General features: G+C 52.1%; 8 protein-coding genes and 1 non-coding gene across 13 annotated transcripts; 7 read left to right on the forward strand and 2 right to left on the reverse strand.

Annotated features, from left to right (window-relative positions):
• The first annotated feature begins 10,090 nt into the window (after nucleotides 1–10,090).
• On the forward strand, nucleotides 10,091–10,192 carry BLACAT1 (BLACAT1 overlapping LEMD1 locus). Its single transcript, XM_058819600.1, has one exon. The coding sequence runs from the start codon at nucleotides 10,091–10,093 to the stop codon at nucleotides 10,190–10,192; it is 102 nt and encodes a 33-aa protein (XP_058675583.1).
• A 5,557-nt stretch (nucleotides 10,193–15,749) lies between these two features.
• Nucleotides 15,750–15,821, forward strand: TRNAW-CCA (transfer RNA tryptophan (anticodon CCA)). The gene has a single exon. It is a non-coding gene; the product is annotated as a tRNA-Trp (tRNA).
• Nucleotides 15,822–22,147: 6,326 nt separating this feature from the next.
• KLHDC8A (kelch domain containing 8A) lies at nucleotides 22,148–33,223 on the forward strand. Its single transcript, XM_058819509.1, has 7 exons — nucleotides 22,148–22,279; nucleotides 26,458–26,524; nucleotides 27,382–27,770; nucleotides 29,438–29,602; nucleotides 30,577–30,792; nucleotides 31,863–31,964; nucleotides 32,163–33,223. Exons 3-7 carry the CDS (start codon nucleotides 27,395–27,397, stop codon nucleotides 32,354–32,356), a joined length of 1,053 nt encoding a protein of 350 aa, XP_058675492.1. The 5' UTR covers nucleotides 22,148–22,279; nucleotides 26,458–26,524; nucleotides 27,382–27,394; the 3' UTR covers nucleotides 32,357–33,223.
• An 8,135-nt stretch (nucleotides 33,224–41,358) lies between these two features.
• NUAK2 (NUAK family kinase 2) lies at nucleotides 41,359–63,595 on the forward strand. Its single transcript, XM_058819453.1, has 7 exons — nucleotides 41,359–41,571; nucleotides 53,988–54,108; nucleotides 57,221–57,372; nucleotides 59,195–59,260; nucleotides 60,755–60,874; nucleotides 61,502–61,634; nucleotides 62,458–63,595. Exons 1-7 carry the CDS (start codon nucleotides 41,365–41,367, stop codon nucleotides 63,525–63,527), a joined length of 1,869 nt encoding a protein of 622 aa, XP_058675436.1. The 5' UTR covers nucleotides 41,359–41,364; the 3' UTR covers nucleotides 63,528–63,595.
• A 13,289-nt stretch (nucleotides 63,596–76,884) lies between these two features.
• TMCC2 (transmembrane and coiled-coil domain family 2) lies at nucleotides 76,885–110,475 on the reverse strand. 2 transcript variants are annotated; one of them, XM_058819324.1, is made up of 5 exons: nucleotides 110,235–110,475; nucleotides 96,063–96,602; nucleotides 79,665–80,602; nucleotides 78,896–79,031; nucleotides 76,885–78,187 (listed from the first exon to the last, which is right to left on the reverse strand). In XM_058819324.1, exons 1-5 carry the CDS (start codon nucleotides 110,400–110,402, stop codon nucleotides 77,876–77,878), a joined length of 2,094 nt encoding a protein of 697 aa, XP_058675307.1. In that variant the 5' UTR covers nucleotides 110,403–110,475; the 3' UTR covers nucleotides 76,885–77,875. The 2 variants fall into 2 exon arrangements, with proteins under 2 accessions (XP_058675307.1, XP_058675308.1); XM_058819325.1 differs by lacking the exons at nucleotides 96,063–96,602; nucleotides 110,235–110,475 and adding an exon at nucleotides 86,117–86,291.
• An 891-nt stretch (nucleotides 110,476–111,366) lies between these two features.
• On the forward strand, nucleotides 111,367–140,525 carry DSTYK (dual serine/threonine and tyrosine protein kinase). The gene is made up of 14 exons (XM_058819506.1): nucleotides 111,367–111,598; nucleotides 119,783–119,930; nucleotides 120,537–120,774; nucleotides 121,661–122,357; nucleotides 124,909–125,183; nucleotides 127,780–127,863; nucleotides 129,708–129,884; nucleotides 130,964–131,093; nucleotides 133,157–133,313; nucleotides 134,274–134,406; nucleotides 135,417–135,530; nucleotides 136,543–136,657; nucleotides 137,453–137,587; nucleotides 140,284–140,525. The coding sequence occupies exons 1-14, from the start codon at nucleotides 111,367–111,369 to the stop codon at nucleotides 140,469–140,471; spliced, it is 2,823 nt and encodes a 940-aa protein (XP_058675489.1). The 3' UTR covers nucleotides 140,472–140,525.
• Nucleotides 140,526–146,238: 5,713 nt separating this feature from the next.
• RBBP5 (RB binding protein 5, histone lysine methyltransferase complex subunit) lies at nucleotides 146,239–172,139 on the forward strand. 3 transcript variants are annotated; one of them, XM_058819370.1, is made up of 14 exons: nucleotides 146,239–146,286; nucleotides 146,815–146,840; nucleotides 147,720–147,892; nucleotides 149,940–150,080; nucleotides 153,093–153,255; nucleotides 154,436–154,545; nucleotides 154,682–154,801; nucleotides 158,045–158,198; nucleotides 158,309–158,380; nucleotides 160,173–160,290; nucleotides 160,954–161,023; nucleotides 163,066–163,295; nucleotides 165,301–165,495; nucleotides 170,041–172,139. In XM_058819370.1, exons 1-14 carry the CDS (start codon nucleotides 146,268–146,270, stop codon nucleotides 170,067–170,069), a joined length of 1,620 nt encoding a protein of 539 aa, XP_058675353.1. In that variant the 5' UTR covers nucleotides 146,239–146,267; the 3' UTR covers nucleotides 170,070–172,139. The 3 variants fall into 3 exon arrangements, with proteins under 3 accessions (XP_058675353.1, XP_058675354.1, XP_058675352.1); XM_058819371.1 differs by having other exon boundaries at nucleotides 165,301–165,378; XM_058819369.1 differs by lacking the exons at nucleotides 146,239–146,286; nucleotides 146,815–146,840; nucleotides 147,720–147,892; nucleotides 149,940–150,080 and having other exon boundaries at nucleotides 153,099–153,255; nucleotides 170,044–172,139.
• A 1,666-nt stretch (nucleotides 172,140–173,805) lies between these two features.
• On the forward strand, nucleotides 173,806–175,335 carry TMEM81 (transmembrane protein 81). The gene is made up of 2 exons (XM_058819228.1): nucleotides 173,806–173,869; nucleotides 174,620–175,335. The coding sequence occupies exons 1-2, from the start codon at nucleotides 173,806–173,808 to the stop codon at nucleotides 175,333–175,335; spliced, it is 780 nt and encodes a 259-aa protein (XP_058675211.1).
• A 2,296-nt stretch (nucleotides 175,336–177,631) lies between these two features.
• CNTN2 (contactin 2) lies at nucleotides 177,632–197,350 on the reverse strand. 2 transcript variants are annotated; one of them, XR_009275646.1, is made up of 22 exons: nucleotides 197,252–197,350; nucleotides 191,783–191,927; nucleotides 190,879–191,054; nucleotides 190,517–190,612; nucleotides 189,912–190,121; nucleotides 189,211–189,310; nucleotides 188,814–188,989; nucleotides 187,239–187,375; nucleotides 186,638–186,767; nucleotides 185,648–185,798; nucleotides 185,262–185,389; nucleotides 184,776–184,951; nucleotides 183,749–183,869; nucleotides 183,257–183,415; nucleotides 182,997–183,146; nucleotides 182,437–182,507; nucleotides 181,505–181,739; nucleotides 180,675–180,790; nucleotides 180,154–180,344; nucleotides 179,874–179,986; nucleotides 179,620–179,788; nucleotides 177,632–178,951 (listed from the first exon to the last, which is right to left on the reverse strand). XR_009275646.1 is itself a non-coding variant. In XM_058819286.1 (22 exons), the coding sequence occupies exons 1-22, from the start codon at nucleotides 197,304–197,306 to the stop codon at nucleotides 178,842–178,844; spliced, it is 3,111 nt and encodes a 1,036-aa protein (XP_058675269.1). In that variant the 5' UTR covers nucleotides 197,307–197,350; the 3' UTR covers nucleotides 177,632–178,841. The 2 variants fall into 2 exon arrangements, 1 of the variants encoding a protein (XP_058675269.1); XM_058819286.1 differs by having other exon boundaries at nucleotides 180,158–180,344.
• Between the last annotated feature and the right edge of the window lie 14,603 nt (nucleotides 197,351–211,953).

Genomic DNA, 211,953 nt, shown 5'->3' on the forward strand with positions numbered 1-211,953 from the left:
TTAGTGGGGGAAGCCCAGCCTGGATTTGGGATGGGAACCCAGCTTGGATTTTAGGGGAGAACCCACTGTGGTTTTGGGGTGGGAGCCCAACCTGGCTTTGGGGGGAGAACCCACTGTGGTTTAGGGGGGTGGGAGCCCAGCCTGGATTTGGGATGGGAACCCACCGTGGCTTTGGGATGGGAACCCAGTCTGGTTTTAGGATGGGAGCCCAGCCTGGTTTTGAGATGAGAATTCACCCTAATTTTGTGGGGGGAGCCCAGCCTGGTTTTGGGGCAGGAGCCCAGCCTGGTTTTGGGTTTGCGCTCCCAGCTGCTCACAGGGAGCGAGGACAGCTCATCCCAAAGAATTGTTTTTCCCCCATTCTCCCTTCCCTCTCCCCTCCCTTTCCCCAGACCGCTGCCTCTCCTGCCAAGCCCTCTGCTGTGGCCTATGGCTTTTTATTCCTATGTGATGCTTTCCCGAACTCATGTAGGGCGAAAAGCCATGGGCTACACGGGGGAGGGACTGCACCTTCCAGACACCTCCCCACGGCCTCCCCGAGCCCCTCCTGAGCCTCTGGGATTGATCTGGGGGCAAACAAGCGCTGAAAGGGGGCACTGAAGCCTTGCAGGGCTTTGCAGAGGGGTGGGGACACAAAAGGCACCCGGGGGCGGTGGGGCTGTCCCCATTCAGCGCCAGCCGAGGGAGAGGTTTTTGTGTTTTTTGGTGTTTTGGAGCTTTTCCAACACGGTTCAAAGCATCCCCACCTGCATCCCCTGGAATAAAAGCGCCAGGAAGAGGCCGAGGGCATTTCCGAGGGCATTTCCAGGGGCATTTCCAAGGGTTGTGGGTGCTGCCCAGGTTGGGGAAAAGGGGGTTCAGGGAAATTTTGGCGCCTCAGAAATTGGGGTTTGTGGCACCAGGGGCTGTCCCCACAGCTGCCAGGGGGTCGTGGCCTGGTTGGTGTCACAGGGGTGGGGAGGGGAGGTGGTGGCCAGGAGCAGGAGAGGAGGAGGAAGGGTTTAAATCCAGGGCAGGGTTTGGAAAATCGGGGTTTGTAAAAGTGCAAAGGCAAAGTCTGCTGGGTCTGAGGGGTGGGAGACGAGGGGGGGGATCCCACCCCATAGACCCCATTCCTGCAGATCCCACCTCACAGACCCATTCCCACAGATCCCATCCCACAGACACCATTTAGACAGATCCCACCCCAGGGACTCCACTCCTGCAGATCCCACTGCCATGGACCCCATTCCTGCAGACCCCATCCCACAGACCCTGCTCCTGCTGGTCCTATCCCACAGATCCCATCCCACAGACCCCATTTGCACAAACCCCATCCCACAGACCCCACCCCATACACCCCATTCCCACAAATCCCATCCCATTCTTGCAGATTCCACCCCACAGGCCCCATTCCACAGATCCCACCCCACAGACCCCATTTACACAATCCCCACCTCACAGACCCCACGCATTCCATCCCATGGACCCCATTTACACAAACCCTACCTCACAAACCCCATTTACACAGACCCCACCCCACAGGCCCCATTTACACAATCCCCACCCTACAGACCCCACAGACCCCACCCCACAGGCCCCATTTACACAGACTCTACCCCACAGACCCTATTTAACCAAACCACACCTCATAGATCCTATCCCACACACCCCATTTTCCCAAACCCCATTTACCCAGACCCCACCCCACAGACTCCATTCCCACACACCCCATTCACACAAATCTCACCCCACAGACCCCACAAACCCCATTCACACAGAGCCCATTTACACAGCCCTGTCCCCCCACAGATCCCATCTCACACACCCCATTCACACAAACCCCATTTACCCAGACCGTATCCCACAGACCCCATTTACAAAAATCCCACCCCACAGACCCCATAAACCCCATTTCCACAAGCCCCACCCCACAGACCCCATTCCCATTGATCCCACCCCACAGACCCCATTTACACAATCCCCACCCCACAGATCCCATTCCCATTGATCCCACCCCACAGACCCCATTCCCACAGACCCCATCCCATAGATCCCATCCCACAGACCCCATTTATCCAAACCCCATTTACACAATCCCCCCCCCCACAGACCCCATCTCATACCCCCCATTCCCACAAATCCCATCCCATTCCGGCAGATCCCACCCCACAGACCCAATTTACCCAAACCCCATCCCCACAGACCCATTTACACAATCCCCACCCCACACACCCCACAGACCCCATTGCCACAGACCCCATCCCATTCCTGCAGACCCCACCCCACAGATCACATTCCACACACCCCATCTACCCAAACTCCATTTACACAAACCCCAACCCATAGATACCACCCCACAGACCCCATTTACACAAACCTCACCCCACAGACCCCATAAACCCCATTTCCACAAGCCCCACCCCACAGACCCCATTCCCATTGATCCCACCCCACAGACCCCATTCCCATTGATCCCACCCCACAGACCCCATTCCCACTGATCCCACCCCACAGACCCCATTCCCACAGACCCCATTCCCATTGATCCCACCCCACAGACCCCATTCCCACTGATCCCACCCCACAGACCCCATTTACACGATCTCCACCCCACAGACCTCATTTCCACAGACCCCATTCCCACTGATCCCACCCCACAGACCCCATTTCCACAGACCCCATTCCCATTGATCCCACCCCACAGACCCCATTTACACAATCCCCACCCCACAGATCCCATTCCCACTGATCCCACCCCACAGACCCCATTTACAAAAATCCCACCCCACAGACCCCATAAACCCCATTTCCACAAGCCCCACCCCACAGACCCCATTCTCATTGATCCCACCCCACAGACCCCATTCCCACTGATCCCACCCCACAGACCCCATCCCATCCCTGCAGCCCCCACCACCACCCCACACGCCCTGTGGGGTTTCCCCCTCCCTCCCGAGCAGGAAACGAGCAATTTCTCCCTTCTTTAGTTTCTCTTTTCTCACTTCCTGAGCTTTGACTCATTTGGGTGTCAGGCTTTCAAGTTTATTTCACCAGCCTGGAATGCATCTTTAAAAATAATAGTCCTTGGAGGGGAAAAAAAAAAAAATAAAAAAAGGAAAAAAGCTGAGGTTCAGCTGTAATCCCATGACTCAAGGAGGTGTGGAAGGAAGAAAATCATGAAATCCCATGAGTTCCAACAATGAGAGCAGGAAAGCTGGCACATAAATCATCAGAACCAAACACCATCCGTCAAAATGAAAGGAATTAAGCCAATCTCGCCGGGCTGTTTTAATTAATTTTTAATGAGGATTTGCTCATTCAGAAAATTCACCCGTGACAATGCCTGCCCCGAGCCATTCAGGGGGACACGCTTGGCTTGGCCCCTCTGTCCCCACCCCCAAGAACTGCTCCAAATGGGAATGGGATCGTGGAGAGGAGAGCGGGGCCCACCAACCAAAACCACCCCAGGTTTGGTAATTTGGCTTTGTTGCACCCCAAAATGTTGTGGTGAGGAGGAAAATCCTCTCTGGATGGTCCCTGGAATGATTTGGTGGGAAGGGACCTTAAAATTCATCCCAGCTTGCTTCAAACCCCATCCAACCCCACCTTGGGCACTTCCAGGGATGGGATAACCCCAAATCTCAAGCTTGGCTTGGCCCCTCTGTCCCCACCCCCCAGAACTGCTCCAAATGGGAATGGGATCGTGGAGTGAGGTTGCCAAGGAGAGGAGAGCGGGGCCAACCAACCAAAACCACCCCAGGTTTGGTTATTTGGCTTTGTTGCACCCCAAAATGTTGTGGTGAGGAAGAAAATCCTCTCTGGATGGTCCCTGCTTGTCACCACAGGGATTCCTGGAAGCAAAATCCTCTCTGGATGGTCCGTGGAATGATTTGGTGGGAAAGGACCTTAAAGCTCATCCCAGATTCCTCCAAGCCCCATCCAACCCCACCTTGGGCACTTCCAGGGATGGGATAACCCCAAATCTCAAGCTTGGCTTGGCCCCTCTGTCCCCACCCCCCAGAACTGCTCCAAATGGGAATGGGATTGTGGAGTGAGGTTGCCAAGGAGAGGAGAGCGGGGCCAACCAAAAGAAACCACCCCAGGTTTGGTAATTTGGCTTTGTTGCACCCCAAAATGTTGTGGTGAGGAAGAAAATCCTCTCTGGATGGTCCCTGCTTGTCACCACAGGGATTCCTGGAAGCAAAATCCTCTCTGGATGGTCCGTGGAATGATTTGGTGGGAAAGGACCTTAAAGCTCATCCCAGATTCCTCCAAGCCCCATCCAACCCCACCTTGGACATTTCCAGGGCTGGGATAACCCCAAATCTCAAGCTTGGCTTGGCCCCTCTGTCCCCACCCTGGGGCTGCTCCAAATGGGAATGGGATCATGGAGTGAGGGTGCCAAGGAGAGGAGAGCGGGGCTAACCAAAAGAAACCACCCCAGGTTTGGTAATTCGGCTTTGTTGCACCCCAAAATGTTGTGGTGAGGAGGAAAATCCTCTCTGGATGGTCCCTGGAATGATTTGGTGGGAAGGGACCTTAAAATTCATCCCAGCTTGCTTCAAACCCCATCCAACCCCACCTTGGGCACTTCCAGGGATGGGATAACCTCAAATTTCCTGTTGATATTTTGGAGTCTGCTGTAGGTGAAGCAAGTCCAAGCAGGAATGTGGAAGCACAGAGGCAGAAGTTCCCAAATTCACCCCAAATCTTGGAATTTGCAGGCTCAGGGCAGCAGCTCCCAGATTTTGGCTCAGTAATGTGAAGGCACAGGGCACCTGCTCCCAAATTCATCCCAAATTTTGGAATGTGCAGGTTCAGGGCACCAGCTCCCAAATTCAGCCCAAATTTTAGAATGTGCAGGCACAGGGGCAGCAACTCCTAAATTTTGGCTGAGAAATGTGCAGGCACAGGGTGTCAGCTCCCAAATTCAGCCCAAATTTTGGAATTTGAAAGCACTGGGACAACAGCTCCCAAATTCTGCTGAAATTTTGGCTGAGGAACGTGCAGGCATGGAGCCCAAATTTTGGAATTTGCAGGCACAGAGGCACCAGCTCCCAAATTCATCCCAAATCTTGCAATTTGCAGCCCCCAAATTCCCTCTGGGATCAGCCTGGCCATGCAGGGAAGCAGCAGCACCTCCCTGCTGGGTCACCCAGCCCTGCTGCTCTCGGTGCCAGGGGATAATCTGGGTGCCAATTATGAATATTTTATGAATATTTTATGAATATTATTTTATTAATATTAAAAATTATGAGTATTTTAATTACAGCCTGATGATAATGAGCAGAAAAGCAGTTTGCCAATCAGAGCTGAGCCCTGTGGGACACTCAGCCCCTCTGGGAGGGTTGGTGCTCACATGGGATTTTCCAGGGGGGAAAATGATGCTCAGGAAGAACCAGGAAATTAAAATCCACGTTAAATCCCAAATATCCTTGGCCCAAACCATGTTGGATATTTTCCCTCAGAGGGTTCAGTTCCTGAAATGCTGATCCCACCCCAAACTGGGGAAACCAGGGGAAGTTTTGCACTGATAATTCACCAAATAAAAGAGGAAAAAAGGAAAATCTGGGAATTATTTGTCCAGCTCTGCCGGATATTTTATTTCAAAAAAATCAAAAGTTTTTTTTTTTTTTTTGGGTGGACAAGAACCAGGAAATTAAAATCCATGTTAAATCCCAAATCCTCGACCCAAACCATGCCTGGATGTGAGGAGTTGGTGTTGGATATTTTCCCTCAGAGGCTTCAGCTCCTCCAGTGCTGATCCCACCCCAAATTGGGAAAAAATGGGGGAAGTTTTGCACTGATAATTCACCAAAATAAAAGAGGAAAAAAGGAGAAATCCGCGAATTATTTATCCAGCTCTGCCAGATATTTTATTTTTTAAAAATTAATTTTTTTTTTTTGGGGGGGGTGGGGAATTTGGGCTGCACCGGTTGTGCCACCTTCCTCTTCCTCCTCCTCCTCCTCCTCCTCCTCCTGGTTTCCTGGGAATGGATTATTTAGGAACTGGTGGGGCCACCGGTGCTGAGTCAGCCCCGAGCTAATGAACACCCCGGCTGCCCATTTGAAATTTATTGCACCTATTAATTACAACCATTAGCTGCAGCCGCTGAAATTTTTATAATGAGGGTCCCCGGCGAGTTCGCCTCGCCAGCAGCAAATTAAACCGTGTGGGGGGAAAGAATCAATGGCATCAGCAGACTGTGCAGGAGCGATGTTTTAATTAGCGATTCTCTGCAAACATGCCAGGCAACATCTTCTCCCTTCATTATCTCCCCTTAAAGGGATGGAGCTGCTTTTCAGCTCGGGTTTTATCCCCTCCTCTCTTGTTGGGTTTTTAATGCTCTGCTGCTCATTAGAGAAGCGGCTTTGAAGTGGGGTTTGGCTCAGGGTTGGTTGTAAGCAGCGAAAATCTGAGTTTTTTTGAGTTTTTAAAATTTTTTTTGGGGGGGAGACATAAAAAGCCAGGCTAGGAAATAATGGGTTTGAAAAGTTGGCTGGAAAAATGTTAAATTGGGTGGATTTTGGGGCTGGGAGGAGGAAGAGAAGGATGAGGAGTGTGGGAAAGGGGTTGTGTCCACACAGGTCGTGTCCACATATAAATGAATAATTTTTTTAAAAAATTATTTATTTATCTATAAATTCTATCTTTTATTTATATATATATAATTATATATATTTATAGATATAAATTTTATATATATAATATATATAATTATATATACTATATAATATATATATTATATATATAATATATTATAGAATAGTATATAATGTATAATATACATTTATATATATATAAATTATATATATACATGTATGTGTATATATATACATATACATACACATATATACATATACATATATATACATATACATATATACATACATATGTACATATACATACATATATACATATATATACATATACATATATATATATATATATAAAAAATTTATCTGAGAAAATAAATATAAATGTCCCAACACAGAGTTCTGAGAGGCAGGAGCTGAAGTTTGGGTGCTTAAAAATCAAAGGAACAAAAAAATCCCAAAAAACTCCAAAACTCCCTGGAGGGAGCATCCCCATCACCCAGAAACGCCCAGGATTCAGCAGTGAAGGCTGAATGTTCAATATTCAATATATTCAATATTCAAAATATTCAAGATTAAATGTATTCAATTGGGTATTGGATTGGTAAATTCAATACCCAATTGAATATATTGGGTATATTCAATCAATTCAGCTTTGACTGAAAAACTTGGTGGAGCAGTTATGATGAAAGGCAAATGAAATTATTATTTTTTAATCTTTTTTTCCCTGTTTCATCACAAATAATTTAATTCCTTTCTGGAATTGAAACACAGCCTGGATTTCCATTGCAAATCTCCCTTCCCAAGGAAAGAGCCCAACAAAAGGCAGCTCTGAAATCGAAGAGTTTGAGTGCAAAACTTGTTGTTTTTTCCAACAGATTCCCTAAAAAGTGAATTTTTTATGTGTGTCTCCCAGAAATAGGAAAGCTGAGGGAGGAAAACCTCTGAAATATGGGAGTTTGAATGCAAAATTTGCTGGTTTTTCTGACAGATTCCCTAAAAAGTGAATTTTACAAATTGATATATATTGGGTATATTCAATCAAAATCCCTTTGATTTTTCAATCAAAGCTGAATTGATTAAATATACCCAATATATTCAATTGGATTTATCAATCCAATACCCAATTGAATATACTGAATATTGAATATTTAAGGAGGATGTCTCTCAGATATAGGAAAGCTGAAGGAGAAAAACCTCTGAAATCGAGGAGTTCGGATGCAACACTTGCTGATTTTCCCAACAGATTGCCTAAAAAGTGAATTTTTTTAAAGAAAATATCTCCAAGAAATAGGAAAACTAAGGGAGAAAAATCAAATGGAATGGAAGGTGCTGGTACCTGCGCATCCCACAGGGGCTGGTGTCACCTGCGAGTGTCACCTGAGCCCGGCCACCCCTGTGCCCTTCCCTCCTGGCGCCAGCAGCTCCCGATGTCCGACAAACCCAGAAAAAATGGGAATTTTCTTGAGGGGCAGACTCGCTCCAGCTGCTCCACAAAGACATTTTTCCTGGCTCAGGGAAAAGTGACATTTTTTGATGGCAGCCAGCTCCCAATTCATCACCGCGACAGTGACAAACACGGCCCGGGGTGATGCACTTGGCTGAAAGAGAATTCTCCGGCTTTACATTTTTAATGCTCCGCTCGTTTTCTCCCAGTTTTATCCCCGGGATCTTCTGCCTTGAATGGAAAGGGCAGCGCAGGGGCTGGCTCCTGTCAGCGCTCCCCAAACCAGCCCATTGCGTTTTTATTTTTCATTATTCCTGCTCCTCCACCATCCCCTTTTTTTGCACCTTTTCAAGGGGAACAGCCTCAGCCGGGCCGCTCCATTCTCCGCGGCTCATTCATCATTGTCCGCCGCCTGAATGCGAGGCACGGGGTCAGCCTGAAAAGCTCCAAACCCCTCTGAAAACATCTCAAAAGGGCCCTGGGGGGACCCCCCAGGCTCTCGGGGGGGTTTTGTGTCTGTAAAAGGAGCTGGAGGGGGGACACGGGGACGTGGGGTGGCACATGGGACCCGCCTGGGAGGTCTGGGCTGCTCTGGGGATTATGGGCAGCGTGGTTTATTTTGGTTATTGAACAGCTCCGGAGAGGGGAGAGGATGGGGCAGAGATGGGTGGGCAGGGATGGAGCGGCCCCCGCAGTGTCCCTGTCCCTGTCCCCTCCTGCTCCCCCTTGTCCCCCTCTGTCCTCTCCTGTCCCCTCCCGTCTCTTGGCACAAAATATTTTCCACCCTGGTAATAAATAAGAATAGGAGAGTGGAAGATTCTTCCTTGCAGATGCTCTGTAAGATTAGCCAGGGCTTTCTGGGCCTTTTTCTCAGATAAATTATATATATATATGTGTATATATATATATATATATATATATATATGTATATGTATATATATATATGTATATATATGTGTATATATATATATACATATATATACACATATATACACACATATATATGTATATATATACATATATATACATACATATATATGTATGTATATATATGTATGTGTTTATATATGTATATATATGTATATGTGTATATATATATGTATATACGTATGTATATATGTATTTATATATATGTATATATATAATTATATATGTATTTATATATATGTATATATATAATTATATATGTAATTGCATATAAAATTTATATCTATATATAAATGTACACATAAATTTTATATATAATATACAATGTACAGTATATATTATATATGTATAATAATTATTATATTTTATAGATACATTTATTTACTTATTTATTTATTAAAGGTATTACATATAAATAAAATATATAGAATATATAAGTATATATTTTATAGATAAAAATATATACTTATATTTATATATTATATATATACTTATGTTTGTACATACATATATTTATGTATACTTGTATTTTTATAAAAAATATATATTTTTATATATAAATTTATCTGAGAAAATAATTTTCTTCTTCATTATATATATATATATATATATATATAGAAGGGAGGGAGGGAGGAAGGGAAGGGAAGGGAAGGGAAGGGAAGGGAAGGGAAGGGAAGGGAAGGGAAGGGAAGGGAAGGGAAGGGAAGGGAAGGGAAGGGAAGGGAAGGGAAGGGAAGGGAAGGGAAGGGAAGGGAAGGGAAGGGAAGGGAAGGGAAGGGAAGGGAAGGGAAGGGAAGGGAAGGGAAGGGAAGGGAAGGGAAGGGAAGGGAAGGGAAGGGAAGGGAAGGGAAGGGAAGGAAAGGAAAGGAAAGGAAAGGAAAGGAAAGGAAAGGAAAGGAAAGGAAAGGAAAGGAAAGGAAAGGAAAGGAAAGGAAAGGAAAGGAAAGGAAAGGAAAGGAAAGGAAAGGAAAGGAAAGGAAAGGAAAGGAAAGGAAAGGAAAGGAAAGGGATGGGATGGGATGTGTCCCAGCCCAAGGTGATGCCCCAGTTTGGGATTTTGGGGCTGTGCACCCCCAGTTGCTGCCCTCCCTCCTCTCCCTGTCCCCTCCAGGTCTCTGGATTCTCCAGCTCCCGGTGATGCCCCAGTTCACCTTCGCCTGTTTCTGCGGCCTGCACGGCTTCTGCAAGATGAAGAGGAAGAAGGAGGAGGCTGGTGGGGGGCAGGAGACGGCCGTGTGAGGGGCGGGACCACCGGGGGACATCGGGTGTCTCCTTGTCACCCCAGTGAGGAGCAGCTCCCCGTGGGGTCAGCTCTGCCTGCCCTGTCTGTGGGGTTTTGGGGGGTTCAGGGGCTGAAATAAAGGGTGCGGGGTGGTGGTGGCAGGGGAAGGGAGCTCGGTGATCAGGGGCTGGGGGAGCAGATTTCCCATTTATCCCCAGCTTCTCCCATTTACCCCCCAGATTCCCCATTTATCCCCCAGTTTCTCCTGTTTATCCCCCAGATTCCCCATTTATCCCCCGGATTTCCCATTTATCTCCCAGATTTCCCATTTATCCCCCAGATTCTCTCATTTATCCCCCAGATTTCCCATTTATCCCACAGATTCTCCCATTTACCCCCCAGATTCCCCATTTATCCCCCAGATTCCCCATTTATCCCCCAGATTCCCCATTTATCCCATATATTCTCCATTTATCCCCCATATTCTCCATTTATCCCCCAGATTCTCTCATTTACCCCCCAGATTTCCCATTTATCCCCCAGTTTCTCTCATTTATCCCCCAGATTCCCCATTTATCCCCCAGATTCTCCCATTTAACCCCCAGATTTCCCATTTATCTCCCAGATTCCCCATTTATCCCCCAGATTCTCTCATTTATCCCCCATATTCTCCCATTTACACCCCAGATTCCCCATTTATCCCCCAGATTTCCCATTTATCCCCCAGATTCTCCCATTTATCCCCCAGATTTCCCATTTACGCCCCAGATTCCCCATTTATCCCTTGGATTCTCTCATTTATCTCCCAGATTCCCCATTTATCCCCCAGATTCTCTCATTTATCCCCCAGATTTCCCATTTATCCCACAGATTCTCCCATTTACCCCCCAGATTCCCCATTTATCCCCCAGATTCCCTCATTTATCCCCCAGATTCTCTCATTTATCCCCCAGATTCCCCATTTATCCCCCAGATTCCCCATTTATCCCCCAGATTTCCCATTTATCCCATATATTCTCCATTTATCCCCCATATTCTCCCATTTATCCCATATATTCTCCATTTATCCCCCAGATTCTCTCATTTATCCTCCAGATTTCCCATTTACCCCCCAGTTTCTCTCTCTATTTCCTCTCCCCAGGCTCTAAAGGGGCAAAGCCAGATCCCACCCTGTCCTCGCCAGGGATGTCACCAAGATGTCACCGAGGTGCCACCGCCACCCTGCCAGGACCACAAATTCCTACAAATCCCAGTGCCACGGATTCCTGGTGTTCATGGAAGGAGCCTCCAGCTTCTCAGGAAGGCAGAAAAATGAATTTTTTCCCAGCAGCAATAATCCTTTTTTAACCCCAACACAGCAATGAAAGGATCCAGCTTTCCTCAGAGCTGCCCTCCTCATGTTCCCATTGGGAATTTGGAATTTGGGGAATTCCTGCATCCTGATGGCAGCCAAGAGATAAAAAAAAAAAAAAACACCAAAAACCCAAAAAAACCCCGAACCAAAATCCCCCTTTTTAAATGTTTTTCTCTCCTGGTCAAAGCTCTCCCTTCCACAGGGAGGATTTTCTTCCAGCTATTCCCAGTCTTCCTATAGGCCAAAATAATCGGTGGCTGCCCCAAAAATTTGGTGTTTTTCCGAATGTTCTGCCAAGGACAAAGCTCCAGGTGTGCCCAGGACATCTCCAGTTGCTCTGGGAAATGCTGATTTTGTCCTGTTCCTATTTTTGCACATCAGCAGAGCCCGTTCCACCTTTCATCCCCGAGCGCTGCCCTTGGGGACGACGTTTGGGCCAAAAAAACCCCAAAATCCAAGGAAGTTGGTGGAACTCCAAGGGCATTTCCTGAACGTAACTTTGTTTTTATGCACAAGGATTTGTGGTGGCCACAAAGGGATGTGTTTAAGGATTTTGACAAGTTGGGATTAATCCCCGCTCTGGAATTGATATGGAGTGTAAAGATAAAGGTGGAATTCCAGCTTTGTTTTATTCCATGATAAATCCACAGGGACACAGATATGAAGGAAAATAGGAATTATAGAGAAACCAGCTTGGACTGACGCCCATCCCTCAGATTTCTCCTGTTTCTCCAGGTTTTTCCTATGCAAAAAACACACAAAAAACCAGCAAGAACAAAGGCAGCTCAGCAGCAGGTCCTGACTCAACAAAGCCCAGCTTAAACCTCAGGCTTTGCCTCGGGGTTTTGCTCCACCCCATCGATTTTCCGGATTCCAGCCTGGATCGATCCCTGGCAAGGAGGGAAAGGCTCAGAACCCTCCTTGAAGCCTTTCCTGACCTGGATCAAAGCATTAATTCTCTTTTTATTGTCATTTTTAAATCCCTGCTGCCCGGATTTCTTTGGGAAAGGACTCCCAGGATGTTCCTGAGGAGTCTCCCAGCCCAGGAGCCATAAAATCTGTACTGTACATTTATTTTTTGGGGTATTTATTTTTATTATTTTATTATTATATTATTTTAAATTTTATTTATGGGGGAAAAATAAATGTGGCATTTGTAAATAAGCACAGTCTCTTCCACGCACAGAGCAGAGCGCTTCCTATAGGAATTCCTATGCTACAAGAATAAATAAATTAATAAATTAATACGTAAAAAAATAATTTTAAAAATAAAATATTTATGGTAATTTTTGGAGTGTGGGTTTTATTGTTATTTGGAGCTGAGGGGTTTTGCTCCCTCTTTTTTCTTGGCTGGTCCTTCAAAACCAACACCAAAATTCACATTTAAAAAAGGCCTGAATGGAAAATTCCGGATGTTTGGTGGTGGGATGGATGTGGGGAAGGGCACAGGGGTTGCTAGAGCAGAAACTAAACCCACAACAATTCCTGGGATGTCAGGAAAGCTCCCTGCCAAAAAGGCTTTGGCAATCGGGAAAAATCCCAACAGGTTCATTTGAATAATTAATTATTGGGCTCCATCCTAATGCGCATCGCTGGCTGGGATTTTTCATTTTCCTGGAGGATTTTCTGCCGTGATCCATTCCCCAAATCCTCCAAATCCAGGAGGATTTGGGGAATGTTCCTGTTTTCCTTGGGGGAGGGATCCAGGAGAATCAGGGAAGGATCTGGGAAAGGATCCAGGAAGGGATCCAAGGACACCAGGGAGAGATCCAGGAACATCAGAGAGGGACCCAGGAACATTGGGGAGGGACCCAGGGACATCAGAGAGGGATCCAGGAACATCAGAGAGGGATCCAGGAACATCAGAGAGGGATCCAGGAGAATGGGGAGGGATCCAGGAACATCAGAGAGGGATCCAGGAAAACAGAGAGGGATCCAGGAATAGCAGGGAGAGATCCAGGAACATCAGGGAGGGATCCAGGAGAATAGAGAGGGACCCAGGGACATCAGGGAGTGATCCAGGGACATCAAGGAGAGATCCAGGGATATCAGGAAAGGATCCAGGAGAACCAAGGAGGGATCCAGGAACATTGGGGAGGGATCCAGGAATAGCAGGGAGAGATCCAGGGACATCAGAGAGGGATCCAGGAGCATTGGGAAGGGATCCAGGGACATCAAGAAAGGATCCAGGGGCATCAGGGAGGGACCCAGGAACATTGGGGATGGATCCAGGAAAACAGAGAGGGATCCAGGAATAGTAGGGAGAGATCCAGGAACATCAGAGAGGGATCCAGGAGCATTGGGGAGGGACCCAGGGACACCAAGAAAGGATCCAGGGGCATCAGGGAGGGATCCAGGGACATCAAGGAGAGATCCAGGGATATCAGGAAAGGATCCAGGAGAACCAAGGAGGGATCCAGGAACATTGGGGATGGATCCAGGAAAACAGAGAGGGATCCAGGAATAGCAGGGAGAGATCCAGGAACATCAGAGAGGGATCCAGGAGCATTGGGAAGGGATCCAGGGACATCAAGAAAGGATCCAGGGAGGGATCCAGGAATATCAGGAAAGGATCCAGGAACATCAAGGAGGGATCCAGGAGAATGGAGAGGGATCCAGGAACAGAAAGAAGAGATCCAGGAACATCAGAGAGGGATCCAGGAACATTGGGGATGGATCCAGGAAAATTGGAAAGGGATCCAGGAGAATAGAGAGGGATCCAGGGACATCAGGGAGGGATCCAGGAACATTGGGGATGGATCCAGGAAAACAGAGAGGGATCCAGGAATAGCAGGGAGAGATCCAGGAACATCAGAGAGGGACCCAGGAGCACTGGGGAGGGATCCAGGAAAATTGGAAAGGGATCCAGGAGAATAGAGAGGGATCCAGGGACATGAAGAAAGGATCCAGGGAGGGATCAAGGAATATCAGGAAAGGATCCAGGAACATCAGAGAGGGATCCAGGAGAATGGAGAGGGATCCAGGAATAGAAGGGAGAGATCCAGGAGCACCAGGGAGGGATGCAGGGATATCAAGGAGGGATCCAGGAGAATCAGGAAAGGATCCACCACTCTCCATTTGACACACTCAGATTCCAGTTCATTCCAAAGTCTTGGAAGCTTTCTCCATGGACAAAGGTTAAAAGCAGAGTTCCCCTGGGGGTCAGAACTTCTCAGGACAGGCAGAGAAATGTTTATTTTATAAATACATAATTAATTTATTTATTTAATAGATAATTATTTTTATATATTATATATTATATATTATATATTATATATTATATATTATATATTATATATTATATATTATATATTATATATTATATATTATATATTATATATTATATATTATATATTATATAATATATATTATATATTATATATAATGTAATTATCCATACATATGATATAATTATTATATACAATATATAATACATATAATGATATCTGATAAATCATTCTATAGAATTATATTGAATTATATATATAATATGTATGTTATTATAAATATAATATATAATATATACATTGTATATTTTTAGATATTATGTATATTATATACAATATAGTGTATATTATTATATATTCTATATTATGATAATAATTATTTTATTAATATTTAAATTATTATTTATGCTATAAGAAATAAATAATGTGGATTTATAAATACAAAATATAAATAAATAATATTTATATATTATATTTATATACGTAATATATTTTAATATTTATATAAATATAAAAATTTATACAACATTATATAAAAATATTATATGAATAATAAACAAAGCCCTGGGTTCCAGCAGCCTGAGAACGCCCCCAGCTCTCCGCCTGTCCCGGGCCCCTCTCCGTGCGCGGCCCCTTTAAACCCGCCCAGCCCACCGCGGGCCACAGGGGGGATTTCTCCTCCACGCCGCTGCAGCGCGCAGTTGCTGCGGCCGCGCCACCCCTCCGCCCCTCTGCGGGTGGTACAGCCCACACGTGCGGCTGCGGGCAGGGGGCGGGGCCAGCGCGGAGGGCGGGACCGGAGCCCTCATGGCGGCCGCCTCGGGAGTGTCCCGGGGAATCCGGAACGTCCGGAGCGCGGAGAATTCCCGGTGTAGGGGAGATTCCCGGGGCACGGAGAATTCCCTGTGCACGGAGAATTGCCGATGTGCAGTGGGAGGCGGCGCGGGGGTGGCGCTGAGGGTTTAACAGCACCGGCGGCGGTGGCGCTGCCGGGACCTCGTGGCGCAACGGTAGCGCGTCTGACTCCAGATCAGAAGGCTGCGTGTTCGAATCACGTCGGGGTCAGGGCCCCGCTTGGGGCTTCCTTTTTCACCGCGGGGAAAGAAAAAACTTAAAAAATAAAAAATTTGTGATTAAAGGGAATTTTCAGGCTTTGATTCAAGGGTTTGGGGGGTTCGGGGTGCGATCCTACAGATTTGGGGGTGAACGTAGCGCCGCGGCTTCTGTGGGATCTCCTTGCATTTCATTTTTGCCCTCCTGAAGAAGGGCAGCGTGGGAAGAAATATTATAAAAATATAATATAATATAATATAATATAATATAATATAATATAATATAATATAATATAATAATGTAATATAATTATGTAATATATAATATGTAATATGGTATATGTTATATGGTATATATTATATAATATATAATATATAATATATAATATACTATATATAATATATAATATACTATATATTATATGTTATATGTTATATGTTATATTATAACATATTTACATTACAATATAATATGTTATAATATAATGTATTACAATATAACATAATATAATACAATATAACATAATTATAACATAGCCAAATAAATAAATAGTTTCTACATAATAATAATAATAATATATAATTAATATATATTTTATAAAAATTAAAAACATTTCTATCTATTTTTATATATCCATTTCCATTCAATATTGGAATTTAAATTTAATTGATTGGGCAGCAATTAATAAATATTTATTAATTAATTAATAATTAATGAAATATTAATTTATTTATCAATAAAATTTAATTAATTTCATTTCATTTCATTTTTTGGGACCATTCTTTGCATCCCTGGCCATAAATCCCAGAGTGGGGCAGAAAATCCCCTGGATTTATCCCGGAGTTTGTTTGGGAATGCGCCAAAGGAGAGGGCAGAGGGACTTTGCTCCTCAGGGTTAATAATTGATGGCCCGGGTGGAGATCAGGGCCAGGAGCAGCTGGGGGGAAAATCAATGTAAAAATCAGATTTTATGGGATTTTCTAAGCTTTAATAGAGACGGGTGAAAGAGATCTGGTGGTGTTTGGGGTGGTTTTAGGGACGGGGTTTGGGATGGTTTTGGGATGGTGTTTGGGATGGTTTTGGGAGGCTTTTAGGATGGTTTGGGATGGTTTGGGGAGGGTTTTAGGATGGTTTGGGATGGCTTTTGGGATGGTTTTGAGGTGGTTTCAGGATAGTTTTTGGGATGGGGTTTGGGATGGTTTTGAGGTCGTTTATGGGGTGGTGTTTGGGGTGGTTTTGGATGAGTTTTGGGGTGGGTTTTGAGATGGTTTTGGGATGGTTTTTGGGATGGTTTTGGGGTGGTTTTTGTGTGGTGTTTGGGGTGGTTTTGGGGATGTTTTTGGGGTGGTTTTTGGGATGGTTTTGGGATGGTTTTTGGGATCGTTTTGGGGTGGTTTTTGTGTGGTGTTCGGGATGGTTTTGGGATGGTTTTTGGGATGGTTTTGCAGTGGTTTTGGATGAGTTTTGGGGATGGGTTTTGAGATGGTTTTGGGGTGGTTTTTGTGTGGTGTTTGGGGTGGTTTTTGGGATGGTTTTGGGATGGTTTTTGGGATCGTTTTGGGGTGGTTTTTGTGTGGTGTTTGGGGTGGTTTTGGGGATGTTTTTGGGGTGGTTTTTGGGATGGTTTTGGGGTGGTTTTTGGGATGGTTTTGGGGTGGTTTTGGGATGGTTTTGAGGTGGATTTTGGGGTGGTTTTGGGATTATTTTTGCGATGGTTTTGGGATTATTTTTGCGATGGTTTTGGGGTGGTTTTTGTGTGGTGTTTGGGGTGGTTTTTGGGATGGTTTTGGGATGGGTTTTGGGGTGGTTTTGCAGTGGTTTTGCATGAGTTTTGGGGATGGGTTTTGGGATGGTTTTGGGATGGTTTTGGGGTGGTTTTTGTGTGGTGTTTGGGGTGGTTTTTGGGATGGTTTTGGGATGGGTTTTGGGATGGTTTTGCAGTGGTTTTGGATGAGTTTTGGGGTGGGTTTTGAGATGGTTTTGGGATGGTTTTGAGGTGGATTTTGGGGTGGTTTTGGGATTATTTTTGCGATGGTTTTGGGATGGTTTTTGTGTGGTGTTTGGGGTGGTTTTTGGGATGGTTTTTGGGGTGGTTTTTGGGATGGTTTTGCAGTAGTTTTGGATGAGTTTTGGGGTGGGTTTTGAGATGGTTTTGGGATGGTTTTTGGGATGGTTTTGGGGTGGTTTTTGTGTGGTGTTCGGGATGGTTTTGGGATGGTTTTTGGGATGGTTTTGCAGTGGTTTTGGATGAGTTTTGGGGATGGGTTTTGAGATGGTTTTGGGGTGGTTTTTGTGTGGTGTTTGGGGTGGTTTTTGGGATGGTTTTGGGATGGGTTTTTGGGATGGTTTTGCAGCGGTTTTGGATGAGTTTTGGGGATGGGTTTTGGGGTCGTTTTTGGGATGGTTTTGGGGTGTTTTTTGTGTGGTGTTTGGGGATGGGTTTTGAGATGGTTTTGGGATGGTTTTTGGGATGGTTTTGGGGTGGTTTTTGTGTGGTGTTTGGGGTGGTTTTTGGGGTGGTTTTTGGGGTGGCTTTGCAGTGGTTTTGGATGAGTTTTGGGGTGATTTTGGATGAGTTTTGGGGAGGGGTTTTGGGGTGGTTTTGGGATGGTTTTGAGGTGGATTTTGCGGTGGTTTTGGGATTATTTTTGCTATGGTTTTGGGATGGTTTTGGGGATGTTTTTGGGGTGGATTTGGGATGGTGTTTGGGATGGTTTTGGAGGGTTTTAGGATGGTTTTGGATGAGTTTTGGGGTGGTTTTTGGGATGAGTTTTGGCATGATTTTGGGGTGGTTTTTGGGATAGTTTTTGGCATGATTTTGGGGTGCTTTATGGGATAGTTTTGAGATGCTTTTGGGGTGGTTTTGGTGATGGTTTTTGAATGTTTTTTTGGGTGTTTTATCTCTTTTTTCCCTATATTTTCCCAGTTCCTGCCTGCCTGGAGCACTGTCTCCCCGCATTTGTCACTCGGGCAGGCACAGCTGGTGGATTTCTCCCCACGGGTGAAAATCTGATGGAGAAATCCCAGAGTCCTGGGCTCCTGTCTGCACTGATTAAGGCACTCCCTGCACTGAAAAATTCCTTAATTAACTCCTTAATTAACTGTCAGCTTGAAAAATCTCTGGGAAAAATTAGGGATCTCCCACCCCCTGCATTTCTCTGTTTTCCCTGAAAATCCCTGTTTTTGAAAATCCCTGTTTTCCTTTTTTATCTACCAAAAAACCCACATTTTCCCTCTTTACCCACAACATTTTTTAAAAACTATTATTAAAATTATATATAATATATTATTTTAGATTGGTATTAAAACTATTGTTATTAAATTAATTAATTTATTACTTGAAATGTTATTATTGTTTCAATAATCATAATGATTATTATTGTTGTTGTTATTATTGTTGTTGTTGTTATTATTATTGCTACTACTATTACTATCATTACTATTATTACTATTATTTCTTCAATTAAAAAAAACAACCCAAACGCCTTTTTTCTCCATTTCCACAGCTGATTTTTCCCATTTTCTGCCCATTTTTCATCCTCCTTCAGCTCTTTCCCCATTTCCCATCCCAGGAATGATTTTGGGAAGGAATTGGCTCAGCCTGAGGTGCCACAGGTGAGGAAAAGGGAATTAAATTCGGGAATTAAAACCTCCCTGGTGTCATCTGCAGGAATTCCTGCACCTCTCCTGCTGTTCCCATGGAAACAGATGTGGAATTGCAGGGATTTTATCGATTTTCAGGACTGTTAATCATTTATTTTTCACTTTAACATCAGCACTTCCTTTATCATTCCCAAGCGGGGTGAGGTAAACAAAAAATCTGCTTTTTTGAGGCACCACCGAAAAATAAAAAAAAAATCCTTGAAGGATTTTTCCACAAAGTTATTCCGCAGCACTTTGAGGAGAAAAAGATGATTTTAACAGCTTTGGATAGAAGCAGGTCAGGGAAGAAAAATCCTGGGATGGGTGGCAGGATGGGAATGGGCTCCAAAAGCTCCAAAATTCTGCTCCTGTGAGCTCCTTGTGGGATTTGGGAGCAGAATTTTGGGGATCAGCTCCAAGGGATCCTAAATCTTGCTCCTCTGAGCTCCTTTTGGGATGAAGGAGCAGAATTTTAGGAATCCACAGGCTCCAACATCTCAGTCTGAGTTTGTGGGATGCAGGAGCAGAATTTTGGGAATCGGCTCCACAGGTTCCAGTATCCTGCTCCTCCAAGTTCCTTGGGGGATGTGGGAGGAAAATTTTGGGAATTGGCCCCAAAGACTCCCGCATCCTTTTCCTCGGAGCTCCTTGTAGGATTCAAGGAAAGAAATTTTGGGAGTGGGCTCCAAGGGCTCCAACATCCTGCTCCTCTGAGCTCCTTGTGGGATGAAGGAGAGGAATTTTGGGAATCATCTGCAAAGGGTCCAGCATTCCCTGCTCTGAGCTCCCTTGTGGGATACAGGGAAAGAAATTTTGGGAATTGTCTCCAAAGGGTCCAAAATCCCACTCCTGTGAGCTCCTTGTGGGATGCAGGAGCAGAATTTTGGGAATCTGCTCCAAGGGCTCCAATATCCCGCTCCTCTGAGTTTGTGGGATGTGGGGAGCAGAATTTTGGGAATTGTCTCCAAAGGGTCCAAAATCCCACTCCTGTGAGTTTGTGGGATGCAGGAGCAGAATTTTGGGAATTGGCTCCACAGGTTCCAGTATCCTGCTCCTCCAAGTTCCTTGGGGGATGTGGGAGGAAAATTTTGGGAATTGATCCCAAAGACTCCCGCATCCTTTTCCTCGGAGCTCCTTGTAGGATTCAGGGAAAGATATTTTGGGAATCAACTCCAAAGGGTCCAAAATCCCACTCCTGTTAGCTTCTTTTGGGATGCAGGAGCAGAATTTTGGGAATCTGCTCCAGGGGCTCCAAAATCCCGCTCTTCCGAGCTTATGGGATGTGGGGAGCAGAATTTTGGGAATCCACAGGCTCCCATATCCCAATCCTCCAAGCTCCTTGTGGGATACAAGGAAAGAAATTTTGGGAATCAGCTCCAGAGGCTCCAACATCCTGCTCCTCCGAGTTCCTTGTGGGATGTAGGAGGAAAATTTGGGGAATTGGCCCCAAAGGCTCCCACATCCCTTTCCTCTGAGCTCCTTTGGGAATCAGCTCCAAAGGGTCCAAAATCCCACTCCTGTGAGCTTCTTGTGGGATGAAGGAGCAGAAATTTGGAAATCAGCTCCAAAGGCTCCAATATCCTGCTCCTGTGAGCTCCTTGTGGGAGAAGAATTTTGGGAATTGGCTCCAAGGGCTCCAACATCCTGTTCCTCCAATCTTATGGGATACAGGGAGCAGAATTTTGGGAATTGGCCCCAAAGGCTCCAATATCCCATTCCTCCAAGCTCCTTTGGGAATCAGCTCCAAAGGGTCCAAAATCTCACTCCTGTGAGCTCCTTGTGGGATGCAGGAGCAGAATTTTGGGAATCTACTCCAAGGGCTCCAATATCCCGCTCCTCTGAGTTTGTGGGATATGGGAAGCAGAATTTTGGGAATCAGCTCCAGAGGCTCCAACATCCTGTTCCTCCAAGCTTATGGGCTACAGGGAGCAGAATTTTGGGAATTGGTTTCAGAGGCTCCAACATCCCGCTCCTCCGAGCTCCCTGTGGGATGCTGGAGCAGAATTTTGGGAATTGGTTTCAGAGGCTCCAACATCCCGCTCCTCCGAGCTCCCTGTGGGATGCAGGAGCAGAATTTTGGGAATCTGCTCCATGGGCTCCAATATCCCGCTCCTCTGAGTTTGTGGGATATGGGAAGCAGAATTTTGGGAATCAGCTCCAGAAGCTCCAACATCCTGTTTCTCCAAGCTTATGGGCTACAGGGAGCAGAATTTTGGGAATTGGTTTCAGAGGCTCCAACATCCCGCTCCTCCGAGCTCCCTGTGGGACGCAGGAGCAGAATTTTGGGGTTCTACCACCCCAAGCCACCCTCGCCGCGCCCATTTCCCCCATTTTTGGGTGACATCCACGGGATGGGCTCTTCCCTCGTGGATCCACCCATCCCTCCCCAGACACCTCTTTCTCCTCTCAGCTCCGGCTTTCCCGATTTTTTTTTTTTTTGTCAAAATTTCCGGGCAATTCCTGCGGTGCCTTTTTAGGGCGGGCAGCGCGGCCGTTCCAGAACATCCTGTGCGAGCGTGGGGAGCCATAAAAGGCTCAGGGATGGATCGGGAACGCCGGGAATTCGCACGCACAGCCCCGAGGAGGAGCCCAGCTGGGGAAACCCTCCCCGCCCTCAGTGTCCTACATCTTCCACAGGGGGAACAGCAGCGCCGCTGGATTTACGCGGATTTATTTCAATTTTTTTTTTTTTCTCTCCCCTTTTCTCTTCCCACGCAGTAAATTCCAGCCCTGGCTGCTCCCGGCGCCGCTCGCAGCCCGGCGGGGAGTGGGAGGAAGGGGATGCTCGGAGGGTTTGGGAGAATCCGGAGCATTTCCAGCCATGAGCTGTGAGTATTCCCGAGAAATCCCGGGGAAAGGAAGGAGGGAGGGGAGGGAATTCCTCCCTGGAGGTCGTTTGGGAGGGAGATGCTTCGGGACCCTGTGTCCTCCCAGGCTTTTCAGGAACAGCCACAAACAAAGCTTGGAGTTTGTGTTTCCCTTCCAAAAATTGGGTGGGGAACGATAATTTTTTTTTTTCCTTACTTTTTTTTTTGTGGAAAAATATTGGTTTTCCCCTACTTTTTTTCTCCTCAAAATCCCAAATTTTCAGCTTTTCTCCTCCCAGCATCCCCAATCCCATTTTTCCAGCCTTTCTCCCAGACCAGGCCCGGCAGGGATGGGGTCGCTGTGACCTCTCCCAGCTGTGATCTGGCCCGAGCTCTTCCCGTTCCCTCTGCAGCTGAAATAAAGAGAAAAAAGAGCTCTGAAAACACAACGCGAGGGCTTGGAAAAGCCTTTTTGTCTTTGCCCTGTGCTGCTGGGGCAGAGGGAGATTTTGGGGACAAGAAAGGGGATTTAGGATCCTGGTGGGAGCTGGGTGGGGAAGGGAAAACCCTTTGCCCTTGCAGGTGGGTCCTTGCTCTTGAATTAAATTAAATCAAATTATTTGAATTAAATTATTTGAATTAAATTATTTGAATTAAATTATTCGAATTAAATTATTTGAATTAAATTATTTGAATTAAATTATTCATATTAAATTCAAACTCCTGAGCTCAACTACGACATGAGCAAACCTCACCTTGCTCTGCTGATTTTTCACCCCACCCACTCAGAATTTAAAAAAGGATGATTTGAGCTCTTTCAAAAGACAAAGCAGGTTTTGCCCCCGTCCCGGAGCTGTGACGCCCCTGACGCCGGTGTGTCAGGAAATATTGGATTCCTGACAGGAATATTTCCTTCCTCACCCCTTGTCCCTCCCATCAGGAGATCGCAGCTGCCAGGAGGAGCCTGGAGAGGATGGGGGAAGGGGTGAAACCAGCCCCTGCTGCACCCCAAAGGATGCTCGGGATGGGGGGTACAACACAGCTCAGAGCGCTGCTCTGCCCCACACCATGAAACCCCCTCCGATCCCGATATTTTCGCTCTCTTTTCGCCGGTTTTTTTCCAGGCAGAGGCGGGGAAGCGGCGAGGTTTTGTTGTTGTTGTTGTTGTTGTTGTGATGTTCCGGGTGGTTGTTACTATGGCGAGGGAGCTGAGGCGGGGAGGGGGGGTCAGGAAGCCCCGGCTGATAATTCCGAGCCTGTTCCTTTCATTCCCAGCTGCCGGGGCTGTTCCTTTCATTACCAGAGCTCCCGGCTGATCCCTGAGCTGCAGGGAGAAAAATTGTGGGAATTGGCTCCAAAGGATCCGAAATCCCACTCCTGTGAGCTCCTTGAGGGATGCAGGGAATGAAATTTTGGGAATTGGTTCCAAAGGATCCAAAATTCCGCTCCTGTGAGCTCCTTGTGGGATGAAGGGAGAGAAATTTTGGGAATTGGCTCCAAAGGATCCAAAATCCTGCTCCTCTGAGCTCCTTGAGGGATGCAGGGAGCAAAATTGGGGGAATTGGCTCCAAAGGATCCGAAATCCCACTCCCTGTGAGCTCCTTGTGGGATGCAGGGAAAGAAATTTTGGGAATCAGCTCCAAAGGATCCGAAATTCTGCCCCTCCAAGCTCCTTGTAGGATGCAGGAGCAGAAATGTGGGGGCTGTTCCTTTCATTCCCAGAACCCAGCTGATCCCAGAGCTGCAGGGAGCAAAATTTTGGGAATTGGCTCCAAAGGATCCAAGATCCTGCTCCTCTGAGCTCCTTGAGGGATGCAGGGAATGAAATTTTGGGAATCAGTTCCAAAGGATCCAAAATCCTGCTCCTCTGAGCTCCTTGTGGGATGCAGGGAGCAAAATTGGGGAAATTGGCTCCAAAGGATCCGAAATCCTGCTCCTGTGAGCTCCTTGTGGGATGCAGGGAATGAAATTTTGGGAATCAGTTCCAAAGGATCCGAAATCCCACTCCTGTGAGCTCCTTGTGGGATGCAGGGAAAGAAATTTTGGGAATCAGCTCCAAAGGATCCAAGATCCTGCTCCTCTGAGCTCCTTGAGGGATGCAGGGAATGAAATTTTGGGAATTGGCTCCAAAGAATCCAAAATCCTGCTCCTCTGAGCTCCTTGTGGGATGGAGAAATTTGGATGAAGAAATTGCCTGGCCCAGCCAGGTTCTGCTGCTGGCAGGAACTGGGGTGGAGCCGGTTGTGTCTCAGCAGTTTGGATTTGAAGGAATAGAGGTCAGGAATGCCTGGATGCAAATCCATCGAGCTCCTGGAAACAGGAGCTGAAATTCCTTGGACACAATTCCATCGAGCTCCTGAAAACAGGAGCTGGCTCTGCTTTGCTAATTAGCCAGCCCAGGGTGAATTTATCCATGAAAATTCACCTGGAAAGGAAATCAATCATCCAACGGGGGCAGAACCCTCGGGCATAAATCCCGGGGATGCAGTTCAGGGAGGGCAGAGTGGCCTGGGCTGATGCTTGCTGCTTTTTCCTCGGATTCTGAGAGGTTTGATGTGCTGCTGCTGCTTTTTATCCTGGCTTTGTGTCCCTTTGTCCCCCTGGAGCCAGGAATTTCCAGGAATTGGCCCAGAAATTGTGGATGGGTCCCTGGCAGGTCCTGCTGCTGGAGGGTGGCAGCCCAAGCCGGATTTCTCAGTTTATTTATTAATTCCTCATACCCAAGCAAGATTTCTCCGTTTATTTATTAATTCCTCATGCCCAAGCAGGATTTCTCCATTTATTTATTAATTCCTCATGCCCAAGCAAAATTTCTCCGTTTATTTATTAATTCCTCATGCCCAAGCAGGATTTCTCCATTTATTTATTAATTCCTCATGCCCAAGCAAAATTTCTCCGTTTATTTATTAATTCCTCATGCCCAAGCAGGATTTCTCCATTTATTTATTAATTCCTCATGCCCAAGCAAAATTTCTCCGTTTATTTATTAATTCCTCATGCCCAAGCAGGATTTCTCCATTTATTTATTAATTCCTCATGCCCAAGCAAAATTTCTCCGTTTATTTATTAATTCCTCATACCCAAGCAAGATTTCTCCGTTTATTTATTAATTCCTCATGCCCAAGCAGGATTTCTCCATTTATTTATTAATTCCTCATGCCCAAGCAAAATTTCTCCGTTTATTTATTAATTCCTCATGCCCAAGCAAAATTTCTCCGTTTATTTATTAATTCCTCATGCCCAAGCAGGATTTCTCCGTTTATTTATTAATTCCTCATGCCCAAGCAAAATTTCTCCGTTTATTTATTAATTCCTCATGCCCAAGCAGGATTTCTCCATTTATTTATTAATTCCTCATGCCCAAGCAAAATTTCTCCGTTTATTTATTAATTCCTCATGCCCAAGCAGGATTTCTCCATTTATTTATTAATTCCTCATGCCCAAGCAAAATTTCTCCGTTTATTTATTAATTCCTCATGCCCAAGCAAAATTTCTCCGTTTATTTATTAATTCCTCATGCCCAAGCAGGATTTCTCCGTTTATTTATTAATTCCTCATACCCAAGCAAGATTTCTCCGTTTATTTATTAATTCCTCATGCCTAAGCAAGATTTCTCCGTTTATTTATTAATTCCTCGTGCAATAAATGATGTTTGGTGCGCTCCTGAGCATTTATTTGGGATGATAAATAATAATAAAAACAAACAGCCCTGCTCAGATTAATCAGATTTTATGGAGGCTCGGGGTTGGGTGGGAAGGGTGGGAAGGATTTTCCTTCCTTGTCCCTCTCCCTTCGCCCTCTCTCGCTAATTAAGCTCATCTGCATGGCGCTTAATGAAGGAGAGAGGAGATGGAGCAAAGACCACGCGTTCCCAGCCCTCTGCCCCGGGATTGCAGAGCCGGGGGTTCGCATTCCTCAGGGTGGGGATGAGAGGAAGGTCAGGAGGAGGAATCCGGTGGGTGAGAGCAGGAAAGGCTCCCCAGCCGGCAGGAAACCGGGGATGGAAGGAGCAGAGTCTGGTTTGGAGTCACCTGGGGATGGGGAAGCAGCAGAACAAACCGACTCCAACCTTCTCGCCTGGCTTGGGTTTTGTTTTTTCCCTTTTTTGTGTGTGTGCGTTTTTTGTGTGGTTTTCTTTTTTTTTTCTTTGTTTTTTGTTTTTTGTTTTCTCACCTCTTTCTGTTTGGTTTTATTTTTAGGCTCGGTCTCTGCGTGAGCTGCTGAGGCGGCTCCGGAGCCGCGGGATTGATGGAGAGGCGCTGAAAGGTGGCGGTGCTGCTCGGGGGGGGTGGCGGTGACACAGGGGACAGGCGACAGTGGCGCTCTGGGGGTGACACAGGGGACAGATGGGACTGACAGGGTGCTCTGGGGGTGGCACAGGGGACAGGTGGCACAGGGACAGGTGTTCCAGGGGTGGGGTGGCACAGGGGACAGGTGGCAGTGGCAGGGCAGCTCTGGTCCTGCTCTGCTCCTGGCAAAGTGAGGTTTGCACTCTGGGATTTTCCCTCAGTTCAGGAGGAACATTTTGGGGCTGGAGTGAGACCAGGGAAGGGAATGGAGATGGGGATGGATTTGGAGAGTCCTGAGGAAGCTGGGAAGGGTTTGGAGAAACCTTGAAAGGGTTTGGAGAATCCTGAAGGATCTGGGAAGGAGGTGGAGAGTCCTGAGGGAGCTGGGGAAGGGTTTGGAGAGTCCTGAAGGATCTGGGAAGGGTTTGGAGAGTCCTGAGGGAGCTGGGAAGGGTTTGGAGAATCCTGAGGGAGCTGGGAAGGGTTTGGAGAGTCCTGAGGGAGCTGGGCAGGGGCTCAGCCTGGAGCAAAGGAGGCTCAGGGGGAATTCCTGGCTCTGCACAACTCCTGCCAGGAGGGCACAGCCGGGGGGGATTTGGGATCTTATCCCAGGGAACAGGGACAGGAGGAGAGGGAACGGCCTCAGGCTGGGCTGGGGAGGCTCAGGTTGGACATGAGCAGGAATTTCCTCATGGAAAGGGCTGGAAGGGGCTGCCCAGGGGGGTTTGGGGGTGTCCAAGGAATTCCTGGATGTGGCACTCAGTGGCACAACTTGGCCGATCCTGGCGAACTTCTCCACCCTCAACAATTCCAGAATTCTCTTTTTTTTTCCAGCACCAACCCCACCATGGAGCTGCCCAGCACCAAGGACTTCCAGTGGAAGTCCCTGGCGCCGCTGCCCAGCCGCAGGGTTTACTCCACACTGGTGGAGGCGGGCGGGCAGGTGTTCGCCGTGGGCGGCTGCGACGACAACGGCGTCGCCGTGGACTCCTTCGAGGTCTACTCGCCCGAGGCCGACCAGTGGGCAGCGCTGCCCGCCATGCCCACGGCCAGGGCCGGCGTGGCCGTCACCGTGCTGGGCAAGAGGATCATGGTGATCGGCGGCGTGGGCGCCAACCAGCTGCCGCTGAAGGTGGTGGAGATGTACAACACGGACGAGGGGCGCTGGAGGAAGCGCAGCTCGCTCCGCGAGGCGGCCATGGGCATCTCGGTGGCGGCCAAAGGCAAGTGTGGGGAAGTTGGAAAGATGGGGAAGTTGGAAAGATGGGAAAGTTTGGCAATGAAGTTTCACAGATGGAAGGAAGTTCTCTGTAGAAGTTAAGAGCAGAAAAGAGGTGGAAGCAGGTTTTGATGTAGAAGAATAATAGATTGTGGAAAGCTTCCCTGAAGCGCAGCTCGCTCCACAAGGCGGCCATGGGCATCTCGGTGGCGGCCAAAGGCAAGTGTGGGAAACATGGAAAGTTTGGGAGGTTTCACAGATGGCAGGAAGGTCTTTGAATGCAGAAACTGACGGTGGAATAGAGGTGGGAAAATGTTTTGATATAGAATAGTGGATTGTGGAAATCTTCCCTGAAGTGCAGCTCACTCTGCGGTGTGGCCATGGGCATCCCGGTGGCGGCCAAAGGCAAGTGTGGGAAACAGGGAAAGTTTGGGAGGTTTCACAGATGGCAGGAAGGTCTCTGAATGTAGAACCAGAGGGTGCAACAGAGGTGGAAGCAGGTTTTGATACAGAAGAATGAATTCAGACTGGACTGAATTGTGGAAAGATTCCCCAAAGCCCAGCTCGCTCCGCGAGGCGGCCATGGACATCTTGGTGGCGGCCAAAGGCAAGTGTTGGGAAACAGGGAAAGTTTGGGAAGTTTCACAGGTGGAAGGAAGGTCTCTGAATGTAGAAGTTAAGAGCAGAAAAAAGGTGGAAGCAGGTTTTGATATAGAAGAAAAATGGATCGTGGAATTCTTCCATGAGGTGGCCATGGGCATCTTGGTGGCGGCCAAAGGCAAGTGTTGGGAAACAGGGAAAGTTTGGGAAGTTTCACAGCTGGCAGGAAGGTCTCTGAATGTAGAACTTGAGAGTGGAGTAGAGGTGGAAGCAGGTTTTGATATGGAAAAATAATAAGATAATGGAAAGTTTCCCCAAAATTCATCTCGCTCCACGAGGCGGCCATGGGCATCTCGGTGGCGGCCAAAGGCAAATGTTTTCCATCTTTTCCAAAGATGAGAAGTTTGGCAAGGAAGTTTCACAGATGGCAGGAAGGTTTCAGAATGTAGAAGCTGAGGGTGGAATAGAGGTGGAAGCAGGTTTGGATGTAGAAGAATGACAGATTGTGGAAAGCTTCCCCGAGGATCGCCCTGATCGGAAGATGCCTAAAAAGCTCATGGAAAGCTTGGGAAGTTTCACAGATGGCAGGAAGGTCTCAGAATGTAGAAGTTAAGAGCAGAAAAGAGGTGGAAGCAGGTTTTGATATAGAATAATAGATTGTGGAAAGTTTCCCTGAAGCGCAGCTCACTCCGCGAGGCGGCCATGGGCATCTCTGTAGCGGCCGAAGGCAAGTGTTGGGAAAGAGGGAAAATTTGGCAAGGAAGTTTCAGAGATGGCAGGAAGGTTTCAGAATGGAGAGCCTGAGGGTGGAATAGAGGTGGAAGCAGGTTTTGATATAGAATAATAATATACTGAGGAACATTTCTCCTGATGGGGAGACCCCGAAAAAGTTCTGTGCCAGGACACCTAAAAAGTTCTGAGCATCTCGGTGGTGGCCAAAGGCAAATGTTTTCCACCCAGATTACAGGGTGTATGAAGAAGGGGGAATGGATTTCTGGTGCTTTCCTACAATAATTTATTATCCCAATAATTTCATGGGATTTTTTTTTTTGGTTTTTTTGCCCCGTCCAGACTACAGGGTGTACGCAGCGGGCGGGATGGGCTCGGACCTGCGGCCCCACAACTTCCTGCAGCACTATGATGTGCTCAAGGACATCTGGGTGTCCCTGGCTGCCATGCCCACCCCCCGCTACGCGGCCACGTCCATCCTGAGGGGCTCCAAGATCTACGTGCTGGGTAAGGAGCAGCCCTGCCTCCTCCTCTCTTCCTTCTCCTTCCTTTCTCCTCCTTCCTTTTCCTTCCTTTCTCTTCTTTTTTCTTCTTTCTCCTTCCCTTTCCTTTTCCTTCCTTTTCCTTACTTTTCCTTCCTTTTTCTTCCTTCTCCTTCCTTCTCCTTCACTTTTTTCTTTTGCTTCATTTTGCATCCTTTCTCTTCCTCCAACTCCCTTTCCTTTCCACTTCCCTCTCCATTCCAACTCCCTCTTTTCCAACTCCCTCTCCATTTCAATTCCCTCTCTTCCCAATTCCCTCCTCTCCAATTCCCTCCACTCCCACTCCCTCTCCTTTCCAATTCCCTCCTTTCCAATTCCCTCTCCTTTTCCATTCCCTCTCCTTTCCAATTCCCTCTCCATTTCAACTCCCTCCTTTACAATTCCCTCTTTTCCAATTCCCTCTCCATTTCATTTCCCTCTTTTCCAAATCCCTCCTTTCCAATTCCCTGTCCAATTCCCTCTCCATTTCAATTCCCTCCATTTCAATTCCCTCCATTCCAACTCCCTCTCCATTTCAATTCCCTCTCTTCCCAATTCCCTCCTCTCCAATTCCCTCCACTCCCACTCCCTCTCCTTTCCAATTCCCTCCTTTCCAATTCCCTCTCCTTTTCCATTCCCTCTCCTTTCCAATTCCCTCTCCATTTCAACTCCCTCCTTTACAATTCCCTCTTTTCCAATTCCCTCTCCATTTCATTTCCCTCTTTTCCAAATCCCTCCTTTCCAATTCCCTGTCCAATTCCCTCTCCATTTCAATTCCCTCCATTTCAATTCCCTCCATTCCAACTCCCTCTCCTTTCCAATTCCCTCTCCACTTCAATTCCCTCTTTTCCAACTCCCTCTCCATTTCAATTCCCTCTCTTCCCAATTCCCTCCTCTCCAATTCCCTCCATTCCCATTCCCTCTCCTTTCCAATTCCCTCCTCTCCAACTCCCTCCCCAGGGGGAAGGCAATCCAAGTACGCCGTCAACGCCTTCGAGGTTTTTGACACAGACACGCGCTCCTGGACCAGGTTCCCCAACATTCCCACCAAGAGAGCCTTCTCCAGCTTCGTGCCCACCGAGGAGAAGCTCTTCAGCCTCGGGGGGCTGCGCCAGGGCCGGCTCTACCGCCAGCCCAAGTTCATGAGGACCGTGGACGTCTTCGACCTGGAGCAAGGTGGGAGCTGGACTGGCCATGGACCTTCCTGGGGGGTTTGGGGACACAGGGATGGGTTTGGGGACAGACAGGGATGGGTTTGGGGACACACAGGGCTGGGTTTGGGGTTACAGGGATGGGTTGGGGGTTTGGGGACACACAGGGCTGGGTTTGGGGTTACAGGGATGGGTTTGGGGTTTGGGGACACACAGGACTGGGTTTGGTGACACACAGGACTGGGTTTGGGGACATACAGAGCTGGGTTTGGGGCACATTAGGGCTGGGTTTGGGGTTTGAGGACACAGATCTGGTTTTGGGGACACATAGGGCTGGGTTTGGGGACACACAGGACTGGGTTTGGTGACACACAGGACTGCGTTTGGGGTTTGGTGACACACAGGACTGGGTTTGGGGCACATTAGGGCTGGGTTTGGGGTTTGAGGACACAGATCTGGTTTTGGGGACACATAGGGCTGGGTTTGGGGACACAAGGCTGGTTTTGGGGTTTGGGGTCACACAGAGCTGGGTTTGGGGTTTGGGGCACATAAGGCTGGGTTTGGGGTCACAGATCTGGGTTTGAGGTTTGGGGACACAGATCTGGGTGTGGGGACACACAGAGCTGGATTTGGGGTTTGGGCACACAGGGCTGGGTTTGGGGACACAGATCTGGGTTTGGGGCACATAGGGCTGGGTTTGGGGTTTGGGCACACAGGGCTGGGTTTGGGGACACAGATCTGGGTTTGGGGCACATAGGGCTGGGTTTGGGGTTTGGGCATACAGGGCTGGGCTTGGGTTTGGGGTTTGGGGTCACACAGGGCTGGGTTTGGGGCTCTGCCACCTTTGCAGAGCACAGAGCTCCCATCTGCTGCTGCCTTGAGCTCAGCTTAGAGGATGATTCCCAGTCAGGATTACCGAGTGCAATGGGAAATCCAACAGTGGGATAACAGGGGCCAAACCCAACAATCCCACGGGGTTCTATCACCCCAAGGTGACGCAGCCAAACTGCCCTTCCACAAACCAGGGGCTCAGAGGGGTCGGTGCCTTCCCAGGAGTGGGTGACCCCACAGGCCCAGCGTGTCCTGTCCTTCCAGGTGGCTGGATGAAGATGGAGCGCTCCTGCTACCTGAAGAAAAGGCGAGCAGATTTCGTGGCCGGCTACCTGCGAGGCAGAGTTGTGGTGGCTGGGGGCCTGGGTGAGGCTCTGGGACCCTGGAACCCTTTAAAACAGAGTTAGGATTGTTGTCATCCCCCCCCAAAAAAGGAGAAATCGCAATGCTAGCCGGTGGGAGGGAGCAGGGAAAACAAACCCCGTAAGGGGATGGGGTCAGAGCAGCCAAGAGAAGCTCAGCGGCGCTTCCCAGATCATCCAGCGCCTTCTTTTGTGCTTCCAGGGAATCAGCCGAGCGTGCTGGAGTCGGCAGAGGCTTTCCACCCCGAGAAGAACAAGTGGGAGAGCCTCCCCCCCATGCCCACCCCGCGCTGCGCCTGCTCCAGCATCGTGCTGAGGGACTGCCTGCTGGCCGTGGGGGGCGTCAGCCAGGGGCTCAGCACGGCCGTGGAGGCCCTGTGCCTGTCTGACTCCTGATCTGAGCACATCTTAGGGGGGATCTCACCTTGGACAGGGCCCTGTGCCTGTCTGACTCCTGATCTGAGCACATCTTAGGGGGGATCTCACCTTGGACAGGGCCCTGTGCCTGTCTGACTCCTGATCTGAGCACATCTTAGGGGGGATCTCACCTTGGACAGGGCCCTGTGCCTGTCCTGATCTGCTCCTGCTCCTGATCTGAGCACACCTGGAGGAGAAACACACCTGGAACAGGGCCCTGTGCCTCTCTGACTCCTGATTGGAACACACCTGAGGGGGGATCTCACCTTGGACAGGTCCCTGTGCCTCTCTGACTTCTGATTGGAATCTACCTGAGTGGGGATCTCACCTGGAATGGGGCCCTGTGCCTCTCTGACTCCTGATCTGATCCCACCTGAGGGGGATCCCACCTGGAACAGGGCCCTGTGCCTCTCTGACTCCTGATTGGAATCTATCCCTGTTTTTGGCACTCCAGGTGCCAGAGATGTGCCCTGAGCCCTGTTCGGGTGATTTGGGCGCTCCTGGCTGTGCCTGCAGGGCGAGTTTGAGGATTTCAGCGGGTTTGGGGTGGTTTGGTTTGGGCTCCTCCCGGAGCTGCGAACAGCAGATGGCATCCTTGAGGATCTCAGCAGTTTGGGATGATTTCGTTTGGGCTGGGTGAGCCCCAGGTCTCTCCCCAGAGCTGTGAACAGCAGATGGCATCCCTGGGCCGAGCTGTGGCTGCAGCAGCACCTCCCGCTGTCCCGGGTTGCCCTGCCCGGCTGGTGCTGGACCAGGGCAGCTCTAAAATCCCATTTCAGGTGCTGCAAGACCCAACAAATAACTTGGATGCTGCGCGTCTCCTCCAGTATTTTATTCCTGTAGAAAGACACCCCCGAGGAGCCCAAACACCTTCCAGGAGCTGGGACAGGGCTGGATTTGGGTGCAGGAGCTGAGACAGGGCTGAGTTTGGGTGCAGGAGATGGGACAGGGCTGGATTTGGGTGCAGGAGCTGGGACAGGGCTGGGTTTGGGTGCAGGAGATGGGACAGGGCTGGGTTTGGGTGCAGGAGATGGGACAGGGCTGGGTTTGGGTGCAGGAGCTGAGACAGGGCTGGGTTTGGGTGCAGGAGCTGGGACAGGGCTGGGTTTGGGTGCAGGAGATGGGACAGGGCTGGGTTTGGGTGCAGGAGCTGGGACAGGGCTGGGTTTGGGTGCAGGAGCTGGGACAGGGCTGGGTTTGGGTCCAGGAGCTGGGACAGGGCTGGGTTTGGGTGCAGGAGCTGGGACAGGGCTGGGTTTGGGTGCAGGAGATGGGACAAGGCTGGGTTTGGGTGCAGGAGATGGGACAGGGCTGGGTTTGGGTGCAGGAGATGGGACAAGGCTGGGTTTGGGTGCAGGAGCTGGGACAGGGCTGCATTTAGGTCTGAAGAGTCCCTGATGCTGGTACCCAGGAATTCTCTCGGGGCTGGGTCCTGCTGCAGCTCTGCTGTGAATCCCTTGGGATGAGAGGGTCCCAGAGCACTTTTCCCTGGATAAATGTTGGGTTTGCCACCAACCTGGCCCTGTGGGGCTGCAGAAAACCTTGGGCTGGTCCCTCTGTCCCCAGGACCCTCCATGCCCCCTCATTTATCCCAACCCAGCCGAGCATTTGGAGTTTTCCAGCGACAAAAAAATCCCGGCCGTGTCCTCGGCTGAACTCCCCACGCTCGGAGTTCTGAGAGGATTTTCAGCTCCGGTGGCTGCTCCAGCACAGAGGCTGAGGGCTGAGCTGGCCCTGCTGCCAAAAATCCTCATTTATCGTCCCCGAGCAGACTCTGTCTGCACAAACAGGAAACTTCCTCAAGGAGCAGCTTCCAAAGGATGGGGTGGAGCAGAAACGATTCCTGCACCTTGCCATGGGCCCAGGACACGCTGCTGGGCTGGCCCTGGCTGGTGGGGACAATATTTTTGGGGTTAGTGCTGCTTTTTGGGGTCAGTGCTGCTTTTTGGGGTCTGTTTGTGGTGGCAGTTCCCAGGTGGGGTTGTGTGAGCGCTGCTCCAGCTGCAGCTGGGAATTCTGCTCTGGAGAGCTGGGAATTGAGCTCTGGGATCATTCTGTCACTGCCATCCTCGTCCCTGGGATGTCCCCAGCCCTGTGGGGCCACCAGCAGTGAGGTCACCCCCAGCTGTTCCCATTCCTGGGGAATCTGCCGGCGCTGGAGCGGATGTGGAGTCACCATCCTGAGAGACAGAGGCTTCCTGATTGGAAAATAAAAGCTCCAGCTTTTTTTGTGGGCTTTTTGTGGTGGTTTTTTGTGGTTTTTTTTTTTTTTTCTGAATTTTTGGGGGTTATTTTTGAGGGGAATTTTTTTTTCTTTTTCTTCTAAATGCCTCGGGGTTCCTGTAGCTCCATGTGCTGTGATCCCCCCAGTGCCCAGGAGGGTGACAGGGACACCTGGGGGGTGGATTTGTGGTAAAGGAGGGGTTTAATGGGAAAATTAGGATGGATGGATGGATGGATGGATGGATGGATGGATGGATGGATGGAAGGACGGATGGATGGATGGGTGGATGGATCCATCCATGGATGAATCCATGCATGGAATCATAGATGGATGATGGATGGATGGATGGATGGATGAATGGATGGATGGATCAGTGATGGGTGAATGGATGGATGGATGGATGGATGGATGGATGGATGGATGGATGGAGGGATGGAGGGATGGATGGATGGAGGGATGGATGGATGGATGGATGGATGGATGGATGGATGGATGGAGGGATGGATGGATGGATGGATGGATGGATGGATGGATGGATGGAGGGATGGATGGATGGATGGATGGATGGATGGATGGATGGATGGATCCATCCATGGATGAATCCATGCATGGAACCATAGATGGATGATGGATGGATCCATGGATTGATGGATCAGTGATGGATAGAGGGATGGATGGATGGATGGATGGATGGATGGATGGATGGATGGATGATGGATGGTGGATGGATGATGGATGGATGATGGATGGACGGACAGATGGAACCCCCAGCTGCACTCCTGGGGTGGCCTCTGCCTCTCTCACCATCCATGAAAGGCCACAAATGACTTTTCCACAGGCTCCCAGTGGCGCTGATGAGTTTCCCTCCTCCTGCTGATGGATGGGGAGGATCAGAGCATTCCCAGCTTTCCCCGGGGTTTTCAGAGGGAAAATGGGGGAAAATGTGTTTCACACCTGCCTGAGCACCCCCGGCAGCAGGTGAGGAATGCTGGGGCTCAGGGCCACGAACGAGGGGCCTGCATTAAACTTTTTGTTGTCTCTGGCATTTCAATGACTCTTCCTTTCCCCGTGGGAGGTCTCCCTGCTCCCAGGGAATCTCTTTGCTGATGTTTATTCCTTTCCCAGCCCAGAGCCACAAGGTTTGGCCGGGATGTGGAAGTTTTCAGAGCCAGGAAAACGCTGTAGAATTTGTTTTCATGTAATAAATTAATTAATAGAAATTTTGCAGCCTGCAAGCAGACAGAGCTGTGACCGAGCAACAAGCTGAGCTCGGAGCAGGTTTCCCTGACACGGAGCCAAATTCCTGGCTGGATTTCAGGCTGGTTTTAGTGGACACGCAGTGGGGCCGCGGGAGAAGCCCGGGTTGGGTTTTCCAGGGGAATTTCGGTGGATTTCCCCAGCGGAGAAAGCGGCGGGCGGGCGCTGCCACAATGGGGGATCCTTATCAGCGGATTCCAGCGGGCTCCCTCCGCGTCCCTTGGCATTTCCATGAAAATGGGAAAGGCTTCCTGAATAAAGCCCTGGAACAAACATCCCCTCCCACAGCAGCACGGAATCCTTGGGAGGAATTTATCCGCTGGGAACAGAAACTCCACGGGGCTGCGGGGCCTTTGCACAACGGGGGAAACCTCGGGAAAAGCATCCCGAGAAATCCACCGGGACCCCAAACACGGGGCTGCAGAGATCCTGTTAAAAATGGAAGCGCATTCCCGGTGCTAAAAGAGATTTCAGCATTTATTTATTTATTTGTTTATTTTATTTATTAAAAGTGATTTCAGCATTTATTTATTTATTTATTTTATTTAGAGTGATTTCAGCATTTATTCTAATAAAAAGAAAAGCCTAAAGAAAGGCATGCTAAAAGTGATTCCAGCACTTACTATAATAAAAAGAAAGGCCTAAAGCAAGGGGCACTAAAAGTGATTTCAGCATTTATTTATTTATTTTAGTTATTGAAAGTTATTTCAGCATTTATTCTAATAAAAAGAAAGGTCTAAAACAACGGTGCTAAAAGTTATTTCAGCATTTATTCTAATAAAAAGAAAGGCCCAAAGCGAGGGGGCCCGGGCCGAGGATGCTACAGCAGCGATGTCCCCGATGTCCCAGGGAAGGGCACAGCTCCCCTGGCTCAGATGTCCCTTTTTATCCTGTTTGTGCCCCTCTGGATTGGTTTCTGTTGGGATCCTTCATTTGCACAAAGGTTTCAGGCCTTGACTGGCCATTACAGCTCTGTCCAGGCCGGCTCCTTTCACTGAGGGGATGCTGCACTTTGCTGAGGTGTAATTTCTTATAACCACCCTTTAAACCCCTTTTACAATATAATAACCGAGCCAACAGCACTGAATAATAATTATCAATTATTTTACAACAGGTTCTAAGGCATTTTTAACAATCCCAGTGACATTTTCATTTGCATGAAGGTTTCAGGCCTTGATTGGCCCTTACAGCTCTGTCCAGGCCGGCTCTGGGAGATGCTGCCCTTTGCTGAGGTGTAATTTCTCATAATTCCCCTTTAAACCTCTTTTACAATATAACAACTGAACTAGCAGCGCTCAATAACAACTATCAATTATTTTACAACAGTTTGTAAGCTATTTTTAACAATCCCAGTGACATTTTCATTTGCATGAAGGTTTTAGGCCTTGATTGGACATTACAGCTCTGTCCAGGCTGGGGGTGATGCATTTTGCTGAGGTGCAATTTCTTATAACCACCCTTTAAACCCGTTTTACAATATAATAACCAAGCTACCAGCGCTCAATAGCAATGATCAATTATTTTACAACAGTTTCTAAGCTATTTTTAACAATCCCAGCGACATTTTCATTTGCATGGAGGTTTCGGGCCTCGATTGGCCCCTACATCTCAGTCCAGGCCGGCTCTGGGAGGTGCTGCACTTTGCTTGGGTGTAATTTCTTATAACCACCCATATAACCCCTTTTATAATACAATAACTGGGCTAACAGCGCTCAATAACAATTACCAATTATTTTACAACAGGTTCTATGGTATTTTTAACAATCCCAGTGACATTTTCATTTGCATGAAGGTTTCAGGCCTTGATTGGCCATTACAGCTCAGTCCAGGCTGGCTTGTTTCGCTGAGGTGTAATTTCTTATACTCCCCTTTTAACCCCTTTTACAATACAATAACCCAACTAACAGCGCTCAATAACAATTATCAATTACTTTACAACGGGTTCTAAGGTATTTTTAACAATCCCACGACAGCAACAGTGACATTTTCCCCTCAGTCCCTTGGCTGGCCGCAGCCAGGGAGGTTTGAGCCGTGCCCGGACAGGATCCTGTTTGCTTTGAGGCTGAAATTGCGGCACTCGGGTTCAGCTCAGCTCCTCCCCGCCGTGTTTATCTTCCCCGTGGCCCTTGGAAACGGCTCCTGTTGCTGCTCTGTGTAAATAATTCATGACCACAATTCATTAGCGCAGCTCATTATCGCCCGTTCTTTATCACAATCCGTTATCACGATTCATTATCGCGATTGGTGCGGCCCGGGATCGCCTTCGGATGTCCTGGGATGATTTTAGGATGAGCAGAGAGAGATTTGTGCCTGGTTTGTTGAGCTCGGGGAGGGTTGGAGCTGGGAGGGAGCAGCCTGGAGCTGAGGAACCGAGGTGGCCATAAAAATCAGTGACAGTGGCAGGGGAAGGGACCTGGGTGTCTTCATTGTACCAAAATGACATTTAATGTGTGTGGGGCAGGTGAAAACCATGGAGAGTGGCCCAATTCTACCAAAATAATATTTAATGTGTGTGGGACAGGTGACAGCCATGGAGAGTGGCCCAGTTGTACCAAAATGACATTTAATGCATGTGGGACATCGCTGGTACCAGTCACAGCCATGAAGAGTGGCCCAATTGTCCCAAAGTGACATTTAATGAGTGTGGGACAGCGCTGGGACAGGTGACAGCCACAGAGAGTGGCCCAATTGTACCAAAATCACATTTAATATGTGTGGGACCATGCTGGGACAGGTGACAGCCATGGAGAGAGGCCCAATGGTATAAAAATTACATTTTTGCATGTGGGACAGAACTGAGACAGGTGACAGCCACAGAGAGTGGCCCAGTTGTACCAAAATGACATTTAATATGTGTGGAACCGCATTGGTACTGGTCACAGACATGGAGAGTGGCCCAATGGTATCAAAATGACATTTGATGCACGTGGGACAGCATTGGTACTGGTCACAGCCTTGGAGAGTGGCCCAATGGTATCAAAATGACATTTAATGTGTGTGGGACCACATTGGGACAGGCGACAGCCTTGGAGAGTGGCCCAAGGGTATCAAAATGACATTTAATGCGTGTGGGACAGTGCTGGTACCAGTCACATCCACAGAGAGTGGCCCAGTTGTACCAAAATGACATTTAATATGTGTGGAACCGCATTGGTACTGGTCACAGACATGGAGAGTGGCCCAATGGTATCAAAATTACATTTGATGCGTGTGGGACAGCATTGGTACTGGTCACAGCCTTGGAGAGTGGCCCAGTTGTACCAAAATGACATTTGATATGTGGGGGACAGTGCTGGTACTGGTCACATCCACAGAGAGTGGTTCAACTGTACCAAAATCACATTTAATGTGTCTGGGACAGGTGACAGCCATGGAGAGTGGCCCAATGGTACCAAAATGACATTTAATGTGTGTGGGACATCACTGCTACTGGTCACAGACATGTAGAGTGGCCCAATGGTACCAAAATCACATTTAATGTATGTGGGACCATACTGGGACAGGTGACATCCACAGAGAGTGGCCCAATGGTACCAAAATGACATTTAATGTGCGTGGGACAGGTGACAGCCGTGGGGAGCGGTTTGGTGCAAGGCTGTGCCCATGACTTGGGGTCCCACCTTCCCTGAGAAACATCTCTCAAAAGGTCACTGCATAACCTCACCTTGGTGACAAAACCAGCCAGGGGACACTGCCACCCACCTGGCTCTGTCCTGACAGCCCCGAGGTGCTGTGAGCTCCGTCCTGTGTCACTCTGTGTCACTCTGTGTCACTCTGTGTCACCTCCAAAACCCGCAGACCGGAGTCAGGGTTTAAATCATCGTTTGGGACCCCCTGCTCTGCCAGAGCTCGCCGGGAGCGGTGGGAAAATCCAGGTTTGGGTGAGTAATCCCGCAGTTATCTCCGTCTGCCATCGATCCAGGGTGTCCTCACCCAGGCCAGAGCCCGGCAAGCGCCTTTGTTTTGGCTCTTCTGGGAAATAATTGCATTCTTTCAATATCTGCAAAGGAAGGTTTACCGCAGGGAGACCACACGGGGAGGAGGTGGTGCTGAGGGAGCTGGGGCGGCCCCGAGGAGCCTCAGCTGCTGTTTCTCCCCAGTTCTGGGCTTGGAGAATGTTCTGGTTCCTCCGTGCCAGGCTGTGTGCGCAGGAGGGCAAAGGGGGCTCTGTGGAGAGTGAGGACAGACTGCACACGCCCAGGCCTCTCCTCTCCATATTTTGCCTTAAATGTCAGTTTTTCCCTGGGTTTGGGTAGTTTCTCCCTGAGATTTGGCTGCTTTTCCCCTGGGATTTGGGGCAGTTTTCCTCTGGGTTTGAGTGCAGTTTTCCCCTGGGGTTTGGTGCAGTTTTTCCCTGGGTTTGGGCGATTTTTCCTTGGGTTTTGTTACAGTTTTTCCTTGGGATTTGGTGCAGGCTTCCCCTGGCATTTGGGGCCATTTTTCCTTGGGATTTGGTGCAGTCTTTCCCTAGGATTCGGTGCAGTTTTACCCTGGGATTTGGTGCAGTTTTTCACTAAGATTTGGTGCAGTTTTTCCCTGGGATTTGGTGCAGATTTTCCCTGAGTTTGAATGCAGTTTTTTATTGGGTTTGGGCGCAGTTCTTCCCTGGGTTTGGGTGCAGTTTTTCACCGGGTTTGGAAGCAGTTTTCCCCTAGGATCTGGTGCAATTTTTCCCTGGAATTTGGTGCCGTTTTTCCCTGGGTCTGGGTGAAGTTTTTCCCTGAGTTTGAATGCAGTTTTTCACTGAGTTTGGGTGCAGTTTTCCCCCCGGGATTTGGTGCAGTTTTTCCCTGGAATTTGGTGCAGTCCTCCCCTGGGTTTGGGTACAGTTTTTCCCTGAGTTTGGGTGCAGTTTTCCCCCCGGGATTCGGTGCAGTTTTCCCCTGGAATTCGGTGCAGTTTTCCCCTGGTTTGGGTGGCTTTTCCCTGGGTTTAGGTGCAGTTTTTCCCCGAGATTTGGTCCCGCGCCCTCCTTTGCCCCCTGGATTCCCTCTGCCCCCCTCTCCACACCCCCTTTGTGCCCTGGGTTCCCTCTTGCCCCCCTCTCCACACCCCGGTGCCCTCCTCTGTGCCCTGAATTCCTTCTGTCCCCCCTTTCCACATTTCTATTTCACCCCAGTGCCCCCCTTTGCCCCCTGGATTCCTTCGGCCCCCTCTCTCCACGCCTCTCTGCCCCCCTTTATCCCCTGGATTCCCTCTGTCCCCCCTTTCTACACCCCCTTTGCCCCCTGAATTCCTTCTCCCCCACTCTCCACACCCCTTCCTTCACCTCAATTTTTTTCGGGGCGCTCCCCGTCTCTCTCCCACCCCTTCCCCCGTGGTTTCCCCATTCCCAGCGCTGCCCCTGGGGGTCTCCCCGCCTCCTGCCCCCCGTTCCCGTCCCGGCCCCGCTCGGGGCGGCCCCGGCAGCCGCCAATGGGCGCGGGGGGGCGCGGCCGCCGGAGCCGCCGCCGCTTTTATCGCTCGGGCCGGGCTTGGAGGCGGCGGAGCCGGAGCCGGGATCGGGATGGAGCGGGCGGCAGGGCCCGGAGCCGGCCCCGGTTCCTCGCTGGCCGAGGGGCTGATCAAATCGCCGCGGCCGCTGATGAAGAAGCAGGCGGTGAAGCGGCACCACCACAAGCACAACCTCAAGCACCGCTACGAGTTCCTGGAAACGCTGGGCAAAGGAACCTACGGGAAGGTGAAGAAAGCTCGGGAGCGCTCCGGGAAGCTGGTAAGGATCACCCATGGGGGGCATTGTCACCGTGAGGGGTCTCTGAGCATCCTCTGTCCCCGGGGCATCCTCGGCGTCCTCGATGTATCCCCCCGGGTTCTGTGCGTCCGTCCGTGTGTCCCCCCCCGGTTCGGTGTGTCCCCCCCCGGTTCGGTGTGTCCCCCCCGGTTCGGTGTGTCCCCCCCCGGTTCGGTGTGTCCCCCCCGGTTCGGTGTGTCCCCCCCCGGTTCGGTGTGTCCCTCTCTGTTCCCGGTGTGTCCCTCTCTGTTCCCGGTGTGTCCCCGCCGTGTTTTTCACCGGTCCCCGAGCTGCCCCCTCTTCCCGCAGCCCGGCCCGGCTGCCTCCCCCTCCGCTGCTCTCCCCTTCAATCCGTTCCCGGCGCATCCTCACGGACCCCCGCGCATCCCCCGCTCCGAGCATTTCGTCCCCGGTGCATCCCCTGTTGCATTCCCCGATGCATCCCCCAGTGCATCCCCCGGTGCATCCCCCAGTGCATCCCCCGGTGCATCCCCCAGTACATCCCCCGGTGCATCCCCCGGTGCATTCCCGGTCCATCCCCGGTGCATTCCCGGCCCGGTGAAGCCCCCGGTGCATTCCCGGCCTGGTTCCTCCCCCGGTTCCTCCCCGGTGCCGCCGCTCCCGTCTCTCCGCAGCCCCGGCCGGGCCCCGCTGCCCCCGCAGCCCGCGGGAAGCTGCGCCTCTGCCCCGGCCGTGCTTCAGGGGGGTCCCAGCGGGGCCGGGGGCACCCCCGAGGGTCTCGCCCCGCTCCTCCCGGGGGGCTGCGGCTCCTCTCGCCCACTTGACCGCGGCGCCGCTTCCTGGGGGAAGGAGCGGGCGGGGACGCGGCCGCCAAAGCAAACAGCGCTCTCGGGCTGAAGGGTTTTCCCCTTCCTCTCACCCTGCGTTTGCCTTTCTCACGGTGCGGGGCACCCAGCGCGCAGCCGGGCTCGCCAAAATCCTGACTCACCCCAGGCCGCTGCGGGAGAGCGGCTCTGGCTCAGCCCGGCTCAGATTTCCTCGGGGAAAAGGGGGTTGAACGGCAAAAACGGAACCGCCAGGACTGAACATTCAGGGTTGAACCCCAAAAATTGAACCCTCAGGACTGAACACCAAAAAGGGAACCCCCCAGGATGGAACACCCAGGGTTTAACCCCGGTAATTGAACCCCCGGGAGTGAACTCCCAGGATTGAATCCCAAAGATTGAACCCCCCAGGGTTGAACCCCGGGAATCGGAACCCCTGGGATCGAACTCCGAGGATTGAACCCCAAAAATTGAACCCCCAGGATTGAATCCCAAAAATGGAACATCCAGTGTTGAACCCCCAGGGTTAAACACCCAGCGTTGAACCCCCCGGGATTGAGCTCCCAGGACTGAACCCCAAAAATTGAATCCCCGGGATCGAACCCCCAGGGTTGAACCCCGGGAATTGGAACCCCGGGGATTGAATCCCCTGGGATTGAACTCCGAGGATTGAACCCCAAAAATGGAACCCCCAGGATTGAATCCCAAAAATGGAACCCCCAGGATTGAACCCCAAAATAGGAACCCCCAGGATTGAATCCCAAAAATGGAACCCCCAGGGATTGAATCCCCGGGACTGAACCCCAAAAACTGAACCTCAAAAATGGAACCCCCAGGATTGAACCCTCAGGGTTGAACCCCGGGAATTGGAACCCCGGGGATTGAATCCCCTGGGATTGAACTCCGAGGATTGAACCCCAAAAATGGAACCCCCAGGATTGAATCCCAAAAATGGAACCCCCAGGACTGAACCCCCAGGGATTGAATCCCCGGGACTGAACCCCAAAAACTAAACCTCAAAAATGGAACCCCCAGGATTGAACCCTCAGGGTTGAACCCCGGAAATCGGAACCCCTGGGATCGAATCCCCTGGGATTGAACTCCGAGGATTGAACCCCAAAATTGGAACCCCCAGGATTGAATCCCAAAAATGGAACCCCCAGGACTGAACCCCCTGGGATTGAATCCCCGGGACTGAACCCCAAAAACTGAACCTCAAAAATGGAACCCCCAGGATTGAACCCCAAAATAGGAACCCCCAGGATTGAACCCTCAGGGTTGAACCCCGGAAATCGGAACCCCTGGGATCGAATCCCCTGGGATTGAACTCCGAGGATTGAACCCCAAAATTGGAACCCCCAGGACTGAATCCCAAAAATGGAACCCCCAGGACTGAAACCCCAGGGATTGAATCCCCGGGACTGAACCCCAAAAACTGAACCTCAAAAATGGAACCCCCAGGACTGAACCCTCAGGATTGAATCCCCGCTACTGAACCCCCAGGAACCCCCTGTGCTGCTCTGTCCTGCGGGAATCTGCAAGGATTCCACCTCAGCCGTGAATCCCCAGCCTCGAAGGGTGCGAGGGACCCCAAAACCCCTCGCAGCCCGGCCTGAGCAGGGAGGGAGAGCTGCGAGAGGCGGGACTGGCCCTGCCAGGGGAAAAGCCGCGAATCCGCGAGTTTTCCTTGACGAAATTATGATCTTGATAAAACCAGCTCCGAAAGCAGCTCTGCCCATCCGAGCCGCTGCTTTGCTGCATAATCAGGGCCTGGAAATGCAACTTCCACCCCCAGAGCTGCAGGGATCCCTCCTTCCCTCGGCATGGGCGAGCAAATTCTCCTTTCCCTTCCCTGCCCGCACCTGCAGCTCGGAAATCTCCGTTCCCTGCGCGAATTCTCCCTGCAAACCCCTCGGGATCGCTCTGTTTTCATGCAAATCCGACCCACGGGCCGCAAAATCAAATTTTCTGCTCGGCAGCCCCTCCCCGGCCCGCTGGAGGAGCAGGAGGCTCCAAACCACAAATTCTCTCCTCTCCCCACAAATTCCTTCAGCATTTCCGAGCCGGGTTCATCCGCAGCTTTATCCCGAGTTCTGTTGTTGTTCTGCTCCTTCCCCGAGTGGTTTTCGCTTCCCAAAATGTGAAAATTGGGGCTGAAAAGCTGGAGCTGCTCCATCCACGCGGATTTTTTGGATTTTTTGCCTCTGACAGAGGCGTTGGGTGTTGATCCAGCTCGTTTTAGCCCCTGCATTTCTCGTTCCTCTCTGAATTTTCAAATCCCTGCGCTCGGAGCGGGCGGGTTTGCTCGGAAGGTGACAGGAAATTCCAGGCTCCTGCAGCTGGAGGATGTTTTGGGACTTCCATGAATTATTTGTCTGGGAAAAATCCCTTTTATTTTCCCTGTAAGGAATCCTTTATCTGAGGTGATGCTTCTGCTCAGCGCCTTTCCCAATCCTTACAAACATCCCTGCGATATCAGCTGGGGAGGGAATCTCTGCTTGGTTTTCCTCCCCCTTTTTTTTCCCCCTTCCCTTTTTCCCCCCTTCTCTTTTTTTTCCCCTTCCCTTTCTCCTTTTGTTGTACTTTCCCTTTTTTCTTTTTGTACTTCCCCCTTTTTTTCTTTACTTTCTCTTTTTTTGTACGTTCCCCTTTTTCTTTTACTTTCCCCTGTTTTATTTTTACTTTCCCCCTTTTATTTTTACTTTCCCCCTTTAATTTTTACTTTCCCCCTTTTATTTTTACTTTCCCCCTTTTATTTTTACTTTCCCCCTTTTCTTTTACTTTCCCCTTTTTCTTCACTTTCCCCCCTTTTTAACTTTCCCCCCTTTTTAACTTTCCCCCTTTTTAACTTTCCCCCTTTTTTACTTTCCCCCTTTTTTACTTTCTCCTTTTTTCTTTCCCTTTATTTTTCCCCTTCCCTTTTTATTTTTCCCCCTTCCCTTTTTATTTTTCCCCTTCCCCTTTATTTTTCCCCTTCCCTTTATTTTCCCCCTTCCCTTTTATTTTTCCCCTTCCCTTTTTATTTTTCCCCTTCCCTTTTTATTTTTCCCCCTTCCCTTTATTTTTCCCCTTCCCTTTATTTTCCCCCTTCCCTTTTATTTTTCCCCCTTCCCTTTTTATTTTTCCCCCTCCCCTTTTTATTTTTCCCCTTCCCCTTTATTTTTCCCCTTCCCTTTTTATTTTTCCCCTTCCCTTTTATTTTCCCCTTCCCTTTTTATTTTTCCCCTTCCCTTTTTATTTTCCCCTTCCCTTTTTATTTTCCCCCTTCCCTTTTTATTTTTCCCCCTTCCCTTTTATTTTTCCCCCTTCCCTTTTATTTTCCCCCTTCCCCTTTATTTTCCCCCTTCCCCTTTTATTTTCCCCCTTCCCTTTTTATTTTCCCCCCTTCCCTTTTTATTTTCCCCCCTTCCCTTTTTATTTTTTCCCCTTCCCTTTTATTTTCCCCCTTCCCTTTTATTTTTCCCCTCCCCTTTATTTTTCCCCTTCCCTTTTTATTTTCCCCCTTCCCTTTTTATTTTTCCCCTTCCCTTTTTATTTTCCCCCTTCCCTTTTATTTTTCCCCTCCCCTTTATTTTTCCCCTTCCCTTTTTATTTTCCCCCTTCCCTTTTTATTTTTCCCCTTCCCTTTTTATTTTTCCCCTTCCCTTTTTATTTTTCCCCTTCCCTTTTTATTTTTTCCCCTTCCCTTTTTATTTTTCCCCTTCCCTTTTTATTTTCCCCCTTCCCCTTTATTTTCCCCCTCCCCTTTTTATTTTTCCCCTTCCCTTTTTATTTTTCCCCTTCCCTTTTTATTTTCCCCCTTCCCCTTTATTTTCCCCCTCCCCTTTTTATTTTTCCCCTTCCCTTTTTATTTTTCCCCTTCCCCTTTATTTTTCCCCCTTCCCTTTTATTTTTCCCCTCCCCTTTATTTTCCCCTTCCCTTTTTATTTTTCCCCCTTCCCTTTTTATTTTTCCCCCTTCCCTTTTTATTTTTCCCCCTTCCCTTTTTATTTTTCCCTCTTCCCTTTTTATTTTCCCCCCTTCCCGTTTATTTTCCCTTTCCCTTTTTATTTTCCCCCCTTCCCTTTTCATTTGTATTTTTCCCTTCCCTTTTCATTTTTCCCCTTCCCTTTTTTTTTTTTTTTTTTTCCATCCTTCCCTTTCTCTCTTCCCCTTTCTTTTCTATTTCCCTTCCCTTTTCCCCCTCCCTTTCCCCACCTGTTCGCACCCTCGGGGCTCTTTTTTCCCTCCCATCCCGGAGTTTTTCCCACCCCTGGCCCTCAGCCAAGCCAAACGCGCTCGGGGACCTCCCGTGGGACCCTCCCGGTGTCACCAACGCCACCCGGGGCCGGGAAAGCAGCGCCTGGAATATCCCAGAGCCTCCTTTGATCTCAGCCCTGCTCCCTCCCAGGCTGCATTCAAATCCCGATTCAAATCCCGATTCAAATCCCGATTTAAATCCCGATTTAAATCCCAATTTCCCCAAGCAGTCCGGAACAACTTCTGAAGCGCTGCCTGGGGGGTTGTGTTCATGAATCTTTCAGCAGCTGCTGAAAATACCTGTTCTGCCCCGCAAAAATTAAATTTCAAATCAATTTTTTTTTTTTTTATTTTTTGCCTTGGAAAGCATTCCCGAGCTCCAGGGGCATTTCTGGGCTGTTTCCCCTGTCCCCAGCTCCAGGGTGGCCTTTTCTCCTCCCTCTGCTCCCAAACCCCTTTGGGCAGGGAAAATTTGGGAACAAATCCCTGCTTGGCGCCCCTGGGGGAGATGGGGCAGCTCCAGCTGTGCCTGGGGGTCACAATTTTGGGATAATAAATGGTGGATCCAGCCAGGGGCACCTCCTGGAGCTGTTTCATGGATTGTGGTTCTTGCTCGGGGAGTTTTGGGGGTGTGAGAGGCTGAGTATTTTAGATGCTCCTAAAATACTCCCAAAATGCCCCAAAATATTGCTAAAATGGTCCAAAATGCCCCAAAATTTTGGCTCTGGGAAGGGTGTCAGGCTTTGCATGAGGCAGCAAGGAATGCTCTAAAAAATGCTCTAAAAATGCTCCAAAATGTCCCAAAATTGTCCAAAACGCCCCAAAATTTTGGCTGCTGGGCAGGGTTTGAGGCTTTGCAGGAGGCAGCAAGGAATGCTCTAAAAAATGCTCTAAAAATGCTCCAAATGCTCTAAAATGCCCCAAAATGTTCCAAAACGCCCTAAAATTTTGGCTGCTGGGCAGGGCTTGAGGCTTTGCAGGAGACGGCAAGGAAATGCCCCAAAATGCCCCCAAATGCTCCTAAATGCCCCAAAATGCTCCTAAAATGCCCCAAAATGCCCCAAAATGCTACAAAATGCTACAAAATGCCCCAGAATTTTGGCTGCTGGGCTGGGTGTCAGGCTTTGCAGGAGGCAGCAAGGAAATACTCCAAAATGCCCCCCCCCCCAAAAAAAAAAGCTCCAAAATGCTCCAAAATACCCCAAAATTTTGGGCTGCTGGACTGAGTGTCGGGCTTTGCAGAAGACAGCAAGGAAATGCTCCAAAAATGCTCTAAAATGCCCCAAAATGTTCCAAAACGCCCTAAAATTTTGGCTGCTGGGCAGGGCTTGAGGCTTTGCAGGAGGCAGCACGGAAATGCCCCAAAATGCTCTAAAATGCCCCAAAATTTTGGCTGCTGGGGAAATGCTCCTAAAATGCTCTAAAATGCCCCAAAATGCTCCAAAACGCCCCAAAATTTTGGCTGCTGGGCTGGGTGTCAGGCTTTGTAGGAGGCAGCAAGGAAATTCTCCAAAATGGTCCAAATGCCCCAAAATACTCTAAAATGCCCCAAAACACTTCTAAAATGGTCCAAAATACCCCAAAATTTTGGCTGCTGGGCAGGGCTTGAGGCTTTGCAGGAGGCACAAAGGAAATGCCCCAAAATGGCCCCCAAAATGCCCCAAAATACTCCTAAAATGGTCCAAAATGCCCCAAAATTTTGGCTCTGGGAAGGGTGCCAGGCTTTGTAGGAGGCAGCAAGGAATGCTCTAAAAAATGCTCTAAAAAATGCTCCAAAATGCCCCAAAATGTTCCAAAACGCCCCAAAATTTTGGCTGCTGGGCTGGGTGTCAGGCTTTGTAGGAGGCAGCAAGGAAATTCTCCAAAATGGTCCAAATGCCCCAAAATGCTCTAAAATGCCCCAAAATGCTCCTAAAATGCCCCAAAATGCCCCAAAATGCCCCAAAACTTTGGCTGTGGGCAGCGTGCCCGGCTTTGCAGGAGGCAGCGGGAACTGGGAGGCTGCAGGAAGGATCTGCAAGGCTCAGGGCACTGGGGCAGCAATGAAAATATTGTTAAAATTTAACCCGCAAAGCAAAGGTCGGGGGGAAAAAACCACCTGAACACCTGGCTGGCTTTCCCAGAAGCGTTAAACACTTTCGGAATCGCTTTAAAAAGAAACCTGGGCCGGGGTTGTTGAACTTGTGCTGGGCAGAGTCCGCTGGATCCGCGCGAGGGATCCTGCAGGGCAAGGCCTGCCCTGGCTGAGGGGGTTCAGGGCCAGAAAAATGGGGTTTGGGGCAAGAAAAATGGGGTTTGGTGCATAAAAAAAGGGGTTTGGGGCCAGAAAAATGGGGTTTGGGGCCAGAAAAATGGGGTTTGGTGCATAAAAAAAGGGGTTTGGGGCCAGAAAAATGGGGTTTGGGGGTACAGAAATGGGATTTGGGGATACAGAAATGGGGTTTGGGGCCAGAAAAATGGGGTTTGGTACATAAGAAAAGGAGCTTGGGGCCAGAAAAATGGGGTTTGGGGGTACAGAAATGGGGTTTGGGACCAGAAAAATGGGGTTTGGGGGTACAGAAATGGGGTTTAGGGGTACAGAAATGGGGTTTGGGGCCAGAAAAATGGGGTTCAGGGCCAGAAAAATGGGGTTTGGGGCAAGAAAAATGGGGTTTGGTGCATAAAAAATGGGGTTTGGGCCAGAAAAATGGGGTTTGGGGACATAGAAATGGGATTTGGGGCACGGAAAACGGCATTTGGGGGTACAGAAATGGGGTTTGGGGCTGCTAAAATGAGTTTTGGGACGACAAAAATGGGGTTTGGGGCCAGAAAAATGGGGTCTGGTGCATAAAAAAAGGGGTTTAGGGCCAGAAAAATAGGGTTTGGGGGTACAGAAATGGGATTTGGGGATACAGAAATGGGGTTTGGGACCAGAAAAATGGGGTTTGGGGCCAGAAAAATGGGGTTTGGGGATACAGAAATGGAATTTGGCAGAAAAATAGGGTTTGGGGCACGGAAAACAGCATTTGGGGGTACAGAAATGGGGTTTGGGACCAGAAAAATGGGGTTTGGGGCCAGAAAAATGGGGTTTGGGGGTACAGAAATGGGATTTGGGGATACAGAAATGGGGTTTGGGACCAGAAAAATGGGGTTTGGGGGTACAGAAATGGGGTTTGGGGCCAGAAAAATGGGGTTTGGTGCATAAAAAAAGGGGTTTGGGGCCAGAAAAATGGGGTTTGGGGATACAGAAATGGGGTTTGGGGCTGCTAAAATGAGTTTTGGGACGACAAAAATGGGGTTTGGGGCCAGAAAAATGGGGTCTGGTGCATAAAAAAAGGGGTTTAGGGCCAGAAAAATAGGGTTTGGGGGTACAGAAATGGGGTTTGGGGCCAGAAAAATGGGGTTTGGGGGTACAGAAATGGGATTTGGGGATACAGAAATGGGGTTTGGGACCAGAAAAATGGGGTTTGGGGGTACAGAAATGGGGTTTGGGGCCAGAAAGATGGGGTTTGGGGATACAGAAATGGGATTTGGGTACACTAAAATGGGATTTGGGGATACAGATTTGAGGGTTTAGGGCCACAGATATGGGGTTTGGGGCTAGAAAAATGGGATTTGGGGGTACAGATATAGGGTTTGGGGCCAGAAAAAATGGGGTCTTGGTTCACAAAAATGGGATTTGGGAGGCCAGAAAAATGAGGGTTTGGGGCAATAAAAACGGGGTTTGGGGACAGAAAAATGAGGTTTGGGGCTACAGAAATGGGATTTGGAGGTACAGAAATGGGATTTGACTTGGGCCCAGAAAAATGGGATTTGGGGCCACTAAAGTGAGTTTTGGGGGTACAGAAATGGGATTTGGGGCCAGAAAAATGGGATTTGGGGCTACTGAAAAGATGGGGTTTAGGGCAAGAAAAATGGGGTTTGGGGCCACACAAATGGGGTTTGGGGTTACAGATATGGGATTTGGGGCCAGAAAAAAAATGGGGTTTGAGGGTTGAAAAATGGCATTTGGGGCCAGAAGAATTGAGTTTGGGGCTACAGAAAGATGGGGCTTGGAGCCAGAAAAATGGAGTTTGGGGCCAGAAAAAGTGGGGTTTGAGGCTACAAAAAATGGGATTTGGGGCTGCAAAAAAATGAGACTTTTGGCCACAGAAATGGGGTTTGGGGCTACAAGAATGGGATCTGGAGGTACAGAAATGGGATTTGGTTTGGGGCCGGAAAAATGGGACTTGGAGCCAGAAAAAATGGGACTTGTGGCCACAGAAATGGGGTTTGGGGCCAGAAGAATGGGGTTTGAGGCTACAAAAAATGGGGTTTGGGGCCACAAAAATGGCATTTGGGGCCGGAAAAATGGGATTTGGGGCCACTAAAATGAGTTTTGGGGCTACAGAAAAATAGGATTTGGGGCTACAGAAAAATGGGGTTTGGGGTTACCAGATATGGGATTTGGGGTCAGAAAAAGATGGGGTTTGGGGCTAAAACCTGTGGGGCTAGGGGCCAGAAAAAGTGGGGTTTGGGGCTATAAGAATGGGATTTGGGGCTATAAAAATGGGACTTGTTGCCAGATAAATGGGGTTTGGAGCTAGAGAAATGAAGTTTCCCACAAGAATGGGATTTGGGTCCACAGAAATGGCATTTAGAGCCAAAAAAAGGACTTGGGGTGCCCACCCTGAGCCCCCCTTTCAGAGCCACCTCGGGGGCTCCGGGCCCCTCTCCCGTTGCTGGGAGATGCAGCGAGGCTCCCTGGACGGGATTAAAGCTGTTCCGCATTCTTGTCTGGGAGGGGAAAAGAGAAAAAAAGAGGAGAAAAAAAAAGAATAAATTAAAAAAAAAAAAAAAAAAAAAAAAAAAAAAGAAAAGGTTCTGCTGGATTCAGTTGTAAATTCAGCCCTGGGAGCGCTTTGTGTGCCCGCAGCCCCTTTGAAAGGGGATTAGAGGGCGGCTGTTCTATTCTTACCCCTCTTTCTCCTCCCTTTTCAATCTCCTCCTCCTCGTGGAGGAAAAGTTGGAAACGCAAACCCGGAAAATTCCAGGTCTCCCACCCCCTTCCTGCTTTATCACCCAAACTTTCTCTCTTGCTCGTAGAAATAAAGTGGTTTGGAGGCTGAAAAAAAAAAAGCGAGGTGTGGGGTTTTATTGCTTTTCCTGACGTCAGGAATTGGCTGCTGTGGTTGTTGTTGTTGTGTTTGTTGTTGTTGTGTTTGTTGTTGTGGTTGTTGTTGTTGTGGTTGTTGTTTTATCTCCCGAGTTCTGCGAGCTGGGCACATTCCTGAGGCAGGACACGACCCATGCCAAGCTCAAAAATCGGGAGAAGGGATGTGCGAGATGAGGGAGGAGGCTCGGGGGAGCCCCAAAAATCCAGGATGTGATTCCTGACGGAGGAATCTTGGGGAGCCCCCGAAAATCAGGGTTGTGTTACCTGATGGAGGGTGAGGGAACCCCAAAAATCAGGACCAGGGCTACCTGAGAGAACGTTCAGGAGCCCCCAAAATCAGGGCTGTGCTGCCTTGATAGAGAGCAGGGGGCCCCAAAATCAGGACCAGGACTACCTGAGAGAAGGTTCAGGAGCCCCCAAAAGTCAGGGCAGGGCTACCTAATAAAGGTCAGGGAACCTCAAAAATCAGGGGCAGGTCTGCCTGATGGAGGAGTCTTGGAGAGCCCCAAAAATCAGAGCTGGGCTACCTGGGAGGAGGCTCGGGGAGCCCCAAAAATCAGGGTTGTGTTACCTGATGGAGGAGTCCTGGGGAGCCCCAAAATCGGGGCTGTGATGCCTGATAGAGGTCAAGGAACCCCAAAAATCAGGAGCAGGTCTGCCTGATGGAGAAGTCCTGGGGAGCCCCCCAAAATCATGTCTGGGCTACCCAGGAGGAGGCTCAGGGAGCCCCAAAAATCAGGGCTGTGCTGCCTGATAAAGGTCAGGGAACCCCAAAAATCAGGAGCAAGGCTGCCTGATAGAGGAATCTTGGGGAGCCCCAAAAGTCAGGGCTGGGCTACTCAAGAGGAGGTTCAGAGATCCCCAAAAATCAGGGCTGTGTTACCTGATGAAGGACACTCAGGGAGCTCCTAAAATCGGGGCTGTGCTGCCTGATAGAGGTCAGGGAACCCCAAAAATGAGGAGCAGGTCTGCCTGATGGAGGAGGCTCAGGTAGCCCCAAAAAATCAGGAGCAGGGCTACCTGAGAGGAGGCTCAGAGAGCCCCAAGAATCAGGACTGTGTTACCTGATAGAGGAATCTTGGGGAGCCCCAAAAGTCAGGGCTATGTTACCTGATGGAGGAGCCTTGGGAACCCCAAAAATCACATCTGGGCTACCTGGGAGGAGGCTCAGGGAGCCCCAGAAATCAGGGTTGTATTACCTGATGGAGAAGGTTCAGGGAGCCCCAAAAATCAGAGCTGGGCTACCTGGAAGGAGGCTCGAGGAGCCTCCAAAAATCAGGGCTGTGTTACCTGATGAAGGACACTCAGGGAGCCCCCAAAATCGGGGCTGTGCTGCCTGATAGAGAGCAGGGAACCCCAAAAATGAGGAGCAGGTCTGCCTGATGGAGGAGGCTCAGGTAGCCCCAAAAATCAGGACCAGGACTACCTGAGAGAAGGTTCAGGAGCCCCCAAAAGTCAGGGCAGGGCTACCTAATAAAGGTCAGGGAACCCCAAAAATCAGGGGCAGGTCTGCCTGATGGAGGAGTCTTGGAGAGCCCCAAAAAATCAGAGCTGGCCTACCTGGGAGGAGGCTTGGGGAGCCCCAAAAATCAGGGTTGTGTTACCTGATGGAGGAGTCCTGGGGAGCCCCAAAATCGGGGCTGTGCTGCCTGATAGAGGTCAAGGAACCCCAAAAATCAGGAGCAGGTCTGCCTGATGGAGAAGTCCTGGGGAGCCCCCCCAAATCATGTCTGGGCTACCCAGGAGGAGGCTCAGGGAGCCCCAAAAATCAGGACTGTGTTACCTGATAGAGGAATCTTGGGGAGCCCCAAAAATCAGGACCACAGCTGCCTGGGAGAAGGTTCAGGAGCCCCCAAAAATCAGGGCTGTACTGCCTGATGGAGGCTTAGGGAACCCCAAAAAATCAGGAACAGGTCTGCCTGATGGAGGAGTCTTGGAGAGCCCTAAACATCAGGGTTGTGTTACCTGATAGAGGAATCTTGGGGAGCCCCAAAAATCAGAGCTGGGCTAACGGGGAGGACCCCCAAAAACAAGGAGCTGTCACAGGTTTCCCTCAGTGGCAGCTTCCCCCTCGTTTTCAGCAGCAGGATTTGGGAAGAACAAAGCCCAAATGGATAAATTTGGCTTTTTGGGCGCTGTTTCCATGGAGCTGGGGATGTTTGTGAGCCCTTCCCAGAACAGGGGAGGGAGGAATCCCTTCTTTGGGAACTCACAGCCCCTTCCGTGCTCCTCCCCCACAGGTGGCCATCAAATCCATCCGGAAGGACAAAATCAAGGATGAGCAGGACCTTGTCCACATCCGGAGGGAGATTGAGATCATGTCCTCGCTCAACCACCCCCACATCATCGCTGTGCACGAAGGTGAGCCCTCCTCGCCCTTCCCCTTTCCATGATCCGAGCATCTGGAGTGGGCTGGGTACCCCTGGGGGGCTCTTGGGGTGGGTTTGGGTGGGTTTGGCTCAGTTTGGATGGGTTTGGCTCAGTTTGGATGGGTTTGGCTCGGTTTGGATGGGTTTAGCTCGGTTTGGATGGGTTTAGCCTGATTTGGCTCAATTTGGGTGGATTTGGCTCAGTTTGGGTGGGTTTGGCTCGATTTGGGTGGGTTTGGCTCAGTTTGGGTGGATTTGGCTCGGTTTGGGTGGGTTTGGCTCGGTTTTGGTGAGTTTGGCTCAGTTTGGGTGGGTTTGGCTCAGTTTGGATGGGTTTAGCTTGGTTTGGGTGGATTTAGCCTGATTTGGCTTGATTTGGGTGGATTTGGCTCAGTTTGGGTGGGTTTGGCTCGGTTTGGATGGGTTTAGCTCGATTTGGGTGGGTTTGGCTCAGTTTGGGTGGGTTTGGCTCAGTTTGGGTGGGTTTGGCTCGGTTTGGGTGGGTTTAGCCTGGTTTGGCTCGATTTGGGTGGGTTTAGCTCAGTTTGGGTGGGTTTGGCTCGGTTTGGATGGGTTTAGCTCAGTTTGGGTGGGTTTGTGTGGGTTTGGATGGGTTTAGCTCATCGTGGGTGGGTTTAGCCTGGTTTGGCTTGGTTTGGATGGGTTTAGCTCAGTTTGGGTGGGTTTGCCTCAGTTTGGGTGGGTTTGGCTCGGTTTGGGTGGGTTTGGATGGGTTTAGCTCATTGTGGGTGGGTTTAGCCTGGTTTGGCTCGGTTTGGATGGGTTTAGCTCATCTTGGGTGGGTTCAGCCCAGCCCTCTCCTCCCTTCCAGGACCTGGCCCCGTTCCTGGCCGCTCCCAGGCAATGCAGATGTTCCTGGGCTGTGTTTTTGGTTTTTCTCCAGTGAGGGGAAATACCTGCTCCAGGAATCGCCCTTCCTGTCCCATCCCCTCCTTCCCAGACAGGGAATCCAGTGGAAAATGTGGATTTTGGACACTCAGCCCCTTCTCCCTGCTCACAAATGTGGATTTTGGACATTCAGCCACTGCTCCTTGTGGATTCTGGTGGATTCCAAAATCCACACTCAGCCCCTGCTCCCTGCTGTCAAATGTGGAATTTGGTGGATTCCAAAATCCACATTTAACCCCTGCTCCCTGCTCACAAACATGGAATTTGGTGGATTCCAAAATCCACATTTAACCCCTGCTCCCTGCTCACAAATGTGGATTTTGGACATTCAGCCACTGCTCCTTTTGGATTCTGGTGGATTCCAAAATCCACACTCAGCCCCTGCTCCCTGCTCTCAAATGTGGAATTTGGTGGATTCCAAAATCCACATTTAACCCCTGCTCCCTGCTCACAAATGTGGATTTTGGACATTCAGCCCCTGCTCGTGTGGATTTTGGTGGATTCCAAAACCCACATTTAGCCCCTGCTCACAAATGAGGATTTTTGGCTCAGTGCAGGGAGGCTGAGCAGGGGCTGAGCGTGGCTGTGCCCAGCGTTCATCCCGGAGATTTTGGCATCTCCGTGGCTCTGCCCTGAGCCTGAGGCAGGGTTTAATTTAATCTCAGTCCTCCTCATTCCCTCCCCTGGAGCACTGGAAAACCAAACCACAGCTGCTGGGAGAGTTCCTGGTGCTGGGAGAGTTCCTGGTGCTGCCGGGCTCGGCTTTATGGCCAGGGCTGGGCTTTGGGGTAATCGAACCAGAACCAGACTCAGCCTAAACCCTCAGCTAGGTCAGGCTTAGCAGATCCTTGTGCTGAGCCTTTCCTGGGGCTGGCTGTGCTCCTGCTGCCGGTGTCTGTGAGGGATCCAGGGCCCTTTTGTGCTGCAAACAAAGGCGAGCAGGGCTGGCAGCTCCTCCGCTGCGGGGCTGACTCACAGGAATTCAAAACCACCGAGCTCTGCCTCGCCGCAAACAGGAAAAAAAAAAAAAACCAAACAAAAAAAAAAAAAAAAAAAAAAAAAAAAAAAAAAAACAAAAAAACAAAAAGTCGCTCCTGGCTCCGGCAGAGCCTTTTATGGGAGAGATGGGAACGGCAGGAAGGTCGTGGCTGGGCCGGTGTTGTCACCTTCCCTTGGCGGGGTTCCAGCAAAGACAGCGTGCCTGAGTCGCCTCTGGGGACAGAGACGGTGGTGGCAGAGCCTCGGTGGTGGCACAGTCTCTCGGTGGTGCCACAGCCTCGGTGGTGGCACAGCCTTTGTGCTGGCAGAGTCCTGGTGGTGGCACAGCGAGTGGTGGTAGAGCCTTTCTGGTGGCCCCAGTCTCAGTGGTGGCATATCTGGGGGTGGCACAGCTGGTGATGACACAGCTGCTGTGCCAGCAGCCCTGGTGGTGGCACAGCCATGGTGGTGACAGAGCCTCTGTGGTGGCAGAGCCTTTATGGTGGCACAGCTGGTGGTGGCACAGAGCCTCTGTGGTGGCACAGCAAGTGGTGGCACAGCCTTTCTGCTTTCAGAACCAGTGGTGGCAGAGCCTCTGTGGTGGCACAGAACCCCTGTGGTGGCACAGCCTCGGTGGTGGCAGAGCTGGTGGTGGCACAGCCTTTATGATGGCAGAGCCTTGGTGGTGGCACAGCTTCTGTGGTGGCAGAGCTGCTGTGCTAGCACATCTGGTGGTGGCACAGCCACTGTGGTGGCACAGCTGGTGGTGGCAGAGCCTTTATGGTGGCACAGCCTTGATGGTGCCACAGCCTTGTTGGTGGCACAGCTGATGGTGGTACAACCTCTGTGGGGGCACAGAACCTCAGTGGTGGCACAGCCTCGGTGGTGGCACAGCCTCAGTGGTGGCACAGCCTCAGCAGTGGCACAGCCTCGGCGGTGGCACAGCCTCAGCAGTGGCACAGCCTCAGCGGTGGCACAGCCTCGGCGGTGGCACAGCCTCGGTGGTGGCACAGCTGCTGGGCCAGCAGCCCTGGTGGCCCTGGGGGCTGTGGGTGGGTGACAGCTCTGATGCCCCCCCCCCGACCTGCAGGTCCCAGTTTAACCCAAGACTGAAGGCAGGGACTGGTGTTAGCGTCAACCAAAGCTCCACCTGCTCATTGACAGAACCTCCTAACGAGGTTTGAGGGTCCCTTTTAACCCTTTCCTGCCTCCCGCAGTGTTTGAGAACAGCGCCAAGATCGTCATCGTGATGGAATACGCCAGCAAGGGCGACCTGTACGAGTACATCAGCGAGAGGCAGCGGCTCTCGGAGCAGGAGGCGCGGCACTTCTTCCGCCAGGTCGTGTCCGCCGTCTACTACTGCCACAAGGTGGGTGACACGGGGACACCGGTGACACGGGGACACCGGTGCCACGGGGTGGGTGGCACCAGTGCCACAGGGTGGGTGGCACTGCCCTGCCCAGGGCTTCCCGGGGCTTTCCCAGGGGAAGAGTGTCTGGATGCGCTCCTGAGCCCTCCTCCTGATGGATTCCAGGCTGGGTGGGCTCCTGGGTGCTCCTCGTGATGGTTTCCCAATGGTTCCCCTGTGGAAGGGGCTCCCTAGTGCTCTTCCTGATGGTTTCCCAATGGTTTCCTGGCTGGATGTGCTCCTGGGTGCTCCTCCCAATGGATTCTGGGCTGGATGGGTTCCTGAGCCCTCCTCCTGATGGTTTCCCAGAGGAAGAGTGGCTGGATGGGCTCCTGGGTGCTCCTCCTGATGGATTCTGGGCTGGATGGGCTCCTGAGCCCTCCTGCCAATGGTGTCCTGGCTGGATGGGCTCCCAAACCCTCCTCCCAATGGTTTCCCGATGGATTCCAGGCTGGATGGGCTCCTGAGCCCTCCTCCTGATGGTTTCCCAGCTGGATGGGCTCCTGGGTGCTCCTCCCAATGGATTCTGGGCTGGATGGGCTCCTGAACCTTCCTCCTGATGGGTTCCCAAGGGTTTTCTGGTGGGATGGACTCCTGGGTTCTTCTTGCTATGGTTTCCTGACTGGATGGGCTCCTGAGCCCTCCTCTTGGTGGTTTCCCAGAGGAAGAATGGCTGGCTGGGCTCCTGAACCCTTCTCCCAATGGATTCCCAATGGTTTCCCTGTGGGATGGGCTCCTGAGCCCTCCTCACGATGGTTTCCTGATGTTTTCCTGGAGGGATGGGCTCCTGAGTGCTCTTCCTGCTGGATTCTCGATGGTTGCCCTGCTGGATGTGCTCCCCAGGTCTCCTCCCTGCAGCCGCACGGGAGCTGAGAGCAGCTTGTGCCTCTCCACCTTCCCCACACAAGGGTTGATCCTGCCTCGAGTCCCGAGGGTGTGGCAGTGCCCCGGCAGCTTTTGGGCGCTCTTGGCTGCTGCGGTGTGAGGGTGACTAACCCGGCCTGGCACTGTCACCTCCCCTCCCAACCCGGCCTGGCACTGTCACCTCCCTCCCAACCCGGCCTGGCACTGTCACCTCCCCTCCCTCCCTAGCAGACGGAGACGCCGCCCAGAGCTGCCCTCGGGGCTGGAAGCCAAGCCTGGGTCACCTGTCCTGATTGGGTCACCTGTCCTGTTCGGGTCACCTGTCCTGATTGGGTCACCTGTCCTGTTCGGGTCACCTGTCCTGTTCCTGATTGGAGTGTGAAGCTGCAGGACCCTCCCCAGCCTGTGGGTGATGCCCTGGCAGGACCCTCCCCAGGCTGTGAATGGAGCCCTTGCAGGACCCTCCCTGGGGCTGTTGACAATGCCCTGGCAGGACCCTCCTGACAGGACCCTCCCCAGGTGTGGGTGATGCCCTGGCAGGACCCTCCAGCCCCAGGGTCTCCCTGTAGGACACTCCAAGGCTGTGCCCAGCCCTCGGTGGGAGCAGGGGGTGACAGAGCAGCTCCCGACCCCAAACCAGATTGAAAGCTCTCTCCTCTGGGCACAGCAGGCCCTGCCCGAGCAGGAGCTGTGCCCAGGTGGGGCTGGCACCGCGTGCTGGCACAGCTGGTGACAATGGAGGAGGTGCAGGCGCCTCCCTGCTCCCGCTGCCCAGCTGGTGCCACCCAGGCTGGGCCACCCATGCCAGGGCCACGCCCGGGCTGTTTGTGGCTCCAGTTTGCCCTGCCCTGCCCGGCAGTGACCTCCAGGACTTTCCCTGCCTCCAGCCCTGCCCGCATTAACCCCTTCTCTCCCGCAGAACGGGATCGTGCACCGGGACCTGAAGCTGGAGAACATCCTGCTGGATGCCAACGGGAACATCAAGGTGAGGGGCCTGGGGGAGCTGCCCAGCCTGGAGGTGTCCACAGGGCCTCAGTGCCCTCGGGGCACTGAGCTCTGGCACCCATGGGATGCTGTGGAGAGCTGGCAGAGCCTGGCAGATGTGGTGGAGCCATAACTGATATTGGCTTTAGCAGATATTATCTGCTGATAAGAGGGCAAAGTCTGAGCACCCAGATCAGCACTGGCTGGATGAGAAGAGCAAATTCTGAGTGCCCAGATCAGCACTGGCAAAGAAGGGCAAATTCTGAGTGCCCAGATCAGCACTGGCTGGATGAGAAGGGAAAATTCTGAGTGCTCAGATCAGCACTGGCTGGATGAGAAGGGCAAATTATCAAATTCTGAGTGCCCGGACCAGCTCTGGCTGGATGAGAGGGCCAAATTCTGAGTGCCCAAATCAGCTGGATGAGAAGGGCAAACTCTGAATGCCCAGATCAGCTCTGGCTGGAAGAGAAGGGCAAATTATCAAATTCTGAATGCCCAGATCAGCACTGGCTCTTTTCCTGCCAGGAAATCCCAGCTTCCCCAGTGGTGATTTCTGCCCAGGAGGAAGGGCACAGCCTGACCTGGGCATCCCCGCGGTCACTGATAACGGGGTTTATCTCCACCAGGGATAATTTAGTAATTGGGAGCTCGAGGGCAGCCAGGGAAGCTCCTGCTGGCTGGGAGGTGCCAGCTCTAATGAGGATAATGAGCACCTGGGCGAGGTGGGGACCGCTGCAGCCTGGGGGGACAGGGAATGAGCTGCGGGAGAGCCTGGAAGCCTTTCCACCCTCATTTCCTCACTCTGCTCTCCTGGAGGAGAGCCTGGAAGCGCTTCCAGCCTCATCTCCCCGCCCTGCTCCTGCTGCCAGGGCCACGGGGCAGCTCCTGAATTGACGTTTTTGGGAGGCAGAGAGCAGCAGGAGCGAGATCAGGGGTGGAGAAACAGGCTGAGGGGGTTTGGAGCAGGGTCATCCCTGGAGAGCTCCAGGAACTTGGAGCCTTGGGGAACTTGGGAAAAGGGGGCTTTGGGAAAGTCTTTAGGGCTTTAGGAAAGGGGAACTTGGGAAAGAGGAACTTAAGAAAAGGAGACTTTGGGAAAGAGGAACTTTGGAAAGGAGACTTTGGGAAAGGGGACTTCAGGGAAGGGGAAATTGGGAAAGGGGAATTTGGGAAAGGGAGCTTAGGGAAAGGGGCTTTGGGAAAGAGGAACTTGGGAAAGGGGAACTTTGGGAAAGGAGATTTTGGCAAAGAGGAACTTGGGGAGGGGAACTTGGGAAAGGGGGCTTTAGGAAAGGGGAGTTTGGGAAAGGGGGCTTTGGAAAAGAGGAACTTGGGAAAGGGGAACTTTGTTGAGAAAGGGGAACTTTGGAAAGGGGAACTTGAGAAATGGGTCTTTAGGAAAGGGGAACTTGGGAAAGGGAACGTTGGGAAAAGAAGCTTTGGGAAAGGGGACTTTGGGCATGGGGCTGGCTGACAGGTGTGTTTGCCCCCCCAGATCGCAGATTTCGGGCTGTCCAACGTGTTCCAGCAGGACAAGCTCCTGCAGACGTACTGCGGCAGCCCCCTGTACGCGTCCCCCGAGATCATCAACGGGCGCCCCTACAAGGGCCCTGAGGTGGGTTCTGCCTCCCTGCGGGGTGGGGATGGCTCTGGGGCTTTCCCAGTGCATTTTGGGGTAACAGGACCCCTAAACCCGGCACTGTGGGGTTGCTGGGGGTGTGTGATGGTGTTCACAGGGGTCCGAGGATGAGGGAAGAGGCAAGGATCTGACTCCGTGTTTCAGAAGGCTTGATTTATTATTTTATGGTATATATTATATTAAAACTATACTAAAAGAATGGAAGAAGGGATTTTATCAGAAGGCTGGCTAAGAATAGAATAAGAAGGAATGATAACAAAGGTTTGTGGCTCAGGCTCTGTGTCCAAGCCAGCTGACTGTGATTGGCCATTAATTAGAAACAACCACATGATCCAATCCCAGATGCACCTGTTGCATCCCACAGCAGCAGATAACCATTGTTTGCATTTTGTTCCTGAGGCCTCTCAGTTTCTCAGGAGGAAAAATCCCAAGGAAAGGATTTTCCATAAAAGATGTCTGTGAGAGGTGTGCTGGGGTGCTGCCTCACACTGTCCCTTCCCTGGAGCTGCTGCCATCCTGGGAGTCCTGATGGGACATTGGTGGGATGGGGACAAGGACAGCCGGTCCTGCTGTCCCCTCCAGGCTCCTGTGTCCCTTTCTCAGGTGGACAGCTGGTCCCTGGGTGTCCTGCTCTACATCCTGGTCCATGGCACGATGCCCTTTGATGGCCACGACTACAAAACTCTGGTCAAGCAGATCACGAGCGGGGACTACCGGGAGCCCACAAAGCTCTCAGGTAGGGACACCCCCATCCCCCTGTGTGTGTCCCCCCTTCCCTGTGTCCCCTCCGTGCCTGACCTGTCCCATTCCCGTGTCCCTTCCTGCCCCTCCCCATCTCTCCTCCTGTGCCTGACCTGTCCCTTCCCCGTGTCCCTTTCTGTGCCTGACCTGTCCCTGTCCCTTCCCCTGTCCCCTTACATGCCTGACCTGTCCTTTCCCTGTGTCCCCTTCTGTGCCTGTCCTGTCCCTTCCCCATCTCCCCTCCTGTCCCTTCCTGTGTCCCCTCCCGTGCCTGACCTGTCTCTGTCCCATCCCCGTGTCCCCTCCTGTCCCTCCCCATGTCTCCTCCTGTGCCTGACCTGTCCCTTCCCCAATTCCCCTGCCATGCCTGATCTGTCCCCTGCCATGCCTGACCTGTCCCTGTCCCCTCCCGTGTCCCCTCCTGTCCCTTCCCCATGTCCCCTGCCATGCTTGACCTGTCCCCATCCCTTCCCCATGTCCCCTCCTGTGCCTGTGTCCCCTCCCTTGCCTGACCTGTCCCTTCCCCGTGTCCCCTCCTGTCCCTTCCCCGTGTCCCCTGCCGTGCCTGACCCGTCCCCTCCTGTGCCTGACCTGTCCTTCCCCGTGTCCCCTCCTGTCCCTTCCCCATGTCCCCTGCCATGCCTGACCTGTCCCTTCCCCGTGTCCCCTCCTGTCCCTTCCCCATGTCCCCTGCCATGCCTGACCCGTCCCCTCCTGTGCCTGACCTGTCCTTCCCCGTGTCCCCTCCTGTCCCTTCCCCATGTCCCCTGCCATGCCTGACCTGTCCTTTCCCCGTGTCCCCTCCCGTCCCTCCCCAGACGCCTGCGGGCTGATCCGCTGGATGCTGATGGTGAACCCCGAGCGCCGCGCCACCATCGAGGACATCGCCACGCACTGGTGGGTCAACTGGGGCTACAGAACGGCCCTGGGCGAGCAGGAGGAGCTGCTGCGGGACGGCGAGTCCCCGCTGGCCTCGGTGGCCGAGTGGCTGCGCCGCTCCTCCCGCCCGCTGCTGGACAACGGCTCCAAGGTGCGCTGCTTCCTCAAGCAGCACCTGCCCGGCGCGGCCCTGGAGCGCCAGCGCTCCCTCAAGAAGTCCAAGAAGGAGAACGACATCTCGCAGGCCCTTCAGGAGGCGCCCCCGGGGCCGGAGAACCCCTCCAAGTCCGTCCTCAAGCGGCCCAAGGGCATCCTGAAGAAGAGGAACTCTGTGGAGCAGAAGGCGCCCAGCCCCGGGGAGGGTGGCGAGGGTCCCCCCGCGGGGCTGTCCCGGCTCCTGCCGCCCCCCGGAACAGCGGCGGCAGCGCCCAGGAAGGGAATCCTGAAGAAACCCTCGGCCAGGGAGTCGGGCTATTACTCATCCCTCGAGTGCAGCGAGTCCGGGGATGTTCTGGACGCGGCGAGCCTGGACCTGGACGGGCCCGTGTTCGCCGAGCCCTGCCCGGCCCCGCAGGGGCTGCCGGCCCGCAGGAAAGGAATCCTCAAACACAACGGCAAATTCTCCTCCTCGGGGGGCAGCGCCGAGCCCCCCGGGACCCCCCTCGAGAGCGCAATCGGGGGTTTTGGGGAGGTGGCGCTGCCGCAGGGGCCCCGCGCCCGGCCCGGCAGCGCCGTCAGCGAGGACAGCATCCTGTCCACGGAGTCCTTCGAGCAGCTGGAGCTGCCGGCCCGCCGCGCCCCCGGGGCCGCCATGCGGGGCTGTGCGTCCGCAGAGAGCCTGCTGCGGCTGGAGGAGGAGGAGGAGCGGGAGGAAGGGCGGCGGCTGCGCCGCTGGACTGTCACCCACTGCCGCAGCCCCTTGGCCGAGCGCAGCGTGTCCCTGGCAGGGTGTGACAGCGGCACCGAGCTCTACCGGCGAGCCGTGGCTGTCGGGGGGAAGCTGAGCTGAGCCCTCCTCCCTCCTTTCCTTTCCTTTCCTTTCCTTTCCTTTCCTTTCCTTTCCTTTCCTTTCCTTTCCTTTCCTTTCCTTTCCTTTCCTTTCCTTTCCTTTCCTTTCCTTTCCTTTCCTTTCCTTTCCTTTCCTTTCCTTTCCTTTCCTTTTTCCCCCTTTTTTCCCCCTTTTTCCCCCTTTTCCCACCTTCTCCTTCCCTTTTTTCCCTTTTTCCTTTTTTCTCTTTTTCTCTTCTTTCCCCTTCCCTCCCTTCCGGGGCTGCCGGTGCTGCTGATCCACATCCCAGGATTGATTTGGCAGCCTCGGGGCAGGGGATGTCCCAGGGCCAGGACATTTAATGGACCAAAACCCCCAAAGTTGTCCCCAAGGAGGGGCTTGGGGGGCCTCGCTGCCGTCCTTCCCTCTCAAACAGTCTCATCTCATCACGGGGGTGAAAGCAATGGGTTGGGGGGTATTTTGGGGGGGTTTTTTGCACTGTTTTTGGCTGCACAAGGTAAAGGAGGGGTGGGTGATATACCTCAAACAAGCTGCAGATGTAGCAGGGTGCTGGTGAGGGCTCCAAGGTGCTGCCCGTGGGCTTTGGGGGGTGCTGGGGGCACCCAGGCCACGGCTCTGCCCTCTCCTGAGTGCTGAGAACTGGATGTGGCCAAAAGCCCGCGCTGGGAAATGCTGTGATGCCAACATCTGTCATTGTAATGTGGAAAAAAAGAAAAAAAAAGAGGAAAAAAAAAAAAAGGTGCTTTTGGTGAGGCACCGTGAGTTTATTTATTGATTTATTGATTTATTGATTTATTGCCTTTGCCCAGGCTGGTTGGAGGGCAGCAGCACGGGATGTGTCTGGCTCCTCAGAGGCCGTCCAGGGGTGTTTTTGGGGAGGTGGCTGTGTCCTCGTGTCACACACGGCTCCCTTGCACTGCTGCCGCGAGTGCTCGCTGCCCTCTCCCCTCTCTGGGCTGGGTGTTGTGTTTTCCCTCCTTGCTACAGCACGGGCTGGAGAAAAACATTAAATTAAAGCAAACGGTAAAGCTGAGTTGTCGCTGTGATTGCTGGGGGTGAGGGAGGGGCTGCTGTCCCTGTGTCCCTGTCTCTGTGCCCCTGTCCCTTTCCTGCTGGGATGAGGCTGTCCCTTTGGGGCTGGCACGGGGGGGGGGGTCACAGGGGCCCGGAATGCCACCTTTGTCCTGGCAGAGGTGGCGGGGGGCGGTGGCAGGGTGGCAGGGCATGCCCGGAATGCCACCCTGTGTCCCTTTGTGGGGGGGGGGGGGGGGGGGCACAGGGGCCCGGAATGCCACCTTTTGTCCTGGCAAGGGGGGGTCACAGGGTGGCAGGGCATGCCCGGAATGCCACCCTTTGTCCCTTTGGAGGTGGCACGGGGGGGTCACCGCGCTCGGCCCCCCGCCGCGCATTCCCCGCGTGCTTCCCGAGCCTCGCAGGAATTCCGGAGCCTTAAAGCGGCTCCCGGGGCTGAGCCCGAGCAAAGTCCCGGCGGTGCCCGAGGTGCTGCAGGGGCGGGGTGGGATGGGATGGGATCCATGGGGTGGGATGAGATCCATGGGGTGGGATCAATGGGATGGGGTCCATGGGATGGGATGGGATGGGATGGGATCCATGGGGTGGGATGGGATCCATGGGATGAGCCTGGCATGGAGCAAAAAGTCCTTTTTAGTTTTGCTGTTGGAGCATCCCAGGATGTTTCAGCCCTCTTTCATTCAGGATTTGCTGGGGAAAAAAAATCCCCCTGCACTGGTCCAAAACCCACCCCAGATTCCACAGGGGTGGGAGCACTGGTGGCCTCTGGGTGGGCACCGCTGCGTGTGAGGAATGCAGCGGCCACTCCTCCCCATGTCCCCGCTGGTGACACCAGAGCTTGTCCTGTTGTCTACCCTGCCCTGTGTCCCCGCTGGTGACACCAAGCTTGTCCCACTGCCCACCCCACCCCATGTCCCTGCTGGTGCCACCAGAGCTTGTCCTTCTGTCCCCGCCGGTGCCACCAGAGCTTGTCCCGCTCTCGTGGCCAGCTCAGCCCATCCTGAGCTGTGCCACCTCCCCGGGACCCCTCCGGGTCCCGAGTCCCGGGCACATCCATGGCAAGGGTGGGAACAGCCCTGGGACAGGCGGTGACAGCGGGGACCCCGCGGTGCCCGCAGCGCCGCAATTGCCCCGGCAGCCCCTGGGAACGCTCCTTTCATCCCAGCCGGGATTTCCGAGTCCCCCTGGCCGCCCCCGCCACCATCGGCGGCTCTTTCATCCCCGGTTGGGCAATTCCCGCGTCCCCGCCCGGCCCCGCGGCGCTCCGGGAATGACCTCAGCAGCGTTTTGATGAGAAAATGTCATTTTTGAGGGGTGACTTCAGCCCCAAACCGGCTGCGTTTGCTGCCCTGCAGGGTGTGGGAGCGGGTCTGGAATCCTGGAATGCGGGAGGTGAATTGTGCTGGAGGAAGGAGAGAAATCCCCACATGAAAGCGGGGGTTCAATGGCAGCCCGGAGCCGCCCAAAAAAGGGGGAGAAAGCGGCGCCTTTCTCCCCAAAAAAGGGGGAGAAAACGTTGATCCCATTTTTTCTTTGGAGCACGAGAAATGGCTGGGTCACACCTGAGCCAAAACGCAACCCCAGACCCCGCTGTGGGTTTGTATCCACTGATCCCCGCTTTCCTGGGATAATCCCAAGGGATTCTCCAGCCTGGACCCTTCTCCTGCTGGTCCTGGGGGAGATTGGTGCTTCCCACTGGTTTGGGGCTGCAACCATCGCCATAGCACAGGTGTGGGGACCTTCAGCCGTGGGAATTGGGCATTCCCAAAGATTATTCATGGGAATGCTGGGCTGGGTGACGTGTCTGAGGCCTGGATCCCCCTCACCCGGGGCCTGCTTTGGGATCCACATCCCCCCAAGCAGCGGCAGCGCCCTGAGAAAGGGGAAAAAAGGGGGAAAAAAAATGAAATTTTGGGGTCGGAGCAGCCGTGAGCAGGCTGGGGGAGCAGAGCAGCTCCAGCACCACTCCCAGCCGCTCCCGGCCGAGCTTTTCCCGGCAGAGCCGAGCTCTGGGCGCTCCCCTGGCCCCGGGGGCTCTGAGTCAGCCCCGGCTCCGGATCCTGCCCGGGCTTGTGCGGGAATCCCGGCTCCAGCTGCCCTTCCTTGGGATGGGGAGCACTGCGGGCTCGGGGGGACATTGGGGTGGCTCCAGGGACAGCGGTGGCCAAAGCCACCACGGGTGTCGGGAATGCAGGTGGGGATGGGGCTGGAGCGCCCCAGAGCTGCTGGGAAGGGGAGAAAAATATTGGGAAATTTAGTGGCTACAAGAAAAAGAACCGGGATTGTATCAGGTGCAGTGCAAAGGACCAAACCAGGCCAAAACGAAGCTCGCAGATGTTGCAAAAGCAGGGGAGAAAGTCAAGGAGGAAGACACAGCTTGGAGGGGAAGATATGAAGGATATGGCATGGAGGCCGTGCTCATTAACTCATTAACATGGCATGGAGGCCGTGCTCATTAACCGGTGGCTGTTAATGACCCCCAGAGCAGCTCAGGGATGCCCCAGAGCTCTGGAATTTGGGTGTCACCTCCCTGTGGCCACAGCCAAGCTCCTTCTTTGGAGCCCTGGGATGCCACCCTGGTTTTGTAAGATTTTCTAAGCCTTCTGATGTTGACGTCCTTGTAGTGAACTTTCTCACACACTTTCTGTAAATAACTCCTTGTTTTGCATTCCTTTATGGAGGAGGAGAAATTTGGTGGCCTGTTGGTTTGTCCAGTGTCATTGGAGACGTGGCACTGTCACCCCCCAATCCAGGGCGACTTTTGGAAATCTATAAATGTTGGAGTCAGAAAATAAACTTCCGTTTTCTTCACCTTGAGAACAGCGGTGTGAGCTTGTGTTCTTTTGCGTCCTATAACAACACTGGGACTGTTTTTTCCTGTCGGAATCTCCCCGGGTCGGTTTTCCTCCCTTGCCCGGGTTGGGTTTTGTGTCGGAGCCTTTCTTTGTGTGTCTGACACAGGGTGGGCGCGGAGCCAGGGAGATCTCTGAGACATTTTGTCAGAACTTTGAGTGCCGGAACAATTAGCACAACAAAGCTGAGGTGTTCCTTTGCCTCTGATTCTTTCAAAGTGATTCTTTCAAAGTTTTTTTTTTTTTTTTTGTAGTTATTTTTTTAAGGTGCCTCCACAACCTCCTGTTTGATTGCTGGATTTCTTTGAAGATCTAAAGGACAGAAATCCCCACATGAAAGTGGGGATTCAATGGCAGCCTGGAGCAGCCCAAAAAAGGGGGAGAAAGCAGCGCCCAGAAACTTTGATCCCATTTTTTTTGGAGCACAAGAAATGGCTGGGTCACACCTGAGCCAAAAATGCAACCCCAGACCCCACTGGGGACCTGCTGGCCGAGCACTGGTGGCCACTCTGAAGCTCCTGTGCCCTCCTGGAGCTGTGGTGATGGTTTTTGGGGTGCTGGAGCTCTGCTGGAAGACCTCTTCCATCAGGACAGCTCTGCCCATGCCATGCCAGAACCTCTGGGATGTGCAGGATTGGGGCAGAGGGGATCCAGCACTGCTGGAGCAAAATCTGTGTCTGTGGGACCACCAGGACATCTCCTGTCCTTCCCATCCCTTGGAGGATCCACCCCACCATGCCTGCCATGAGCTGATGGGAGCCACAAACCACAAAACCCTGGAATGTCCTGAGATGGAAGGACCCAGCTGGAGTTAACCCTGACTCAGCCCTGGAAGAACCCGCAGGATCATGGATTTACCTCCTGAGCACATCCCTGGAAGGACCCAGCTGGAGTTAAATCCTGACTCCAGCCCTGGAAGGACCCACAGGACCATGGACCCTCCTGACTCCTCATCCCAACCTTCGGCTGCTCCTGGGACATTCTGGGCTTGCAGAAGCCGCCAGCTCTGATCCCATCCCTGGAGTGCAGCCCTGACAGCGCGGGGACTCAGAGGGTCCTGAGGGTTGGGACATCTCCTGTCACCACTGTGTCACCGTGATGGCATCACCACCATAGCATCACTGCCATGGCGTCACCGTGATGGCATCACTGTGATGGCATCACAGCCATGGCATCACCATGATGGCATCACTGTGATGGCATCACCACGATGGTGCAACTACAACGGCATCTCCACAATGGCATCACGACCATGGCACGTCCATGACGGCACCTCCGTGATGGTATCTCCACGATGGTGTCACCACGACAGCATCACCATGATGGCATCACTGCCATGGCATCTCCATGATGGCATGTCCACAATGGCATCTCCATGATGGTGTCAACATGATATCTCCGCCATGCCATCACTGTGATGGCATCACCACCATGGCATCACCATGATGGCATTTTCGTGATGACTTCACCATGATGGCATCACCACGATGGTGTCACCACAATGTCACCACCACGATAGAATCACCATGATGGTGTCACCATGATGGCATCACTGCCATGGCATCACCACCATGACATCACCATGATGCCATCACCCCAATGCCATCTCCGCGCTGCCCAGGCCAGCACCCCCAGGGCCCCGCCGGCAGTGAAACCCAAGGGGACCCCAACACTGTGACCCCCCCATCTGGGGCTGCCCAGGGAGGGCATGGGGCTGCTGCCAGCCTGCCAGCCTGCCCAGGGGCAGCAGGAGCTTCCAGAACCTTCTGCCCAGAGCCACTTCTGCCTCATCGGGCACCTCCATGGCCGTGGCAGAGCTCGTGCTGTGTCTCACACGGGAAGGGAGCTGCAGGCCAGGGCAGCTTTCCCAGCGGGTCTGCCTGCCTGGGAAGGCAGAGCAGCAGCCAGACAGGTTTCTGGAAAGGGCTGGGCCTGGCGGATCCTGAATTTGGGATGTTGGTACCCAGCCAAGCCCACCTGGCGCTCCTGACCAGCCTGTGAGGCACCTCCAGGCACCTGAGCGCTCACAGCTGGAAACACCAAGATTGAAAAGGAGAGATGCTGGAATATCCTGAGCTGGAAGAACCCACCAGGATCCAGCTCCCAGCCCTGCACAGAACAATCCCAAAATCCCACCCTGAGCATCCCTGAGAGCGTTTCCCAAACATTCCTGGATTTCTGGAAGGTTTGGAACAGTGACCATTCCCTGGGGAGCCTTTCCAGTGCCTCTGCAGGAAGAACCTTTCCCTAAAACCCACCCTGGTCCAGCACCAGCCCTTCCCAGGTCCTGTCACTGTCACAGCGAGCAGAGATCCCATCTGTCCCTCCGGGCACAGAACAATCCCAAAATTCAATCCTGTGCATCCCTGAGAGCGTTTGCCGGCGGGGATTGATGTTCCATGGGAATAACGGCGACCCCATCTCCCCGAGGCCCCGGGGCTGCTCCCCCAGGCCGGGTGGGTTCAGACCCCGCTGGGAATTCCCTGCAGCGCTCTGGGAACCGGGCAGGGCTCCGGCCGCGCCCGCGTTGGCAGCCGGGGGAAGCGGTTGAGCCGGCTGGGGCTGCCAGGCTGGCACGGGGACAGCTGCTGGGTGTGCCACCTGTGCCCTGCCCGGCCGGGGGCAGCCCCGCCGGCATCCCAGGGCTGCTTTGCACGCGTGGGAAGGGCTTGGGAAGGGAGCGGGGCGTTATTCCCATGGAACAGCCGTCCCACTGGCCTTCCCGGCCCTGAGAGGTGCAGGGCTCCGTGCTGAGGTGGGCACGGGGAGATTGGAGGTGTGACAGTGACAGGAGACCCCAGGAAGGGCTGGAGCTGGGCCAGGATGGGTTTCAGAGAAAGGTTCTTCCTTAAAGGCACTGAAAAGGCTCCCCAGGGAATGGTCACTGTTCCAAACCTTCCAGAGCTCCAGGAATGTTTGGGAAACGCTCTCAGAGATGCCAGGGTGGGATTTGGGGATTGTTCCATGCACGGAGGGACAGATGGGATCTCTGCTCGCTGTGACAGTGACAGGACCCGAGAAGGGCTGGGGTTGGACCAGGGTGGGTTTTAGGGAAAGGTTCCTCCTGCAGAGGCACTGGAAAGGCTCCCCAGGGAATGGTCGCTGTTCCAAAGCCTCCAGAGCTCCAGGAATGTTTGGAAAATGCTCTCAGGGATGCCAGGGTGGGATCTGGGGATTGTTCTGTGCCGTCCCATCCTGGTGGGTTCTTCCAGCTCAGGATATTCCAGCACCTCTCTTTTTCTATCTTGGTGTTTTCAATGCCAGAAACTTAACTCTGCCTTCCCAGGAGAAGTTGGGGTATTTGAGCTGGGGTATTTGAGCTCATCTCAGGGATGCACAGGGTGGGATTTTGGGATTGTTCTGTGCAGGGCTGGGAGCTGGATCCGTGATCCTGGTGGGTTCTTCCAGCTCAGGATATTCCAGCATCTCTCTTTTTCTCTCTTGGTGTTTCCAACTCCAGAACCTTAACCCTGCTATTTGCACTCCTGAGGAGAAATGGGAAGTTTGGATTTTTGAGCTCATCCCAGGGATGCACAGTTTGGGATTTTGGCATCCTCCACCCTCCGCGAGTCCCCCCAGCCCTGGGGGAGCCCCGTGATCACATCAATGATTTCTCTCATCTTATCTCCCTGTGTCTCTGCTGCTTTTCTTTTCCACCCTCCCCTCGCTGCCTCCCCCTCGTTCGCAGCCCCGCTTCCCCTCCAGCCCCGGCTTTGATCGCGGGAAGCAGCAATTGATCCTCCTTATCTTTACTGCGGGACAGACATTCCCGGCACTGCCCTTAATTCAATTCCTCCTCATTTTCCTCCACCAGCCTCTCCCCGCCTCGCAAAGCCAGGCGAGGATTTGTTTTTAAAGCTGTAATTAAAGGATGGGATTGGCCACGAGTGGGACTCGCGCTGGGGGTGAGCTCGGGGCTGCTGGTCACCCTGTGGGGGTGGCACTGGTCACAGTGGGGTCACAGCGGCCATGGTGGCACTGACATTGGTCACAGCAAAATGCGAAAATGGCACTGTGGTGGCACTGGTCACAATGAAATGGGGGTGGCACAGGCACTGGCCGGGGTGGCACAAGCACAGTTTGTGGTGGCGCTGGTCACAGTGACTGGGAATGGCCCACAGTGACACAGGGACTGACTGTGGTGGCCCTGGCATTGGTCACAGTGGCACAGGGATGGCCCACAGTGGCACAGGCACTGATCATGGTGGCATTGGCACTTGCCATAGGGGCATTTGCAACCTGCCATGGTGACATTGGCACTGGTCACAGTGACATGGGGGTGGCCTGCAGTGGCACAGGCACTGGCCATGGTGGCACTGGCACTGGTCACAGCAAAATGTGAAAATGGCACTGTGGTGGCACTGGCACTGGTCACAGCGAAACGGGGGTGGCACAGTGGCACAGGCACTGGCCATGGTGGCACAGGCACCAGCCATGGTGGCACTGGTCATGGTGGCATTGGCACTTGCCATAGGGACATTTGCAACCTGCCATGGTGGCACTGGCACCAGTCACAATGACAAGGGGATGATCCACAGTGGCACAGGCACCGACTACGGTGGCACTGGCACTGGTCACAGTGACACAGGGATCGCCCACAGTGGCACAGGCGCTGATCATGGTGGCATTGGCACTTGCCATAGGGGCATTTGCAACCTGCCATGGTGACACTGGCACTGGTCAGAGTGACATGGGGAGGCCCACAGTGGCACAGGGACTGGCCATGGTGGCACTGGCACTGGTCACAGCAACATGGGGAGGGCTCACTGTAGCCCAAGCACTGACTATGGTGGCACTGGCACAAACCGTGGTGGCACCGGTCACGGCGTCCCTGGCACCTGCCTGGTGTCCCCGGCCGCTCCAGGTGAGCCCCAGCGCTGTGTCTCCGGCCGCTTTGAGCTTTTCCGCTCGGAAATGTCTCCGCAGGCGCCGACCCGCAGGGCAGGGAGCGTTTCCCACGTGGAACGGCCCCAATTCCCCCGGAGACAGCGCAGGAATGCGAGCGATGCCGCCTTGGGAGCAGCTCTGCCTCTCACGGGCTAAGCTCGGCCACGCCGCCGGGCAGGGAGGGGACAGCGGGGACAGCCGCGTGCCCAGCGTGGTGCCAACATCCCCAACCCCTTCATCCTCATCCTCCTCCTCCTCGGCAACGCTGCCCAGCGTGGGGCTCGGGGCTCGGTGCCCCTCGGTGAGCTCCTCTGCGTCCTTCCTGTTCCAGGGACATCCCCGGGGGGACAGCACGGGGACATTTTGGGGGTCCCACCAGCAGCGGGGACATTATTTCATTATTTTATCGTGAAGCTGGAAAGAGGAACACAACACTGAGAGAAACCAGAGCCTGGCTGTGTCTGTTGTCAGAACTCAGTGCATCCCTCCGGGTGTCCAGAGTTACCGAGGACCCCAGACCCGGGCACACAGCCCAGAGCACCTGGGGATTTGATTTTGACCCCTGGAGCGAGTTATCAGCTTTGTATGAGGACCTGAAAGTCACAGAGGTTTGAATGGTGTAATAATAAAATAATCACAGGGTGAAAATGTCGATTTTAGGATTTTTGGTATGGGGGTTATGGGGACAAGATGGAGAGACTTGGGCGTGTCCAGCCTTTCTCCTTCTTCTTCTTGTTCTCCATTTCCTGCAGTGATGTTGGCACTTTGGGATTGGTTTAGAGGAGAAGTGCACTGTCTAACACGGGTGATGGGTATTGGAAAGTTATTGTAAATATGTTACATTTAGAACAGAAGCTCACTGTTTAACATAACTGATGGGTATTGGAAAGTAATTATAAATGTGTTATATTTACAATAGAAGTGCACTGTCTAACACAGGTGATGGGTATTGGGAATTAAGTGTAAATATGTTATATGTAGTTTGGAGTATAAAAGGACAACACAGTGCCTGTGGCTGCCCTGCTGAGCAGATCTCGGCTGGGCAGAAAGAAAATTTTATAGATAAGAATTAATAAACAACCTCAAGACTGAAAAGTGAAGAGTCCAGACTCGTTCTTTCGGCCGAAGCAGAGACATCCTGCACATCTTGGGGCTGCAATTATCAAACACCAAACTGAGAGTTTGTGTTACTGACACCCCGACCCAATGTATAGCTCTTATTTCCTGTGGTGACACGGGACAGGGACAGGGACAGTGCTGGCACCACCCTGCAGGACCTGGGCACTCCGGGGCACCCTTGGGATGCGACAACCCAGCCCCAAACAGGGACACAGGGACATCCTGCCGTGCCAGGCCGTCCCCAATGTCCCCATGAGCTCTGGGTGCCCCAATCTCTGTGTGTGCCACACCAAGGGGCGGCTGAATCGCAGCCCCACAAGTGTCGCAGACAACTTTTATGGAAAATCCTTTCCTTAGGATTTTTCCTCCTGAGAAGCTGCGGGGCCTCAGGAACAAAATGCAAACAATGGTTATCTGCTGCTGTGGGATGCAACAGGTGCATCTGGGATTGGATCATGTGGTTGTTTCTAATTAATGGCCAATCACAACCCAGCCGGACACAGAGCCCAAACCACAAATTTTTCTTATCGTTCTTTCTTTCCATTCTTAGCCAGCCTTGCGATGAAACCCTTTCTTCTATTCTTTTAGTATAGTTTTAATGTAATATATATAATAAAATACTAAATCAGCCTTCTGAAACATGGAGTCAGATCCTCGTCTCTTCCCTCATCCAGGAGCCCCTGTGAACACTGTCACACACGAGTGTCCCCGTGTCCCTTGGGGCCATTCCGTGTGCCCCGGGAGCGCAGCTGCGGCTCTTACATAAAGCGCAGCAATTAGCGGCGGGTGAGCAGGGAGGGCTGAATGGAATTAAGGAATTCCTGCCGGGCTGACGTCAAAGCTTCACCTCTCCCGCACAAAGGGGGCCCTTGTGAGCCCCCCCTGACCCCGCCGGGACAAGGCGAGTCCTCAGGGAGCCCCGAGCCGCGCATGCCGTGCGGGAATTGTCCCTGCCATGAGGGAATTGTCCCTGCCATGGAATCGTCCCTGCCGTGCGGGTATTGTCCCTGCCAGGGAATTGTCACTGCCATGCGGGAATTGTCCCTGCCACGCAATTGTCCCTGCCATGAGGGAATTGTCGCTGCCATGCAATTGTCCCTGCCGTGCAATTGTCCCTGCCATGCAGGAATTGTCCCTGCCAGGGAATTGTCCCTGCCATGCAGGAATTGTCCCTGCTACTCAATTGTCCCTGCCATGGGAATTGTCCCTGCCACGCAATTGTCCTTGCCACGCAATTGTCCCTGCCATGCAGGAATTGTCCCTGCCATGCAATTGTCCCTGCCACGCAATTGTCCCTGCCATGCAGGAATTGTCCCTGCCATGCAATTGTCCCTGCCATGAGGGAATTGTCCCTGCCATGGGAATTGTCCCTGCCACGCAATTGTCCCTGCCATGCGGGAATTGTCCCTGCCATTCAGGAATTGTCCCTGCCAAGCGGGAATTGTCCCCCTCACCAGGGAATGGTCACTGTTCCAAATCCTGCAGAGCTCCAGGAATGTTTGAGAAACGCTCTCAGGGATGCTCAGGGTGGGATTTTGGGATTGTTCTCTGCACGGAGGGACAGATGGGATCTCTGCTGGCTGTGACAATGACAGGACCCGGGAAGGGCTGGAGCTGGGCCAGGGTGGGTTTTAGGGAAAGGTTCTTCCTTGAGAGGTGCTGGAAAGGCTCCCCAGGGAATGGTCGCTGTTCCAAACCTTCAAGAGCTCCAGGAATGTTTGGGAAACACTCTCAGGGATGCTCAGGGTGGGATTTTGGGATTGTTCTGTGCCGTCCCATCCTGGTGGGTTCTTCCAGCTCAGGATATTCCAGCATCTCTCTTTTTCTATCTTGGTGTTTTCAACTCCAGAAATTTAACCCTGATATTTGTGTTCCTGAGGAGAAATGGGAAGTTTGGATATTTGAGCTCATCCCAGGGATGCACAGGGTGAGATTTTGCCCTCCTGGGGAGAAATGGGAGGTTGGGATATTCGAGCTCATCTCAGGGATGCACAGGGTGGGATTTTGTCATCCTCCATCCCCAGAAGGATGGAGGAATTGTCCCCATTGGTGTCACCAGAGCTCCCTGCACAGGGGGGGCTCACCATGGCATGGCGACAGTGGCCCCTGTGCCAGCTCAGGACAGGAGTGACCTCCCCTCACCCATGACGGGGCTCCAGGGAGGTCACTCCTGGAGGGGACAGCAGGATGGTGAGTGAGAGATCCCAAAATTCCCACTGGGATGAGATCTGGGATCTCCCCAACGCTGGGGCCTCCTCTGGCTGCTGCCAACGAAGTCACAGGGGCTGGGCGGGGAATGTCCCCAAGTGTCACAGGCAGCGAGGAGGGGTGGCAGGGCTCACACAAAACTTCACTCCACGGCGATGTGGGGCAGCACGAACAGTTTCACTGGACAGGGTCGGCTCAGATGGGATATTGGGAGGGTGGTGAGGCCCTGGAATGGATTTCCCAGAGAAGAACATGCCCAGTGGAGAGTTCAAAGCCAGTTTATGGGGTCTGGAGCAGCCTGGGACAGCAGAAGGTGTCCCTGGTGGCACTGGATGGGCTTTAAGGTCCCTTCCAACCCAAACCATCCTGTGCCGTCACGATCGCTGATGGGCAGGAAGGGGTTAATGCGCTAATTGGGGTGAGTGACCCCACCACGGGCCCGGCCCCTGCCCGGCCTTACGGGAAAACGCTCCGGAGCGGCTCCGGGATCTGCGGCGGGGACAGAGGGCCCCCCTGCGGCCGTGGAGCCGCATTCCCTTCTCAGAGAATTCCCTTCACGGAAGACTCCCTTCCCGGAACATCCCCTTGTCAGAGCATCCAATTCCCGGGACATTTCCATCCCAGAGGATCCCCTTCCCGGAGCATCCCCTTCCCCGATAATCCCCCTCCCAGAACATCCCCTTCCCGCGGAATCCCTTCCTCAGAGTGTCCCCTTCCCAGAGAATCCCCTTCTCAGAGAATTCCCTTCCCGGAACATCCTCTTCCCGGAGCATTCCCTTCCCGCGGAATCCCTTTCTCAGAGCATCCCCTTCCCGGAGCATTCCCTTTCCAGAACATCCGCTTCCCACAGAATCTTTTTCTCAGAGTATCCCCATCCCAGAGAATCCCCTTCTCAGAGGATTCTCTTCCTGGAGCATCCCCTTCTCAGAGAATTCCCTTCCCCGATAATCCCCTTCCCAGAACATCCCCAATCCCTTTCTCAGAGTATCCCCTTCCCAGAGAATCCCCTTGGATTCTTTGATATCCCTTTGATATCAAACTTTAATCCCCTCCCACGGACCCCGATGTGAGGCCACAGCAGGGCTGGCTCGGCCCTGGGAGCACTGGGGAGGTGACAGCAGGACCCTCAACCCACCCAAATGTCCTGGGAATCACCCCTGGAAATGTCCAGGGCCCAATTCTCACCTGAGGCCGAGTGGTTGAGGCTTTCAACAGCTGCTGTTTGCACCAGAGGAGGCCCTGAGTGTGCAGGTATTTTATATATATATATTTATATATATGTGTGTATAGATATATTACATAAATATATAGGTATGAAATAATTTAAGAACATCCGAGACAGCATGCTGTGCTCCGGGGCGGGGCTGGAGGGCAGCAGCCGCCTCTGCTCCCCCTGCCCCACCAGCTTCGATTCACAAATGGAAACAGAGTCTGGAATTGAATTAAATTAAAAACCGCACACACGCACACGCACACACGACACGGGGCAGAGGCTGGACGAGTCCCTGAAGAGATCGGATCGACTAAAGCCACAGAGCTGGGAGCTCAGGGGATGGAGCCAGCGCGGGGGTGTGGTTTGTGCCGCTGCTGGCCGTGCCCAGCCCTGCGGGGACAGCGGGGACATTGGGGACAGCGGGCGGTGTCACAGCCCCGCGCTGTGGCCGCAGGCTGGTGGCACCCGTGTGTCCTGCTGTGTCCGTTTGTCGTGGCCCTGCTGCCTCCATCTCCACCTGCTTTGCCTTTGCTCTATCCCGGGACTTTTTGCCACCAAGGGGAAAATCCGCTTTTGGCGTTTTCCAAAGGGGAAAATGCCACTTTTTTGCCTGAAAGGGAAAATCCTGCCTGAAAGGGAAACTCCTTCCTGAAAGGGAAACTCCTGCCCCAATGAACCCCTCTCCTCTCCCTGCTGGAAGTTCTCCCAGAGCCAGCTTTGGTCCAGCTCAATCCTTCCCACCAACTGAAACCCCTGGAGATGATCTCCTTCTTGGGGACTTCAGCACGACCTTCAAAAACACCACCCCAAAAAAACCACCCAAAACCCTTTAGAAAAAGCCAGAAATCGCTGGTGCCTTCCAAAACTCCTCCTTGCTCCCCACCCCACCCTTCCCAAACATCCCAGAGGGATCCCAGATCCAAGAGGCTGCCGTGGAGGGGCTGCAGCTGAACCGAGCACGGAGAAGGCTCCGGACCCTCACCCCCTTTGTGTCCCTCTCCTCGTCGGGAAACCAAAACTCCCCGGGGGCTGTGGGATCAGCTGGGGAGCAGCACGTGCTCCAGCAAGTAGCTGATGGAGTCCCAGTGCTTCCAGAGGAAGAAGAGGAAGAGGACGAGCAGGGCGGTGCTGAGGATGCGCATGCGGGTCTTCATGAGCGGCGTGATGAAGTTGGCGATGGTGGAGACGAAGACGAGCAGCACGGCCATCAGGGCCAGGATGACGTTGATGAACTTGCCCAGCAGGGCCCGGGCGTTGGCGTTCTCCACCCCTTCCAGCTGCACCACCTGCTGCTGCTGCTGCTGCAGCTCCAGCTTGGTCACCCGCGTCAGGCACGACTCCACGGCCTCCTGCAAAGGGGACAACGGGGACAGAGGCTCCAGGGATGTCCCTGAGGCCTCCTGCCAGGGGACAACGGGGACAGAGGCTCCAGGGATGTCCCTGAGGCCTCCTGCCAGGGGACAATGGGGACAGAGGCTCCAGGGATGTCCCCCCTGGAGCCTCCTGCCAGGGGACAACGGGGACAGAGGCTCCAGGGATGTCCCCTGAGGGATTTGGGGGTTTTGCTGCTGCTGTTGGGAGGTTTTGTTCTGGTTTCTGCTGGGGGATGGCTCAAAGGGGACTGTGCTGGCCCACACGTGGCTTGTCACAGCCTGTGGTCACACACAGGGGACTCGCTGTGCCGTGCTGTGACAGGACAAGGAGGGATAGAGCGCAGGGACAGAGGAGATTCCTCCCTGTCAAGGTGGGGAGGACCTGGGATGGAATTCCCAGAGAAGCTGTGGCTGCCCCCTCTCTGTGACAGCAGAAGGTGTCCCTGCCCTGCCACGGGCGGTTTTTAATGTTCCTTCCAGCCCACACCGTCTGGGATTCCCTGTTTTTGGGGACATGGTTTAGCCACCTTCCCCTTGCTGTGACAGCAGCAGAGGGAGAGCCTCACCTGGAGGGTGCTGGAGAAGGGATCCCACCCACTGCCTCACCCTCCTTCCCAGCCCAGGCTCTGCCCCTCACCCCTGCCTGGGGGGAGCAGAGCGGGCTGAGCCCTCCCACGGCCCTACCTGGATGTCCCGAGCCCTCTCGTAGGACTGGTAGGCCACCTTCTCCTCCATGCTGGCCAGCTCCTGCTTCAGGTTGGTCATCTCGTTCTGGTGCAGCTCCGTCAGGTCGTTCAGCTGCTCCTCCAGCCGCTCGTACCTGCGCAGGGCAGCGGGGCTGGACATGTCCCTGAGACACCCCTGGCACTGGGGACACCACCCAGATCCTGCTACCCTCCTCTGGTTGTGGGAAAACCTCTCAAGATCATCTGGAAGTGAGGAGGGCTGCAGGTCCCCATGTATCTTGGTTAGAAGGGCAGGTGGTGGTCCCCAAAGAGCCACCATGGGTGACACCTCCCCTACCTGTATCCTCCTGCAAGCACTGGGTCATGTAGGCGTAATCCCTCTGCAGCTGTGCCTTCAGGTCCTCCATGGAGTCCTCCAGCCCTTCCCACCCTCCCCTGCTTGTGGAAAAACCTCTCAAGATCGTCTGGCAGTGAGAAGAGCTGCAGCTCCCCGTGTCTCTTGGCCAGGAGGGTGGGTGGTGGTCCCCAAAGAGCCACCATGGATGACACCTCCCCTGCCACCCACCCAGCCCTACCTGTATCGCTCCTCCTGCAAGCACTGGGTCATGCAGGTCTGCAGATGGGCCTTCACATCCTCCATGGAGTCCTCCAGCCCATCCCACCCTCCCCTGCTTGTGGGAAAACCTCTCAAGATCGTCTGGCAGTGACGAGAGCCGCAGCTCCCCGTGTCCCCAAAGAGCCACCATGGGTGACACCTCCAGCCCTACCTGTATCGCTCCTCCTGCAAGCACTGGGTCATGTAGGTGTAATCCCTCTGCAGCTGCGCCTTCAGGTCCTCCATGGAGTCCTCCAGGTGCGACTGGCTGTCCTTGATCTCGCGCAGCTCCTCCAGGATGGTGTCGAAGTTGTTGTGGTGGCTGTCCAGCGTGTTGGACTTGGGGCTCCCCAAGCCGCCGGGGCCTGCCCCCGAGTTGCTGCCGCCGGCAGAGCCCGAGGTGGCGCTGGAGCACTCGTCATCGCTGCCGTACTTGGGGCTGGACACCAGCGTGGCGCTGCCGCTCAGCGCGCGCGAGGCCTCCTCGGGGTGCCCGTCGTCCAGCGTGTCCTTGAGGTGCGCGATGTTGTCGGCGCTGCCGAATTTGTTGCGGATCAGGCTGGCGAACTCGCGCGGCTTGGACACCACGGCCGTGTGCGTGGCCTGCGAGAGCCCCGAGAGGCCGCCCTTGACGCCCTCCACCACGCCGCCGCTGAAGCCGCTGATGCTGGAGCGCACGTTGGCGCCCACGTCCTTCAGCCCTTGGTGCATGTCCCGGAAAACATCCTTGGGCTGGCGGCTGGGGCCGTTCTGCTCGATCTCCTTCAGCTTCTTGTGGTAGTGCTCCAGCTTCTTGTGCAGCTGCGCGATGGTCTGCGCCGACTTCTGGTTCTTCTTCTCGAACACCTGCTTGATGCGCGACGCCTGCTGCTTGTCGGCGTTGTTGGCCAGCTTCAGGTACTCGGCCACGTTGTCGTCGCGCGCCTCCTGCTCGATCTTGATCTGCTCCGTGATCTTGAGGATCTTCTGGTGCAGGTGCTCGATGGCGGCTTTGGTGCGCTGAGGGTCGGGGGTGCCATCGGGCACGTCCAGGCACACGGGGCCGTCGGTGTCACCATGCCCCCCGGCGCCCGCCGGCAGGTTCAGGGTGGTCACGTCGCCCTTGTCCAGCTGGAGGGGGAGAAAAAGGAAAAGGAATACTCAGGGAAGGGAGGAAAAAGTCCAGAAATGGGAGGAGACAGGAGAGAACCAGGCTGGGGATGCACGGAAGAGGAATGAGATAATTAACTGGAGAGGCTGGGCGAATTTTGGGGTTGGTTGGAGATTTGCCAGCACTGTTAGAATCCCAGGGACACACCAGCTGATCCTCAGGGACACACCAGTTGATCCCAGGAACATCCCAGGTGATTCCAGGAACACCCCAGGTGATCCCTGGCACTCACCAGGTTACCCAAGAACACCCCAGATGATCCCAGGAACTCCCCAGTTGATCCCAGAACCTCCCAGTTGATCCCAGAACACCCCAGTTGATCCCAGGCAGGTTCAGTGTGGTCACGTCGCCCTTGTCCAGCAGGAGGGGAAGAAAAAGGAAAAGGAGATGCTCAAGGGAGGGAGGAGAAACTCCAGAAATGGGCTTGGGATGCACAGAAGACTCAGAAGTATAATTAACTAGAGAGGTTGGGGGAGTTTTGGGGTTGGTTGGAGATTTCCCAAGTATGCCAGCACTGCTGGAATCCCAGGAATACACCAGCTGATCCCCAGGGACACAGGAACACAGCAGTTGATCCTCAGGGACACACCAGTTGATCTCAGGAACTCCCCAGTTGATCCCAGGGAGAGCTCAGTTGATCCCCAGGAACATCCCAGGTGATCCCAGAAACAACCCAGTTGACCTCAATAACACACCAGGTGACCCCAGGAACACACCAGGTGATCCCAAGAACATCTCAGTAGATCCCAGGAACATCCCAGTTGATCCCAGGAACACTCCAGGTAAGTTCAAGGACAACCAGGTGATCCCAGAACACCCCAGCTGATCCCAGGAATGTACCAGGTGACCCCAGAAACACCCCAGTTGATCCCAATAACACACCAGGTTACCCAAGAACACACTAGTTGATCCCAGTAACACACCAGTAGATCCCAGGGACACACCAGGTGACGCCAGGAGCACACCATGTAATCCCAAGAACAACGAGGTCATCCCAGGAATACTCCAGCTGATCCCAGGAACTCCCCAGTTGACCCCAGAACCATCTCAGTTGATCCCCAGAAACACCCCAGTAAAAGAGCACAGCAGTTGCTCAATCCCTGGCCCCAGTTGGGGTTCAGGGCTGGATTTCCCCAGTGGAATTCACCAAGGAGCAGCCACTGGCTCTGCCTCTCCACCCTCACCTGGTGCACAGATGGGATTTCTCCAGCCAGGCAGGGAAAAGGAGTGAGGAAAACCAGGATTCATCCCCAAATCTCTCCCCAAAGTAGCCCAGATTGAGCAGCCTGGAGGTGTTTCAGTCCTGCTTTCACCCCAAAGTTTTCCACCCTAATCCCAATTTTTGGGAGGCTGGGGACAGCTCCAGCTCCCAGAGCTGCAGGTGCGGGGACTCCTCTGCCTCCCCAAGCTCCCTCACCTGGCAGTGCCAAGCTCCTCCTGCAAACACCAGCTGCCACCGCAGGGAATTCGGACAAATGCCAAAATTCCGTTTTACAGACGGCAAAACTGGAGCTTTGGGAGAGAGGAAATCGCTCTCCTGAAGCCACAATTTGGAGAGCCTGGACCGCAACCCAGGCCCTGCCTCGTGCTCTCCAACCTGGATGTGCTGCTTGGCCAGTTGGGGGAAAAAAAAAAAAATAAAATAAAACCCTAAATCTTCTCAGTTGCTGGGTTTTATATGCAGATTCTTATGCAAAACCCTCCCTGGTTGTGTAAATGGCTCCTGGCTTCTAATTAAGAGCTGCTTGAAAGTTAAATACTCTTGGCAGACCTGAATAATTTCTCATTTCCATCCCACTTTCCCCGAGTGACCCTTTAATAGGGATAAAGCTGTGGGATCACTGCCTGGGAGTGTGTTATTATCACCAGGAAATGCAGGGGGGAACAGGGAGCAATGTTCTCTCAAGATGCTGCTTGGGAGCAATCCCATCTGGAGCAGGGGCTTGGAAAAGCCAGAACCCTCCTGTTATTCTATTCCATCTCCTTTTTTATTTTTTTTTTCCCTGTTTTTTGTGTCCTGCTGGGAGTCTGGGGGTGTTGGGATTTCATCTCAGCTTCACCCGAAAGCTTTTCCTGTCTCCTCACTGCAGCAGGGACGGAGCAAGATGGGAGCAAAAGGCCAATCCCAGCTGGATTCAGCAATTTTCTTAAAAAAAAATAAAAATAAAAATGAAGTCATAACAAACTTGTGGTTTTCAGACCCCACTCCCAGGCTATTTTTAGGCTGGGCCCTCCACCGAGGGTTTTTTTTTTTTGCTTTGGTTTCTTATCACCAGGCAGAAATTAGAAACAGCAGGAAACAGACTTTTAGCCCAGATGTACAATTCTCTGGACAAAAAAGGGAAAAAGTGACCGTGGCAAAGGAAAAAGGCAGCTCTGGAAAATCCCAAAGGGGAAACACCCACTGGGGAGGGGAGGGGAAAAGTTGCTGAAATTCTGTTTCCAAACAGGGAGCTGCCCTCTGTAAAGCCAATCTTTTGGATTGGGAAAAAAAGGGAGGTTTAGATGGGATTTTTGGAAATTCTGATGGGATTTTTGGAAATTTAGATGGGAATTTGGAAATTCAGATGGGAATTCTGGAAATTCAGATGGGAATTCAGATGGGAATTCAGATGGGATTTTTGGAAATTCAGATGGGATCTTTGGAAATTTAGACAGGAATTTTCGAAATTCAGATGGGAATTTTGGAAATTCAGATGGGAATTCTGGAAATTCAGATGAGAATTCAGATGGGAATTCTGGAAATTCAGACGGGAATTTTGGAAATTCAGATGGGATTTTTGGAAATTCAGATGGGAATTTTGGAAATTCAGATGGGATCTTTGGAAATTCAGACGGGAATTTTGGAAATTCAGATGGGAATTTTGGAAATTCAGATGGGAATTCAGATGGGAATTCTGGAAATTCAGACGGGAATTTTGGAAATTCAGATGGGATTTTTGGAAATTCAGACGGGAATTTTGGAAATTCAGATGGGAATTTTGGAAATTCAGATGGGAATTCTGGAAATTCAGATGGGAATTCAGATGGGAATTCAGATGGGAATTCTGGAAATTCAGACGAGAATTTTGGAAATTCAGATGGGATTTTTGGAAATTTAGACGGGAATTTTGGAAATTCAGATGGGATTTTTTGAAATTCAGATGGGATCTTTGGAAATTTAGATGGGAATTTTGGAATTCCTGCCTGTGAGGGGGGTGAGATGGAATTCCCAGAGAATCTGTGACTGCTCCATCCCTAAAAGCGTGCAAGGCTGGGTTGGGGGGTGAAAGGAGTCCCTGCCCATGGCAGGGGTGGCACTGGATGGGTTTTATGGCCCCTCCCAACCCAAACCATTCTGGAATTCCGTGATTTATCCACAGGATTCCATCTGGGATGGGCAGGGCTGAAATCCTGCTCGCTGCCACGCTGGGGAAGGCAAATCAGAGCATGGCTTCGAAAACAACCCCACCAGAAAAACCAATGTGGATCCCTGGAGCATTAACAGGCCCTGCCTGCTAAATCCCAGCAACTGTGCAGGGGATTTAAGGGGGGATTAGGAACAGCCACACTTTCCCTACACGCAGCAAACCCGCTGGCAGGCACAGGATGAAAGGGAATTGATCCTGATGGTGGAAACCCTGCTTTGCAGAGCTTGCTTTGCACCAGGCTGGGAGGGCAGAGCAGGGAGGAGTGCAGGACGAGGGCGGGGAAATGGTTCTGAGCAGCAGAGCTGAGCCCAGCCGAGCTGAGAGCTGCAAAAGGCTCGGGCTGAGCACAAACTGGGCTCACAGTGGGCAGGGCTGGGGTAATGGGGCTGCAGGATGGGGAGAGATGGGCACAGGGGCAGCTGGGGATGTCCCCTCAGTGTGGGGATGTCACCCCACTTTGGGGATGTCACCTCAGATTGGGAATGTTATCCCAGTTTGGGGATGTCACTCCAGGCTCAGGGATGTCACCCCAGTTTGGGGATGTCCCCTCAGCTTGGGGATGTCACCCCAGCTAAGGGCTGTCCCCTCAGCTTGGGGCTGGTCCCCCAGTTTGGGGATGTCACCCCAGATCGGGGCTGTCACCTCAGCTCAGGGATGTCCCCCCACCTCAGGGCTGTCCCCCCAGTTTGGAGATGTCACTCCATCTCAGGGCTGTGTCCCCTAGGTTAGGGCTGTCACCACAGCTCGGGGATGTCCCCTCAGCTCAGGGCTGTGTCCCCTAGGTCAGGGATGTCACCCCAGCTCGGAAATGTCACCCAGCTTGAGGCTGTGTTCTCCAGGTCGGGGATGTCCCCCCAGCTCAGGGCTGTCCCTTCAGCTTGGGGATGTCACCCCAGCTTGAAGCTGTCCCTTCAACTCGAGGTTGTGTCCCCACCTCAGAGCTGTGTCCCCACTTAGGGCCATGTCCCCCACTCGAGGCTGTGTCCCCAAGCTCAGGGCTGTCCCCTCAGCTTGAGGCTGTCACCACAACTCGGGGCTGTCAACCCAATTTGGGGCCATGGCTGTCCCAGCACATCCACGCCTGGCTTTAACCCCATTCTCAAGGAATTGCACAATTATTGCAAAGTTCAGAGCAGAGTTCTGGAGGTGCTGACATCCCCCCCTGAACTGTTCTGGTTTCTGTGCTGGGGATGAGCCCTGGCTGCATCCACCCCGAGCAAGGACCTTCCCTACAAAGTATCGCTGTGATTCCTGCCTGGAATCCATCCCAGGGACACAACAGCCCTGGGAAGGAACCATGAGCACCTTCCAGCAAGGAAAAAACCAGAACAAGTGTTGCCAAATCCAGGGCAGACCCGGGGAGCTGCTGCCCTGACCTGACAGCTCCCCCGCACAAGTGTCACCTGCCTGGGGCACTTGGTGGCCCTGCAATGCCACCAGGGAGAGACCATGGCCAGCACAGAAATGCAGGGGTGTGATGGACATGGGGAGGGGGATTTTGGGGCAGTTATTTTGTTTCTCAGAGCATTTTTCCAGCACAGCATCCCCTGAGCCGGTCACTGTCACTGGGGACACCACGAGTGTCCTGTCCCCGTCCCCACTAGGGTCACTGCCCAGTGTCACTGGGGACACCACGAGTGTCCTGTCCCTGTCCCTACACGGGCTCTCAGCCCTGTGCCTCCCCAAGCTGAGCTGTTGTTCCCACCAGACCCAGCCCAGGTGTTGAAAACAGCAGCAGGAGCCCTGAGTCACAATCCCCACCCTCCCTCCAGCAGTGCCCAGGGCTGGCACTGCCCTGTGCCCACCCTGTGCCACCCCTGGATGGGCACCACGGGCTGCCAGCAGCTCCCTGCACGCCTTCTCCACCAGCCTGACAATAATTTTCCTTACATAATGCAGGGATTAGCGTTCAGCCTTCCAGCTGCAGCAGTTCCCCACCCGGCACTGATGGCGCTGGGGGGTTTCACTCTCTGCTCTCAATCCCCGAGGAACGGCGGCACCAAAACCCCCGTGGGTCTCTCTGCCCATCGTTTTACCCAAACCTCAAAATGTGCCAGGACCTACCTCCATGGCGGGCAGGGCTGGGCTGCCCCGGGGCTAGCTGGCGTGTCCCCGCAGTGTCCCCAAGGCTGGCAGCGCTGCCATGCAGGACTGCCGGCCCAGCAGCGGGGGGCAGCGAGGGTTTGGGGAGCAGCGGGGCGGGAGGAGGAGGAGAAGCCGCTCGTAGACCCCGTTAGGGTTGGCTCCGGGAGGAGCAGCGGGGAGGGAGAAGAAACCTCTCGTAGATCCCGTTAGGGCCGGCCCCGCATCCCCGGTGCGCTCCCCGCGGTTCCCGGTGCCGCTCCCGGAGCTCTCCCGGTACCGTTCCCGGAGAGCTCCCCGCGGTTCCTGGAGTGTTCCCCGAGCACTCCCCGCGGTTCCCGGAGCGCTTCCCGGTGCTATTCCCGGAGCGCTCCCGGTGCCGTTCCCGGAGCGCTCCCCGAGGTCGTTCCCGGTGCCCCTCCCGGTGCCGTTCCCCGAGCGCTCCCCGCAGTTCCCGGTGCCGTTCCCGGAGCGCTCCCCACGGTTCCTGGTGCCGTTCCCGGTACCGTTCCCGGAACGCTCCTCACGGCTCCCGGTTCCGTTCCCCGAGCACTCCCCGCGCTCCCGGTGCTGTTCCCGGTGCCGCTCCCGGAGCGCTCCCCGCGGTTCCCGGAGCGTTCCCGGTACCGTTCCCCGAGCGCTCCCCGCTGCTCCCGGCGCACAGGGACGGGGAGGCGCTCGCTCCGCCGGGATTGCCGGCTCAGGAAATCTGCCCGAGCTGTTTACAGCGCTCAGCCGGCCCGAGCTCTCGGGGCTGTAATGCCAAACCCCCCCGAATCCCCGTGCCGGGATATTCACACGCCTCCAGCCCCGTACGCTGCCGTGCCCTGACGCAGGAGGTCGGGACGGGCTCTTGGCATCGGCTGTGTCACAGAGAGGGACAGAAGAGCCGGGGAAAGGCGTGGGGAGGCGTCCAGAAAGGAAAAACGCGAGTGGAAACAGTCGGGAAAAAAATAATACTGAAATTGAGCAAGGAGCCTGAGTTAAAAACCGAGAATGAGGCACTCGAGCCTGAGTTAAAAACCGGGAATGAGGCACACGTGCCAGCACCAGGAGGTGTCCTAAACCAGGATCTGGGTCTGTCCCTGTCACCTCATAAGAGCGGGGGTGGCACTGACCCCGTTCTGCCACCACCCGGCACCAAAATCCTCGTCCTCTTCCACGCCCCCATCCATCCCCACAGGCACAGGGAAACGCGGATTCCCTGGAAATTCCACCCAAACCCAGCCGTGCCTACCGTGCCACGCTCAGCCGTGCCAGGGCAGAGATCCCTGAGAGTGTCACACGGAGCCGGGAGGTGACACCGCAGAGCTGCCCCAGGGCCAGGAGGTGATACCGTGGGGATGGCACCGGGGCTGGGAGGTGACACCGCAGAGCTGCCCCTCGGGAGGGGAGGTGACACCGTGGGGACGGCACCAGGGGAGGGGAGGTGACACCGCAGAGCTGCCCCTGGGGCCGGGAGGTGACACTGCAGAGCTGCCTCCGTGGATGGACAGTGACAGTGTGGGGATGGCACCAGGGCTGGGCAGTGACACCGTGGGGATGGCACCGGGCATGGATGGTGACACCGCGGAGCTGCCCCCAAGGATGGATGGTGACACCATGGGGATGGCACTGGGTATGGTTGGTGACACCGCAGAGCCGCCCCTGGGGACGGACAGTGACACAGTGGGGATGGCACTGGGGCTGGTTGGTGACACCGTGGAGACGGCACTGGTATCACCCAGGGCTCCTCTCCTCCCAGGTGGGCTCCTGGCCCATCCCTGGGTGCCAGGGGTGGATGGAGGTCCCTCCCCAGGACAGGGCATGGAGAGAGGAGTTTGGAGCAGAAAATGGCACTTTTGGGTCGTGATCCCATAAAAACGGGTGGCTCACAGCCTGGCCCAGCCCCGTGGGTGCCCCTGGTGTGACCAGAGCTCGGTCCTGGTTTCTGCCACAGCATCACTTCTGCTTTCAGCACGGCAGGCAGAGGTCACTCCCCACCACTTCCCGCAGCTCTTGTGCTGTCTCAGCAGGGCATGAGGACCAGCAGCTGCACAGCACCCGGTGGAAAGCACCTCCCTGCTGGCCACTTCCCTCCTGAAGCTGCTGGGGCTGGCCCTGGAGCCCTGCTGCTTCCCCAATGTGGTTTTTGGGGCTGGGAACTGAGGGGTTCACCCATCTGAGGGGGAACCACGGTGTGCCCACAGCCCCTGCCAGCTCACAGACCCTGTTCCTGGAAAGATGGAGCAGCAGGAATTTGGGGAGGACTTGATAAAGGTTGGGATGTTTGGAGTTTGGGTTTGGAGTGAGGACTTGATAAAGGTTGGGATGTTCAGGAAGAGCCAGCATGGGCAGGCTGCTGCAAGGAGCCCCGGAGAGCATTTCTGGGACTTATTGAGGTCCTCAGGTGCTGGATTGCCAGGAGAACATCTGCTCCCAGCTCCCCAGCACGAGGGAAAGGGAAATAAATCATTGCAAACAACAAAAAGCCTCGCTCTGAACGGCCCAGGGTTAACAAATCACTGCAAACAATAAAATTGGAGCTGCAGAAGGGCCCAGGGTTAACAAATTATTGTAAAAAACAAAATTGTAGGTGCTGAAGGGCCCAGGGTTAACAAATTATTGTAAAAAAACAAAATTGTAGGTGCTGAAGGGTCCAGGGTTAACAAATCATTAAAAACAACAAAATCGTGGCTGCTGAACGGCTCAGGGTTAACAAATAATTGTAAAAAAACCAAAATTGCAGCTGCTGAAGGGCCCAGGGTTAACAAATCATTGCAAAACCACCCAGCAGAGGATTTAGGAGCAGTGTCCTTTGCCAGGGCAGGGTTTGGGAGGGCAGAGCTGGATCCTCTCCCTCTCCCATGGCCGAGGAGCCGGAGGGGCAGAGGAGGCTCCAAGGAGGAGCAGCACAGGCTGGGGGGGAGCAGGAACAGGCTGGGGTGCAACCCCAAACCTCCAAGAGTGCCAGGAGAACAAACAGCACCACCAAGCATTTCCCAAAGGGAACAAACCAAAAAACAAACAAATAAACAAACATCCACCACTGCTGCCTGTCCTCATCACAGCTGGGACACTGCCACCATCCCACAAGGCTCAGGCCACTTGAGAAAAGCTGTTTTACACATGGAAAGATCCCGGGATTCTCCCTTGGGTCTCCATGCCATGCAGAACGTGGCATTTCCTAATTTCACACCACATCCTCCGAGCTGGGCCTGTCCCTTCTGTCCCTTGGGCTTTGTAGGGCCAGCTCTGAGGGACAATTCAGTGAGCCCTGGGCTCACAGGGACAGCTCTGAAAGGACAATTCAGTGCTGAAGCCATCCAGGGCCCTGCCCACGCTTGGAGAATATTTGGAAAAATTCCTGCTGCTGTTTTCCCTGGAGGGAGTGACCCTGACACAGCATTAACCCACCCAGCAGCTCAGAACCTCCAGCAGGGTTTGTGCAGCCAGAGGGGGATTTTTGGAGCTTCTGCATGGAGGATTTGAGGGGGAAAGCACGGAAAGGCCAAGCCACAGGGTTTGTGCAGCAGGGGGGGATTTTTGGAGCTTTGTACAGAGAACTTGAGGGGGAAACAGGGAAAGGCTGAGCCACAGGGTTTGTGCAGCCAGGGAGGGATTTTTGGGAGCTTCTGCACTGAGAATTTGAGGGGGAAACATGGAGAGACCAAACCACAGGCTTTGTGCAGCCAGGGGGGAATTTTTGGGGATCTTCTGCACTGAGAATTTGAGGGAGAAGCAGAAAGAGACCAAACCACAACCCCAAGCCAGGTGAGGAGCCACAGACAGGACCCTGGAGCCAAATCCCGCTGACAGCCCAGAGCAGCAGGGGTGAGCTGGAGAGATCACAAACCCTGCACCCCAAATCGTGCCCTGCACCCCAAATCCTGCCCTGCACCACCCCCAAATCCCCCGGGATCCTGCCGGGAGCGGGAGCTGCTGGTGGGCTGCAATCAACAGCCATATGTCAGCCAGGCTGAGGAGGAACACGATGTCTCCTTCACGAGGGGTGAATCAGTAGCAGAGTCTGATATTCTTCTCCTCCTGAATTAATTAAGCAGCAATCTCGGGTGTCTTTGTCTTTCCAGCTATTATCTGCTCGCTCCGAAGCGCTCATCCCAACGGGAGTGCGGGAAGGAGCTCCCAGCATCCAGCCCTGCCTCACACTCATCCCCTCATTCCCCTGCCACACGTGGAGAGGTGGAGGTGGGGAGTGGGAGCTCACCTGGAGCTCCAATTCCTGGTCAGGAACCCCAAAACCCCCCAAAAATCCCTCAAAATCTCCCAAATCCCCTGGTAATTGGGGGGTCTCTACACCCCAGTGCTCCCAGCCTTGCCTCAGACTCATCCTCTGCCACACGTGGAGAGGTGGAGGTGGGGAGTGGGAGCTCAGCTGCACTCTCGCACCTCCAATTCCTGGTCAGACACCCAGAAATCCCCCCAAAATCCCCAAATCTCTGGTATTTTTAGGGTCTCTACATCCCAGTGCTCCCAGCCTTGCCTCAGACTCATCCCCTCATCCCCCTGCCACACGTGGGGAGGTGGAGGTGGGGAGTGGGAGCTCAGCTGGACTCTCACACCTTCATTTCCTGGTCAGGACCCCAAAAACCTCCCAAAAATCCCCAAAACCTCTGGTATTTGTAGGGTCTCTGCACCCTTGGGATCCAGGTGCCAAAGGGATGTCCCAGGGTTGGGGGGTGCAGGGGTGACAGCTTTACCCCACCCCCTCTGTTCCTTTTGGCCTTTTTCACCTCCTTCCCTGGGATTTTAACCCTTGAGAGAGAGGGGAGGATGTGCCAGAAATTCCTCCTGAGGTCCAAGAGACTTCACCCAACTCAGGGATGGGCTGGCTCTGTATTCCAATGGGGAAACTGAGGCAGCAAGCGAGGGAAAGCTCCTGCCTGGGGGAATTCTGCCCGGGGTTAGATGTGGGGCCAAGCCTCACACTGCCCTGTGTCATTGTCGTCGTCATCATCATCATCATCATCATCATCATCATCATCCCAGAGGATGGCTGAGCCCAGGTAACCGGAGCTGTAGGAAGGAGAAACCACATCCACCCACAGGAACCAAAGGCAGCTGAGCTGGGCAGGGGACACGAACCCTCCCTGATGTCCCTGGGCAGGTGACAGAACCCTCTCTGACATCCCTGGAGAGGGGACAGGAACCTTCCCTGGGCACAGGGGACAGCACCTCCCCTGACACCCCCGGGCAGGGGACATGAACCATCCCTGCCATCCCTGAGCCACCCCATGGCCTCCCAGCCACCCCAAACCCCTCTGTCCCCACGGGGCACGGCCACCCCGGGCTGTGTGCTCAGGAACTCCGGGTTTCTCCCTGCATTTCTCCCTGCTCCCTGTAATCCCTCTGGCCCCGATATAGCCGCTGAGCCGGGGGGAGGCTAAATTTAGCAGGATGAATCCTGCCCTGTGTCCCGAGGGCTGCTGCCCTTGAGGCAGGGCTGGGGCTGCAGGGACAGGTCACCCCCCAGGACACTGTGGTCACTCTGCTAGGATGGGGACAGGGGCACAGAGAGAGGAGTTTGGAGCAGAAAATGGCACTTTTGGGTTGTGATCCCATAAAAGGAAGGTTTGTCCCCAGTGTGGGAACCCCAGGTGCTTGGCAGTGCTGCTTTTGGGGTGAACCACAAAGCCCAGGCAGAACTGGCAGCCAGCACCAAACTCCCAGACTGTCCCATGGTCCCACTGAGCCCCTCTGGATGTCCCCTGTCACTGTCCCACGGTCCCACTGAGCCCCTCTGGATGTCCCCTGTCACTGTCCCATGGTCCCACTGAGCCCCTCTGGATGTCCCCTGTCACCACAGGCTGCTCCTGGGGGAAACTAGGGGGTGCAGGGGGGAGGAACTTTGTGTGCCAGGCTTTGGCAGGGTGAAAACCCAGCGCAGGGAAGGGGAAGGCAGAACTGCAGGAGCTTAATTAATTAAAAACGGGGGGCTCAGAGCTCAGAGCCGGTCTGAGGTGGGGCAGGAGGCCCCTGTGCCCCCGGTGCCTCACAGGAGAAGCAGCTGCCAGGGGAGGGGCACGGAGCGGGGACAGCGGCGGCAGCTGGCGCTGTCACTTGTGGAGGGACACGGAGGGGTCCGGGCCCTCGCTGCCGGGGGGGGACACTCGGCGGGTCCGGACCGGGGTGAGGACCCGCGCTGGGGACACTCTGGTGACACTGGGGACGCTGGTGACGGGTGCAGTCCTAAGGGACGCGGGGAGAAGGAGGCGGGGAGCGCGGACGGAGAGAGGGACGGACGGACAGATGGAGAGAGGGAGGGACGGACGGACAGATGGATGGAGAGAGGGACAGACGGAGAGAGGGAGGGACGGATGGCGAGAAGGAGGGACGGACGGACGGACAGACAGATGGAGAGAAGGACGGACGGACGGACGGTCACCGGTAACGCCGCCCTCTAACGGCCGCCGCTCCCCCCGGCCCATTCCCCACCCCGGTGCCCCCGGTGCCCACCTGCACGTGCACCATGCCGCAGTCCCCGCAGTCCGTGCAGCTCCCGGGCAGCGCCAGGCACAGCACCCCGCGGCCGCCCCGCTCCAGCTCCGGCCGCGCCCCGGGGCCGACGCGCCCCGCCAGCACCGGCACCGGCTGAGCCCCGGGGCACCGGGGGCACCCCCGGCCGCTGCTGCCGGCACCGGGGCCTCGCTAATTCCCGAGTGCCCGCCCCTGTGCCTGGCGGGTCACCAGCAGGGGATTAGGGAGATCAGCAGAAAGCTCGCAGCGCGCTGCCGTGTGTGCCCGCCCTGCCGCCGCCTCCCCCGGGCCGACACCGACACCGACACTGGCACCGGCACACGGGCCGGCAGCACGGCCTCGCGGCGGGCACCGGAACCGACACCGACACTGCCACTGTCACACGGGCCGGCAGCACGGCCTCGCGGCGAGCACTGGCACCGACACTGGATGTCCCCTGTCACTGTGCCATGGTCCCACTGAGCCCCTCTGGATGTCCCCTGTCACTGTGCCATGGTCCCACTGAGCCCCTTGAGCCCCCCTGGATGTCCCCTGTCACTGTTCCATGGTCCCACTGAGCCCCTCTGGATGTCCCCTGTCACTGTTCCATGGTCCCACTGAGCCCCTCTGGATGTCCCCTGTCACTGTGCCATGGTCCCACTGAGCCCCTCTGGATGTCCCCTGTCACTGTCCCATGGTCCCACTGAGCCCCTCTGGATGTCCCCTGTCACTGTCCCATGGTCCCACTGAGCCCCTCTGGATGTCCCCTGTCACCACAGGCTGCTCCTGGGGAGAATCAGGGGCTACAGGGAGGAGGAATTTTGTGTAAGGTCCACGGGGTGAAAAACTGCAGGAGCTTAATTAATTGAACAAGAAAAATTAAAAGGGAAGAAAAAAAAAAAAATCCCCAATAGCTGTTCAAAAAGCACTTGCTGAGACTGAGCGATCCCACGAGGGACCCTCCAGCATCTGCTCCTCATGGAACGGGTGGAAAATTCAGCATGAAATTTGTGTGTGGGGAGGTGGGAATGGCTCTTTCCCAGGATCCCCGAGCATCCCATGGGGCTCCCAAAGGGATGGGGAACAGGGAGGAGGTGCCACATCCTTGGGGACAAGGCAGGGATGGTGCCAACCCCCCTCTGGAGCCCATCCCTGAGGAAAAGGAGCTGCTTTGCTGCAGGCAGGAGGCTCCTGAGGGCTCCTGGAAAACCAATCCGGCTCGGGAATATCACAGGGCTCGTGTTTCTCTAAATAAGTTATTTTTCCACTGCCTCACAAAGGTGTTGTCTCTCTCCTTATTACTCTTTGTGTCATATGCAGTTAATTATTCATCCCCTTTCTGGGCTGCTCTGGGAGGGGACAGGGATCTGCTCTGGATGCTTCTGTCCCAGTGGGATTGAGGTTTTGGCCATAATTCCAGTGGGATTGGGGTCCTGGCAAGGCAGGGACACGGGCCATGCCCCAGAGGAGGCCAAGAGGAAGAAAATTTGGCTGCAGATGCTCAAATGAACAACCTGATGCTCCTCATCACTTGGGACATTCCAGAAGGGAGGAGCAGGGAAGGATTGGGGTGTCCTGATTTGGGGAGAGGAGATTTTTGGAAAGCTGATGACACAGTGACAATTTTATCCTTGGGACCACATTCCCGTGTCCCTGTCAGAGCCTGCCTGGCCACCTCACTGTGCTGAGCTTTCCCAGCTCACTGCTGGTGCTCTCAGGTGAATTAATTAAAAAAGGAAGGATTGAATTAAAAGCACAAAAGGAAGGATTGAGTTAAAAGCACAAAAGGAAGGATTGAGTTAAAAACACAAAAAGAAGGATTGAGTTAAAAACACAAAAAGAAGGATTGAATTAAAAGCACAAAAAGAAGGATCTTCATTTCCCTGAGAGCCATTTCAGGGTGTGGAATCCCCCAAGCTCCCAAGGTCAAGGGGAGAAGCCAAGAGGGAAAATCCCCCCCAGCTCCCAGAGCACCTCTCAGCGCCTGTCCCTTGAACTCAGCAGGTGCTAATTGGGCTGCTGCATAATTAATGGCACTAAACACTAGATGGAAACCCCATCCTGCCCATCAGCCTGGCACAGACTGGTTTCAAAATCACTTGGGATCTTGGGATGGGACCAAATCGCAGCTGCCAGCTGAGCCTGGAGGTGCCTTTGGATCCTCCCATCCCACGGGAACAGGGTCGTGCCAGGGCCTTTTTAACCCCTCAAATCCCACCCTGGGAATTGTGTCCCTGCCTTCAGCTCCCCATGAAAAGCCTCAATATTCCAGCAGCTCCAGGCTCCACAAGGGCTGCCACCACTGTCTGGTGCCACCAGCACTGCCCTGAGGGACAGCCTCATGCCAAGGGAATTTTGGGGTGCCCCACTCTGTTCTCATGCTCCATAATCCAGGTGCAGGCACAGAATCCCAGAATCACTGAGGCTGGAAAATCCCTGTGGCATCACTGAGTCCAGGCTGTGCCCAATACCCACCCTGAGCACTCAGCGCCACCTCCAGGTGACACCTCCAGGGATGAGCGCTCCAAACCCCCCTGGGCAGCCCCTTCCAGCCCTTTCCATGAGGAAATTCCTGCTCATGTCCAACCTGAGCCTCCTGAGGTACAGACCAAGGTGATGTCCCCTTACGCTGTCACTGGGAGCAAAGCCTGGCACCACTACCTGCTCCACACCAGGGATTTGATCAGAGCCCCAAAACCCCTCCAGACCCCCAAAACCCCTCCAGACCCTCCTCTCCTCTGAGACAGCCCCCTCCAGACTCCCCTTTCCTCCAGCACAACCCCTCCAAGACGCCCCATCCCTACCTTATCTGCCAGCCCTTCGCCAAAGGAGCAAAGCCGGACCCCACTACGTGCACCTCATCAGGGATTTGATCAGAGCCCCAAAACTGCTCCAGACCCCCAAACCCCCTCCAAACCCTCCTTTCCTCCAGCACAACCCCTCCAAGATGCCCCATCCCTACCTTATCTGCCAGCCCCTCGCTGTGGGAGCAAAGCCCGACCCCATTGTGTGCACCCCACCACGGACTTGTACAGACCCCCAAAATGCCTCCAGACCCCCAAACCCCCTCCAAACCCTCCTTTCCTCCAACACAACCCCTCCAAGACGCCCCATCCCTACCTTATCCGCCAGCCCCTCACCATCCTCAGCCAGCAGGTAGACAGCCCCTCCCTCAGCCAGCAGGATGGCCGTGTCCGTGGTGGACAAGGACCTGGGAGCAAAGCCTGACCCTGCTATGTCTGCACCCCACCAGGGACTTGTACAGACCCCCAAAACCCCTCCAGACACCCCTTTCCTCCAGCACAACCCCTCCAAAGCGCTCCATCCCTACCTTATCTGCCAGCCCCTCGCTGCAGCAGCAAAGCCTGACCCCACTGCCTGCACCCCACCAGGGATCTGTGCAGAGCCCCAAAACCTCTCCAGACCCCCCCCTTTCCTCCAACACAACCCCTCCAAGACGCCCCATTCCTACCTTATCCGCCAGCCCCTCACCATCCTCAGCCAGCAGGTAGACAGCCCCTCCCTCAGCCAGCAGGATGGCCGTGTCCGTGGTGGAGGACGACCTGGGCCTGCCCTGGTGCTGGTGCAGGATGGCCGTGAGGCCGCTGTCCTGGGGGGCCTTGCGGCCCAGGTGGGGGCTGCCCTTCTGGGGCTCCAGCGAGCCGCTCTTGGCGCGGCGGCCGGCGCCGTGCAGGCTGGTGCCGCGCTTGATGGAGGGCCGCGAGCGGATCTGCTGCAGCACGCGGTTGAAGGCCGTGGGCCGGGCGGGCAGGTCGTGCAGGGACACGGCGTAGGACACGCGGTGCATCTCCGGGGAGCGCTCCTTCTCGTCCGGGGACTCGTGGTCCGAGGCCACGCCGTGGGGTGTGCACGAGGTGGTGGCTGTCGGTGGGCCCGGGGTGGCCGGCTCCTGCGAGCCCTGCTGGTCGCGCTCCCGCGAGCGCCGCCGGCTGTGGAACAGGTGCTTGAGGCCGTGGCTGAACATGGAGCCCTCGGAGAGCTGCTGGATTTTCTGTGGGGGAAAGAGGGGGAATTGAGGGGGTTAATTGAGGGGGTTAATTGAGGGAATGGGGGCTGTTCATTGAGGGTGTTAATTGAGGGAATGGGGGCTGTTCAGTGAAGGAATGGGTGCTGTTAACTGAAGGAATGGACGCTGTTTGTTAATTTAGAGAATGGGTGCTGTTAATTGAGGGTGTTAATCGAGGGAATGGGCGCTGTTCATTGAAGGAATGGGTGCTGTTAATTGAAGGAATGGACGCTGTTAATTGAGGGTGTTCATTGAGGGAATGGGTGCTATTAATTAATCAAGGGAATGGGCGCTGTTGTTAATTGAGGGAATGGGTGCTGTTAATCAAGGGAGTGGGGGCTGTTAATTAATTGAGGGAACGGGTGCTGTTAATTGAGGGTGTTAATCGAGGGAATGGGTGCTGTCAATTGAGGGTGTTAATCGAGGGAATGGGTGCTGTCAATTCAGGGAATGGGCGCTGTTAATTGAGGGTGTTCATTGAGGGAATGGGTGCTATTAATTAATCAAGGGAATGGGCGCTGTTTGTTAATTGAGGGAATGGGTGCTGTTAATCAAGGGAGTGGGGGCTGTTAATTAATTGAGGGAATGGGTGCTGTTAATTGAGGGTGTTAATCGAGGGAATGGGCGCTGTTCATTGAAGGAATGGGTGCTGTTAACTGAAGGAATGGACGCTGTTTGTTAATTTAGAGAATGGGTGCTGTTAATTGAGGGTGTTAATCGAGGGAATGGGTGCTGTCAATTGAGGGTGTTCATTGAGGGAATGGGTGCTATTAATTAATCAAGGGAATGGGCGCTGTTTGTTAATTGAGGGAATGGGTGCTGTTAATCAAGGGAGTGGGGGCTGTTAATTAATTGAGGGAATGGGTGCTGTTAATTGAGGGAATGTGTGCTCTTTGTTAATTGAGGGAATGGGTGTTGTTCATTGAGGGTATTAATTGAGGGAAGGGGCACTGTTAATTTAGGGAATGGGTGCTGTTCATTGAGGGTGTTAATAGAGGAAATGGGTGCTGTTCATTGAAGGAATGATCGCTGCTAATCAAGAGAATAGGCGCTGTTAATCAAGGAAATGGGTGCTGTTAATTAATGGAGGGAATGGGTGCTGTTAATTGAGGTTGTTAATAGAGGGAATGGGTGCTGTTAATTGAGGGAATGGGCACTGTTATTGAAGGTATTAATTGAGGGAATGGGCACTGTTAATCAAGGGAATCAGTGCTGTTAATTAATTTAGGGAATGGGCGCTGTTTGTTAGTTGAGGGAATGGGTGCTGTTAATCAAGGGAATTGGTGCTGTTAATTAATTGAAGGAATGGGTCCTGTTAATTGAGGGAATGGGTCCTGTTAATTAATTGAGAGAATGAGTACTGTTAATTGAGAGAATGGGTGCTGTTTGTAAATCAAGGGAATGGGTGCTGTTAATTGAGGGTGTTAATTGAGGGAATGGGTGCTCTTAATCAAGGGAATGGGTAAATATTGGAAATACTAGGTATTAGTACTTGGAAATACTAAATATTAATGGAAGTATTGGTAATACTAAGAATTAGTGGAATTATCAGAAATACTAAATATTAGCATTTGGAAAGATGAAGTTTTAGTGGAAATACTAAGTATTAGTGGAAGTATTGGAAATACTAAATAATGGTACTTGGAATTACTAAATATTAATGGAAATATTGGAAATACTAAGTATTAGTGGCCTCAGCCATGTACTAAGAGCCCCCAAGCTCTAGCAAGGATCAGGGTTTTTTTCCTGTGACATTTTCCATGAACCAGCCCTGTGCCATTAAACCCAGTCCAAACTGGGTTTATAAATATAAAACTATTATAAAGTATATAATAATATACATAAATATTTAAAATACTTAAAATTTTATAATGTTTATTATATTAAAACAATATGTAATAATATAAAAATAAGATATTATTTAAATGAGATATAATTATATATAAAATAATACATAATAACACATAAATACAAACTGGGCAGCCACTGGTTTCCAGCAGGGGATGGGGAATGCCCTGAGCATTCCCAGCTCTCCCTTTCCAGGGGCTGCATCCCACATTCCCAGCAAACAATCCCAGGGACTCAGGGCGGCAGCTGGCCACGGAATCATGAATATGGATGGTGGAACAGATCCTGCTCCTGATTACAGCCAGGGCAGCCTGGCCAGGGTCCTGGAAATCCAGGGTTCCACTGGAACCTGGCCAGGGATCTTCCCTGCAAGCACTGGAAATCTGGGGTGCTGCTGGAACACCCAGATTTGAGGCCAGGGTTCTTCCCTGCAGCCACTGGAAATCTGGGATTCCACTGGAATCTCACCAGGATTCCATTGGAACACCCGGATTTGAGTCCAGGCTTCCACTGGAAATTCGGGGTTCCATTGGAAATCCAGGGTTCCCTGCAGCCCCTGGAAATCCAGGATTCCATTGGAATGCCCAGATTTAAGGCCAGGGTTCCACTGGAAATTTGGGGTTCCCCTGGAAATCGGGGGTTCCCTGCAGCCCCTGGAAATCCAGGGTTCTAAAGGAACATTCAGATTTGAGGCCAGGATTCTTCCCTGCAGCCACTGGAAATCTGGGATTCCACTGGAATCTCACCAGGATTCCATTGGAACACCCGGATTTGAGTCCAGGCTTCCACTGGAAATTCGGGGTTCCACTGGAAATCCAGGGTTCCCTACAGCCATTAGAAATTCAGTGTTCCACTGGAACACCCACATTTGAGGCCAGGGTTCCTCTGGAAATCTGGGGTTCCCCTGGAAATCCAGGGTTCCTTTCAGCCACTGGAAATCTGGGATTCCACTGGAATCTCACCAGGGTTCTGGAAATCTGGGATTCCACTGGAATCTCACCAGGATTCCATTGCAACACCCAGATTTAAGGCCAGGGTTCCCCTGGAAATCGGGGGTTCCCTGCAGCCCCTGGAAATTTGGGGTTCCCATGGAAATTTGGGGTTCCACTGGAAATTTGGGGTTCCACTGGAAATCCAGGGTTCTGAAACTGAAACACCCAGATTTAAGGCCAGGGTTCCAGTGGAAATTTGGGGTTCCACTGGAAATCCAAGGCTCCCTACAGCCACTGGAAATCCTGGGTTCCCTTGGAACACCCAGATTTGCATCCCAGGAGATTTTGGCCTGGAATACCCAGATTCGAGGCCAGGTTTCCCTGCAGCCACTAGAAATCCAGGATTCCATTGGAATACCTAGATTTGAGGCCAGGGTTCCACTGGAATCCCGAGGTTCAACTGGAAATCCTGGGTTCCCCTGGAACACCCAGATTGGCATCCCAGGAGATTTTGGCCTGGAATACCCAGATTTGAGGCCAGGTTTCCCTGCGGCCACTAGAAATCCAGGATTCCATTGGAATACCTAGATTTGAGGCCAGGGTTCCACTGGAAATCCAAGGTTCCCCTGGAACACCCAGATTTGCATCCCAGGAAATTTTGGCCCCGTGCCCTCCACATCCCCTGTGTGAGGAGAAGTGGGGAGCAGCAACTCCCAGCATTTCCAAATCCCAAACCCCAGCATTTCCAAATCCCAAACCCCAGCATTTCCAAATCCCAAACCCCAGCATTTCCAAATCCCAAACCCCAGCATTTCCAAATCCCAACTCCCAGCATTTCCAAATCCCAACTCCCAGCATTTCCAAGTCCCAAACCCCAGCATTTCCAAATCCCAAACCCCAGCATTTCCCAAGGGCTCAGAGCATCCCCAGTGGCACAAAGTTGGGATTTTGGGACAGCTGAGATGTTCCAGGAGCTGCAGGCAGAGCTCAGGGCCAGGCAGATCGAGCTCCTTCCCCTAAAAATCCCAGACAAACCCAAACCCAGCACACCTGGAGGAACCAGCAAAGGGATCCTGTGCCCCCAAACTCTGCAGGAAAAGCTTTTCACCCTTCCCTGAGCCACTCGCAACGCAAATCTCCATCCTTTGAGGCTCTTCCTTGGAAATATAGAATAAATCTCCCGTGCTGAATGGCTTCTTGGGGGAAATAACAATTTTAATTTTATTCTATTTATAGAGTCTCTATGGAAACAGAGGCAGCAATTTGAGAGGTAAGAGCTCCAAACCCCGAGATTCCTCCCATGGAGGGCACGGCCGGAGCTGCACAAAGTCCAGGGGAAAAGAAAACCCAAACTCTCCTAAAGCCTTCAGGCAAATTATTTGTGATACGGACTTCCAAATCTTGAATGGCCTTCTGCAGAAATAAACAATTTCAGTTCTCAATTCACTTTTTTTTTTTTAAATAAATTTAGTTCTGCTGGTGAATTTGCCTGAGCTGAACATCATTAATATTCCTTAATATAATTTCTGTGAAAGTTCTTACACAAAATATTAAGTTAAATGATTAGTTGTCTCAAATTGCTTAAATTTCTTTTTTTTCTTTAGAAAATTTATTAGAAATTGTTACAAAGTGGAACTTTGAATTTCTTTTCAGCCAGAGCTGCACAAAGTCCAGGTGAAAAGAAAATCCCAACTCCCTTAAATCCTTCAGGCAAATTATTTGTGACATGGGCTTCCCAATCTTGAATGATCTTCTGCAGAAATAAACAGAATTAAAAAATAAAATATTAAAAATAATTAAAAAGAAATAAATAGAATAAGAAATAAATAAATAGAATTTAAAAAGAAACAAATAGAATTAAAAAAGAAATAAATATCTTTCAGTTCTCATTTCACTTTTTTTAATAAATTTTGTTCTGCTGGTGAATTTGCCTGAGCTGAAGATCTTTAATATTATTTCTGTGAAAGTTCTTATATAAAATATTGCCTAAGTTGAATGATGAGCTGTCTCCAATTACTTAAATTGCTTTCTTTCTTTAAAATTAAAAGAAAATTTACTAGAAATTGTTACAAAGTGGAACTCTGAATCTCTTTTCAGCCAGAGCTGCACAAGGTCAAAGCTAAAAGAAACAACCAACTCCCTTCCCCAGGGAGATGAAAACAAACTAAAAGTGGAGCTGGAAAGATTTTGGGAGCCAAGATGCCCTCAGGGCTTCTGGATCCAACAGCTCCAACCGAGCAAAATTCACCTTTTCAGACAAATCCCCTCAGGCCCTTTCCGAGTTTTCCTGAAAGAGGCTTTCATGGGCTGGGCAGGCACGGGGTCTGCATGGAAAAAACCAAATTTGCATGGGAAAAAAAAAAAAAAATTTAAAAACTGAGGGAAGCAAGGAGGGATCCCAGGCTGGAACCCACTGAATTCCAGCTCTGGGATTTCTGATTTCAGGAGCTGTGAGGGGTGGCCACAAACCAATCCTGTGCTGCTGCACAAGCTCTGTTTTCTCGTGTTTTCCCAGGATATTCCTGCAATTCCAGAGCTGAGGCATTTTCCTGGCACAGAGCAGAGGCTATTTTGGAACAGCCACCGCTTACCAACCCCAGCAATGGACACAGATTCATTTCTCAGCGTGGACAGCTGTAAAACACAGGGCCGAATCCAAAAATATCTTTATTCCTTTGGGCTTTCACATCAGCACAGCCAGTCTCTGCTGCTTGGTGCTGGGACTTGGTTCTTATGGACTTCAAAGCCCCTGCTCCATGTCCCCACAGCTGGAAAAATCCCATTTTAGCCCAAATCAGGACATCTTGCAGGAAAACCGGGACTTGGAGGGCAGTTTTGGGCTTTTTGGCAATGCCCTTGCCATGCCAGGCTCTCCCAGGGGTGGTTTTGCTGCTGCTGCCACCCAGCCTGAACCGTTCCTGACACCCAAACCCCCTCCTCATATTGCAGACGGACACACAAGGAGAGGATCTGGTTGCCACGACCTCCCAGCACGGCCCCAGGCTGAGAAATCCTGCTCAGTTGTGAGGATTGTTAATTATTGATCCACCCCCAGCCCGCCCAGAGGCTCCAGACAAGGCTCTGCAGCTCTTTGGAATATTTGCACAAACGTGGGGAGAAGTCTCATCCATTCCCATCCCATCCCATCCCAGATTTTAGGCATAGGGGGAAGTTTCATCAATTCCCACCTCACCCCATTCCAGATTTTAAGTCTCATCCCTCCCACCCCATCTCATTCCATATTTTAGGGCACAGGGGGAAGTTTCATCCCTTTCCATCCCATCCCATTCCATATTTTAGGGCACCAGGGAAAAGTCTCATCCCTTCCCACCATATCCAATTCCAGATTTTAGGGCATGAGGGGAAGTCCCATCCCATCCCATCCCATCCCATCCCATCCCATCCCATCCCATCCCATCCCATCCCATCCCATTTTACATTTTAGGGCACAGAGCAAAGTCTTATCAATTCCCACCCAATCCCATTCCATATTTTTAGGCACAGGGGGAAGTTTAATCCATTCCCATCCCATCTCATTCTAGATTTTAAGTCTCATCCCTTCCCACCCCATCCTATTCCATGTTTTAAGGCACAGGGGAAAGTCTCATCCCATCCCATCCCATTCCATTTTACATTTTAGGGCACAGAGGGAAGTCTCATTCCTTCCCACCCCATCCAATTCCACATTTTAAGCCACGGGGAAGTTTCATCCCTTCCCAGCCCATCCCATTCCAGATTTTAGGGCACAAGGGGAAGTTTAATCCCTTCCCATTCCATTCCATATTTTAAATCTCAACCCATCCCTTCCCATTCCAGATTTTGGGCCATGGGGAGGCCACAGCCCCCAAACAGCAGCAGGATCCCAGCAGATCCTGCTCATCCCCTTCTGGATTTTCCAGCCCCGCTGCTGCTTCTCCAGCTGATTTTCCTCAGGCAGGGCCAAGAGGCTCCTGCCACCACCCAGCCAGGCTGGGGACAGGCTCAGAGCTGTCCCCAAGGGTGACAACCAGCCCAGCCCAGCCCGGCCCCTTCTCCCCCAGCATCCCAAGCCGCCACCAGCGCCAAGGAAAACGCCTGGATGTTCCCAAATGGCAAAGGCAGCACTCCCCCACAGCCTGCTGCTCCTCGGGGACAGCTGAGAGCAGCAGCAGCAGCAGCATGTGACAAACGTGACTCATGCTGGGCAGGGCACCCGAGTGACAGCGACAGCCCAGAGCTGCCAGGAGTGACAGCACAGAGCTCCGGGAATAACGGGAATAATGGGATGTGTGCCCAGGTGTGGGGACAGCAGGGAATTCACTGCCCAGGTGTGGGAATGGTCTGGGAATAGCAGGGAATTCACTGCCCAGGTGTGGGAACGCTCTGGGAATAACAGAATTCATTGCCCAGGTGTGGGAATGCTCTGGGAATAGCAGGGAATTCAATGTTCAGGTGTGGGAATGCTCTGGGGATAACAGAATTCCCTGCCCAGGTGTGGGAATGCTCTGGGATAATGGAATTCACTGCCCAGGTGTGGGGATAGTAGGGAATGCATTGCCCAGGTGTGGGAATGGTCTGGGAATAGCAGGGAATTCACTGCCCAGGTGTGGGAATGCTCTGGGATAACAGAATTCACTGCCCAGGTGTGAGGAATAGGAGGGAATTCACTGCCCAGGTGTGGGAATGGTCTGGGAATAGCAGGGAATTCACTGTCCAGGTGTGGGAACGCTTTGGGATAATGGGATGTGTGTCCAGGTGTGGGGATAGCAGGGAATTCACTGCCCAGGTGTGGGAATGGTCTGGGAATAGCAGAATTCACTGCCCAGGTGTGAGGATAGCAGGGAATTCACTGTCCAGGTGTGGGAATGCTCTGGGATAATGGGATGTGTGTCCAGGTGTGGGGATAGCAAGGAATGCACTGGCCAGGTGTGGGAATGTTGGGGGTAATGGAATGTGCTGGCCAGGTATAGGAATGCTCTGGGATAATGGAATTTACTGCCCAGGTGTGGGAATGTTGTGAGGTAATGGAACGTGTGCCCAGGTGTGTGAATGGTCTGGCAATAGCAGAATTCACTGCCCAGGTGTGGGAATGGTCTGGGGAAAATGGAATTCACTGCCCAGGTGTGGGGATAACAGGGAATCCACTGCCCAGGTGTGGGAATGCTCTGGGGATAATGGGATGAACTGTCCAGGTGTGGAAATGGTCTTGGGATTCACTGCCCAGGTGTGAGGAATAGGAGGGAATTCACTGTCCATGTGTGGGAACACTCTGGGAATAACAGGCAATGCACTGCCCAGGTGTGGGAATGCTCTGGGAATAACAGGCAATGCACTGCCCAGGTGTGGGAATGCTCTGGGATAATGGGATGAACTGTGCAGGTGTGGGAATGCTCTGGGAATAGCAGGAAATTCAATGTTCACATGTGGTGGAATGCTCTGGGAATAACAGAATTCACTGCCCAGGTGTGGGAATGGTCAGGGATAATGGAATTCACTGCCCAGGTGTGGGAATGGTCTGGAATAATGGAATTCACAGCCCAGGTGTGGGGATAACAGGGAATAGCAGGAAATTCAATGTCCGCATGTGGGAACACTCTGGGAATAACAGAATTCATTGCCCAGGTGTGGGAATGGTCTGGGATAATGGAATGTGCTGCCAGGTGTGGGAATGTTCTGGGATAATGGAATGTGCTGCCCAGGTGTGGGAATGTTCTGCCCAGGAATGCACTGCCCAGGTGTGGGAATACTCTGGGATAACAGGGATCCAGGGAAAACAGAGCCAGGGAAAACCAACAGAGAGCCAAGGAAAACAGAAACCCAGGGAAAACCAACAGAGAGCCAGGGAAAACGCATCCAGGGAAAACAGAAATCCAGGGAAAATGGAGAGCCAGGGAAAACACATCCAGGGAAAACAGAAACCCAGGGAAAACCCTTGGCTCAGGAGCAGTGGCAGTTTGGATGCAGGGTTTTGGATGGATCCCATCACTCCTGCAGGAATGGCTGGCACCCAGGGATTGCTGAGCACAGCTGTCACACACCAGCCCTGCTCCTTGCCAGAACTCATTTTTCCCCTCCTTTTCCCCAAGGGTGTCAGCAGAGGAGCCAGAGTCAGGGCTGGGAAGGGAGAGACGTGGATCTGCTGGAGCTCAGGGCTGGAGGTGACACCAGGCAGGCTGTGCTGGTTCCAGGGTGCCACCTCAAATCCATCGCACTGGAGCCAAGGGTTTACTCTGATCCTGCTCCATCTACAGGGACTGAAATCTCTGGTCCTTAATTATCCAAGGGGACAGGAATCTCTGATCCTTCTCCATGCACAGGGACGGGAATCTCTGATCTTTCATCATCCATGGGGACAGGAATTTCTGATCCTGCCCCATCCATGGGGACAGGAATCTCCGATCCTTCACCATCCACGGGGACAGGACAGGGACAGGAATTTCTGATCCTGCCCCATCCATGGGGACAGGAATCTCCGATCCTTCACCATCCATGGGGACAGGACAGGGACAGGAATTTCTGATCCTGCCCCATCCATGGGGACAGGAATTTCTGATCCTGCCCCATCCATGGGGACAGGAATTTCTGATCCTGCTCCATCCATGGGGACAGGAATTTCTGATCCTGCTCCATCCATGGGGACAGGAATCTCTGATCCTTAATTATCCATGGGAACAGGAATCTCTGATCCTCAGTTATCCATGGGGACAGAACAGGGACAAGAATCTCTGATCCTTCATCTTCCATGGGGACAGAAATCTCTGATCCTTATTTATCCATGGGGACAGGAAAGGGGCAAGAATCCCTGATCCTGCCCCATCCACAGGGACAGGAATCTCTGATCCTCTCCCATCCATGGGGACTGGAATCTCTGATCCTATCCCATCCATGAGGACAGGACAGGGACAGGAATCTCTGATCCTTCATAGTTCATGGGGACAGGAATCTCTGATCCTTAATTATCCATGGGGAGAGGACAGGGACAGGGATCCCTGACCATCACTTCCCCATCCACAGGGACAGGACAGGAACAGGAATCTCTCATCCTGCCCCATCCGAAGGGACAGGAATTTTTGGTCCTGTCCCATCCATGAGGACAGGACAGGGACAGGAATCTCTGATCCTTAATTATCCATGGGAACAGGAATCTCTGATCCTTCATCCATAGGGACAGGAAGGGACAGGAATCTCTGATTCTGCCCCGTGCCCAGGGACAGGAATCTCTGATCCTGCTCCATCCATGGGGACAGGAATCTGATCCTGCCCCATGCACAGGAACAGGAATCTCTGATCCTTCACCATCCACAGGGACAGGAATCTCTGATCCTTAATTATCCATGGGAACAGGAATCTCTGATCCTCAGTTATCCATGGGGACAGAACAGGGACAGGAATCTCTGATCCTTAATTATCCATGGGAACAGAAATCTCTGATCCTTCATCCATAGGGACAGGAAAGGACAGGAATCTCTGATTCTGCCCCGTGCCCAGGGACAGGAATTTCTGATCCTTCACCATCCACGGGGACAGGAATCCCTGATCCTGCTCCATCCATGGGGACAGGAATCTGATCCTGCCCCATGCACAGGAACGGGAATCTCTGATCCTTCACCATCCACAGGGACAGGAATCTGATTCTGCTCCATCCATGGGGACAGGACAGGGACAGGAATCTCAGATCCTGTCCCATCCAAGGGGACAGGAATCTGGATTTGGAGCAGAACCAGCTTGAACCCACCCCACCAGCAGCTCCACAGGGGGTTTGGAGCAGGAAAACTCAGCTCTATTAATTAATTATTTATTAATTTATGAACTGGTGGTGGCCGTGGCACAGCGCCTGGCACGCTGTGGTACCTGTGGGCAGCAGCCAGCCCCAGCCTTGCCCGAGCTGTGCCCACTTTGAGGATTTATTTTAATGAATTGTGCCCAGTTTGAGGATTTATTTTAATGAATTGCTGCATTAAAGGTGAGCCCTGGCAGCAGACCTGCAGGAAGGGAGCACGGGCAGCTCGATAAAATCAATGGGGTTTGTTTGGCCTCGGATGCTGCTGCAGGAGGAGGATGTGGAGCACCAGCTCCGGGTGGGATGTGCCAGCCCTGGAGTGTTTGGCATGATGGGCACAGCCATGTGTCGCAGACATTTCTCCACAGAAATCCTTTCTTTCGGATTTCTGCGTCTTCTGGAGGCCAGAGGCTTCAGAAGACAAGGTAAACAATTATTATCAGCTGCTGGGGAATGCAACAGGGGCACCTTGATTGGCTCATTTCCTATGTTTATAATTAAGGGCCAATCACCAGTGCAAGCCAGGGGACTGAGTCCTTGAACACAACTTTGTTATAGATTCTTTCTATCTATTCTTAGCCTAGCCTAGCTGCTCTGCAAACCTCTCTCTATATTCCTATTAGTATAGTCTTAATGTAATATACAATATCTTAATAAATCAGCCTTCTGATTCAAGAAACAAGATTCACCGTCTCTCTCTCACCAGCTGCACCCACTCAGGCGCAGTTATAGCCATGGGAAGCTGCAGCTCCTTTGGGCCAACATTCCCACCCCTTTCTGAGCCTCTGTGACCCACATGGGGTGGAGAAAGGACAGGGAAAAACACCTTGGATGTGCCAAGCATGGCCCTGAGCTCATGGATTAAAGTCAGAAAATCACGGAATGGTTTGGCTGGGAAAGGGACCTTAAACCTCATCCAGGTCCAGGGGTGGGCAGGGACACTTCCTATTGTCCCTGCTGCTCCAAACTCATCCAGCCTGGCCTTGGACACTGCCAGGGATCCAGGACAGCCACAGCTCCTCTGGGATACCCTGTGCCACCCTGCCATGCCATGGATGTGCCCGGCCCTGGCTCCTCCAGCTGTTTTGGGGCAGCAGCAGCAAAGCCAGCACAGCCTCAGGAGCTGCTGGGCCACCAAGGGAAGGCCCCAGGTGCCACCTCCAGCAGCCACAGGGGCTCCCTGTGCTCAAAGCAGCCGAGTTTTCCTCTGGGAACACGGATTTGATCTCCTGGCAGTGCCATCATGACCTTGACCCCACCGGTGACACCGAGGGGCTCCATCCTGCATCCCACATTTCCCACTTTTCCCAGGGCTTTTTAAAAGCACCCACTCTGCCCTCTGATCCCGCCCTGCCCACGGCACTCCCACCCCTGCACACCCCGAATTCCACACCGGGAATTCACCAATAAAACCCTGCTGAGCCACCGGGGGTCGGAGCTGCTTTTTCCTCCAAAATCCAGAGAAATTCCGTGCTGGATTCCAGCAGGATCCCCGCTCCGGGATGGGCTCGGTGCCTCCCGCAGCGCTGCAGTGCCCGGGGTTTGTGTTTTGTTTTCCTCCTCCTCCTCCTCCTCCTCCAGCGGCCCCGCGGGCCCGGCAGGAGCAGCCTCGGGGCCATTCCCACATTCCCACATTTCCACACCGTCACTCCCGGTGCCGCAGCCACGGAGCCTCCTGGATCCTACCGGAGCATCCTCCCCAACTCCCTCCGGATCCTCCCCCTATATCCTCCTGGATCCTCCCGGAGCATCCCCCCTGGATATTCCTGGAGCATTCCCCCCATATCCCCACGGATCCCACCAGAGCATCCCCCCCATAACCCCCCGGATCCTCCCAGACCATCCCCTCTCATCCTCCCGGATCCTACCAGAGCATCCCCCCCATATTTCCCCAAATCTTCCCAGAGCATCTCCCCCAGATCCTCCTGGATCCCCCCTGGATATTCCTGGAGCATTCCCCCCATTTCCCCACGGATCCCACCGGAGCATCCCCCCCATAACCCCCCGGATCCTCCCAGACCATCCCCTCTCATCCTCCCGGATCCTACCAGAGCATCCCCCCCATATTTCCCCAAATCCTCCCAGAGCATCTCCCCCAGATCCTCCTGGATCCCCCCGGATCATCCCCCCGACTCCCGGCAGGGATTTCCCGGGATCAGCGCAGCCCCTCCGCAGAGGGGCAGCCCCCAACGCCCGGGATTTCTTCATCCCGGCAGAATCCCAATGGAGCAGCTCCATGCTGGGACCACCTCCATCCCGAGCCCAGGAGGATCCTGTCCCAGCAATTCCCCATCCCAGCAGTGCCTCCATCCCTGGAGCATCCTCATCCAGCAGGATCCCCGGAACAGGGATGGGGCATCCTAATCCCAGCAGAATCTCTGCTGATAGGATTATTCCCATCCCAGGAGCACCCCAATCCTGGAGCATCCAAGTCCAGGGGTCTCCTCCCTCGGGAGTACCCCATTCCCAGGATCATCCTCATCCTAGGAGCACCCCAATCCAGGAGCACCCTGTTCCCAGGGGTCTCCTCCCTCTGGAGCATCCCATTCCCGGGGTTACCCCAATCCAGGGGTATCCTGTCCCTGGAGCACCCCATTCCCAGGGTTACCCTATTCCTACGGTTACCCCAATCCAGGAGCACCCCAATCCAGGGGCACCCTGCCCCTGGAGCACCTCATTCCCAGGATCATCCTCATCCCAGGAGCACCCCAATTGAGGAGCACCCCAATCCAGAAGCATTCCAATCCAGGGGTTTCCTCCTCCGGGAACACCCCATTCCTAGGATCATTCCCATCCCAGGAGCACCCCAATCCTGGAGTCTCCTCTCCCTGGAGCACCCCATTCCCAGGATTCCCCCATTCCCAGGGTTCCCCCATTCCCGGAGCCATCCCGCATCCCCCAAGGTCACACCTGTAGGACCGAGGGGATGGATGGGGATGGCGGCACTCCCGAGCTCCATCGCTGCGGTGACCCCGCCGGCTCTCCCCACCCCGGCCACCACCGGGACCTCCCTTCCCCGCCGATCCTGCGGGATTTTCCCGTCCCCCCGTGTCCCACCGGGGCGCTCCCGCCGCTCACCTTCAGGTCGGGGGGTTTGGAGCGCGGCGGCGCCGGGACAGCGCCCGCCTCGGGGGCCGCCGCCGCCTCGCCGGCCTTGCCCTCCATCACTCCGTGACCGGGCGATTCCCCCGCGGCGCCGGGATCCTCCTCGGGCTGCTGCAGCTCGTCCGAGCGGCACCGCTTCATCCCGGGAGCGCCGTGCCCGCGCCGCGCGGGAGGCGCCTACGGCCGCAGCAGCGGTGCCGGCGGCGGCGGGCGGCGCCCCGGCGGCCGCTGCGGGGCCCGCGGGCTGCGCGGCCCCGGCCCGCCCGCCCCGCCGAGCCCGGGCCGGGCGGCGGCTCCGCGCCGCGGCGGCTCCGCGCCCGCCGCCGGCACCGGCATCGCCGCCGCCGCCGCGCCTGATGGGCGGCGCCGCTGGCCAATGGCGATGTGAGGGAGGAGGTGTCTCGCGTGGTGATTGGTGGAGCGTGCTCAGAGGGCGGTGCTGGCGGGAGGAATTGACCAATGAAGGCGCGCGGAGGGCGGGGCCGGCTCTGGTGATTCGCGGAGGCGGAGCGGAGCTGGAGAGGGGCGCGCCGCCTCCTGCCGAGCCGCTCCGCGCAGCGCGGGATGGGGGAACAGTAGTCGGCGTCTGAGCTCCCCCTTTCGCTCCCCCTGTTTAAATACATCATTTCATGATCGTTCTCGTTTTTTGGGGAATTTTTGCTCGTCTCCCGCGGTGGTGCGCAGAGGCCGCGGGGAGAGGTCGGCGGCCGCGCTTAGAGAGACTACAAATTCCATGAGGCCTTGCGGCAAAACGGACTACAACTCCCGGCATTCCCCACGGGGGTTAGGAAAATGAACTATATTTGGATGTAAAAAAACTACATCTCCCAGCGTGCCTCGCGCGCGGGGTGCGCCCGGCCTCCTCCCCCTTTGCCCTGCGGCGCGCCGACAAACGTTCCGCGCACACGCAGCGCGGCCGGTGGAGGCGCTTCCCCTCGGGAGAAGGCGGCGGCCGCGGGGGTCGGGGAGGCGGGAGGGGCGGGGGGAGGGGGGGGTCTGGACGAGAGGAAATCCTCGGGGAGGCTCCTCCCCGAACGGCGGCAGCCTGGCAGGGCCCGAGAGCTGCCCGCGGTGGGGAGGGGATAGCGGGGCGGACCCGGAGGACATGGAGGGCGAGGAGGCCCCGTCATGGCGGGGTCCCGGCGGGGCCGTGCGGGAGCTCTGCCGCTCTTTCGGCCACTACAACCGGCACCTGGCGAGGCTGCAGCACAACCTGCGAGAGACCAAGAGGTTCTTCCGCGACGTCAAGTTCTCCCAGGGACATCCCTTCGCCTTGGCGCCCGCCGGTGACGGCCCCCGCTCCGCCTGGGATGGGGATGGGGGTCCCGGGGACGGCGGTGAGAGAGGGCAGGGGCGGGCGGGGTGTGAGGGTGAGGGGTCTGGGGGGGTAAAGGGGGAACCTCTGAGGGTGAGGGGTCTTTGGGGGGTTTGTCAGGGGTCTCTGGGGGCTTGTCAGGGGTCTCTGCGGGGCTTGTGAGGGTCGCGGTGCGGAGTGAAATGTCCGGTTTGGGGGGCTCTAATGGGGGTTACAGGGCTGGGAGTGCCTGGAGGGTGGGAGAGGCTTTGTGGCTGTGATTTAGGATCGGTATAAGGCCAATATTCTTCTCCCAAAGCGTGCTAGGCAGTGCCCAGGCTTGCCAGGGAATGGGCACAGCTCCAGGAGGGTTTGGACAGCGCCCCAGGGATGCTCAGGGTGGGATTTTGGGGTCTGTGCAGGGCCAGGAGCTGCACCCAGCATCCCTGTGGGTCCCTTCCATGGGTTTGTGATGGGGACCCCCTGCCTGACCCCCTCCAGGGAGGGAGTTCAGAAAGGGCAACACAACGAGGGGCTGGCAATCCTTTTTTGTCCCGGAATTCCTGGGAATTGTGGCCTCACTGGGGGCTCTGTGCCCAGGGAATGAGGGGCTGCCATTCCCTGTTTGTCCCTGGGGCTCTGTGCTCAGCTGCTGCTGTTGACAAACAGAGCTGAGGGTGGCACCTCTGCTGCCACGGGCAGGACTTGGTGTTTCCATGAGACTGTCTCGTGAGAGGGGCTCAGTGTGACGTGAGATGTCCATAAAGGTTTTCTTCATTTATCCCCAAAAGGCTCCTGAGTCATCTCTCGTGGCCCGGGTTCTTGTCCAGGTTTTTTGGACCTGCTCATCTTGCACTCCAAATCCTGGTTTCATGTTCAAGTGTTGAGTTTTTCTGTCTGTGTCTAAAAAAAAGTGGTTTTGGGCTGATTTGTGGTTTGTTTTCCCCTTTGTGGGATTGTGGAGTTGTGGCTGGAAAGGTTTTGGGAGCACATTGGGGTTTTGGGAAGTGGTTGCTGCTCCTCTCATCAGGCTGGGTGGGGAAGGAGATTTTGGGATGGGGCAGAGCCAGGTGAGCCTGTGATGTTTGGGATTTGGGATTGTTGTGCCTGGAGAAGAGGATTTGGGGTGATCTGATGAGAAAAATGGAATATTTCCAATATTTCCAAGGGATGGAGTGCCAGCAAACAGGGAATGGCCAGAGGGCAGGGAGAGATGGGATTTTGGGAATAAATCCTTCCCTGGGAGGGGCTGGGATGGAATTCCCAGAGGATCTATGGCTGCTCCATCCCTGGGAGTGTCCCAGGCCAGGTTGGACCGTGGATAAAATGGAAAAAAACAGAAAAAATTAATCAAAAGCTTGGAGCTTCCACAGATCCCATAAATCCGAGCTGAGGCTGCTCTGCCGAGCTCTGGGTGGGTTTGGAGAGGAGTCCTGGTGAGAGCCGCCCTTGTTCCGGGGCGGACAGGCCTCCTTTGATCCCGGGAATTCATGGGACTGTGGATGTGAGGATGTGTGGATGTGTGCCCCGGGGCTGCCCCGCTCCAGCGCCAGCGCCGGTCACATGGGCCGGGATGGGGCTGGGATTGGGATGGAATTGGGATAGGGCGGGGATGGGATTGGGATGGGGCCGGGATGGGGCTGGGATGGAACCAGGGTGGAGAAGGGATGGCATTGGGGTAGAGCAGGGATGGAATTGGGATTGAGCAGGGATAGAGCAGGGATGGAATTGGGATGGGGCCAGGATGGGGCTGGGATGGAACCAGGGTGGAGCAGGGATGGAATTGGGATGGGGCTGGGGTGGGGCACGAATGGGGCTGGGATGAGGCTGGGGTGGAACCAGGGTGGAGCTGAGATAGGGATGGGGCTGGGATGTAGCCAGGATAGAATTGGGATAGGGATGGAGCTGGGATGGAACCAGGCTGGGGCTGGGATGGGGCAGGGATGGAATTGGAATGGGGCCAGGGTGGGGCTGGGATGGAGTCAGGATGGGGCAAGGATGGGGCCAGGATGAAATTGAGATGGGGCTGGGATGGAATTGAGATGGGGCAGGGTGGGGCAGGGATAGGGCCAGGGTTAAATTGGGATGGGGCTGAGATGGAGTCAGGATGGGGCAGGGATGGAATTGGGATGGAGCAGGGATAGGGATAGGGCTGGCATGGAGATGGGATGGGGCCAGGATGGAATTGGGATGGAGAAGGGATGGGGCTGGTGTGGAACCAGGGATGGAGAAGGGATGGAACCAGGGTAGAGCTGGGATGGGGCAGGGATGGAATTGGGAGAGGCCACGATTGAACGAGGGTGGAGCTGGGATGGAGCTGGGATGGAGCTGGGGTGCAATTGGGATGGGGCTGGGATGGGGCTGGGATGGAGTCAGGATGGGGCAGGGTGGAGCAGGGATGGAATTGGGATGGGGCAGGAATGAGGCAGGGATAGAGCTGAGATGGAGTCAGAATGGGGCTGGGATAGAGCTGGGGTGGAACTGGGATGGGGCCAGGATGGAACCAGGATGGGGCAGGAGTGGAGCTGGGATGGAGCCAGGATAGGAATGGGGCTGGGATTGAACCAGGGTGGGGCAGGGATGGAATTGGGATGGGATAGGGATGGGGTCAGGATGGGGCTGGGATGGGGCCAGGATGGAACCAGGGTGGAGCTGGGATAGGGCAGGGTGGGGCAGGGATAGGGCCAGGATTGAATTGGGATGGAATTGAGATGGGGCTGGGATGGAGCAGGGATGGAATTGAGATGGGGCTGGGATGGAGCAGGGCTGGAGCAGAGTTGGGGCCGGGATGGAGTCAGGATGGAACCAGGGTGGAGCAGGGCTGGAGCCAAGATGAAATTGGGATGGAGCCGGGATGGATCAGGGATGGGGCTGGGGTGGAGCTGGGATGGAGCTCCAGCCCCTGGCATGTGGCTGCATCCCTCAAAACTGGGAAATTCTGATCCCACTTTTTATTGAGTCCCTGCCTCCCTGGATCTGTGTCTGTGCTGGTCACGGGGTGTGGAATCATGGGAAAAGTGTTTTAACCTCAGATCCTGGAGAAAAAAATGGATTTGGGAGGACCTTGGGAAAGGTGTTTCAACCACAAATCCTGGAGGGTTTGGCAGGACTTTGGAGCAGTTTTCCAGTAGCCAAAGGAGCTCCAAGAAGGCTGGAAAGGGAAGTTTTCATCTGGAAAAGGGAATGAGGAAAGGTTTAGATGGGATATAAGAATAAATTCCTCTCTGTGAGGATGAGGAGGGGCTGGGATGGAATTCCCAGAGAATTCGTGGCTGTTCCATCCCTGGGAGTGTCCAAAGCCAGCCTGGAGCATCCTGGGGTGCTGAAGGTGTCCCTGAATGGCAGAGGAACAGGAGGAGCTTTAAGGTCCAACCCAAACCATCCAAGAATTCTCCATCCATATAAATAATCCCTCAATAATTTCATTTAAACTTCTGTATCCTAGTCATTTTTTTTTGAGATATTTTTGCTGGATTTAAGGATCCACCAATTCCAAGGAGATATTTTTGCTGGATTTAAGGATCCATCAATTCCAAGGAGATATTTTTGCTGGATTTAAGGATCCACCAATTCCAAGGAGATATTTTTTGGAGATATTTTTGCTGGATTTTAAGGATCCATCAATTCCAAGGAGATATTTTTGCTGGATTTTAAGGATCCACAAATTCCAAGGAGATATTTTTGGAGGTATTTTTGCTGGATTTAAGGATCCACCAATTCCAAGGAGATATTTTTGGAGATATTTTTGCTGGATTTAAGGATCCACTCCTTCCTGGAGTGAGGAGAAGGAGCTCTGCTGCCTCTTCAGCCCTCCCTGAATTGCTTTTTTCATGCTCCAGATCCTGAATCCCAGCAGAAGCTCCAAGCAACGTCCCCAGATCAAAGCCATTCTACAGATGAAGGCTCAAATGTGCAATTTGTGGGATTTTTTCTCAGATCTTTATCTTTTGTGAGCTCTTGGTCAGCTTCCAACCCTCTGGTCACTTGATGTGACTTTTGAAAGGCTTGTTTGGAAAACAAAAATCCCAAAAAAATCACATTTCAAAGAGAAATTCCTCCCTTCAACAACTCCCAAACTTGGGATTTGGGGTTTTGTGGGGCAGTGCTGATGCACAAATAGGATTTTTCCTTAATTTTGGGGTAGAAAAACTCCAAAATCCTGAAGGATTTGAGGGGAAGGCAAAGCTTGGGCAGGGTTTTAAATGAGCTTTAAACCAATCTAAAACTACACAAAATGCTCCAAATTTGGCTGATTTTAATTAAAACTGAAGTGATTAAGCTGTCAAGAGTGAGGAGAGAGATGCGTTGTAGGATCTCTTTAATGGGGTTTGGAGTGTGAGGAGGGGAGGATTTTGTTTTCCTCACAATTCAGGCTGCCAGAACATGACTCATGAAAAAAAAAATAAAGAATTTTAACAGCAATTTTAAACAGAATTTTTAACCCTATAAAATCCAGTATCAGAGCAATCCTGGTGCTTTGTACCTCTCAAATTGGGCATTTTTTAGGGGCTGGTTGTTCCATTTTCCCATTTAATTTCATTTTTTTAGGGATTTTTGTGTTCCTGATGAGGGATTTGTTTGTGATTTGTGTTTTTGGGGCTGTCAGAGTCACTCTGTGCTGTGCACAAGGGTAATGCTGAATTTAGCTCTCGCCAAAGCTGCATTTAGGGCTTTTTAAAAAGGAAAACAGGAGCTAAACTCAGCCCTGAGCCTGAATTAGCACAGCCAGGTGATGCTTGTGGGGTGGGAGGGAGGTTTGTGGGGTTTGGGAGAAGTTTATGGAGTTTGGGAGAGGTTTGTGGGGTGTGAGGGCCATTTGTGGGGTATGAGGGTCATTTGTGGGGCGTGAGAGAGGTTTGTGGGTTTGGGAGAAGTTTGTGGGCTCTGAGGGAGATTTGTAGGGTCTGAGTGTCGTTTGTGAGGTCTGAGGGAGGTTTGTGGGGTCTGAGTGTAGTTTGTGAGGTCTGAGGGAGGTTTGTGGGCTCTGAGGGACGTTTGTAAGGTCTGAGGGAGGTTTGTGGGGTCTGAGTGTTGTTTGTAGGCTCTGAGTGAATTTTGTAGGGTATGAGGGCCATTTGTGGGTTCTGAGGGCACTTTGTGGGGTCTGTGGGAGGTTTGTGGGATGTCAGCGACATTTGTGGGCTCTGAGGGAGGTTTGTAGGGTCTGAGTGATGTTTGTAAGGTCTGAGGGCTGTTTGTGGGATGTGAGTGATGTTTGTAGGGTCTGAGTGCCATTTGTGGACTCTGAGGGCCGTTTGTGGGGTCTGTGAGAGGTTTGTGGAGTCTGAGGGCGGTTTGTGGGCTCTGAAGGCCATTTGTGAGGTCTGAGGGCAATTTGTGGGGTCTGAGTGTTGTTTGTAGGCTCTGAGTGAATTTTGTAGGGTGTGAGGGCCATTTGTGGGTTCTGAGGGCACTTTGTGGGGTCTGTGGGAGGTTTGTGGGATGTCAGCGACATTTGTGGGCTCTGAGGGAGGTTTGTAGGGTCTGAGTGATGTTTGTAAGGTCTGAGGGCTGTTTGTGGGATGTGAGTGATGTTTGTAGGGTCTGAGTGCCATTTGTGGACTCTGAGGGCCGTTTGTGGGGTCTGTGAGAGGTTTGTGGAGTCTGAGGGCGGTTTGTGGGCTCTGAAGGCCATTTGTGAGGTCTGAGGGCAATTTGTGGGGTCTGAGCGACATTTGTGGGTTCTGAGTGTTGTTTGTAGGGTCTGAGGGAATTTTGTAGAGTCTGAGGGAGGTTTGTGGGGTCTGAGTGACGTTTGTAGGGTGTGAGGGCCGTTTGTGGGCTCTGAGGGCAGTTTGTGGGCTCTGTGGGAGGTTTGTGGGATGTGAGCAATGTTTGTGGGCTCTGAGGGAGCCTTGTGGGGTTTGAGGCTGTTCCAGAACCTTCTGGCTGGCAGCAAAGTGCCTTCCCTGGCGCTCATCCCTCTCCAGGCTGTTGGGATTCTGTGCTCCTGTAACAAAACTGAATTAATCCTTGTCCTGTGTTGGCACTGCAGGAACTGCCCCATCAGCAGCTCTGGCTGTTCCCCTGGGCTGTGGGGCTGCACTGTCCCGTTTTGAGGGCCAAACCCTGATCCCTGTTCCCTGTTTCAGGCCCCATTTTTAGTGCCAAACCCCGATCCCTGTTTCAGACCCCATTTTTAGGGTCAAACCCTGATCCCTGTCCCTGTTTCAGACCCCAGCCCTTGATCCCTGTCCCGCTTCAGGCCCCATTTTCAGGGGGATCCTGATCCCTGTTGCAGGCCCCATTCTTAGGCCAAACCCTGATCCCTGTTCCCATTTTAGGCCCCATTTTCAGGGCTGCATCCCTGACCCCTGTCCCCATTTCAGGCCCCATTTTTAGGCCCAAACCCCTGATCCCTGTCCTGTTTCATGCCCCATTTTTAGGGCTAAACCGCTGAGCCCTGTTTCAGGCCCATTTTCAGGGGGATCCTGATCCCTGTTCCAGGCCCCATTTTTAGGATAAAGCCCTGATCCCTGTCCCCATTTCAGGCCCCATTTTTAGGATCAAACCCCTGATCTCTGTTTCAGGCCCCATTTTTAAGGCAAATCCCTGTCCCATTTCAGGCCCCATTTTTAGGATCAAGCCCTGACCCCAGTCCCGTTCCAGGCCCCATTTTTAGGCCCAAACCCCTGATCCCTGTCCCCATTTCAGGCCCCATTTTTAGGGTCAAACCCCTGATCCCTGTCCCCATTTCACGCCCCATTTTTAGGATCAATCTCTGACCCCTGTCCCGTTTCAGGCCCCATTTTTAGGCCCAAACCCCTGATCCCTGTCCCCATTTCAGGCCCCATTTTTAGGGTCAATCCCTGTTCCCTGTCCCCATTTCAGGCCCCGTTTTTAGGGTCAATCCCTGTTCCCTGTCCCCATTTCAGGCCCCATTTTTAGGATCAATCCCTGTCCCCATTTCAGGCCCCATTTTTAGGATCAATCCCTGTCCCCATTTCAGGCCCCATTTTTAGGGTCAAACCCCTGATCCCTGTCCCCATTTCAGGCCCCATTTTAGGATCAATCTCTGACCCCTGTCTCGTTTCAGGCCCCATTTTTAGGGTCAATCCCCGTTCCCTGTCCCCATTTCAGGCCCCATTTTTAGGCCCAAACCCCTGATCCCTGTCCCCATTTCAGGCCCCATTTTTAGGGTCAATCCCCGTTCCCTGTCCCCATTTCAGGCCCCATTTTTAGGATCAATCTCTGACCCCTGTCCCGTTTCAGGCCCCATTTTTAGGGTCAATCCCCGTTCCCTGTCCCCATTTCAGACCCCATTTTTAGGATCAATCCCTGTCCCCATTTCAGGCCCCATTTTTAGGCCCAAACCCCTGATCCCTGTCCCCATTTCAGGCCCCGTTTTTAGGGTCAATCCCTGTTCCCTGTCCCCATTTCAGGCCCCGTTTTTAGGGTCAATCCCTGTTCCCTGTTTCAGGCTCAATTTTTAAGGCAAATCCCTGTCCCATTTCAGGCCTCATTTTTAGGATCAAGCCCTGACCCCAGTCCCGTTCCAGGCCCCATTTTTAGGCCTAAACCCCTGATCCCTGTCCCCATTTCAGGCCCCATTTTTATGGTCAATCCCTGTTCCCAGTTTCAGGCCCCATTTTTAGGATCAATCCCTGTTCCCTGTCCCCATTTCAGGCCCCATTTTTAGGGTCAAACCCCTGATCCCTGTCCCGTTTCATGCCCCATTTTTAGGATCAAGCCCTGACCTCAGTCCCGTTCCAGGCCCCATTTTTAGGGTCAAACCCCTGATCCCTGTCCCCATTTCACGCCCCATTTTTAGGATCAATCCCTGTTCCCTGTCCCCATTTCAGGCCCCATTTTTAGGGTCAAACCCCGTTCCCTGTCCCCATTTCAGGCCCCATTTTTAGGATCAATCCCTGACCCCTGTCCCCATTTCAGGCCCCATTTTTAGGATCAATCCCTGTCCCCATTTCAGGCCCCATTTTTAGGGTCAAACCCCGTTCCCTGTCCCCATTTCAGGCCCCATTTTAGGGTCAATCCCTGATCCCTGTCCCCATTTCAGGCCCCATTTTTAGGATCAATCCCCGTTCCCTGTCCCCATTTCAGACCCCATTTTTAGGATCAATCCCTGTCCCCATTTCAGGCCCCATTTTTAGGGTCAATCCCCGTTCCCTGTCCCCATTTCAGGCCCCATTTTTAGGGTCAAACCCCTGATCCCTGTCCCCATTTCAGGCCCCGTTTTTAGGGTCAATCCCCGTTCCCTGTCCCGTTGCAGGCCCCAGCCCGGTGTCGTTCCCCCGGCACGAGGAGGAGCAGCTGCAGCGCTCGGTGAGCTGGAGGCCGTGCCTGCTGATCCTGGGCCAGAACTGCCGTGCCAAGGGGCACCTGCTCAACACCCTGCTGGGCCAGGAGCTGCTGCCCACCCCTCGGACTGGCACTGCCACCCAGGAGCTGCTGCCCACCCCTGGCACTGGCACCCAGGAACTGCTGCCCAGCCCCGGGACGGGCACCCAGGAACTGCTGCCTGGGGCTGGCACTGCCACCAAGGAACTGCTGCCCACCCCTAGGACTGGCACCCAGGAACTGCTGCCCAGAGCTGGCACCCAGGAATTGCTGCCCAGAGCTGGCACTGCCACCAAGGAGCTGCTGCCTGCCACTGAGACTGGCACCAAGGACCTGCTTTCAACCCCTGAAGCTGGCACTGCCATCAAGGAACTGCTGCCTGGGGCTGACACTCCAGAGCTGCTGCCCACCCCCAAGGCTGGCATGGACACTGAGGAGCTGCTGCCCACCTCCAGGGCTGGCATGGACACTGAGGAGCTGCTGCCCACCCCTGGGACTGGCACTGAGGAGCTGCTGCCCATTGCTGAGGCTGCCACTGAGGAACTGCTGCCCATGGCTGGCACCGAGGAGCTGCTGCCCACCCCTGGCACTGTCACTGAGGAGCTGCTGCCCACCCCTGGGACTGGCACTGAGGAGCTGCTGCCCACCCCTGGCACTGTCACTGAGGAGCTGCTGCCCACCCCTGGCACTGGCACTGGCACCGAGGAGCGGTGCCGGCGCCGCCGCGTTCGCTTCACGCACGGGGCGCGGCCGCGGCTGAGCCTGGCACTGCCCGGGCAGTACGAGCTGGTGCAGGCGCTGGTGGCACACAGCGGGCACTGGGACACCATCCCCGAGCAGGACCTGCAGGTGCCAGGGGACGCCGAGGATCCCGCACAGAGGGTGGCAGAGCTGGAGGTGGTGCTGCCCTGCGCGCTGCTCAAGGTCAGGGTGGCACCGTGCCTGGCACTGCCATTGTCCCTGGGGAGCTGGGGGTGGCACTGTCATTGTCCCTGGGGAGCTTGGGGTGGCACTGCCACTGTACCTGGAATTCTGGAGGTGGCACTGCCACTGTCCATGGGGAGCTTGGGGTGGCACTGTCACTGTCCCTGGGGAGCTTGGGGTGGCACTGCCACTGTACCTGGGGAGCTTGGGGTGGCACTGCCACTGTACCTGGGATGCTGGAGGTGGCACTGCCACTGTACCTGGAGTTCTGGAGGTGGCACTGCCACTGTCCCTGGGATGCTGGAGGTGGCACTGCCACTGTACCTGGAGAGCTTGGGGTGGCACTGCCACTGTCCACAGGGAGCTGGGGATGGCACTGTCACTGTCCCTGGGGAGCTTGGGGTGGCACTGCCACTGTCCCTGCCCTGGTCTGTGAAGAATTTGGGGTGGCACTGCCACTGTTCCTGGCATGTGGGGGTTGACATTTACAGCCCTGATAAATTAATTCCCAAATTGTCCCTGATCTGGTCTATAGGAAGTTTGAGGTGGCACTGCCACTGATCCATGGGGAGTTTGGGGTGGCAATGCCAGGGTCCTGTTCAATAAATTCCCCTGCTGGCTCTTTCCTGGGACACTTGTCCTAAGTTTTGTCCTAACACTCCAAGGATTTGGTCCAAAATGAGGAATTTGGAGTTGTCCAGGAATCAACCTTGTCCTCAACTGGGCTAAAACTCCCAGGATTTGGTCCAAAATAAGGAATTTGGAGTTAGGGGTCAGATCAAGATCTGCTTTGAAGAATTCCAGTTTTTTGCTGTGTGAACGACTCCCAGAGCATTTTTCTGCGGAAAAAAACCTCTCAAACCTCCTCCTTTTTCCTTTTTCCCAGGAAGTGGACATCGTGGTGGCTCCATGCCGAGGCTTCCAGTCAGCTGAGTCCACCCTGGCCGAGTTTGTGGACCAGGTGCTGCCCGTTGTCACCTTTGCCATCAGCGAGCCCCAGCTGTCCCCGTCGGACCAGGCGGAACTTCGGGAAATCAAACAAAAATTCTCCCTCCCCATCTTCTTCCTGCGAATCCCCGAGGCCGGCAGCGAGCTGAGCTCTCCCAAAAACCCTCCCAAGGACAACAAATCCCACCCTAAGGACAACAAATCCCACCCCAAGGACACCAAATCCCAGCTCCACCTGCAGCTGCTGGATCTGGAGTACCTGAGCCCCTCCAGCCCCTGCGGCTGCGGCGCTCCCGGCTCCTCCATGCTGGTGGAGCAGCTGGAGAAGCTGAGGCTGCTGAGCTCCTTCTCCAGGCAGGTGCTGCAGCAGCACCTGGTGGAGGCAGCCACGAGGCTGAGCGAGGTTCACGGGCGCTGCCTCAACATCTTTATCAACCAGGCCTTCGACATGCAGAGGGACCTGCAGATCACCCCCAAGAGGTTGGAGTACACGCGCAGGAAGGAGAACGAGCTCTACGAGTCGCTGATGGGCATCGCCAACCGCAAGCAGGAGGAGATGAAGGAGATGATCGTGGACACGCTGGGGAATATGAAGGAGGAGCTGCTGGAGGATGCTGCCAGTATGGAGTTTAGAGGTGAGAGGGTTTGGGGTGGTTTGGTGAGGGGGGAGGTGGGAAAAATGCAAAATTGGCACGGGGGTTTGGTGAGGCTGCAGCCTGTGATTCCTGGATGGTCACAGAGCCCTAAACATGAATCAGAAGCTGGGATCAAGCAGATCCTGATGATAATTCCAGGAATTCAGTGAGACTCCAACCTGTACTTCCTGGATGGTCATAGAGCCCCAAATATGAATCAGAGTCTGGGGTCTAGCAGATCCTGACCACAATAATTGATGGATTCACTGGGATTCCAACCTGCAATTCCCAGATGGTCACAGAGCCCTAAACACAAATCAAAATCTGGGATCAAGCAGATACTGACCATGATAATTCCAGGAATTCAGTAAGACTCCAACCTACAATTGCCTGGTGGTCTCAGAATGCTGAACATGAATCAAAATATGGGATCAAGCAGATCCTGACCACAATAATTCCAGGAATTCAGTGAGACTCCAACCTGCAATTCCCAGATGGTCACTGAACCCTAAACAAGGGTGAAAATCCAGAGATCAGGCAGATCCTGACCATAATAATTCATTAATTCGGTGAGACTCCAAAATGCAATTCCTGGATGGTCACAGAGCCCTAAGCATAAATCAAAAGCTGGGATCAGACAGATCCTGACCACAATAATTGATGGATTCAGTGAGACTCCAACCTGCAATTCTTGGATGATCCCAGAACCCTAAACAAGGGTGAAAATCCAGGGATCAGACAGATCCTGACTACAATTCATTAATTCAGTGAGACTCCAACCTGCAATTCCCAGATAGTCACAGAGCCCTAAACATGAATCAAAAGATGGGATCAGGTAGATACTGACCACAATAATTCCATTAATTCAGTGGGATTCCAACCTGCAATTCCCAGAGAGTTGTAGAGCCCTAGAAAGAAATCAAAATCTGGGATCAAGCAGATTCTGACCACAATAATTGATGGATTCAGTGAAACTCCAACCTGCAACTCCTGGATGGTCACAGAACCCCAGACATGAATCAAAATCAGGGATCGGACAGATCCTGATGATAATTCCAGGAATTCAGTGAGACTCCAACCTGCAATTCCCAGATAGTCCCTGAACATGAATCAAAATCTGGGATCAGACAGATCCTGACCACAATAATTCCATTAATTCAGTGAGATTCCAACCTGCAATTCCCAGATGGTCCCTGAACATGAATCAAAATCTGGGATCAAGCAGATACTGACCACAATAATTCCATTAATTCAGTGGGATTCCAACCTGCAATTCCCAGATAGTCCCCAAAAATGAATCAAAATCTGGGATCAGACAGATCCTGACCACAATAATTCCATTAATTCAGTGAGACTCCAACCTGTAGTTCCTGGATGGACACAGAACCCCAAACACGGATGGAAATCAGGGATCAGGCAATATCCATTTTTTTTGGTAGGATCTGTTGGATAAAGTGATATTTATCTTGGATAAAATAATTTTCGATGAAATGGTCATAATCTTGGATAAAGACATTAATAATCTTGGATAAAATCATTAATAATCTTGGATTGAAATCATGATGATAATATTGGATAAAATCGTGGTAATAATATTGGATAAAATCATGATGATAATATTGGATAAAATCGTGATAATAATATTGGATAAAATCATTAATAATATTGGATAAAATCGATAATCTTGGATAAAATGATAATAATATTGGATAAAATAATTATAATAAGCTTGGATAAAATAATGATGATAGTATTGGATAAAATCGTGGTAATAATATTGGATAAAATCATTAATAATATTGGATAAAATCGATAATCTTGGATAAAATGATAATGATATTAAATAAAATCATTATAGTAATATTGGATAAAATAATGATGATAATATTAGATAAAACTGTCATAATCATAGATAAAACAATGGTGATAATATTGGATAAAATAGTGATAATAATAATGGATAAAATAATAGTAATATTGGATAAATAATAGTAATCTTGGGTAAAATGGTAATAATCTTGGAGAAAATTATAATAAATCTTGGAGAAAATTATAATAAATCTTGGATGCAATAATAATTAATAATCTTGGAGAAAATGACCATAATCTTGCCTAAAACAATAACAACGCAATTCTGGCATCATTGGGAAGATCATTATTTTAAACACCACTAGGATCAGCGTGTGCCCCTCAGGGCACCCCTCAGGACCGTTCTCCCACCCTCAGGGCCCCCCTCAGGACCGTTCTCCCACCCTCAGAGCCCCCCTCAGGATCGTTCTCCCACCCTCAGAGCCCCCCTCAGGACGGTTCTCCCACCCTCAGGCCCCCCCTCAGGATTGTTCTCCCACCCTCAGAGCCCCCCTCAGGACGGTTCTCCCACCCTCAGGGCCCCCCTCAGGACCGTTCTCCCACCCTCAGAGCCCCCCTCAGGACCGTTCTCCCACCCTCAGAGCCCCCCTCAGGACCATTCTCCCACCCTCAGGGCCCCCCTCAGGACCGTTCTCCCAACACCCCCAGACCTCCAGGATGGTTTTTCTCCCTTTCCCTGCAGACATCATCATCCCCGAGAGCGGCGAGCCCGTCAGCTCCAAGGACATCAAGCGCTGCATCCAGCAGATCCAGGAGCTGATCATCTCCAGGCTGAACCAGGCTGTGGCCAACAAACTGATCAGCTCCGTGGATTACCTGAGGGAGAGCTTCGTGGGCACCCTGGAGCGCTGCCTCAAGAGCCTGGAGGAGTCCTGGGAGGGCTCCGTGCACCCGCCCCGGGGGCTGGAGAAACCCCGCGAGGGATCCGTGCACATCACCAGCAACTATCTCAAACAGGTCTGGAATGGCTGGGGTTTGGGGTGCTGGAACTGCCACGGGCCTGAATTTGGGGGAAATAAGCAGTTTATGGTCATAAAATACACATGAGATAATCAATTATCTCATGGACCTGTAAAAATAATCAAATTTTGCCATAAAACCACCTAAAAGCTCTGGAGAAACCCCGGGAGGGATCTGTGCACATCACCAGCAACTATCTCAGACAGGTGGGGACTGGGGTGCTGGAACTGCCATGGGCCTGAATTTGGGGGAAATAAGCAGTTTATGGTCATAAAACACACATGAGATAATCAATTAGCTCCTAAATCTGTACAAAATTATCAAATTATGGTCATAAAACCACCTAAAATCTCTGGAGAATCCCTGTGAAGGATCCGTGCACATCACCAGCAACTATCTCAGACAGGTGGGGATTGGGGTGCTGGAACTGCCACGGGCCTGAATTTGGGGGAAATAAGCAGTTTATGGTCATAAAACACACATGAGGTAATCAATTAGCTCCTAAATCTGTATAAAATTATCTAATTATGGTCATAAAACCACTTAAAAACTCTGGAGAAACCCTGTGAAGGATCCGTGCACATCACCAGCAACTATCTCAAACAGGTGGGGACTGGGGTGCTGGAACTGCCATGGGCCTGAATTTATGTGAAATGGTCAAATCAATTATCTCATAAATCTGTGTAAATAATATAATAATGGCCATAAAAACACCTTAAAACTCTGGTGAAACCCCCATGATGGGTCTGTGTGCATCACCAGCAACTTCTCAAACAGGTGGGGATTGGAGCTGGGATGGCTGGGGATTGGGGTGGTGGAACTGCCACGGGCCTGAATTTGGGTGAAATAAGCAGTTTATGGTCATAAAACACACATGAGGTAATCAATTAGCTCCTAAATCTGTACAAAATTATCAAATTATGGTCATAAAACCACCTAAAACCTCTGGAGAAACCCCAGGGATGGATCTGTGCACATCACCAGCAGCTATCTCAGACAGGTCTGCAATGGCTGGGGTTTGGGGTGGTGGAACTGGCACGGGCCTGAATTTGGATAAAATGGTCAAATCATGGCTATAAGATGACATAGTAAATCAATTATCTCATGGACCTGTAAAAATAATCAAATTTTGCCATAAAACCTCCTAAAAGCTCTGGAGAAACCCCGGGAGGGATCTGTGCACATCACCAGCAACTATCTCAGACAGGTGGGGATTGGGGTGCTGGAACTGCCACGGGCCTGAATTTGGGGGAAATAAGCAGTTTATGGTCATAAAACACACATGAGATAATCAATTAGCTCCTAAATCTGTACAAAATTATCAAATTATGGTCATAAAACCACCTAAAATCTCTGGAGAATCCCTGTGAAGGATCCGTGCACATCACCAGCAACTATCTCAGACAGGTGGGGATTGGGGTGGTGGAACTGCCACGGGCCTGAATTTGGGGGAAATAAGCAGTTTATGGTCATAAAACACACATGAGATAATAAATTAGCTCCTAAATCTGTATAAAATTATCAAATTATGGTCATAAAACCACCTAAAACCTCTGGAGAAACCCCAGGGATGGATCTGTGCACATCACCAGCAGCTATCTCAGACGGGTGAGGATTGGGGTGCTGGAACTGCCATGGGCCTGAATTTATGTGAAATGGTCAAATCAATTATCTCATAAATCTGTGTAAATAATTTAATAATGGCCATAAAAACACCTTAAAACTCTGGAGAAACCCCTACGATGGATCTGTGTGCATCACCAGCAGCTATCTCACACAGGTGGGGATTGGGGTGCTGGAACTGCCAGGGGCCTGAATTTGGGTGAAATAAGCAATTTGTGGCCATGAGATAACACAGTAAATCAGTTATCCCATAAACCTGTATAAAATAATTGAATTACAGCATAAAAACACACATGAGATAACACAGGAAATCTATTATCTCATAAACCTGTATAAAATAATCAAATTACAGCCATGAAATACGCATGAGATAGCTCAGTAAATCAATTAGCTCCTGAATCTGTATAAAAGAATCAAATTATCTCCTCAATCTGTATAACCAGTCTAGAACCACCCATGAAATAACAAAATAAATCAATTATCTCCTAAATCTTTACAAAATAATAAATTTATGGTCATAAAATACCAATGAGATAACACAATAAATCAATATCAACACATAAATAAATTATCTCATAAACTTTTATAAAATAATCAAATTATGGCCTAGAACCACCCATGAAATAATATAATTAATCAGTTATCTCATAAACCTGTATGAATTAATCAAATTACAGCCTAAAAACACCCATGAAACAACACAATAAAATTAGAAACACCGATGAAATAACACAATAAATCAATGTGAAATAACACAATAAATCAATGTGAAATAACACAATAAATTAATTTGCTACTAAATCTGTACAAAATAATCAAATTGCTGCCTAAAAATTCCCATGAAACAACACAATAAATCAATTAACCAAGTGATTCATGGACTATCCCAATTTTTGCCATTTTCACAGGCTCTGGCAAAGCTCCTGGCTGGCAGAATTCCCATTTTTCCCTCTATTTTCTGCTTTTCCAGATCCTGAATGCAGCTTATCACGTGGAGGTCACGTTCCACTCGGGTTCAACAGTGACCAGGATGCTGTGGGAACAGATCAAACAGGTGTGGATGCTTGGAAAAGGGAATTTTGGAGCAAAAAATCCTCTCAGCTGCTCCCAAAATTCACTCTGGGACTTTATTCCTGGTGATTTCCATGCCTGGAAGTGCCCAAGGATGGAGATTGGAGCATCCTGGGGTGGTGGAATGGGATAAAATTTCAAATCCTTTCCAGTCCAAACCATTCTGGGAATTCCAGGATTTTCATTCCACAATATTGGTGGGAAAATCAGGGAGAGCTGTTCCCAAATTAGTGAAATTCCCAGGGAAGGAGCTTTTTGTGTGGAAATTCCAGGTGTTGGAATCAGCACTTCCTGTAATTAGTGGGTAATTAAATTGCTTTGCCTCACCCTTCATTAGAAACCACAGAATTCCAGAGTGGATCCCTGTCCAAGGAAGGGAGGAGGAGGAGGAATCTTGAATTTGTTCCCACTCTGAGCTGGGATTGTTTGAGGAAAAGTTTTGTTCTTGCTCATCCATCCAAGCAGGGAATAAAGTTCATAAAGTTCCAGCTCAGAGCAGGAATTCAGGAGGAAATTTAGGTGGGATTTAGGAAAAAGGTTTTTACTAAAAGAGTGATGAAGTTCTGGAGTGGGAGGTGGTGGAATCAGCATCCCTGGATGTGTTTGAAAAAATATTGGATGTGGTACTGGGTGCCTTGGATTGGGGCTGATTGCAGGGATTTGGGGCTGATTTTGGGATTTGTGCCATGGATGTGGGTTAATCTTGGGGATTTGTGCCCTGGATTGGGGTTGATTCTGGGGATTTGTGCCTTGGATTTGGGGCTGATTGCAGAGATTTATTTGTGCCTTGGATTGGGGGTGAATTTTGGGATTGGTGCCTTGGATTTGGGACTGATTTTTGGGATTTGTGCCATGGATTGGGGCTGATTGCAGGGATTTTTGCCTGGAATTGGAGGCTAATTTTTGGGATTTGTACCTTGGATTTGGGGCTGATTTTTGGGATTTGTGCCTTGGGTTTGGGGCTGATTTTGGGATTGGTGCCATGGATTTGGGGCTGATTTTTAGGACTTGTGCCATGGATTTAGGTTGATTTTTGGGATTTGTGCCATGGATTGGGGCTGATTGCGGGGATTTTTGCCTGAAATTGGAGGCTAATTTTTGGGATTTGTACCTTGGATTTGGGGCTGATTTTTGGGATTGGTGCCATGGACTGGAAGTTTTTTCCAGGGATTTGTGCCTTGGATTTGGGGCTGATTTTTGGGATTTGTGCCTTGGATTTGGGGCTGATTTTTGGGACTTGTGCCATGGATTTAGGTTGATTTTTGGGATTGGTGCCTTGGATTTGGGACTGATTTTTGGAATTTGTGCCCTGGATTGGGGCTGATTACAGGGATTTTTGCCTGGAATTGGAGGCTGATTTTTGGGATTTGTACCTTGGATTTGGGGCTGATTTTTGGGATTGGTGCCTGGAATTTGGGGCATATTCCAGGGATTGGTGCCTTGGGTTTGGGGCTGATTTTTGGGATTTGTACATTGGATTGGGGCTCATTTTTGGGATTTGTGTGTTGGACTGCGGGCTGACTCCGGAGATTGGTGCCTTGGATTTGGGGGTGATTCCCGGGGTTTGTGCCACGGATTTGGGGCTGATTGTAGGGATTTGTGCCTTGGATTTGGGGCTTATTGCAGGGGTTTGTGCCACGGATTTGGGGCTGATTGTAGGGATTTGTGCCTTGGATTTGGGGCTTATTGCAGGGGTTTGTGCCACGGATTTGGGCTGATTTTTGGGATTTAATTGAGGCGCTGGGGCTGGGTTGAACTGGACGATCCCAAAGCTCCTCCAGCTGGTGACTCCGTGACTCTGGGATTGTGACTCCGTGGTTTTCCCAGATCATCCAGCGGATCACGTGGGTCAGCCCCCCGGCCATCACCAGCGAGTGGAAGAGGAAGGTGGCCCAGGACGCCATCGAGAGCCTGAGCGCCTCCAAGCTGGCCAAGAGCATCTGCAGCCAGTTCCGCACGCGCCTCAACAGCTCCCACGAGGCCTTCGCCGCCTCCCTGCGCCAGGTCCGGGGAAACCGCCCAGGAGAGCGGGAATGGGGAGGGAAAATGGGGTTAAACTGCTGAAACAGCAAAAAAACTGACTGGGAGATTGGGAATGGGGAGGGAAATGTGGGGATTAACTGCAGAAACAGCAAAAAACTGACTGGGAGATCGGGGTTGGGGATGGAAAATGGAGTTTTAACTGAAGAAACTGCCCAGGAGATCAGGAATGGGGATGGAAATGTGGGGTTGTAAGTACAAAAACTGCCCAGCAGTTCGATCGATCTATCTATCTATCTATCTATCTATCTATCTATTTATCTATCTCTATCTATATATCTATCTCTATCTATATATCTATCTCTATCTATCTGTCTGTCTATCTATCTATCTATCTATCTATCTATATCTATCTATCTATCTATCTATCTATCTCTAAATATACATATAAGTCTATATATATAAATTAATATTTATATATTTATATATTTATATATTTATATATTTATATATTTATATATTTATATATAAATAAAAGATCTATAATATACAATAATATAAATTTGTATAATATATAAATAATATATCTGTAATATATATATATTTAGATATAAATATATATATCTAAATCTGTATATCTAAATGTGTATATCTATCTAAATCTATATGCATCTCTAAATCTATATGTAACTCTAAATCTAAATATCTACTTAAATCTATCTATAAATCTAGGTATATCTAAATCTCTATATTTAAATATATAGATACATATAGATATATAAATCTATATATCTAAATCTATATATTTAAATCAATGTAGTTAAATCTGTATATCTATCTAAGTCTATAGGTATCTCTAAATCTATATGTAAATCTAAGCATATATATATCTAAATCTATATATCTATCTAAATCGATGTATCTACCTAAATCTATCTATAAATCTATGTATATCTAAATCTATATATTGATATATATAGATATATATATCAATATAAATCTACCTACCTACCTATCCATATAAATAATGTTTCTGAGCGGTGCTGGCCATTCCAAGCCCGGTGTCCCCATGGTCACCCCGGTGACACCGTGCTGTCCCCCAGCTGGAGGACGGCCACTCGGGCCGGCTGGAGCGCACCGAGGACCTGTGGCTGAGGGTGAGGAAGGAGCACGCGCCCCGGCTGGCCCGGCTCTCCCTGGAGAGCAGATCCCTGCAGGACGTGCTGCTGCACGGTGAGATCCTGGTGGGGAGGGTCCTGCTGGGAGTGGGGACACTGCTGGGAGTGGGGTCACTGCTGGGAGTGGGGACACTGCTGGGAGTGGGGACACTGCTGGGAGTGGGGACACTGCTGGGAGTGGGGTCACTGGTGGGAGTGGGGACACTGCAGGGAGTGGGGACACTGCAGGGAGTGGGGTCACTCCTGGGAGTGAGTCACTGCTCTGGGAATGGGTTCCTGATGGAGTGGGGTCACTGCTGGGGATGGGGACACTGCTGGGAGTGGGGTCACTGGTGGGAGTGGGGACACTGCAGGGAGTGGGGACACTGCTGGGAGTGGGGACACTGCTGGGAGTGGGGTCCTGCTGGGAGTGGGGACACTGCTGGGAGTGGGGACACTGCTGGGAGTGGGGTCACTGCTGGGAGTGGGGTCCTGCTGGGAGTGGGGTCACTGCTGGGAGTGGGTCACTGTTATGAATGGATCCTGCTGGAAGTGGGGTCACTGCTGGGAATGGGTCACTGCTCTGGGAAGGGTCACTGGTGGGAGTGGGGTCACTGCTGGGAATGGGATCTGCTGGGAGGCGGATCCTGTTAGAGTGGGGTCACTGCTGGGAGTGGGGTCCTGCTGGGAGTGGGGACACTGCTGGGAGTGGGGTCACTGCTGGGAGTGGGGTCACTGCTGGGAGTGGGGTCACTGCTGGGAGTGGGGTCACTGCTGGGAGTGGGGTCCTGCAGGGAGTGGAGACCCTGCTGGGAGTGGGGTCCTGCTGGGAGTGGGGACACTGCTGGGAGTGGGGACACTGCAGGGAGTGGGGTCCTGCTGGGAGTGGGGTCACTGTTATGAATGGATCCTGCTGGAAGTGGGGTCACTGCTGGGAATGGGTCACTGCTCTGGGAAGGGTCACTGGTGGGAGTGGGGTCACTGCTGGGAATGGGGTCACTCCTGGGAGTGAGTCACTGCTCTGGGAATGGGTTCCTGATGGAGTGGGGTCACTGCTGGGGATGGGGACACTGCTGGGAGTGGGGTTACTGGTGGGAGTGGGGTCACTGCAGGGAGTGGGGTCACTGCAGGGAGTGGGGACACTGCTGGGAGTGGGGACACTGCAGGGAGTGGGGTCCTGCAGGGAGTGGGGACACTGCAGGGAGTGGAGACCCTGCTGGGAGTGGGGACACTGCAGGGAGTGGGGACACTGCAGGGAGTGGGGACACTGCTGGGAGTGGGTCACTGCAGGGAGTGGGGACACTGCTGGGAGTGGGGACACTGCAGGGAGTGGGTCACTGTTATGAATGGATCCTGCTGGAAGTGGGGTCACTGCTGGGAATGGGTCACTGCTCTGGGAAGGGTCACTGGTGGGAGTGGGGTCACTGCTGGGAATGGGATCTGCTAGGAGGCGGATCCTGTTAGAGTGGGTCACTGCTGGGAGTGGGGTCCTGCTGGGAGTGGGGACACTGCTGGGAATGGATCCTGCTGGGGGTGGGAACCTGTTGGGAATGGGGTCACTGCTGGGAGTGAGTCACTGCTCTGGGAATGGGTTCCTGATGGAGTGGGGTCACTGCTGGGGATGGGGTCACTGCTGGGAATGGGGACTCTGCAGGGAAGGGTTCCTGATGGAGTGGGGTCACTGCTGGGAATGGGGTCTGCTGGGAGGGGATCCTGCTGGGGGTGGGATCCTGTTGGAATGGGAACCTGCTGGGAGGGAGATCCTGCTGGGAGTGGGTCACTGCTGGGAATCCAGTTTGGATTTCCACTCCATTTTCCAGAAAATCCACTTTGGATTTTCACTCAATTTTCCAGAAAATCCACTTTGGATTTTCACTCCATTTTCCAGCCAGGTTTCAACTGGCACCTCCCAACTACCTCACAGCTAGGAATGTTCAGGAGGAAAAAACGTGGATTGGGGGCTGATTTTTGGGATTGGTGCCTTGGATTGGGGGATGATTTTTGGGATTTTTCACCTTGGATTGAGGCTGATTGCAGGGATTTGTGCCTTGGACTGGGGCTGATTTTTGGCATTTGTCACCTTGGATTGAGGGCTGTTTTTTGGGATTGGGGACTGATTTTTGGGATTGTTCCTTGCAGGGAAGCCCAAGCTGGGCAGGGAGCTGGGCCGAGGCCAGTACGGGGTGGTGTACCTGTGTGACAGCTGGGGGGGACACTTCCCCTGCGCCCTCAAATCCGTCGTCCCTCCGGATGAGAAGCACTGGAACGACCTGGCACTGGAATTTCACTACATGAGGTCAGTATGCTCAGTGCTTCCCCCCATTCCACAGGGATATGGGTGATTTCCCAGGATTGTTCAGGCTGGAAAAGCCACCCAGCCTGTGGCTGATGTCCCCTTTGTCACCCAGCCCAGAGCTGCAGGAATCTGGGACTGGAGCTCCTGGAAGGAGATTAATCAGATTCCCTGCTGTCCAATTTCAGGGGAAATTCCAGTTTACAGACCATAATAACCAGCAATTCTCCTCCCCTGATTCCTGGTGCTGAATCTTCTCTCTTTTCCCTCTCCTTGTCCTGCCTGAATCCCCAAAAAAGTCAAGGATGGCTCTGCAGGGCAGAGAGCAGCTGGTTTGCAGTAAACAGCTGCAGGCACAGCCAGCTGAGAGAAGAATGGGGTTTTTTGTGAGTCTAACCTTTAAAAAGGCTTTTTTTTTCTTTCTTTTTTTTTTTTCTTTTTTTTTTTAGTTTAATTGGCTCAGACAGCTGAGGATTGTGCTGCTCTGAATCTAAATCTGCAGCTCTGGGGCTTCTTCCCTTGGTCTGGAGAACAGGGACAAAAATTACCCCAATTTTTAATGCTGAACCTGCTCCAGGTCCTTCAGAGATTCCCTTGGCCTGGACTTGAGACAGCGACAAAAATGATCCAAATTTTCTGTGCTGAACATTCTGCAGAGATTTTGGGGCTTCTTCTCTTGGCCTGGGCTGGAAAACACAGCCAAAAATTACCCAGAATTTCTGTACTGAATTCTGTCAGTCCCTGCAGGGACTTGGAGGCCAAAAATGACCCAAATTTTATCTGCTGATCTCTCTGCAGAGATTTTGGGGCTTCTTCTCTTGGCCTGGGCTGGAGAATGGGGCCAAAAATGACCCCAATTTTCTGTGCTGAACCTTCTGTAGAGACTCTGGGGTTTCTTCCCTTGGCCTGGGCTGGAGGATGGGATAAAAATGACCCAAATTTTTTGTGCTGACCCCTGTGCAGGTCCCTGCAGTCCCACGAGAGGCTGGTGCACCTGCATGGCTCCGTTATTGATTATGGCTATGGAGGAGGCTCCAGCATTGCTGTGCTGCTGATCATGGAGAGGCTGCACAGGGACCTCTACACGGGGCTGAAGGTGCCAAATTCTCTTATTCAATATTTATTTTATTTTTATTTTATCCATGGAAGTGCCAGGACAGAGCTTGGAGCAACTTGGTTTAGTGGGAAGTGTCCCTGGGCCCATGGGATGAGTTTTGTTCTCCCAACCCAAAATTGATTCTCTAGTTAAAAATTCCCCTTTAATATGTAAAACAAAGCTAGAATTACTCATTTTTGGTAAAGAAGAGCAGACCAAAGCAACTTTTAGGCATAAAATCTGAGTTTTTCTCCTCAGACTAAGCCTGGTTTAGTGAGAAATGTCCCTGCCCATGGGATGAGTTTTGATCTCCCTTCCAATCTAAAACTGACTCTCTAATTAAAAAACCCCTTTAATCTGTAAAACAAAGCTGGAATTATTAAATTTTCAGTGTTTTGGTAAAGAAGAGCAGGCCAAAGTAACTTTTAGGCATAAAATCTGAGCTTTTCCCCTCAGACTAAACCTGTTTTAGTCGGAAGTGTCCCTGCCCACGGGATGAATTTTAATCTCCCAACCCAAAACTGATTCTCTAATTAAAAATTCCCCATTAATTCATAAAACAAAGTTAGAATTGCTCAATTTTGGTAAAGAAGAGCAGGCCAAAGCATCTTTTAGGACTAAAATCTAAGTTTTCCCCCTCAGACTAAGCCTGGTTTAGTGGGAAATGTCTCTGCCCATGGGATGAGTTTTGATCTCCCTTCCAACCCAAAACTGATTCTCTCATTAAAAAATCCCCCATTAATCCATAAAACAAAGCTTGAATTACTCAATTTTGGTAAAGAGGAGCAGGCCAAAGCAACATTTAGAACTAAAATCTAAATTTCCCCCCTCAGATTAAACCTGGTTTAGTGGGAAGTGCCCCCTTGCCCATGGGATGAATTTTAGTCTCCCAAGCCAAAACTGATTCTCTAATTAAAAATCCTGCATTAAAAGCTGGAATTACTCAATTTTAGCAAGGAAGAGCATGCCAAAGCAACTTTTAGGACTGAAATCCACATTTTTCCCCTCAGGCTGGGCTGGAATTGGAGCCACGGTTGCAGATTGCGTTGGATGTGGTGGAAGGGATCCGGTACCTGCACAGCCAGGGCTTGGTGCACAGGGACATCAAACTCAAAAATGTCCTGGTAAGGAAAATCCCCTTTTTCTTGGGAAAAAGCAAGCTTTAAGTGAGGGAATAAATTTCTCCACATGGGTTATTTTAAGTTGTGCTGGTGTCAGCCATAGGGAAGTTTTGCTGCCTCCTTTCCTGGCTGGAATTCTGGACAAAGGGATCAGGAGCCCCTCACACAGGGCAGGGGTTTATGTACAAAATCACCTCAGCCCCTGGCTGGGGAATAATTGGCATTGACTCCATGCAATAATAATCTTTATTAAGAAACCCTATTAAGGGGATTAAATATAATTATTTATTAAGAAACCCTAGAAAACTATTGCTTTTATAGACAGTTACTGTACAGCTGGACCTCATTAGTCCTCCAATCCAAGGGTGGATTTTTAATTAACCATCACCACTGGTTAATTAAAAATCCACCCTTTGGTGAACAAATCTCCATAACAAATTCCACATATTCACAATAACAGGTGCAGCAAGTGAAGATAGGAATTGTTTCTCATTCTTTTCTCTGATTTTCTGCAGAGATTTTGGGGCTTCTTTCCTTTGGCCTGGGCTGGAAAACAGGGCCAAAAATGACCCAAAATTTCTGTACTGAACCTTCTGTCAGTCCCTGCAGGGACTTGGAGCCAAAAATGACCCGAATTTTGTGTGCTGAACTTTCTGCAGAGATTTTGGGGCTTCTTTCCTTGGCCTGGAGAACTGGGTCAAAAATTACCCCAACTTTTCTGTGCTGAACCTTTTGCAGAGGCAGGACAATGCCTGGCACAGTTGTGTGTTGCTCTCTGTGACCAGAGAGCTGCTGCCACAGAACACATCTCAAGCTGTTTATTTTCCAGCTGTTTATTTCCCAGCTATTTATTTTCCAGCATTTTGCTATTGTCAATACATGGTTATGACAACCAGAAAAAATTAATTTTTTTTTTTTTGTTTTGTTTTGCAAAACCAGCACAGTATCAAAAATCAACATTTTATGGGAGAAATAGATTCTCACCTGCCTGCCTGTGGCTTTTTTTTTTCCCCAGTTGGACAAAAAAAATAGGGCCAAAATCACTGATTTGGGGTTCTGCAAACCCGAGGCGATGATGTCTGGCAGCATCGTGGGCACCCCCATCCACATGGCTCCCGAGCTCTTCACAGGTAGGATCCCCCTGGAATTCTGGAATTCTGGAGGCAGTTCCTTGGAATTTATCTCTCAGGTGCTCCTGAGACCATTCCAACCCCAGGGAATTCCCTGCTTTCCATGCATGCCCTGGATTTTTCCTGTGGTTTAAGTGCCACTCTTGACAGGATAATGGGGTTGGCCAGCTCTGCTAATTAACACCCTTGCAATTAGAAAGGTAAATTATCATTAGGAGGAAGCTGGGAATCCTTGGCTTTCATAGGGAAATGCTCCAGGAAGGATTCCTTGGAAGGAATTCCCAAGCTGTTCCCACCTTTGGATTCTCTGGGAATTCTGGCAGCTCCTCTGAGGGTTTTTCCTGAGTTTTGGAACCACTTGGAAATTCAAATCCCACTTATCTCAGTCCTTTTGTTCTGCCAGAGCTGCTCCTGCTTGGATAAGGTTCGGATCCAAGGGAAACATCTCTATTTGTGTGGATTTAGGGGATATTTCTGGGATGATGTTTGGCTCTGACAGAGCTGAGCCTCACAGGTGTTGGTGTTTAAAACACATCTGAGCTCAGTTTGGGAATTCCTGGTACAGCTTAAATTTATAAATATATAAATCCTGGAAATTTATACTTAATTTGTACTTAAATTTATAAATCCTGGAAATTGGAACGGCTTAACCTTGATCCTAACTCCTGCTGGGGTTTCACACAAATTTTACTTTCCTGCTGTGAAATTGAGGTTTAAATTTGGGGAGGTGGGAGCCTGGAGTCACCCCTCAGCCTGCCCAGCTCCCAGGGATTTTTCCCTGCTGGTTTTTTCCAGGGAAATATGACAATTCCGTGGATGTTTATGCCTTTGGGATCCTGTTCTGGTACCTCTGCTCGGGCCATGTGAAGTTACCTGAGGCTTTTGAGAGGTGTGCAAGCAAAGATCACCTGTGGAACAACGTCAGGAGAGGTACCTGGAGCACCTGGGCTGGGGGAAAATCCAAAATCCACTTTTGTTCTGCTGGTGGGCAAGTGGAAGGGAAAAATCCCAGAATTCCTGAAGGTGGAAAAGATTTCTGGGATCGAGTTCACCTGCTTTCCATGGATGTGAGCTCCAGGCAGGGCTTTCACTGGAAATTTCTGGTGATCCCAGTGTGCCACCAACCCCTCCACCTGCTTTCCCTGGAAATTCCTGGTAATCCCTCTGTGCCACCCAACCTCTCCCCTGCTTTCCCTGGATGTGGGCACCATTTCCCTGGAAATTCCTGGCATTCCTGAGGATCCTGCTGTGCCACCCAACCTCTCCACCTGCTTTCCCTGGATGTGGGCAGGGCATTCTCTTTAAATTCCTGATATTCCTGGTGATCCCCTGTGCCACCCAACCTCTCCACCTGCTTTCCTTAGCAATTCCTGGCATTCCTGATGATCCCAGTGTGCCACCAACCCCTCCACCTGCTTTCCTTGGAAATTCCTGGTGATCCTGCTGTGCCACCCAACTTCTCCACCTGCTTTCCTTGGATGTGAGCACCAGGCAGGGCTTTCCTTGGAAATTCCTGGTGATCCCTCTGGGCCACCCAGCCCTTCCACCTGCTTTCCCTGGATGTGGGCAGGGCATTCTCTTTAAATTCCTGATATTCCTGGTGATCCCCTGTGCCACCCAACCTCTCCACCTGCTTTCCTTGGATGTGATCACCAGGCAGGGCTTTCCTTGGAAATTCCTGGTGATCCCTCTGTGCCACCCAGCCCTTCCACCTGCTTTCCCTGGAAATTCCTGGTGATCCTCTGTGGATTCCTGATGATTCTCTGTGCCACCCAACCTCTCCCCTGCTTTCCCTGGATGTGGGCACCATTTCCCTGGAAATTCCTGGCATTCCTGAGGATCCTGCTGTGCCATCCAACCTCTCCACCTGCTTTCTTTAGAAATTTCTGGTGATCCCTCTGTGCCACCCAGCCCCTCCATGTGCTTTCCCTGCAAATTCCTGGTGATCCCTCTGTGCCACCCAGCCCCTCCACCTGCTTTCCTTGGAAATTACTGGTGATCCTCTGTGCCACTCAGCCCTTTCACCTGCTTTCCTTGGATATGGGCAGGGCATTCCCTGGAAATTCCTGATGATCCTGCTGTGCCATCCAACCCCTCCACCTGCTTTCCTTGGATGTGAGCACCAGGCAGGGTTTTCCCTGGAAATTCCTGGTGATCCCCTGTGGATCCCCTGTGGATTCTTGGTGATCTCCCTGTGCCAGCCAACCCCTCCACCTGCTTTCCCTGGATGTGAGCAGGGCTTTTCCTGGAAATTCCTGGCATTCCTGGTGATCTCCTGTGGCACCCAACCCTTTCACCTGCTTTCCCTGGATGTGAGCAGGGCCAGAGCTTTCCCTGGAAATTCCTGGCGATCCCCTATGGATTCCTGGTGATCCCTCTGTGCCATCCAACCCCTCCACCTGCTTTCCTTGGAAATTACTGGTGATCCTCTGTGCCACTCAGCCCTTTCACCTGCTTTCCTTGGATGTGGGCAGGGCATTCCCTGGAAATTCCTGATGATCCTGCTGTGCCATCCAACCCCTCCATCTGCTTTCCTTGGATGTGAGCACCGGGCAGGGTTTTCCCTGGAAATTCCTGGTGATCCCCTGTGGATCCCCTGTGGATTCTTGGTGATCTCCCTGTGCCAGCCAACCCCTCCACCTGCTTTCCCTGGATGTGAGCAGGGCTTTTCCTGGAAATTCCTGGCATTCCTGGTGATCTCCTGTGGCACCCAACCCTTTCACCTGCTTTCCCTGGATGTGAGCAGGGCCAGAGCTTTCCCTGGAAATTCCTGGCGATCCCCTATGGATTCCTGGTGATCCCTCTGTGCCATCCAACCCCTCCACCTGCTTTCCTTGGAAATTACTGGTGATCCTCTGTGCCACTCAGCCCTTTCACCTGCTTTCCTTGGATGTGGGCAGGGCATTCCCTGGAAATTCCTGATGATCCTGCTGTGCCATCCAACCCCTCCATCTGCTTTCCTTGGATGTGAGCACCGGGCAGGGTTTTCCCTGGAAATTCCTGGTGATCCCCTGTGGATCCCCTGTGGATTCTTGGTGATCCCTCTGTGCCATCCAACCCCTCCACCTGCTTTCCTTGGAAATTACTGGTGATCCTCTGTGCCACTCAGCCCTTTCACCTGCTTTCCTTGGATGTGGGCAGGGTTTTCCTTGGAAATTCCTGGCATTCCTGGTGATCTCTCTGTGCCACCCAACCCCTGTACCTGCTTTCCCTGGAAATTCCTGGTGATTCCCTGTGGATCCTCTGTGGATTCCTGGTGATCCCCTGTGCCACCCAACCTCTCCACCTGCTTTCCTTAGAAATTCCTGGCGTTCCTGATGATCCCCTGTGCCACCCAACCTCTCCACCTGCTTTCCTTAGAAATTCCTGGCGTTCCTGGTGATCCCCTGTGCCACCCAACCTCTCCACCTGCTTTCCTTAGAAATTCCTGGCATTCCTGGTGATCCCCTGTGCCACCCAGCCCCTCCACCTGCTTTCCCTGGATGTGGGCACCATTTCCCTGTACGTTCCTGGCATTCCTGGTGATCTCCCTGTGCCACCCAGCCTCTCAATGTGCTTTCCCTGGGTGCGGTCAGGGTTTTGCCTGTGCATTGCCGGCATTCCTGGTGACCCCGCTGTGTTTGCAGGGGTGCGCCCGGAGCGGCTGCCGGTGTTTGACGAGGAATGCTGGCAGCTGATGGAGGCGTGCTGGGACGGGGACTCCTCGCAGCGGCCTCTGCTGGGGATCGTGCAGCCCATGCTGCAGGGGATCATGGACAGGCTCTGCCGGCCGCCCCCCGAGCACCCCCACAAGGGCTTGGATGACTCCACCTGAGCGGGAACCGGCGCAGGATTGCGGGAATTGAGGCGGGAATTGGGCAATTCCAGCCCCGGCCCTGGCGCGGAGCTGCGGGGACAGGGAGGGGCTCCGGGGGGGACAGCTTCATCCCAAATGCCACCCTGTGGAATTGTTTGGGACAGGGGGGTGACAGCTCCATCCCAATCCTGGTATCCCTATGGGATTGCGGGGGACAGGGAGGGGCGCCGGGGGGGACGGCTCCATCCCTATGGAATTGTGTGGGACAGGGGGGTGACAGCTCCATCCTAATCCTGGTATCCCTATGGAATTGTGGGGGACAGGGAGGGGCTCCGGGGGGGGCGGCTCCATCCCAAATGCCACCCTGTGGAATTGTTTGGGATGGGGATAACAGCTCCATCCCAGTCCTGTTATCCCTATGGAATTGTTTGGGATGGGGATAACAGCTCCATCCTAATCCTGGCTGGTATCCCTATGGAATTGTGTGGGACAGGGGGGCTGGGTGACAGCTCCATCCCAATCCCAGCCTAGTATCCCTCTGGAATTGTTTGGGAATGGGGGGCACTTATGAGGGTGACAGCTGCATCCCAACCCTGTTATCCCTATGGAATTATTTGGGACAGGGAGAGGCTCTGAGGGGTGGCAGCTCTATCCCAATCCCACCCTGGTGTCCCTATGGAATTGTTTGGGACAGGGACTGACAGGGTCCATCCCAGTCCTGTTCTCCCTATGGAATTGTGTGGGACAAGGGGGAATTCATGGGGGTGACAGCTCCATCCCAATCCTGGTATCCCTATGGAATTGTTTGGGACAGGGAGGAGCTCTGAGGTCTGGCAGCTCCATCCCAATCCCACCCTGTGGAATTCTGTGGGGCTCATGGGGGTGACATCTCCATCCCAATACTGTTCTCCCTATGGAATTGTGTGGGACAGGGGGGAGCTCATGGAAGTGACAGCTCCACCCCAATCCCACCCTGTTATCCCTCTGGAATTCTGTGGGACAGGAGGGTGGCAGCTCCATCCCAATCCCACCCTGTGGAATTGTTTGGGATGGGGATAACAGCTCCATCCTAATCCTGTTATCCCTATGGAATTGTGGGGGACAGGGAGGAGCTCCCAGGGGTGGCAGCTCCATCCTAATCCCACCCTAAAGAATTCTGTGGGACAGGGGGGTGACAGCTCCATCCTGATCCTGTTCTCTTTATGGAATTGTTTGGGACAGGGGGGAACTCATGGGGGTGACAGCTCCATCCTGTTCTCCCTCTGGAATTGTTTGGGACAGGGGGGTGACAGCTCCATCCCAATCCCACCCTGTTATCCCTAAAATATTCTGTGGGACAGGGGGGTGACAGCTCCATCCCAATCCCACCCTGTTATCCCTAAAATATTCTGTGGGACAGGGAGGTGACAGCTCCATCCCAATCCCACCCTGTTCTCCCTCTGGAATTGTTTGGGACAGGGAGGTGACAGCTCCATCCCAATCCCACCCTGTTATCCCTAAGATATTCTGTGGGACAGGGGGGTGACAGCTCCATCCCAATCCCATTCTCCCCATGGATTCGAGGGATGGAAACCCCAAACCCTTTGCCAAGCCCACCCCAAGCCCTGGGAGGGATCCATGGGATGGGAAAATCCCTTCCCAAAGCCCCAGGAGAACCATCCTGCTCCTCCCTCTGCCTTTGGCAGCAGTTCCAGGGGAGAGGAAGGAAAAAGCCCCAAACTTTAGGATGAGGAAATGTTGGGAAGCTCCAAGGAGCTGGAAATGTTTACATGGACACGAGCAAAGCTTCCATTTATTTTTTTTTTTTCTATGGGGACTTGGAAAACCCCACTGGATAAGCTATTGATCCCTAATCCCACATTTTCCTCCTCTTTTTCCCCTCTCCTTTGCTTCCTTCAATTTCTTGGAATGGCTGGAGAAACCTTCCCTCGCTTCCACACTGCATTCCTCAGAGGTTCCACTTTGTACCACCACAAAAATCCTTAAAAATATTGATTTTTCCATGGGGAAAAGTGCCAAAATTCCTTTAAAATCAGGATTTGGGGCTTGAAATTCATGGGATTGTCATGGCAAGTTTTAAATTGGGCTGAGTGTGCACAGGAATATTTAAAAAAATGAGGATTTTCCAGCTTTTTTTTTCCAAGTTGGATGGGAAGAAAGATCTTTCCTTCTTCCCCTCACTTTCACTCCAGGGCTGGAATTTGGTTGGAAAAAATTTAAAAAATGGGGATAGGGAAGAGGGGAATCCTGGACAAGGTTGTTTTTCCCAAATTCCTGGAATTTTTCCTGCATTTTTGGGGTGGAATTGGAGCAGGAGATGCCCCTTGGTGGCTCCATGAGGAACTGAGGAGTTGGGAATTCTCCAGCTGGAGCTCCCAGGGAAGGCTGGAATTCCTTGGCTGCAATTCCAGCTGGCCAAGGATGGCTTCAGTGGGAATCTTTTCCTTTCTTTGTGCAATAAAATGGATTCAGGAGCTTTTTATGGAGGAAAGAAAAATAAAAAATGGCTTTTTTTTTTGTTTATTTTCTGCACCTGGGGGGGGTTGTGCCGGAATTCCCAGTGGGATGGGGGCAGATCCAACCTCTCCTGCCATTCCAGAGTGAGAATTTTATGGATCTAAATTATCCTGACATTCCAGAGTGGGGGTTTTATGGATCCAATCCCTGGTTTGGCATTCCCAGAGTGGTTTTTATGGATCCAATCCCTTTGTTGGCATTCCAGAGTGGTTTTTTCATGGATCCAACTTCTCCTGCCATTCCACAGTGGGAATTTTATGGATCCAAACTCTCCTGACATTCCAGAGTGGGGGTTTTATGGATCCAATCCCTGTTTTGGCATTCCCAGAGTGGGATTTTTATGGATTCAACCTCTCCTGGCATTCCCAGAGTGGATTTGGATGGATCCATCCTCTCTTCTGCCATTCCAATGTGGGATTTTTATGGATTTAACCTCTCCTGCCATTCCTGAGGGGTTTTTTATGGATCCAGAGTAGATCCAATCCCTGGTTTGGCATTCCCAGAGTGGTTTTTATGGATCCAATCCCTTTGTTGGCATTCCAGAGTGGTTTTTTTCATGGATCCAACTTCTCCTGCCATTCCACAGTGGGAATTTTATGGATCTAACCTCTCCTGCCATTTCTAGAGTGGGGTTTTTATGGATCCAATCCCTGTTTTGGCATTCCCAGAGTGGGATTTTTATGGATTCAACCTCTCCTGCCATTCCAGAGTGGTTTTTTTATGGATTTAACCTCTTCTGCCATTCCAGAGTGGGATTTTTATGGATCCAACCTCTCCTGGCATTCCCAGAGTGGATTTGGATGGATCCATCCTCTCTTCTGCCATTCCAATGTGAGATTTTTATGGATCCAATCCCTGTTTTGGCATTCCCAGAGTGGATTTGTGTAGATCCAGGCTCTGTATTTGAATTCCAGAGTGGTTTTTTTAATGGATTTAACCTCTCCTGCCATTCCAGAGTGGGAATTTTATGGATCCAATCCCTGCTCTGGCATTCCAGAGTGGTTTTTTCATGGATTAAATCCCTGCTCTGCCATTCCAGAGTGGTTTTTTTATGGATTTAGCCCCTTTTTTGGCATTCCAGAGTGGTTTTTTTCATGGATCCAACCTCTCCTGCCATTCCAGAGTGGTTTTTCTATGGATTCAACTTCTCCTGGCATTCCTAGAGTGGTTTCTATTTATCCAGTCTTTCTTTTGGCATTCTCAGAGTGGGATTTTTATGGATTTAACCTCTCCTGCCATTCCAGAATGGATCCAATCCCTATTTTGGCATTCCCAGAGTGGATTTGTGTAGATCTGTATTTGAATTCCAGAGGGGTTTTTTAAATGGATTTAACCTCTCCTGCCATTCCAGAGTGGGAATTTTATGGATCCAATCCCTACTCTGCCATTCCAGAGTGGTTTTTCTATGGATTTAAGCTCTCCTGGCATTCCTAGAGTGGTTTTTATGGATCCAATCCCTATTTTGGCATTCTCAGAGTGGGAATTTTTTGGATTTAACCTCTTCTGCCACTCCAGAGTGGGAATTTTATGGATCCAATCCCTGTTTTGGCATTCCCAGCATGGTTTTTATGGATCCAATTCCTGCTCTGCCATTCCAGATTGGTTTTTTTGTTCATGGATCCAACCTCTCCTGCCATTCCAGAGTGGTTTTTTTATGGATTTAACCTCTCCTGCCATTCCAGAGTGGGATTTTTATGGATCCAACCTCTCCTGGCATTCCCAGAGTGGATTTGGATGGATCCATCCTCTCTTCTGCCATTCCAATGTGAGATTTTTATGGATCCAATCCCTGTTTTGGCATTCCCAGAGTGGATTTGTGTAGATCCAGGCTCTGTATTTGAATTCCAGAGGCGTTTTTTTAAATGGATTTAACCTCTCCTGCCATTCCAGAGTGGGATTTTTATGGATCCACTTCTTGCTCTGCCATTCCAGAGCGGATTTGTGTAGATCCTCTGGAAAATTGGGAATGGCCTCAGGAAAACCTCTGGGAAAACGGGAATGGCCCTCAGGGAAAAGCTCCGGAAATTCGGGAAATTTGGAAATTCCTTGGACCCTCAGGAAAAACCCCTGGAAAAGTGTGAATAGCTCAGGAAAAAGCTTTGGAAAAGTGGGAATGGCCCTCAGGGAAGAGCTCTGGAAAAGTGGGAATGGCTCTGAGGAAATCCCCTGGAAAAACGGGAATGACCCTTAGGGGAAAACCTCTCGGAAACTGGGAATGGCCTTAGGGAAAAGCTCTGGAAAAGTGGGAATGGCCTCGGAAAAAAGCTCTGGAAATTGGGGAATGGCCATTAGGGAAATCATCTGGAAAAGCGGGAATGTCTCTGAGGAAAAACCCCTGGAAAAGCGGGAATGGCCTCGGGATGGCGCCAGAGGAGCAATGAAGCCCGAGCTCTGTGCCTGCGATTCCACCCCCACAATTCCCTGCTGGGGGTTTGGGAATTTCCCGGTGGAATTTTGTTTCTGCCTGCCTGGAGTTGGTGTTGGGAGATTCCACAGCTTTTTATTCCTCAAGTCAGGGTTTATTTTATTTTATTTTATTTTATTTTATTTTATTTTATTTTATTTTATTTCTTTTACTTTTTTTGTTTTTTTAATTTTTACTTTGCTTTTCTCTGGTTTTAATATTTCATATTATTTTATTTTTTTATATTATTTATTTTGTTTTTATTTTAATTTTCTTTATTTTTCTTTATTTTTAATATTTTGTTTTATGTTTTTATTATTCGATGTTTTATATTTTATTTTATAATTTTTATTATTTTTAAATTTATTTTATTTTATTTTTATTCTATTTTATTTTATTTTTTCTTTCCTTTCATTTTATTTTTTCTTTCCTTTTTCCAAAAGCAGCCAGTCCTTTCCAGTAGAAACCCAGGCAATACCAGCAAGGGCCCAGCTTCCCCCTGGTATTTCAGTTAATTATTAGAATAAAAATTATTTTAATTAATTTAATTATTGGTGCTACTTTATTACCGCTCCCCCTTCCCGGAACCTTCCTGCGCGGTCGCGGAGCCCACCCGACCCCTTCCGCGCCGGGGCTGCCCGCGGCGCTGCCTGATCGCCGCCGCCCATTCCTGGCGCCGCCGCCGCACCGGGAGCGAGCAGCGCCGCTCCGCGAGCCCGTCGGGAGGCGCGGGCGGAGCCGGCCCGGGAAGCGCCGGGAGCAGCGACGGGAGCGGGTGAAAGCAGCGGCGGTTGGTCAGGCGAACGGCGGGGCGCGGCGGCGGGCAGGGCCCCGCGGGGTCCTTCGGCGACGGGAGCGGAGGGAGCGGGAGCGGCGGCGGCGGCGGCGGCGCGATGAACCTGGAGCTGCTCGGTGCGGGAACCGGAACGGGAACGGGAGAGGGAACGGGAGCGGGGAGCGGGAACCGCAGCGGGAGGGGCAACGGGGAGTGGGGACGGGAACGGGAATGGGAGGGGGAATGGGAACGGGGAGCCGGAGAGGGAGGGGGAACGGGAATGGGAACGGGTACAGGAATGGGGAGAGGGAGCGGGAACGGGAGGGGGAATGGGAACCGGAGCGGGTTGGGGAGTGGGAATGGGGAACGAGAACGGGCACTGCGGGACCGGAGGCGGCGGGAATGGCAGCGGAGAGGGAATGGGGAACGGCGGGGGCGGGACGGCGGCACCACGAACCTGGAGCTGCCCGGTGCGAACGGGAACGGGAGCGGAGGAGGCGCGGCTGGGAATGGGAATGAGGAGGGAGCGGGGCTGGGCTGGAGCCGGCAGCGGCGGCAGCGGGAATGGGGGGTGGCCGGTGCCGGTACCGGCGCGGGGCGGGGGAGCCGGGCAGGCTCGGCGGGGCCGCCTCTCGCTCAGCCGCCGCTTTCCCGTTCCTCCGCAGAGTCCTTCGGCCAGAACTACCCCGAGGTAACGGCGCTGCCCCCGAACATCCCCCGGGCATCCTCCGGTGGGGGCGGCCTGAGCCGGGGCTGAGCGGGGCTGGCTGAGAATGAGCGGGGCTGAGCGGGGCTGAGCGGGGCTGAGCGGGGCTGAGCGGCTCGGACGGGGCTGGACCAGCCCTGCCCGGGGGTCTGATCGCTGCTGGCCAGGTCTGAGCGGCTCCAGCAGGGCCTGAGTGGGCTGGACTGGGTCTGGCTCACACAGACCGGGTCTCACTGAGTCTGAGCTTGTCTGGCTGGCTCTCACTGGATGTCACTGTGTCTGAGGGATCCTGGCTGGGCGCTGTCCCCATGGTGTCCCCTCACTGTCCCCACACTGCCTGTGCTGTCCCCATGCTGTCCCTGCGCTGTCTTTACCCTGTTCCCACACTGTCCTCTGCGCCGTCCCGTGCTGTCCTCACGCTGTTACCGCACTGTCCCGGCACTGTCCTAACGCTGTCCCCACACTGTCTCACGCTGTCCCCACACTGTCCCTCAATGTCCCTGTGCTGTCCCCGCACTGCCTGCACTGTCCCCACCCTGTCCCCCATGCTCTCCCCACACTGCCTGTGCTGTCCCCACGCTGTCCCCACCCTGTCTCCACTGTCCCTGCACTGTCCCCATGCTGTCCCCACCCTGTCTCCACTGTCCCTGCACTGTCCCCACACTGTCCCCACCGTGTCTCCACTGTCCCCACGCTGTTCCCCGCTGTCCACACGCTGTCCCCCGCACTGTCCCACATTCTCCCACGCTGTCCCCACCCTGTCTCCACTGTCCCCACCCTGTCTCCCCACTGTCCCTGCACTGTCCCCACACTGTCCCCCGCACTGTCCCACGCTGTCCCCACGCTGTCCCCACTGTCCCCCAGGAGGCGGACGGGACCCTGGACTGCATCAGCATGGCTCTGACGTGCACCTTCAACCGCTGGGGCACGCTGCTGGCCGTGGGCTGCAACGACGGGCGCATCGTCATCTGGGACTTCCTGACGCGCGGCATCGCCAAGATCATCAGCGCCCACATCCACCCCGTGTGCTCCCTCTGGTGAGCTGGGATCCCAAAATCCCCTAAAAACCCACATCCACCCTGTGTGCTCCCTCTGGTGAGCTGGGATCCCAAAGATTCCTAAAAACCCACATCCACCCTGTCTGCTCCCTCTGGTGAGCTGGGATCCCAAAATCCCCTAAAAACCCACATCCACCCTGTGTGCTTCCTCTGGTGAGCTGGGATCCCAAAGATTCCCAAAAACCCACATCCACCCTGTGTGCTCCCTCTGGTGAGCTGGGATCCCAAAGATTCCTAAAAACCCACATCCATCCCATGTGCTCCCTCTGGTGAGCTGGGATCCCAAAATCCCAACAATCCCAAAACCCCACATCCCAACAATCCCACATCCACCCTGTGTGCTCCCTCTGGTGAGCTGGGATCCCAAAAATCCCAACAATCCCACATCCCCAAAAACCCACATCCACCCTGTGTGCTCCCTCTGGTGAGCTGGGATCCCAGAAATTCCTAAAAACCCACATCCACCCTGTCTGCTCCCTCTGGTGAGCTGGGATCCCAAAAATTCCCAAAAACCCACATCCCCAAAAACCCACATCCACCCTGTGTGCTCCCTCTGGTGAGCTGGGATCCCAAAATCCCAACAATCCCAAAACCCCAAATCCCAGCTATCCCACATCCCAACAATCCCACATCCACCTGTGTGCTCCCTCTGGTGAGCTGGGATCCCAAAAATCCCTAAAAACCCACATCCACCTGTGTGTTCCCTCTGGTGAGCTGGGATCCCAAAATCCCAACAATCCCAAAACCCCACATCCCAGCTATCCCACATCCCCAAAAACCCACATCCATCCCGTGTGCTCCCTCTGGTGACCTGGGATCCCAAAAATCACAGAATCCCAAAAAACCCACATCTCAACAATCCCACATCCATCCTGTCTGCTCCCTCTGGTGAGCTGGGGATCCCAAAAATCACAGAATCCCAAAAAACCCACATCCCAGCAGTTGCACATCCCAGCAATCGCACATCCACCCCGTGTGCTCCCTGTGGTGAGCAGAGCCCAGGAACTGCAGGAATCTGCTGGAATCCCCATGGAATTGCCCTGGAATCCCCATGGAGTCCACAGCTCCTTTTTCTCCTGGTTGCATTTGACCCCTTTAAAGAATAACTTTATTGGGAATTCCCTGAGCTCCTTTTCCCCTGGCTGTGTTTGATTCCTGTAAAGAGCAGCTTTAATGGGAATTCCCTGGGCTCCTTTTCTCCCCTGCCCTTTAAAGAATAGCTCTGTTGGGCATTCCCTGGGCTCCTTTCTCCCCTACCCTTTAAGGAGTAACTTTATTGGGAATTCCCTGAGCTCCTTTTCCCCCTCACCTTTAAGGAATAACTTTTTTGGGGCATTCCCTGAGCTCCTGTTCCTCCTGACTGCATTTGGACCCTTTTAAGGAATAACATTTTTGGGAATTCCCTGAGCCCCTTTCACCCCATAACATTTAAGGAATAACATTTCTGTGCATTCCCTGAGCCCCTTTACCCCCTAACCTTTAAGGAATAACCTTTCTGTGCATTCCCTGAGCCCCTTTACCCCCTAACCTTCAAGGAATAACCTTTCTGTGCATTCCCTGAGCCCCTTTACCCCCTAACCTTCAAGGAATAACATTTCTGTTCATTCCCTGAGCCCCTTTACCCCCTAACCTTTAAGGAATAACATTTCTGTGCATTCCCTGAGCCCCTTTCCCCCTGCCCACCTTTAAGGAATAACATTTCTGTGCATTCCCTGAGCCCTTATCCCCCCCTGCCCTTTAAGAAATAACATTTCTGTGCATTCCCTGAGCCCCTTTACCCCCTAACCTTTAAGAAATAACATTTCTGTGCATTCCCTGAGCCCCTTTACCCCCTAACCTTTAAGGAATAACATTTCTGTGCATTCCCTGAGCCCCTTTCCCCCTGCCCACCTTTAAGGAATAACCTTTCTGTGCATTCCCTGAGCTCCTTTCCCTCCTAACCTTTAAGGAATAACCTTTCTGTGCATTCCCTGAGCCCCTTTCCCCCCTAACCTTCAAGGAATAACATTTTCTGTGCATTCTGCAGCTGGAGCCGCGATGGGCACAAGCTGGTCAGCGCCTCCACCGACAACATCGTGTCGCAGTGGGACGTGCTGTCCGGGGACTGCGACCAGAGGTTCCGCTTCCCCTCGCCCATCCTCAAGGTCCAGTACCACCCCCGGGACCAGTAAGTGCCCTGGGAGGGACTGGGATGCTCCCAGTGGGGTGGAACCACTGATTTTGGGGTTTCCTTGTGGTTTCCAAGTGGAATTGTTGGTCTAGGACCAGTAAATACCCTGGCAGGGGACTGGGGTGCTCCCAGTGGGGTGGAACCACTGATTTTGGGGTTTTCTTGTGGTTTCCAAGTGGAATTGATGGTCTGGTACTGGACTCAAGGTCCAATACCACCTCTGGGATCAGTAAGTGCCCTGGGGAGGGACTGGGGTGCTCCCAGTGGGGTAGAACCACTGATTTTGGGGTTTCCTTGTGGTTTCCAAGTGGAATTGTTGGTCTGGGACCAGTAAATACCCTGGCAGGGGACTGGGATGCTCTCAGTGGGGTGGAGATGCTGATTTTGGGGTTTCCTTGTGGTTTCCAAGTGGAATTGTTGGTCTGGGACCAGTAAATACCCTGGCAGGGGACTGGGGTGCTCCCAGTGGGGTGGAACCACTGATTTTGGGGTTTTCTTGTGGTTTCCAAGTGGAATTGATGGTCTGGTACTGGACTCAAGGTCCAATACCACCTCTGGGATCAGTAAGTGCCCTGGGGAGGGACTGGGGTGCTCCCAGTGGGGTGGAGGTGCTGATTTTGGGGTTTCCTTGTGGTTTCCAAGTGGAATTGTTGGTCTAGGACCAGTAAATACCCTGGCAGGGGACTGGGGTGCTCCCAGTGGGGTGGAACCACTGATTTTGGGGTTTCCTTGTGGTTTCCAAGTGGAATTGTTGGTCTGGGACCAGTAAGTACCCTGGCAGGGGACTGGGGTGCTCCCAGTGGGGTGGAGGTGCTGATTTTGAGATTTTCTTGTGGTTTCCAAGTGGAATTGATGGTCTGGTACTGGACTCAAGGTCCAGTACCACCCCCGGGACCAGTAAGTGCCCTGGGGAGGGACTGGGATGCTCCCAGTGGGGTGGAACTGCTGATTTTGGGGTTTTCTTGTGATTTCCAAGTGGCATTGTTGGGTCTGGGAGGTTGTGTTGGGGTTGGGTTTTTGGGAGGGTTGGGATGGGAGGGAGCTCTTGGGAATGTGTCCTTGGGTTTAATATTCCTGCACAAACTCAGAGATGGAGAAGAAATTAAAGTAGAGCTGAACTTCACATCATTTTGCTGTCTAAGTGCTAAAGATAAGACAGCAAAAGTAGGAATATCCTGAGTTCCTTGATCCAGCTCAATACTTTTTTTGCTGGAAATCCTTTTCCAAGATCTCCTGAATTTCGCAATCCAACTCAATGCTTTTTTAACTGGAAATCCTTAATTTTACAAGATATTCCTCAATCCACCTCCATGCCTTTTTAGCTCTAACCATGGAAACCCTTCCCAAGATCTCCTGAATTCCTTGATCCAACTCAATGTTTTTAAGCTCAATGTTTTTTAGCTTTAGCCACGGAAACCCTTCCCAAAATCTGAATTCCTCGATCCAGCTTGATGTTTTTTTGCTCTAAACATGGAAACCCTTCCCAAGATAATCTGAATTTCTCAATGCTTTACTGTGCTTTACTATGCTTTTTTTGCTGGAAATCCCTTCCCAAAATATTCCTTGATCTAGCTCAATGTTTTTTAGCTCTAACCATGGAAACCCTACCCAGGACCTGAATTCCTTGATCCAGCTCAATGTTTTTTTGCTTTAAACATGGAAACCCTTCCCAAGATCCCCTCAATTCCTTCATCCAGCTCAGTGCTTTTTTTGCTGGAAATCCTTCTCCATGATATCCTGAATTCCTTGATCAAGCTCGATGCTCTTTTTGCTCTAAACATGAAAACCCTTTTCTGACATCTCCCAAATTCCAAGATATTCCTTGATCCAGCTTGATGCTTTTTAGCTCTACCCATGGAATCCCTTCCCGAGATCTGAATTCCTCCATCCATCTCGGTGGTATTTTTGCTGGGAATCCTTTTCCAAGATATTACTTGATCCACCTCCATTCTTTTTTTGCTCTAACCATGGAAACCCTTCCCAAGATCTCCTGAATTCCTTGATCCAACTCAATAGTTTTTTTGTTCTAAACACGGGCATCCTTGGGAAACCCTTCCCAAGATCTCTCAAATTCCTCAATCCAGCTCAATTGTTGTTAGCTCTAGCCATGGAAACTCTTCCCAAGATCTCCTGAATTTCTCAATCCATCGCGATGCTTGTTTTGCTGGAAATCCTTTTCCAAAATATTCCTCGATCCATCTCGATGTTTTTTAGCTCTAACCATAGAAACCCTTCCCAAGACCTCCTGTATTCCTCGATCCAACTCAATGTTTTTTAGCTCTAACCTTCCCAAGACCTCCTGTATTCCTCGATCCAGCTCGATGTTTTTTTGCTCTGACCATGGAAACCCTACCCAAAATCTCCAGAATTCCTTGATCCAATTCAATGCTTTTTAGCTCTAACCATGGAAACCCTTCCCAAGATCTGAATTCCTTGATCCAGCTTGATGTTTTTTTGCTTTAACCATGGAAACCCTTCCCAAGATCTGAATTCCTTGATCCAACTGGATGTTTTTTTGCTTTAACCGTGGAAACCCTTCCCAAGATCTGAATTCCTCAGTCCAGCTTGATGTTTTTTTGCTGTAACCGTGGAAACCCTTCCCAAGATTTGAATTCCTTGATCCAGCTCAATGCTTTTTAGCTCTAGCCATGGAAACCCTTCCCAAGATTTGAATTCCTTGATCCAGATCAATGCTTTTTAGTTCTAGCCATGGAATACCTTCCCAAGATCTGAATTCCTCAATCTAACTAAATGGTTTTAGCTCTAGCCATGGAATACCTTCCCAAGATCTGAATTCCTCAATCTAACTCAATGGTTTTTAGCTCTAACCATGGAATACCTTCCCAAGATCTGAAATTCTCAATCCAACTCAATGCTTTTTAGCTCTAGCCATGGCAACCCTTCCCAACATCTCCTGAACTCCTCGATCCAGCTGGATGTTTTTTGTCTCTAACCATGGCAGCCCCTCCCAGAGGAGGCAGGAATTCCCACCTTGTGCTGCTCTTTCAGGAACAGGGTGCTGGTGTGCCCCATGAAGTCGGCCCCGGTGATGCTCACCCTGTCTGACTCCAAGCACGTGGTGCTGCCCGTGGACGACGACTCCGACCTCAACGTGGTGGCCTCGTTCGACCGCCGCGGGGAGTACATCTACACTGGCAATGCCAAGGGCAAGGTCAGCCCCTGCCCGGCCCCTGGGCACCCCTGGCTGCCCCCAGGGCAGGGCCAGGCTGGGCAGCAGCGGGAATTCCCCCTGGGAATGGGGGGGGTCAGGGTTTGGGGGGCCCAGGGGGGTTCGGGGTGCGCGTCTCTGGGGGTGGCGCTGAGTGCCCAGGGTGGGGATTGGGCATCTTGAGGGGTGAGGGGGACAGGGAGGGGTTTGGGGAGCATTGAGGGGCACAGGGAGGGGTTTGGGGAGCATTGAGGGGCATGGAGAGGGGTTTGGGGAGCAGTGAGGGGCACAGGGAGGGATTTGGGGCACAGGAATGGGTTTGGGGAGCAGTGCGGGGCACAGGGAGGGATTTGGGGAGCATTGAGGGGCACAGGGAGGGATTTGGGGCACAGGAATGGGTTTGGGGAGCAGTGAGGGGCATGGAGAGGGGTTTGGGGAGCAGGAATGGGTTTGGGGAGCAGTCAGGGGCACAGGGAGGGGTTTGGGGAGCAGAGACAGTCACAGGTTTAGGTTTGGGAACAGAGATGGATTTGGAGAACTGGTGAGGGGCACAGGGATGGGTTTGAGGAGCAGGTGAGGGGCACGGGGAGAGATTTGGGGCACAGGGATGAGTTTGGGGAGCAGGAGTGGGTTTGGGGAACAGTGAGGACCACAGGTTTGGGTTGGGGAGCAGAGACAGTCACAGGTTTGGGTTGGGGAGCCAGAATGGATTTGGAGAACAGGTGAGGGGCACAGGAATGGATTTGGAGAACAGGAATAGATTTGAGGAAAGGTGAGGGGTACAGGGATGGATTTGGGGAGCAGTGAGGAGCACAGGGAGAGATTTGGGGAGCAGGAATGGATTTGGGGCACAGGGATGAGTTTGAGGAGCAGGAATAGATTTGGGGAACAGGTGAGGCCACAGGGATGGGTTTGGGGAGTAGGGACAGACACAGGGATGGGTTTGAGGAACAGGAACGGGTGCAGAGATGGCTGCAGGGTTTGGGGAACAGGTGAGGGATTGCTTGAGGAGTTTTCCAACCTCAGGCATTCTGGGATCTTTGTCTGACTTTGGTTCTGACACATTTTTGGGATGTTTCCCTGGCGTTTCTGTCTCAGCAGCTCCTGCAGCGTCCCCGGGTGGGCTCCCAGGGTTCTGTTGCAGGTGAAGCCACTGATTGTTCTCTGTCTGCTCAATCTTCAGATCTTGGTCTTAAAAACAGACACTCAGGATCTTGTTGCTTCCTTCAGAGTGACCACAGGGACCAGCAACACCACGGCCATTAAATCCATCGAGTTCGCCCGCAAAGGGAGGTGAGCGCCCTGGGGGGATCCCAAAACTGCAGAGAGCTCCTCAAACCCCCGCAGCTCTCCCACATGATGGGATTTGATTGATTGATTGATTGATGATTGATTGGTTCTTCATTGATTTGTCCCTGTTTTGGTGCAGCTGTTTCCTGATCAACACGGCCGACCGCATCATCCGCGTGTACGACGGGCGGGAGATCCTGACCTGCGGCCGCGACGGGGAACCCGAGCCCATGCAGAAACTGCAGGACCTGGTCAACAGGTGGGGACAGCCTGGGGACAGCTGGGGACAGCCTGGGGGCAGGGCAGGGCATGGAGACAGCCTGGTGACAGCCTGGGGACAGGGCAGGGCATGGGGACAGCTGGGGACAGGGCAGGGCATGGGGACAGAGCTGGGGCATGGACATGGCGAGCCTGAGCCCATGCAGAAACTGCAGGACCTGGTCAACAGCTGGGGACAGCTGGGGACAGGGCAGGGCATGGGGACAGCTGGGGACAGGACAGAGCATGGGGACAGCCTGGTGACAGGGCAGGGCATGGGGACAGCATGGGGACAGGACAGGGGCATGGGGACAGGGCAGGGCACGGGGACAGCATGGGGACGGCAAGCCTGAGCCCATGCAGAAACTGCAGGACCTGGTCAACAGGTGGGGACAGCTGGGGACAGGACAGGGCATGGGGACAGCCTGGGGACAGGACAGAGCATGGGGACAGCCTGGGGACAGGGCAGGGCCTGGGGACTGCCTGGGGACAGGGCAGGGCATGGGGACAGGGCAGGGGATGGGGACAGCATGGGGACAGCCTGGGGACAGGACAGGGCATGGAGACAGCCTGGTGACAGCCTGGGGACAGGGCAGGGCATGGGGACTGCCTGGGGACAGGACAGGGCATGGGGACAGAGCTGGGGCATGGACATGGCGAGCCCGAGCCCATGCAGAAACTGCAGGACCTGGTCAACAGGTGGGGACAGCTGGGGACAGCTGGGGACAGGGCAGGGCATGGGGACAGCATGGTGACAGCCTGGGGAGAGGACAGGGCATGGGGACAGCATGGTGACAGGGCAGGGCATGGTGACAGGGCAGGGCATGGGGACAGCCTGGGGACAGGACAGAGCATGGGGACAGCCTGGTGACAGCCTGGGGACAGGGCAGGGCATGGGGACAGCATGGGGACAGGACAGGGCATGGGGACAGCCTGGGGACACCTGGGGACAGGACAGGGCATGGGGACAGCCTGGTGACAGCCTGGGGACAGGGCTGGGGCATGGGGACAGGGCAGGGCATGGGGACAGCATGGGGACGGCAAGCCTGAGCCCATGCAGAAACTGCAGGACCTGGTCAACAGGTGGGGACAGCTGGGGACAGCTGGGGACAGGGCAGGGCATGGGGACAGCATGGTGACAGCCTGGGGAGAGGACAGGGCATGGGGACAGCATGGTGACAGGGCAGGGCATGGGGACAGGGCTGGGGCATGGGGACAGCATGGTGACAGCCTGGGGAGAGGACAGGGCATGGGGACAGCATGGTGACAGGGCAGGGCATGGTGACAGGGCAGGGCATGGGGACAGCCTGGGGACAGGACAGAGCATGGGGACAGCCTGGTGACAGCCTGGGGACAGGGCAGGGCATGGGGACAGCATGGGGACAGGACAGGGCATGGGGACAGCCTGGGGACACCTGGGGACAGGACAGGGCATGGGGACAGCCTGGTGACAGCCTGGGGACAGGGCTGGGGCATGGGGACAGGGCAGGGCATGGGGACAGCATGGGGACGGCAAGCCTGAGCCCATGCAGAAACTGCAGGACCTGGTCAACAGGTGGGGACAGCTGGGGACAGCTGGGGACAGGGCAGGGCATGGGGACAGCATGGTGACAGCCTGGGGAGAGGACAGGGCATGGGAACAGCATGGTGACAGGGCAGGGCATGGGGACAGGGCTGGGGCATGGGGACAGCCTGGGGACAGGGCAGGGCCTGGTAACAGCCTGGGGACAGGACAGGGCATGGGGACAGGGCAGGGCATGGGGACAGCTGGGGACAGGGCAGGGATATGGGGACAGTGAGCCCGAGCCCATGCAGAAACTGCAGGACCTGGTCAACAGGTGGGGACAGCTGGGGACAGGTGGGGACAGGACAGGGCTGGGGACAGGTGAGGGGCATGGGGGAGGGGTTTGGGGAAGAATCTGAAAAATAAAAAAGCTAAAACTTAAAATATAAAGCTTAAATATAAATAATAATTTAAAAAAATATATACACTTAAATATGAAAGAAGCACGGCATCTGAAAAACATAAAAGATAGAACCTAAAACATAAAGCTTAAATATAAATAACAAAAAAAAAAAAAAAATAGAAAATTAAATATAAAAGCAGCCCAGAATCTGAAAAATAGAAAAGCTAAAACCTGACCCATCCCACCCTGTTTTCCTGGCTGCAGGACCCCCTGGAAGAAGTGCTGCTTCTTCAGGGGACAGATACAAAAACATAAATAATAATATTAATAATAATAATAATAAAAAAACCACCCGTAAATATAAAAGCAGCCCAGAATCTGAAAAATATAAAAACTAAAACCTGAGCCATGGCACCCTGTTTTCCTGGCTGCAGGACCCCCTGGAAGAAGTGCTGCTTCTCGGGGGACGGATACAAAAACATAAATAATAATAATAATAATAATAATAATAATAATAATAATAATAATAATAATAATAATAATAATAATAATAAAACACCTTTAAATACAAAAGCAGCCCAGAATATGAAAAATATAAAATCTAAAACCTGACCCATCCCACCCTGTTTCCTGGCTGCAGGACCCCCTGGAAGAAGTGCTGCTTCTCAGGGGACGGATATAAAAATATAAATAATAATAATAATAATAATAATAATAATAATAATAAAACCACGCTTAAATACAAAATCTGAAAAATATAAAAGCTAAAACCTGAGCCATGGCACCCTGTTTCCTGGCTGCAGGACCCCCTGGAAGAAGTGCTGCTTCTCGGGGGACGGATATAAAAATATAAATAATAATAATAATAATAATAATAATAATAATAATAATAATAATAATAATAATAATAATAATAATAAAACCACGCTTAAATACAAAATCTGAAAAATATAAAAGCTAAAACCTGACCCATCCCACCCTGTTTCCTGGCTGCAGGACCCCCTGGAAGAAGTGCTGCTTCTCAGGGGACGGATATAAAAATATAAATAATAATAATAATAATAATAATAATAATAATAATAATAATAATAATAATAATAATAATAATAAAACCACGCTTAAATACAAAATCTGAAAAATATAAAAGCTAAAACCTGAGCCATGGCACCCTGTTTCCTGGCTGCAGGACCCCCTGGAAGAAGTGCTGCTTCTCGGGGGACGGATATAAAAATATAAATAATAATAATAATAATAATAATAAAACCACGCTTAAATACAAAATCTGAAAAATATAAAAGCTAAAACCTGACCCATCCCACCCTGTTTCCTGGCTGCAGGACCCCCTGGAAGAAGTGCTGCTTCTCGGGGGACGGTGAGTACATCGTGGCGGGCTCGGCGCGGCAGCACGCGCTCTACATCTGGGAGAAGAGCATCGGCAACCTGGTGAAGATCCTGCATGGGACCCGCGGAGAGCTGCTCCTGGACGTGGCAGTGAGCGCCCCCCCAGCCCCTGGAGGTCCCTGGGGTGTGGGAATGCAGCTGGCACAGTCCCTCGTGTTTGCTAATTCAGGGGTTTTTTTTGGTCTCCTCGTTGATTGCAGTGGCACCCGGTGCGGCCGATCATCGCCTCCATCTCCAGCGGGGTGGTTTCCATCTGGGCTCAGAACCAAGTGGTGAGTGAGGCTTTGGGCTCGTTCCCTTGGGAATAGGGTCTGGAATGTGAAATTTTGGCTGTTCCATCCCTGGGAGTGTCCCAGGCCAGATAAGAGCAACCTGGAATAGGGAAAAGTGTGGAGCTGATGATCCCTTCCAACCCAAACCAGTCCAGGATTTCATGGGCTCAGAACCAAGTGCTGAGTGAGGGTTTGGGGTCATCCCTTGGGCACAGGGTCTGGAAGGGCCTTGTCCAGGGAAATTTTGGCTGTTCCATCCTTGGAAGTGTCCCAGACAATTTTTAGCAATCTGGGATAGGGAGAAGTGTGGAGCTGGTGATCCCTTCCAAGCCAAAGCATTCCAGGATTTAATGGTTCAGAACCAAGTGGTGAGTCAGGGTTTGGGGTCATTCCCTTGGGAATAGGGTCTGGAAGGGGCTTGTCCAGGGAAATTTTGGCTCTTCCATCCCTGAAAGTGTCCCAGGCCAGATTGGAGCAACCTGGAATAGGGAGAAGTGTGGAGCTGGTGATCCCTTCCAAGCCAAATCATTCCAGGATTTCATGGGCTCAGAACCAAGTAATGAATCAGGGTTTGGGGTCGTTCCCTTGGGAATAGGGTCTGGAATAGGGAAATCTTGGCTCTTCCATCCTTGGAAGTGTCCCAGGAAATTTGGAGCCACCTGGGATAGGGGGAAGTGTGGAGATTCCAACCCAAACCAGTCCAGGATTTCATGGGCTCAGAACCAAGTAATGAATCAGGGTTTGGGGTCGTTCCCTTGGGAATAGGGTCTGGAATAGGGAAATTTTGGCTCTTCCATCCTTGGAAGTGTCCTAGGCCAGGTTGGAGCAACCTGGGATAGGGGGAAGTGTGGAGCTGGTGATCCCTTCCAACCCAAACCAGTCCAGGATTTAATGGTTCAGAACCAAGTGGTGAGTCAGGGTTTGGGAATAGGGTCTGGAAGGGGTTTTTCCAGGGAAATTTTGGCTGTTCCATCCCTGAAAGTGTCCCAGGCCAGGTTGGAGCAACCTGGAATAGGGAGAAATGTGAAGCTTCCAATCCAAACCAGTCCAGGATTCTCTGTTGGTTTGGGTGGGATTTTGGGAATAAATCCTTCCCTGGGAGGGGCTGGGATGGAATTCCCAGAGGGTCTGTGGCTGCTCCATCCCTGGGAGTGTCCCAGGCCAGGTTGGACAATGGATAAAATGGAAAAAATGGATAAAAAGGCACCCTGGGATAGTGGGAAGTTTCCCTGCCCAAGGGATGGGATGGGATTTAAGCTCCCTTCCCACCCAAACCCACCTGGAATTCTATAATTCCATAATCCTCCCTGGACTCAGTTTTTTCTCTGTTGAAATCCTTGAAAAATTCCTATTCCATCACATTTTTTGGGCTCTCCTTCATTTTAATTTGGGATTTCAAGCTCAAAACTCCATCTTAGCTTTGGGTTCATCCTTAAACTCCATCCCAGGGACATTTCCTGTGGAATTGTTCCCTCCTTTAATTCCAGGAGTGATCCAGGTGAATGTTGATTCCTTTATTTTTTAATGCTTTTATGGGATTTTCCTTGATTTTTTTAATGCTTTTATGGAATTTTCCTCAATTTTTAATGCTTTTATTGTATTTCAACAAGATTGCAGATCCAAAAAATAATTCAAGCTGGAAAAACGCTCCCAGATCCCCAATTCCAGCCATTCCCAACTTTCTCCTTCACCCATCTATATTTTAAACCCCTCCGGGATTTAATTCCTCAAAATTCCAGGAATCCAATGCTGTTTGTTTATATTAAAACTGCTTTTTTTATTATTTTTTCAGGAAAACTGGAGTGCTTTTGCCCCTGATTTCAAGGAGCTGGATGAAAATGTGGAATATGAGGAGAGGGAATCAGAATTTGATATTGAGGACGAGGATAAGAGCGAGCCAGAGCAGACAGGTGCTGCCCCAAAAATTCCCCTAAAAGTTCTCAAAAAATTCCACAAAAAATTCTCAAAAATTCCCAAAAATTTCCCCCAAAATTCCTCAAAAAATTCCCAACAAATTCCCCTAAAAGTTCTCAAAAAATTCCCAAAAATTCCCAGGGAATTCCCAACCTCCCTGGCCACATGGTGGTGCTCAAAATCCAGGAGAAAAAAAAATTAAAATCCTGGAATATGAAAAATAATTGGAATGAGAATTATTCCTCATTAATGCTTCCTATAAAAGCACTTTCCATAATATAATTAATTGGATTTTTACAATATTTTAATATTAATTATTTTAGGGTTTTTTCTGCTACGAAAGGAAATATTTTAGATTTGTTTTTTGCTTTAATAGGAAATATTTAAGTTTGTTTTCTGCTTTAATATGAATAATTTTAAGCTTGTTTTTTATTATAATAGGAAATATCTTAGATTTGTTTTTTGCTTTAATAGGAAATATTTAAGTTTGTTTTGTGCTTTAATGTGAATTATTTTAGGCTTGTTTTGTGCCATAGTAAGAAATATTTCAGTGGGGTTTTTTTAGGTTTTTTTTCTGCTGTGACAGGAAATTCTCCAGGTTATTTTCTGCTGTCCCAGGTGTTTTTCCTGTCTTTAATTCCCATTTTCCCTGGTCCCAGGTGCAGATGCTGCAGAGGATGAGGAGGTGGATGTGACCAGCGTGGATCCCATCGCCGCCTTCTGCAGCAGGTGCCAGGCCCTGGAGAAACACCCTGACCCTGAAACTCGTTAATGGGCCCTAATTAACCTCCACAGAATGTTCCCTTTATACACCACAACGTTCCCTTTAAACATTCCTGCTGCAAACCCAAAATTCCCATTCCAAACCCCAAAATTCTCATCCTAAACCTCACGATTCCCATCCCAAACCCCATCCCAAACCCCAAAATTCCTGCTCCAAACCCCAAAATTCCCATTCCCAAACGCCAAATTCCCATCCCACACCCCATTCCAAACCGCATTCCAAACCCCAACATTCCCATTCCAAACCCCAAAATTCCTGTCCCAAACCACCCCAAACCCCATCCCAAACCTCAAAATTCCTGTTCCAAACCCTCCCACCCGCATTCCAAACTCCATTCCAAACCCCAAAATTCCCGTCCCAAACACCCAATACAAGCCCCATTCCAAACCCCAAAATTCCCATTCCAAACTGCAAACCTCATCCCAATCTCCATCTCAAAACCCCAAAACTCCTGTCCCAAATCCCAAAATTCCCACCCGAAACCCCAAAATTCCCATCCCAAATGCCATTACAAGCCCCATCCCAATCCCCAAAATTCCCACCCCAAACCCCAAAATTCCCATGCCAAACCCCAAAATTCCTATTCCAAACCCCAAAATTCCCATTCCAAACTGCAAACCTCATCCCAATCTCCATCTCAAAACCCCAAAACCCCTGTTCCAAATCCCAAAATTCCCACCCGAAACCCCAAAATTCCCATCCCAAATGCCATTACAAGCCCCATCCCAATCCCCAAAATTCCCACCCCAAACCCCAAAATTCCTATTCCAAACCCCAAAATTCCCATTCCAAACTGCAAACCTCATCCCAATCTCCATCTCAAAACCCCAAAACTCCTGTTCCAAATCCCAAAATTCCCACCCAAAACCCCAAAATTCCCATCCCAAATGCCGTTACAAGCCCCATCCCAAACCCCGAAATTCCCACCCCAAACCCCAAAATTCCCATGCCAAACCCCAAAATCCTATTCCAAACCCCAAAATTCCCATTCCAAACTGCAAACCTCATCCCAATCTCCATCTCAAAACCCCAAAACCCCTGTTCCAAATCCCAAAATTCCCACCCGAAACCCCAAAATTCCCATCCCAAATGCCATTACAAGCCCCATCCCAATCCCCAAAATTCCCACCCCAAACCCCAAAATTCCTATTCCAAACCCCAAAATTCCCATTCCAAACTGCAAACCTCATCCCAATCTCCATCTCAAAACCCCAAAACTCCTGTTCCAAATCCCAAAATTCCCACCCAAAACCCCAAAATTCCCATCCCAAATGCCGTTACAAGCCCCATCCCAAACCCCGAAATTCCCATCCCAAACCCCAAAATTGCCATCCCAAACCCAAAATTCCCATTCCAAACCCCACCTTCCCCATTCCAAAACACCCTTACAAACCCCAAAACTCCCATCCCAAACCCCAAAATTCCCATCTCAAACCCCACCATCCTCACCCCAAACTGTCTCAAAATTCCTGTTCCAAACCCCAAAATCCCCGTCCCAAACACCATTACAAGCCCCATCCCAAACCCCAAAATTCCCATTCCAAACCCCAAACCCCAAAATTGCCATCCCAAACCCCAAAACTCCCATCCCAAACCCAAAATTCCCATTCCAAACCCCAAAATTGCCATCCCAAACCCAAAACTCCCATTCCAAACCCCCACCCCAAACCCCACCTTCCCCATTCCAAAACACCCTTACAAACCCCAAAACTCCCACCCCAAACCCCAAAATTCCCATTCCAAACCCCAAACCCCAAAATGGCCATCCCAAACCCCAAAATTGCCATCCCAAACCCAAAATTCCCATCCCAAACCCCCACCCCAAACCCCAAAATTGCCATCCCAAACCCCAAAATTGCCATCCCAAACCCAAAACTCCCATTCCAAACCCCACCTTCCCCATTCCAAAACACCCTTACAAACCCCAAAACTCCCACCCCAAACCCCAAAACTCCCACCCCAGCCCCACTGTCCGTGTGTCCCGCAGCGACGAGGAGCTGGAGGACGCGCGGGCGCTGCTGTACCTGCCCATCGCCCCCGAGGTGGAGGACCCCGAGGAGAACCCGTACGGGCCCCCGCCCGAGGCCGTGCCCGGGGCGCTGCCCGACGACGCCCTGGGCCCCGACAAGAAGCGGCCCGGCTCCTCAGACGGGCCCCAGAACCCCAAGAAAAAACCCAAAACCACCAACATCGAGCTGCAGGGAGTCCCCAATGACGGTGGGTGGGAGGGCGGAGGGGGGTTTGGGGTGTTGGGGGGTTGATCCTGAGGGGTTTGGGGTGTTGGGGGGTTGATCCTGGGGGGTTGGGGGGTTGATCCTGAGGGGTTTGGGGTGTTGGGGGGTTGATCCTGGGGGGTTGGGGGGTTGATCCTGAGGGGTTTGGGGTGTTGGGAGGGGTCTGATCCTGAGGGGTTTGGGGTGATTGGGATCTGATCCCGAGGGGTTTGGGGTTTTGGGAGGGGTCTGATACCAAGGGGTGTTGGGAGGGGTCTGATCCTGAGGGGTTTGGGGTGTTGGGGGGTTGATCCTGGGGGGTTTGGGGTGTTGGGGGGTTGATCCTGGGGGGTTTGGGGTGATTGGGATCTGATCTCGAGGGGTTTTGGGAGGGGTCTGATACCAAGGGGTGTTGGGAGGGATCTGATCCTGAGGGGTTTGGGGTGTTGGGATCTGACCCTGAGGGGTTTGGGGTGATTGGGATCTGATCTCGAGGGGTTTGGGGTGATTGGGATCTGATCCTGAGGGGTTTGGGGTGTTGGGGGGTTGATCCTGAGGGGTTTGGGGTGATTGAGATCTGATCCTGAGGGGTTTGGGGTGATTGGGATCTGATCCTGAGGGGTTTGGGGTGTTGGGAGAGGTCTGATCCCGAGGGGTTTGGGGTTTTGGAGGGATCTGATCCCAGTGGTTTTATGGCATTGAGAGGGATCCAGTCCCAAGGGTTTTGGGGTGTTGGAAGGGATCCGACTCCAAGATTCCAAGGATTTTGGGAGGGATCTGATCCAGGATTTTAGGGCATTAGGAGGAAACTGATTCCAAGAGTTTGGGGGTGTTGGGAAGTAACAGATCCCAAGGGTTTTGGGGCATTTGGTGGGATCTGATCCTGAGCCTTTTGGGGTGTTGGGAAGGAACTGATCCCAAGGGGCTTGGGTTGTTGAGAGGGATCTGATCCTGAGGAGTTTGGGAGGGATTTGATGCCAAGGGTTTCAGTGTTTTAGGGCATTGGGAGGGATCTGATCCAGGATTTCAGGGTTTTAGGGCATTGATAGGGATCCAATCCCAGTGGTTTTGGGGTGTTGGGAAGGATCTGATCAAGGATTTCAGGGTCTTAGGGCATTTGGAGGGAACTGATCCCGAGGGGTTTGGGTTGTTGGGAGAGATCTGATCCCAAGGGGTTTGGAGCATTTGGCAGGATCTGATCCCAATGGTTTTGGGGTGTTGGGAGAGATCTGGTCAGGATTTCAGGGCTTTAGGGTATTGGTAGGGATCCAATCCCAAGGGTTTTGGGGTGTTGGGAATGATCTGACCCAGGATTTCAGGGTTTTAGGGCATTTGGAGGGAACTGATCCCAAGGGTTTGGGGTGTTGGGAGGGATCGGATCCCAAGGTTTTTAGGTTATTGGGAGGCATCTGATCTAGGATTTCACAGTTTTGGGGTGTTAGGAGGGATCTGATCCTGAGGGGTTTGGGGCATTTGGAGAGATCTGGTGAGGATTTCAGGGTTTTAGGGTATTGGTAGGGATCCAGTCCCAGGGGTTTTGGGGTGTTAGGAGGGATCTGATCCTGAGCCTTTTGGGGTGTTGGGAAGGATCTGATCTCAAGGGCATTTAGAGAGATCTGATCAGGATTTCAGGGTTTTAGGGTATTGGTAGGGATCCAGTCCCAAGGGTTTTGGGGTGTTGGGAGGGATCGGATCCCAAGGTTTTTAGGCTATTGGGAGGCATCTGATCTAGGATTTCACAGTTTTGGGGCATTAGGAGGGATCTGATGAGGATTTTAGGGTTTTAGGGTATTGGTAGGGATCCAATCCCAAGGGTTTTGGAGCATTTGGTGGGATCAGATCCTGAGCCTTATGGGGTGTTGGGAGGGTTCCAATCCCAAGAATTTTGGCCATTGGGAGGATCTGATCAGGATTTCAGGCATTTGGGGTTTTGGGAGAGATCTGATCCCAACATTTCAGGGTTTCAACTCACCCCAAACCCCCAATTTCCCCCCAATTTCCCCTCCCAGAGGTGCACCCGCTGCTGGGCGTGAAGGGCGACGGTAAATCCAAGAAGAAGCAGGCGGGCAGGCCCAAAGGATCAAAAGGTAAAGACAAAGATTCTCCATTTAAACCGAAACTCTACAAAGGGGACAGAGGTGCTTTACCTCTGGAAGGAGCAGCCAAGGGTAAAGTGCAGGCGGAGCTGGGCCAGCCCCTGACAGGTAAGGACAAGTGTCACCTCCCTGGTGGCTTTGCTTTGTCACCCCTCATCCTTAGAGCTCCCCAAATTCCTCCCTCCCTGCTCAGCTGCTGGCAAGGAGAGGCAAAATTGGGTTTTTTGGGGGGGTTTTGGATTAGAAATTGGAATAAAATCGAGTTCTGCGCGTGGGAAAATGGTGGGGGAGGTGATTTCTGTGTGCTGGACGTTTGTGGTGTTGAGGTGGCCCTGAATTCAAATTATTTTGATTGGTTTAATTGCTTTAATTTTTCCCCTCAGATCCTGCAGAAGTCAGGAAATATTTTAGTTGATATTAGTAAATCCTTCAGGAAAATGAAGGATTCAGCAGTTTTGTGGTGTTGAGGTGGTCCTAAATTGAAATTATTTTAATTGGTTTAATTCTTTCCCTCAGCTCCTGCAGAAATCACAAAATATTTTGGGGAAAAAAACAAAGGATTCTGCAGTTTTGTGGTGTTGAGCTGTTCCTAAATTAAATTTTTTTTCATTGGTTTAATTCCTTCCCTCAGCTCCTGCAGAAATCAGGAAATACTTTGAGGGGAAAATGAAGGATTCCACAGTTTTGTGGTGGTCCTAAATTCAAATTATTTTAATTGGTTTAATTCCTTCCCTCTGCTTCTGCAGAAATCAGGAAATATTTTGGGGCAAAAATGAAGGATTCCACAGTTTTGTGGTGTTGAACTGTTCCTAAATTCAAATTATTTTAATTGGTGTAATTATTTCAATTCCTTCCCTCAGCTCCTGCAGAAATCACAAAATATTTCGGGGGGAAAATGAAGGATTCCACAGTGTTTTGGTGCTGAGATGTTCCTAAATTAAAATTATTTTAATCCCTTCAATTCCTTCCCTCAGCTCCTGTAGAAATTATAAAATACCTGGATTTTAGTTGATTTTTGGGAGAAAAAGGAGCATCAAAAATAATTTACTGAAAAAAACCCGTGGGGTAAAATCCAGGAGCTGCATTTCCTATTCCCAGCTGTGCTGCAGCCCTTGAATTCCACTTTAATTCCAGTTTAAACTCCAGTGGCTGTACAGAGGGAGAAATTTGGGATTTTTGCAGGAGAAATTTGGGATTTTCCTCCTTCACAATTGCTGCAAATAGGCAAAAATTCAGATTTTCTCCTTTTTTTTTCTGCAATATTTTGCTGCTTCCAGAGCAGGACACCTCTGTTGAGACCCTGAGTCTCAAACATTTCCCATTCTCCAATTTCCTTCTTTTTTTTTGAAATTTCCTCCCTTTTTTGGGGGAAATTTCCTCCTTTTTTGGGGGGGAAAAAGCTCCTCCAGGCCCAGCACAGAGAACACAATTTTGGCTGCAATGATGATTTTTTAAAAAATATTTTAATCCAGAACTCAACCTTGGGACACAACCCAGCTTCAAAAATGGATTTGATGGATCAAAATTCTGCATTTCCTTGATTCCAGCAGCTGCTGCCATGGATTTTAGGAATTCAGGAATTATTTTAATTCCTTTAATTTCCAGGAGTGATTTTTCCCTTTTTTCCCTCCCCTTCCTGCTCAGCTCTTTGGTGTTGCTTGTCCTGATTTTTGTTATTTCCAGGAATGGGAATTTTGGGTGGGAAAACCTTGGGAATGTTCTCTGGGAATGTTTCCACCTGGAAAAATCCAGGATTGGAGCATCCTGGGGTTGGGTTTGGGTGGGATTTGTCTCTTTTTGGGGGGAAATTTTGGGGGATTTTCCAAGATTTTTGGGGGTTTTCAAGGATGGCACCTGGATCCTCACAGGGCTGGCTTGGAGATGATTAATTTCATGTTAATTATTGCTTTCATTAGTTATCACTGTTAATTAATATCATTAACAACAGAAATGAGAAGGGATCATGGCCTGGGAGGTGAAAATTGGGATTTCCAAGGAGAATTCCAATCCTTGGCTTTCAAACAGTGCAGGATCCTTGGATTTTCCATCTTGGAGGGGCTGCTCACAAAAAAACAGCTTTAATTTTTAATTAACATTAGCATTTCCCATTTCCCCCTGCATTTCCCATTTCCCCCTACATTTCCCATTTTTTCCTACATTTCCCATTTTTCCCTGCATTTCCCATTTTCCCTTCATTTCCCATTCTTTTCCCTACATTTTCTTTTTTTTTTAATACATTCCCCATTTTTTCCGTACATTTCCCTTTTTTTTCTACATTTCCCATTTTTCCCTACATTTCCCATTTTCCCCCTGCATTTCCCATTTCTCTTCTACATTTCCTATTTTCCCCTACATTTCCCATTTTCCCTTAATTTCCCATTCTTTTCCCTGCATTTCCCTTTTTTCTACATTTCCCATTTTTTATCTACATTTCCCATTTTCCCCCTGCATTTCCCTTTTTTTCCCTGTATTTCCCATTTTCCTCTACATTTCCCATTTATTTCCTACATTTCCCATTTTTCCCCTCCATTTCCCATAATTTTTTCCACATTTCCCATTTCCCCCTGCTTTTCCCATTTTTTCCCCTACATTTCCCATTTTTTTTCTACATTTCCCTCCATTTCCCCTGCATTTCCCATTTTTTAATACATTTCCCATTTTTTATACCTTTCTCATTTTCCCCTCCATTTCCCATTTTTTTTCCCTCCGTTTCCCCCTGCATTTCCCATTTTTTATACATTTCCCATTTTTTATACATTTCCCATTTTTTCCCTCCATTTCCCCTGCATTTCCCATTTTTTAATACATTTCCCATTTTTTTTATACCTTTCTCATTTTCCCCTCCATTTCCCATTTTTTTTCCCTCCATTTCCCCTTGCATTTCCCATTTTTTTTATACATTTCCCATTTTTTTTATACATTTCCCTTTTTTTTATACATTTCCCTTTTTTTATACATTTCCCATTTTTTCCCTCCGTTTCCCCCTGCATTTCCCATTTTTTAATACATTTCCCATTTTTTATACATTTCCCATTTTTTATACCTTTCTCATTTTTTATACATTTCCCATTTTTTTCCCTCCATTTCCCCCTGCATTTCCCATTTTTTTAATACATTTCCCATTTTTTAATACATTTCCCATTTTTTATACATTTCCCATTTTTTCCCTCCGTTTCCCCCTGCATTTCTCATTTTTTATACATTTCCCATTTTTTCCCTCCATTTCCCCCTGCATTTCCCATTTTTTAATACATTTCCCATTTTTTTATACCTTTCTCATTTTTTATACATTTCCCATTTTTTCCCTCCGTTTCCCCCTGCATTTCCCATTTTTTTATACATTTCCCATTTCCCCCTCCGTTCCCCATTTTTTTCCCTCCATTTCCCCTGCATTTCCCATTTCTTCCCTGCATTTCCCATTTTCCACTGCATTCCCCATAATTTTTTCCACATTTCCCATTCCCCCCTGCATTTCCCATTTTTTATACATTTCCCATTTTTTCCCTCCATTTCCCCTTGCATTTCCCATTTTTTATACATTTCCCATTTTTTTATACATTTCCCATTTTCCCCTTGCATTTCCCATTTTTTTATACATTTCCTATTTTCCCCTCCATTTCCCATTTTTTCTCTCCATTTTCCCCTCCATTTCCCTTCTTTTCCCCTCCATTTTCCCCTCCATTTTCCCCTCCGTTTCCCCCTGCATTTCCCATTTTTTTTAATACATTTCCCATTTTTTTATACCTTTCTCATTTTTTATACATTTCCCATTTTTTCCCTCCATTTCCCCTTGCATTTCCCATTTTTTATACATTTCCCATTTTTTAATACATTTCCCATTTTCCCCTTGCATTTCCCATTTTTTTATACATTTCCTATTTTCCCCTCCATTTCCCTTTTTTTCTCTCCATTTCCCCCTCCATTTCCCATTTTTTTCCCTCCGTTTCCCCCTGCATTTCCCATTTTTTTAATACATTTCCCATTTTTTTATACCTTTCTCATTTTTTATACATTTCCCATTTTTTCCCTCCATTTTCCCCTCCATTTCCCATTTTTTCCCTCCGTTTCCCCCTGCATTTCCCATTTTTTATACATTTCCCATTTTTTTATACATTTCCCATTTCCCCCTCCGTTTCCCATTTTTTTCCCTCCGTTTCCCCCTGCATTTCCCATTTTTTATACATTTCCCATTTTTTTATGCATTTCCCATTTCCCCCTCCGTTTCCCATTTTTTTCCCTCCGTTTCCCCCTGCATTTCCCATTTTTTTTAATACATTTCCCATTTTTTTATACCTTTCTCATTTTTTATACATTTCCCATTTTTTCCCTCCATTTTCCCCTCCATTTCCCATTTTTTCCCTCCGTTTCCCCCTGCATTTCCCATTTTTTATACATTTCCCATTTTTTTATACATTTCCCATTTCCCCCTCCGTTTCCCATTTTTTTCCCTCCGTTTCCCCCTGCATTTCCCATTTTTTTTAATACATTTCCCATTTTTTTATACCTTTCTCATTTCCCCCTCCATTTCCCATTTTTTCCCCTCCATTTCCCCCTGCATTTCCCATTTTTCCCTGCTCCTCCTGGGGCTCTCTGTGTTCCTGGGGGCCTCTCCGTGGCGCTGCACGCTCACGTCTCCATCTCTGCTCTCTTCAGCAGGTGGTGCAATCTCAGAGTTGCTATGAAGACTCTCCCCTCCCTCCCTGTCTCCTTTTCCTCCCTTGGCTCCCCAGTGGTGGAAAGTGCTGGAATTCCCAGGCAGGACTGGCACAGACTGAATTCCAAGGATTTCAGGGAGTGATTTGGGGCAGGAATGACTCTGCAAGAGGGAGCAGCTCCATCCATGGATCAGGCTGGGACCGAGCTCCAGCCTGGGATTTTTGGGGACAAATCCCTGTCCCAAAGTGACCTGAGCCCCTTCCCTGCCACTCCAGAGCCTCTCCACCTTTTATCTCCCAAAATCTCTCAGCATTCCTGGACGGAAGAACAGCCCAGAGTGTGAGTTTGGATTCCTGACTGTCTCCTGCCTCCTTTTCCAGCTGGGAATTCCCAACTCTCTGAGCCTGGCTTTTCCCAGGGCACAGCTGCTGATCCCAGCCCAGATTTTCAGGAATTTGCAATTCCTGAGGCCCAGAGTGTGAGTTTGGATTCCTGACTGTCTCCTGCCTCCTTTTCCAGCTGGGAATTCCCAACTCTCTGAGCCTGGCTTTTCCCAGGGCACAGCTGCTGATCCCAGCCCAGATTTTCAGGAATTTGCAATTCCTGAGGCCCCTCTGGAATCTGCCTTGGTTTTGTGTTTGTTTTTCCCATTCTGCCAGTGGCAGAAGGAGCAGCTTTAGATAAAAAAAGTCATTTTCCAATGTGTTTTTTTTTTTTCCCAGCCTGTGATTCCCAAAGCTCTGCTGGAGTTTCTTCCTGTCCTTTCCAATGGTTTTGTTCTTTCTCTTCCCTGGGAATTTCTCCTCCAGGAATATCCAGGCTCCTCCTTGATAAACAAAAAACTATTTTTTTTGTCAGAACTGAAGAAGAACTTTTCCAAAGGGTTTCTGTTTTCCCATTTCTGGGTTAAAACAGAATCTGGGAGATCATTCCCAACTTTTATTCCTTCAGGAATTCCTGTAGGAATGGGAATGGCATTTCCCTGTCCAGCACTCACAGCCTGGCTCTTATCCCACAGCAACATCCTGATCAAAGGAAATTTCATTCCTAAATACCTTTTTTTCCCTCCAGACTTTGGAGTTTCATTGCTCTCAGTGTTCCCCCAGGTGGAATTATTGGGATTATCAGGAGCTATTTAAATTTCCTGCAGACATGAAAAGCAGGAAGGGAGCTGGAAAATGACAGATTTGCAGCCAGAACTGTGCAGGTGTAAAAATGAGGAGAAAGAAAACATTTGGAAATCAGAGGCTTTGAAATTTTTCAAAACTTGATGTTTTCATTCCCACCTTTGGGAGACATTTGGGGAAATTTATGACCACGAGTGTAAAATTCCTTTTTTTTTTTTTTTTTTTTTTTGTTCTTTTTGCTTGTGGGGTGACTCTGCTGTGCCAAACCCACCCTGGCTGCTTGGCCTGACCCCCAAATTAAAAAAGCCCAGGCCAAGGTTCTGCAGGTTGGGTTAAAGCATTGAATGCCCCCAAACTCAGCTTCCCCTCTGTACAGTGTAAATGCCTTTGTTTATTCCCACCCTTCTTTTATTTCCTGCTTTATTCCCATCTTTATTTTATTTCCATCCTTCTTTTATTTCCTGGTTTATTCCTATCCTTATTTTATTTCCCAGTTTGTTTCCATCCTTATTTTCTGTCCTGATTATTTCCCGTCTTTATTTTATTTCCTGTTTGTTCTCATTTTTTTCCCTGGTTATTCCCATCCTTATTTTATTTTATTTCCTGCCTTATTCCCATCTCTGTTTTATTTCTCACTTTGTTCCCATCTTTATTTTATTTCCTGCTTTATTCCCATCCTTATTTTATTTCCTGCTGTATTCCCATCCTTATCTTCTTTCCTGGTTTATTCCCACCCTTATTTTATTTCCTGCTTTGTTCCCATCCTTATTTTATTGTATTTCCTGCTTTTTTTCCCATCCTTGTTTTATTTCCTGGTTATTCCCATCCTTATTTTATTTTATTTTATTTTATTTCCTGATTTATTCCCACCCTTATTTTATTCCCTGGTTTTGTACAATATTGGAGCAGCTCCTACAGCGGTGGTGGTTCTGTGTTTGTAAATAAAGAGGTACCTTCCATTTCCTAAAATCCACGGGTAAATCTTGGCTTTTCCATGGAATAGTTGGGGGTTCCTGTCATGCTGGAATTTGGGAATCTTTCAAACACGCTGTGTTTGGGGGTTTTAGGGTATTTTTTGTTGGTTTTAGTGAAGGGAGAGGAGTAAAACCAAACCCTGAGTGCTCAGGGAATGGAATTCCTGACCAGGGAATGTCCCAGGCCAGGTTGGACGAGGTTTGGAGCATCCTGGGATGGTGGAATGGGTGGGGTTTGAGGTCCCTTCCCACCCAAAGCAGTCTGGAATTCCCAGATCCCTGAGTACAGAGGGGAGGGGAGGGCAGCTCCAGGGGGGATTGGGGGTGGAAAATCCTCCTGGAGCTTTGGGAATTCCTCAGTTCAGTTTGAGGAGTGTGAGGAAAGGAAATAGATCCAGATGTTCATCACAAGCAGAGGAACTCAGCAAACCCAAATCCCTGTGGGAATCCAGGGATGCCCATCAGGACACTCTGATTATGGGATGCCTTTTCCATAAAACTGTGGTCAGAAGCTATGGAGAACATGATTCCATAGAACTGGGGGGAGTTCCTCCATCCAAAAACCCGGATTTTCCAGGGAAGAACACTTCAGCAGTGCATTATTTGTTTCCATAGAACTTGGGGAGTTCCTCCATCCAAAAACCTGGATTTTCCAGGGAAGAACACTTCAGCAGTGCATGTTTTTTTTTGGGATGCTTGAGCACCTCATGATCCCACCTGATTCTCCTCTCCGAACGTTTTCCTGGGATGGCAGCGTGAGAATGATTCTTGTGGATCAATCAGTGAAGGTTTGGGGTCAGATCCCTCAGGAATGAGGGCTCTGAGAGCTCTCCCAACTCCTGTGGCTCCTTCCAAGGCTGGGAATTTCATCCAGAACCTCACCCAGAGCATCTGGGGCCCTCAGGATTTGCTGGACCTTCCTGAGGGTTCTTCCTTGGAATGTTTGGGGCTGTTGTGCCCCGTCTGTGACATCAGAGCTGCTCCCATGGGAACAGCTCCAGGGCCTGGTGTGGACACGGAGTGACCAGAGCCCACCAGGCTCAGACCACCCTGGATTTCCATGGATCAGCCCCAGGAGAGGTTGGAATGTTGGGGTTGGATTTGGGGAGTGCTCCACACTGGGATATGTTTGTATAAGTGAGGTTTGGACAGGGCCTCCGTGAGGAATTGGGATTTTGGGATTTCCTCCATTATTTGGGAGATTCCAGCAGTAATTCCTGCTGGAAATTCAGAGTTTGGTGGGAAAATGAAACTGGAGCCGCTCCTTTTCCAGTGGGAATCCATCCAAAATGAAACCCATCAAAAATAATGATTGGAGTCTTACAGAGAGGAGAGAATTTCACTCTGAAATTGCCGAACACGCCCAAAACTGATGGAATTTGGGCAGAGTTGGATTGGATCCAATGGATCAGAACATCCTCCTGTCCTATTCAAAGAGAATTCCCGATGGAATTCCTTGAATTCCCACCCAGCTGGATCCAGTAATGCCTTGCTATGTCTTTTTTTACTTGTGCCTCCAGCTCCACATCCGGGAGGATTTTTCCCAGGTGGAAGGATTAGATCTGGTGGGATGTCAGGGACATCCTGAAGGACCTGGAAGATTCATGGAATGATTCTGGGGGGTTCGGAGTGCTGAACCCAGACACAAAAGCACCTGGGAGATGGAGCAGAGCCCCATCGTGGTGGTCCTGCTGTGTGCCCTGTGCATTCCAGCAGTGCTTCCCTTGGAACTGGGAATGGAGCTTCCCATGGAACCGGGGATGGAGATTCCTTTGGAAATGGGCTTGGAGCTTCCCTTGGGATCCGGATCAGAGCGTTCCTCGGGATCAGGATCAGAGCCTCCCTTGGGATTGCACTCAAAGCTTCCCTCGGGATCAGAGCTTCCCTCGGGATCGAGGTCAGAGCTTCCCTTGAGATTGTACTCGAAGCTTCCCTTGATATTGTACTCGAAGCTTCCCTCGGGATCGAAGCTTCCCTCGGGATCGGCATCAGAGCCTCCCTCGGGAGCAGGATCTGAGCTTCCCTTGGAACCGGACTCAGAGCTTCCCTCGGGATTGGAGCTTCCCTCGGGAGTGAGATCAAAACTTCCCTTGGGATCAAGATCAGAGCTTCCCTCAGGAGCAGGATTGGAGCTTCCCTTGGAACCAGGCTCAGAACTGTCCTCGGAACCGGGATTGGGATCCAATCTTCTCTTGGAACCAGGCTCGGAACTGGGATTGGGATCCGATCTTCCCTTGGAACCAGGCTCGGAACTGGGATTGGGATCGGATCTTCCCTTGGTACCGGGGTCTGAGCTTCCCTCAGAAGCGAGATCGGGATCGGAGCTTCCCTCAGAACCAGGCTTGGAGCCTCCATCGGGATCGGAGCTTCACTCAGAAGCGAGATCGGGATTGGAGCTTCCCTCGGAAGCGAGATCGGGATCGGCGCTTCCCTCGGAGCCTCCCTCAGAACCAGCATTGGACGTGACTCTCCCGCCAGGCATGGAGTCCATCCCGCTGAGGCTGAAGCCCATGGTGCTGGTGAACTCCACGCCCTGCAGTGTCACCTGCGGGCTGGGCGTGAAGCAGGAGCAGCTGTGCGAGGTCAGCCCGGCCGGGGATTACCGCAACTGCTCCCTGGTGCGCTCGCGCTGCCTCAGCGATTGGATCTGCGGCCTGCAGCACCTCAGCGTTCCCGAGGGAAAACCCCTCCAGCTCACCTGCCTCTCCCAGGACGCCGCCAGCCTGGAGGGACCCAATTTCGGCTACACCTGGAAGTTCGCCCGGGGGCTCATCACCACCAACGACCTCCTGTTCCATCCCTTCAGCAATCCCAGCCGTTCCCTGAGCTTCTCGCCGGTGCTGGAGTCGCATTCCGGCACCTACCGCTGCGACGTGCAGGTGCTGAGCTCCTTCCAGCTCGTCAAGAGGATCTACTTCGGCCTCAGGGTGATCCCCAGGGATCTGGTGAATCTGGACTTCGAGAAATCCCTGACTTGGGAGCAGCAGCTGGCGGCCAAAGGGTTGGAAGTGCCAGAAAACGCCACGGGGCCCCGGGAGCGCCGGGAGCGTTTTTGGGAGAAGCAGTGGTTTTCCGAGGTCGTGCTGGGAATTGGGAGCGGGGTGATCATGGGGACTGTGTTTGGCCTTGGGCTCTGCTGCCTGGGCAGGATTTGCGGGAAAAGAGCAGCACGAGAAATGAACGGAGATTGACGCAATTCCCCGTCTTTGGCTCTTTGTTAGGATCAGGAATTCAGGGTGAGAATCTTGGGATCATCCATTGTTGGGTTTTGGTGATCCTTCCAACTCAGGACATTCCATGGATCCCATCAGTATTTATTGAGATATTTAGAATTTATTTGCAACAGACACAGCTTATTATTGAATATTTTTGGCTATTTTGGAGCCTGGATTAAGAATTCAGAATGGGATTCTTCAAGTCGTCCACAGTTGGATTTTGGTGATCCTCCCCTTCCAATTGTGGACGTTCTATGGATCCCATAACTATTTAACGGGATATTTGAAATTTATTTGCAAAAGACACAGTTTATACATTTATACTTTTGGCCACTTTGGAGCCTGGATTAAGAATTCAGGAATTAAGAATGGGATTCTTTGGGTCATCCACAATTGTATTTTGGTGATCCTCCCTTTCCAAAATCCACAGCTGGATTTTGGTGATCCTCTCCTTCCAATTGTGGACATTCCATGGATCCCATAACTATTTAATGGGATACTTAAAATTTATTTGCAATAATTCAATATTTATTATTGAATATTTTGGCTGCTTTGGAGCCTGGATTAGGAATTCAGGAATTCAGAATGGGATTCTTTGGGTTGTCCACAGTTGGATTTTGGTGATCCTCCCCTTCCAACTCGGGACGTTCCATGGATCCCATAACTATTCAATGATATATTTAGAATTTATTTGCAAAAGACACAGTTTATAAATTAATATTTTTGGCCACTTTGGAGCCTGGATTAGGAATTCAGGATGGGATTCTTGGGGTCGTCCATGATTTTTCCTTTCACCAGAATGACACAAAAATCCTTTGATACCGAAAAACATGGGTATGGAGGGAAAAAATTTTATTTATTTAAATGAAAACCAAACCAGGCACTTCCCAGAGCTGATTCCCAGAGGGTTTTTTTCACCTCCTGAACATGGAAAAATTGGGAATGACCCATCACAGCGGGCTGGGAGTTAATGGTCCAGAGCTGCCCCATCTGCAGGAGCCTCTCTGCTCTTTGTCATGGAAATTTCAGTGTCTTGGGCCCAGCTGGGATTCCCAAATCCAGCGGGATGAAAGCTCCAGCTCTGCTGGGGGGGGTCAGAGCGGGAGCCAAAAATCTCCTTCATCTTTGGATTGCGGGGTTTTGTAATTTCTGAGGGGAGCCAGATGCTCAGAGCAGGGAAAATGAATCCATAATTGGAGTTTTTATTTGGAGACCGAGGGCTGGGACGGCCACTGGGGTCCAGCTGTCACAAAGGGCCTTTAATGGGGTTTTTTTTAGGGGGTTCTCTTTGATTTTTGAAGGGATATTAAGGTTTGGGGGATGTTTATCATAATAGGGGAAGGAAGGGAGAAGGAATGAAAAAGGAATAGCAGAGGTTGGTGCAAGTAGGGAAGTAAAACCCCTTTTTATCCCTCATTTTTCCCTTCTCTCCCTGCAAAACAATCTTTTCTTAATCGCTGCCCATGAATTCCCACTGTAAAGGGCAGAAAATTAGGAAAAAATGTCTCTCTGCTCTGAACTCCGGGACCTTTGGGATCACCAGAGGCTGGGGTTGGCCAGGGCTCCTTTCCTCTCTCTATCCTTCAAACTTCCCTCTCTCTATCCTTCACTCCATCCTTCCTTCTCTCCGTCCTTCTCATCCTTCTTTGCATCCTTCCCTCTCTACATCCATCCTTCATTTTTCCCTCTCTCCATCATTCCTTCATCCTTCCCTCTCTCCATCCTTCCCTCTCTCCATCCTCCCTCCAAATCCCCCGAATTCCACTTCTCTCCCTGGCCCTGCACACCCTTAACCCCTGGGCTGTATTTTAGGAACCCCCTGAGAGGTTTTAAGGAGGATTCCAAGCCAAAAACGCAGATCTTTGTCATTTCCCGAGGTGCAAATGCTGGATTTGGAGGTGCAGATCCCTCCCCGTGGCTCTCCCAACCCTGGATTTACAGAATGGCAGAAGGGACTGCCCAAAACAGGGCTTAACAAAGCCTGAGCTGCCCTGTCTGGAGAGGGATTTCCCTGCCACCACCTGGGCTGAAAATTGGCATTTAAAGGGAAAACTGCCCATCAGGGCCCAGCCAGGAAATTCCAGGGTTGGGATTGCCCAGGCTGGCACGGTTTTGTCTGGGATTGAGGAATCAGAGCCAGGGAAAAGCCCTAAAACCCGCCTTGGGATGGAACCAGCAGCAACACCAAGCAATTCTCGTTAACTTTGGTCAACTGCTTTACTGGGAGACAGAGATTTCAACAGGCAACATCGATTCCCAGCCAGTCCTGTGGGTGCTCAGCTCAGCATTCCTGCTTTTCCCAGCCTCTGGAGTGGAGGGGGCTCCTCAGCATCCCAGAATTTCCTTGGGATGTCCGGCAGCCGTCGGAGCTGGAATCCAGAGCCTCTTCCTGGCTGCATCTCAGCCTTTGCAGTCCCAGTCCAAGCCTGGAATTTTGGCTGGGTGAATTCTCAGTGCAGGGAGATGAATCCGAGTCCAATTTTTCCTTCTTGTCCCAGTGGTGGCTTCCTGGAGTCTCCCATTCCTGTTTTAATTTTGTCATTTTTTAAAAAAATTCCTTCTTTAAGCCCCTCTGAAATTGGATTTGTTGACACCTCGGGTTTTAGGCAGAGCTGCCCAAATTAAGGATTCTGGGAAAGGTTCCCTTTTTCCCAAAGAGGCAAACAAGGTGACAAATCCACCCCAAAAGCACGTGGGATATGGGAAAACACGGAATTTGCACCTCACAGCTGAGACAAGCACCAGGCTGGGGCTGCAAGTGAACACCAGAGTAGTAAAAAAAGCTTTTCAGGCTGGGGCAGAGCTCGTCCCTCCCGTGGGTTTTTCTCCTTGGGCTGGTTCCTGCAGGATTTGGTTCTTTTTTGTGGGGAAAAGGGATCAATCACATCCCACGAATGCTCCGAGCTGGCTGTGGTGGGATGGGTGTGGAACATGCTGCTCCCTGAACTCCTCAGTCCCCGTCCCCCCCACGGAATTCACTGTACAGAGTTAAAAAAAAGGTCAAATTTAGCAGTCTGGTTATCTCATACATGGCTTCAGTAAGGCAGAAAACCTATGGATACAGTGAGGGCGGGGGCAGCTGGCTGCAGAATTCCCGGAGAATTCCTCGTTTTCTTCGTTTTCCTTAAAAAACATTTAATCAGTTAAAGAGACCCATGTCTTGTATGAAAGCTTTTGTTCCTCAAAACCAAAAAAAAGAAAAGCTGTTTTTAATTTCTTCCTCCCTTCCAACCACGTGGTCCAATCTTCCAATCCTCTCCCTGCGGTGCTGCCCCGAAGTGGGATTGGTGTTGTTCCCATGGGATTGGTGTTGTTCCCATGGGATTGGTGTTGTTCCCATGGAATTTGGTGGTGTTCCCATGGGATTGGTGTTGTTCCCATGGAATTTGGTGTTGTTCCCATGGGATTGGTGTTGTTCCCATGGGATTGGTGTTGTTCCCATGGGATTTGCGTTGTTCCCATGGGACAGGGAGGAGCCGAGGTCAGAGCTCCAGGGAGCTGATCAGGGCCACCATCAGCAGGGAGTTGGTGGTGACGACCACGACGTGTGGCGCTGGCCTCATCCCTGAGTCCTCCACCATCATGCTCGTCCCTGGAAAAAACAGGGAATAGGGAATTAAGGGAGGTTTTGTGGGGTTTTTGGTGTGTTTGGTGCTGGTGAAACTCCTGGGAGTGCTGGGAGCAGGAATTTGGGGGTGGGCGCTGGGAATTTGCCCCTGGATTTGGGGAACTCGATGGAGCTGTGGCCCCACAGAAATGGGGTTTCACTCTTGGTGGAAAACTTAAATGGTTTTTAGGTGGTAACTCTTGGGAAGTTGGGAGTTGTGGGGTCTGGAGGCTGCAAATCCTAAAGCTGGGTCAGGCTGGAATGGGTTTGGGGAGAATTCCTATGAGTGAATGGCACAAGGGAACTAAAGGCTGATTCCAGGAGAAAACAATTCCAGAAAGGACCAATTCCAGAAATTACCAATTCCAAAATCTGAACCTAAAACCCGTGGCCCTGGAAGGGGGAGTGGGTGTGGTCAATGGTGTGGGTGTGGTCAGAGGGCCAGGTGTGGCTGGAAGAGCACATTGGAGGGTGTGGTCAGTTGAATGGGTGTGGTCAGTGGGGTAGGTGTGGCTGGAAGAACATATTGGAGGGTGTGGTCAGTTGAATGGGTGTGGTCTGGGTGGGTGTGGTCAGAGGAGCACATGGATGGGTGTGGTCAGTTGAAGGGGGTGTGGTCAGCAGGGTGGGTGTGGCCAGAGGAGCACAGGTACCGCTGTTCCTGAGGATGTGAACTTCTGCTGGAGTCCCGTCCCCGCCGGGCCCGGTGACCCTGATCTGGACGAAGGCGTGAGTGAAATCCTCAGGGATGGGGATGTCGATCTGGCTCTTGCTGGCCAGGTACAAGGTGGGGGCCGAGTGGGAATCCTGCCTGTAGAGCATCTGTGGGAACAGGGAATGCTGAGCTCCCATTCCCTGTGACTTCCTTGGCTCACCTCCAGGAGAGTCCCAGCCTCGCTGGCCTCACCTTGTACCCCGTCACCGCCGACTCGTCTGCCTTGGCCACCACGGGGTCCCACTTGATGCTCACTGTGGAGCCGGAAAAGGTCCAGGAGATGTTCCCAGGTGGCCTTTTTGGTGCTGAGGGATGCAAAACCAGACAGGATTGGGTAAATCAAGGAGGGAGGAGGAGAAGGCTGTGCTGGTCCCAGCCATCCCCTGAGCTGTCACCATTCAGGGGACATCAAAAGATCAAAGTCTGGGGGGTTTTGGGGGATCCTGTGGAAGGCAGAGGGGTCAGGGCTCACTCACGAGGTCTCGCGGTGGTGACGTTGGTGGCAGGGCTGGGGGGGCCGGTCCCTGCCCGGTTGTAGGCTCGCACTGACACGTGGTAGTCGGTGTTGGGGTTCAGGCCGGTGACATGGGCCGATGTCACCAGCCCCGCTGTCCTCACTCTGTCAGCCGCCTCCTCCTTGTCCCCGTCCTTCCAGTACCGGATCTGTGTGGAAAAGGACGGGATGGGTTTAGGAAGGAGAGATCTGCAAATCCCAAATCAGCCCACCCTGAAGGAACTTTGGGTGTTTGTTTCCATGTGTTTTGCTTTGTGTGCGCCCAGGAATGAGGCCAAGGCCTCCCAGGAAAGGCAGGCAGGAAAAATGGGATGATTCCCTTTAATCTCTCCTGAGAGAGCAGTGCCAGCCCCATTAGAACCATGTGGTGGGAGAATTATCCCCCAACCTCTGGAATCAAAATGCTGTTTCCTTTCACCTCACATAACCCGGGGGAATTTTCCTTGCTGGGGTCCCCCATTCCCATTGGAATCTCCTACCTCGTATCCCAAAAGCACTCCGGTCATTTCTCCCTGCTCCACAGGCTCCCAGGACACATCCATCTCCGAGGACAGGACAGACTTGGCAATGACCCTGTAAGGAGCTGCTTTGGGTTCTGAAAGAGAGGAATAAAATCCTTTTCCTGACTTTGGGCCCATCGGGAACAAAAGGTTTTCCCAGAGCGTCATCCCCTGGCAGACAGCTGGTGTAAGGGATTTAGGGACTTAGGGGGACAAGCAGGGCCACAGCTGTGAGCTCTGGGATCCGTGTCTGCCCCGAGGCTGTGGGGCAGCCGGGCTGGGCTTAGCGGATCCTCACTCTGGAGTTTGGAGGAGTAGAGGAGCCAAAGGAGTGTCTGAGCTCCTGGATGGACACGGATATACAGGGGTCTGGCTGGGGAAAGGCAGTGGGTTGGACAAAACTGGGAATTCTGAGTCTGTGCTGTTGTGGAATGGTTTGGGTGGAAGCGACCTTAAGGCTCTTCCAGTGCCGCCCCTGCCATGGCAGGGACACTTCCCACTGTCCCAGTCTGCTCCAACCACCATCCAGCCTGACCTTGAACACTTCCAGGGATCCAGAGGCAGCCACAACTTCTCTGAGAATTCCATCCCAGCTCCCCACCCTTACAGGGAAAAAATCCATCCCAAATCCCATCCATCCCTGCCCTCTAGCAGAGGGAGCCATTCCCTGTGTCCTGTCCCTGCATCCCTTGTCCCAAATCCCTCTCCAGCTCTCCTGGAGCCCCCTCAGGCACCGGGAGAGGCTCTGAGCTGTCCCTGGAGCCTTCACTCTCCAGGTGAACATTCCCAGCTCTCCTGCTGCTCTTTACCTTCCTCTGCTGAGTACACAATGGCCGTGAGGCTCTCGGGGCCCTCCCCTTTGTTGTTGTAGGCCCTGATCTTCACCTCGAAGGGGGTGTAGGGCGCGATGCTCTCGTTGCGGTACACAAAGTGCAGCGACTCCGCGTGCGGCACCCGCGCCCTCAGCCAGGCCTGGCTGCCCTTCCTCCGGAAGGACACGATGTACCCAAAGCCCTCCCCATTCTGGTAGTCACGCAGCGTCGGCTGGGAAGAGAGAGAGAGTCTTGGTGTGTCCAAACTGGGATTTGGCTTATCCAAACTGGGATGGTGGTGCTGATTTCCCGAAGGAAATCTGTGCTTGGTCCATCCAAACCAGCCCTTGGCTCAACCCCATGTCCAAACTGGGATGGTAGCACTGATTTCCCAAAGGAAATCTGCGCTTGGTGCATCCAAACCATTCCTGTGTCCAAACTGGGATGGTGGCGCTGATTTCCCAAGGAAATTGCACTTGGTCCATCCAAACCAGACCTTGGCTCAACTCTGTGTCCAAACTGAGACACTGGAACTGATTCCCAAGGAAATGTTGCTTGGTGCATCCAAACCAGCCCTTGGTGCATCCAAACCATCCTTGTTTCCAAACTGGGACACTGGAACTGATTTCCCAAAGGAAATGTGTGCTTGGTCCATCTAAACCAGCCCTTGGCTCAATCCTGTGTCCAAACTGGGACTGTGGCACTGATTTCCCAAAGGAAATGTGTGCTTGGTCCATCCAAACCAGCCCTTGGCTTATCCCCATGTCCAAACTGGGATGGTGGCGCTGATTTCCTGAAGGAAATGTGCGCTTGGTGCATCCAAACCAGCCCTTGGCTCAACCCCGTGTCCAAACTGGGATGGCAGCACTGATTTCCCCCCAAAAATGCCACATGGTCCCACCTTGGTGCTTTCCCTGTTCCCAACTCACCGTCCAGGTGATGATGAGCTCGTTGGGAGCCCCTCCGCCGCCGCCGAGCCCGGATGGTGCCACCGTCGGTGCTGTGAGGTCCCCAAAAAAAGCAGAGTTTGAGTTAAAGAGGTGGGAGCGATGGAGAGGGGCACAAACATGGTGTGACACCAGATGGGACAGCTCCCAGGAAAGGACTGGGCTCTGTGTAATTCCAGCTTGTGCCTGACCAGGGGATTTAGGGACAAGGATTTGGTGTCCAAGGGGACAAGGATGGAGCTCAAAATCAGGGATGTGGAGGGGAGTTTTATTAGGAAGAAGCTGCTTTGCATTTGGTGGATTGGGTGAGGTTCTCCTGCTGTTCTCCCATCCTTTCTGTCCAAGCAGCTGGACATGGAACAAACATTCCCAGCTGGATGCAGTGCTGGCAAGTGCAACTCTAACCCTGCTCATCACAGAAATGGGCAAAAAGATGGAAAATCCTGTGGTGGCCTCAGCTCTGGGAGCTCTCCAGGAGATGATTCATCCCTTGGGACCATCCTGGGCAGGGAAATGGGACCTGGGCTTGTCTCCACACCCACCTGCTTCCTTGGTGCGGATTTTGCTGGAGGGCAGACTGGGCTCCCCAGTTCCCAGGATGTTGCTGGCCAGGACCCGGAACTCGTAATCCATCCACGGGATGAGGTTCACCACCTGCGCCGTCTCTGCATTGCCCTCGATGTTTACGGGATCTGTAAAATCCAACAGCACCAGAGGGGAAGGAATAGAGCGAGGAGCAGCACGGAGCCAGGGCTGGCCGGTGGCCTCGGTGTGTCACCGGTGCCACTGTGGGGACACTCACTGGTGCGCATCTGCTTCCATTGGTTGGACAGGAGGGTCCGGGCCTCAATGAGGTACCTGGCGATGGGGCTGTGGTTGTCGAAGCCACGGCTCCAGCTCAGCTGGACGCTGGTGTCACCGATGTCCCTCACCACCACCCCTCCAGGTGGGCCTGGAGGTCCTGGGAACATGGAGAATGTGTCACTGGCTTGGAAAATCTGGAGGTTTGTCACTCTGTGCATTGTGCAAGTCCTAAATTCACATTGGGCCTTTCTTTTCTGGAAGATGAGAAGCCTCACCACCAGCTTTAGCCTCTGGAAAACCTCCTCAGCTTGGTTGGAAAGGTTGGAAAAGACCTCCAAGATGATCAAACCCAAGTTTTGGGTGAAAATAAAACCCACTGGGCCTTATAATGGAATTATTGGGTGTGAGGTGGTAACAGAGCAGCTGATGGCACAGGCCATGTCATTGCTCTGGGTTTGCCAGGAGCAGGGAACGTTCCCACAGGAATTACCTCTGACGGTGAGCGTGGCTGACTCGGACGCGCTGTCCACCACGGTCTGGGCCGTGCAGGTGTAACGCCCCGAGTGCCGCAGCTGCGCGTTGGAGATGCTGAGGTCCCCAATGGCCTCCTTCTGCAGGGCAAGGGGACAGCACGATGGGGACAGCGCCAGAAGGTGACCGGTCGCTGGCCAGAATCCAGTGTGGGGTGGGTTTGGGTGGGTGGGCGGTGGTGGAGGTGGAGAGGAGGGAGATGGGAAAAGATTCCCCCAGGGGTATGGAGCTGGATGGATCCTGGATGGATCCAGTGCTGGCCAAGGCTGAGGCTGTGCTGGGTCTGTTTGGCTTGGGATGGTGATCAATGAGTGATCAATGAGTGATCAATGAGTGACCACTGGGCAATCACTGAGCGATCATTTAGTGATGGTTGAGTGAACATTGAGCGATCATTGGGTGATCATTGAGTGACCAATGAATGATCAATGAGTGATCATTGAGTGACCATTAAATGATCACTGATTGATTGTTGAGTGATCATTGATCGATCATTGAGTGATGAATGAGTGGTCATTGATGATCACTGAGTGATCATTAAGTGATCATTGACTGAACATTGAATGAACATTAAGTGATCATTGAACGTTGAGTGATCACTGATTGATCATTGAGTGATCAATGAGGGGTCATTGATCCATCATTGAGGGATCACTGGGTGATCTCTGCCTCCCTTTATCCACAGGCCTTTCCCTTTCTCCTCCAGTTTAGGAGGGGAATGACCATGGAATCATGGAATGGCTTGAATTGGCAAGGATCTTGAAGCCCATCCTCTTCTACCCCAGCCATGGCCAGCGACACCCTCCACTATCCCAGGTTGCTCCAAGGCCCATCCAACCTGGCCTTGGACACTTCCAGGCATGTGGAATTCACAACCACTCTGGGCAAAGTGATGGAGAACCTTTGGTGGGCACAAACACACAAACAACGAGTGTGGAATTCATTTTCCACCCTTTTGGGTGGTCCGGAATTCCCTCTGGACTCACCGCGCTGGCTCGCCGGTAGTGCCCCTCGGACTTGTCAAAGTCGATGGGGAAATCATCCAGGGACCAGGTGAAGGTGAGGTCCATGGTGGGGTCGTGGGACGCGTGGCACTGCAGGGTGAGGTTCTCACCCACGTTGATGTCGGCGCTCGATGGTGCCAGCGTGATCTTGGTGGCATCTGCAGGGAACGAGCAAGAAGGGTGATTAGCAATGGACATCCCCATCTCAGCACCCAAACCATCCCCTCCAGCTCCTCATCCCGTTCCAACAGCTGGAGCTTCACGGGAGGAAGAGGAGGGACTAGGAAATGGAAACGCTTTGCTCCAGGGCTGTTTGTTGGCAGGTCAGGCAGAAGTTTTGCTGCTCCACCTGAAATCACTTTGATTCCCTGATTATTTTGGTTTTTGGGAGTGTAATGAGAGGAGAAACATCATATCATTCATTCTTGGCTGTTTCTTGCTTGATTGACCCCAAATGATCATCCCTACCTCGGACAGAGAGGATTCCAGTGCTGTTGGCTTTGCCCATGAAGTTCTCAGCAAAGCAGGTGTATTTTCCCTCATCAGATTTGCTGATGTTCTGCAGGATCAGGGTCCCGTCCGCCGTAATCGTGACCCTGCAAAGGAGGAGGAGCCACACAAAGGAATGTTAAAATGTCCACTGGACATTTGGGAATTTCCACTGATTTTGGAGAAACCAGAGACAAAATCAGGCAGAAAATATTGTGTAGGAGTTTGCTAAAGGAGAAATTAGAGGAGTAACAAAATTCAGGGAGCCAGCAGCACTTTTGGATCATCGAGTCCAGTCTTCTGTTAAAGAAAATAAAATTATTTCAGCTATGTTTTCTAGGTGGAAGCTGACTCTGTGCTGCTACCTGCTGCTGTTGACCAGGAGTTCTGTCCCTTTGGTCCAGAGCACGGTGGCTTTTGGTGCTGCTCGTGGCTGGCACGGGATGATGACCTTCCCACTGCGGGCTGCCGGGATCAGGCGCTTCACCGGGTTTAGTCTAAAATCTGGAGCTAAGGCTACAGGGATAAAAAGAGAGGATTAAGGCACGATTAGAAACGTTGGCCTGGGGGGAATTTCAGCGCCGTGCGAGTGGGAATTGATTTGTTTGTTGGATGGCTCGGTAAGAGAAGCGAGGCAGAGTCTGGAGAGCGGGATAAGGGAGGAATTCCTCGGCTGCCAAGGGTGGATCCTGATGCCTGCCAGGCAGGAATTATGTGGCACAGGAGTGGGACGGAGCGATGGGAATGACCCTAACAAGTGCAAGGTCTTTGAGAGACACAACAACAGCTGCTTTGGAACATGTCGAGGATAATCTCTTCAATATCCTGACCAACGCAGACATCCAGCTTGCCTGAAACTCCTCCTGGAATTGCAGATGGAATCGGGATTTACCTGTTGGCCTCGGTGTGTTAATGTTGAGCAGTTGGTGCTCAGGGCCTTTAATTTATCTTTGGCATCTCCACGAGGAGATAAACTTTTGGACTAACGTGAAACAAGTTTGGCAGTAGTTCAGCTCGAGTCACCATCTATCAAACTGGGTGGAATGAATTCCTCCAAAAAAGAGGAATTTATAGTGGAAGAGAGGCTGTAGTGCTGCTGCTGGGTGTCCTGTCCACTTCCTGTGGCTAAACACATTTTTTTGTCCACTTTCACACGAAATTTACACAGGATTTAGAATTTCAAGGCTTGCACAGTGTCTTGTTGAACCAGCAGCCATTTCAGTGGTGAGCGGAGCAGTTTTTGCCCGCTCTTATCTCGCTGCAACATCACAACGTCAGGATCACATCAGGATATTAGGAAGAGATTTTTTTCAGTGTGCCATTGGAACCCAGAGCTCTGGGAAAGGAGGAATTACCTTGCACTGTTAATTCAGCACTTGCATAAACTGTGCCATGCTTGTTCTCAGCCACACACTGATACATGCCAGAGTCCTCCAGGACTAGCTTGGAAAATCTCAGCTCTCCACCGCTCACTTCGATGCGGTTCTGTGCAAACAAGAGGATGAACCCATTAGATGAGAAAAACAAAAAAATTAAAATGGAACTCAGTCATCAGCTGGGTCAGGGTTGAGTTTCATCACAGACTCCTTGGGGTGGCCTGGTTTTCCATGGGGGAAAACTCAGGAATTGTTTTCATGTCTGTGCGGTCACTCCCCCCCGTCGCCGTGCTCTGCTTGCCGAGACACCTGAGCAGCAGCGTGCAGGTGACACCAAGACAGGCACGAGGGGCTGTTTGTCCTCCCTGCTGGCCGGCTGTGAGTCCCTGCAGCTGCTCGAAGCAATGGCTGGGATGGCAGCGCCGGGAGAGGGGATTCGGGGATGGTGCCGTCGCTTCGCAGCCCGATGGGGGCACATGGAGGAGGGATGCAGAGTGAGAACCGGGGCGGGGATGCAGGAGCGAGGCAGGAGGAGGGGCTGGGGCTGGAGGAGCGGGGTCAGAGCTGGCTGGGGGGGTACCTGGGACGTCAGGGGCTGCCCATCCCGCAGCCACCGCACCGTGGGCCGGGGCTTGCCCGAAGCCACGCAGCTCCAGCGCAGGTCGGAGCCAATGTCGGCCTCGGTGTCCGAGATCACGTCCAGCCAGTCGGGCTGGGCTGCAGGGGACAAGAGAGAGAGGGCAGAGCCAAGGAGCTCAGCTGAGAGGTGGCAGTGCCAGGCTGGCAGAAGGATGTCCTGGTGCCAGCGCTGCCGGCACAGTCGTTGGCACAGCGGGATCTGCCACGGGAACCGCCCCGGCCTTTTGTGCAGTGAGAGGCACGGCCGGGTCCTGCTGTGCAAGATCAGGGCAGAGTCCAGGGCTGAGGAATTGGTTTCTCTTCTTAAGAGTAAATTCAGCCATTCCTGAACCATCAAATCATGGAATGGTTTGGGTTGGAAAGGAACTTCAAGATCCCCCAGTGCCTTGGGCAGGAACACCTTCCATCATCCCAGCTTGCTCCAAGTCCTGTCCAGCCTGGCCTGGAACACTTCCAAGAATGGGAAATGCCACAGCCCCTGTGCCACCATCCCCATCCACCCTGTGCCAGGGCCTCACCCTCTGACAGTAAAGAATTTCTTCCTGAAATCTCCTCTGAACCTTCCTTCTCTCAGCTTCAGGCCATTCCTGAACTTCAGGAAAAACTGGGATCAGGATGAGGTAACCAGCTTAAGTTTTTTAACTTGATTAGATCTGCTCAACAGCTCGGAGCGTTACCCCTGCTGGGAGCTCCTCAGGCTTGGAGAGGATCTTGAGCACGAGCCAAGTTTGATTTTTAGCGCTCTCCTTCCTTCCCTGGTTCCCTGATGTTTGCTGTGGTGATTTTAGAGCCTGTTAAGAGCTCTCTCTCTCTCTTTCTTTGCCACAGCCCAAATGTGCCCATCAAGGAAAGGTTTCCCTGATCCCTGCAGGTCTTGGTTGGGGCTTTGCAACACCTTTAATTAGGGCTGGGAAGGGGCAGGATTAGAGGGGGTGGTTTTAGTCCCAAAGCCTTGGACCATTGCCTGGGGCACCTTGGGAAGTTAAAATGTGTTCTCTGGGTGAAGGACACATGTTTAGATGTGCTCCTTGGGTGAAGGACATGTGTTTAATGTGTTCTTTGGATGAAGAACACATGTTTAATCTGTTCCCTGGGTGAAGGACACATTTTTGCATGTGTCCTCTTGGATAAGGGACACGTTTGGTTTTGTCCTGGATAAGGGACAAGTTTGGTGCATCCGCTTGGATAGGGATGAGTTTGGTGTGTCCTCTTGGATAAGGGATGAGTTTGGGTGTGTCCCTTGGGATAAGGGACATGTTTGGGTGTGTCCCTTGGGATAAGGGATGAGTTTGGGTGTGTCCCCTTGGATAAGGGATGAGTTTGGGTGTGTCCCCTTGGATAAGGGATGAGTTTGGTGTGTCCTCTTGGATAAGGGATGAGTTTGGTGTGTCCTCTTGAATAAGGGACATGTTTGGGTGTGTCCCTTGGATAAGGGATGAGTTTGGGTGTGTCCCCTTGGATAAGGGATGAGTTTGGGTGTGTCCCCTTGAAAAAAGGATGAGTTTGGATGCATTACCATGGATGATGATGCGGCCCTGGTGGGTGTCCCTCCCTTTGGAGTTTTCCGCCTCGCACTCGTACGTCCCCTCATCCTCAAATCCAGCCTGCTGGATCTGCAGCAGGGGCTCGCTGCCGATCCACTTGGAGGACTGCGGCCCATCCAGCTTCCTCCACTTGATCCGGGGCACGGGGCTGCGGAAAAGCCAAGCTGGTGAACCCGGGCTGAGCTCAATCCCCATGTGGCCACCCTGGTCCTGTCCCACTGGGTCTTTGCTTTGGCCAGCTCCTCCCTTTTCCCATTTCCCTCCATCTCTGGTCTTCCATTGGAGGTGTGGAAGTTCTGCCATTCCCTCCCCATCCCATCCCAATCCTGATCCCAATCCCAATGCCGATCCACACAGAGCTGCACTCACTTCCCAAAGGCGAAGCACTCCAGGGTCACCACCTGCCCGGTCAGAGCGTAGGTGTCCGCAGGGAACTTGGCCTTGATGCTGGGTGGGAACTGCCTGGTATCTGCCATGGGGAAAACACAGCTCAGGGGACCTGGGTGACACCAAAATGCCACCCGGGGGGGAGGAGGGGGTCTCAAAGGGCAGAGGGAGCCATGAGGTGACTTCCCAACCCGTTTGGGTGAGGGGACAGAAGTTTCATTTTCTTTTTCAGACAGCTCTTGCTGAAGTCTCTAAAAATCTCTTTTATAACATCTCAAGGCTCCACAATTCCTGAGAATTCTGGATTCCCCAGGATCCTGGAATGGTTTGGGTTGGAAGGTCCTTAAAGCCCATCCAGTTCTACCCATGCCATGGACAGGGACACTTTCCACTGTCCCAGGTTGCTCCAATCCATGTCCATTCAGGCCTTCCTCTTCTTTAATTCCCTTTTCCCTGTACCAGAATTATCCTTTAAAAATAGAGAAACCGCACAGATGGAGTGGAAACAGGGAATCTTGGAGAGAGAGCTGCTTCCCTCCCATACCAGCCCATCCATATTTTTGAAGCTCTTAAGAGAGGCTGCAGGATGACTTGGGCACTGTCCCCAAATGCTTTGCGGCATTTATTAATTTGAATTTTTCCCATAAGAATTGGCATTTTTGGGACAACCCAAGAGCACTGACCCTCTGCAGCCAGGCTGAGGCGGGAGAACTTGCTGAAGACGCTCTTGGTGATGAAGTCCATGTGGCTCGTGGCAAAGCAGGAGTAGTTGCCCAGGTCCGAGGCCTCCGTCTTGGCAATGTAGAGGTTGCCCGTGGTCTGGGAGATGAAACGTCTCCCGTCAGCCGGGATGAAATTGGGGAACTCATTCAGGAGCCATCGGTAGGATAAACCTGGGGGGAAAAAGGAAAGGAATGAACTGGGTTGGTTTGCCCTCCCAGGTGGAATGGACTCAGCAGGATTCCAGGCTGGAATTGGTCTTTCCATGGGAGGAAAAGGGAACTGACTGCTCTGGTTGTTGTCTCCTCCCATGTGGAATGGACCCAGCAGGATTCCAGGCTGGAATTGGTCTTTCCATGGGAGGAAAAGGGAACTGACTGCTCTGGTTGTTGTCTCCTCCCATGTGGGATAGACCCAGCAGGATTCCAGGCTGGAATTGGCCCTTGCACGGACACACCAAGTCCTGCCTCTGCTTTGTTGTGTTGCAAACTCTGAAGTAACCCCAAATTTCCTTCCATGGAATTCCCAGAAAATCTGGGAGCCCCGTGCTCTGCTGTGTCCCCCTTACCTGGGTAGTGGGGCGGGGGGCTGCAGGTGAACATCACCCCCCAGCCCTCGGTGATCTTCACGGGGTCCCGCTCTTCCGCTGAGAATTCCTGCAAAACTGAACAGGCAGAGTGAAACCCGGACAGGAAAACACAACTGGAGGAACATCTGCGCTTTCTCTGCCCCTCCTCGGGTGTAAGATCCAAAAATATTATTGGCTTTCTCCATAAATCTCCAAATTCTCCAAATTTCTACGGAAGCGCCGGAAGATTTCTCCATGGAATGATGCGCTGGAGATTCTCTCCAGCCTTTTCCCAGGCAGGCTCTGTTTAAGCCCAGCCTAACTGGGGCTGTGTTTAATTTACCTGGCGGCGCCAAACTTACAGCCAAAGCGGAGCGAGGCCTCCCTGCTCACCACGGTGCCCCTGGAGTTGGATGCCACGCACTGGTAGGAGCCAGAATCCTTGGCTTTCATGGGGTTGCTGATCACCAAATCCCCAGCCACCAGCCTGTAGCGGGAATCCGGCTCCAGCTTTAGCTCCGTGCCATTCATCTTCCACCTGATGGGAAAAACGGGATAAATCCCCACGGCCATGCTCATGGGGCTGAGCCTGATGGATTTCCAGCTGGAGGTCAATTTGGATGTGAGCTGTGCCCTGGGAGGGGTGGAACATCTCAGGATTGTGGAATTGTGGAGGGTGGAAAATCCTTCTGGGATCATCGAGTCCAAGCTGTGCCTGCTCCCCACCCTGAGCACTCAGTGCCACCTCCAGGGATGGGCGCTCCAAACCCCCCTGGGCAGCCCCTTCCAGCCCTTTCCATGAGGAAATTCCTGCTCATGTCCAACCTGAGCCTCCCCAGCCCAGCCTGAGGCCGTTCCCTCTCCTCCTGTCCCTGTTCCCTGGGATAAGATCCCAAATCCCCCCTGGCTGTGCCCTCCTGGCAGGAGTTGTGCAGAGCCAGGAATTCCCCCTGAGCCTCCTTTGCTCCAGGCTGAGCCCCTGCCCAGCTCCCTCAGGACTCTCCAAACCCTTCCCAGCTCCCTCAGGATTCTCCAAACCCTTCCCCAGCTCCCTCAGGATTCTCCAAACCCTTCCCCAGCTCCCTCAGGATTCTCCAAACCCTGCCCAGCTCCCTCAGGGCTCTCCAAACCCTTTTCAGGTTTCTCCAAACCCTCCCCAGCTCCCTCAGCTCCTCACAGGACAAGGAATCTCATTCCCCAGTCAATAATTTCCCATATATAGAATTCTGGATGTTTCTCCCTGTGCAGAGGGAGCCCTGAGCTCACCTGTAGGTGGCGGGAGGATTGGCCCGGGCTCGGCATGCCAGGGTCACCTTTTCTTCTGCCGATCCCTCAGGAAAGAGGGTGTGGGATGGCTGCTCCTCGAACACCGGCCCGTAGCTCCTCATCCCGCTCTGGGCTTGGCACCAAACTGCAGGAGAGGGGAAAAACTGCTCAGCTCTGCTTGGCTTTTCCCAAAAAATCCTCTTTTTCAGTTTTGTAGGGTGTGCCCAGCCACGAGGAGGAGAGAAGGAGCAATGTGACAACCGCACCCCATCTGTCAGCACAGCCTGTGGGGAGACACCCTCCCACTCCCACCGAGCATCCCGCAGCATTCCCACCCTTCCAGAGGGACCAGCATCCCTGGGAACACGTGGAGCAAGGAGTGGGGACCTCCTGGAGCACCACAGCTGGAGCTGGGAATGTCCCCTGGTCCCTGAGCTTCCTACTCTGCCTGCAAAGACTTTGCCTGGTTCATTCTTCCAAAATCCTCTCCTGGGTGAGGAAGGAGAGGAGAGAACTGGGATCTTCACGGCTCTGGACACATCTTGCAGGTCCCCTCTGTCCCTGCAGCTCCGCTGGCTCCTGACACCTCAAACCAGTTTGTTGATGGTGTGGAAAGCAAAGCAAACCAGTGCAAACCAGTACACACCAGTACAAGCCAGCACAAACCATTCTGTTCCATGCCTGGGATGAGCCTGAAGCTGCTTTTGGGATGTTCAGACTCAGAATTGTCTCTGTTTTTGAGAAGGAACAAGAGGACAAAGGCCCCACCTGCCTGATCCACACCACGCCTGGGCCACCCTTTGGGGACAATGTGGGAAGTGCCAGCTGCCCTCCTGTCTCAGAATTCCAAATTCCAGCAGATCCCCTCCCACACAGGGAATCCCAGAACCCCAGACTGGTTTGGGTGGGAAAAACCTTCAAGCTCATCCCGTCCACCCACACAGGGAATCCCAGAACCCCAGACTGGTTTGGGTGGGAAAAACCTTCAAGCTCATCCCGTTCCACCCGTGGCATGGGCTGGGACAGCTCCCAGAGCCCAGGGTGGTCACTGGAAGGGACACTGAGCCAAAGCCAGGCAGAACCCGCCTGGAAATCTCCTTCTTGCAGGAACAGCCGGTGGGATAATTGCCAGCACGTCTGTCCTCGCTGTCCCTGTCCCCCTGGAGACGCCTGGCCCTTATCAGGGAAGGAGCCACCAGCACTGATAAGCTCCGAGCTGCTTCCCCAGCTCCGGGATCCTTCCCTGCTCTGTAATTGAATTAATGAGCGTCTCCAACCCGCTGTGCCAAGGCCAATCTGTCTCCTTCCCCCCCTTGCTCAGCGGGGCCGCTTCTCAATGAAGCCATTCCCGGGATGTTTGATGGAAGAGTCACCTCCAGCCGGGAATGGGCTGGGATCAGCGGGAGCAGCCCTTGACCCACAGCTCCCGGGGCTCGCCTCGCGTTCCGGCTGCTCCGGGAGGAGGCTGGGAAGGGCTGGGATGGGATGGGAGAGGGGCTCTGCTAATTGGCTCCGGGCTGGGAGCAGCTGCTCCCCGTGTCCCTGCTCCAGGCAATTATCCCGGCTCTGCAAGGATGTGCCCGCGGGATGGTCCCCACAGGGAAACACACCGAGATGGGCTCTTTGGAATTGAGGGAAAGCAGTGGGTTTGGGATTCTTTGGAATTAAGGAAAAACAGCGGGTTTGGGGTTGTTTGGAATTGAGGAAAAGCAGCGGGTTGGGGGTCATTTGGAATTGAGGAAAAGCAGCGGGTTTGGGGTTGTTTGGGATTGAGGAAAAGCAGTGGGTTTGGGGTCATTTGGAATTGAGGAAAAGCAGCGGGTTTGGGGTTGTTTGGAATTGAGGAAAAGCAGTGGGTTTGGGGTCATTTGGAATTGAGGAAAAGCAGCGGGTTTGGGGTCGTTTGGAATTGAGGAAAAGCAGTGGGTTTGGGGTCATTTGGAATTGAGGAAAAGCAGTGGGTTTGGGGTTGTTTGGAATTGAGGAAAAGCAGTGGGTTTGGGGTCGTTTGGAATTGAGGAAAAGCAGTGGGTTTGGGGTTGTTTGGAATTGAGGAAAAGCAGCGGGTTTGGGGTCGTTTCCCCTCCCAGCCAGCGCTGTTTTCCATCTACAATGGTTCTGTTCCTAAAGGAAAAGATGGAAATATCCCGTTTGGATGTGCTTACAGGATGGTCCCCACAGGGAGAGGCACCGAGCTGGGTTTGTTTGGAATTAAGGGAAAACAGCAGGTTTGGGGTCGTTTCCCCTCCCAGCCAGGGCTGTTTTCCTTGTAGGATGTTTCTCTTCCGAAAGGGAAGGATGGAAATACTCTCCCATTTGGATGTGCTCATGGGATGGTCCCAGAGCCGCACAGGGAGAGGCACCAAACTGGAATTCTTTGGAATTAAGGAAAAAAGCGGGTTTGGGGTTGTTTCCCCTCCCAGCCAGAGCTGTTTTCCTTCTAGGATGGTTCTGTTCCTAAAAGAAAAGCTGGAGATCTTCTTCCCTTTGGATGTGCTCACAGAATGGTCCCTGGAGTCGCACAGGAAAAGGCACCAAGCTGGGATTGGATTCTTTGGAATTGAGGAAAAGCAGCGGGTTTGGGGTTGTTTCCCCTCTCCATCTAGGATGGTTCTGTTCCTAAAGAGAAATCTGGAAATCCTCTCCTCTTTGGATGTGCTCATGGGATGTTCCCGGAGCCACACAGGGAGAAGCTCTGAGCTGGGATTATTTGGAATTGAGGAAAAGCAGCGGGTTTGGGGTTGTTTGGAATTAAGGAAAAGCAGCGGGTTTGGGGTTGATTCCCCGCTCCATCTAGGATGGTCCCATTCCTAAAGGAAAAGCTGGAAATCCTCTCCCATTCAGATCAGTGCTGAGGGAGCCCCGGCTGGAATAAACTCTGCTGACTGAGGGGGAAACAATAATGAGTTAATGGGGAATTAATGAGAAAGAATTAATTGAGTGCTGATAGATGAGTTAATTGTGCTCTGATAGATGGCGGTGGTGGGATCCAGGCTGAGCAGCTTTTATTTTGAGATTAATTAGGGAACATAAGGTAAATAATTTCTATTTATTTAACAAATAAAATATCTATTGGTACCACTCCCATCCCTGCCCCTTTCCCATGGGATTTTTTTATTCCAATCAAGCCAAATCAGGCTCATCCTCCTTCCTGATCCCACCTGGAGCCCGTGTCCCCTCGCTCTCCTCTGCTGTCCCTTTGTCCCTGCCAAGGTTGTGGCTGCCAGTGCCAGGCATCGATTTTCCCACTTGGAATCGATGCCAGGGGTTCAGGTGAATTTTAATCCACAATTCCAAGGTGCTGGGGGTGAAACGCTTGGATTTCGCTCATTAAATGAGTCAGGGGTTGATTAAGGCAGTAATTAAACAGTTACGAGGTGGGGATAAGGTTAAAAACAAGAACTGATAAATCCCAGGAGTTCTGAGACTGATCTGGGCCCATTCTACCCAGAATTCCCAATTGGTTTTTTTTCATTCACCACAGAATTCCCAATTTTTAATATTGCCAATACAGGATCTGTCCTGGAGCTCTGGCATTTGGAAAAAAGGGAGAAGACAGACACAAAATAAAGATTTTAAAGCCAAATTTCAAAGGAGAGGAGTGACCTGCTGGGAATTTTCCATATTCCATCCAGCTGGGAGAGCTGGAATGACAGGAAAAACCTCACCATGCCTCTGGAATAACCTTCAGTATCAGGGAAAATAATAATTAACCCCAAAATTGTGAGAAACAGGTGAAAGCAGAACACCTGAAAATGAAGATTTGCAGTAGCAGCTGCAGGGAGGTGACTCCAAAGTCTCTCTTTTGGGATATTTTTAGGATAATTTTAGGAATTTGCTGAAAGCCCAGGTGTGCAGGAGGCTGCACTTTGTGCTGAGCCCAGGAAATGATGAATTTCCTCGGTGGAACATTTTCCAAGCTGAATTCCTTTTTCTGAGGACATCCACAGCACAGCCCTGGATCACAGCAGGGAGCTGGGCAACAAATTGGTTTTTCCAACGTTTTATGCCCAGAATCCAACTGGATTTGGGCTTTTTTGATGATCAGCTCTCTGAGGAACCCAGGCTTTATTTTGAGTTGTTTTTAACCAGCAGCTTTCTGAGGAACAAAGGGTCAGGGCTTGGATTCCCAGATTTTCCAGAGGTTTTCCCAACTGAACAAAAGTTTGGGATTTTAGAGTGGTCTCTGTGCACTTCAGAAGCTTTAAATATTTAAATCTCCCTCCAGACCTGGACGTTCTGGCTCTTTTCCCACTCCATAACGTTTCCCCGAGCTTCATCCATCGCTTCCATCTTTTTGTCCCGATCCATCCTCGTATTTCCAGGATTTTCCCCTCGGATCTCCGTGGCACCACCCGCCAAAACTCAGTGAAAATCACCCTCCCAGGCTTCCCAGGGTGCGATTTTTGGGGTTTTTGCCTGAACTCAGGTGGTTGTTGAGAGACCCCCAGTCCAGCTCCGGGGTCAGGATAATTTCCAAGCGGGATAATTGCCTCTGGATCCAGGGCAGCTCCCCCTGCCTGGGCCTCCTCAGGGATGCAGAGAACATTAAAAGGTAATTAGATATTTATGAGGATGGGCCAGCAGGCTCTGCCCGGGCTGATGGATGGGCTGGAGGACATTAGCCAGGCTCAGCTGGAGAGGAAATGTCTCCCTGCGGAAAAGGGACCTGCAGGGAGCAGCCTGAGCCTCCCCAAGAGCCAGGGATGGGCCCTGGGGTCTGGAAATGGTCCCTAAAATCCAGAAATCATCCCCAAATTCCAGAAATGGTCCTTGAGATCCAGACCTCCTCCCTGAGATCCAGGGATGGTCCCTGAGGTCTGGAAATGGTCCCCAAAATCCAGGAATGGTCCCTGACATCCACAACTGTCCCTGAGATATGGAATTTCTCCCTGGGATCTGAAAATGGTGCCTAAGATCCAGAATTTCTCCCTAAGATCCAGAAATGCTCGTTGAGATCTGGAAATGGTCCTTGAGATCTGGAAATCATCCCTGAGATCTGGAATTTCTCCCTGAAACCCAGAAATGTCCCTGAGATCTGGAAATGATTCCTGAGATCCAGAAATCCTCCCTGGCATCCAGAAATGCTCACTCAGGAGCAGGGGGATCTTTTTGGGGTACGGCCAGCAAGGAATCCCTGGAAAAGTGGGATGGGGAGTGGAATAAATCCAATCCCTGGAAAAAGCGGGATGGGGAGTGGAATAAATCCCACTTGGCAGGAGGAAATTCCTCCTGCACCTCCTTAAATCTGGGTTTAGAAAGGCAGAATGTTATCGAACATTCCTGGCCCAGAGGGATACTGGGAATAGCACAAACACGGGAACGGCCCATCCCAAACCATGCGGGGATTTGGGATTCGGCAGCGCCCGCATCCCACGGGCAGGAGGTTCCATCCCACGGGCAGGAGGTTACCGGTGGATCCCGAGGGATTTCCCGCCTCCTCCAACCCCTCCCACGGGAATCTCTTACCCAGGAAGGTGCCGACGGCCAGGGAGGTGTGGATGAGCCCAGCGGTGCCTCCCATCCTGCGCCGGGTCCTGCGGAGCCTCTACGGGCGCGTGGGGACGGCGGCCCTGGGGGGGACACACAGAGGGGTCAACAGGGTCCTTCCAGCCCAAAATATTCCATGGAACTGTGATTCCAGAGGCTCTGGGGTCAGCAGGACCCTTCCAACCCCAGATATTCCATGGGACTGCAATTCCAGAGGCTCAGAGGTCAGCAGGACCCTTCCAACCCCAGATATTCCATGGAAATGCAATTCCAGAGGTTCTGGGTTCAGCAGAGCCCTTCCAGCCCCAAATATTCAATGGGGATGCAATTGCAAAGTCAGCAGGACCCTTCCAGCCCCAGATATTCCATGGAACTGCTGCTCCAGAAGTTCTGGGGTCAGTGGAGCCCTTCCAACCTCAGATATTCCATGGAACTGCAATTCCATAGTCAACAGGACCCTTCCAGCCCCAAATATTCAATGGGGATGCAATTCCAGAGTCAAGAGGACCCTTCCAGCCCCAGATATTCAATGGAGCTGCTGTTGCAGAGGCTCTGGGATTAGTAGGGCACTTCCAACCTCAGATATTCCATGGAGCTGCAATTCCAGAGCCTCTGGGGTTAGCAGGGCACTTCCAACCCCAAATATTCCATGGAACTGCAATTGCAAAGTCAGCAGAGCCCTTCCAGCCCCAGATATTCCATGGGAATGCAATTCCAGAAGCTCTGGGATCAGTGGGGCCCTTCCAACCCCAGATATTCCACGGAACTGTAATTCTAGCGTCAACAGGACCCTTCTAGCCCCAGATATTCCATGGAACTGCGATTCCAGAGGCTCTGGGGTCGGCAGAGCCCTTCCAGCCCCAAATATTCCATGGGGATGCAATTCCAGAGTCAAGAGGACCCTTCCAGCCCCAGATATTCCATGGAGCTGCTGTTGCAGAGGCTCCACAGTCCAGCTGTGCCTCCCCGCTGGCCACCAGCCCAAGTGAGACTCACTCCAGGGCAGAATTCCAGCGGTGCCCGGAGGAGCAGGAGCTGCTGAAGGAGCTCCTTTTGTCCCCAAGGGAGGGGACAATCAGAGAGTGGAATTGTTGTCCCTCCTCCTTTGGTATTTCTCATTCTTCTCCCCTCCTCCATAAACTCTCATTTCCAAGCGTTTCTGATGGAAGACACCAAGGCAGAAGCACGGGGGATATTGGTGGGGAGTGAGAAGGGAGGAATAATTCGGGGTTTTTGTGAAAATAATGAATAATTTGGGGGAATAATTTGGGGAATAATTTGGGGGTTTGTGAAAATAATGAATAATTTGGGGGAATCATTTGGGGAATAATTTGGGGCCTTTGCAAAAATAATGAAGACAATGGGAAGGAATTCTTGGCTGGTGAGGGTTGGGATGACCTGGAACAGGATTCTCCATCCCTGCAATGGCCAGGCTAGGCTGGACAGGGTTTGGAGCAGCCTGGGACAGTGGAAGGTCATGACAGGGGTGACACTGGGTGGGCTTTAAGGTCCCTCCCAACCCAAATCACTCCAGGATTTGGGACTTCTGTGACAAAGGAATCTTTAATTGAAACTCTTCAACTGCCAGGGCATCTCCTGATGGCCTTCCCAGTCCCTTCCACAGCCTCCTGTGATCCCTAAAGATTCACGAAAATCAAACCCCCAGCCAAACCCTGGGCTCCTTGTGCAGCCCCGAGCCCTCTGTGGGAGCGGCACCGCTTCCCCGGATCTCCAGCCGGGATTTCGGGCTGTTTTCTCCCTCTTTGTTAACAAACCCTTTGGAAACGGCTCACGGAGCTCTCTTGGAGCCCAGCAGGGCCTCATTTCCCGCTGCCCTCCCCAGAACGCCCCGCAAGGAGCTGAAGATGCTGCCAGAGCTCCCGGGCCGCTCCTGCTGCTCATCCCCCTGCTCCAGCTGGTGCTGCCTGCGCTCCCGTCCCTGCCCATCTGTCCGCCCCCAGCCCCCGGAGCAGGGATTAGCGCATCCCCCGGGATGCTCGGCCCCTTCCCAACCCCCCCTCATTACCAGCAGCACCTGAGCAAACAGCAGAGCCCGGCTCGGGCTGCAGGAACCAGCCGGGCTCTTTGTGTCCTCGGCCGGAGAGAAGGGTTTGCTGCCAGCATCCCAAAATCCATCCTGAAATCCATCCCAAAATCCATCCCGAAATCTATCCCCAAATTCCATCCCAAAATCTATCAAAAAATCTGTCCCCAAATCCATCCCAAAATCCTGGGGGTTTTTCTTGTCTGGATCCGAGGGCTGGATCCCAGTGCCCGGAGCAGAGCCCAGCACGGAGAGCCGGGCAGGGGACAGAGAGGGGACAGAGAGGGGACAGAGAAGGGACAGAGGGGACAGGTAGGAGGGGAGAGAGAGGATTGACAGGAGGGGACAGAAAGGGGACAAGAGGGGGAACAGAGAGGGGACGGAGGGGACTGATAGGAGAGGACAGAGAGGGGACAGAGAGGGGACTGAGGCGACAGGCAGGAGAGGACAGAGAGGGACAGAGGGGACAGAGGGGTCTGTCAGGAGAGGAGAGGAGGGGACAGAGAGGGGACAGAGGAGACAGGCAGGAGGGGACAGAGTGGGGACAGAGAGGGGAAAGAAGGGACAGGCAGGAAGGGGCAGAGAGGGAACTGACAGGAGGGGACAAAGGGGACAGGCAGGAGAGGACACAGAGGTGACAGCCGCCCTCAGCCCTGCTGGGATTTTGTTCCCTGACAGCCCCAAAGTAAAGCCGGAGCTCCTTTATCTCCCCTAGCCGGGGAGGGAGGCGGCAGCTCCAGGTGGGAGAGCCCCGAGCTGTGACAGGGACAGGGAATTTGGGGACAGAGCTGTGACAGGGACAGGGAATTTGGGGACAGAGCCCAGCGGGGCGGGAGCCGCTCCCACGCAGCAGCCGCTGGTTCCAGCAGCCCTGGAGCGGCTCGGTCACATGGAGTCACTTGATGTCACCGAGAATCCTGCCCCAAACAGCGTCCCGAGCCCACGGCCCTGCGGCCAACACTGTCCCTTTGTTCCCCCGGCCTGTCCCTCCGCCCTGGGGACAAGGGGCAGCTTTGAGCCGGGAGATGCCAGCCCTGCGCTAATTAATGAGTTGACTTTTCCAAATCTCCGCAGTTCCCTCGCCCCGGGGCTTGGGAGAGGCTTTGGGAGAGGCTTTGGGAGCTGTTCCTGCACCAGCGGCTGCAAATTAAACTCGGGGAGTTTTTGCTCCAGCCCCGTTTTCCGAGCCTGAATCCTCTGCTGAGCCCCGGGAGCTGCCCGGGAGGGCTCCAGCTGCAGCTCCGCTCTCTTTGTTCCCTCTCCCCCTCACACTTCGAAAACAAACAGGAAAGAGAGGGGAAAAGCTGGATTTTGTTATTTTCGTGGAATTTCAGACCGGTTTGGGTGGGAAGGGACCTTAAATCCCATCCCACCCCATGCCATGGGCAGGGACATCTTCCACAGGTGGCTCCAACCCAGCCTTGGACATTTCCAGGGATGGAGCAGCCACAGCTTCTCTGGGAATTCTATCCCAGCCCCTCACCACCCTCACAGCCAGGAATTCCTCCCAATATCCCATCCAAACCCACTCCCTGCCAGCTGAAATCTCTTCCACAAAGAGGAGGCAGCAGAAGGAGGTCAGAGTTGGGCCCGTCCTCTCTCCTGGGACTGGGGGCTCCTTGGGGCAGCTCTGAAATCCAGGGAATTTCTCTGACATTCCCTGGATTTCTCTGACCCCAGGCTCCTGGTCCTGGATCCAACCCCAAGCTCCTGACCCTGGTTCTGACCCTCAGCTCCTCCAAAGCTCAGGAACACTCTGCACTGGACACTGAGCCCTGCTCCCATCCCTAATTAAGGAAGGGTCACAGGGAGCAGTTTTTGCCCTGTTCCCGGGGTATTTTTGACAGAGACCCAAGAGCCTGCTGGTGTCCTGAAAGGGGATCTGTCACCGCCGCTAATGGAGGCTGTCACTGATACCTCCAGGAGCGATGGAGAGCTCCACGTGATCCCTTCCCTTTGGGATGGAGAGCTCCTCATGATCCCTTCCCTTTGGGGGCAGAGAGTTCCACATCCCTTCCTTTTGGGATGGGGAGGGATGGAGAACTCCACAGGACTCCTCTGGGAGTGGGGCAGGATGGAGAACTCCACATGATCCCTTCCCTCTGGGATGGGGAGGAATGGAGAGATCCACATGACCCCTTCTCTCGGGGATGGAGAGCTCCACAGGATCCCTCCAGGATAGGGGCAGGATGAAGAGCTGCACAAGATCCCTTCCCTTTGGGAATGGGGCAGGATGGAGAGCTCCACATGATCCCTTCCCTCCAGGACTGAGAGCTCCATAGGATCCCTTCTCTCTGGGATGGAGAGCCCCACATGATCCCTTCCCTTTGGGAATGGGGCAGGATAGAGAGCTCCACAGGATCCCTTCCCTTTGGGATGGAGAGCTCCACAGGATCCCTTCCCTTTGGGAATGGGGGAAGATGATGAGCTCCACAGGATCCCTTCCCTTTGGGACGGAGAGCTTGACATGATCCCTTCCCTTTGGGAATGGGGCAGGATGGAGAGCTCCACAGGATCCCTTCCCTCCAGGATGGAGAGCCCCACAGGATCCCTTCCCTCCAGGATGGAGAGCCCCACAGGATCCCTTCCCTTTGGGATGGAGATCTCCACATGATCCCTTCCCTTTGGGAATGGGGCAGGATGGAGAGCCCCACAGGATCCCTTCCCTTTGGGATGGAGAGCCCCACAGGATCCCTTCCCTCCAGGATGGAGATCTCCCCAGGATCCCTTCCCTTTGGGATGGAGAGCCCCACAGGATCCCTTCCCTCCAGGATGGAGATCTCCCCAGGATCCCTTCCCTTTGGGATGGAGAGCTCCACCGGATCCCTTCCCTCCGGAGCTGGGAGCGATCCTTGATCAGGGAGGCGGATTCAGGGAGCTCGGGGAGATTTGGAGAGGGGGAGCAGCCTGGAACAGCCCCCCCGGCTCTGACTGCAGAGCTGCATCCTCTGGAGGACGATTCCAGCGGGGTTTTGGGAAGGTCAGGGGTGGGTTTTGGCAGGAGACGCCGCGTTCAGCGCTATCCATTACCGGGATAAATCAGTGTAATTCCATCCCCTGCTCTCAGCCACCGGAGGAGCATTTGGGATTAAGTGGGGCAGCTCCTTCTGCCGCAGCATTCCCCGGGGAGGGATCGCTCCGGCCACGATCCCTCCTGTGCCTCTTTTATTCAAGGGATAAAAAGGAAGGGGCAGGCCTGTGATGTCCCCTGGATTCTGACTCTCGGAACCTTCCCAAGGTTGGGGACATCGTGTCCGTCCCAGCACAGCGTGGCTGGGGAGGGACAAATGGATTCATTGTCACGGGTTTGTCCTCCTGGAAATCTGGGGAGGATCGAGAGGGAAACTCTGCATTCAGCCCTTCCCAGAGCTTTTTTGGGTTGGATTTGTCGGTGGTTCCAGGTCCTGCAGGAATTCTGGGCCACTCCAAACCCATCCTGAGCAAGGAAGGCTCCAAATGAGGACCAAAAGAGGGGCTTGGGGCGGAGTTTGTCACCCCAAGTAGATCCCGATCCTGGGAGGGCTTTTCCTAAATAATTGGTGACAGTTCTGGGCTGTTCCCGGGGCTTGGGGGAGTTTCCTTTTGCTCCAAACTCTGCCTTTGTGCAGGAGACAAAGCCAGGAGGTGCCTTTGGTCTGGACATGGAAAGGCGAGTGGGCAGGGTGGGCTTGGGGGGAAAATCCGATTTTGGAAAAAAAATAAAAGGATATTTTAATTTGAGTGGGACTTTCCTGGTCTGAGCAGAGAGAATTTTACATGTGAGCTTTGCAGTGAGTGAGTTTCCCTTTAAAAAGCATATTTATATTTATATTATATAAATATATTATTTATATTTATAATTTATAGTTATATTTATTGTTTATATTCATATTTATAGTTATATTTATAGTCATCTTTATATTGTTTTTTATAATCATAGTTATTTATATTTATATTTTAATTGTCTTTTTTCCTCACCAAACAAACCCATTCCCATCTCTCTCCTCGGTGCCTTCCAGGGGGAAATGGAATTCCAACCCGAGCTATTAAAATATCCCTTGGAAAATTCCCAGGGGTTTGGGGCTGGAGCTCCTGGGGGTTCTGGGTTTGGGTCACCTCCAGTGGGACCTCGGGACCTCAGGGTGGCTCAGCCCTGAGAAAAGCCTTGGGACAATGACAAAGCCAAGGGCACCGATGGGAAGAGTCGGGAGACTTTTCCATGGATCTCCAGCCCCCAGGGATGGGGAATTTTGGCTCGGGAAGGGAATCCCCACAGGCTGGGCACGGGCCTGGTGTTAAGCCAGGCTGCCGCTCTAAACTCTCCCTCCAGACTCGAATTCCAACTCAAAGCTCAGCCCAGAGCAGCCGGGATGACTTTGGAACTCTGGAAATCCACCCAGGAGCGATTCCAGTGGGAATTTGAGAGACGATGTGGGCCCCAAATCTTGATTAAAGTCAGGGATATTCCCATAGGCGCATTCCCCTGCTGCCAACCCTTTTGAGGAAAAGTTCCTTTTTCCCGGGAAATGTCCAGTTTTCCCGGGAATTGTTCCCTTTTCCCGGGAAATCCCGGCTGCTCTTGTTGGACCCTCCCTGGGCCGGGCAGGATTTTCAGGCAGCCAGGATGTTGGAAAAGAAATGAAATTTAGCAAAATATTTAATTATAGTGAGTTGTGTGTGAACTGGTTTGTTAAAAAGTAGTTTTGTAGCCGTTGAAAGTGTGTGTTGGGTTTTGTGTGTAACCTAGCAGGCAGTCTTAGGGATTTAATAAATAATTAAACTAGTGCAAGAAAGTAAGAATGCTAACCTGTCTGGAGGCAGCATACAATGCTCTTAGAATAAGATAAACAGAGGATTAATGATCTGTTTGTGAACCAAGGAATGTGTCATAAGGGGTCTGTGACCAGGCAAGGGGAACGGGAAACTGTTTCTTGGAGACTTTGTTGTGAATCGCATGTATAAGAGGGAAGCACCCATACGTGAATTTGGGGGCTCGGACTTTGGGACGTGAGTCCCCCAAGCTCCCCGGGCCCTTAATGAAGCACCCACAAAACTTATCCGAGTTTTGTGTCATCTATCAATCGGGCAACAAGGACGGAGCTGAGCCCCCTCCCCATAACAAACCCCCCCATTCGCGCTTCCCACCGCCCTCTCCAGGCCCGGCTCAGCTCGGGGGAGCTCGGCCTAAAGCCGGGACTATCCCGGGCTCCTCCCGCGCTGTGGTGGCGTCAGAGCGGCCGCGCTTTGCTTTGCTTTGCTGTGCTCAGGTATAAATAGCTCCCACCTGCTCCAGCCCCTCCCCGCCGCTGGAAGCGCTCCTGGGAGCCGGGAACAACGAGCTGGGAGCTGGGGAAACCTCCTGGAGAAAGGGTTGGGAATGGGAGACCTAATCAAACAGCGAGCGCCTTCACAATGTTTTGGGGTTTGGGGATGCCTGAGCGGTTCCAGGGATCTTCCCAAGCTTTCCGGAGCTCCTCAGCCCTCCCAGTGCAGCGCTGGGTGCTTGTACTGGTCATACTGGGGTTAAAATCGCTGCGGCTGCTCCCGGCGGTGCTGCCGGGTTTTTGCTCCTTGGGACGCTCCACACCCGTGTCCAACCTTCTCTCCTGCCCTTGGTTTGGGGTTCGGGCTCCAAACATTCCCAGCCTCGTCGGGGGATCAGCACTAAACAGATTTTCCTGGTCGCTCCCGGTTTTTAAGGCTGCCCGGTTGATAGTGAATGTTCCAGTTTAGGGTCAGGGCTGCTGGGCAGGGCTGGGGTTGGGATTCACAGCCGGCTCCGGCTGGGAATGTCCCTGGGGCTCCCTGGGATCGTCCCACTGGGATCCTGGATTTTACAGCGGGACCGGGGGTGTTTTTCATGGAAAGTGAAAGATTTCGGGTTCGGGGAAAGGGATTTTGTGCAGCTGGAGAGCCGCGCTGAGCAAAACCGTGGGAGATGGGGAAATCACCATCCCGAGTTCCCTGAAAACCCCATCCTGAGTTCCTTGAAAACCCCACCCAAACTCCTTGAAAACCCCACCCAAACTCCATGAAAACCCCATCCCTAGCTCCTTGAAAACCCATCCTGAGCTCTCTGAAACCCCATCCCAAATTTCCTGGGACCTCATCCATATTTCCCTGAAACTCCCATTCCAAAATGCCTAAAAACCCCATCCAAATCTCCCTGAGACCTCATCCCAAACTTTCGGAGACCCCATCCCAATTTTCCCTGAAAACCCCATCCCAAATTTTTCCTGTAAATCCCATATCAATCTCCCTGAAACCCCATCCCAATCTCCCTGAAAACCTCTTCCCAATCTCCCTGGGACCCCACCCCAAATTCCTGGAACTCCATCCCAAATTCCCTGGGACCCCGTGCGGGCTCCGGGAGCCGGCCCCGATCCTGGGAATGCGGCTGAGGCGGGAGCGGCTCCCGGAGCTGCCGGGAGACCCCCGGAGGTGCCAGGGGCTCCAGGTGCCCCTCTGGGGGTGGTGGCACTGCCAGCGACAGGGACACAGTGCCACGGTGAGAGAAACCCCGGCAGGGCTCACCCTCTCCTCAAATATTATAATTCGGATTTTGGGAATTTCCAGCCCATATTTAACGGCTTTAACGCGGGCTCAGTTCTGCGTGGATTCCCGTTTTTCCGCGGGGTGGAAATTCCACGTGCTGTGGGAAATCCTAAACGCACGGTTTGGGTTTTCTGCCCTTTTCTGGTTTATTGGCGGCAAATCCGCGCAGAAAATCCTAAGCCAGACCATCAAATCCTCGGCGAATATTCCAAAGGGGTAAAAGTGGCAGCTCAGTTTTGTGGGAATTAATCAGGGGGTGGAGAGGAGCTTTGGGAACCCTTTGTCTCACTCTACCTGAGCCCAAGTGCAGCTGGGCTCACAGGACCTCCCCATCTCCCGTTTTCTGGAGTTTTTGGGAATTCTGAGGAATTCTGGAAAGTTTGGGATCCGCATCTCAGCAAAACAAGAGGGTTTTGGGGTTGTGTCACTAAATCTCAAATCCCCAGCCTGGAGAGGTTCATTTATTGATCCTAAATCTCCTGCACGACCCCGTGCTCCTGCTTTGCGCCCTCGGAATTCCTGCTGGATCTGCCTGGGAGAAGCAGGGCCGGGCTCGGGGAAAGCCTCGGGATTTCTCGCAGCTCCGAGTGCTGCCTCCCATCCTCACAGCAACCGGTGTTTCCCGGGAGAGCCGCCGATCTCCCGGGAACCCGCCCCGCTCCGAACGCCGGGATAACGCCGGGGGCTGCTGGGGGTCGCGGCAGTTTTGGGGTCAGCGTGGGTGCGGTGAGGAGGGAGCTGGGGGAGTTTGAAGGCACGAGAAGGAGCCCCAGGATGATCCCCCCAGATTTTATCCCTCGGCAATGGGAACAGAGGGGGGCTCTCATTGTGGGGTGCCCCCCGTGCCCATGGGGGGATGGATCCGCGGCTTGGCACAGCCCCAGACACACAAACCCCCCCGGAGCACCCCCAAATCCCACCCTGACCCGGGATCTGCCCTCAGGAAGGTGAACTGGGACAAAACGGCTCTTCCTCTGCTCCCTCCCTGCAGAGGAGACCCTGCCCGCTCCTTCTGGGCGTGCTGAAGTAGTTTTGGGCAGCAGAACCCCCCAGCACATTGGAAATACCCGATCCCTCCTCCCAGCGCTCTCCCGAAGTGCCTCGGGCCGGAACGCGCCGGGGAAAAAAACCTCGCGACAATCGCAGAGAACCGAAATATTCCCCGAATTTTTTTTTTTTTTTTTTTTTTTTTTTTTTTTTTTTTTTTTTTTTTCCCCACGTAAGAGACATTTCTGCTGACAGCCGCCCTGACCTCGGCCGCGCAGGCAGCGCTGCCACAAGTGCCACCGCCTCCTGCCAACTCCACCCCCGGCTCCTCTCCGGATGCCCAAACCACCCCTGGATCCTCTCCGGAATGCCCAAAACACCCTCAGCTCCTCTCCGGAATGCCCAAACCACCCCGGAATGCCCAAACCATCCTCAGCTCCTCTCCGGAATGCCCAAACCACCCTCGGGTCCTCTTCAGAATGCCCAAACCACCCCGAAATGACCAAAGCACCCTCGGCTCCTCTCCGGAATGCCCAAACCACCCCGGAATGCCCAAACCACCCTCATCTCCTTTCCGGAATACCCAAAGCACCCTCGGCTCCTCCCCAGAATGCCCAAACCACCCCGGAATGCCCAAACCACCCCTGGATCCTCTCCGGAATTCCCGAACCACCCTCAGATCCTTTCCGGAATGCCCGAACCACCCTCAGCTCCTGTCCCCGTCCCTTCAGAGCCCGCCGGGACCCCGCAGGGTCCCCCCGGCCGGAGGATGCTCAGACCCACCCTCAGCCCCCTCCATGGCTCCGGGAGGCAGCAGAGCGGCACAGAGCGCTTACCTGCGGCGGGAGGGCTGCGTGGGCATCAGCCGGGGGCCCGCGGGGCCTGGCGGCTGCCGGGGGCTGGGCTGCGAGGCAGCGCTCGCCTGGTGGCTGGCCGAGGGTGGATGTGTGTGCCCAAAGCCACTGCAGCATCTCTGCATTAGGATGTGCTCCTCCCTCTCCTCCCTCCTTGCGTGCGCGCTCCCTCGCTCGCTGCCAACCACCACGCCGCTCCCTGGAGACGGGGAATTGTTGGGGTTTTAATTTATTTATTTATTTTTCCCTCCCCCCCACCCCCTCCCTCCTCCTTGCTTTTACCTCTCTTGCCACAGCGCAAGGCGGGCAGGCAGAACGGCTCGGGCAGCACCATCATCATCATCATCATCGTCGTCGTGGTGGTGATGCATAATTCATCCCGCAGCCTCTCTCGCCTGCTGCGCCCACCGGCAGAGCCCCCTCGGGGCCGGAGCAGGTGTGGGGCCGGGGGGGTTGGAGGGGTCGGAGCCCCTCGCTGTGGGTTGGGAGCAGCCCCAGAGCCCCCCCAATCCTGTGTGGGTCCGGGTGTGTGCAACCCCGTGCCTAAATATATCCCTGATTACACAATCGATCCGTAATTACACAATCCACCCGTGGGTACCCGTGGGTTTCTGTGTCTGCAGACAGCCCAAGGATGGGATTCGCGCGAGGAAATCGCGGCACGGCCGAATTTTGGGGTGCTCCGGCTGGTCTGGGGGGTCCCCGACCCTCCGTGGGGCGAGGACGGGGATTCCTCGGTCACAGTGATGGAGCGTGGTCACCTTTGGGTCACCCTCGGGATTTTGGGTGCGCCCGAGCCCCCTTTGGGTCACCCTCGTGTTTTTGGGTGTGCTCGAGACCCCTTTGGGTCACCCTCGTGTTTTTGGATGTGCCCGAGCCCCCTTTGGGTCACCCTCATGTTTTTGGATGTGCCCGAGCCCCCTTTGGGTCCCCCTCGGGTTTTTGGGTGTGCCCGAGCCCCCTTTGATCGAGGCTGTCCCGAGGGGCTCAGGTTTGCCCCAGGGGCTCCCCCAGCGCCTTTCCCGGGACAATCCCGGCTGTTCTCGGGCTCTCCGGTGGAGTGACACAATGGGGAGGTGACAGGGACACCCCGGGACACCCCGAGGTGTTGGGTGAAAGGTGCCCGTGCTGAGAGGAGCTTCAGATTATGGGAACAGAAGATTTGGGACCCTCCGGCCCTTCCCAGCTCCTGTTAGTGATGTCGGGAGATCAGCGGGCGCCGGGGCTGGCTGCAGGTTAATGGGCTGCAATTAGAGAGAAGTAATTAAGGCATTAGTGTCTCTATTGATTGGCAAAGATCCCGCGGGCCTGGCGGGCGGTGCGCGGGCAGGAGGGGGCCTGAGGGTGGCGGGTCGCTTCCCCTGGCCCAGTTTGTCCCAGTTTGGGGGTGAGAAAGGATGGAGGGATGGATGGATGGATGGATGGATGGATGGATGGATGGATGGATGGATGGATGATGGATGGATGGATGGATGGATGGATGGATGGATGATGGATGGATGGATGATGGATGGATGGATGGATGGATGGATGGATGGATGGATGGATGGACGGATCCATGGATGGATGATGGATGGATGGATGGATGGATGGATCCATGGATGGATCCATGGATGGATGGATGGATGGATGGATGGATGGATGGATGATGGATGGATCCATGGATGGATGGATGGATGGATGGATGGATGGAAAGAAATCCAGGAGATGAGCCCTGTCCCAGAGCAGGGAGGAGGACCTGCCCTTTGTCCCCTCCCCTCTGTGCCTCCTCCAGGGTCACTCTGCAGGTGACAAGGACAGCGGTGACCCCTCGGGTGCTGCCAACGCACCGGGACAGCAGCAACACGGAGGCTCTGAGGAATCCCTTGGATGTCCCCAGCTCCAACAGGGAAAACTCAGCCATGGGAATGGGCAACAGGCTGGAGCTGCCTGCCGGAGGATGAGGAGGAGGAAGGAACCCGGCATCGGTCCGGTCCTGTCCCCCCGGGGGTTGGGGACCATGCGGGTGTCACTGCCAGGCCATCAAAGTGACGCCGAGCGCGTCTGGCCCGGATCCATCCCGAGGATCAGCACGGTCCCGCCGCCGCTCCGGGAGGGATAAAATCCCGATGGGAACGCTGGAAGGAGCCCGTGGAGAGCCCCAGACCTTGGGCTTGGTGCTTCCAGCGGCTGCGGGAATGGGGAACTGGGGGATTGGAGGAATCCCCGATGGAATTTCTGCACCGGGAGCCAACGGCAATTCCACAATTTTCCACAATTCCACAATTCCATCCTTCCTTGGGGCACGGACAGAGGGTGGCTGGTGCCTCCACCGCGCTGGGAATGTCTCATGTCTCAGTTGGGCAAAAAGTGCTTTTCCCCCTCTCTGCTGTTCCTGGAAACGCTGGGAAGGGGCGGGAGCAGCCCCCGCTGCAGCAGGAAGCACTCAGCCCTTCATCCTCTTAGCCGGGCCCGCCGCAATTGCATCTCAATTAACCAAATTACTCCCGCTCCTTTCAGCCCCTTCTCCGCCCCGGGAGCCTCTGCCAGGAGCGCTCTGGAGCCCCGGGCAGGAAGGGCTGGGAGAGAGGGATGGATCCCGGCGGGAGCCGCGCTTGGCTGCCGGGAATGGGGGGCTGGGGTCAATCCCGCATTTTCTGAGCTCTGGGAGCTTCTCCCCCTCTGCTCCCCGAGGGTTTGGGGGCTGGAAATGGGGCTGGAGAGGATCCAGGGCTGCCCCTGAGCGTCCTCATTTCCTGGCCAGGGAGGGAATTTTGGGGATGCTGAGGACCGGCACAATCCAGGATTGGTTCTGGAGAGGATCTGGATACTGGACCCAGCTGGTCCAGTATCCCCCTTTCCTGTTTAGGCTGGGAATTTTGGGAATGCTGAGGACCAGAACAATACAGGCTCTGGTTCTGGATGGGATCCAGAGCTGATCCAGCTGATCCAGTGTCCCTCTTTCCTGGCCAGGGAAGGAATTTTGGGAATGCTGAGGACCAGCGCAATCTAGGTTCTGGTTCTGGTTTGGGTCCAGAGCTTTATCTGATCATCCCCATTTCCTGGCCAGGGAGGGAATTTTGGGAATGCCAAGGACTGGCAGAATCCAGGATCTGGTTCTGGAGAGGATCCAGGGCTGATCCAGCTCCCTAAGTATCCTCCATTCCTGGTCAGGTTGGGAATTTTGGGAATGCTGAGGACCAGCACAATCCAGGCTCTGGTTCTGGATAAGATCCAGAGCTTCACTGATCATCCACCTTTCCTGGCCAGGGAGGGAATTTTGGGAATGCTGAGGACCGGCACAATCGGTTCTGGATAAGATCCAGAATATCCTCCTTTCCTGGTCAGTTTGGGAATTTTGGGAATGCCAAGGACCAGACTTTTCTGCTTTTCCCTCTTGGAATTTAACAGGAATGACTCTCGGGCTCAGTATGAGTTTTGAACCATGTTTTATTATATGTTTAGTGTTTTCTCTATACAAAAAAATCCAGTCTTTTCTTTTTTTTATAGTGATTCAAAAAAAAAAAAAAAAAAAGAAGATATCTGAGTAGTTTGGCCTTCTCTCATCCCTCATGCAGTTGGTTTAGAAGTCCTTAAATTAAACCCTTTTTTTCCCCTTCTAGTCCATAAATCTCGCTGGAAACTGAATTTTTACAGCCTCAGCTTTACATTTCTCACAGGAACAGGTGGGGTTAACGCAAAGGTGGTGAATTCTTCTTCTTCTTCTTTGTTTTTATTTTTTTGCTTTCAAAAAAAGGCAAATGAATACACAGGATATTTGAGACCAGCCAGGAGCTTGGACAGAGAGGACGGACAGATCATGAGATATTTATAAATTAAATTAGAACAAAACAGTCCCGGTACTTTCTGTCTGATGTGAGAGGGAGGAACAGACATTTAAAATTATATTTTGGAGGGAGGACTCTGTTCTGGGGGTCTGACATGGGATTTTGGGGATCTGATGTGGGATTTTGGAGTTGATATGGAATTTTTGGGGGTCCAGCATGGAATTTTGGGTTGTTGACAAAATTTTGGGGGGTTGACATGGAATTTTGGGGGTCTGCCATGGAATTTTGAGGGTTGACATGGGATTTTGGGGGTTGACATGGACGTTTGGGGGTCGGAGAGAATTTTGGGGGGTTAACACAGAATTTTGGGGGCTTAACACAGACTTTTGGGGACTTGACATAGAATTTGTGTGTCTGACAGAATTTTGGAGGTTTGACATGGAATTTGAAGGTTTGACATGGAATTTGAGGGTTAGACATGGAGTTTTGGAGGTC

Source organism: Ammospiza caudacuta, chromosome 24 (genome assembly GCF_027887145.1).
Source record: "Ammospiza caudacuta isolate bAmmCau1 chromosome 24, bAmmCau1.pri, whole genome shotgun sequence".
NCBI lineage: Eukaryota > Metazoa > Chordata > Aves > Passeriformes > Passerellidae > Ammospiza > Ammospiza caudacuta.

Bases quoted from the DNA above. Each gene is read 5' to 3' on its own strand.
- BLACAT1 (XM_058819600.1), top strand. From the start codon at position 10,091: ATGCCCCAGTTCACCTTCGCCTGTTTCTGCGGCCTGCACGGCTTCTGC.
- KLHDC8A (XM_058819509.1), top strand. From the start codon at position 27,395: ATGGAGCTGCCCAGCACCAAGGACTTCCAGTGGAAGTCCCTGGCGCCG. The intron at 30,793-31,862 runs GTGGGAGCTGGA...CTGTCCTTCCAG, and splicing joins CGTCTTCGACCTGGAGCAAG to GTGGCTGGATGAAGATGGAG. The intron at 31,965-32,162 runs GTGAGGCTCTGG...TTGTGCTTCCAG, and splicing joins TGTGGTGGCTGGGGGCCTGG to GGAATCAGCCGAGCGTGCTG.
- NUAK2 (XM_058819453.1), top strand. From the start codon at position 41,365: ATGGAGCGGGCGGCAGGGCCCGGAGCCGGCCCCGGTTCCTCGCTGGCC. The intron at 57,373-59,194 runs GTGGGTGACACG...TCTCTCCCGCAG, and splicing joins CCGTCTACTACTGCCACAAG to AACGGGATCGTGCACCGGGA. The intron at 61,635-62,457 runs GTAGGGACACCC...GTCCCTCCCCAG, and splicing joins GGAGCCCACAAAGCTCTCAG to ACGCCTGCGGGCTGATCCGC.
- TMCC2 (XM_058819324.1), bottom strand. From the start codon at position 110,402: ATGAAGCGGTGCCGCTCGGACGAGCTGCAGCAGCCCGAGGAGGATCCC. The intron at 96,603-110,234 runs GTGAGCGGCGGG...TTTCCCCCACAG, and splicing joins CCAAACCCCCCGACCTGAAG to AAAATCCAGCAGCTCTCCGA. The intron at 79,032-79,664 runs GTAGGGCTGGAG...TGCCCTGCGCAG, and splicing joins TTGCAGGAGGAGCGATACAG to GTACGAGCGGCTGGAGGAGC.
- DSTYK (XM_058819506.1), top strand. From the start codon at position 111,367: ATGGAGGGCGAGGAGGCCCCGTCATGGCGGGGTCCCGGCGGGGCCGTG. The intron at 133,314-134,273 runs GTCAGTATGCTC...ACCCCTGTGCAG, and splicing joins CTGGAATTTCACTACATGAG to GTCCCTGCAGTCCCACGAGA. The intron at 136,658-137,452 runs GTAGGATCCCCC...GGTTTTTTCCAG, and splicing joins GGCTCCCGAGCTCTTCACAG to GGAAATATGACAATTCCGTG.
- RBBP5 (XM_058819370.1), top strand. The intron at 158,381-160,172 runs GTGAGTGAGGCT...TTATTTTTTCAG, and splicing joins TCTGGGCTCAGAACCAAGTG to GAAAACTGGAGTGCTTTTGC. The intron at 161,024-163,065 runs GTGCCAGGCCCT...TGTGTCCCGCAG, and splicing joins ATCGCCGCCTTCTGCAGCAG to CGACGAGGAGCTGGAGGACG.
- TMEM81 (XM_058819228.1), top strand. From the start codon at position 173,806: ATGGAGCAGAGCCCCATCGTGGTGGTCCTGCTGTGTGCCCTGTGCATT. The intron at 173,870-174,619 runs TGGAACTGGGAA...TGACTCTCCCGC, and splicing joins CATTCCAGCAGTGCTTCCCT to CAGGCATGGAGTCCATCCCG.
- CNTN2 (XM_058819286.1), bottom strand. From the start codon at position 197,306: ATGGGAGGCACCGCTGGGCTCATCCACACCTCCCTGGCCGTCGGCACC. The intron at 189,311-189,911 runs GTCAGTGCTCTT...TCCCCATGGCAG, and splicing joins CCTCAGCCTGGCTGCAGAGG to ATACCAGGCAGTTCCCACCC. The intron at 183,416-183,748 runs GTAATTCCTGTG...CCATGTTCCCAG, and splicing joins AGCCACGCTCACCGTCAGAG to GACCTCCAGGCCCACCTGGA.